The sequence below is a fragment of the Gorilla gorilla genome, chromosome 1 (assembly GCF_029281585.2).
Source record: "Gorilla gorilla gorilla isolate KB3781 chromosome 1, NHGRI_mGorGor1-v2.1_pri, whole genome shotgun sequence".
Lineage (NCBI taxonomy): Eukaryota > Metazoa > Chordata > Mammalia > Primates > Hominidae > Gorilla > Gorilla gorilla.
The window spans coordinates 48521996-48810353 of NC_073224.2; the positions used below are offsets into that span (position 1 = coordinate 48521996).

Genomic DNA, 288358 nt, shown 5'->3' on the forward strand with positions numbered 1-288358 from the left:
TTCAACCCTGGATCCATCATATATCAGCTGCATCACCTTGCACAAGGCACTTACTCTCCTAAGCCTCAGTTTCCACATTTGAAAATAGAGACAATTGGCCTGGCACGGTGGCTCATGCCTGTAATCCCAGCACTTTGGGAGGCTGAGGTGGGCAGATCACGAGGTCAAGAGATCGAGACCATCCTGGCCAACATGGTTAAACCCCATCTCTACTAAAAATACAAAAATTAGCTGGGCTTGGTGGCGTGTGCCTGTAATCCCAGCTGCTTGGGAGGCTGAGGCAGGAGAATTGCTTCAACCACAGAGTTGCAGGTTGCAGTGAGCCAAGATCATGCCACTGCACTCCAGCCTGGCGACAGAGTGAGGCTCTGTCTAAAAAAAAAAAAGAAAGAAAAAGAAAAAAGAAAATAGAGACAATTACACTGCTTTCTAAGATTTGCAGAGTAAGGGAAAGGAATACATCATTTTTTGTTAGGATTGGGAGTCAGAGGTTGTGTTCTAGCAATCATTGTGCATTGTTTCAGGTCAGGTCCAAAACTGGAACCACGGATTTAATAACTATTATGAGCAAATATATGGAAATTACAATAGTGCCTATGGCAGGGATCAAAACTGTGACTACCTATTTTAATGTGTTGGCCTGAAAACCAAAATATACCAGGATGCAATGCTTCTTGCTTTCCAGAGGAGGAAAATAAGGCTGTCTGATTTCCCAAAGCCACATCACCAGTTAGTGACAGAACAATGACTATCACAGAGAAACTGTCCTGTAAGTAGCAGTTTTTCTTGTGCCAGACACTGTGGTTTACAAGCCTCTCATTTAATTCTCATAACAACTCTATGATGTTCACATTCTTTTCCCATTTTACCATTGAGGAGACTGACATTAGATAGAGGTTAAGCAACTTTGCTGAAACCACAGTGGAATGAGCCCTGGAGCCAGGAATCAAACCCACTCTGAAATCTGTGCTCTTAGCAACAGCAATGGAACCCGGCAGTCTTCTTAGTATATGTCTACCTGCTTCTAATGTACATGAAAACTTTGTCAATGACAACTTGCTATACACGTGACTGCATTCATTATTAATATTAACTGTTAAATGTAATTATGACATTAAGAGAAGTTAGCATTCGTTGGACTTTAAAGCTCATCAAAAGCACAGAGGTGATTCATAGGTCCTGGGATGAGGTAGATATAGAAACTGCAGAGCAATTTGGCACATTCCTTTATCATAGGGTCTTTTCTGAGCTCATCAGTCAAAAGGAAAGAGAAGATAGTACCTTGTTTAAACAGGGCCAGAGGTGTTAGTGGTTTTCCCTGATGGTAGAACTTGTAGTGGTGAAATTCAAGGCATATCTAATGTCCCAAAGGAGATTTTTGGCATCCTGACATTCCCTGTGGTCAGCTTCTGTGTATGAAAGAGGGATCCAGATTAGTGGAGCAGAACTGGATGGGTCCCGGTGTCAGCCTTAGAGAGAAACAGAGATCATGGGTGTTTTCCATCCCAGGCCCACAGGGGTCCCAGCATCAGAACAAAGATCTTCCAAAGTGTGACTCCATGATGGTGTGCCAGTCTTGACAGAGAGAAGAAAAGTTGGGATGGGCAATGGCTATAGGGAATTAATACAAAACTTTCACTTCAGATGGAAGGTGCAAGAGAAACATAAGGCATAGCCCTTGCCTTTAAGGAATTTGCAATCTAGTGGGAAAGATGAAGGTGAAGTGCCCAGGTGGGGTGCAATGGCTCACGCCTGTAATCCTAGTACTTTGGGAGGCTGAGGTGGGCGGATCATAAGGTCAGGAGTTCAAGACCAGCCTGGCCAATATGGTGAAATCCCATTTCTACTAAAAATACAAAAATTAGCCAGGCGTGGTGGTGGGCACCTGTGGTCCCAGCTGCTCGGGAGGCTGAGGCAGGAGAATCGCTTGAACCTGGAAGGCGGAGGTTGCAGTGAGCTGAGATCGCGCCACTGCACTCCAGCCTGGGCGACAGCGTGAGACTCTGTCTCAAAAAAAAGAAAAGAAAAGAAAAAAAGAAAAGAAAAGAAAAGAAAAAAAGAAAGAAAGCAAAGTGCCCAAATTAAGCACACTGATTAGCAAAAGGAGAGGTCAGAGGGAATTGCAGTCAGAATGCAGCATAGCAGAGGAGAAAGAATGCTGGACTTGAAATTAAAACACCTGGGTTCCAGTAACTTCTCTGCCATTTCCTGGACATGTGATCTACAAGTCACTTATCCTCTCTGGGTATCCTTGCTTCTCTCATTTCTGAAATGAGTTTCTTTTAAAAAAGCAGATACCACTAGTGAAAATATTTCAACACATATTTATTAAATGACTTATCTGTTACAAGTTCACAATGAAAAGAAGCTAGTGTACAAATCCTTAAAATTCTGTATGAACAGAAAGCTCCATGGCATCTTAAAAGAGATGGACCTTGAGAAGGTCCTAAAGATTGTTCAGGCATTGGATGACTGTGGGAAGTGAGGCAGGGGAATGCCACATTCCAGACTGTAAGATTAACATGAGCGTAGATTCAGGGGAGTGAAATGAACTTAGTATCTTCAAGGAACCACTACGCCCCGGGGTGGTAGGGAGGGGGCTGTCAGAAATAAGATTGAGCACAGAGGGTAGCGCAAGATTATGAGAAACTTTGAAAGATGGCCTTTAGCCCTCTGATATTATGGTTGTGGAGTGTAATTTTTATTCAAGGAGAAGAAAAAAAAGAAAAGAAATTCATGCTGCTCACCCAAACATCAGGACATTCTGTTCTTCTGTGATTGTGCTTCGTGAAAATGTTCTCCTGCAAAAAAGAAAGAAAAAGAATGATTAAGGGAAAAAAATAACTAGAGCCACAGTCATTTCAGCTCCACTGAAAGCACAGCAGGAGAAAGTAGCTGTGTTTGCCAAACTCCAGAAAGAGACACAATTGATGGGGGGTGGGGAGAGGGGAGGGTGAGGCAGGGAGTGGGAGATGAGGAGGAGCGGTTCTGCGTTGTTTTATTCCCCCAAGAAGATATTGTAAATAATGGAGAGGTATAGTACATGGAAGGGGAAATTACTCTGACAGGGCCCTTTTAGGGAGGAAAATGGAACTAAATACACGTTCCATTATTCCTGATCTTTCATTCAACTCCCCATTTACATGGGGGCTTCCCGGACCTGATGTTTCCCTTTTGCTGTCATAAGTAGTCATTGACTGGAGCCGATCATTTCGAAATAACGGCCTGCTACTCTTCCACTGTCGTGATTAACACAGGGTAATAATTATTAACCACACTGATAACTGCAGAGGAGGGGGCGGCTCCCAGGTTGCCCTGCTTTTCTGAAGCCAGGAAACTTCCCTGTCATTCTACCAGCGGGGGGTGATGTCCTGGAGAGACCACAGAAGGCTTTCTGCCGGCTTCTCCAGGAGACCAGGAGCTGGGGCTCCCGCACCCTGGGCAATCGCCAAGGCTGGGTTTGCTGTCATATCAAGACCTTGTGCAACAATGCCAAAGTAGGAATTCCACAAGAAAAAGTGGAGGCTGGAGCTTGAGGGATGGGGGAAGAAGAGAGAAGGTAAAGAGACACTACGGGATTGTCCTATGCTCTTGGCCTTTGAAACATCAGGAAATATTGTCAGCTGAATGGATCGAAGGGGCTATAGCCACCCATGACTCAGAAAGATTCATAACACCAGAGCCCTGAATGGGAGCATTTATCAAAGACAGGCAGAGAGAGAAATCATCCGACTTGAGACAATTCAAAGGCAAAATCCTATTTCTCAGCTCTGTCCCTGGATTGCACTCCCTCATTGATTTTTTTAGGCAGTGAGTTTCTTAGGCATTAAAAGAAGCCTTTTTTTTTTTTTTTTTTTTTTTTTTTGGCGTCAACATCCTTCCACCGTTCTCCAAGGAGAGAGTTGGAAGGGCAGCAGCATGGCAAGCTGGTGGTTGTGCTGGGGAGTAGAGGGTGCATCAAAGCTAATTCCTGCTTTTTACAGGTGGGGAAACCAAGGCCAGAGGAGGGAAGGTGACCTATGTGACGTCACACTGCCAGGGAGTGCAGAGTCAGGAATCAAACCCAGGTCTCCCGACTCCCAAGGTGGAGTTTTTTTAGTTCTGTTGTTGTTGTTAATGGAGACAGCAGCCTTCATCCTACCAGCACTGATTGATTCTAAGTCAAAAGAAGCCATTCCAGAAAATCAGTGCTGCAGCCCCAGAGAGAAAGAGGAGGAAAGCCAGAAGGGAATGATGGAAAAAGAGAACTGCTTTTGCTGATCTTTCTTTTCTGTCCCATATAGTACTCATAATCCCCGGCAAGAGAGTATTTCACAAAAGGAATCATAATGAACTTAATATTAAACTGACTAAGAGGGGAAACCTAAATGTGGGCCTTTCCTTCTAGGAATTCGAAACTCAGAATATGGAAAACATTGTTAATGTGGTTATTAATTGTTTCGTGATGTCAGCGCTGATGCAGTTGATCCCTGCCTGCCCAGCGTTTGTGCCACTTTTGGATTTTTCTTTTCAGACACTAGCAATTCACACCCTGTCCTAAATTTATAGCATGGGGCAGGCACTGTGGTTTGCACCTGGATGTCAGGATATTTGATTTGCTTAAACAGCGTGTTTGTTTATTTTTGCATGGAGTGGTGGACTTCACTCTCCCATCCTCCTTCCCGGGCAAGGTCCCACCCACCCCTGCAAGGCCCTGGACCAGCCTTCACCTGTCTGGCTTGAGGCCTCCCAGATCCCCCCTAGGCCGCCACTCAGCATTGCCTCACAGTATACCGGAGACAGAACCCCAGAGCAGGGACTGGCTCTTCAAACCAGCCCCTGTTCATCACTCTTGTCACACTCGGGGCTATAGTCCCAGGGAGAACCTGGCACCATGTTAGGTACTCCAGATATGAGTCAGGAAACAGAAGTTGGAGGCTGGGGGCTTAATGGGCTGTCCCTGAAGAGCTTGCAGTCAGAAGCAGGAAGAAATTCTTCTGCTATCATTCTTGTCTTTCTTTCTCCCCTAATTAGGAGGAGCTGTGAGTTCAATTCTGTTGGGGTTTGCAGGGCACAGATGCAATCAAGGCGAAGTCAGACACTGGCGTTTTGCTCACCCGGCTCCCCGTGGATTTCCACAAAGACCGACTGGCATGTTCTCTTTAAGGGGTGGGGGTGACACGCGTTGCACCCAATTATCCCATTATTCTGAAAGGCAGGCGTGGCCACATATGTGGTGTTGTACATGGCAGAGGTGACAGAAGCTAGTAGAGATTTGCATGTATTGGCAACTTCTTTCCTACAGGCCAATTCCCATTATTAAACACACACCCACTATAAAATAGAGGAGAATTGAGCTCATTAGTATGATTGTTTTAAAAAATCATGAAAACAATTGCAAAAACATGCTCTCCTTTGTAAGAGAAAATGATGCTCCTGACCCTCGGCAGAACTAAAGCTCTGCGATGCTTTGCCTGATTCGTGATGAGTCTGGGGGCATTCTCCTGTGGCAGGGGCTCCAGGTCTTTGGCCGGGGAAATGCTAAGAAGCAGGCTGAGGCCTGTTGCTTCCCACTTACTGGCTTTCGAACTCCCACATTGATGGGCCCCCACACTTTCATCACTTTCTCCTCATCAGAAAAGGGCAAAATTTGAGAAAATGGGTGCCAGATCAGCCTGCATTTACATTCTGGCCATACCACACACTACCTGTGTGATCTTAGGACCATCACGTGACTTCTTGATCATCAGTTTCAGCATCTGTAAAATGGGATGATAAACCAGGCATGGTGGCTCACACCTGTAATCCCAGAGCTTTTGGAGACTGAAGCAAGAGGATCGCTGAGCCCAAGAGTTTGAGGCTGCAGTGAGCTATGATCGCACCACTGCACTCCAGCCTGGGCAACAAAGCAAGACACTGACTCAAAAAAAAGAGGGAGTGGGTGATAATAATTACTTAATTACCTTGTAAGATTAGAGTTGTGAGGATTAGGATTAGCACAGAGTAGGAATTCAATATATTTTAACTTATACCATTACATTTTGATAATTATGGGCAACTGAAGAAAAGGTATTGTTTTGTCTCAATGAGGACGCTGGGACAAAATGATTACTTCCTATCAGTTCTGTGAATTTCTGATCTCAAAGCAAATAAATGGCACTGATTTTGTCCAGTCTTATCCCCACCCGAGAAAGCCCTGGCAGGCCTGCCCAGAAGACATTGAGCCCTCAGAAAGCCTTAGAACCCAACTGTAGTTCTAGCAGCAACTGTCCTCTGAACCAGGCTATGCAGCAAAGACAGGAGGTCAGTGACTCAGCACAGGCAGGGGATTCCTGGCCAGTGAGGGCTGCTGAGCAGGGGTGGACCCCAAAAGCACATTCGCATAATACATCTCAGCCCACAGGGAATGGGACCATGCTAATTTCTATGCAATCACAGCGTGTTCTCCAAGGCACCTCAGCCGCCCCTCTCTTCTCTTGCTCCCTGGGAGGGTGTGGGTGTGTACGTGGGCTGCTTAGTAATGAGGACCAACTCCAGCCTGGGTGTGCTTTGTGATTCCATAGAGGAAGATTGGTGGACAGAATCTCTTTTTCTCTGCAGCATTTTCGAGTGGAAGAGCAGGAGAGAAGGAGGGACCCTGAGGTGATGGACAACAATGACCCCATAAGCAAAGGGATATTTCTGGCGAGCCCAGCTGTTTTTCCTAGAAAACCAACCAAGAGAAGAACTGCAGTTGTACAGTTGGGAAATAGGTTTGCCTCCAGATGGAACTTTCAGGTTTTAAGAGAACATTCCCATGGATTTGTATAATGCTTTCTGGCTTGTGAAGCTCTTTCATAGTCAGCATCTTGCAAGACATGAAATGCAAGGGACATTATTCCACTTTATAAAGGAGGAAACCGAGGCACAAAGAGATTTACCCAGGGATTATGTGACCAAATGATTAGTTTCTCCTTTGGGGGGATTCTTTTAGAAAAAATAAGAGAGGAAGGCCCTTTTCCTGACCCTTAGTGCTAGGAATAGAGCAAAAAAAAAAAATAAGTCCTGAGCCTCAGCCTTCACCTTCCATGCCTGGAGCCCAGTAGTCCACACTCCCCTCCCCCACCCCTCCTCTGAAGCCTTCTAACCTTGCAAATGCCAGAGCCTTGCAAACTGTTCCAGGGACCTATTTAAGTAGGTTTGGGACTGCAGTTGCCTGGGCTTCACAGAGAATATTCTTTTCCCAGAGCAACACACTAGATGGATGGAGGAGGGGAGGGAGGGTTAGGGAAAGAGGACGAGGTATACAGGGACATAAGTTCTGCTCGTGGGAGGTTTAGTGAGAAAGGAGCGAAATCCTGCCTTGTTTGATTTGGAGCCTTAACAGGCTTGCTACTGTTTAAAGTACACAGGAAAGTGGGATTTGTGAAGGGAGGAGAGGGGAGGGGAGGGGAGGGGAGGGGAGGGAAGGGTGACGTCTTTATGAATGGTACTGAGAACCCCGGAGCAGGTGCCCTGTTCCTGTGTCCTGGGCTGCCGGCCCCGTTGCCTGGGCTGAGACCCACCACTCTGGCATCCCGCAGTCTCTCTCTTCCATTCATAGGACTTGGCCCACACACTCCAGTCTGGCCTGTCTGGACCAATCCCTTTGTTCCTAACAATGTAGGGGGTAAGGGGAGGCTGCTCTGCTGCTGGGGTTGCCTGACAGCGTCTGCTGGATGAAGGTGAGGTACCTGGTAGGGAGACAGAAGGGACCACATTTCTGCCTGTCTATAGTGGCAAGCCTGGGCTCAGGGCAAATGAAAGATGACATGCATCTTAGAGCAGAGACCAATCAACTTGGTGGTAGCATCAGTGGTCTCAGCTTTGGGAGCCAGGTAGGTACAAACCGGGCAACAGCCAGTGCACCATCCAAACATTGCCCTCTGACACTGGCAAGCAGGAGCCCCTTGGCTCCCAAGCACAGGTCCAGACACACATCCTCCTGAGCCCACCTCCCAGCCGACTCAAGGCACCGTAAATATATGCATGCACACACTCTCAGGCAGCATTCCCATGCTAAACACTGATAGCTTGCCACCCCCCACCTCTAAAGGGAACAGACTTGATGCTGAAAGCCTGCCAAAGTGTGGCTGGCTTCCAGCACCAAAAATACCTCCTGTGATCCGAGGGGCTACTGTACTGGCATCTATTTGTGGGGCTGGAGCTGCTGCTGTGACATAAAGGACTTCCCCTAGGGATGGGCTAGTTGCCCATTTGGGCCTGTGCTCCCCAAAGTCTAAGAGCTTGCTTTCCAGGGCCAAGGCCTGCTCCCAGCCTGGGAAATGCAGGTGGCAGCATCTTAACCAAACCTGCCTTCCACAGGAGAAATATTCATTCTTCACAGGAAACATTCTGTGGCATTCCAGAATGTTGGTGCCCTGTCCTCTCCCACTTCTCTCATTCTCTTGCTTAAGTAACCCATCTAGTTACTTAGTTTGCTTCTTTGACAAGCAAAGAAGAGGCCTGGGGCCTGGAACAAGAATGCAGAAGTGACAAATGACTTTCAAGGTGAGGTTCCAGGAATATCTTGACTAGGGAAGGTAGGTAGGTTGGGGTGAGTGGAGAACCCTGTTGAGTGTGCTATGATTTTCCAATGATGAGGATTTGGCATAAGATAAACATTTCCCCATTCATTCATTTGTTCATTCATTTGATAAATATTTGTTAAATATCGACAGCCTGCTCACAAATGTGTTGCACTACGTCTATCCTTCCAGTTGGAAATGAGGACAAACTACAAGGCCCTGACAGAGGACTGGTCAGTCCCAAGGGGCTGTGGGCCTGATATCAGATGGACAGAATGAGGAAGAATATAGTGAAGGGCAGAAACATACAAGAAAACCAGAAACCTCAGAAAGAGATAGATCTGAGGTTATAGAATCTGTAGGATTATTGCCATGCTTTCTTTAAAAATATGTGCCAAAGCAGTAATTATGGACTGTATATAGTTCCATTAAAGGAAGAAATTTAGTAAATTTGCTCTTCATAAATATTGCCGTAATAAATGAATGAATACCCAGATCAAAGGGAGAAGGTTAATGAGCAGATGTAAAGACTAGAGGTTCAGGTATACCGCTGTTGCCTCAGAGGATATCAAATCTAAATACGAACCATGAACCCAAGGTTTTGGTTTTTTTTTAAATTCTCAGAGCATGTTATGGTAATTAGATGTTTAGCTAATAAGATCCATATTTGTTCTAGCCTATTAGGACTAAATATAACAACAATCTTTCCATTTTGATGATACTATTACTTCTTCCAACACTCTTACATATATCTATTTTAATTCCCCCAGTTGTCTGGAGAGTGAAGACAGAAACTCCCATCTTACAGATGGACAAACTGTGGCCTAGAGAAGTTAGAGGTACTTCATCCAAGGTACCTCCCAGTAGATCAAGTTAGCGCTCTTTCCATTGCTATGCTGACCACAGGCTCTTCCATAGTCTCACAGGACTCAGATCTTAGACCCTGTTCAGTGGCAATGTGGAATCTGGATGGCGTCGTGCCACCCTGTCAGCCACAATGTGTTCTCCCGCCTGTGTTCCCTCTTTCTCTCCCTTTATTCAGGAAAGAGAGGGGAGGTGTGGGGATAAAAGATGGGGTGAGTGGAAGAGTCTGTTTCATTTTATGCTTCCCTGCTCTTCATTCTAAGATTTATTTCTGGACCACAGGACTGGGGGGGGGGGGGCATATGAGAAAATTATTTAAATTGTATCATAATCTTCCCAAGATGTGATTAAATTGAGGCATAGGGAAGAGAGGTGACCTCTTCCAGAGTCAGACACCACTTGATTTAGAACCAGAGGGCCCTAATTTTCAGCTTGGAGCTTTATCAATTAGATGTCTCCAATCCTACCACTGCTGGTCTTAGGTGTAGCTGGCCAAACTCCATGAACAAATGGAGGAATTGTTCCAAAATCTTCTAGCATCTTCTTCAAATCATCTTTTTTAATAAATTGTGGTTTAGATTCAGTCTACCCAGAGATAAAACGATCGACTAGACTGTCTGCATGGGGAGACAAGATCTACTTATAAAAATAAATAAATAATAATACAGGGTAAATATGATAATTTATTGGTGTGTTACCAACAATGAATGCTAAAGAAGTTTGAAGGAAAGAACAGGTATGGATCAGGCAACACAGCTTAGACAGATTCTTTGTGGTCCCACAGGACAAAACTAGCAGTAGCCAGTGAAAGTTACAGGAACACAAATTTCAGCTAATTACAATGAAGAACTTTTGAAGAATTCGCTGATTTCTGCAGATGTTGGAGTAAAGCCTAGATCCCCCAGTCCTGTGTTGAATGTGCGATTGTTCGAGATGACTGGTTAGTCTAGATTTCCTTTTCTTCTTCCTCTCTTTCTCTCTCTCTCTCTTTTCTCCGGCTCCCTTTCTTCGTCCTTCCCTCCCTTCTTTTCTTCTGCCGCTACTGCTCTAAGAATTTGGTGCAATTGCTTTTAGGTATTCGCAGTGATTTTTGTTGTTTTTTAGATTTATACCACTGAGGACTGTGGCCACGAGAGGGCAGTAGAGGAAGCTTATCAGAATACTTGGACAGGAGTAAACTCGTGTGCGCTCTAATCGCGAGCAGGGACTACGCAGATCCTGCGAACTCGCTGGGGTCCAGCTTGCAGGCCCCTTCCGGAAAGCCGTGTCTAGAGGCTGCGGAGTTACTGAGACTGTGTGGCGAGGAATCAGTGGCCTTGAGGGCACCGAGGCATTGTCATCCAGAATCCCGAAACCTCTCACCTTAGGTTATTAAAATAAGTTATCTTATTGCCACCCCTCTGATTACCCTGCCAGAAAGATTCTCTGAATTGGATATAGAAAGCTCTTCTCCCGTCCCCAATGCCCCCATGCAAGTCGGGACTTACCAGATGCCCAGGATCCCTATCAGGGCTGGAAGTTTGAGATTCAATTCAGAGCAAGGTTCATCTTCTCATTGCAATAATAATAATAACAACAACTTCAAGCCTTATTTGACAGCTTGTTGGCCTTTTTCTTTTTTTAATTTACAAGAAGAGGAAATTTGCTCCCACAAATTCCAAGACTCTAGTCTCAACCCCACCAGACAAGCCCCGTTCCTCCCCACTCCCCCCTCACTCAAATTAAAGATGAAGAGGGAGGTGTGCAGGATGTGTGCGGTGACAGGTGATGCGAATGGGGGGGATTCCCTGTCCCTACTGCCCTCACCCACTCTTCCTGTGTTCTGAGCTCCCCCCTAACCCCAACGCTCGACCTTCTATTCCCCCGGGGGCCAAGCCAGCTGGGCTCCCAAGGCCCGACTCGAATTCCCGGGCCCTGGCAGCATTTTCCTTGCCCCCTTGGCTACTTAAGGTGGCCGATGGGTCCCGGCTGAGCTGGGCGCAGGACAGGCAGCCGAGCGGCCTCCGGATGCCAAACCTGCTTCTCCTTTGTTGACAGCTTGCGGAGGAGGAAGTCCGCGCGGGCGGGGGAGGGGGCAGGGGGCTGGCGGTTGCGGGCGGTGCCAGCAGCGGGCGCGGCCCCAGCCCGGGCGGACGCGGCCGGCGGGGAGGGGGTTAACGCGCGCGGCCTCTATGATAATGAGCTGCATGGTAAAATAGGGAGGCCGGCGCTCAGGGCTCCTCCGCCGCCGCCGCCGCCGCCGCCGCCGCCGCCGCCACCGCGGGAGCCAGAGCTGCCGGGAGGAGCGGCATCCGCGCCAGACTGGAGCGGGAGGGCGGCGGAGGGCAGTTGCTGGGAATTTTTCAGCCGAGAGGGCGAGCGATCCGGAGAGAGACCCCGAGAGCTTGGGAGCGGTCTGGAGTGCGAGCGCCGCAGCCAGCGGAGCAAACCTCGAAATAGATCTGGAAAGCCAGGCTCCCGGAGGAAATGGGACTGTGAACGAACGGGAGAGCAAGAAGGGAAGGAAGCGCCGGGATTGCTGATGTCAGAGGAGCCCGGAAAGTCGCGCTGGAAAAATCTGAAGACAGCCGGGGCTCTGCTTCTTCCCCAGGAGAGACACCGCCGGCCGCCCCCACACGCCCCCTCGGCGCCTCCGGGTGCCCCCCGCGAGCCGGCGACAGCGCCCAGCCGGGCTGCTGCGGGGCGACGGAGGACTGAGGGGCGCGCGGAGCGGAGACCGAGGGGCGACTTCAGGAATACAGATAAGTGTCTGGTGGCTTGACGTGGATTTTAATGAATTTGGACTCCATGTGGATTTGGTCGTCTCCCTGATTCCGAGCTGCGGGCAGGGAGAGGGGCCTCGCGCCGCCCTCAGCAGCCGGCGGCGGCCGAGGTAGACGGAGCGGGGACGGAAGGACAGACCGACGTCGCCGAGCTGGGTAAGCGGCGGCTGGGCCGGGCGCTCGGAGTCGGCAGCGCCCTCCGCCCTCTCCCCACAGGCGCGCACACCCGTGGCGGCTTCTCCCGCGCCCGCCCCTTTGGGGTCCCGGCCCCAGAAGACCCGGCTTGGCCGCGGCAGGCGAGTCCCCGCGTGGGCTCGGCCACTTTCGCGGGCTGGAGCGCGGCGTGCGCGGGATCGCAGGCTCACTGGAGCCGCTGCCTCCCGCCCAGGGCTTCCCGGCCGGCAGCCCGCCGGCTTCCCGAACGCGGGCTGAGGCGGCAGCAGCGCTCCGCGGCGCGCCTCCACCGCGCACCTGCCGGCGCTCTGCGGCTTTGGGGAGCTCGGGGCGACAAGGCTGTCCCGAGAGCTGGAGCCCAAAGAGGGCCTCGGTGGCACCAGCGAGACAGCCCAAAGCCGCACTGGCCAGCGATCGATTTGGGGGCGTTCACTCCAGTTCCGGGGTCCCTGGTGGCCGCCGGCTGTCCCTTCCGATCGGGGACTGGAGATCAGGGGAATGGGAAAACATCATTTGCGCGGGTTCCATGAGGCTCAGGGAGAGATTCCAGGGCACTGAATGGGTCTAAGTGTTTCATCTCCCGGGACTCCCTTTGCGGTGTATCGCCCAGCAGGGGTCCAGCCCCTTAGTCTGAGCACCACAGGAGTGCTGGGGGTTGAAATGGGAGTTTGCTTAGGGTCCCAGAGGCTCCTTATGAACCATTTGAGAATGTTTCCTTCCATGTGCTCTTTCTTGCCCCACCCCACAAGTGAGGTAGGGATCCTAGAAAATTCTAGCCCTTTTTATCCATCCCACAGGTAGTCTCTATAATGCCAATCATGGTCTAGATGCCCAGAGAGTCACCAGAAACTACCATTTTAGATCCCCGAAAAAAGTCCACCTGTTTGGAATGACCCTTGCCCTAGTGGGAGCTACCTACTCAAACTCAGGTCTGCTCAGGAGGGATAGAAATAATGGGGGGGAGGAAGTTGGATAAAAGATTTGGGGCTCTAGGTCAGTAAGGGTCTAGAAATGAGAGCCCCATGAAGTGGGCAATGGAAATATGAACAGGTCCCCGGTAGGAATCTAAGATCTTAGAGTGACAGTGGCACACCAGTAGAAAGTACACAAGGGACATGAAGGCAGCATCAGTTTGAGGGGACTGGGACTGTCAGTCATAGCTTGAGGCAGTCACTTGGGGGCCCATCAGTTTGGAGGAACCCACAGAAATTTGGGGGCACATTCATTTCCTCCCATTCACGCGCACAGTGGACAAGGCTTATGAGCGGCAGGCCAAGATGAGTATCTTGGCTGGCCTGGGCTGGAGGCTTTGAGAGCAGGAGTCAGGTTTAGCTCTCCCCTCTCCCCACACAATAGCAGTCTCCCTCCTTTGCTGGGCTTCTTTCCCAGACCTTGAAACTTCACTCTTCCCTCTGGGTTGGCTTTGGATTCTGGGGCCTTCTACTGATTGACAGAGCCCCAGGAAGAGATAACCTTGGCTGGAGGAATTCAGCTATTCCTAACTGAAATGCACAACTTTTATGCAATCACCCCAGAAAGCTCCCAGAGTTGCTTGCAGCCCTCTCCCCTCTGACCTCCAGGCAAGAAAAGACAAGAATTCATTAACTTCCCTCTCTCTTCACGGAGCACCATTTGAACTAATTACCTGGGATCTCTCGTTGGTGGTGGCCTGGAGGCTGAAGGGGCAGTGAGGAGAAAGGGTAGGGAACCAAGGAAACAGTGGAATCTGTCAAAATACCCTAGCGAGGTTGTTTTTCATTCCCCTTCTTCCACCTGGCATCACCACCAACCCCTCCTCATTCCAGAACTTGCCCCTGCTGCCACCAACCAGCATTACCTAAAGGAGCTATTTCCCTCCACTCCACAGCCGATCGTCTTCAGGGACCTGCTGATAAAGGGAGGGCAATGCAGATTACCCTCTCTGCTCCCTCACTGTCCTCAGCAAATTGCATTAGGATGGGGGCAAACTGGCTTGCAAAGCAGTTAAATGGAAATGACATTTGGAGCGATGTGCAGGGAAGATGCTGAGGAGCAGCAGTGGTAAAGTACCAGGAGATCTCTATCCAGGGACCATGAGTCTGCCAAGGAAATCCCAGCTGGTCCTTCTTTTTGGCAGGGCATAAGGACAGGGGTCCCTCGAAGCCTGGAGCAGGACAGGGGGGCTGGCTAGCTTTTCAGCCCAAGTCTAAATGAAGAGTATGGCAGTGTCTTATGTCCATCACCCAAAACCATGTCATTACAAGGTTGGTGGCCCCCCTTTCAGAGCTGGTCTGAATACCTATCCCTGTCTTCAGAGCACCAGGGAACATTCACCCTGCAACTCTCTTGACCATCAAAAGCTGCAGATGCGGTGAATGTAAAAGTTCATTCACCATCTGTTTTACTGAAGTCTGCACTTAAAATGAGGTTAAAAAGAAAGCCCTCAAAGAACAGCTACCTGTTTGCTAGGTCCCTTTCCCATTTACCAATACTTCTGCTTACTCAGCTAATCTTTATTTCATGGGCAGGTTACAAGAAAACAGGAACAGGAGAGGAAACCAGTGACATGGTTAAATATACAAGGCAGCAGCTGATAGCAGCCTAAACTCACCACTTTAGGTGCTATGAAATATTTATGGTGCTGGAGTTGTCACTGTTTGGGGGTTTTATAGTTTCTATCCTACCTCATTTTCTATGATTGCCTCCCTAAGATATAGGGTTTGGTGTGGGGGAGGCAATTCCTGTCTCCAACAGCACCTCCCCACCACCACCAGCTGTCTCCCTGCATTGCCACACAGCTGTCTCCACACACACAAAATGAGGCACAATATACTTCTGTCCATCATGGCAAATGGAGAGGCAAGGAGCGCCTAGCCAAGCCCCCACCCCCCACCCCCATTCTGATCATAAAGAGACTGGAGCATTGTGTTACAGTCTGTTAACTAGAAATAATTCAGGACTGACTGTCCATAGGGAAACTGGTAGAAACAGGCTTTGAGGTGCTGGGAGTTTTACAGCTCATGTGCGTTCCCCCCTCAGCCCCGGTCACCACCGCCCCACCCAGGGGCAGTCTGTTATCAATTCATTATATGTGAATATTCTATTTCTACCCTTCACATATGCTCAGTTCAAACAATGATGAATGGAACCAGTTCTCTGAACAGTTTTTTCACTTCGTTACAAAGATTTCATGCCTGATTAGAGTAAATGAGGGGTGGGTGTGCATCCACTTCTTTTTCGGTCATTTCTAAAGGTGAGCCCTGTGGAGACAGAGAGAAAGGCAGTTCTTCCCAGGGTCAAACAGCTGGTCTCAAGGCACGAGGGACGGATGGCTGGTAAGAAGAGGATATCCCCGTCCTCCTGGGCTTAGCCCTCAGGCTCTCCTGGGCCTCATTCCCTGGCATTTGGGCATATGGAACCTCTTTATCTAGCTCCACACTGCTCCATCTGGAATTGGAGGGCAGAAATAGAGGCGAGAAAGTTCTTTGTTGGGGAGCAGGGTCCTTGCCGGGTAAGAGTGTAAGGGGAGAGGAGGAAGGAAGGGCACAGAGCTGAAAGAAATGGCTGAGGCCTGAGCAGTGCAAAAGTTCTCTGCTTCTACAGTTGGTTAACCATTAACCGCCTTCCCTGCTCTGGTTCTGTCTCTCTCTTGGGTGAAAGAATATCTCTGGGAAACTCAGAGGACCAGCAGGTGTTCCCCCATACCCCCCTTCACCCCAGCTTAACATTTGCTCTGTCTCCACTGTCCTGCCACAGCCCCAGGCTCGGCCACTGACCCCCACTCACCTCTTCCTCTCCTTCTTCCCCTACCCCAGCATACTCTTCCCACCCACTGCCAGTTGTCCCTTTACCCAGGCATTGCCAGTTGTTTGCAGGGCAGGGCGTGTGTCAGAGACTGGGAAGCTGGCACAGAGGTGGGGAGAATCTATTGAAGGGAGGAGCCGGCTTCACACAGGATTCGGAGCAGGAGCTCTGAGCTCAGGTTATAGACAGCTCTATAACCACTAGGATTTTCCTAGTGCTTCTCACTGTGGATCTGGCTTGTGGGTGGCTGTTTTGGCCGTTTGAGGTGAGTCCATGTGGTCCAAGGCCTGACCAAGGCATTCCTAACAGGTCAGACCTGGAATCCTGAACATCAAAGAAAACCAGCAGGTGGATGGAAGATGTAGATCAAGATGCAGGAGCAAAGGCACACATGGAAAGACAGAAGTCAAGATGTGGGCACAGGTGCAGATAAATGGAGAGAGGGAGGAAGACAGCAAGGGAAGATAAAGACAGAGAGATTAACAGTGTGAATGGGGGCGGACAGAGCTCAGAGTGAACACAAAGAGAAAAGTGGGAAAGAGAGCCTTGCAGGCAGAAGGGGGTTTTCTGAATCTTCACTGGCCAGGGAGGCTCTGGGCTGAACTGAGAAGCCGAAGTAGCAGGTTATCGCCAGTAGAGGGGACTCTTGAAAGCCAGGCTTGGTCCAAAACAGTGGCTTTTGTGCTTTTTTTTTTTTTTAGAAGAAAAAAAATATTAATAGATGAGATATATTCGAAACTCCCAGCCGTCACTTCCCACAGACTACAACTGGTAGGGTCCTATTGCCAGTGGGACCTTTGGGCCTCTTTCTGTTTGCAGAGGATGAGAAGGCGCCTGCAGCATTAAGCAGGGATGCATGGGTTGTGAGCAACTCCGGAGAGGCCTGCCCCAACAGGTCACGTCTAGGGCTGGGTGGCAGGGAGGGAGTGCATTCTCAACTTAACAGGGAGTCCAATCTGCTGGCTGGCCCGCCAAAAGGCCCTTGCTGTTCTTATCAGCAACAGAAGTTTCTGGCCCAACCCCGAGGGGCCTTCACATGCTTCCCATCTCCCAACTCCCTAAATGCAGATTTTTGAGACTCTCAGGTAGTAGCAAAACTGCTCCTGAGGAGACCTTTTTTTTAAAGAGCTTTCAGGAACTGAATGCATGTCAACATTGTATCGCTGATTTAATCTTTTTCTTCATATTCTCTGTGGGAATCTTTCTCTGAATTATAATTCCCCCTTTCATTTCAGCAGAGGACAATATTGAGAGACAGCAGAGTCCAGAGGCTTTTCTCATCTAAGGAGATAATAACTGCCTAACAGGGGCATGGAAAAATATTGAAGTATTGGGATGGGCAGGAGACCAGAGAGCTTAGCAGCATCTCTTCCAATCTGATAGCATCCCTTGATAGTTCATCTTGGTTTGCTTTAGCTCAGATGTACCTGGAGGTCAGGGCAGGGGGAAGGGAGGATAAAGAAAAGAAAGAAGAAAAACAAGATAAATGTACTGTGTTATGAAAGTTTAATTCTGCTTTTCTTTGGCTAAAATTACTTTGAGGGTGAAAGATAAAAGGTAGTGGAGTTGCCCTTGGAAAGTTCAACTTGTCTTTCAGAGGGAAGAGGAGGAGGGATCCCAGGGCTCCGAGTGAAGAGCTGGTGAATGAGCCTGTCTCCTCTGATCCCCCCAAAACACACATATTCTCTCCGAGGCTTTGAGAGGACAGAAGCTTCTGACAGAGGAACCCTAGCACCTCCCAGCCCTCTTGGAGGAGTTGTTCTCCCAGGCTTTCTCTTGTTCTGTCTAAACAGCCTCCCTCTCAACCATAGTATAGAGGGATAGAAGAAGGAGAGATTCTTGCCCTTTGCACTGAACCAAATAGGATGACACTGAAAGCGGGAATTGGAATTCGTTTAAGTTTAAATAAATAGGGATCGATCACCTGTGTGGTGCCAAGAATGTGGTAGCTCCCTCCTAATACAAGGATGAAAAAGTAATAGATCTTACCTTCAGGGCATTTACAGTACACTCAGGGAGTGGAGGAAGAAATTGCATAGCCAAGTACCCCCAAATACCTTTAGTAAAAGGCAGAATGGCATTAACAGTGTATACTACGGGGTCAGAGGAAGTGAGAGCAGACAGCTCCTCAAAGCCTTTGGTTTAAGTCATGGGAGGTGAAGATTTCCAGGAGAGACTCAGAGGTGCTGGAGAACTTCACAGTTTCCTGTGAAGTAGGATGACTATTTAATGCTCTCGCAGTCTCCAGCCTCTCACAGCTACCTGTACCTACCCAATTTTCCCCTCGTTCTTCTCTGAGGATTTTAAACTGGACAGCGCTGGAGTTGTTTTCTATTAGTCAATATCCTACAGCAAGGACTCCAGGGTGCACACTCCCAAGGATTTTCATGTTGTATTCTATGTAAATTGCATCCCTTTCCAGTACTTCTGGAGCTGACGTGTAGAGGCCAGTGTGGTGCCTCAGGAAATATTATTACTCATCCACATTCACATTTAAGTGTCCAGAATCCTGCTATTATGCATCTACTCTTATCTGAATGAAGTTATTAAATGGAAGGACCTGAGAGGGAAGATTTGGATTTTATCCCTACACCTTGGCTGTCCACTCCTCGGGCTGCCTCTGCCATGTGCTTGCTACCTGGAGAAGGAGCCAATCTCTTTAAAGCTTTCTGTCCATAAAGAGGGTAGAGGGATACTAATAGAGAAAGGTTAGGAGGATGAAGATTTCAACTCAAAGAGAAGGTAGCCATTCTCCTTTAAGCTTTCTGTCCATAAAGAGGGTAAGGGATACTAATGGAGAAAGGTTAGAAGGACGAAGATTTCAACTCAAAGGCAGTCTCTAATCCTATAAAGGAAGGTCGTGCTCTCCCTGCACCTTGTCTGAGGCTGGGGAAGCCACATCAGTGATGCTGTCAGGGAACCGACCCCTGCACTGGGAAGCGCAGAGCTAGGGCCATACTTGGGCTTCAAGAGGCCTGTGAAACCTTGGAGATTCTATATCTTCAAGAATGATGTGGGTATGTGTAGTCTTGTATTTCTGAAGAGAAGGAGTTCTTGCCCCCTCCACAATGTAAAGAACCACTAGATTCCAGTCTCTAGAGCCTTTCCTAGCCGTCATTTCCGCTTCTGCTCTGGTGGTGGAACAGGGCTTTGGATGAGGAGCTGTAACCCCAGTGCCTCTGAGAGTAGTAGACAACTCACTGAGTGAACAAGAACATGCCAGGGACAGCTCAGAATGTCAGCGGAGCCTATGGATTGTGATTGCTCTGTGACTATGGGCAGGTCTTTTTACATTTGAGCAGGGGTTAGAGGGAGCAGCCGGCCAGGCAGTGTGCTCCACCCTTTAAGGGAGAGAGGGTGGAAGGTTCAGGAGCAGAGGAAGGGGTGTGTAGAAAAGCCCTGCCTTGCCTTATAGAGGCAGCAGGACCAGCGGGCAGACAGAAGTGGCAAGAGGGGATGTTGCTGCTTTGAAGTGGTTTCCTGCTTCATAAAAGTGAAAGGCCTCGGCTGGGCTGGGTAAATATTACGTTGGCCTCTGACCTCCCACCTCCCCTGACTGCTCCCCGGTTTCCCATTTTTTTCTCCTGAGGAACAAAAATACCTGAAGGAGAAGAGCCAATTTTTTGAATTTCACTGAGAACAGCGTTCTTAGCGGGAGCCCAGCCCAAGCCAGACAGGAAGACCCAGGCTCCTTCCCCGTCCACAGGCAGGAGGCCCCTCGTGAGTCAGCAAAGCTCTCGTTCCAGGTCTCCACTCCATGTTTTAGGGCAGTGGTGTTTTCCAGGAGCGGGGCCGGCTGGGATTTCACAGTGCCCTGACGACACTGATGCCCCACCCTGACTCCAGCTGCCTAAAACTTTCTAACAAGTCCCTTCACTCTCTGTGACATTAAAACCCAGGCTACCAGGTTTTCTGTAAGGCAAACACCCAACCCCCTGAGGTTTATCTGTAAATGAACAAAATTCGAGTCTACCGCCCCACTCTGAGTGACCCACAGGGGGTCAAGTTCTTCAAGTTCTTCAGCTTTCTTGGGCCACAGACTTAGAGAGAAAGATCTGAACTGCATGGGGAGCTGGAAGCCCCTCCCAGCGCCCTCCTGCAGGAGGTTTAGGCCCCACTGAGATGGTTGAGAGCAGATGGTCAGGAAGAGCCTGGTGTCAAAGAATCAAATAGGAACTAAGTGCCCGCCTTCACACTTGTAGCCCTTCCCACTTCCTAAAGATTTCTCACCAGTTGACCGGTGCTCACCCTCCATTTGTTCCCTGGTCCCAGGAGGGAGATAAGAGGTTAGTTATGCTCTGGCAGAATTGGCTCCTGCCCCTTACCCAGCACCTCGGTTTCTCCATCTATATAATGGAATGAATACTCAAGCACCTTCACTTGTCTTTGTTTCTGGAGCCAGGCCCAGGAAGAGGGTGTTAGGAAAGTTGGAAAAACGACAAGTGCTGGAAACAAGGAAAACTATTCTAAATTTTGGAACAGGTATAAGAAGCGAAACTAGGGTTATTTTCCCCCTCTCTCTCCAAATCTGTTTGGAATTTTCTGAGAAAAGTAAGATTTTATTTAAAGAAAATCTCTATGCTGAAGAATAAAGGGCTGAAGACTTGGTGGAGATGGGACATAGAGAAGAAAGCCAATAGTGGCCCTGCAAGGAGACCACATTCAGGGCTTGTGGTCAGCATTTAGCCAGTGGGATTGGAATTTGAATTCTGACTTTGCCGCCCTTGGGTTTTTAGTGCCTTCAGAGCTCTGAGAGCGTACATGAATGACACTGTCGTAGGATTGGTAGGTTGGCATTGCTGTGGGAGTCAACCCTTCATGGAATAAGAAAACGCAGAGCTCATGGGTATCTGGCTGCCTGGCTGCAACAGGGCTTGCATCTCTCCTGCACAGAGTAGCTTTTACCCAGGCCCACATAGTGGATGTGGAACCCAAGTCCAAATTGGGTAAGTGCATTGCCGTGAGTCACACAGCAAGCTGCCATTCACTGCCCTCCAATTGCTAGGAGGTTTGTTTGCCCCAGCGTCACCCACCACACTCTCTTGATCTGCCCACTTAGCTACCTTTTCTTTCCAGTCTCTTGTCCCCTGCACTGTGCCCAGTGAACTCCCCCATCTCTCTCTTCCTTGGTTTTGAGCAGACAGGCATCTCACGAGAGCTCCTTGGGGCAGGGACATGGATGGAGCAGACACATCAGAGTGTGTTAGCAGGAGTGGAGTCCAGGAGCCCAAGCTGGACGCTGGGTCTCAGGGATCAGATCCTTGGTAGCACTGATCATCGGTCAAAACCTAGCAGGATGTCTGGGGAGAAGCATTAGCTGTCTTCTAGTAGGCCAAGAAGCTCCCCAAGCAACACAAGGAGCTTTGTCCCTGTTGGAGATGCAGAGTGCGGGATGGGGCCTGTGAGAGGAGAGTCCTAAACATCCCACAGCACTGTCCAAGAGCCTGCTGCAGAAAATGGGGTCAGCAAGAGCCCTTGATTTTCCTTTCTAAATATTATTTTTTAAGAAAGAGTTTGAACTGCAGAATAAATAGGTGTTTGGTGTAGAACACTTGGGAAATGTTTTTGAGTGTTTAATAGTACCTTTTACCCGGGCCCACACAGTGGATGTGAAACCCAAGTCCAAACTGGGTAAGTGTATTGCCCTGAGTCACACAGCAAGCTGCCATTCACTGCCCTCCAATTGCTAGGATGTTTGTTTGCCCCAGCCTCACCCACCACGCTCTCTTGATCTGCCCACTTAGCTACCTTTTCTTTTCAGTCTCTTGTCCCCTGCACTGTGCCCAGTGACCTCCCCCATCTCTCTCTTCCTTGGTTTGGAGCAGACAGGCATCTCACGATGAAGCAGTATTCCCTGTGAGAACTGACCTCTCCTCTTCTCTTCCCATCTGCCGGCCCTTAGCACACACCACAGCCCTTCCATGGTGCTGCGCAGTGTGGTGTCAAAAGACCCCCCCTTTTAAATAGCTCCAACCAGCTTTCCTCCATCCACAGCAAGCCTTGATATTTGCACAGTCAATGGCTCTGGCAAGGCCAAGCTGCCCCTCCCTCCCCGAGAGGCACTGTGGGCACTGTTTGTGTTTCAGTCTCTATAGACTCAGCATTCACAACTTGAAGAGGCTGAGACAATGACCCAAGCAGCTGCCTGCAAACTGTGCTGGCTGGGAGGCGCAGAGAGCTCCAGTCTCACAAGGCTGCGAGGGAATGAGAAGGCAGGGAGGGTCGCCCCAGCTTGGATTTGCACACCATGCACCTGGGAGCATTCTCAGGCAGCTGTGGCTGACCTGGAGGAAATGAAGGGGGCTGGGATCCAGAGAACCTGGTCTAGGCCACCCGATTGACTTCCACTGTGGGCCCCCAGCTTCCTTGGCCAAATTTTCCACCAACTGTGCAGTCCCTTGGGGCCAGGAAGAAAAAGCAGGGCCCTGGGGAAGCAGCCATGTCTGGCCTGGGGATGGGAAGAGGCAACATTTGTCTGCATAGAGAAAAATAGGAAGCTTCGCCTGGGAGAAGAAAAAAAGATACGTTCCTTGCAAGAAATTTTAAAGTTGGTGCAGCATTTCATTTGACTGAACAAGTGTTTATAGAATATCCATATACCGAGTATGATAGAGGGGAGACAAGTCATTGTCCAGGCTCTTGAGGAGGTTTCAACCTGGCAAGAGAGGGTATGCATGCAAATCATCGTCCTACAAGTCACAAATAAGTATTGCAAAAAGACAGAAGGAGAGAGATTAGCCAGAGCTATCCCAGCCTGGAAAAGGCTACTTAGGGAGGGAATGGGCTCTACAACATTTAGGGAATTCAAGCAGAGGCTAGAAGATGGCCAGGTCTCAAGAAGAGATTCCTGCATAGAGCAGAAAGATATCGTAGCTGATAGCTGAGGTCTCCACCCACCCTAAATCTTCTAAGCTTGAGTTCCCTCTTTGCTGCTAAGTAAATCCAAATTCAGTGGAGGAAAAGGCTGTGTTATGAAGTGGAGTGTCAGGTCCATACGATTGGATTCCAAAGTAAGTAAAGTTGGTTCTCACACCTTCAGGCCCAAGGCAGTCTCCACCGAGCAGGGTGCGAGGAAGGCTCGGCTGGGATTAGCCCTGGTCTCCTCTGGAGCCAGAATTCTCCTAATCATGTTAAAATTAACACTCCCTCTACAAGCAGGAGCAGACCCCTCTGAACTGAGATTTGGTCAATTCTCTGCTTGCACAGCTCTAACTTCTTCTAATCATTGTCATAAACGGGACGGAAGCAGCTGCTCACTCCAGTCTATTATCAGCTTGGTTGGAGACAGAGAAATTTAAATGACAGTAAGATGGTTAGCAAAGAGACGAAAGTCAGTGTTAAAAATAAAGAAAACAAGACAGCTTGTTTCATCGAAATAGAAGGGTTATTAAACAGGCCTGAATTAATCAGTGATCTGCCACTGTCGGGAATTGAAGAGCAGCAGGGCCAGGGCTGAGAGCTGGGAGGAGATGGGTAAGGAGAGGAGTCAAGGCAGATAGGAGCCTTCTGCACTCTTGGGCTGGCTGCAGGGACTGCAGAGGTGCTTGGTCTTCAGAGGGGTTGCTGGCAGCTGCATTCTTTCCCACAATAAAGGGCCGGCTGGGGAGAGGGAGACTGGCACAGTGGTCTCTCCTTACAGATTTGTGCTTTTGGATCCTTTCCATCTGCCACCACCTGTGCAAGCCCCTGGGGCCATGGCCAGGCCTCAGCCCCTCCCCAGCCCTCCTTCCCACCCACCAGAACTGGGCAAGAGCCAAATGGCATTCAGTGGATGGCCAGCAGCTCCCAGCCCCAGGCCTTTTCCTCTAAACATTCACAGGGGGGTCCCCAAGAATTCAACTCTGAGTCACAGCTCCTTAGACCCCATATCCATTTGCAAAGAGTAGTAACAGAATATCCCCAACTATGGTCAGAGTATTGCTTATGTAATACTCAAGATCCTCTTGAGTAAGTGATCTCTTCCAAGATATATCAGTTGGTGGCATCTGCAACATCAGGCAGCAGAGAAGCCAAGTGACATGTTTAACTCCAGGACCCCCCAAGTCCAAGTCCCACTTTCACATCTGGTGCCTTTGCCAAAATATTCAACCTCAAATATACCTAAGTCCTCTCACCTGTAAACTGGTGATGCGTATGCTGCTCTCAACCTCACCAGCTTGAGTAAGGGGCACGTTAGCGGGATGATGCATGTGAAATTTTTAGGAAACTATAAAATCATTGCACAAATACTTGTTCGTATTACAGTGGGGTCCCTTGCACACTCAGAACCAAACATCAGAAGAAAGGTTTTTCCGAAGGGCATGGAATGCATCTGGGAGGAGAGCAGACAGACGTGCTCACACCTTCGCAGGCGCGTGGAGGGGAGGGCGGGTGGCCAGGCACATCTGTGTGCACATGTGCCTTCATCCGGTGCGGAACATGTTGGATCTTGAGTCAATCACTCCAGGAGCATTTTCTTTGCTCCTTGACCTCCACATTCTTTCTCCTCACCCCTCCCTCCTGCTTCCCTCCTGGGTCCCTCCTGGCTGTTTACCCTTTTCCCGGCTTCTTTCTCACACCCCATTCATCATCCAGGGCCAGATTCTCACTCAGGGAGCACTTTTCATCTCCTGCCCTAGGTCCTCCCTCCCCGGCCTGCCATTCCCACCCTGCTCCCCATCAGCACATTCTTCCCCCTGTCTCAGCCTCTCTGAAAACTGCGCCCGTCACTCTCCCTCACAGTGGGCTGAGGGATCCGAGAGGTCCGGGGCTGGGCTGATAGCACCTCGCGGGTCTCAAATGTCTACTTCCTGTGCTCCTTCACCAAGGGGCTGATGCCACTCCAGGTGCTTAAGTGTCCTTCAGGCCGAGTGTCTGTACATCTTGGCACAGAAAAGACCTTTAAGTGGTCAGACCTCTGCCCAGAGTTCCAGCCACCCCTTAGTTTCCGCATGCGCCTTTAATCCAGCTCCATGGCACTCCCCTTGCTTGGTGTGTTTAAGTGTAAGCGTGCCTGTTACTTAGGAGAGGCTGTCTGACAGCTAAGGATCTCTACTGCAAGAGCTGGGAGTCTCAGACAAAGAGAGAAAAATAATAGAAACTGCAGGTAGGAAGATACAGGGTGGGGACATAGCCTGCTTAAGAAGCTTCCTCCTGAAAAGGAGTTAGAGCTTTTTTATTGGAAGGCTGGCTGTTGGTTCAGAAAAGCACTAGAGAGAAAGAAAGGCAGGGAAAGACAAGGAAGGGAGAGGAACTTCAGCCTGTGTACTGAGGCAGACCTGTATGGGAAGGGCCCAGAGAATGCGAGGCCCCAGCCTAAGGAGCTGGTATCTCAGCATCTTCTCCTCCTCCTCGGGACCGGTTTTCCTCTTTCCTCCTCCACGCCCTTCTGTGCTGCCACAGGTGCCTGGACAACCCAGCAAGAGCACACAAGTGGTCCTAAATCACCCAAGGGCCATGAGAGGAGGGTGGCCTGAAATCATGGGACCACTGATAGAAATGGTGGGAATGACAACTCAAGACCTCAGGTCAGCATGGGGAGAAGGTGGGACTAGCAGCACCCTGTTTGTTTCTTCCGAGAGGACTGGGTCTGGGGAGGTGGGTGCTGGGTCACCAGGTTCTGCTGCACAATGATCACCACTCTCTCGAGCTAAAACAGAACCCTCAGAGTTTGTCACCATCATACAAGGCAGCCAAGGAGATGATGTCCTTGTACAGTGTTTCTCCAAAAGCAGAAACAAGAATAACTGGTGTTTACTTAGAGCTCTAGAGTTTACAAAACAATTTCACATCCATTATCTCATTGATTCTCACCACAACCCTGTGAGGTGTCATTTTACAGCTGAGGAAAGTAAGGCTCCAAAAGGTTAAATAACATGTTCAAGGTCACCAAACTCGTAAGTGATAGAATGAGACTTGAGCCCAGGTCCGTCTCCAAAGGCCAAGGTCTTTTCTCTGCGCCATCCAGCGCTGCGAGTTTGACCTCCTTGTTGAAGACCCTGTTCTGAAACCTTCCAAGGGGACTTCCCTCACCCCACTCTGTTGATCAGTTTATATTGTGAATTTGTCATTTTTTATTATTATGTGCTTTTTATGTGATCCATGATATTATATGGTTAACGGCTCTGGAGCTCTCTTGCAAAGACTTTTCCTGCACAAGTCTGGATTATACATTCTTCAAAGACAGAGCTGGTATCTTCCCATTCTTCTCCATCTTTCTTCCCACCTCACCCATCTAGCCTCACCCAGTGGGTTCAAGGCAAATAATAGCCAGGATCCTTCCTAAATCATTCACCTCCTTCTTCACTACCTCCTGAAGAGCAGTCATGACAGATCCCTGAGCCAAGTGTATTAGTTCAAATCATTTCTTGAGGCCAACTAGCAGGGACAGTGTCCACTGAGGAAAAGCAAATGAGCACACCTGGGCACCCCCTCGCGCTGTTCTTGACAATTCAGGCTGAACACAATACTGAGTGAAAGTTATCATGCTAGCCCTGCACGGATACCAAGAAGCACGAGATATTGTTCCTGCCTTCAAAGAGCCTCTAATTCAGTGGGGAGATAGGAAATAGTCACATAAAAAAGACAGCTCAATGCTGCAATGTAGTGTGTGCTAGAATCAGTGTGTGATTCTAGCCTCTCCACCTCCAATCTCCTTTCTCTCCTCCAAAGTCAATTAAAAAACAGCAGTTTTTAGAGAGAAAGAGAGGCAGGGAAAGACAAGGAAGGAAGAGGAACTTCAGCCTGTGTACTGAGGCAGACCTGTATGGGAAGGGCCCAGAGAATGCAGGGCTGAGCCTAAGGAGCTGGTATCTCAGCATCTTCTCCTCCTCCTCAGGACCGGTTTTCCCCTTTCCTCCTCTACGCCCTTCTGTGCTGCCACAGGTGCCTGGACAAACCAGCAAGAGCAACACAAGTGGTCCTAAATCACCTGAGGGCCATGAGAGGAAACCATTAAAACCAGCAGTTTTTAATTGACTTTGGAGGAGAGAAAGGAGATTGGAGGTGGAGAGGCCCTAGAGGGTTTATGAGGCTTTGAAGGATGGGCTGGGTATGGATAGACAAAGAAGGGAGTGGAAACAAGCATTCCAGGGCAGGGCGTTTTGGGGACTCAACAGACCAACCAGTTTGTTGGGAGAGGAGTCACTCTGGGAGAGGTGGGCAGTGAGGTTCGAGAAAGACAGAAGAGCCAGCTGGGAAAGGACTTGAACTTGGGTGCTTAGCAGTGCTGAGTCTATCTGAGCAACAGCCCAGATAGAAACACAGAAGGTGTTTCCATAGGTGAATTTCACACTTCAGCCATGTGCCTGGCAAAGTCAGACAATGGGTCTGAGACACAAGGAATGAGGCAGCACAAGGCACAACTTGCAGATCTGTGGCTGGATCTTGGCTGTCAATGGGTTTCACCAGGGTCCATCTCAGAGGAAGGCCTGGATGGTGACAATGTCACTGTCTTACAAGCATTATTTTCAGGGAGGCAGCACGGGGATTCCTGGTGAAGAGCCCCGCCCTTTGAACTTTTGGGAACCCTAGCTTCTGGAAATGAGCAGTGCTAAAAAGTGCACATCATCTGGCACTAATGGCCACTCTCCCTGAGATAGAGATGAAGCATCAGGGATTGGGAGTGATCCTTGTCCCTAGAGCACTTCAGTGGCCAGCCATATGAGGCCACTGGAGGTAAAAAGGAAGGTCTGCAAAAGAAAGCAGGAAGTTCTCTCACCTGGGTCTCCTGGGAGCCATTAACATTTTTCTTCAAGAAGAAAAAGATGTGGACAGCTTCAAAGGAGAGTAAGTGGGATTTTAGGGTCAGTTCATGGACCGAGAGTTGAGATAAATGCCTACTGCTTTGTTCTGGCTTTTTCTTACTCCCTCATTGTTCCTCCTTTTTTCTCCCAGTAGTATAAATTAGAGCAGTGTCATTATTTTTGAAAACATTATGTTTAATGGCAGCACAATATGCCATTATATGGAGTAACTGTAATTTATTTAACCTTTTAGTTGAGTACTTTTTAAGCTTGCTCTCCTGCCCCATCTCAACCTCGAAGAGTCCCTGGCTCTCCCTTGCACAGTGAAGATTGGATGAGAGAAATTTCCAGGCTCTTTGAAAATATCATTTGGAATTGCTCTGAAAGGTGGCTGCCAAGCTGGCAAAGCTCCTGCCACAAAACACCCCTGGATTCCACCTGGTGCTTGATAACCAGGACTCCTGTGTGCCCTACCCCAGCACTGCCTGGTTACCAAAATAAAGGATCAGCTCAGGGTAGACATAAATGGAACTGTGGAGCCTCAAAGTTTTGACCTTTAACATAAAGTACTTGCCAAGTCTTACTAAACATTCTGGTGAGTTCTCCCAGACCAGTGATAAGAAGGTTTGGCTGAAAAATAAGTCTTAAAAATCTAGGTAGTGTAGAATAGTAGGGAAAGCATGGGCCTCGAGAATCTTGGCTTCTTAGCTGATACTCATCACGTTAGGCTTCCTGAGATTCCATTTCTTCATCTGTGAAATGGGGATAGTCATGCTCACCTTGCAAGCTAATCACACAACTATGGATAGCATATACAGGGCATGTAGCATAGCGTGCCATGTAGCAGGTGGTTAATAAATAATAATAATAGTAGCTACTCTTCATAGTTTTTTTTCCAGAAAATAAGTGAGAGTTGCTAGTAATTTGCTACTGGTGGTCATTAGAGTATGAGGTCTCCTAACATGAATCTTGACTTGGCTTAGCAAAGCCATATGCCTACTTTTATTTCCTTTTCCTGCCTTTGGAAGGAGCCTGAGAATTCCTTTTTTTGTCCTTTAATCCCATAATGTCTACCAGAACAGCAACTCAGTTGATAAGATGGTTTAAATAGGGTCCTGTTAGAATCAGGGAAGAGGTGGGATGACCTTTCTCGGACTCCCTTTGCACAGAAGGCTGGAGTGCTTCCACGGCCTGCTTCTCATAGCATCAGAGCCCTGCTAATTTGGAGAAATTCTTTCTGACCCAGCGGGGAGGTGGCCATGGCAAAGCAGGTCTCCTTCCTGACCCTCCCCCAAAGGGGGTTGAAGAGGACAGAGCCTAAGGAAGGGGGAGCAGGGGATGGGGTGGCACGGAAGGCAGCTGCTTGAAATTGATTGCTCTTGTAGTTTAGTTTATACCATGCGGCTCTCTCAGCTCTGCCCGGGTGGCGACCTTTAGATAATAAAGGGAATTCTGGGAGATTTCTGACAGGCCCATGACATATGGGGCAGGTCTGCAGGGTCAGGCGGTGTATGTATCTCCCTGCTCCCGGCCCCGGGGTAATGAATCTTGTTTTGACTTTGCAAAGCCAGCTCAGCCAGTGCCCCAGAAAGAAACAGAGCCCCCGCCAGCCCCTCAGATGAGTGCACATCTTGGAACCCTTCATAATTCAGGGATACAACTCCAAACTTTTATAGCCTGTGAGTGGAGAGGACAAACACTACATGTTTTGCTAAGGCCCTGGGAGAGCTGGTGTGGTTTCCCGGGCTCGATCAGAGCCTACTGGGAGACCTGGGGAAAAAAAACAACAGAAATCTCTCCCTGACGTTAAAAGCAGTCCCAGGACAGGGCTTGTGCCTGGAGGAGGAGCCGGGGTGGGAGTGAGAGAGATCTCTCCTTGGGGTCTGGCAAGTGGCAGATTCACTCTTCTGGGCAGGAGAAGCAAAAAAAGGGTAGGGTCCACTCTGCAGGAACAGCAGAAATCAGCACATCCTAATTCGCATCCCAAAGCTATCAGGGTCAGAGCAAGTGAGTTCTCTGGGCTACTGTTTTCTGGGCTGGGTGAAGGCAACAGGAGTCAGCAGCTCCTGACTGTTGATACCCACCTATCTCTGCAAATTTTCGTGTGCCTGCACACCCATACCCCTCTTCTTTAAAAGAACAATTCCTGAACCATGAAGTTTGAGTGCCTTTCTCCTCCCTGCTGTATTAGTTTGCCAGGGTTGCTGTAACAAAGTATCACAGACCAGGTGGCTTAAATAACAGAAATTTATTTTCTCCAAGTTCAGAAACTGGGAAGTCCAAGATGAGGATGTGGGCAGAGTTGATTCCTTCTGACGGCTGTGAGGGAAGGAGCTGTTCCAGACCTCTCTTCTGAGCTTGTAGATGGTCAGATGAGGATGTGGATGTCTCTTTACATCACCTGGCCTCTGTGAGTGTCTGTCTCAGGCTCCACATTTCCCCCTTTTTATAAGGACACCAGATCACACCGAATTAGAGCCTACCCTAGTGACCTCATCTTAACCTGATTACCTCTGTAGAGACCCTGTCTCAGGGACGGGTGCCATGGCTCACGCCTGTAATCCCAGCATTTTGGGAGGCCGAGGCTAGAGGATCACTTGAGCCCAGGAGTTCAAGACCAGCCTGGCTAGCATCATGAAACCTCATCTCTACAAAAATAAAAATAAAAATTAGCCAGGTGTAGACAGGTGCCTGTGGCCCCACAGATCCCTGTGGTTCCTAGGGCTGATGTGGGTGGATGGTTTGAGTCCAGGAGATGGAGGCTGCAAGGAGCTGAGATTGCGCCACTGCACTCCAGACTGGGAGACAGAGCGAGGCCCCATCTCAAAAAAACCAAACCAAAACGACAGTAACAAAAGACACCGTCTCAAATAAGAACACATTCTGAGGTACTTAGGGTTAGGCTTCAACACAGGAATTTCCAGGGGACACAATTCAGCCTTTAACTCAATCCCTCGCTTTCTTCCTAGTATCCAGCCCCTGCACTTGTGCCCCATTACCCTGCCTCTGTCCACCACTGCAGAGATGGAGGGTCCCTCACTGTCACGCACATATGTAAGATCTAAGGGCCTTGTCCAAAGCTGAGAGCCTCACACAGCTCCCCTCTCACAGCCCCTGCTGCCTCACCGCCTGGAGTATGGGTTCTTTCTTTATTACTGATTGGGATTGTGAGAGCCTCCCCAAATTTCCATCTCTTACTCCTTGGTTATTGGAGCGTGGATGTAGTTTATCCCACCTGTGAAAGGAATCGCATATATGAAGATAAGCAGGAGATCCACCTTCTCATAGTAAGAGAGGGTGACTGGGTAGAAATTGTCACCCAAATTTGTCTTGACACCTCCTGGAGGGGCCACAGTGTCATCTGTGTCACCTTCTCAGAGAAGGCTGCCAAGGGTACATGCAGGCAGAGACCTATTTTCCTCCCCTCTCTCCTCTCACCTTCCTTCTTCACTCTGGGGCAAGGTATAGCCACTTTGCTTCACATAACCGCACAGAGTCTAGGGAAAAAATGACATTCGATTAATGAAGCAAACGCAGCTGGTACAGAAGTGACATCTAAATTGTTCCTTTGGTCCCGTTATTTTCCATAGGAAATTCTTTCTCTCCTCACCCCCCTCCCCCTTTTCCCTTTAAATCGCGTGCATAAAATATACTAATAACAATCTTCGGTGTCTGTGCATGAGTGACAGCTGAAATAAGAAAAAGACTAATCGTACCTCCTGCAGCCCTGTCACATGGAGATTAAATGAGTCTCTCTCCCCACCCTCTCCCTGCTCCCCACCCCCTCGCCCCCACTCTCTCCTCTCTCTTGGTTCTCAATGAGAATCATGGGCATTTGAATAATAATATTATAGACGCCATCAGGGTGACAGTGGGGAAAAAATCAGCTCAAACCCATGATTATTCCTTCACTCTAATAATTATTTAAATACCAGATAACTCCTTTCACTCTAATTGAGGCCTTTCAGCCGTCGGCATTACCCGGGGCTTTTGCGTTCGCCCTCTTGCTCACCTTGTGCTACCCAACGTGCCTGGACTACCTCTAAAGTCGGTGTTAGACAGAGCGACGCTCAGAATGCTTGCACGTACAGCTGCACAAGGGATATGAAGACAGGTCCTTCGGCAGCATTCCACCCATGGGGAAAAGATGGGGCCTCAGACTCTCACATTTAGACAATTTTATTCTCACAGAAATCTTAAACCAAAAGGAGCCTTCTGAGATCACTGGGACCAATCCCCTGCCTCTAGGTAAACTGATTCCTAGGCAGCTTCCAGGAAAATTCAATATCAGAAAATTTCAGAATCTCCTGGCAGGATGCTCTGGAGATCCTCTCTAGACAGAATGTCCCCCTTAATATCTAACTTTAGTCCCTTCTGCTGTAGCTGTAACTCTTTAGGAAGAAGGAGCTTTCTGTGCATAGACTAAATCTGACCTGTCCGTGGGGTTGTGGCAGAGGACACCATAGCCCCCAAGTTACAGCATAGGTGACGGTCCTGAGTGTGACATTTGCCTGGGCCTGCCTGGGCCTAGAAGAGGACAGAAGCAATCATTCTCCCCAAGGGGGAAAGGAGCCATTCGGACATGTGTCTTTCTTTCATTCTGCCCCTTAATCCGCCCCTCTTTGAATCTGCCCTGAGCACTACCTCGTTGTCCAGGCCCAATGCTACACTCACTTCTGCGTATCATGGGGCTATTATCAAAGGCATCTACTTTCCCGAAAACAGGACAGCCTGAAGGCAAAACATAACTAACTCCCAGGACCCTTCCACCTACAATGGAGGAAGCGCCTGCCTTTTTGTCACGAGGTCTGGGTTCTGACTGCAGCCTGTTTCTGACTCACTTTGAGTCGCCCTGGTCAATTTTTTTCCTTTCTGTGGGCTGTGGTGTCTTTCATATTTAAAAAAAAAAAACAAAAACAAAAACAGTGGGTTGGAATAATCTTATAATCTCCCTCAGCATTCATCCAAAGTTCCTGCTTTAAAGGCACTACTCATTAGAAGGAAGAGCTGAAGGAGAAGACGGACTCCTCTCCATCATGGGAAAGGAAGGAGGCTAAGTGACTTCCAAGAACAGCTGCTAACTTCCCTGATTTCACAGCCCTCATTTTCATGCTCATCTTTTCCCTACCACCGTCTGGCTCCTCAGGGTGTGTGAGCTCCCTAGTAGGTGCAGTAGTAATAGTAGGCACCCTTTGCTGTTATTGTTATGAAAACTATCAGCTCCAGGATGGTGCTGGAGGTGACGATGATGTTGATGACAGGGTTGTTAGGAATGGAGTTAGTGGCGATGGTGGAGCTACAGATGGGCCCACGGGTATGAGAGCTACTAACAGGAACTTTGACTCAATTTGGCAAAGTCGTATTTCAAATCTAAATTCTCTTTCCACCAGCTCCTTTTGCTATAAGGGGAAGCCAAGTGGAAACGTAGAGGCATGTGCACCCAGATCTCCTGAAAAGGGTAATAGGAGAGGGTAGCAGGGAGGAGAGAATCCTCTACTGAGCTGAACTGGAAAAGCCTGATTGTCATTTCTTCCCTGCTTTGCCACTGACGCCCGCAGCAGCTGATCAGGAAGGTATCAGATGCCTTCACTAGCTGTCACTAACTCCTGCCTCCTGAATCCTGATCGGGGAGATGGTGTCATCGGGCCCTCCACATAAAATATTTAGTGGCACTTGCTTCCCAAAGAGGCAAGCGTGGCCTCTCCTTGGCATCAGGAACGGTCCGAGTTACATGTTCTGGGAGACTCTGTTGTTCAGGCGAGAGTCCCGGAGCAGCATACCTGGTTTGAGACTTGGAGTAGGAGAGAGGGAAACTGGTAGAACAGAGACTAGGCAAGTTTTGGCTCTTGAGAATGCATGTGACAAGTGACTTCATGCACTAAACAGAGAGGGATGTGACAGAAAGAAGAAAGCATCATTATTAAGAGAAAACTCCTGAGGTTGACACTAGCAGAAAATTGGGGATAGGAGGAAGTCACACTGGGTATGCAAAGTCATATGCATGTTTGTTTACCAGTGTCTACCAAACTGAGGATGGGAAATTCATTCTAAGACAGGTGATGGGATGGATGGAGGTGAGGAGCTGGAAATAATGACAAATAAATTGCTAATAACAAAGGCTAATGTATCTTAAACACTTAAGATGGCCATGAACTGTTCTAAGTGCTTTATATGTATTAACTGATTTCATTGTAATAATCCTATGACGTAGCTACTAGTACTAAACCTATTTTATATAGATAGTTAGATAACATCATAGAATGGCTAAGTACCTTGACCAAGTGTACACAGCTATAGGCTCCATTTGCGTCCAGGCACCTAAGTTCAGAGCTCATGCATTTAATTGTTATATCGCACTGCCTCTCACCAGAGGCACAAAGGTGGGCTCCGTCCTCCCTTACTCAGAATGTGGATAGGAGGCCTGATCTTTGCCCACTGGGCTCTGCTTGGAACAGCCACTTAGTCACATCAATTTGGCATAGAAAGATGAAGGCTCTCAACGTGCCCTTGAAGTCAGCTGTCTTTATGAAGGCCACACTCCCAGGGTGGGGTGCAAACCTCCCCTCACTGCAGGAGACTGTGCCTCCTCTTGACTCCAGTGTCCAATGACAGCTGCTCCCAGGCGGGCGGTCCCTGAGTCCTGTGAGATGAATTCACTTGGCTGGTTATCAGGAGTGGCCTGTCCCAAAGCGAATGCTGCATGCGGGTGAGAGGAAAACAGCCCAGCTGGAGTGGTCTGTTTAGAACTACTGGCCTGAAAAAAAAAAAAAAAAAGAAAAGAAAAAGAAAAAAGCTCCTGACCTAATCAGCCTCTCCAGGTTGGAGCAAAAAACCTCAGCTGCTATTGGAATCACAGACTCCAGGAACTGAAGGAACTGAGCTTCGAGGTAGCATTTTATCTGAAAAAGGAAAACTTATAGGTTGACTAATTCAAATACCTTTTGTTTTAAGATCAAGAAATAGGCTCATGGAAATGCCAGACTGGTCTAAAGAGAGTGACACTATAATTCATGAGTCACACAGGCAGAATGTGAACCCAGGGTTCCTGAGTCTCCCACCTTTCTTCCTGCCCTGTGACCTCATGCCTTCTAGACATCAGGACAGTTTTCTCATTCTCAGTCTAACTCTCAGGATCCTGTGTTTCCACCAGCCTTCCTGCAGTCTGCGGAGAGGCTATATTGGGACTTGTGCAGTAGTATGACAAAGAAAATCACCCTGGATCTATTTCTTTCCCCTTGCCACATGCTTCCCAGACTGAGCTCTGTCACTGGGTCGGGGAGGCCTAGGGATCAAAGGCACACCCACAGTGTTCATCTCATTGTGGGTGGGAAAGGAAGAATATAAGCAAAAAGAGAAGTCAAGAGCTGTGGCAGGATTTCAGAAGTGCCATCTCCTGTGGAGTCTTCAAAGACAGTAACAGGCCAGGTGCAGTGGCTCACGCCTGTAATCCCAGCACTTTGGGAGGCCAAGGCAGGTGGATCACGAGGTCAGGAGATTGAGAGCAGTGTGGCCAACATGGTGAAACCCTGCCTTTACTAAAAATACAAAAAAAAAAAAAAAAAATTAGGCGGGTGTGGTGGCACGTGCCTGTAGTCCCATCTACTGTGGAGGCTGAGGCAGCAGAATCGCTTGAACCAGGGAGGCGGAGGTCTCAATGAGCTGAGATCACACCACTGCACTCCAGCCTGGGTGACAGAGCAAGACTCTGTCTCAATAATAATAATGATAACAAAAACTAACATAAGTTAAGTGCTCACTGTTTGCCTGCCACCATGCTAAGAGGTTGGTCTCTATATTGTCTCATTTACTGTCATGACAACTTGAAAGTTACATACTGTAGTTATTCCCATTCTACCAGAAAGGGACATGAGACTTGACTTGCCTCAAATCCCAAATTTGTTCCCAAATTCTGTCTAACAACAACAAAAGCCACTCACTATTCAAACTGTGTCTTGGGAGGATACCAAGCAGGGAGGTGAGGTGGCTGATCTTAACCGCATACTAAGTCCTTCCATGTTATCTCTGCTACCAGAACCCCCTTCCTCCCCTCGCAGCTCCTCAAGGAGGAACCACTCTCCACCTGGAACCCAAGGAGATTTTCTTCCCAGCGACAGGGGCAGAGAATGGCCTCTTGCAATTCCCCATCCAGCTGGAGAATTTAAGGATTCTGTTATTTCCTTTCCACAGCTCCTCTTCAGGAATTCACGTCCTGCTACCGGCCTCAGGACATAGCTAAAAATAACCTCTGGTTTCCAAACTGAAAGCCCTGTCTGTTGGGAGGCTTTGCCGGTGTGCGCCTGGGGCCGGAAGGGCTGTGTCGGAGTAGCTGAGGTCAGCCTGAGTCTCATGCCGGTGTTGCCTTCCTCTTTCCAAGGAAGCCCAGGGCCTCATGAGTCACCCCGAACACCCTGGGGGAGTCGGGTTGGAGGAGGGAGTTAGGTGGGACCTACTGTGGCACCACGGTGGCTGCCAGACCGAGGATGCAGAGCTGAACAAGAGGAAGGGTCGTTCCTAAAGAAACTCTAGGGGATTCTCTAAGTGGTGTCTGTTCTAATTATAACCCAATCCAGCCAGAATGGCGAGTTGAGGGAGAAAGGCCTCTCCTAAGCTGCCTTGGAGCAAACTCTCCATCCTTCGGGTGTTTCCATCCCTGCCATCTTGTGTGCCCAGAGTTCTGTCTGGACTTGCCTGAGAAGGTTGCTGGATGATCTGTCCAGCTGAGAAAAGCTTTCTCTGCCGGACAGCTCGCTGCCTTCTCCTGGTGCCGTAGTCACTTCCCACTGTCCCTCTCCATAAGTCAGGACAGTACCATGATAGTGATGGAACAGGCCCTGCTCTCTGACCTCCAGGTCCTGCTCTCTGACTTCCTGCCCCTGGCCCAGACTGCCCCTGGCTACAGGCTGTCCTCAGGAGCCCCACCTTGCCCCTCTGGGCAGCTTCCTTGGAACAGGGAAGAATAAGCACCAAGGCTCTGGAAGTGGAGGAGCCTTAAAGCCTGGGAGTCAGGAGGCAGGGGGAAGAGTAAAGGAGTCAGGGCTAGAGACTGGGCTTCGAGCATGGCCCACTGAGGCCCACTGGTGATTTCATGGATGCTGAAACAGTCAGGAGGCCCCAGCAGTGCCTGAAATGAGACTGAACCTCACCTCACCACCCTTTGCTGCTCCCCACATTCTCCCAAACCTGGTACCCCTGCCCCAGGTGGCTGAAGCTGGACTCAGCCAGCCAGTAACCCCTAGCAAGGAGACTGCTTCTCTGTGTGTCCTGGCTTCCCATGTGCTCTGCCTGCAGAGAGGCAGAGGTTGAAGCAATTTCCCGAGGACCTGGCTGCCTGGCAGCAGCTGGGTGTCCACCTTGAGAAGGATCGGGGGATCTCAGGAGATCTGCCTGTCTCCCGAGGGCTTTTCCGGCTCCGGAATGGCACATGTGGGAATCCCAGTCTTGTTGGCTACAACATTTTTCCCTTTCCTAACAAGTTCTAACAGCTGTTCTAACAGCTAGTGATCAGGGGTTCTTCTTGCTGGAGAAGAAAGGGCTGAGGGCAGAGCAGGGCACTCTCACTCAGGGTGACCAGCTCCTTGCCTCTCTGTGGATAACAGAGCATGAGAAAGTGAAGAGATGCAGCGGAGTGAGGTGATGGAAGTCTAAAATAGGAAGGAATTTTGTGTGCAATATCAGACTCTGGGAGCAGTTGACCTGGAGAGCCTGGGGGATGGCCTGCCTAACAAGCTTTCGAAAAACAGGAGCGATTTCCACTGGGCTGGGATAAGACGTGCCGGTAGGATAGGGAAGACTGGGTTTAGTCCTAACATCAAATTGACTGGCTGGGTGAACTTCAACAGCCTTTTAACCTCTCTGAGAGATGAAAACGATGGCTTAAGAGGCCAGAAATAGAGATGCTTTGTAAAATAAAATTTTTAAAAAAGCAAGTATTTTATAGCATAAAGGCTAGAGACCAAAATAGATAACAGGATTCCCTGAACATTCCTAAGAGGGAGAAAGTATGTTAAAAATAGAAAAACCAAAATTCAGAAGGAGGAGACTCACAGAGCTAAACCAGGATGGGGACCCTGGGTCAGGCCAGCCTCTTTGCTCCTCCCGGAAATTATTTTTGGTCTGACCACTCTGCCTTGTGTTTTGCAGAATCATGTGAGGGCCAACCGGGGAAGGTGGAGCAGATGAGCACACACAGGAGCCGTCTCCTCACCGCCGTCCCTCTCAGCATGGAACAGAGGCGGCCCTGGCCCCGGGCCCTGGAGGTGGACAGCCGCTCTGTGGTCCTGCTCTCAGTGGTCTGGGTGCTGCTGGCCCCCCCAGCAGCTGGCATGCCTCAGTTCAGCACCTTCCACTCTGAGAATCGTGACTGGACCTTCAACCACTTGACCGTCCACCGAGGGACAGGGGCCGTCTATGTGGGGGCCATCAACCGGGTCTATAAGCTGACAGGCAACCTGACCATCCAGGTGGCTCATAAGACAGGGCCAGAAGAGGACAACAAGTCTTGTTACCCGCCCCTCATCGTGCAGCCCTGCAGCGAAGTGCTCACCCTCACCAACAATGTCAACAAGCTGCTCATCATTGACTACTCTGAGAACCGCCTGCTGGCCTGTGGGAGCCTCTACCAGGGGGTCTGCAAGCTGCTGCGGCTGGATGACCTCTTCATCCTGGTGGAGCCATCCCACAAGAAGGAGCACTACCTGTCCAGTGTCAACAAGACGGGCACCATGTACGGGGTGATTGTGCGCTCTGAGGGTGAGGATGGCAAGCTCTTCATCGGCACGGCTGTGGATGGGAAGCAGGATTACTTCCCGACCCTGTCCAGCCGGAAGCTGCCCCGAGACCCTGAGTCCTCAGCCATGCTCGACTACGAGCTACACAGTGATTTTGTCTCCTCTCTCATCAAGATCCCTTCAGACACCCTGGCCCTGGTCTCCCACTTTGACATCTTCTACATCTACGGCTTTGCTAGTGGGGGCTTTGTCTACTTTCTCACTGTCCAGCCCGAGACCCCTGAGGGTGTGGCCATCAACTCCGCTGGAGACCTCTTCTACACCTCACGCATCGTGCGGCTCTGCAAGGATGACCCCAAGTTCCACTCATACGTGTCCCTGCCCTTCGGCTGCACCCGGGCCGGGGTGGAATACCGCCTCCTGCAGGCTGCTTACCTGGCCAAGCCTGGGGACTCACTGGCCCAGGCCTTCAATATCACCAGCCAGGATGATGTACTCTTTGCCATCTTCTCCAAAGGGCAGAAGCAGTATCACCACCCGCCCGATGACTCTGCCCTGTGTGCCTTCCCTATTCGGGCCATCAACTTGCAGATCAAGGAGCGCCTGCAGTCCTGCTACCAGGGTGAGGGCAACCTGGAGCTCAACTGGCTGCTGGGGAAGGATGTCCAGTGCACCAAGGCGGTAAGGAGGCACACACCTCACTCTGCTCCTGCTCCATGACACAGGTTCCAACATTCCTGTCCATGCCCTGGGGCACATCTGCTCCCACACCACCATGGACCTGAAATGAAAGAGGTTTTCAGACTCAGGTTATCAGGTGGTAACCAATAACGCAGGGTCATACGTACACCAGATACTTGGGATATGTGTGTTGATTTGTTGTCATTTCAAATATATGTATTGAGTGCCTACATCACATCAGGTGCTATTGTAAATGCTGCAGGCTTCAGCTGTGAACCATACAACCCTACAAAGCTCACTGCCCTCATGGAGATTACACGCTAGTTGGGTGAGACAAATGAACGCATAATACATGTTAGTTTGCCAAATGGTGATAATGGCTATAGAGAAAAATAAACAGGAAAGGGGGAGAGGCAGTAGCTGAGAGGACTGACTCACTGAGAAAGTGGTGTCTAAGCAAAAACTGAGGATGGGAAGAAAGGGAGCCACGCAAGTGTCCAGAGAAAGCATTCCAGAGAGAGAAAGGGTGAGGAGAATGTGCAAAGAATTCAGGGCATGCCTGGAGTGTCTGAGGAACAGTAAGGAGGCCACTGCAGCCAGATCAGAGTATGTGAGAGAAAGAGCAGCAGGTGATGGGGTCCATCAGAAGTAATGGGGACTAGGTCATGTACACACAGAGCTGTAGGCCACTATGGTTCCCAGTGAGGGGGTCAAGTGGAGATCGGAAATCTAAGTCAGAGGAGAGGGAAGGGAGTCTGGCTTGAACAACTGATGGAAAACTGGAGAAGAATCAGGAGTGTGGGCAAAGGCAAAAGAGGAGAGGATGAAAAGCTCAGAATCCAGACCTGAGGAAAGCAGAGACAAGAAAATCAGTGGCAAGCACTGCCCTGTCAGCGGCTCATGGTGCTGCCATCAAAGTATTCATGATCCACTCTTCTTCCATCATTCATCCAACCATCCAACCATCCATTCATTTATCCACCCATCTGTCCTTTCATCCATCCCCTTTCCTTCCCTCCTTTTATTCTCCTATCCATCTATCCCTCCTTCCTCCTTAGCTCTCTCCCTCCATGCATCTCTCCATCCATCCATCCATCCATCATCCATCCATCCATCTATTCATCCATTTACCTAAACCTCCATTCATCTGTCCCTGATCCTTCCCTTCATTCTTTCCTCCATCCCTTCATCCATCTCTTTATCCACTCATCCCTCTTTTTTCTCCCTTAATCTATGTCTCTATATCTTTATCTATCCATCATCCATTTGTCTACCTAGCCCTCCATCTATCCATTCATCCCTCTCTTTATTCATCCACCATCATCCATCTACCCATCCCTCTATTCATTTACAAGTAGTATTGAAGATCTTCTGAATGCCTGGCACTGTACTAGGCACTGGGGATGCAAACATAAAAAGACATGATCGGCTGGGTGCGGTGGCTCACACCTGTAATCCCAGCACTTTGGGAGGCTAAGGTAGGCAGATTGCTTGAGCTCAGGAGTTCGAGACCAGCCTGGGCAACATGACAAAACTCCATCTCTATAAAAAATCCAAAAATTAGCTGGGTGTGGTGATGCACACCTGTAGTACCAGCTACTCTGGAGGCCTGAGCATGGGAGGTGGAGGTTGCAGTGAGCCAAGATTGTGCTACTATACTCCAGCCTGGGTGACAGAGTGAGACCCTGTCTCAGAAAAAAAAAAAAAAAAAAAGACATGATCACTAGTCTCACAGATCTTATAATCTAGTAGGGGGAAGAGAGAGAGAGAGAGGGAGAAAGAGAGAGAGAGCTAGAGACAGCTGGCAACATAATGTAGTGGCTCAGAGTTTGAGCTTCTGAGACAAAAGCCAGGCTTCAGATTCCATCTGTGTTTCTTCCTGCCTTCTTCAGAAGCACCTTAGCATCTCTACATTCTCATCTGTGAGATGGAAATAATAATGCCTAGCTCATGGGATGATCAGATGAGATAATACATGGAGAGATTAGCACCATGCCTGGAAATGTTAGGTTTATTATTACACAGGGAGTTAACAGGGAGTGTGAGAAGTGCAAAAGTAGGTTTCTTGTACACAGTGCTGAGGGCTCTGGATCTTCAACCTAGAAAAAAATATATGAGACCAAGGGGCCCATACGGCTACCTTCTGAGTACTCTAAATTGAAGGTGCCTGCCGTTGGGACCAAGCACCAGTACTTGAAGCAAGAAAACATCATTCCAAGGCTACGCTTCTATTTCTGTCATCATTTGCTTGGTGTGGTAGAAGAGTCGTGGTTAAGGCTTTGAAGTAAAACAGATGGGGATTAAAAATCAGTCCTACCACTTACTCCTTGTGTGACTTTGGGCAAGTTATGTACCTGGTCTGAGCTGTAAGTTTTTCGTCTTTAAAATAGAGATAATATTATCTTCTTTTCATGGTTATTATGAGGATCAAATGGAAAATTTATGTAAAGTGCTTAGCACAATACCTGGAACATAATAAGCATTCAATAAATGGGCAGCTATGATTATTAATATTAATCACAGTAGTAAAGAGCCAGGTATTTTCTTAGTTATCTTACTGTTTTAAAATGAGGAAGCTAGACTAGATAGTCTCTGGTTTTTTTTTTTTTTAACGCCAAAATTTTATGGCCACTGGCCCTAACCAATGCGGAGAGGTGGAGAGGAAATGTAACCCTCCGTAAGGGTTAAATGCTTGCAGAGTCCAGCCTAGTTCCCATAACCCAGAGGGGGCCTTGTCAGGAGGAAACTGCTGATTCCTGCCTGCTTCTGAGCCAGAGGAAAGAGGAAGATGACACTCTTCTCTGCTCCAGAGCAGAGGGACAAGCCTGGGCTAGTTACAAAAGGATAGCAAAGGCACTGGGAGAGAGGTGACAGTGAGTGGGGCCAGGACCTTAGAGTGGAGAGCCCCTGCCTCCACCCCTTCAGCACCACACCCTTCTGGTGCAAGGGCTGCAAGAGGAATGGCCCCTTAAAGACCCTGATACTCCAAAGAACTAAGACCCAGGGACCCAGAAATATTTTGGTGGCTTTAGAGGGGAATAAGGATAAATGAAAGAAGCTGTGGTCCCAGAGCTTGATTTTAACATGACTCTGGAATAACATGGAAATCTCAGATCAAAAATTTGAGCTCTGATCCCAGAAAAGGGAGGAAAAAGGGGGCTATCACTCATTGAATAGCAGCTAGTCCTAAAGGCTAAGCTTGGCAATTTAAGTGTTATCTCACTTGCTCCTCACAATGACCCCATAAAGCAAAAGTTATCTTCCCCATTTTATAGATTAAAAAACAAAGGCTCACAAAGACTAAGTAAGTTGCTCAGATCTCCACAGCTATAAGTGATAAAGCGGGGATTTGAATTTAGTTCAGCTGTATTACTTCTTAGTCCAGTCTCTCTCTATTGAGCCCCTCTGTTTCCAAGGAAAGCCATACACCAAGCTCTCACCATTTGAGCAAAAGTAAAGGTGCATCAGGTGTTTGGGAATATCTAACAATATATTGAAAAACAACTTGAGGAGAAAAGAAATTCCAGCCGGCTGGGCGCGGTGGCTCACGCCTGTAATCCCAGCACTTTGGGAGGCCGAGGTGGGCGGATCACGAGGTCAGGAGATTGAGACCACGGTGAAACCCCATCTCTACTAAAAATACAAAAAATTAGCCGGGCGCAGTGGCGGGCGCCTGTAGTCCCAGCTACTCGGGAGGCTGAGGCAGGAGAATGGCGTGAACCCGGGAGGCGGAGCTTGCAGTGAGCCGAGATTGCACCACTGCACTCCAGCCTGGGCGACAGAGCGAGACTCCGTCTCAAAAAAAAAAAAAAAGAAAAGAAATTCCAGCCAATCCTAAGGGCTTAGGCTGAGAATAAATCTTTTTTTTTTTTTTAATAGTTCTGGAGATTCTAGAATCAATAAGACGGTAGCAAAATCTAGGATTACCAGGTTTTTGCTTCTGTCATCATTTCTCAAAAGCTGACTTGGGCTACGCCTGTGCCCAGACTCTGTGGCCTTACCAGCCCTGCAGAAAGTGGGAAAGAAATGGAAGCCATGAAATTAAGGACGTTTAGAGCTCAAAGGAAGCTTGACAATTACCTGTTCCAATACTTTTACTTTACAGATGAGAAAACTGAGGCTGAGACATGGTACATGGCATATCAAGGTCACACAGCTGGTTTCAGTAGAGAAAGGCCTAAAATCTGGATCACTTTCATCTTAGCCAGGGCAGTAGCTGCCTGTAGTGTAGGGATGAGATGAGGAAGAGAAGTACACAATGTAAAAAGTGTAGCTGATAACTCTGACCTGCTTTTCTAGGGAGCTAGAATTCCCGTGGTTGGCTCCAGTGGTGTGCTGGTAAATATTAAATAACTGGCTCTATGCAGGCAGGGGAGGGAGAGGAATGCTCTGGTTTGTAGCCTCTGCCAATTGCCATGGTATAAATACACCTATCCTGGCTGATTTCAAGCATCATGGGATGTCACTGAATGCACAGTTATTCCCTATCAGCTGGCTTCAGCACACCACAGCTTCACTCCCTTCCTGAGAAACTCATTCCTTCTGCTCTGTGGGGCTCAATATTATCCCGGGTTCAAAAGTCATCTTAACCTAAAAATTTGTTTTCTTTCCTGAAGAATATACACACACAAGTGCAGCACCATCATCCCTACTAGTAACAGGAGCAGCAGCTCTCTACAAAACTGTGGAACCACAGAAAATGAGCCTCTGCTCCTTTTGGGACTGAAAAGAGAAAGGAATGGAAGTCCCTGGTTTTAAAAAAAAAAAATCATATGCCGTAACTTATAAACCAATTATTCCAAAGAAATGAGGCTGTCAACGAGTGATGATGTGTCAGCCTGCTCTTCCCTGGTGAGGGTGAGAGGAGGCTGAAGGGAGCATGGGGGCAGGCTGTTCTGCTGCTTTCTATGATTTCTACGATAGCCATTTCCTTCCTCCTCTGGGATGCCTTCACAGACCCAGAAGGAACAGCTGCCACAGGATGCGGGGCTCTTTCTGGCCCAGAGCCTGCAGCCTTTGCCACAGGATTCCACATTGTGCCATTAACTGGGCCATGTCAGAGCACCCATTCTGACCCAGCCCTGTGCTGAGCACTGTGTACAGAATGCAAACCCCTCAGCAGCCCCTGCCTCAGGAAGCATTATGGTCTTTGTCTTTCATTCTGTTTTAGATGAGAGACCTAAGATCTTTCTTGAGATCTTAGAAATCATCAATTTAACATTCCCTTTAAGAGCCCTACAAGAGGACCCTGCTTGTCCAAGTTTTCACAACCAGTTAGTGGCAGAACAGGGGATAGGATCAAGATCTTCCTACTTTCTTTCCAGCAATTTTTTTTTTTTTTTTTTTTTTTTTTGGAGACAGAGTCTCGTTCTGTCGCCCAGGCTGGAGTGCAGTGGCGCAATCTCGGCTCACTGCAACCTCCGCCTCCTGGGTTCAGGCGATTCTCCCACCTCAGCCTCCCAAGTAGCTGGGACTACAGGCACACACCACCACGCCCGGCTAATTTTTTGTATTTTTAGTAGAGACAGGGTTTCACTATGTTGGCCAGAATGGTCTCGATCTCCTGACTTCGTGATCTGCCCACCTTGGCCTCCCAAAGTGCTGGGATTACAGGCGTGAGCCACTGTGCCCGGCCACAATTTTTTTTTCACTTGCTCAAGGTGATCTTCTTTCAAACATGCTCCAGTCGCTGCTGACAGATACATTATGGAGCCACACCACCACTCTCCTTAAAGGCTGGAAATATGAAGGACACCACCTCCAGAATTCTCTCTTAATTATATTTACCCAAACATTGTTGAAGATCTATGATGCACAATAGTGGAAAGAGTTGGACAACTTAACACAAATCTTTTGCATGCATTATTTCATTTGTTCCTTCACAATTCTATCAGAAAGGTGGGCAGGTATTATTCCAAAGGAAGAAACTGAGGCATAGGTAGATTAACTAACTTTTCCAAAGTATAAGGTACTATTCGATATTATTATGACAATTCTGATCTCTTTCCAGTATGGAAAGATAGTAGGGAGCTAGAATTCCCATGGTTGGCTCCAGTGACGTGCTGGTAAATATTAAACAACTGGATAGTTGAATGGCCTAAAATTTCTTGCACCCAAAGGGAGACCCTACAGCCCAAGAAACAAACAAGAAACCCTTTCTGGGCTGGTAGAAATCCTGTAATGTTGCCTTTAGACTGATTATCCACTGAAGGAACTCTTGTCTGAAATAGAAAGATCCCCACAGAATGCCATGGTCCTGAGGGACATTAAAATAAATAGAAAATGAGTTCAGGCACTTAGCTTTACAAATTGATCCTGTTTCTCCTGGCAGAAAGGTAGATACAGGTGACGCCAGCTAAGTGGAAGGTTGCTGCCTGTTCTTTCATCTGGCTTCGTAAGAACCAACATGGAATTTGTGGGTTACCTGGTGAGAAGTTTTTGTCTGCAGCTTGTATTAGGGCCCCTGAACTCCCATGTCTGCCTCTCTGAGGCCTGGTGTCCTAAGGCTGGAAGTTGGGGATATGGGTCGTGTAGAGACTTCACCATGCCTCCACTGTTACTCACCCCAATTCCTTCCCCTTCCCTCCAGCCTGTCCCCATCGATGATAACTTCTGTGGACTGGACATCAACCAGCCGCTGGGAGGCTCAACTCCAGTGGAGGGCCTGACCCTGTACACCACCAGCAGGGACCGCATGACCTCTGTGGCCTCCTACGTTTACAACGGCTACAGCGTGGTTTTTGTGGGGACTAAGAGTGGCAAGCTGAAAAAGGTAAGAGTCTATGAGTTCAGATGCTTCAATGCCATTCACCTCCTCAGCAAAGAGTCCCTCTTGGAAGGTAGCTATTGGTGGAGGTTTAACTACAGGCAACTTTATTTTCTTGGGGAACAAAGGTGAAATGGGGAGGTAAGAAGGGGTTAATTTTGTGACTTAGCTTCTAGCTACTTCCTCCAGCCATCAGTCATTGGGTATGTAAGGAATGCAAGCATATTTCAATATTTCCCAAACTTTAAGAAAAAACTTTAAGAAGGTGCATCTGCAAAAGCAAAAAAAAAAAAAAAAAAAAATTGCTCTTCATTCCCAAATCAAGCAAAACTAAGTTTTTGATTATGTACATTATAAATCTCCAAAATCGCAAATCCCTTCCTAGAACCTGTAAAGTTGATTATACTGGTCTTTGTTGAATTCAGAGAAGTTGGTTGAAGCAGATTACTGGTCCCAATTCTAAGGCCTGGGGCAAACGGTGGGTGCTGCTCTCTGATGGTATATGATGCCTGAAGAAGACACCATTCTCCAGTCTTTCCTCTTCCTGCAATCACAGACTCTTCCCTTCCCAGCTCCCCACCCAGATGTAAGCTGCCAGGTGGAAGTGGACATTTTACCTTGAGCCTCCCAGGGTACTTCTGCCAGCTGGAGGGCACACGCTGTCTGGGGATGGCAGCATGGGAGGCCTCTTGTGCAGCAGGCTGAAGCCAACAGCTTGTACCGGCTTGTCTAGTGCCTAGGGTGCAGAGAGGGCGCACAATCTGGTTCATTATGTGGGATTAGAGCAGCCACATTCTTTCCGGTCTCAGCTAATCCCTTTTCCCAAGCTTACCCTCCTGCCACCTTTCCCTGGTCCCAGCACCTGTGGATCAAGGAACATGCAAGACCTCACTGCATCTCACCCTTTGATGTTGACATCACCCTGGAGCTCTTTCCTCCTAATCCATTTAGAGCCTTGGGAGGGATGTTGTTTGGAAATGTGGAAGGAGGGTAACCTGGAGTGAGCCCAAGGAAGAATTTCTATGTTCTGCTTGTTCTGAATTACTGCCAGGGGAGGTGAGAAGAACTGGCCTGGGTTCACCTAGCAGTGCTAAACCCTCCAGGCTTCTTCTGGTTCTCATGATACCAAAGATATTTAACCATTTCCTCACTTGCTGTAGAGGTTCCTACATGTTCCTCTTCTGTGCCCTCCACTCTGCCTGGGACTAGGGACCCTAGCTTGGCTTTTCGGCACATGGAAGAGAGAAAGAATGTGGTCCTTGCATTTGCTTTTCCAAAATGGGAAGGGAAGGAGTTGCTGTGTGAAATTCTGCTAAGATTTAAAAGTGGCTTCTACCAAGAAGCAGTTCAGCTTGGAACCCTGAGGCCGGCTACTTCCCTGCTCAGCCAGGGTCACCACATCCAGTTGAGCAAATTGTGCCTGGCCTAGGAGGATTGTGTTAAGGGGCCTAATGGGAGTTGAAATCCAGCCTGAGCTCTCCCTGTCACATCACGTGCCCTGTGGTATAAACATCTGCTCATGGGACGTCTCTTACTAAGTCATCTACCCATAGGGACCACCTTTTCCTAAATGGCACACAGGCTCTCTAAGGGCCAGCAGAAGCCACACAGGCTGGTGTGAGCACCTTTCCCCTACCTTCAGTCACTGCTCCAGGTCATGTGTGTCATTCTGTCTCCTTGATTCTCTTGAAAGTTCTGTGAAAGGCAGGGGTCATGCTTTTTGGACTGTTCCCTTCTTCCCCTTTAATCCTGTCACCAAGTGTTAACTCATGGGATAGGCTTCAAAACTGCTTTGAAAAATAGAACCATTCTTTAAGGAACCTTAGAGATTGCCTGGCCCAATACTCTCATTATTTGACAGGGATACTGAGGTCCAGAGAAGAAAATTGACTTGCCCAAGCTTAGAGATCTAGGACAAGTTGCTTCTTGCCTTGACACCCAATTTGGCACCATTTTTACTTAAAGAAGTAGCTCTAGAGCCCAGGGAGGGAGACTGAGAATGATCTTCAGGTCCAGGCTTGCTACAGAGGTCAGCTAGGGGCCAGTGCTTTCACTCTCTTCAGATCTAGATGTGAATTAAGGAATCAGTGTTTGCTGAATGGATGGATGAGAAGTGAATAAAGGAAAAGGGACCCAACCAGACACAAAGGGACCTTGAGTTGACTTTCCCCATATCTCCCTGCATCGTGCACAGCACACACTAGGGGCTGCTTGGCATCTATCCAAGTCGCACACCTGAGTTGGCCAAGTTCTCCTGGCCTTATTGAAACCCTGACGGACAAGTTACTGTGGAGACAAATCAGCAGGTTCAAGGGCAAAGCTGGGGGCGTGGTTACCCACAGCTTGTTCTGACCTGTGATTTGGCTGCTTCTTCTCACTCTTTGCTTGGCCTTTCTTTGGCGGCTTCTATGAGCTCATGACACCCCTCCTTCCTCCTCTGTGCAGCTCACCCTTCCTTCCCACCCACGCTGCTTTGAGGTACTTGACATTCATACCCAGGCCCCTGCTGGCCTCCCGTCTACCAGCTTACTTGCTCCCACCCCTCTCCAGAGAAATAACCCATGAAGAATTTATGGAATGTCCCCAGGAAACCCTACTATGGTCCAGGCCCCATAGCTCTTTCAACACAGGAAGGAAAATAAAGAAAAAAAATAGCTAAGAGTTTGGAAAGGGAAGGGAAGCCGGGTGCGTCAGAACTACTCACTTCTCCCGGCGTCTGTCAGGCTGTCCAGCCCTCATCTACTGTGGTCTGTAGGAACAGGATGTCCCTGTGTATGTAAGTTTAGAGGAAGCAGAGACTTGCTAGAAGTGATAGGACCACAGGGCACTCTTATGTGCTGTGTCCACATAGCTGCTTATACACTGCTCTCTGCAAGGTGCATGGAGAGCACCCTAGACAAGACCACTGCCTTCTGAGCTGCAAACATGTGGAAGGAACAGACAGAATAAGGTTAAGTCCCCAAAACCTGTGTGTGAGGCCGGGCGCGGTGGCTCATGCCTATAATCGCAGCACTTTGGGAGGCCGAGGCAGGTGGATCACCTGAGGTCAGGAGTTCAAGACCAGCCCAGCCAACATGGTGAAACCCCGTCTCTACTAAAAATACAAAAATTAGCTAGGCATGGTGGCACATGCCTGTAGTCCTAGCCACTCGGGAGGCTGAGGTGGGAGAATCGCTTGAACCCAGGAGGTGGAGGTTGCAGTGAGCCAAGATCATGCTACTGCACTCCAGCCTGGGCAACAGAGTGAGACTCCGTCTCAAAAGCAAAACAAAACAAAGCAAAACAAAAACAAGAGTTTGAGACCAGCCTGACCAACATGGTGAAACCCTGTCTCTACTAAAAATACAAAAATCAGCAGGGCATGGTGGTGTGCACCTGTAATCCCAGCTACTCAGGAGGCTGAGGCAAGAGAATTGCTTGAACCTGGGAGGTGGAGGTTGCAGTGAGCCCAGATCGCGCCACTAGCCTGGGCGACAGGGCAAGAGTCTGTCTCAAAAAAAAAACAAAAAAACAAAAAAACCTATATGTGCAATGCTGCATAAGCTAAGGGTCAGTGCATTGCAGGTGATAAGAAGACATGCAAAGATTCACCATAAGGGTGGAACAATTCAAACAAAACAGCAACTATAGTGTGATCAATCTGCAAAGCTTTACTGAAAAGGAAGATTACCGGGGTCTGCTTATAGACTAGATGAGACAGAAGAACTGATGAACTGATGAGTTGGGGGAGAGAAGGGCATTCTAGACCTTGGGTGCCACACTGAGAAGGTACAAAGCATATGCAATGAAGGTCCAACATGCAGAGAAGCTCAGAAGACTTGGACAGATAAGAGGGAAGGGAGAGCCCTGTGAGGCTTTAAGCCGTAAGGAGATCAAGCGAAAAGGATCTTGGGATTTTAGCGAACCGTGAGGTTGACATGAGCCAACTCTGTGATATATTGCTTCAACAAAGTTAGTCTTCATCATGATAATAGAAGAACATCTTCTATGTCACGAGACACAGTGACTCCACTTTACCTTGGAGATAACATTGCAAGAGGGTGTTAAGCAAACTCAAGTGCCAGATAAACAAGAGCTGGATGGATGTGGGAATCATGCTATGTGAAGGGAAAAAGAGTGAATAAAGCAGGACATAGAACAGCTGTCTTTACATAACATAATTTACTGAGCACTTATTATGTGTCACACGCTATTGAAGAGCTTTATATCTGTTAACTCATTTACTCTTTATATAACTCTATGAGGTAGGTGCTATTATCACCTCCATTTTAAAGATGAGGAAATGGAGGTCAAGAAAGGTTAAAAAATAATAATAAAGTCACACAGCAAATAAAATGGCAGAGCTAGGACTTGAACTGTGATTACCTGGTTTTACAATCTGCAGGCTTATCCATTAAGCTATGGAAGATGAATTAGGCTTATTCAGTGTGGCCCCAGAGGGCAGAATAGGGCCACTGGGTAGGCGTTACAGCAGTGCAGCTTTCCGCTTCATGTAAGGAAGACGTTTTTTACAGCCAGACTGTCCCATGATGGAGAGAGCTGACTCAGGAAGGAATGAGGTCCTAGTCAGTGGAAATATGCAAGCAGAGACTGGATGGTCACCAACCATGGGTGCTGTCAAGGGGATTCCTGCATCAAATCTCAGATCTTCTCAATGATGCTGCCACTGTTTCTCTGGCTTTGTCAGCAAAGCGTGCGATGAAGGAGGACAGGCTGAGGCAGAGAAGAGGAGCAGAAAAGGGAAGACCAAGGTCCCCTGGATGTGGGCTTTGAAATGAGGCTGGTTTTGAGCCTGCCCTTAGTGTAGCAGAAAGCCCCTCAGGGTCAGGTAGGAGGGGCTTGGCACAGACAGGGCAAGGCATGGCCAGGATGATGAGGACAGGCAGGCCTAGGGCCAGATGTAGGGGAGGGAAAAGCAGGTTATCCTGGGGTCTGGGTCCAGTTCCTCATGACAGCATCCCTCCTGGTTAAGAATAGGCAGTGGGAGTCCAGATGATAGAGATTAAGTGCAAACACCAAAGCAGATGGAGATGGAGGAAGAGTGGCAACAGGAACTGGAAACTCATTTTACATGATTTCCCAGGTTTCAGTGCGGAGACAGGAGGCAAATCAAGCTCATGCCATGGGGCAAAAGAGGGAAGAAGTCAAGCTGAGCAAGTGAAAGATGGCAGGACAATGGAAGGAAGGACTAACTTGGGTTAGGGTGAAGTTCCTTTGGTTTCTTCCTTCCATTTGCAGCTGCTAAACTGCCGCCTCAACCCAGGTTTCACATCCCTGCAGGGCTCCTCACAGAAGCTGGGGGGTAGTGTTTTGCCGAGGCTCTCTAGCCTCTTAGTCCCAGGGACCTTAAACAGCAGCAGATGCTGCTGGCTCTCTTTTCCATCCCCACCAGAAACCTCTTATGCTGCTCAAGCATTGTGACATGTCCTTTACCCTGTCCCTTCAACCACTATGCATGGCACCCTCCTAGACCCCACAGCATCTGGCAAGGGAGCAGCTCTTAAGGTGTCTACCTCCCTTGAGATTCACAGATCTTTGAGGGCAGGGACCTTCCTTTTCACATTCATCATGCCATCCCCACTGCCAGATACACATTAGGTGCTCATGAAAGTGATCTCAAATGTATTGGGTGCCTATTCTATGCCAGACATCTATTTGTACGAATTGAAATAGAATCAGACACCAACAGTGACTCCTGTTGATGTGGTTGGTTGCGAAGGAAGGAAGGTATGATGTGTTGGGTAGGTCAGTGAGGGGAGGAGGAGGGTTGGCGTGGCAGTGGCATGAGGAGTCAAGGAAACAGGACAACTTCTGGTGGGTAACAGGAAAGGAGTTTGTTTTCTGGTTAACAACATCTGGAAGAGGGTGGGGTGGTAATCTCAGAAAAGTTGGCTGGAGGAAGGGGACAGCATTTACACTGTTGCCTGGAGGGCCCCAGAATAGTACAGACAGCCATCTGCTTCACCTGGATCAGATGCAGGCTTGTGTATAACAGGGGAAGCAGGCAAGAATGCCCAGGGAACCACTGCTTCCCCCACCAGTCTCTGTATGACTCTTGGGATGTTTTTGCAAATCCTCAGAGACTTTCCAAGCTCTGGGGAGGGCCCCGGCCTATTCTGGCACTACCTTCTTTCCCATTAGCTAATGGTGGCTGCTGAAATGCCTGTGAAATTCTTAAAGGAAAATTCTTTCTGCCTTTCCCTAAGGGACATACCAACCCAAGGTCTCCAGTCCCCAGCCCACAGGAAGCCCTGACGTCCCAATTCTATTCTTCTCTTTGTAATCGCACAAACGATTTACTAAGCAAAGCCAGGAAAACTGTGAGCTTCTTACAGTAGCAGCTTAGGCATTAGAAAGAATCCATCAGGAGCACCAAAGTATTAACTCTCCTCAGCCCTGGGGTTATTACTCAGTTATTTGATAACACTGACTGTTTGCAACATACGTTTCCGTGGTTCTTTTCATCTTCCTCAAATACTTCAACTGAGGGTGCTGATCGCCTCTGCATCTTTACCCCATTTTACAGATGTAGGAAACTGAGCCGTAGCTATACTAAATGTCTTGCCCAAGGTTATATGCTCACCCCCACCCTCCAATGCCAATATTGACATTGGCATTTAGACTTTCTCCCCAAACACACTAACCTGTTACTTGGCTCCTCTCGTGGGGTGGAGTTGCCTTGGCAGACAGAAGGCCAAGTTGGATGAAAAGCTGAGAAACATGCCTTTCTCTCTGTGCCAGCCCCACCAAACAATAGCCACTCATTCCTCTGAGTGGAAATGATTCACTTGTCTCTCAGTATGAACCCTTGATTGAGTAAACAGCCGGAGCTGCAGGTCCACATCTAAGAGACTTAGTGGCGCTCCTGGGACCTGAGACTGCCCATCCGATACCCTAACTCGCCCAGGCGTCTCAGCAATGCTGGACACTGGGGTGGTGGGGAGTAGAGACCCTCTCCCCTTCCCCAGAGCCTGCATGGAAGGGGTGGGGTGGTGGTTCAGGGAGCTCACCACCACATCCCTAGTAATGAGTTTGGCTCCCTGCCCGGGCTCCCGCCGCCAAGCTCGCTGTTTGTTTTGTTGTTCTATATAGGCCTCTTGGGTCCCCAGAACTGGTCTTCTGAAAGCTGGGAAAGGCTGCATTTGGTTGGCACAAGAAAGGGGCATATTTACAGAATGTCCCACTCCCACCCGTCTTGACACACACACTCTGGCCAGCACATCTCCTTGCTTGACCATGGCAGGTGTAGACAGGGGATGTCGGCTCTATCCAGATCCCCAGCAGACCCCAGGGAAGGAGATCCTGATCTCCCAGAGTCATTCTGAAAGGGGAGAAACTAAAGACTCATTTATTTTTTGTACTTTTTGTGTAGTTTCTAATATACTTCAATCTTGGACAATTCTTGTATGAGTCCTCAGGCTGTGTATTCAGCTGGCTATTTTGCAGTCTTAACATTGAACTGCAGCTCGGGGCTTTATTGCAGAGCAGGTGAAACACAGAGAACTGTGTTTTGGGGATGCGGGGGATGGGCGTAATGATTCAAGCTCACAGAATCCAGGTGACCTAAATAGGCTATGCAAAATTTTCAAGAGGCCAAGGTGCTGGTGTTTACAGAGGTCTTATCTTTAGGAAAATACAGACCCTTTTACACCATTAAGCCTTGCCTGTCTGTGGATTTGGTACATGGACCTAGATCTCTGAGTCAGAAGGGACTTACAAAGACCACCTGGTCCACTCTCCTGCCTTCAAGTAGGGACCAATTTGCATAACAAAGAGTATAGGGGCTTTGGAGAGATCCAGTCCTGACTCCATCCTACTAGCTGTGTGACCTCTGAGCTTTAATTTCCTCAATGTAAAATGAGGACAGTTCTGGTACCGGCATCATAAGATTACAATAAGGATTAAATGACATAATTCATTATTGAACTGATATTTATTGAATATGTACTGTGTGCCAGGAGCTTGGTATAAAGCAGTAGAAAATAAAACTGTCAAAAATGGCTGCCCTGGCCAGGTATGGTGGCTCACACCTGTAATCCCAGCACTTTAGGAGGCCGAGGCGGGCTGATCACCTGAGGTCAGGAGTTCAAGACCAGCCTGGCCAACATGATGAAACCCCATCTCTACTAAAAATATAAAAATTAGCCGGGCATGGTGGCATGTGCCTGTAATCCCAGCTACTCAGGAGGCCAAGGTGGGGGAATTGCTTGAACCTAGGAGGCAGAGGTTGCAGTGAGCCGAGATTGCACCACTGCATTCCAGGCTGGGGGACACAGAGAGACTCCATCTCAAAAAGAAAAAAAAAAAAAATTCTTGCCCTGATGGAAATTATCTGAATGTGGGAAGTCAGACAAACAAAGTAAGTAATCACAATATATATTATGTTTAGTGGGTGATAAATGCTAAGGAAAAAATAGATCATAAATAATTCATGGAAGGGATGGAGTGCAGAGCTTGGGCACATGGGCATATGTGCATTTAAATATTACTACAATTGTGACTTAAGTTGTGAACTTTGATTTTTTTTTCCTGTGGAGTGGGGTAGTAATAAGCACTCTGCATATTTGTTGTAAGGATTAAATAAAATCGTGTGTAAAAAGTGCTTAATATAGTGCTTGGCATGCAAGTGCTTTCTATTATTACTGGTATCTTTGAGGCTTCCCCAAAACCCCACTTCTTCCCTGGCTCCCTGGGGTAGTGAAGCTGTCAGATCAGGCTCCTTTTCAGTGACATGTTTGCAAGGTCAAATGGAGGAAGAGAATCCTGTCCCCTACTCCCAGCCCTGAGTCATGGGAAAAAAATACTTAGAAGACGGGACCAGCTGAGCCCAACTAATCTAATCCTGCTGGACTTTGGCATCCAGTTGCATTAGTCACCAGTGAGAGGTTTCCCAGTCTCATATCACCAAACAATATGTACTGACCCCCTCCCCAGGGTGGGGCTGAAGGAAGTGTCAGTTGCCCTGTTGTAGCTTCGCAGAATTAACTAAAACAGGCCCATTCTCCCCCTTTGCATGTCTCCACACCAACCACAATATCCTGTCCTGCACAACTCTGCCTTCGATGAATTACGTGATCTGAGGGGACCTCAGTTTACTCATCTGGACCACCCATGCCTGCCTGGCAAGATTGCTGTGCGTATCAGACATGGAGGATATATAATGTCTAACACAGATCTTGACATAGGAGATGCTTAATAAATGGCAGTCATTGCTGCTACCACCTCTGTTGCTGCTAGAGTGACTCCTCCTACTAGTATTACTACTACCACTCCTGTACTATTACCATGTTTTTCTGCCACAGTCCCAAATTCTCTTTGATTCTATTAGTTCATTAGTCCCATATAATTTTCAGATGATCAAGAAGGACTGGAGGCCGGGCGCGGTTGTTCACGCCTGTTATCCCAGCACTTTGGGAGGCCGAGGCAGGCAGATTGCCTGAGGTCAAGAGTTCAAGACCAGTCTGGCCAACATGGCGAAACCCCGTCTCTACTAAAAATACAAAAAAAAAATTAGCTGGGCCTGGTGGCGGATGCCTGCAATCCCAGCTACTAAGGAGGCTGAGGCAGGAGGCAGGAGAATCACTTGAAGCCGGGAGGCGGAGGTTGCAGGGAGCCAAGATTGTACCACTGCACACCAGCCTAGGCGACAGAGCAAGACTCTGTCTCCAAAAAAAGAAAAAAAAAAAAAAAAAAGAAGGATTGGGATATTTCACTGCTCTGTTGCAGATGGTGATTCTGAAATTCAGAGATTATGGACTTACTTGGGGTCAAGTTGTAAATCAAGGGAAGATGTGGAAATTGGAAACAGAACGACAAATATTTCAGGGTGGAGATGGGCCCAGCATATACCTAAGTCACTTGTGTAGCCCACGATGATCAAGCTAAGAGCTTATGGCTACTTTAACGTCTCTTTCCTTCTTGCTAGCATGTGCCTCTCTGTCCAGGGAGGCAGGAAATACATGGAGATGAATGTGGTGAAAATGAATCTGGAGCTCTGGCCTTCTGAGTCTCTTCCCGTGGTTCTGTTCTTCTCCTGGCCTCAGCCTCCAGAAAGGTTTCTAGGCTCCAAGGTGGGAAAGAAGTTCAGGAGCTGGTGCCACTGGGTTGTCCCAATCAGCCATCCCCATCCTACCCTGTGTTCTGGTTTCTATGGCAAAGGCTGAGTGTCCCCCAGCTAATCTGGAAGGAGAAATGGCATCAACAGGCTTTAATAACAAATCTGGAATTCCCATGCTTGACAATTGAGGGGAAGAGGCTGGGGAATTGGGGTTAAGGCCCCCAGGGGATAAGATTGACACTATCAAGCAAGATCAAGAGTGTTCCCTTAAATGTGTATCATAGATTTAGTAGCTGGAGGGGACCTCAGAAAACTGATCTGGTCTACTGACTTTGGACAAGTAAGATGCGTATTGTTCTATTTTATGAATGAGTTAGCTGAGCCTAGAAAGGTGGAGTGATCTGCTGAAACTCACCCAGGTTCTTACCCACGGAGGCAAGACTGGAACCCAGGTTTTTGAATTCCAATTTTGGGGCCCTACCCTATATCATTTTAAAGGACTTTTTTTTTCTTTTTTTTTGAGACAGAGTCTCACTTTGTCACCAGGCTGGAGTGCAGTGGCGTGATCTCAGCTCACTGCAACCTCCAACTCCCTAGTTCAAGTGATTCTCCTGCCTCAGCCTCCCAAGTAGCTGGGATTACAGGCTCATGCCACCACGCCCAGTTAATTTTTGTGTTTTTAGTAGAGACAGGGTTTCAACATGTTGGCCAGGATGGTCTCGATCTCCTGACCTTGTGATCCACCCACCTTGGCCCCCCAAAGTGCTGGGATTACAGGCGTGAGCCACTGCGCCCGGCCTAAAGAACATTCTTTCTGCACAAAACATCAGACTGACCTCGGCCTCTCTAGCATGCAGGCATTTCCTATGCAGAACTTAAAATTGATCTAGGGATTTTTTTCCCTGGAGCAAGAATCCAGCTGAGCTTCTTGTACCAGGCCTGACCATACAACCTTGATCTAGGGTGACCAGGATCCCTGAGCCCTCAGTCCACATGTCTCAGGGATCTTACCAGAACCTGCCCAGCAGGGAGGCCTACTTCACTTCTGGCCTCAGGGCTAAGAAGTTCTGACAAATCAGAAGAACACTGAATTGGGACCCTCAAGTCTTGCACGTTAGTCTTCTCTTTAGGAATGCCACATTTTTGAATGGGGATAGGCATAAAAGATCCACTATAAATTAAGCACTTACTATATGCTAAGCCCTGGGCTAAGTGTTTTGTTTTGTTTCAGTTAAGCCTCATCAACCCTTGCAAATTGTAAAAATCATTAGTCTTGTTTCCATTTTACATATAACAAGCTGAGGCTCAACAAAACTAAGTAACTTGGCAGAGTCACACTGCTACTAATTGGAGAGCTGGGATTTGAATCCAGAGCTCTCTGACTCCAGACCTGTGCTTTTAACCACTAGCTTTTTAGCATTCAATTGAACTTCTCTACGCTTCCATTTGTCCATGTGTAGACTACCACTTGCCTGACGGAGAGCTGCAAGAAGATGCACGAGAGAAGAGGGGAAGGGCTACCTCTTTGCACTCTTTTGAGTGAAGGTGCCCTGGAAACTCGGGACATGGCAGCTGTCACCTCGGCACACGCTGTCTTCCTTGTGTCCCTCTCCTCAGGCCTCCTCCTCCACCTTCCCATCCCTCTTGGCCTGGGTCACAATGCGCGGGGTGGCGGCCTTTTGTGCCACACACAGTCCCCAGCTGACTCCCCTTTCTCCAGGCATCATTGTTTGCTGTGAGCTTTCTGAAGGAGAGACAAAGGAGTGTTGCTGACAAGGGCAAAAGCTGCTGGGTAAAGCGTGGGGCCAGGGCCCATCACCCATGCATCCCTCGGAGCCCCCGGGCTCTTCTTCAAAGACATTGTCTGGGATCTTTTGTGTGCCAGTCATACCCATTCAGAGCTGGCCAGGCAAAGGTTTCAGTGGGGAGGAGGAGAACACTGAGAAATGGAGTCATTTTGATCTGGCAAAATTGGAAGAGACATTAATGCAATAGTTAACAGCAGACCACTGCTGGGGGGATGGGCCCAAATGCTTGTTCTCTGTTTATGGGGCTTATGCAATTCCATCAATATTGATGCCTGATGCCTTTGATTCTGACACTAATCATTGCTATGAATTAAATTTGCAGCCATATAATTAGGATTGCTATTAATAGGGCCCTGAGCTAAGCACTCCGATGTGGCGTGTCTTTTTCTTGATAGAAAATGGCATCCTTGGAACTCTGCTAATGGGGCGCACCTGGGATTTGCCAAGAATGATGTGAAAATTATACATCCTATATTTGTATTGGGCCTTTTACTGAAATACCAGCAAGCAAAGGTGAGGCTGGAGGAAGGGTTCTGTCCTACCCAGTGCTGTGGGCAGCAATTAGGTGTCTCTGCTGCTCTTTAAAGTCTTTAGGAAAGGATATGCCAGAGCCAATGTTGGTCGCTCATGGTCAAGCTTCAGACAGCTCGTAGCCAGGAAGTTCTGCTTTATGTCTAACCTAATGGGAGTCAGTTTAGGCTAAGACACTAGCCAACTAAGGGAAGAGGAATTTTCCTCATACCCTAAGCTTATTTGAAAGAGGCTGAGCCAAACTCCTACTGATGGGCCCAGTTGGGCCTCATTTCTAGGTGGATGATTGGGCAAGACCCCTACTGACAACTGATTCCAAGGGTCCCCATCCAGAGAGCTCCCTGGGCCATAGACAACCCGTTAATTTCACACACAAGGGTTAGCTCTCTTTCATGTTGAGATTCTTTTCCAGGTAAATTTGCAGCATATTTAGTCATGGGGAAACCCAGTCTCTTCCGGCAATTAGCCCCCAGTTCAGCTTCGGTGACTGTCAGTGCCCCATTCACCCTCAGCCTGAGTAATCACGTTTCATCATGCACAAGGGTTATCTAACCCTTTTCCAACAATGGCACATGTGGTGACCTCCCTTTATCACTTAGAATAATAATTTGTACCAGTTGGCACAAGGGATGCACTAGTCCCTGCTCTTTTGATTTTCAGACTGAAAATAATTTTTCTTCTAAACCATCACTTATTGATTTTTTCTTTCATTGTTTTATATCATTGAGATAAGACAATGGTTTGAGTTCAAGTCCTAACTCTACTATTTACTAAGTACGTGACCTTGGCCAAGTTATTTAACTTCTCAGCAATTCAGAGTTGAGAGTTCTTGTCTTTAAAAAGGTCATAATAATACCTTCTTCAGAAGGATTATAATAAGGTTCAATAAGCATCTAAATCTCTTAGCACAGGTCTAGTACACCTAATAAGATTCCCTGCCTTCCCCTTTTTCTTTCACCTCACATATACCCAGATACAGAGGACAAAAGAGATAGCTTTCTTTTACAACATCTACCCCGGCCCTTGCCACCCATTCTTCTGAATACCACTTTATTTTCCACCCATTCTCAGGGACAACACACATAAAATTAATTTCTCCAAAGCAAATGGTGCAATGGAATCTGAATTCCAAATGCCTTCAATCTTTTTCTCCCCACCCACTGCAAGGGTGAACAGGAGCTTCTTGCCCCCACTGCCATGGTTTCTACTGTTTCTCTTTCTTCTCAGTTAACCCAGGGTCTTAGATGGATTGAGTCCATTCTCCAATTCAATTCTCAGGACCCTACCACAAACTCACAGGTGTTCAGCACCTCCATGATAGGGAGAAAGGAGCAAGAGCATCTCAGCACCACCCAAAACCAAGGCTACTTGAACACAGGATTTGCATTCACTTCTGTTGTCTGCCCCACAAATACACTGTACATTTACCCACTCTGTGTAAGTGCATGCTTAAAGGCAAGTGTGTGGCTAGAAAGTAATTGGCTAATGGTCAATATTAGCAGAGAACATGGGTTTGTTTTTGTTTTTTTGTTTTTTAACATAAAACCCTAGGAAACAGTGTGTTTGGTTGAGTCCTCAAGTACGTGAACTTTTTATTAATTACCAAACAGGTATTTTACTTTTCATTCCTGAGGCTGGGCAGGGATGGGATTCCTGTTGGGTGATTGTTGGTGTTGGTGCTGTTTTGGCTCCTACTAAATAGAAAACATTAATCAGTTTCTTCAATATTGGAAATGTGCCTGATGTTGGGCAAGTTCATGGTTACTCGTAGGCGCATTCAGTCATATGCCCAACATAACTATACTCGCCCGCTTCAGTTATCTTGTCACTAGCAAGGTCGTGTATGGCACAACCAAACCCCAAAATTAGACTCCCCCATGAGGCCATATAATGTACCCACCACCTCCCTTGTACCTTCAGTCTTTCCCATAGTCTAATGGCTGCCCCTCTTGAAGCTGTAAAATGTTGGGTAATTTAAGTCTCAGACGGATTGGTGGTATCCCCAGAGGAATGGTCATAGACAGAGAAATGAAGGAAAAAATATGCCCAACCTCCCCCCACCATCAAATCAAAGAAATAAAAAATCTGTCTCCTTGATGCCTCCCCAGTATTTATGTCTGAGCTCAGCAGACACCCCTGGGCTGCAGCCAGTCTGTGTATTAGCATTAGTCCATTACGCTTTTTATGATGCATGTTGCCCACCCCTAACCCCCCCCAAAAAACATTTTATGACTGTCCTTTTCATTTCTGGAAAAAGCTTCACAGAATGGCAGATGCCTGAATCTCCCCACTCTTTGGGGAGCTATTTGTAGGCAGCCTGTCCCAGGCCATAAACAACGGGAGATAAACCACAGCCACCGGCAGTAAATGCAGCCAAGGCCATGGAGGTGCAAAAAGTAGGGGGTGGGATAAGCTTGGTGGAGTCTTGTACAAGCACAGTGCCTGGTGGGTCTGTGGGTCTCCCCTACTCACAGGAGAGTCAAGAGATTGGGGCCAAAGTGGTTGCCACCCTCCCGGATCTCCACAAAAGCTAGAGGGAAATCTTACTACTCTCCCTCATGCCTGTCTTCCCTAGTGAAGCCATGCATCCCTTAACTGTGATCAGAACCTGTCAACTTTCCAATCAGAAGGAGAAGGTTCGCTTGGCATCATTTTCTCCTGCTAGCTCATGCTGCTACCTAGATTACTACATGCCACTCATCTCCCACAGATGCTTCTAGATCTTGGAGCAACTTCTTGGAAGTTTCTCTGCCTTCTCCCACTCACTCTTCTTGTGACACCCACCCCTACCTCTTCCTGCTCCACTCTCTAATGCTCTTCTGCTCCCTTATTGTCAAGCTCGAGTCTTACCAATCCATCACCACTACTTCTGGCTTATTAAAACTTCAGCGTGGACTCTGGTGGCCATGGTGGTGATATGTATTTGTACCACCTTTTGAGCTGTACCCACAAGCAAGTCACACAGGACACTGCAGGAAACAGCACCTTGAGCCAGCTTTGCTCCAGAAAAGGTGCCCTTGGGAAAAGAAAACCAAATTCTGAGTGAATACTAGAACAGTGGAGATTTCTGATTCTTCCTACACACACGAAACAGCATTCGAAAGCAAAGAAGGAGATGGAGGGGCTGGGAGGTGGAGAAGGACAGCAGCAAAGCCCGGAATAGTTAGTGCATGGCGGGGTTTTGTTTCTCATCTGCCCCATGGCAGGATGTATAGATAGGATGGAGGTAATGGTGTTCTTTTTCTTTTCCTTATTTGGTTTTGGACTCCACATCAAATGGAGACATGTAGATGAAAGTGGTGTGCATTTAAAATGTATGTACACATCAGACTGCTGGAGATAGTAGCTATTATGCTGCATGTATGTTTTTTTTTCTTTTTCTTTTTTTTTTTTTTTTGCAGTAAGCTGCTAAATTATTTATTGGGCACTGGGCTTTAATCTCATAAACCTGCCTTCAGGCCTCAGGCTCCAGCAGCCTAAGCACTGCATAAAACACATACATGGGGCGGGCTGCATGGAGCACTCCGGTGACTCTAGGTAGTGATTGTTCATTTTCACTTGGCCCTTTCCCCGAGATCAGCTCATTAACAGCAGGCAGAACCTATGAAGAGCCTTCTAGTTTTCCCATCACTGTGAACTTGGAAATTGATTTGCATCTGGTAGCAGACAGGGGCTCCCAACCTGAGCACAAAGTACCAGGGGAACTGTGGCAAGAGGCTGTTCTCACAGTCTCTTTCCTTGGCTGAGGGATAGGCCTAAAAAGATGGAGTAAACGACTCCAGGATTACAAACCATTGCTGGATTATCCAGAGCTATGCGCCCTAAGCTATGAACCCCCTTAAGTTCACACCCCCAGGACTCATAGGTGAATGATCCTGGACAAGTGTTTTTTATTTAAAAATAAAAAAAAAATTTTTAAATAAAATTTTCAGTTATTTATTTTACATTTAAAAGTTTTTTTAGAGACAGGTCCCACTCTGTCACCCTGGCTGTAGTACAGTTGTGCAATCATAGCTCACTACAGCCTCAATCTCTTGTGCTTAAGCAGTCCTCCTGCCTTGGCCTCCTAAAGTGCTGGGATTACAGGTGTGAGCGACTGTGACCAGCCCAGACAAATTTTTTATATTTTGGGCATGAATTTGCCTTTTCTAAGTGAAAGAGATCTTTATTATCCTCCCTGGTTCCAAGGCCTGAGAGCAACTCTCTTGGTATGAATCTCCTTGTCAGTCTCTTAAATGCTAAGATAATAATAACATTCTTAAACTTATTCATTGGTTTCAGTTATATAAAGCGCTTTCATAAATATATATATATTGCCCATTTTTATCTCATTTTGTAATCCTAACAGCCCCATGGGCTGTGATATTATGGGTGAAGAAACTGGCCAGAGTGATCAAGTGATTTGTCATTATCACTCAGTAATGACACTGAGATTAGAACCTGGATGTCCATCCTTTGTCCACACTAATCATTGCCTAGATGTGTGAGCTAAGTAGCATTACACGAGTATGGAAACTGAGGCACAAATCATCTCTGGCACCAAGGGGCCCTAGGGCTATGAGGGAGTAATGTTAACACCAATGCCCTTGTCATGGAAATGTGAGCACAAAAAGGGTTGTGCTTTCCAAACCCTGGGCCTCTGCTGTCTTTGAGCAAATGAAGCAATGCCAGGACTGTCTGGGTTTCATCATTCACTGTGCTGCAGCAGCCAAAACCTTATGACCCTCCCTTACAAAATCAGTAAGAAGAGGATATTGCGGTAGTTGGATGCACAGCGTTTTCATCTATGTTCCAGGATTCAGGGGGTCTGTGATCTACCAGAAAAATGTTTTACAAACATTTGTATATTTAGTTTTTTGTGTAGCGGGCCCATTGCTTACATTAGATTCTCAAAGTTGTCTGTGACCCTAAAATCTTAAGACCCTTTGTCTAATGGTTTTTTTTTTTTTCTTTTTCTTTTTCTTTTGAGACGGAACTTTGCTCTTGTTGCCCAGGCTGGAATGCAATGGCGCAATCTCGGCTCACTGCACCCTCCACCTCCTGGGTTCAAGCGATTCTCCTGCTTCAGCCTCCTGAGTAGCTGGGACTACAGGCATGCACCACCATGCCTGGCTAATTTTTGTATTCTTAATAGAGACAGGGTTTCTCCATGTTGACCAGGCTGGTCTCGAACTCCTGACCTTAAGTGATCTGCCCACCTTGGCCTCCCAAAGTGCTGGGATTACAGGCATGAGCCACTGTACCCGGCCTGTCTAATGGTTTTTAAAAAGTGTGCCTTTGAGCTCTAGGTGGCCACTCCCAACTCCCAACTCCACCCTTCTTCAATCAAAGTATCTTACTTTCATCTATTTCATCTATCTATTTCTTCTAGTAGGGTTAGGAGTATGGTTTTTTTGTTGTTTAAAAAAAAGTTTCAAATGGTAGATGATGACATTTTAGGTCTGTTTGATCATCACATATTATGTACCCTGGGTAATAGGCATACCTGCACCACAGTCACCACCTGCCATATGTGTGCACATGCACACACACACACACACACACACACACACACACACACACACACCATTCCCAAACCCGGTGTCCATGGCAGCAGGACAAGACAACCCTGGAAGAATTCAGATCAGGGCCCAGAGGTGGGCCAGAGGAGCCAGTGGGCCCAGGCCAGGAGAATGGATCAGAGCAGATGGAAAGAGTGGACTCTTGAAGGTTACACCTGGGAGACAAAGTCAGGGTCATGGTCTTGGTTGTGACACCAAATCAGGCAGCACGGGCTGAGAGAGGAGGCTGAAGAGGTAGCTCCAAATCAATATTGAGAGAACCAAATCAGGCCAGAAGGTAGGAGTCCCATCAGCTGGGTGGGTCTTACTCCCACCATGAGGCAAGGGGAGGGAGTCCACTCAGGGAGGGTAAGAATCGCCTTGTGGATCCCTGACCCTGACACATCTCCATGCTTGTTCTCACCTCGGGGCTTTGTGTGCAGTGTTCTCAGACTAGGAACCCCTCGCCCTGCCCCGTGCCCAGCTAACACCTCCTCATCTTCCACATGCTGATACACCACCTCCTCTAGGAAGCCCCCATGTGCTTCATAGCACCCCAATTATGTGGCTGTCAGAGCAGGAGAGCACCGTGGTTAAGAAGAGTCCAGGCCCTGGGGCCAAAGTATCTGTGTTCAACTCTTGATTCTCTCCCTTAATATCTGTGTGACATAGTGACAATAACCTCACCTCTCTGTGCCTGTTTCTTCATTTGCAAACTGGAAATAATAATAATTTCTGCCTCCCAGGCTCATTGTGAGGGACATGTAAATGAGTTAATACATGTAAAGCATATAGATCAGTGTCCAAAATAGAGTGTGTACTCAGGAAACAGTAATATTATTGTTGTATGTACTATTATAATTGTTCTTTTTCTTTTCTCTCTCCCTCCCCTCAGTACACGCCACGATTTTAGGATAAGGGCTGCATTCATTATCTCTCTATCTATAGTAACAGCTAATGTAAAAGACATTCAATAAATGTTTTAAAAGAGGAAAAGGAGATGAGAAAAGTGGGGAGGGGGAAGAAATCCTAGGACAGGAGCCATCTCTCTGCCCCAATTTTGAGGCACCTTCTTGATGTGAGTCAAAGGCGCTTGCAGATGCGTGCTGTGTTTCCACGTGAGGCAGGACCTCAGGGATTCCTACCAATGTTTGTTGCTGGCCATGGGCAAAGAACAAGGTTCTTGGGGAGTGCACATGATTCAGGCAGTCACATCTCATACACAGAAATTCAAGCCAGCAGTGCTGCAGCCGAATCCTTTTGGGACTGCCCTTTTCCAGAGGGAAAAATCCTTTAGCCTCACTTAGCTCATAGCCTCCCTCACCTGTCAGTGCCCCATCTGCAAATCCCAGCAGATGCCAGGTCTGCACTGAAAGACAACTACAGAGGATTCCATCAACCTTCTGGGGTCCAGGACTGAGTAGACTGTACTCCTGCCACCAAAGGTTCGAAGATGCAGAGCAACGCCCATTATTAGCGTGTTCATTCATACAATTATTTACTCACTCATTCAAAAAAATGACAATTACATATGGGCCTGCTATGTGCTGTCAAACATATTACTTGTTGCTAATATCTGTATTAATTACATCAAGCTAGTGGTTTCCAACTGGAGGTGATTTTGCAGACATTTGGCAGTATCTGGCGATGTCTTTTCATTGCTATGTCTTGGGCAAAGAGAGCTATTGGCGTCTAGTGGGTGGAGGCCAGGGATACTGCTAAACATCCTACAATGGATGGGACTTCCTCACCACAGTGAAGAATTATCTGGTCCATATGTCGATAGTACTGAGGTTGACAAACCCTGATCAAGGCAACCAACATTTCTGGAGCATCAACCATGTGCCAACCACTGTGCTAAGCACTCTTCATTTGATCTTTCTAACAGCCCTGCAACATAGGTACTATATTTTTTGAGATAAGAAAACTAAGACTCAGGGAGACTAAATTATTTTCCCATTTATTCATGTAATATGTAGTTATTAAACAACTCAGTGGGTAGTGGATTTGAAAAGCAAACCCAGGTCTTCTAGCCCCAAAGTCTACTCCTCTACAAAAGCATGCTAGCTCTCTGCACAAGGTCAGAAAGGAGAAAACATGAGTAAGTGATGGAGAAGCATGAGTTTTGGGAGGAAAATGTTGTTCATAACTGCCACTGGGAATGAAAAAAAAATCCCTTTTCTGCCTCCTTCTCTCCCAGTCTCCCATCTATACTCATATACACACACATACACAATCGAACAAAATCCTTGAGGCCCCAGTTTGCCTTCAGGGTTACTTTGGTGTGGGTGGTAATTTTAGCTTGAGATGCCACCCTCCTTCCCCCCGCAAAATGTTTCTCATCTTACACATACAACCACACTTTTGGCTGGGAAGAGGGTGGAGATATTTCTCCTGCTCCTGAAATGTCTTGATAAAGATCTTCTCTCTGCCAACCTCCAGCTTCTCCTCGTGCTGATTTAGTGCCTGCTGTAGGAGGTGTGGGATTTTATTTGTAGCTCCTGACTGGCGGGCTGTTGGACAGGAGCTGTGTGTGTAGTGGGAAGAATATGGACTTTGGCATCAGACTATCTTGGTTCAAATCCTATCATCTAAGGGGATGATATTGGGTAAATCAGTTAGCCTTATTGAGCTTTGGTTTCTTCATTTGCAAAATGAGAATGATGATACCTACCTTGCAGGGTTGCTCCAAAAGTTAAATGAGGTCAGTTGTGTTCATCTTTTAGTGCAGTACTTGGCAAAGAGGGAATACTCAAGAAATGCTAGCCAGTATGCTCATCCTTCTGCCTCAGCCCCAGGTTCGCTTTTTTTTTTTTTCTCTTTATCTCTTCTCAGGAGCTCAAAGAGAAGGGGAGGAGGAGTCAGGGTTCCCTTCTGGTGGGCCTGCTGGACCATGCTTCCCTCCCTATTCTGGGCCTCCTGTGGGGCCCTGTGTATAGCTCAGCCCAGGCCCTTGAGTCAACCACAAGATCGCTATCTTTGCTCTGCCTCTGTTTAGAGTCAGGTAACACAGACCACAGCTGCCACCACCTCCCCAGGCATGATCATGTGAGTGACAGTCATCACCATAAGACTCTCCCACTTCATCCCTAACTTAGCAGAGATTCACAACATGGCTGGAAGTGTTAAGCACTGGTGCTGGTTCACCCTGTTAAAAATGTAGCCTGAAATCATTCAGGATCTTAAGGCTGGGAGGGATCCCCAAGATGCCTTGTCCTTGTGATTGTCCTCATGACTGTCTTTTTGCCCTTTTCTTTGTGCTTCTCATAGAGAATGTTTTGGAATGGATAGAGACAGAAGGGAAACTCATTCATAGAGAACCTGCCATGCACCAGGTCCTTTCCATCCTAAGGTGGCTTATCCCTTTTCCTGGGCGCACTACATCCAGCCCATCTGGGGCTGGAGTACATAAGCATTGCTCTACAGAAGAAGAGGAGCTTCCACAACCCTCTGCCATCTTATCTTTGGTGACTTCTGGAACTGCAGGGTCCAGAAGATCCAACTTTACACATTGCAGTATGCAGTATACTTTCACATTTCTCCTCTCATTTAGTTCTCATAGCAGCTTGAGAGGTTGGGATTCATAGCTCCATTTTTTTCTTTTTTTTTTTTTGAGACAGAGTTTCATTCTTGATGCCCAGGCTGGAGTGCAGTGGTGCCATCTCAGCTCACTGCAACCTCCGCCTCCCAGGTTCAAGCAATTCTCCTGCCTCAGCCTCCCAAGTAGCTGGGATTACAGGCAACCACCACCATGCCCAGCTGATTTTTGTATTTTTAGTAGAGATGGGATTTCGACATGTTGGCCAGGATGGTCTTGAAATCCTGACCTCAGGTGATCCTCCCGCCTCGGCCTCCCAAAGTGCTGGGATTACAGGCGTGAGCCACTGCACCCAGCCTATATCTCCATTTTGCAAATGGATTGAACTGAGATTATTGAGTCAGTAAGCAGTGGATCCTAGGCATAAATCCCTAGTTTTGTGGCTCAAAGTTCACAGCCTCCATGAGGGCTCCATACCCTTGTTGTGTCTTTTCTTCTATCTTACCTAAAGCAGGCATTCAGCCTATCTTGCTAGAACCTCGTGACATGTAATCTCTGTAGGTTTTGGACTACAGTAGGTGTAAAGGACAACAGGATATGGGTTCTTTCCTCAGGTGCCTAGTTGAAGGCATGAGATAAGCTTGCCTCCTTTATACTTCCCCTCAAGATGTGATCTGGGAGCTCCATTCTCATAAATATTCAGGTGCGCGACACTGGTGGTGGTGCAATGTGGAGCTGGGGGAGAGAAGCCCAGAAATCGGGTGGGCTGAGCTCAGTCCCAGCTCTACAGCCACTGACCTTGGGGAAATCACCCCAGTTCTCTTATCCCTAAAATGGAGACATTGATCATTTCAGTTCCTCCTTCACAGGATCGTGGGACAATTTAGTGAGATGATACGTGTGAAAGCAACAGTAACTGCACACCACTGCACAAATGTAAGGGTTAGTGCTGCCTTCTCTCTGCTACCTGACCCATCTGATTAGCAGCGTCAGAAAGAACCTAACACCTGCAGGTTATATCCCGCAAGTACATGGCCTGGTAATGCTCTGAAGGTGGAGAAAATACTTGCCAGGGACTTTTACAAGATCCTGGTCATTGTGCTAACAGTAAGGGAAACAACAGTCCAGATAGGACAGAGTACCTTGCAGACGTCTTCGCATAGCACTGGCTGGTTTGCTGTCTCTAAAAAATTTTTTAGCTTGTGAGAGTTTCAGGTTTGCCTTCATGAGTCAGCTTTAGGGAACTAAGCTGAAAGCACAGTGCAGAAAAGATTTCAGAGCTCGAGTGTTCAGGTGGTGTTCTTTGGAGCGCATTTGTTAAGGCTGTTGCTCCTGCTTCCCTCCCTTCCAAATCCAGCCTCCCTACGGTCTCTCTCACACACACACTACAGAACCAAGATCAGCCTCTCTGGGCTATGTAACAAAAACCATCTTTCTCTTGCTGGTCCATGACATACCCCTGCCAGTCTGGGAGCTATTACTTTTTCCAGATGTGGAATAATTGCAGGGCTAATCACCCCTGGAGACTGCTGGGGCCCTTCTCTAAGGGTCTCCAGGTCCTTTCATTTAATCCTCATGATAGTCACTAACAATAAAGAAGAAAGTGGTAGATGCTGAGTGAGGAGCTAAGATATTTGTCCAGAGACACAGCAAGCTGCATGTAATTCTGGTTCAAAATTCTTAGGTCTGCAAAAAAACTGAAAAATGTCTCTTGTCCCTCCCCCACCTTCCTACAGGAAGGATTTTGTACAAAATAACATTGCAATTCCCAGGACAGCCCTTCATTCCTTAGCTACTTCTCTACAGATGTGGGGCCACCTACTCTCCCCCTATCCCATTTTCTCCATCACTGCCTCCTGCCTCCGAGCCTACCTTTCTGAAAGATGTTCTTGACACTGTCATTAAACAGCTGCCAGCAACACCTGCTGGCATTCTCTGTTGCAAAGATAACAACCCAACTTTAAAAAGAGAGAATACAAAACAAGAAAGGCTATGGGAGGTGTGGTTGTGGGTTTTGGTTTTATTGTGTTTTTTTCTGTTTGTTTGTTTTTTTGCCAAATTACATTTTGTACATTTCTCTGTTGATTCTCTTATTCCTTTGCATTTTCTATTCTCTATTTATGAACCCCCTCTCCCAACCCCCACTTTAAAAATCAAGAAAAGGAAACCTGTTTCAGGATTAAATATGATGCCAACACGTGGCTAGGATCTGAATACCTCAAAGAGAAGTCACAGGGGTTGTCTCCACCTATCCAAGCCTTTAATGGTGGAGAAAGAAAGATGGATTTAAAAAAGATGGAGGAGCCAGCCTTTTCCTCCTACCCTCCTGGGCCTCCTTCCAACAAATGCTGATGCAGGGTGATGAAGATAGCGTTCTCAGAATCTGTGCCTAGTGATAACTCCCTCAGAAAGTCATGGGGATGCTTTCCCCACCTGTGCGTGTACACTGGTGTTTCTTCTGTTTATGCAAGGAGTCATTGCAGGGAGGGCTACATCTAGTCTGCTGCCTCAGTGGTTGCTAAGTCTTGATAGACACCACCTCTATCTGCCCTGCCCTCCTGCTCACCCACAGAGATGTGGCCTATTCTGAAACCACCAGCACCTCTTCCTTGCCATACCTGTCTCTAAGTGCCACTGGATCCCACTGCACAACTAATTCCCTTTTGCAGCCAGCTGGAGGAACACAAAGCTTATTATTCTCTTAAGACAATAGCTCAAAAGTGATAGTTTCTTTTTTTTTCTTCTTTTTCTTTTTTTTTTTTTTTTGCTTTCAGAGACCAACAAGGAATAAAGGGGCAGCTTCAGCTTCAGGAAATCGAGTTGTGTTTTGTGTTGCCAGGGGGTTGGGGGCTGGCGAGGGCTGAAGAGGTTGGGTTACTGGAAGCAAGATTCAAGGGAGCTTTGCAGAGGTCAACCCCAAGCAGTCTTTGTGGGAACCATCAAACTGATGACTCTGCTGATTTTCTATAGTGTCATGGAAAAGGATTGTAGGGAATTCTTGCCAAGTCTTTAGAAGAAAAGATATATATAGCTAAAGACATGTATATTTATAGAGAGATATATGGATATATTTATGCCAGTCATGCCAATGAGCTCTGAAGCGAGGAGAGGCCTCTAGAGAAGAGCAGGGCACCAGGATCTCCCTGCAGCACTTTCTGGCCCTTGGGAAAAGGAAATAAGAACATCATCGAAGGTACCTGGATCTGTGGCCTTAATCCTGAGAGGCCCCACCTCCTGGACTGAGAGGGCCTCCTTAACAAGGCCAAGCCAGGAGTTTTCCTTTGAACGGTTCAGTCAAATCCCTGCAGCCTAGAAGACACCTTAGAAGGAAATCTTTCTGCGAGTCTTTGATCCCTGAGGAACCTAATGTTCAGAGCAGAGTGTGAGAGGCAGGGATTCCTTGTGGGCCAATGCCAGGAGTAGGGAGGGGGCTGATGGGAGGGCTGAGCGCTCCATGCCTAAAAGAAGGGAAGAATGGCCCCAAATTCATTTTTGCTTCCACCTGTGGGCAAAAAGCTTAATTGGACTGTTGGGCTTGGAAGGGCCCAGACCCTGCTTTTAGAGGAACTGGGAGGCTTGCCTATTTAGCTGGGACCATCTGCTGGCCCCCCGCTTAAGCCTGGGGGAACAGCTGAGGCTTACTGAGAAATTGGGCTAAAGATTCTTTCCAGAAATCTCCCTGGAACTGCATGAGGCATGTGTGTGTGTGTGTGTGTGTGTGTGTGTGTGTGTGTGTGTGTGTGTACTCTTTGTGATTTCTCTGCACCAGCGGATCTCTTAATGTGAGTAAAGCAGCGCAGGCTCAAGGGTGAGCTGGGCGGGAGGCTTTGCTGGGTGTGCCCAATATCTGGCTTTAACATCTCTCATTCCATCTCCATCATGTCAACAGCTTTCAAGATTGACTGAAGCATAACTGCTTGCCTCATCCCCAGCCTGTGTGCCCCTTCCATCCCTGCCTACACCCACCCCCGTAGAGGCCCTGGGGTGTGATGAGTAAGTCAGGCTAATGACACCACACCCACCTTATCTAGGGCTGGCCTTGGTATACTTTCCTTGGTTTTTTTTTTTAAGCAGGGGGTGGAGAAGGGAGGCAGAATATGATTGCAAAACCTGTTTGGCTGTAGCTACCACCTGAATTCCTCTTTTGCTACAGACAGCGTCCCCCTTCCTCCCCAGGCAAGTTAAATTGCTTAGGACTGGCAAATAGACTCAGAGTCTAAAGAAAACCTTCGGGTTGGCAGAATAAACATTCTTACCCGTCCCTTCCCTCCTCCCTGTCTCAACCCACCCCACATCTATCCTCTGGGCCAGTTAGCCCTCATTCCTAAGGAGCAGGCTATCATGTGAACATCTGGGGAAATCAAGAATGAAAGTTACACTTGAGTAAAAACTTCCTAGAACAGCACTGTCCAAGACAACATTCTGTGATGAGAAAAAACTTTTATATCTGTGCTGTTCAATACAATAGCCACTAGTTACATGTGGCTATTGAAGATTGACATATATTAGTGTGCCTGAAAAGCTGAATTTCTTATTTTACTTAATTTTAATTAATATAAGGATAAATAGCTACCTGTGGCTAGTGGCTATTACACTGGATGGTACAGTTCTAGAATATGAAGTAGAAATAACTTAGAAGTCTAGGGTACCATGAAAGCCTAGAGGAAAAGTCTCCATCTCTCAGTCCCAGTTGAAAAGGGGGCAGTTTTGTAAGATGCTACAGTGCAATTTCTTTTTCATCTGCCCCAGAATAAACCAAATTCCCAGCTTAAAGCATCAGACGGGCCTCTCTTGGTGATCTGTTTCCCAGGTAAAAGAAACTGAGGGGTGGATAAGCAGGAGTGGGGCCCAGCACCGTCCCCCACCCCCGAAGACCCCCCCCCCTCCCTCTCTGGCACCTGGCTCTGGCTTCTTGTCTACAGCAGGGACCCCAGTGGGGACGCTGCGCAGAATGGTGCTGCAACTGCAGACATCTGGTTTCCCTCCCATCTCTGCCCCTTCATTTCTTTTCTGTCAGCAACGGCTCCTGGCTGTGGATGGTCAGCAGAGTTAACGAGGCCTGCAGACCTCCTTTCCGGCTCCCTCTACTCCCCCATCCCCTGCTGAGGAAGGTTAAGGGAGAAAGAGAAAAAAAGAGACAGGAAGGCAGAGTGAGGGTGAAATGAAATGTTAGTGACATTCAAGAAAGTGACTTCATGGGGCTCTCACTGCCCTCCCTCCGGATTCAGGATGAACCTTGTCTGGTTTATAAGCCATCAGTGGCTTCTCCCCTGTCTGAGTTGCCAAACTCTTGTGCCCCCACCCTCCATGGCTCACTGTAACACATGTGCCTCCTCCCATATCATGGCAGGTCCGTCTGTGACCTTTGTTCTTCTGACCTCTCCCCTAGACGAGGGGGGGAGCCCCAGAAGAACTTTCCCTCCCTATCCCAGGCTGAATACATTCAACCTGCCTCTCTGTACAGCCTCCCCCAGTCCCTGTGGGTAAACAGGAGGAAGAGAGAGGAAAAGCTTTCTTTCTTGACTAGGAGGTTGGCAGCCCCAGCTAGATTCCACATGGGAAGAAGCTATTCCTTTTTCTGATCTTGGCTCCTTGGCTTTTACTGTCCCCTACCCCTAGCCAGAAGCTGCATTAATTCACTGGGTCACTCAGCAGCCAGATTCTCCTCTAGGAGAGGCTGAGCTGCCCAACCTAGGAATGGGCTAGAACCCAGCAGTACTGGATGCAAACTCCCCGCACAGCTCTGCCCAGCTGAAAGGCTGCCCTTCAAATCCCTTTTCTTGCTCAGAACTGCAGGGGAAAGCAGGAGAGCCCCTGTTTTGCTACAAACAAGCAAAGTGATGGCAAATACGCCTCAGTTTTCCTATCTGCAAAATGAGGAGACGGCCTCATAAGGCCCTTCCGGAGCTCCATTCCATGAATGCAGTGTCCCAACATTGCCACTCGCATGGGCAGAGCAAGACGCTTTCAGTAGCTATGGAACTGCCGTAAAATTCTCTTGCAGTTTTTTGGTGGTTCTGATTTCTTTTTTCTTTCTTTCTTTCTTTTTTTCTTTTCTGAGACAAAGTATCACTCTGTCACCCAGGCTGGAGTGCAGTGGCGTGATCTGGGCTCACTGCAACCTCTACCTCCCTGGTGCAAGCAATTCTCCTGCCTCAGCCTCCTAAGTAGCTGGGATTATAGGCAGGCACCACCATGCCCGGCTAATTTTTGTATTTTTAGTAGAGATGGGATTTCACCATGGTGGTCAGGCTGGTCTCGAACTCCTGACCTTGTGATCCGCCCGCCTCAGCCTCCCAAAGTGCTGGGTTTACAGGCGTGAGCCACTGCACCCGGCCTTTGATTTCTTAAGGAAGAGAGATGAACCCGTTGCTCATCTCCTTCTACTGGTTTGATTCCTTGTGTCTTGAGTTCTAAGCTCTGGAGCTGAGCTGAGCTGAGCTGAGCTAGACTGAACAGGCCATGGTGAAAGAGACAGGAGAGACACTAAGTCAATTTGCCTTTGTTTGTATAGCAGCTAGAGCAGGGAGGAGTTGAAATGAGATAATAGAAAGAACTTCCTAAATGGGACAGGGTCTCAGGGGAGTGTAACATTTTCTTTCCTAGCAAAATTTCAAAATAAGAAAGTTGGAGAACATTTGCCTCCCAAAAGCTATTTTTCAGGACATGATTTAAAATTACAGCTTCTCCTCCTATCGCTCTGTATTCCGCCACTTCCCATCCCTGGACCTCATCCCTACCTTCACAGTGAACTCGGGCCCACAACGGCCTGGTCTACAGATGGCGGAAAGAGGTGGGTGGTTTTGCCAGAGAGCAGGGGTGAGATTCCCCTCCCAGCCCCTCTCTGACTTCTGACCTCTGCACCTTTCTTGCTAGTGATCCCTAAATTACTGAGCTGTCTAACCCTCTCTAGGGAGGAGGGAAGCAAACAGGGCTGACGGGAGGTGGAGCAGAGAAAGTATGAGGTGGAGGTCAGGGGTCTTTTCACAGTGTGTTTTGGCAAAGGAAGCCTGTGGAGCTGCCAGTGGGATCAGACTTTCATCTCCTGAGCTAGCCCCCTCACTGGGAAAGCAAAAGCTGTCACTGGAGCTGTGATTTGGAGCATGTGCTCTGGGGAACTAGGCTGCACCCCTCAGGGTCTGGCCCCCTGAAGGAAAGACCAGAGAACAGACAGGGCCTTCCCTGCACCCTCCTGCCACCACCCTCCTCAGCCTCAGGAGGTGACAGCAGTGCCTGGAAAGGGGCTTGCTCAGAAGGAAAAGGCTCGGTCTGCCTACCTGGGTTGGGAAGTGGTGGATGGGATGGTCCTCAGGGCCCCAGCCAGCATGAAGCCTCTCTGATGCTTCTTATAGCCCTCAGTGTGTTCCTATCACTCCACAGAACCTCCCACATGCATTTGTCTCCCAGTCCAGCAAATTAAAATCTGAAAGGAAGGAAGAGGTCACAGGCTCAGAGCCTGGACACTAGAGGTTTCTCACTGAGTGAACATTGGAAGGCTTGGAAGGCTGGAGTTTGGGGTCACAGAGAAGTCAGCCTCCACCATCCCCTCTCAAACTTGGGCAGGGGGAGACCCCAGAAGCTTGACATGGCCAGGGCCAATAGCGGTTACTCCCTTTCCCTCCTACCCCCATTTCCCTCATCACAGTCCTTTTTACCCTCCTGGGATATCTTCCATCCCAATTCCCCTCGATTGCTTTAGGGTGTGGGGCAATGACAGCGAATACTCATGAGGGGCAAAAACTTCAGACAAAATCTCTGAAGACTCACCCGTGTCTCCACACTTCTTCCACCCCTTGCTAGCTGTGTAAAGTTAACCACTGTGACTCTCAGTTTCCTCGTCTGCCAAACGGAGTAAATAATAGTGCCTTTCTAGGATGGATGCCAATGTTGTTTGGATTCAACATAAAGCAGATGCAGAGGGTGTAACGCGGTGCCTGATACATGAAAGTTAAGCATGAGCTCTTGGGTTTTTGTTTCCCAGGTTTCTTCTCTCTTGGTGGCTCTTTAATGAATAGTGACAGTCCATACCCAGGCAGCCATAGCCACTGCCACTGCCACAGCCAAGGCTCAGGCTATGTGATGAACCTGTTTTCTCTGCCTTCTGCCCCTGCTCCCAGCCATCCCGGCAGAGGTGCCCACTCAGGCCTCCTACCGGAGCCCCTCTCCCACCGCTTGAAGGCAGAGGCGTTTCTTCTGCTGACAGCCTGAAGACAGGCCATTTTTCTTCTCCTCCCATATAATGGCCTTTACTCCCCTACCACTCCACCCCCCTTTCCCAGCCTTAATGACTTTAACATACACACAGTTCTTTAAAAAAAAAAAAAAAAATACAAGCCCCCAGTGAGCTGCTCTAAACCGCCTGTTGTGGAGGAGGAACAACCCAAGCACGTGTTCACAAGTCACTGCATGTGATGACAGGGGGCCTTGTGCTAATTTCCTCGTGTTTGAAGCCCCAGGGTGGGGGCGGGGCAGGAGGCAGCCAGAGGGGAGAGACCCAGGGCTTGGGTATTTGCTTGTTCCCTTTGATCCTCCTAGAAAATGCTGTAGCATTTGGGGAAGTATTTCATCCTGGGAAATCTCAAAGAAGAGTAAGAAAGATGCCTTAGGCAGGGGTTGTGGGGTGGCAGGGGATACTGTAGAAGGAGGATGCTACCAGATGACCTTTTCTCTCCTTGAGATTCTGAATCCCTGCTCTGGCTTCCCTGGGCAGCAGGAGAGAATACAGAATCTCCAAGGGGAGGCTTCAGCTCAAGGTATTTATGGATTTGCTGAAGCCTCCTACCCTAACACTCACACGGTTTTTGCCTTCCAGTTTCTCTTTGTGGCTTATCTGAGAGAGGCTAATAGAGCCTCCAGGGCCCTCATCTGCCCCACCCTGTGGATAGCATCTAGGTTGAGCCTCTCCCTCTGATCTTGACCTCTAGGGCTGACGTGTAGTCTGTGAACCAAGGGTTGGTCTGGTGGGGGAGAAGGGGAGTGAGTGCTGCCTGCCTCTTGGCAGACCATTATGCCAGGAGGGAGGAGGTTCCTGACCACAGGACAGGTCCGGCAGAAGGGAGGGAGGACAAAGAGCCAAAAGCCCCGGCTGCACCTCCTAGCAGGGAAATGGAGCTGGCTGTGAGCCAGGTTTTCCTCTAAATCAGAAGCAAATGCACCAAAGCTGCAACCTTACCCCTTGACCGAGGACGGGAAAGTGCCTGTCTGACCTCACGTTATTAGTGCTATTATCATCATTATTGGTAATATCACCATCATCATCCTGTAATTTACCAGCTTCAATGGCGAGGATGCTTAGGCCTCCTCTGGGCTTTCATGTTAAGAGAAAATGAGTTGTGGCAGCCTCCCCGCCTCTCTCCTCCCCATAACCACCCACAGGGCCTCTGCCCCTGTCCTCATCACCAGAGACTCTCCGTAGCTCAGGCCCAGCATGCTGTCATGCTTTTGGGGATGCTGTGTGTCAGGGCTTACATGCTAGGGCAAGGGGGAAGGCCCCTTTGTGTGGTAGCACATGTCCCTCCTCTTTAAACCAAGAAAAAGACTTCAACCCACACCCTAAACTAGTTGTTCTCAAACTTAAGCTTGCATCCGAATCACCTGCAGAGCTTATTAAAATACAGATCACTGGGTCCCACTCCCAGCATTTCTGATTTAATGGATCTGAGATGGAGCCTGAGAATTTGTATTTTCCAAATGCTGATTTTGTAAGTTTCCAGTTGATGTTGATGCTATTGATCTGAGTACCACATTTTGCAAACCACTCCCCTAAGGGTGAGTTATTGGAACTCTTCTCCTCGCATCCTCCTGGATACAGGTGTTTACATTGTCCCTCATTCGATACCTTCCAAATTGGGTTCCCAACAAGGAGGCCAAGGGCCCAGGTGCAGTGTGAGATGGGGGAGTGCTGCTAGCTCGCACACATAGGAACCCCTTGGAGAGAAGGCAGAGGCAGGCAACACCCCCGCCCCTACCCCTGAAGATTTATTCTTTCATTTGGTATTTTAGGCCTTCCTCAAGGGGGTGCTGGGGCCAGCCTGACTCACTGTGTAAACCTTTTTCAGGAACACTGGGCTGCAGCCAAGCTCTCCTCCCTCAGTTAGGCCCACCCTCATTCTTCCCCACCTGTTCCTCTAGCTGAGCTTCAGGCTCAGCAGAAAGTGACAATGTCCCTGTGCACACTGTCCCCATGCCCTGTAGGGAACAGGCACCTGGCTGCACATTGTGTACATTAATTTTCAAAGCAAGGCTTCTCATAACTCTTTGCCATAGCTTTCTCCTCCCCTCTACTCCAAAGAGCTCAGGAATTCCACAAAAACAGTGCCATGGGAGTGTGACCTTTGCTCTTTTTTTTTCTCCTCTCGGTAGGATAAAGAGGAAAGAAGGTAGGAATGGACACTTATTATGCTCCTATGGAATGGCAGAGGCTGTGCTAAATGCATTGCACATCATCTTCTATTACCAGGAGTGTTTTCTGCCTAATGTTTGTTCAAGTCCTCAGGGTAAGGCCCCTGTTTTTCAGTAAGAGGTTTGAAATCTCCAGGTGCACACTGTACACAGATAACCAGAGACGGGCAAAGTCTAGCCCAGTGATTCTCAGACTTGAGAGTGCATCAGAATCACCTGACTGCCTGTTAAAACGCAAATTGCTGGGTCCCACCCCCAGAGTTTCTGATTCATTAGCACTGGGCTGGGGCAGGCCCCAAGAATTTGCATTGCTAACAAGTTCTTAGGTGGTGCAGATGCTGCTGCTCTGGGGACCATGGTTGAGAACCACTTATCTAGTTCTACAGCCCATTGGTTAGACTTTTGCTGGCTGTTGTTTTATGTTTCACTCATCAGAACTGTATTCCCACCTCTAGACCAGATTATACTCTTTCTGAGATCCCTTGAGGTCACTAAGGAAAAATGTGATCAGCTTGCTAATTCCATGTTGTTTATTCATTTATTCAAAAGATAATAATCATTATAGTAAACACTCATTTAGTGCTAAGTGCCACTGTCCTAGAGCTTTGCATGTATTAACTCTTTTAATCCTCATAAATAATCCTGAGGTATCTGTAATTATTATCCCCATTTACAAATGAAGCAATAGAGACACAGAGATGTGAAGGTTACACAGCTGATCAGAGGTGGAGTAGGGATTCAAACCAAGCAGTCTAGTTCCAGAATTTGTTTTGCTAATCAGTCCTCTGCTTGGTGAGTATCTGTTTTGAGTTAGGCACTATGCTGGACTCTGAATGCATCAGGTAGGAAAAATACAAAAAGGTGAATAAGTCACAGCCTTTCCTTTAACAATTAACAGTGTTTAACAGTTACAGCCTTTCCTTGTATGAACAATTGGAACATCATAGAATAGTACCAAGACAGAAATATGTATCCAGTGCTGAGGCCCTAAAGCAGGCAGAATGAGTAGGTCTGGGAGAGTCGGCAAAGCCGTCAAAGAAAAGTGTGCATGGAGCTTGGTTTGTGATGCAAGGAGTTTTGAGCTGTGAAAGAGGCAAAAGGCCATTCCCTAGCAGCAGCCAAAGCAGTCTGTGCAAAGGCACCGGCACCGTGGTGAACTGGGCACAGCAGGTTCAGGGGACTATGAGTGGTTCAGTGCTAGAGGAGCCCAGGACTCAAGGAGGAAGGGAGAAGGTCAGAAAGGGAAAGCAGCTGACAGGCAGGCTAGGGCTACGTTGTCAGTGCTCAAGAGTTTGGACTTTGGTTATCAAGGGGAAACCCTTTAAGGTCTTTGGAGCAAGTGAGGGACGTAATCAGATGTGTCATTTTGAAAGATAATGCCAGGTTTTAGCTTTTAGTTCAGCATGGGCTACATGAACAGACACAGTAGGAGCTGGCCTTCCCTTGCATCCTCAGTCACTTATATGTCCCTGGGTAAAATCACCCTCTTTCCCTGGCACTTTCTATCTACCTGGACAGCATCCCCTTACTGTCTGTTTCTCACTGTGGGACTTTTTCTTGTTGATCTTTTCCATTCTTCTCCAGGCTTTTCCAACCTGTACCCACCTAACTCTGACCTTGTAATTCATTAATTTTGCATCTTATTCTTCATGACCCCAAGATAAAATCTGTAGCAATGTTGTTTGTAGCCTGGAAACCCATGCTTAAGTTGGCCATGGCTCCTTGCTCTGGTAGGTAAGGGCAGATGTGGATACATGCATAATTTGAGGAGTAAAGAAGGGGTGGCAGCCTCTTCTTACCCATGCCCGTGGAAATGAAATGAATGAGTCTAGAGTTAGTTGCAGGCCACTGGGACCCCTCTGCAGGGCTTACCTGTCTAACCCAGCTCTTGTCATCTCACTGGAAAGGCTGATGGGAACCAGTGCTAGAAGCACCATCCTGGGACCTTTATTTTTTCATCTGTGAAGTGGCAACAATTCCTTACTTGTTTATTTCACAGTTATTGTAACCTTAACTCAAACCTGACTTTGAAAGCCTATTATAAACTGTAAAGCACCAGACAACTATGAGAGAGAAGGAGGGTACGTAAGGCTGGTTGGTTCCAACAGAAACAGAATTGAGCCATCCATCAGTTCACTTCAGACAAAACCCCAAGATACCACACAATGGGAAGCCGGCCCGTGTCCAACCCTATAACCATCCTAGTGAGTCCCTAGGCATCTTTTAACTATGGTTTGAACCAGACTGTCTTCTTTCTCTGGCTGTCAGGTTTTCTGAGGCACTCTCTTAGGAAGACTGCCATTCTCCAGCCTGACCTCTGCCAACCAGGGCCTCAGGTTGTTGCTCCCTGGGGCTATGGATGACCTTTCCAGATTTCCAGCCCATTCCCCTGGGGAGCAGTGGTTCCTGTTGTGGAGACAGCTGGCCCCAGGACTCCAGCTCAGACTTCTCAACAAAGGACTGGTCCAAGAAGAAGAACATAGTTCCAATCAGACTGCCTAGACTGTCACAGGACACAGGCAAAGTTTGGTCTCCTTTACCCTAAGAGAATCCTTTGGAGGCCATTTTACATTCTTCCTCTTCCTCCAGGCCAGGTAGCCTCTATCTCTTCTCACTTTAATGCTGGAGCCTTTGTGTCCATGTTCAGAGGATGTGCCAGCCCTGGAGGGATACAGTGGGGGAACAAGAAGAGACCTCCCCTGGGAAGGAAGGACTCTTGCCCAGTGACTGGCTGTATTCCATACTGGGGTCCACAGTTCACTGTCTGGTGCTCAGCTGGGATGAGTGGACCCAGTTGGAATGTAGGAAGACTCACGCTTTGTTCTTATCACATCCCTGCCCTCTCCCCCTCCACCCTTTAGCCTTCTTTCTCATCCTCCCTTAGTGGAGCTCCTGAGTGCTCTTCAGGTACAGGGTCTCCAGGTGTTCCGGTTCACTCATCATATACCGTCTGCCCCCAAAGATTCCTGCAGGATCAGCCAGTCTGCTCACTGCTGTTGAGTTCTGTTTTCTAAGGGGTACAGGAGCTCCCACAGAGCCACTAGTGTGCAAAGTCCTAACAACAGCTGGCTCCCAGCTGTCCCAGCTCCCCCAAAGGCAGCAAATGGCCAGGGCTGGACAGAGAGTTCCCAGCACCAGGGAGGTATCAGATCAGCAGGGGCCAAATCCAATTTCCCTTGCATTCCAGAGGCATTGAGGGAGACCAGGAAACACCAGCTCATTTCCTCAGGGAATTTCTCTTGTATCCACCACTGTTGTCACTTTGCAGTCGTGAACTTGAGGATATACAGGTGGGGGGAACACATGAGGAGGAGAGAAGGCCTAAGGGCTAGTGTGGAGCAACGAGTGCATTGTGGGGTTTGAGTTTCAGAACTGAAAGCAGAGAAACTGGGCTGAGCCTTGAGCAGAAGTGCCTGGTGACCCCTGTGGCCCTGGTGCATGGACCAGCCTATTGGGGGCATGGGAGCTCCTCCGGCTTCCCACTCTGATGGCTTAGGTCAGCAGCCTTCACCTGCCTCTTCTGCCCTTCCTACTCTCCTCCCCTCAGTTTGTCTTCTTCCCCTCCCTGCACATCTCCAGCCTGCCTCCTCCATATGGTCTCCACATCTGGCTGATGACCATCCAGAGAGTTTGACAATGCCTTCTTCCCTCCCTCCACAGCCCTTACCTCCTCCCACCCCCACCCGCGGCGTCTCCTTATGACTCTGCCTTCTGTGTTCCTCCTTCCCTCCCCCAGGTGCCTCTGCAAGAATAGAACAAGCAGGCAGGCTTTCCAAAGAGTTAGCCCTTCTCTCTCCAGCCCCCAACCCCACACACAACCATTGGCTGCCAGGCCATAGCAAGTCCCCACTCCTCTCTTTTCCATACTCGAAGCCCCTCGCCAACAGGAGCTGAGGTCTGCCAGTGGGCAGGACCCCTCCATGACCAGGCAAGTGGCCTAGACACATTTGCAAAAACCAGTCACGTCATGACTCAGAGATTCTACCTCTGATCCAAATACCCTTCTCAGAGGGGACTTGGCACAAGGGAGAAAACCCACATATTCCACCAACTTCTCTTCTTTTCAAAGCGCTATCTCAGCGGGCTCCTAATTCTGTCTCCAGCATATGTGCTTCTGTGTGAGTGGGGGTGCACACATGCACCACATCTCAGCATCCTGGTACCCGCGTGGCATTCCCAGGAGGGGCAGAGGAAATGAAAGTCGAGCAAGCGGCAGCAGATGTTGCTGGAGTTCTTCTTCCTGGCTTGGTGCTGCTCATCCTTCTGCAGGTCAGACTGGTAATGAGAGGATTAATTTTAGTTCTCCTCCTTCTTGGCCCCAATATGGCTGGCCAATGCTAGTTCAGCTGGTAACATTTTCATTGGCAAATCCTCCACTCACCCTTGAGACAGGCTCAGCATGCACAGCCCCAGAACTAGATCTGCTGGGAACAGAAGCCTTGGCCCTTATTCTTGGACAGATATGACAGCTTGGTAGCAAAGAACTGATCCTTTGTCCCCTTGCTGGTAGAGTGGAAAGAACGCTGGGCTGGACTGCAGGTGAATCCTGCTTGGCTGTGTGCTAGCTGTGTGATTCTGAGAACTTCACTTAGACTCTCTGAGCTCCGATTTTCTCAGTTCTTAATGAACATAATAACATGGGATGCACAGGGCTTGTTGCAAGGATTAAATAAGATAATATATTCATATATAGTAAGCACTCAGCAAATGCTAGATTAAGTCTGAAATCTAAACGGGGCTCATAGTGCAGGGAAATAGAACTGCAGACTTTTTAAGAGACCTTCAAAGGCTCACTAATCCAACATCCTTGATGTGGCAGTAAAGGCATTAATACTAGTGGCTGTAATACTAGTAAACACACATAATGTTTTCTGTGCCATCTACTATTCCAAGTACTTTATTTGTATATATTAACTCTTAATCTTGCACCGACAGGAATTGAAATAAGGAAATTTTACAAATGTGGGCATTTGGCTTATAGAGGCTGAAAGCCCTGCTCTCGTTAGTGGTAAAGCCAGGAGTCCAATCTAGCAATACTGGTTGTAGATTTTGCTCTTAATCACTACCCAACACTGCCTCTCAGATATGCCAGTGAGGCAGCTCCAGCCTAGAGGGCAGTAACTTGCTCACAGTCACCTCGCTGTTAATCTTCTCCCTCTCAGGCCTGGGCTCTTTCTGTGATGTTGAGCTGATTAGTCATATTCATTGGGAGCTGCTAGAAGGACCCATCTTCTGCAGCCAGCCAGCCATCCCCAGAGTATCCCAGTTACCCCTTTCTTCTCTAATGCTGCCCAAAAGTGTCCCCTGAACACAAAAAAACAGCTTTGTGCAGGCTCCTGCAGGGACTCCCAGGTAAGGCCTGAGCACTCTCAGCCCTCCCTTCTGCCAAGATGGATAGTACCATCCAAGGACATGATGAGATCAGCACCCTCAGCCCTCCAGAATCTGTTAGAAAGAGAAAGCAGCTTCCTTGGGATAGTTGCCACCCAAGAACTCAGAAGCCAAGCTTTCCAGCGGTGAGATAAGTGTCAGGGCATGTGCTCGGCTCAGCCTGCCCAGAGCTGAGATCAGACCCTTGTGACCCCCAGGTGTCATCTGCGGATGTGGGCAGTGCTGTGGGCACAACTAGCAGGCAGAGGAGATGGAAGAGGAGGGGGCAGCAAAAACTTGTAAGTACTTAGGAGTTGTTTTTAAAAGCAATGTCAAAGTAGAGAGGTAGAAATTGAAGGAAGAACAGAACACACTTTTTACAAAGCAAAGTCCGGGGATCCCTGGTCTTTCACAATATGACCCCACCAACCTTTCCAATTCCACAGTACTTCCTCCAACCCAAAACATTACCTCTGCAAATAACAGAGCCCCAAACAGTGGTTTTCACATAGGTCTGCAAACAATATGTGCATCTTTCCTTTGGAGCCACTCTTCAGGCTGCTGTTACGCTGGTGCAAAAGTCTTTGTGGTTTTTGCCTGTTTTCCCCCCAGCTCTCTATTTTGACACTGCTTTGTGCTTATCTCACTGCACAACATTGGTGCAGAAGTAATTGCGGGTTTTGCCTTTTTTTTTTTTTTATGGCAAAACCCACAATTACTTCTGCACCAATGTAATAACTGCTAAGATGTACTGAGCACCTACTATGTGCCCCAGGCACTATGCATCATATGCATTTTCTTAAATTAATTCTCACCACATAATCCTATTAGGGTAAGAGCTATTATTATCATCTTAAAAAAAAAACTTCCTTTTTATACAGGGTCTCACTGTCACTCAGGCTGGAATGCAGTGATTCAATCATGGCTCACTGCAGCCTGGATCTCTTGGGCTCAAGTGATCCTCTCACCTCAGCTTCCCAAGTAGCTGGGACTACAGGCACATGCCACATCATGCCTGGCTAATTTTAAAAATTTATTTATCATAGAAACAGGGTCTCACTCTGTTACCCAGACTGGTGTCAAACTCCTGGCCTCAAGCCATCCTCCTGCCTTGGCCTCCCAAAGCATTGGGATGAGGCATGAAGGTGTTGGGATGAGGCACGAGCCATCTTGCTAGGCCTATTACCAACATTTAATAGTTAAAGAGATCAGAGGTTAGCGAGCCGGTTAGGTAACTTAGGCAAGTTTCTTAAACTCCTAGTGCCCCCATTTTCCTTCTGCTACAATGGGGGACTAACTCAGAATTTATTTTGAGGATTAAATGTATTTTGAGAATTAAATGATAGAGTACATATTAAACCTTTAAAATGTATCTGGGCTGTAGTAAGCATTTAGTAAAAGTTAACTGTTATTATTATCATTACTGCATTAACCATCTCCTCTGACCGAAAGTACCCCAGCCCTTCCCCAGCATGCTCAAATCTCACTAGTCCTTCAGGTTCAAGCTGTGACAGTGCCAACATGGCACCCTGCACTACCACCACACTGCTCTTCTTTGATAAGGACAACTTGCCTCTTCCCAAGTTTATCAAATGCTAAGGAAGCTTACTTACTTACCTTTAATCTATGTCCCCTGGTTCAGATTGGAGCCCATCATGAGATGTTACCACTCGTTATAGCCTGCATTGGGAATAATACCCCCTCCAGGAAGTCTTCCTTCCTCAGCCTCCACTGATATCTCTGAATTCCTGCAAGACCATCCTCTATAATATTCAGCATTTGCTCACTGGCATTACTTCTTGTTATTTTTCTCCCTCTGTCTTGCCCTCTGCACTGGATTGTAGGATTCTTGAGAGCAAGGACTGTATTTTATTTTATTTTATTTTATTCATTTTATTTCTGTTGATACTGCCAGGATATTTATCGCTCCGGAGGCACTTAAAACACTTGTTGGTTCATGCATCAACCAATAATGGTTAATTGTTCATTAAAAACAATGTAGATTATAGGGTAAAAGGCAATTTTTGACAGTACTTATTCCTACTTCAAAGGCCAGAATAACACTGGGGTCATGAAATCATACCATGAAACCTATTGGGCTTTGATCACATCGGATTCATTCCATTTTCTTGTGCTTGGTTGAACTAGCCCCTTATGAACATGCCCACAGACAGCTCTTGCCTGCTAGCCAGCCTCATGCCCCGGCTCTGGCAGGCATCCAGCCCCACAGGGCCTCCTGCTCCCCTGCCTCTGTGGGTGGCTGTGCCTCTCCTCCTGGCCGTGGTTCAGATCCACCCGCCCCTGCTTCCCCCTGCCTGTCAATCACCAGTCTCTGGAGATGGTCCCCAAGGCCCATGCTAGTTCTCCCCAGCCTCCAGTCACAAATGACTGCTTCAAGGCAGGCTGGTCTTTGTTTAATGCTTCTTTCATTTGACTTTGGGCTAAGAGGAAGATAAATGACACTCTGTCTCTTTAAGGTAAAATAGAGGCATTAAAAAAGGCCTATTTTTTTGCCTTTTAAGAAAAAAAATCCTCCAAGTTATTAGCGGAAAGAAAATCATTTGACTTAAGCAGCCTCTGGCAGTCTGGTGATGCTGAGAACAATATACCTGTCAGCATCTATCAGGTTTGGAAAACAAAGCCATCTGCATATGGGGAAATGAAGGGGGGCTGGGGACTGAGAAGAGGTGGTGAATATCTAATGAGGGATGCACAGAGCACCCCACTCCTAGCTGGGAAAGTTCTTGGAGATCCTGGTGTCTGTGGTTGTCAGTGACTAGAAAAGTCTAGACATTTAGGAAGGGAGCATTAAGTTTGGACTTTGAAACTTTTTCTTAATAGTCAATACAGATTTTAGAGTTCATCCAATCTAAGTCATCTTTTTTTTTTTTTCATTTTATAAACTCAAGACTGTAGAAGATAAGTGATTTGCCCAAGGCTATACTTGATTTGCACCATAATCGGGGCTAGAATGCAGGTTCCCTGGCTTTCTCAGATTGGTTGTCTTGTCTGCTGATAGAACCCCCTTTTCTCACCTGTTGAACATTCTGTTTCTTTTCTTCTGCCCCAATCTTTCTTCCATTCCAGAATCTCTCCCTGTGGACCCCAGTGTGACTTTCCCGTCCAAGTCTTCTGATTTCCTGGTGCTCCAGCCCTTTGTCCACTTGCCCACCAGGCATACCTTCTAGGACAGGGGCTCTGTTTATTCCCAAACAGGGCCACGTACACCCAAAATAGACTTTTGGGTGCAGCAGTAATTTGCCCTGGGGCTAGGTCCCAGCAACATCAAGTCTGCCATGGAAGACAGAGAAATATTCATGACGAGTTAAAGTTATGCCCACAGACAAGGCTGATGGTCCAGACTTGCTGATCATGTGTGACCCGTCCAAACTCTCCCTGTGTCTTGTCATCACTCCATTAATCTGCACTTGTTTATCGGTTTTTGAATGTGTGTCCTGTCTGCATCTACAACGTGTGCCTGTCACCTCCTGCCTGCCCTTGACTCCCAAAGGTCAGCCTCAGAGCCTCTTTTTCCCTTGAGCACTCTCTGGGGCACACGGAGGAGCTCAGTGCAGGGAGGAGTCTGCCTTTACCCCAGCCCAGCTGTTCCATGTTCAATAACTTGGTCTGAGAGCATCCACAGGCCAGAGTGAGGACAATCAAGACCCTCTCTAGGGAGTTCATGACAAAGAGTGCAAGCCGGGTGGATGGTTAGCTTGGCCTTATAGAAAACCATCGAAGGGCAGGGTATCTTTTGAAATGAATATGGGGGTGGAGTTGAGAGTCCATGATCCTGGAGAAGCCTGGTATTCTGACTCCCAGAGGTCCCGCTTCTTGTGCCTGCTGAGAAGTCCTGTTTCTCTGGCCTCATGTCCTGGTTGAGATTGGGTCTCACTGGGATAGCATGACCTGGCCACAAATGGCTCATTAGAACTGTGTTGAGCCATCAGTCTCTCAAGAGCACTACCTGTCATTCTAAAAAAAAAAAAACCAAAAAAAAAACCACGCATACTCTTTGTCTTCTTTTTGTCTTTATTTTCCCTTTTAGAGACTCCCTAGTCTCTGAGGGCCTGCTGAAAGCAGCAGATAGAACATTTGAGTCAGACACCTGAGTTTATATCCCAGGCTAGCTGTATGCCTTGAGCAATGCACTTAAGCTCTCTGAGCCTATTTGTTCTTCTGCAAAGTGGGGGCAATAGACTCCCCCTCATGTCATTATTATACAAATTGAATAAGAGATGGAATATCATTCATTTATTCAGTAAATATTTCCTGAGCACCTCCTATGTGTTGGTCACTCTCCTAGATGTTAGGGATACATCAGTGAACAAAACAGATCAGCACCTGTTGCATTCTAGTGCCGTGTTTTAAATTGGAATGTGTGTATTTTAACTGAAATCTGAGGGAAGGTATTGCTACATCCTCATAGTCCATTCCTCTTCTCTGGACAGAATACCTCTACTCGCTATCCAGATGTGGCTATATGTGAAGAGGGGAAAAGAGAGGGAGACAAATATGAACATTTAAGGAGAACCACTTCTCCTAAATTACACCTTTTAGTTCTCACCGATGGTGTAGGTATCGCTGTCCCTACTTTCCACATAAGTAGATGAAAGCCCTAGAAGCTTGCGGAACTTGCCCAAGGTTTCACAGCCCATGAGTAGCAAAACCAGGATTTGAACCACAGTCTTCTGACTCTAAAGACCTGCCTTTGGGTTCCGTCAAGCTGCTCCATATAGCACATTCACTTTGTCACCCATCTCAGTATTAATAACTCTGGGACCCCAAGCCAGAGAGCAATTCTGTAATGGATTTGTGTTGGGTGGGGTGAAGAGTGGCAAATGGGGGGTCAGCATGCAGGTGCTTGCGTTTGTGTCTGCTGAGTCTGTGTATGTGTGTGGGGTTTCAATGACAGGGATCTCAGTAGGGAATTGGTATTTGGGCTGCTAAATAACCACAATTTGTATTAAGCAGAAACATAGTCATTATGCACCACGTGCGGGCTGCTGCTGCTCACTCCCATTACGGAAGAGCGCAGCTGATGGCACTTTGGCCTGTGGTCTTGTGAAAAGCTTCCACCAGGGGTCCTGAGATGGCCTTCTGGGGACAGGATATTGGGAGGAGGTGGTAGGGGAGTAAGAAGAGCAGGGCGCTAGGGCATATGGACCTCAATTTCAGGAGACGTGCTCCTTGCCTCCTACCTCTATGGGCCTCTCATCAGTAAGGCCATTCTGGTTCTCATTAACACAAGTAAATACGCATCCCAGCACTGGGCAGGGGACACATGTGTTGATATTTAATTATATAGTGTGCACTGAGCATATTATGGCTCCTCCAGGGAATGGCAGCTGCAGACAATGAGGTGCAATGGAGTACATTCAAAACTACTTAGTTAATTAATGCATTAGCGGCCCACTTTGCTGTGGGGGGTGCGGGGGTGTGGGAGAGAGGGCAGAGATTTTCCTGGTGTTCTTTTCTCCCTTCCTGTTCCTCTCTTCCTCTCAGCCTTTTCTTCCAGAAAATATAAAATCGCCATAGTCAGGGGAGTCCTCGTTAGGAGCTGTGGTCCACGATTTACTGAGAGAATAAGGTTAAAATTCAGCACTGAGATAAGTGAAGCTTGGAAATCATACATGGATTTCCTTTGCCTAGTTGATGCTTATCCCCAGCGACCTAGAGAGGCTGGCAGTCAGCAAACTGACATTCCAAAGTAGCCCCAAGCTCTGCTCTCTATTTTGGGAACTCCCTCTCTCATTCAGTAGCCCCAGGTGCAGACTCAGGTGCAGAGTTGCAGCAACACACAGAATTCCATTGTGCTGAGAGCTTCATGGTTTGGAATGAGGAGGAAGGAGTGCTATGCCTGAGCCAGGTGAAGTGTGAGGAACCGAAACCAGAGGTTTAGAATCCATCTATTTACAAAGAGACCCTTCCTTCTAGGTTTCTTTCAATATGTGTTCCCCCTCTCCTCCCACTCCACATGGCACCTTTAATTCTTACATCAATGCATGAAGTTCTCATTCTGTATTCTTTGCAGTTTTCATTGTTATAAACTTTGTACATTTGTTGATTTTCCTTTCCTCACCCTGGAACCCATGGACTTTATCTCTCATTCTTTTGAACTCAGAGGCATTTTCCAAACTGCTCCATGTGCATTTGTCATTAAGCCTCTTAGTTACCTGTATTGCTCCCTCTCAAAACAAGCTGCTAAGGTCAAAGACTAGATCATACTCAGCATTCTGTGCATAGCACCATACTTTGCACAGGAGGCATTCAAGCTGTATTTGAATGCCTTCCTTATTGGATCTTCAGGAAGTACCTGCAGGTCAATGATCATGTCTTTTTGTCTTTTGGGATCCCTGCTGCCAGCTCAGTGGGCTGAGCCTGCTGAGGGTTCCAGCAATGCAGACCAGTTGGCTGCCTTAGGTCCAAGCCAGCCTAACGTCTGCTCTTAGGACAGTCACCTAAGCCAGAAATCTCTCGGAGAGAAGGTGTGTTGTAGCAAATCTGTGACTGGGAATGGAACTCCCATCACTAGTTGCTGATGTTATCGAGATTTTTTTCCCTTTTTCAAAATCTCACTATTGTGGTTGATTCCTTTCTATGTTGTGTTTAATGTGAGAAACATAATCTGCCCTTATGATTTCTTTGTAAAGGTGGGGTGGTGGGGAAGGAGGGGTTCCCTTTTCAGAGTTCTCTCTCCTTGGACCATTAGAGATGAGGCCTACGCATGGGAAGTAACTCTCAGTTCATCGGTATGGAAGAAAGAGCCCTCAGCTGTAGCAGGAAGTCAAACCTTAGTGGGGACCTTTCTAAGCAGGAGGGAGGAGTACAGTAAGCACTGAATCAGTTTGCCAATGGGAGTTGTAGAACATTTGTTCTCTCTGATCAAAAAATGAGACCCAGATGTCCTGGCCCACGTGGGAGAGGATGAAGTCACCGGAGGCTTGAGGCCGCTCTCAGTCCTGGAACTCTGTAGTTCTGAGGTGAGGCAGGGACGCCACTGCTCAAGCTGCCTTCTGGTCCTGAGGGAGTGGAGACCAGGGACCCCAAGACCAGCTTAGGGTTGGACCAGCCCCAGACCACATACGGGTAGCTGGGCTTGTGGGGTTTTAAGACAGATGAAGTTGAAAGAGGCTATTGACGAAAGCTGCCCCGTTGTTGTTTTCCTAATGGGAGGGTTAAGGCAAACAAAATCGTGGAGAGAATGGAGGATACAGGAAGAGCCCTAGAGAGGACATCAGAAAGCCCTTACTGAAGTCCACACTGCCACTTCCTAGATGTGTGACTTTGGGCAAGTCTCATAAACTTTCAGAGCCTTGTTTCCCCAAATATAAAACCGGGGTAATAATCCTCACCTCACAGGCATGCTGTGAGGCTGCAATGAGGTGTTCTATGTAGAAACACTCAGACACAGTACAAACATTCTCTAAACACAGGGTACTATTATTTCCTCCCATCTGAGACTTCGTTCCTTTTCCTGGGTAAGAGAACATAAGCTATAAGATGAATGAGGGCTTGGGTGCACCCACCAGAGATCTGCTGGCATGCCAAGGATGCCCAAGCTCCAGGCTAAGAAGGAGGGAGGCCAGGTGACTGCCATGGTCCTCATTTGCTACATGGCTCCCCAGGCCTTAGAAAAGAGGCAACATTAATCCCTCCATCTCCACAGGCCTTTGCCAATCATTGCGGCAAATTCAAATAGGGGGCACAAGAGAAGCGGAGGGTCCAGCAGCTTTGGTTCCGTCCCTGACTTCCCGCCCCAGAGGCCTCTCATCACTGTAATTCCCCTGGCAAGGCCCCCACCTAAGCCTCTTTGCTAACAGAGTATTTTTAACCTGCCACCTCCTTGCAGCTTTGCCGATCTGCTGACAAGGGTCCCGGCGAGATAAGAGAATCCATTAGTGCCGCTAGAGTCAGGCAGCGCCTGCTAAGTACTTCCTCAGGAGCTCCCTCCTCTGCCCCCAGGGAGCCGCTGCCGGACTGACACCCAGGGATCTGAAGGCAAGGAGGGCTGGGTTTGGCGCCTGCATGAAGGGAGCTCCAGCTTCTTCACTCAGCCCAGCCTCTAAAACAGAGTTTGTATTCTCTATCTTAGGTGTTTTCAAAGATGGTCCCTACCCTGGCTTTTTAAGGAGCCAAATTATTCCACTTCTAAGGGTATCAGATACTTTCATCTTCCCTTTTCCCTCCAAATTCTGTGGGGATTTGGAAAGAAAGTATTTCTTAGAAGGTGCCTGGAACTGGCCCTCAATGGAAGACACCACCAAAAAGCAACTGGTACTAAACCTCCCTATGAGAGGGAAGGGAAGGAAGGCTCACCTCTGCTCTTACCTTTTGCATTAGGGCATGCGGAGCAAAGAACTGCAGAGTCCTGAACAGGGTTCAGGGAGTAGGGGCAGAGCTCTTGTTTCTCCTCTTCCGCCTCCTCAGGTAGATGTTGGTGGTGAATGGAGCAGAAGAGGGTTTTGGGGAACAAAGAAGAGGCAGAGGTGGATTGGGCTGGGAGGGGCTTGCCCAGGAAGGGGAATCACAGAAGTCTTCCCCTGTAGCCTGCAGGGCTAAAGGTGTCCCCTAACCAAATGCTCTCTAATGGGGCACACACATGCCAGCCCCTTCCTGCTAAGGTCAATTTCCATGCTAAATTGTTCATTATTGCCATGCGGCAACACTGTATGGAAGCGTCAGAACCCACAAGTGTGGGCAGAGTGGACAGGTGAACACACGAATACATCTGCCTTCCTGTGCTCCATGGGGGGAAGCGGCCCCTTTGTGGGGGTGGTGATGAGAAGCCCCCCACATGCTGACATCCAAGAGTGGGAGAAGGGCATCCGGCCCAGAGGCAGAGATCATCAATTCATTTAGCAAGGATTTATGGAGCATCGACTTGCCAGGCACTGTGTTCAGCACTGGGGACACCGAACTCAACAAAACACAGGATGGTTGGGAGAAAGGACACCAGCAAGTGGTTGCACAAATAACTGCTTATTACATGGCTGGCCAGTGTTATAGAGATGTCCAAAGTTCAATAAGCAGCATGGGAACCTGTAACTAGGGAACCAGAACTACTGGGAGAAAAGGGATCAGGAAAAGCTTCCTGGGGAAGCAATATTTAAGCTGAATTGTAAATGCTTTGTCAGCCTCTCTGTCTCATCCCTAATATGCACAGTTTAGAGCTCCCTACCCCATGCCCCTTGGGGCCACCCATCCACATTTCCCACCAGCCATCCCAGGCAAAGGTGAGCTCTCTAACTCCCCTACTGCTCCCTCTCTCTCATTTCCCACATTGAGTTTGTTGCCAAATCTTGTCTGTTCATCTTTTCCCTCACCTGCCCTCCTTTCCACCTCCCTCCCCCAGCCCAGGCTGAGACTTTTATTATCTGTTCTTGAACTTGTGCTGGCTCCTGCCCTGCCTTCTCTAAGTTAGCTTTCACATTTTTTATATCATTTAATGGCTCTCCGCAGCTTGTAGGTAGGGTATAGCTGAGTCTCTTGAGCAAGGTCTTGGCATCCCTCCACCAGAAACACTTTATCCCTCCCTACATCCCTTCCCCATGCCACTTCTGCCACACTCACACCCTGTTCTTCCAGCTTTGCCAATCCCTCCCTCTTCCCTAAGTGCCCCTGTGCCTTGGCTCAACGGTCAGTCCATGCCTATGCCTTGACTCAAGCTGTCCCTGCCATGCCTCCCTACTCTCTGCCTGATGAAGTGCCCTGTCCTTTCAGGCTTAAGTTATATCACACCTCCTCAGTGAAGCCTTCCTGATTTGCCCCTCTATAATCCCACATTTCTTATCATTGGTTACAGCACTTAGCAGAGTCAGCCTTGTATGTGAGTTGCTTGTATTTCTTTGTTAGAGGCAGTGTGCACAGTGGTGAATGTCACAGACTTTGGAGTGGGATTATTTGAGCTCAAAACTTGGCTCTGTTCTTACTAGGAGTATGACTTTGGGCAAGCTACTTAACCTCTCAGTGCCTTACTTTCTTCATCAGGCATACAGAGATAATAACAGGACCTACCTCATAGAGCTGTTGTAGGCATTTAATGTCTTCATACAGGTAAAGCACATGGAACAGTACCTGTTTGTTATTATGTTTACTTCATAGTTTATCTGCCTTCCTTTCCTGATTGTGAACTCCTGGAGATTAAGAAGCATGCAGGATTCATCTTTGTACTCCCCTAAAAAGATTCTGCTTCTCCCCATAGTCTCCTCAAAGAAAGAAGCAAAAAGGGCCAAAGCTAGAAAGGACCTCAGGGCTCACGTTGAGTAAATGCTAATTTTATATATCAGTCAACTGAGGCCCAATAAACTGAAGGACTTGCCCAAATCACACAGCTAGAAACAGCTCTGGAAACCTAGCAGTCAGGAATGTAATACCCAGGCCTAGCTCACATCTCTCCTGCTCCAATACAAATGCTATTTCTACCTCCTCTTTGGAGAAGAACAGATGGTCAGTGTCATCTCCAGTCTTCCCTTGGCATATCACTGAGTCACATTTTCCAATCACCCTCAGCCTTCTGCCCTTCCTGCTAATGGATGTCAGCTGTCCCGAGCCCTTTGGCCTTTCCTAATGAGGCAGGTTTTTCTACCTTCCCATCAGGGTGCTGTGCTTCTACACAGGGTGCTGCGTGTTCTTTAAATAGAGAGCTCTAAGGAGCTACAAGCAGGATTTACGCTTGGCCTCAGTGGAAACTCCAGGGCGAAGAAGGGGAGAGATCAAGTTGAGGCACACACAGGCTGGCTCCTGCTCCCCCTCTCCTCCCAGCACCTACCCTGCCAGGCACCCAGGCCACATTCAGACTCCTCCTTTTACTGTGGATTCAATACAATCTGGAAAATGCATTAAACATGACACAGAGTAGTTGACGCGTAATTAATAAAGTACAGATTTTGGCTGGAAGCCTCAACTTAAAATAGCACCATGACTGTGGAGAAAAAGGGAGGGCAGGGGAGAGAGGCTGGAGATGAATGTGATGAGAACCAAGACCGTTATCTCTGAGAGTAACAGGACCACTTCTCCCTCCAAAGCACCCTGAAATTAGGGAGGAGAAAGATAACAATTTTTTTATTATTATTAATGGGATGAAGCTGAGGCTCAGAGAGCCTAAATGTCCTGCCCAAGGACACTCGTGCACCACAGGACAGAGCCTTGGCCACTCGTCCGTGCCCTCAGGTGGTCAGAGTCCACCATTTGCGTATTAGTAATCTACTCTCTCGTGAAGTTGCACATTTCAGGACTGTTTTTAATTTGAGAGATGTTTTAATGGCATTTTGAGACAGACTGTTCCCTCGCTGATTCTCCAGAGAGGCTGGAGGGAGCTTCACATTTTCTTTGAAGAAGCAAAAAATAAAATAAAGCCTTTTCTTCTGCAAGCACATTCAGAGAGCCCTTTGCTGCAGTTCACCAGCCTTCCGGTGTGAGGGGAGAGGTGAGAAGGGGATTGAGGAAGGAGAGGGAGAGGGTAGAAAAGGCTTCTGTGGTTCATTCAAATGCCTGGGCCTCAGGGGCATTCTCTATTGAAGCTGGATCCCTGCTGCTTTCTGCCAGAGATTCCAGACTGGTTTTCTGAAGCAAAATGTAAATTTCAGCCCAACTAATCAACCCTGATAAGGCAACATCACCTCCAGCCTGCCAGTCATTAACAAAGGACCCAAGGCAGACCTGGGAGACTAGGAGCAGCAGCTCTGGGTGGAGGAGGCTGAGATGGAATATTCTGAAAACTCCAGAAGCAAATCACCAGAAAGCAGAATTTTGATAACAAAGGGGAAACTGAGGCAGGAAATCCTGATGTGATTCCCTCATGCCACTTGCAGTAATTCCTATCTCTACAAGGTAGAAATGAACTTGATCTTTTTAAAATAGCAGTGGAGAGATGGGGACGTGTAAAAGTCTATTATAGTACAAGGCCCAGTGGGCCCTCTCTGAGAATAATTAATCTATGAATTATGTGACATAGGAAAACAGCACTGGTTTCTGTGGCATGATCTGTGTTGCATTTGTTTCTGTGCCCCAGAGCATGAATGCTATCCTTAGCACATAGCAGGTCCTCAAAAATGTTTATGGCAAGATTCAGGAGACCAAAACCAAATCTGTGCTCTAAACCTCTCAGAGCCTTGGTATATCTGTCTGCAGAATGGGGATAAAGAAGGCTTGTCTTTCTTCCAGCTTGTTGGGCAGATTGAATGAGATGATGTTCCTGTGTGGAAGCCACGCAACAATGAGATGCTGTTGAGTATCAGATATCTGGCTGCCGTGTTCTACCTAGTTCTGTGTTCTTCCCTCCCACGCCTGGGTCAGGGCCAGCTAGACTGATCTGGCAATCAGAGGGACACAAGGAGTTTCTCCTCCACCCCGTGGCTCCCCTTATAAGCACACTGTTCTCAAATACCCAGAACTTGAACCCAGAACCTTATACAGCTACTCTTCCCAGGGGGAAATAGTTCAGAGCTCCAGAGCCAGAGGCCCAGCTGTCAACTAAATTCCCCGCACTAACACTTTCTACTTCTGGGCAGGGGGGTTGTACTAATGAAGGGAAGAAGGGACAGAGAAAAAACATGCTATCTATCTCTGGTAGCAGAAGGAGTGAGGGAGGCTCTGGTGGGAGAGACGGGTTGGGTTTCACTGGCATTCCATAGCAGGCCTTCCGCGTGCAGCTGAATCAGAGCTGAGGGAGCTGCCGAGACCAGAGGAGCCTTACAGTCGACTGTGGGCAAACCTGATAGCCCATCTGGAATCCATCCATGGCCTGGCTCCCTCCCCCATGTCCTGAGCTCACTGCAGAAGCCATGGTGGAGGAGCAGGGCCAGGCGCCTCAACCAGCAGGCTGTAAAATCCCCCAAGTGCCAGCCCACCAGCCCCTGCTGTCCCTCCCTGGCTCTGGAAGCACAGGTTCACCCTCCCACTCACCAGCCCCTGGCTTCAGTTCCTGCCCCTTCCTCTCTGAGAACCAGAGTGAATAATCTTACGGCTTTGAGTAGTACAGAGATGGCGAAGCAGCATCAGAGATCCGGCCCTCCTGAGGTTATTTAGAGGGCCTGAGAATGCCAGCTCCAGTCCATGTCAGCAAGAATTGCAAGTGGGTGTCACGGTAGCACCAGACTTTCAGATCTTCACAGAGGAGTTGACCAGCCCCTGGCTGTCAGAGTCCTAAATCCCCTTGGATGGCTGGTGTCCCCAGTCTCCCATGACTCCAACATCCTAAATGCCCAAACTCTCAAGACAGAAAGAGCATGAGCTGGAGGACGTGGGATTGTGCAAAGAGCAGGGGCAGCCGTCTTCCTGGAGCCTGGTACTTTAGCATGGGCTCCACAGCGGTTTGCTTGGTGATTTTGAGGGAGTTGTGTGCTTTCACCAGGACTCAGTTCCTCTTCTATGGGAAGACACTTCCCCCCACAGGATGATCATGAAGATCAAAAAAGAAAAATTAGGTGGTAGGAACAAACAAAATGTCATTACCTTCAGCATACCCTCAGCCTAGCAGATGATAATGCAGTGCCTGTTAGATGGACAAAGGACAGCATTGGCTGGGAGAATCAATGCCCAGCTCTGAGGAGCCCTCCCCAGAGCCTCTAGGGAAGGGGTTTCCCCATTTTCCTGGCATTTCTCCCACTCCTAGGTTGATTGGAGTCATGGTGGTTTTGTTGTCACCTGCCATATTTCAGTAACCTTTGACCATTGCCCAGCTAGCCTGTGGGGGTGGATGCCTATGCGGCTCTCCCTCCCTCTCCCATGCAGAGAAGCACAGTCCTCCCCGGGAGCAGGAAGGAATGTGCTTCCTGGGAATACTCCTTGCCCCATGTGCTGGAGATAGAGCCCACCGCAGGGCTCCACCACAGGGAGGATCTTGAAAGCCAAGAAAAGCGACCCATTTGTTGGAGAACCCGACAGGGTCAGAGGCAGCTCAGACCACCTGTAGGGAATCAGGCCCTTTTGCCCACCACAAATCTCTTTTAACAACAAACTTTGAGAACAGCCTGTTTTCCCAGCGCAGCTTCCTGCATAGTGTTTGCCTAATCTTTCTGTCCAAAATCCCTCTCCAAACAGGAGGTTTCCTGCCCAGCACTGGCAATCAGAGAGCTAATTATGTGGGATTAGAGATGGAGTTGGGGGGTGTTCCTTTTAATTACAGGAAAAAATTAGTCCAACTGATGTCGGCAAGGCCACTGGGATTAGAATGAAAGTCCAGGTTTGGGCACAGGTCAGTTTTGGAGGTGGTAGAGCCCCCATGCTCTGGGGCTGGTGTCTTCTGCCCTTAACTGCCTCTGGAGTCTGGGGCAGACAGGGGGAAATGCAGGTCTCTGAGGAGCTTCTCTTTTGGGAATCTTGGAGAGGTCATGTGTATGTATGAGAGAGGAGACAGACACAGGGAGAAAGAAGTAGAGACAGCACAGAGAAAGAAACAATGTATATGGAGAGATCTGGGGATTGATGGGAGAGAGACAAGGAAGGGAAGGAGAAAGAGAGAGGCAGGTGGGTGTTAAGAGGAGATTTTGAGTAAAAACAGACAGAGGGACACAGGTTTAGAGACCAACATTTCTCTCCCCACACTCACTGTGGACTAGTATTTATGTGACTGTCTCTTTCAACGGGGAAAGAAGAGAAAGGCATCAGAAGCTGTACCTAGGCTTCTGTCCTCCCTCCTTCCTACCTTCCTTCTTTCCCACTTCCCACTCTCTTTCCCCTAGTGTCCAGCACACTGGCCTGGTTTCACAGCACATGGTGCAAGTGAGGAATGCTTTGGCCTGGCTGGGGACAAGGATGGCGTGGAAAGCTTGGACTCTGCTGGGCTCCTAGTGATCTTGAGTCTCCTCTGTGGCCTGAAGATGGGGCTTTCTGCCAAACAGTCTTGCCTTCTCTCCTATGAGAAGAATCTCTTGGCCAGAAAAGTATTCATTCATTAATTTATTCATTCATTCTTCCATTTTACAAATAATTACAGAGCTTTATTATGGGCCAGACCCACAGGAGTTTCTCCTCCACCCCCGTGGCTCTCCTTACAAGCACACTGTTCTCAAATACCCAGAACTTGAACCCAGAACCTTATACAGCTACTCTTCCCAGGAGTCTATGAATTTTTATTAGTGCAGTGGAATACAAATCAACCACTGGCTTTCCATTTTGAGTGGTATCTCCCCACCTCACCCCTGTCATCCAGCCCCTCACTTACAACATCCTGAGAGTAGCCCAGACCCTCACTCAGAAACATCCACTGGCCAACTCTTCCTTAAAGAGGCAAATGATATAAGCACAGAGTAAAAAGATCTGAGAATATTTTGAGGCAATGTACAACAGGTACAGATTCATAGGGTACAAAGAAAAGACCTGAGCATAATTATTTGTGTGTATTCATATCTCACTTCTTTCCAAAGAAGGAATTAAGATGACTTACAATAAAAGATTTGGCCAACATGGAATGATAACTGTCTTAGAACTAGAAAAGCCAAGCCATAAAGGGAGTAGAAACACATATGTTACCAAGAAGGTCAACATAGGCACCAGGATCCAGCATGAGATTTGGCCTGAGTGTCCCAGCAGCCAAGTCATAAAGGGAAATGAAATAAGCAAGAAATCTTTACACTTTGAGAGAAGGCAGTGTCCCTACTTTTCAGGACATTTCCCAGACATTACATTCTGTGATTTATCATGTGAGACCTGTATAGACACCAGGACAAGAGTTTGACATCCAAATCAGATGCTTCTTTTATATGGCAATTTCTTGTATTAGCTCCTGACAAAGTGCCAAGGCTATGACTTCCATGCAACAAGCAGCATTCGATGTGTTATTCTCATGGAGTAACAAACGCTGAAAAATAAGTATATGAGGTTGTGAGGGAAAAAGAAGCTTACTGGCTTGGCTTTTGTGGTCCAAGTTTACGGCTTTCTGGAGCTCTCACTTGATTCAAGTATAGAATGCAATTTTTAAGCACCCTGTCATGCTTGGCACTCTGCTAAAAGTTGAATAAAATGAACTATATAGATTCAACTTCTACATCTGGGAATTTATAATTTATGTTGGCACTTAGATGAGGCTCAGACAGCAGAATAAGAGCATTAAAATGACAGACAGTAAGATGTTAACATTATACACAAGACAAAGGTGAGTGTATTTTAGGGAAGTAAATGGATTAATAAAAGATTTTATAATCAAACTGACTCGTTTGCATGCCTTTCTACTACTGGCTGGCTGTGTGGCCTAAGGCAGTTACTTAACCTCTCTGAGCCTCAGTTTCTTCATCAGTGAAATGGGTTTTGGGTTTCATCAGTGAAATGGGTTTTGTAAATGATTTGCATGTAAATCATTTACATAAGATGCCTGGCGTCATGTCCAATTCGTAGCATGTGCTCAATAGTATAGCCATGTTCACATTCTAGGATTGTTAAATAGGGATGAGTTCCTCGTGGGGAGAGAGGAGCAAGAGTCTTCCGATCCACTCCAGGGAAGCTGAAGACTCATTGCTTCTTTCGATGAATGCCCCCAAAGCCGTTTGCTTCCCAATAGTCAGGATGTCTAAAGCTGAACTGGAAATATTCCAACATAGGTCATCTCAGGAACCCGAGAAACCTCTCCCTTTGATCTGTTTATATCACAACTTGACTGGGAAATCCATAACCCTCCTTTCTCTCACCCTGCTTTCCCCACTTAGGAAATGCCCAGGACTTGGATTTTGCTGCCCCAGGGTCATTATTTAGGCCATCCTCCCTCACCAGCCACATAGGCTCTCCGTTCCGTAAGCCTCAGGTACTCCTTCACTGCGCTTCATGGGGAGGTCCTGGTGTCAGGCAGAATGAAGGGCATTAACTCCCACCTTTCCTGGAGGGATCCCTTTGTCCAGATTGGTTGTCAGCCAGCCCCAGGCAGCCTCCAGGCTATAGCAAGAGGGGGTGAAGATGGGAAGCCATGTGATGTTCCCCTGCACACCCCACCACACCGCTGTGACAGCTGGAGCCCAGCATCCCATGAGCCAGAGCAGGGCAGGGAGGGTGGGACAAGTCCAGTGCAGCTGGGTGTTGGGCCAGGAGTCAGGTAGGCCCTAGGCGGGTCCTCCAGGCACATCCCCTTGGTCCTGCCCTCCCCATCCTCACCTCCGCTTCTTTGCAGTTTCTCTGGTACTTTCCAACTTACTGCCAAATTGTCAAAAGCTATGAGAGGCAAAGTGCTGTTCAGTTAATGATTCCAGTCCCTGGAGAGGTGGAGCACTCTTTTAAGAGAAAAAAATCCTAGAAGAATGGGGGTGTGGAGGGGCAGAATGAGGGATGCTTTAGTACTTTACACAAAAGCCAGGCTACAGCTCCTTTCAGGGCTTTTTAAGGAGCATATTAGCAGTGGGTAGGTTTGCCCCGAGCTGCCTTCTCTCTGTGGGTGAAGGACTGGAGCCTCCCCCTTGCTTTTCTCTATTTCACAAAGTGAAAAGGGTCTGAGACAGAAGGCTGCCATCCTTTCGGCCCAGTGACTGCGGCCCTCTGTGTCCCCAGCACCGGTCCTGTGGAGACCCTAGTCAAACAACTCCTCCTTGCTCTGAGAGGCTGCCTTCAAAAGCAGGCTGGAACTGCCACTATGCAAGGGGTTCCCGCTCCACGCACCTGCTAACGCTCTGCTGCCTCCCGCTCCTCCTCCCCGCAGTCCTGCTCCCTTGGAAAGGACAGAGGAGGAGGTACCAGTTTCCCCCATGTCCCCCTGAAGAATCTCCTCCCAGCCCAATTTTCCTCCTCAGTCTGGTCCCACCCAAGTCTATGAATCAGAGATAAATCAATCCAAAATCCCTCTCTTTCATGCTTTCCTTTCCAGTTTCCCAAATGCTTTCACGTTCCTTATCTCATTTGTTCCTGCCGCTGCCTTGTCATGCTGGCATGTTGTGTTACCAGTTTTGTAGATGAGGAAAGTGAGAATTAACTCCCTTGGCTGAGTGCCCCTGCGTGGCCTCCACCCCAGTGAGCTAGACATCAGCCTTCACTGGACAATCAACGTCTATCGGAAGGGAAGATGGAAGTGCAGAGCTTGGAAGATCTAGAAAGGAAATCAAAAAAATCTGTGAAGAGACTGCCCAAGGCGAGACTTGTACAGTCTCTCACTTCCATTGTCTCTTGCTGTGATCTGACTTGGAGAGGGGAGAATTTTTTTAAGGTTATTTTTGTTTTGAGTTGGCCCTAGTGTAGCTCCCTTGGTCTTAGTCCTTGGTCATCCATGCACATCCTCTGCAGCCACTGCCACTTTTTGGGTGTGATGATGTGGCTGTCCAGGCCCAACAGCACATGAATCCTAGGTAGTGCCAACTTCTCAGGGGCCAGGAGGATTTGGGGAGTCCTGAGGAGAAGAATAGAGGCTGCACTTTGCCTACCGTTGAGCCCACTGGATATTCTGAGAATGCTCAGAGAAAAGGCAGGACAAAGTTCCTTCCTCACAGGGCCAAGCCCTGCTTCTCTTCCTCCCACTCTGCAGTGAGATCCGGGCACCTGCTGTACTGTACCCAGCACCAGCAGAGTCTTCACGCTGGCACTCTGCCCAGCAGCTGTGGGGCATTAGCACAAAAAGGGGGTGGGCATTGAGGACAAGCAGGTGTCCGGCCAAAGAGAACAAGGTGACCGGGGAGGGTCTTGGAGCAGTGATGGCAGGGAGCAAAGAGAGTCCATGGAAGAACAAGCAGATCGAGACAATCCTTACTTGCCACCCCACCCCCACCCCACCTTGATTAGAATGATCTGGCCCCGGAAGAATAGCAATGAATTAATTAGGGGCCTGTTTTCATGAAGCAGCTCATTATTAAAGCCCCTCTCCTGGGAGGGGAGATGGGAAAAGGTGTGAAGATGACAGCTATTCAAACAGAATCTTTTAAAAGAGCTAGACCCTCCCCCAGCTGTCTGTTCTGCCCTTGGGCTCTGCCAAGCAGTCAGGCAGACCAGAGCACACAGGGTACCCCTGGGCTGGCTGCCGGGGACTGCAGGGGATGGAGGCTTTCTGGCTTGACTTCCCTTCCCTCCCTTCTCCTCTTACCCTGTTCCTCAGACCCCAACTCTGACCTCATCTTCGTAACCTCAATTCTTGCTTTCCACCTGTCTGAGCCAGCAGGGTTTCCGCTTAGTGGTCCTGGAGTCCTTTTCATAGCAGTACCTTGAGTGTTTATACTACTTTCCTCCTAAGAGCTCTCACCAGTCCACTGGGGAGCCAGAAAAGATCATTTTGACAGAAACAAATGTGGATAGGTGTTTACACGCCAGGTTCCAGAAGATTTCGGGTGGTTGGGATGGCATGGAACGAGATTCCCTCTTTCTCTACTCATTTTTCTCTAGTGATGGAAAAACAGAGGCCTAGAAAAATGAAGACCCAACAGAGTTCAGATCCTGGCTCTTTTGCCTACCAGCTTTGTGACCTTGGCGAAGTTACCTCACCCTACTATGCCTCAGTTTCCTCATCTCAGCCTTAGGGATAATAGTAGTGCCTACCCCATTAGGTTGTTGTGAGGATTAAATGAGAAAATGTGCATAAAGCCTTTAGCATGACATCAAACAATAATAGGGGTTCAGTCAATGTGAGCCATGAGTAAAGTTCTACTCCTGCCCAGTCTCAGCAACAGGGATTCCTTCATTCCATCAGCCTGTGTTACTGAGAGCCTACTGTGTGCAGGGCAGTACCAAGTGTAGTAAGGCATACGAAGCTGTACAAAGCATGGTTTCTTCTCCAGGAGCCTGACTATCTTAGGAAAGATGACTGCATATGTTTACAAGTAACTGTGCCAAGAGACATTCTAGATGCTATGGGAGTTCCAAGGAAGGATTGGTGCAGGCTTCGTGGAGTAGGTAGCATTTGGATAAGGCCTTGAAGGATGGTTAGGATCTAGGAGGTAGAATAAATTGTCAAGCAAAGGCGTGAAGACGAAAAAGCTGGGGATGCAATTGGAAAATGGTGAGAAGGCCATGTTAGCTAGACCCCTGAATGACAAACTGAGGAGTATGAACTCTTCTAAATTATTAAAGGGGACAATTGAAGGTGGGGTGTGTGTGTGTATGTGTGTGTGTGTGTGTGTGTGTATGTGTATGCATGAATACATGCCATGATTTACTTTTTTTCATTATTCCAAAAGTAGTGTATGTTCATCATAAAAAAATTAGGAGACTGAGTTAAGCAAGAGAAAGAAAATTACCAACACCTGAAATTTAAGGATTTTGCATACAGAAAAGGCAGGATCGAACAAGTGTTTTAAGAAGATTAATCTGGCAGTGTTTGGTAGAATAGATTAGAACAAGAATATGCTGGAGGCAGGGAGATTTCTCAGGTTATTGCAGTAGCCCAGATAAGAGGCAAGAAAGACTCAGCCCCAGCGCACTAGCAATGGGAAGAGAGATTCAATGGCACGGTTGTAGGCTCCATTTCTCTCGGTTACCATGGCTTTTCTGCACCATGGCGGGCACATGCCACGTGTGTGTGTGTTTTTAATGACTTCTTTTAAAATCTCTGGGAGTCTCCTGCATTTAGGCACAAGTCCAGTGTCAGATAATGGTGCTTAGCGCTCTCGACCTCCCTTCCCATCCCTACAGCTGGAAATGCCATCCTCAGTGTTAATCAAAGCAAAGATTACTGTTCCAGATTATAAAATGCAAGGCAATCTCAGGCCATAGAAAAGAAAAGAATGAATTAATTAAAGAGAGTAATAACCCTCTTAAACACCCCATCCTTTGCTCCTTTCTTCAGACTGCAGGTGGCCTTCTTTGTCACAGTGGAGGAGACAGCTATATGATCTATTTTGTTCCCCAGGACTTATCTCCAGAGGCACCCAGTGCTTTTTAAATGTAGTTTTTAGTCCTAATGTAGGCATTGTCCTCCTGTTTAACTTAGAGAAAGCCTAGGCTCTGGAGGGAGGCAGAATAAAAGAGTTCAGGCTTTGGAATCAGACAGATTCAGCTTCGAGTTTCGCTCTGCCACTTTCTAGCTGTGTGATCCTGCAATAGACACTTAACATGTCTTTTTCTATAAAATGAGAATGCCTACCTCAGAGTTTTGAAGAGTATTCATGTTTATATCCCTGAATTTTTGCACATGGGTTGACATAGAATAGATGCTCAATAAATGTGTTGAACTAAACTTATAAAGAGAGAGAAGCTATTTGAAAGCACCATGTATATCCAGTCCCAGGAAGTGCTAGTTTCCTTGTCCTGCCCCCTTATGAGGAGTGAGACAGGCATTTCCAAGGTAGTTAACCTGTCAATATGCCTAATTCCATCAGTTCTCACCACACCCTATTTCAGAGCTTGGTGAGAAAGGCTGCCCTGCACTCCCCACAGACGTGAAAGAGTGGCTCTAAATCATTCCAGTTCAAAAAGCCTAAGAGGTTCAATTCTATCCTGAAACAACCAGGGCATCTCCAGGAAAGGAACCTGTGTGCAGTGCCTTGAATGGAGATTCCGAGTGCCCACACTACTAGAACTTGGGGTAAACAAAGGTTCAGATTTGGCAGAAGTTCCTCGTTATTCTGTATTAATTCCTCCTACCACCCCTCCAGCTACACACCCCCAACTCTGTGTGCTCCATGTGAATTATTGCTTTGCTTCTGCATGATTTGATTTCATCTGAGGCTGCTTAATGCTTCGGCTGTCTCCACTGTGTTTCTCTTATTGTTTCCCAGAACAATCAAATGCTTCCTCTGCCCCTGGCAGCTTCGTCTTGTTCCCTCAGCCTCCTGACCTGCCCAAGCCTAAAGCTGGAGCAGTGTTTAAAGGTGGGGTTGGACTAAGGCCTGAGCCCCGTGTTCCTGAATCACCCAGTGTAATTCACCTCTCATGAGCTCTTGTCCTGGCCCTTGGAGTTCAAAATTCTCCAAGAGTAGAACCCAGAGGTCTGGATTCTTTTTGCTTCTAGCTCTTTGTGTCATTCTCTCATGAGTAGCAAAGGGAGAGGCCCCAGAGATGGGGTGCTTGGTGCCTTTGTGAGTGTAGTTTGTCATTAACTGTAGGAAGGCATGGAGCAGTGGCCACTCCTCTTAGTTCTACGAGCAGCATACACCAGTGATGGCTTGGCCATCCTCATCCACCCTTGTCTGATGAGGGAGCAGAGATGCCACAATTTAGAAACAGAAAACTGGTCTCCGGAGATCCTCACCAGCCAATCTCCCCACCCTAACCCTTGAACACTGACCTTACTCATAGTAAATGCTCAATAAATAGTCATTACAGCTACTATCCTTACTAGCCAGGCTATTAATTCTCATACTGTCCCAAGATGCAAAAGTCCAGAGAACAAGTGAGTCCTCTGGGGACTCTTCCCTACATTCCAGGAGAAAGATCTCCATGGCCTGGCCCCCTGAAATCCAGGACTCTCTAGCCCCATGCACCCCGCTGTTAGCTCCACCCACCCCTAGTTGAATATCTAGGGCAGACTCTTAACATGGACAGAAATAGAAATAATTGTACATGGAAATGTCAATCTCCAGTGTCAACCGAAGATTGACCAACAACTCATTGGGGACCAGTGCTGGAAGCACTGTGTGTGTGCATGTGCGTGTGTGTGTAAGGGTGGGAGCAGCAGAAATTCTCAAAGCTTAGAACATCTTAACAACCTCCTTCCCCTTCATGGAAAAGAGAGACCCTTATCCCTGTTTCCCTTCTTCCTCTCCTCTGCTAGCTCAGTGCAAACCACGGGCCAAGTTTTCCAGGCTCCTGCGTCCCCCTCCAATTAGCTAAGCATTTAGGGCCAGGCTCCTAGCTGTCCTCCAGGGAGCCTCAGCCTGCTGAGTTGTGACTCTGCAAGCTTAGTTAATGTTTTCACAGCTCAGAGGGCGGGGCCAGCAACAGGCACCCTGGACTGCCACCGCTGCTGTTGCTGCTGTTGAATGTGTATGTGAGAGAGTGTGTGTGTATGTGTATGTGAGTGTGTGAATGTAGGTACAGGATAGAGGGAGGAAGAGTCTCAGAGACAGAATTTACCAAAGACTTAAATCTATAAATAATTCGGGTCATGAAGCTCTACAAAAATAATCTTCAGCTTGAATCTTCTCTCGCAGCACCAAATGCTCAACTGCAGACACACTCTCATTAACTCACTCCCAGGGTCAGCCTCGGCAGCACCAGGCCCTCTCCACCTTTCACCTCCTTAAAGGTCTGAACACACACACACACACAATATACACACACCACACTTCTACACACATACTGCATACACACACCACATACAATGCCTATACACCATACTCATACAACAGACTTACACACACCACACATACATACACATACAACACATACCATACTCATACACACTCACAGCACATATACACCACATTCATACACACAACAGACTCGTACACACATACCACATATACACACCACATCCATGTACATACAACACATACACACCACACTCATGCACACAACAGATTTACACACACCACACATACATATCACACATACAACACACATCATATACATACAACAGACTCATACACACACAACACATACACATCATACACATACACACAACAGACTCATACACACACCACATATGTACACACACCACACATGCCACACACATACACATTCACATGCCACATATATGTTAATAGACCACAAAAGCATAGGGTCCTTAGGTGAACAGAGGTAGAAGCAAGTGATAAAGGCCTCTTCTGAAGTGAATTTGAGGACGTCAGATGCTGAGACCTTCTGAGAGTGATGTTGAGCGCTCAATAACTCTGTGTCAAAAGTCTCATCCTCTCCAAATGCTTAGGTCTGAGAGACCAAGTTTCTGAGAAATCTGAGCTCAGGCATAACAAGAACAGCTTTATATTTATATTACACTGTACGTTTTCCAAAGAACTCACATTTCCGCTCCTGCATTTTGGCTTAGGCCTCACCTTCTCCAGGAAGTACCCCCTCAGGGCCTCCTTCAGGCCAGGTGAGATGCTGCTCCGCCCCCCGTGCTGGTCTCCCTGGGACCCCCATGCAAACCTCTTCTCACAAGGGGTGACCCCTGTGTTCATGAAGACCAGATAAATTGTCCATTTCCCCATAACCGGGCTTCCTGAGGGGATCCTTATCCTTTATCACGTATCTGCAGCTCCTAACGCAGGCCTAGCTCATGGTAGGCACATAATAAATCAATATTGGACAGTACTGACATTCATAGCTAATAACTCATTTTACTTTCACAATATCTTTTTTGAGCTAAGGACCATTATGTCCCACCATTATGGGACAGCTACAGAAACTATTACATAAACAAGTGAAATGACTTGTCTGAAGTCACACAGCCAATGAAAGAAAAACTTGGGATTAAATCCCAGCCCTGCAGACATGATCCAGTGCTTCCTTCTGTGTGGTGATGCCTTTCAAACCAATCTCTTTGCTACTAAGAAACCCAAAAAGAAGATTCCCAATTCTACTGCTCTTCCACAGCTCTTGCAGAAAACCAAATATATATATATATATACTATTACTGCTACTGCTACTACTACTACTAATAATGTGATATTAGAGTACCAAAGGGCTCCATAAATTAGGGCTAACTAGAGAAGAAATCGAAGCACAAGAAAAGGAGTTTAGAGGGGGCTGCAGGTAAGCGAGTTAATTGGATATGCTGATTGGAATTGGATATTCAAGAAAAGAAGCTGACATTAATTTCTGTCCAGACATAGCTGTGATTTAAAGGAAAGGTACTAATAGGGTTACTATTTCATTCTCATTTCAACTGGAGGACTGGACGCTCAATCTCTGCTGGATTTTACCTCACACGCTCCTGCCCCAAAGCCAGCCCTGATAAACTGAGTTTTATCCCCCAGGTAAGGCCCCCAAAAATTAGGTTCTGAGTTTACTGTTGTCCCCAGGAAATAGGAGATTGTCCCACTTTGAACTTGGGATCCTAAAGGGGGAAGAGTGGATGAGGGGGAGATTTGGACTTTTAGATGACCCATCTACTCTGCTCAGTGGCAAGGGCAGCTATGTTTGCCCATTATTAGCCCCCTCTTCAGAGAATTCAGGCTCTAGCTGGGAATCTCAGTTACGCCACTCTCCAGCTGTGTGATCTTGAGAGAGTTGCCTAACTCTCCTGTGCCTCTGAGTTTTTGTCTATAAAATGAGATTTAAAATAGTATTTACCTCAGGAATGCTTGGAAGTGTTAAATGAGTTCATTTTTGTTAAGTACTGTGACAGCACGTAGCACTGTGGTAGCTATTATTAAATTCTTTAGGTGAACAGAACCTTTCAGAATCCAAGTCTATCCTACTGCCTTCAGGCAGGGCCACATTTAACCATGAAGCAAAAGGGGTGATCCTGGGTTTAAAACCCTCCTGAGAAGGAGATTACAGTCTCCTATAGTCACCCATTCTATAGTAAAGTCTCTGGTTCTTACTAGAGCTAGACTAAATGTCCTCATGTCAGAGTTTAGGCTGGGCATAGTGGCTCACACCTGTAATCCTAGCACTTCGTGGGGCTGAGGTGGGAGGATCACTGGAGCTCAAGAGTTTGAGACCAGCCTGGGCAACATAATGAGACCCTGTCTCTAAAAAAAAAATTAAAAAGTAGCCAGTTGTGGTGGTGCACACCTGTAGTCCCAGCTACTTGGGTGGCTGAGTAGGAGGATCGCTTGATCTTGGGAGCTCAAGGCTGCAGTGAGCTGTGATTGCGCCACTGCACTTGGCCTGGGTGGCACAGAGTGAGACCCTGTCTTAAAATAAATAAGTAGTTTAGGCACATTTTGTCTTTTGCTGGTCTCAGTAAAGACTGTCACTCTCTTCTGTTCCTTGTGCTATCTGGCTGCTGAGCCTTGTCCAAGCAAAATAGCCCCAGTAGCTTCTGCATTTCCACCGAGGTCAAGCCTTCCCAGAAGAAGAAGATCCCAAATAGAAAAACACACTCCAGTGACTCATTCCTCTTTAGGGAACTAACGGTCTGGGCATAACATCACCTGTCCCTGTCACCTCCCTCCTTTGCCCCATCTCCAGTATCCTCCGCTGCCTGGTTGGATTTTGGGACCTGTGCATCTTGGTGTTGCACCGCATGCAAGGGCTGGTTCAGTTTATTGCTGTCACTTTGTGGGACACCATAGAATAAACTCAATTAGTTGGCTATTAAAATCCCACTCTTGTTTTGGGACTCCTTGACACTCCCCTCACCACTGGCCATCCTGTTTCTGGCAAAGACAGAGGACAGCTTTGAAACCCAAAATTTCCTATCCAAGACAGAGACATGCGAAAAATCAGACTTGAACTACATTAGCAGCCTTCTTCCTAGTCACTTACAAGGTGTTCTCCCCATCAGCCATGTGCTTTCCTCTGGACCCCACCAGCTGGGGCTGGTTTGAACCCCAGTTCCATCATGGATTGGAAGTTTTGAATGGAAGAGTTTAGACAAGATTAGCTCCAGTAATTTTTATAAGTCTATGATTCTCCTGTGATACGCACCGAGCAGATTGCTTCTTCCAGTTATTCAGAGAGGAACGCTAAGGCTCAGAGAGGTAACTCACCTAAAAGTGTGCCATTAGGCAGAAATCAAGCCCCAGGGAAGAACAGAGTCAGGATGGAAACCCAGGATGCCTGAGGCCCAGACTTAAACCCTGCACTCATTGCTGTGTTGCCTTAAGGGAGCAAAGGGGGTCAAGGGAGGGGAAAGACCTCTGCTGCCCAGGGGATCTGCTGCCTTCTCTCTGCCAGCCCCTGCCCCACATTTTTCTCCTTGACCTGGCCTCCTGGCCCCTACTCTCCATCTTCTCTGACCCCCTATAAGTGTCTTGAAAGGTGACTCCATCTTGGGGCAGATAGCGTGGATCGGGGGTGAGTGGGGGGAGTCACAGACTTCTTGGCCAATACCACATTTCTCTCTGGGATTTAGACTGAATGAAATAGGATAGCTTAGTTCGGGTTCAGTACCAACAACATTTTCTGTTCTGGTTTGGTTTTACCTCTGACATTTGAGACTTATGTAGGTTTGATTCTGGCTTCAACTGGCTTATTAAAAGATTGGGGTTGCAGACAGGGAAAAAGAAAAACCTTCAGATTAGGTCTCTGATTCAGTAAAATATTAGTGGTTGGGATTGGTCCTGACTGAATGCAGCAGACAATGTGATGATAAGTTGTCTTTGGTTCAACTCCAGCTCTAATCTTGCCACGGGTACCATCTGGTCCCAGGGGCCACAGAGGAAGGGCCCTCACCATGGCATTCATTCTCTCTTCTGACTTGGTGTGCAGGCCTTGCTGAATCCACGCAAGTGCCCAGGCTCTGGGAGAGGGTAGAGGCCAACATGTAGGAAAAGGCAGATGAAGAATATTAAAGTGCCATTAGCATGAAAATAGCGGACTATTCCAGCCAGCAGAGGGTTAACTGGCCTGCTGGGGCAGGAGATCCCAGACCAGGCTTGAGGGAGGGGCCTGGCTCTGCAGCTCCTGGGACGCAGCCAGCACCTTGATTAGGCTTAAATCTACCTGGAGAGGAGTAGCTGTCACAGGGAAGGTGGGAGAAGCACTGAGACACTTTCCCTTCAGAGGAGGGGCACAGTTCAGACTCAGGCAAGAAGCAGGGCCTGAAACCCCCATTTTATGGAGACAGAAAACTGAGACCGGGCCAACCAGAAGTCATGGCAATCACATCTGCCCTCTACCTCCTGCAATAGCCCAAGAACTTTTGTTACTAAAAGCTATGATATTTCTGTAAGAATCTTATGGAAATTTGGGTCTGTCTATCTAAGGGAGAATGCTGCTTTGAATGTCAAGGGGAACCATTTTAACTGTGGGGCATTTTCCCACACAGAGACTCTTATTCTTCCTTCTGCTTGAATCTCATCATCAGAATTGCTCCAGGTTACAGGCTGGTGGTCTCAGCCGTGTAACACCATTGCTGACTCTTAGAATCCCCTTGACCCTGTGAAAATGAAACAAATGGGCTTCTAACAACATTTCTGGAAGGAGGGGCTTTACTGGTAGATGACAAGGCAACAGCCTTGAACAGCAGGAAGCCCATTCACTAGGGAGAAAGAGGGCAAGAGTGGAGCATAGGGGAAAGTCCCACAAGGGGAGTGATGAGGGATAGGAATGGCTGAGAAGAGTTTATTTGGTTCCATTGAGGTTACCTCCTTAAGTTCAGGCCCAGAAGCCCCCAAGTCACTCAGCAAAGCAGGTGAGGAGAAGAACATGGTGTCCTTGCCTCTAGACCCTGACCTACCATTTTCATCCGTGGGGTATAGCACAAGGGCCTCAGGCAAGAATCTGCTGTTTCTACCACCGGGGACCCCCGGGCCAGAGCTTCCCACCCCACGATGGACTCATGGTCTGTTTCCCATGTACATCGAGTCCATCCCAACCCAACAGGTACAGACCAAGCCCTGGTTCAAGCTCCTCAAAGATGCAGATTCTCAGGACAGTAGAGAAATAGGAATGGAAGCTCTTCTCCCACTCCCCTAGCTCTGCAATCAATAATGCTGTTGACCTTCCCCACTCAGCCAATAAGAACTGAAAACACATCCATCCATCCATCCATGCTAGTGTACTTGTTGTGGCATCAGGCATTGAGCTTGGCACTTGGGATGAATAAGTCATGGTGCCTTGGCCTGAGGAGCTCTGAGTGTGGTGGGGAGAAACAGGCAGAGGGAGAAGATGATGAAGGGCCCAAGAGAGAATCCAAAGGGTGTAAGGGAGAAGAAGCCTTAATCTTAAAATCTTCCAGGGAAAATGTCTTTTGACCTCACTTTGATTCAGCCCTAAGGACTCTAGGATATGCTGTCAGTTGGTGCACAGTTCACGCTCTTTCAACAAGCATTTCACAAGCATTCCCTTTTATCCGTCGCCGGCTATGTTCCCAGTCGCATGCTAGTCCTCAGAGGGTTATAAGATAAATAGAAAAGATATCCCTGCCTTCAAAATTTGACAGGACTTACACACATCTGAAGCAATTAGAGAACAATTCGAGTAGGTAGTCAATACATGTTAGCTAGTACATATACAATGAACAAATCAATTGATCATAATCCTAGGACAAAATGTCTGGCAAAAAAAAAAAGGCATCAAAGTGGGAGCAATTAATTAGCCATTAGAGAGGATGGGGAAGGCTTCATGGAGGAGGTGGGGCTTGAGCTAGAGATGGGCAGAGGACAGTGAAAACAGGCTGGGGTCATGAATATTGGTCGGGAGTCAGCTACTAGAAAACTAGAAAACTAACAACTAGAAAAACTGGGGATGGGGCACATTGAGACCAAGGGCTCCTTGCCACCAACTTTTTGTATGACCTTAGGGACCTCTTTTCTTTGAGGTCAGCATTCAACATAAGGGCCTAGATAGTACTTTTCAAACCCTTATAGTAACATCATCAGCATCAGCTGGGGAATTTGTTAGAAATGTACATTCTCAGCACTCATGCCCACTGAATCAGAAATTCTGGGGGGTGGGCCTCACAGTGCATTCACCAAGCCCTCCAGGTGATTCTGAGGACACACTAGTGTGAGAACTGCAGGACTACCTCGCTTCTCCTCGACCCTGGCTACTCATTAAATTCACCCGGGGAGCTTTTAAGCTGAAGAAGATGCCTGGGCCCCACCCACAGAGATTGTGATTAATGGATGTAGCCCTGGCATTCATATTTTTTAAAGGTCCCCAGATGATTCTAATCTGCAGCCAGGGCTGAGAAGCACTGGACTAGATGACATCTCAGTCCTTTCTGACTTATTTTCCTAGGATGGGCTTGGAGAGGCTAAGCCAGGATTCCTGGCTCCCCACATCTCACAGGGTAGATTTGTGGATAGTCAGGGCATATGTTTGGGGGCTGAAAGACCCTCCTGGGATCCAAAAATCTTTAATCTCTTAACGAGCAGCTTTTTGATGATTTATATAAATTGTTCACCATTCCTTCATACTTGTCTGAGGCTAAGATACTGTGAACAGATGTTGACTTTCCCACCCCAGCCACCATGAAGGAGTGTGCATAAGCACACACTCACTTACACACACATACAATACACAGTGCTATAAAAAGATGTACATGCACACAAGAATAACTGCATAGGGGTATTCAAAATCATTCCCAAGGGCATATATGCACACACAAATAAATCCACTGTCAGAAATCCCAGGCCCAGAACACTCAGACTGCTTGGGAAAGGATTCCTTTTGGTGGAAATTGGGCTGTTTGAAGGAAGTGGCACTTCAGTCTATGGAGTCGTGACTGGGGGTTAGCAACGGTCTTCTGTAAGCTACCTGCTCTGGGCAGAGGCAGGTAGCCCACAGGGGAATACTGAGGGCAGATGCTGAGGACATCCTTGTTTCTCACACAGATTCGGGCCGACGGTCCCCCCCATGGTGGGGTCCAGTACGAGATGGTCTCTGTGCTCAAGGACGGAAGCCCCATCCTCCGGGACATGGCCTTCTCCATTGATCAGCGCTACCTGTACGTCATGTCTGAGAGACAGGTAAGTGCTAACACCCATCTCTGCTTTCCAAACTCCAAGAAACTGCTGATAATCTGTCACCTTTGTTCAGAAACTGTTCAGTCCAAGAAGAGAGACCTCTGGGCTTGCAGCACAGGGGTCTTGAGAGAGGCAGAGTGCCTGTAGGCTTTTGCAGGGAGCTAGAGAGAAGCAGCCGGGGGCCAGCCACTTCCCGGAGGCTTCACTCTAGGCCACAGCCCCTGTCTCAGCAAGTGATGAACAGCCCTGCAAGAACAGGCCAGACTGCGCGGAGCAGCTTGGTGTGATTAGGAGGTAGATTTACTGCTCTCAGGCCCACAGAGTCTGCTGCTCAAGGGAGCCAAAGAGGTGTAAATAATCCAGGCCTCCGGGCTGGGCCCACTCCTGGGAGAGGCAGACCCAAGATAGGGCCCCAGAAGGAAATAAAAATCTTGGCGTGAGTCTTAGACTGGTGCAGAGTATAAGCTGGTCAGCTCTGGAAAGCTGAAACCAGGCCTATGGAGATGGGAAGCCCTGAGAAATAGACTTCTACCCTCTGTAGGGAAACAGCTGAGCAAGTCTTCCACCCTCTGGGATGGATGGAGACTGTATTTCCTGTAAATATGTGTGAGTAGAGAGAAGGCAAATGCAGAGAGAGCCATGGTGAAGGGAAAGAGAAGCAGGGAAGGCAGGGAATTCATGAGATCAACAGAGACCCAGAAAGCTAAGCAAAGACCTTACCAAGCTGGACACATTCCATTCACTCGGTCAGTGGGTTAATAGTTGTTCAGCAGCAGTAGCAGGGGTCTTGTCATTTTTCTTAACAGGGTAAATAAAATAAAGGCCAAAGAAATGAGGAAAAGGATTGCCAGTCTGTCCCAGCAGCTGAGGACACTGACTTAGGCTAGAGAAGGATGCTGGTAGAGCTGAAGGTCCAGAGAGCTTTCACAAGTTGCTTCCCGGCTCATGTCATTCTCAGAGAATCCTGCAAGAGTTCCAGGTGTCCTTGATCAAACTTACCCTTTCCAGAGCTCTCCTTACCTCCTTTCTTTTCGAATTTAAAAGGAGTCTGAATCGGGATGAGGGATGAGCGAAGAAGTAAGGAAGAGATAAGTGTGCACACGACAGCATTAAGGGAAGCAGTGATGCAGTTCTGACTTGAAAATTAGTTCTTGAGGACAGATGACGTAAATCATACGATAATTGCATGCCAATTACATCCAGATCCTCTTGAACCCACCTGTCTTTTTCACCTTCTTTCATGTGGCCTCTGCAGTTGAAGTATAAACAGGTCCAGATGGGAATTTTGTGGATCTGTAGACAGCTTTGCCTAACCTAGAGTGGGTAAGACAGTCTTGGAAATAAACACTGACCTATCATTCCAATGAAACAGTCAGTGGGCCTAAAAAGAACTATTCCTGGGCACATATTTATTGGGAACAAAGTGCTGGGAATCATCAAAATGAATGAGACTTAGCCACTACCTTAAGTTGATTGCAATCTAACAAGAGAGAGACAGGTACCCAAATAGCCCAATAACATCAGATTGAATTATATACATGCTCTTTTATCCTGTTCTTCTTTAAGGGAAAACATTATTTGTTTAATAAAAATGGTGGACGCTTGTTATACAAATTCAAGCAATGCATACAGAAAAGAAAACAGCAGAAGGTCACCAAATCTCACTACCCAAAATATAACACCATTCCCGGCACTTATCCAGATATAGATACAGAAAAAAGGACAGATAGATAAATGACAACCTATATTGGTGGATAAAACGATGGGCAGAGGTTAAATAAACTCACATTTTATGCAATGTTTTCAAGAGGCACTGTGTGTAGCAGACGACCAGGCAGGTAGCTCTGGGTAAGAGCTCTTTCTTAGATTCTCTGAGCCCAGCAAAGTGGGAAAGAAGAAGTGACCAATGAGACCTTAGTGGGACCCAGAAGGTACCAAGGCATATATTTTAGCTGCATATCTTTTTATCCAATGAGACGCTTTCTGAAAATGCATTCAAAATGTATCCAAAGAAGAGGGGCTGGGTCAGGGCTGGAGGCAGATGAGTGGGTTTCAGAGAATATAATCACCTCCTAGATCCATATCTGATGCCATCTCTGAGAGCATCAGCCTGGCCACACCAAGTGTCCACACAGCTTATCTGTAAATACCCCTCCTCTGTCCCACCTTCTGCTTCAGGTACCCAGTTCTTGTTACAGTCTACACCAAACAGAGGGGTTTAGCAGTAGCCAGCCACGATGAGCAGAGATAGGAAGAATTTGGGTTTCATGCCATGGGCTGCCTCTGGTCAAGCGAAATATTAGTAGGGGGAGCTCCCTGTACCAGATGGAGCTGTGATTACGAGGCAAAGTCTGAGGGGGATTTGTGGTGGAGCTCTTAGGCCTGTCACCTGGAGAGCCGTAAATTGTGTAGAAATAGGTAGCCAGGTGACTTCACCAGGGGCTGAGTCCAAAGATGAAAGCCAAGAACAGCTCAGGAGGCCCATCTGTCTGAGGCCAGCTGTGAGTTAAGTACTCACAGACAGCTCAGATGTCTCCAAGGAAGCAGTTGAATGTGTGGCAGGAGAATAATCTGTCAAAATGAAGTCAGATGTCCTGGGTTCTAGTCCAGCTTGTGTTATCACTGATAGTAGAATCCTCTGACAGCTTCGGTTCCTCTTTTATAGCTGAGAGGAGTTGCATCAGATAACAGGCTTGTCTCTGAAGTCCATGGGTCTGATTTGGACTTCATTTCACCATTCTCTATCTGAGTGGCCTTGCACAAGTCACTTAACCTCAGTGTTTCTCACACAAGGTCAGTGTGAGGCTCAGCTGAGACAATAAAGGGGGAATTTCTTTTTATACTGCCCCACATGCCACATTCTATATGGCCCATTCTAGCTCTCATGCCTCATGACCCCATTTCTCAGGAGTATAGAGATGGTGTGTGATGAAGAGGGGGCAGGGGGACATGACACACCCAGTCATCCTCAGCCTGAGCCAGGAGATCTGTGTTCTAGGCCTGGCCCCACCTCTGACTTCAAGGGTAACCTGGGCCCTCAACTTCTCAGAGTCTCAGTTTCCTCATCTGTAAAGATGGAGATTATAAATCTAACTCTAAAGTCTCTTTCAGATCTTATAGAAATTTGTTTAAGGTCCTAGGACTAGGACTCTGCTCTGTCTCTCTCCAGAAGATGACACCAAAAGCACAAAAGATGGGCCTGAGACTAAACCAAAAGCAGTGTTCTCTTTTTCAATTTTTAGTTTTAAAATTTTTTATTTTGTTTTGTTTTGTTTTTGAGAGAGAGTCTCACTATTGCCCTGTCACCCAGGCTGTGGTGCAGTGGCATGACCTTGGCCCACTGCAACCTCCGCCTCCCGGGTTAAAGCGATTCTTCTGCCTCAGCCTCCTGAGTTGCTGGGATTACAGGTACATGCCACCACACCCAGCTAATTTTTGTATTTTTAGTAGAGCCGGGGTTTTGCCATGTTGGCCAGGTTGCTCTCAAACTCCTGACCTCAAGTGATCCACCCGCCTTGGCCTCCCAAAGTGCTGGGATTACAGGCATGAACCACTATGCCAGAACAATTTAAAATTGTTTTTATGGAAATAGAGATGGGGTTTCACCATGTTGCCCAGGCTGGTCTCGAACTCTTGGGCTCAAGGGATCCGTCCACCTCGGCCTCCCAAAGTCCTGGGATTACAAGCGTGCGCCACTGCGCCCGGTCAGCATAATGTTCTTAAGGAGAGATTTATGGGGCCACATGTGCTCATATGAGCATCTTCGCTGAAGGGTCAACATTGTAGAGAAAGCTGGAATGCTGGTTTGGTTATGGATATGTACACATGCTCTCGACTTATGATGGGGTTGCCTCCTACTCAAGCCATTGTAGGTTGGAAATACTGTAAGTCAAATACATGTTTAATACACCTAACCTACTAAGCTCATAGCTTAGCCTCACCTACCTTAAACATGCTCAGAACACTTATCTTCACCTACAGTAGGGCAAAATCATCTAACACGAAGCCAACTTTATAATTAAGTGTTGAATATCTCATGTAATGAATTGAAGAGTGTACTGAAGGTGAAGGAGAGAGTGGCTGCATGGGTACTTGAAGTCCAATTTCTACTGAATGTATATTGCTTTCACACCACTGTAAAGTAAAAAAACCATAAGTTGAATCATCGTAAGTTGTCTATTTTCCTACTTTGAGGCAGCAATTTAAGACTTTCAAGTTCTCTAAAAGTCCTAAGACCTTTTAAGATATCATGGGAATGGGTTTTTCATCATTTCACTCTAAAACAAATCTCTGGGCAACCTACTCTCATCCCTGTCTTCCACCCTGCCCCAACCCTTGCCTCTCTGTTCCCCTACCCATCCTCCAGACATGACACATGTAATATTCTTGGGGCCGTGAGAGTGGAACACATAGTGAGAGTAAAACCAAGTCTCTGGTCTTACATTCTGCCTAGAGAGGTTTTCATCTCCCCACAGAGCTAGAACAATCCAATATAGCACTCACGTATTCTCTTTCACTCTCAATTAATTAATTAAATGTAATTAAGAAATAGGACTAGTAAGTGTTGGGTCGTTAGTGTCACTGCCTAACAAGTCAATGTTAATGTACTGTTAATAGATCTAAGACCGGCCAGTCCCAGGGGAAAATTTGGGAACTGATTCCCCAATCCTGTTAATTGCCCAGGTGCTCCACTGAGAGGATGCCTGGCTCTTTCCTAGAAAGTCTGCCCCAGCTTCACTGACAGCGAATCAGCAGACGTTATGGGCATGCATACAAGTTGCTCCCATATCCTCAGTGTGTAATGGAAGTCAGACAGCGAGTCAAGGGAAAATCAGGCTATGAGCCAAGTGAAAAACCAAGCAACAAGATGAAAAGAAACTTGATAGCCCCAGTTTTCACCCAACCTGTCAGGCTGGCCACTCCTAGAAAAGGAGTATAAATCTATACACAGGGTGGATGGGAAAAGAGTATAGGGATGGAAGCAATTATTCTATTTTATACTTTAATTAGTTTGAATTAGCAGAGGGAATAGAGGCATAAAATGATCCAGTGAAGGGTGAAATAGAAAAAGGGAGTCACAGTGGAGAATGGCTCCGTACAGACTGGAAAGGGCCTTGGGAACAGCAGAAAGGATGGTGATGGGTGTGTGTGTGTTTGGAGTGGGTGCTGGGGCATGGGATTCTGTTCTCTATTTCAAGGCCTGGAGAGGCAAAATAGCATAGATGTTAAGAGCTGGCCCATGGCAGTCAGGCCAACCTCCATTCCATAGACACTTACTAAGTATATGGTTTTGATAATGTTATTCAACTTCTCTAAACCTCAGTTTGACCATCTGTGTAATGGGCCTAATGCAATTGTTGTGAGGATTGAGAGAATGTATATAAATCACCCAGCATCATGTCTGACACATAGTGTTTTCAAAAAGTGGTGGTAATTGTTATTACTAGTAGTATTCTTAGAACTTCTTTGGAACTTCAGAAAGGGCTAGAAACATCTCCACCACAAATTATGGCTGGCACAGAGTTCCCAGTTTCAGGCAGTGGCCTCCAACTGCCATTCCTGGTGCTTCTTCCCAAGCGCTGCCTCAGAAGCCTCTGGCCCGGCCAAATGACAGCACTGGGCTGAGTCTCTCATAATCTGGTATTTATTTTAAAAATCCAGGAATGTGCCTGGCAGACTAAACAGTCCCGCTCCCCTCAATACACAGGCAGGCAGCCCCAGGCCGATGTGTGAGGCCAGAAGGCCAGGATAGCAGGCATCTGTGGAGAGAAGGGAGGGGGAACCTGTGAGCCTGGGGCTGCATGCATGGACACCGGGCCAGAAAGGGAATACCTATGGGGCTTTTCATTTCTGGTTTCTCCAGGTAAGTAACAAAGTCTCACGCTCATTGTGAAAGATGGGTCTGCCACTCTCCAGGTAGTGAACATTCAGACCCCAGTTCCGAATGTCCTAGATGTACTAGTAGTTGGCACACTGTTCTGGTTATTTACTACTTTGTAACAAACCACCCCCAGGTTTGGGGATATTTTTAAAAACACATTTTATTATGCTCAAAGACTGTGTAAGTCAGGAATTCAGACACAGTGCACCGAAGACGGCTCATCTCTATTCTATAATGTCTGCAGCCTCTGCTGGGATGACACGAATGGCTGGGGCTGACTAGAAGGACAAGTGGCTAGAATCATTTGGAAGCTTCTCCCCCTACATGTCTGGGAAGTGGAAGCTGGGATCAGTTGGGACTGTTGACCACAGTGCCTTAGACAAGTCCCTGCCATGTGTGTTGGGCTTCCTGACAGCAGGCGGCCCCCAAGACCGTCAGAATTCTTGCTCATGGCAGCTGAGGACTCCAAGAGTGAGTACTCCCTACAATGAGGTAGAAATTGCATCGCCTTTTTGTGACTTGGCTTTGGCAGTCACGCAGTCGGTCTGCTTGCCTCTTCCCTCTGCTGCCCAACACCCATGTGATTCTGATGCGTGTGGCCCATGAGCACACGTTAAGAACATGATTCCCCAGCTACCAAGGTCATGGAATCACAGAGCATCAGAGCTGGTAAGGACTGTAGAGAGCACCCATTCTGACCCCAGATGAGAAAGACGAGGCCCAGAGAGCACCCTGTTTAGCTGCCCCATCAGCATTGTGCAACACCCAACGCCCAGCTGGAGTCATCAAAGCTGGATTGATTTCTTCAAACATGTGGGGAAGCACTGACAACTTTAAAGCTTGCTGTTGATTTGCTGAAGGTTGTGTAAGTCCTACCTGAGGTCTGTCAAATGCCTGTGGGCCCTGAAAATGCTTTCATGAAGGGTTTGCAGGAATCCATCAGTAGCAGGATCACACTGCCTGGAAATTTTCCCATCGAGGGTATGCTGCTTATAAATAGCTCTCCAGGCAGTCTTCCTGTGGCAATATTGTCTCATCTTGCACAGGAGCAGGCCTCTCAGTGACTTACCTTCAGTATGTGGGGGAATGGGACCTCATCCCCATGGATTACAGGAAACTGGCTTTTTAACCACATCTGTTTAACGTAATTTAAAAGAGTTGGGGCAAGGAGACTGTCAGCTTGGAGTTTCAGAAACAAAAATTATTTGGAAAGATTGTAAAGTCACCCTTTCCTGAAGGTCTTAAATGCAGGAGAGACCCCCCACCACCCCCTAAGAAATTCTCTGCATTGTTTGAAGACCCTATGCAGTATCTGGGGAGAGATGGAAGGACAGGCCAGACCCTTAGCATGCCATCCACCAATGTCCAGCAGCTGCACCAGAAAACTAATTGTGGTTTCCTCCGTTTGGAGGAGGCCCTGTCAACTACTAACCCAGATCTAGAACCAAAAATAAGAATCCTTTTCAGAGGTGCTATTGTGATACATGGGGCAGTAAGTCTTCTACCTGTAGCCAAAGCTACTGAACTGTTAAGTCCCTAAGGCACCTAAAGACCTTGGGGAAGGGAAAGAAAAAACGTGGGGAGCCACACTTCCAGATGTCCCCTGCTCATTTATTTTGACATCTCAGACTATTATTTTGATTGTGCACATTTGTTTAGTCCAGGCGATAAGGCTTCCCAGGGTGCAGGCAGAGCATGCCAAGGTGTATTTTTACAAGGCGGGCAAGGTCTCAGTAACAGGAGACCTCCCTTCTGCCTGGGCTGGAAGGCCTTGGCTGAGCCTCTGAGGAGGAGGGAATGTGAGGGGGCAGGGAGGAGAGTTGAGCCTGAGGGACTTTGGGGAGAATTACAGAGTTTGCGGATTAGGAAAGTGAGGATAAGCGAATTGCTGCTGCACTTTTGTTTTAAAATGTGTCACTTTCAATCCAAGGCTTTGATGCACATGTGTTTCTGGTTAAGGATGCAGGACCCCAGTGTGGCCCAGGAGCTGAGCGCTCACATCAGTGCCTTTCCCAAAGAAAGGGCGGAATCCTGCCTCCCACCTCCCGGGGCTGTGGGTGCAGGCAACAATGACCACCTCAAATCCGGGTGTTGATTTTTTCCTCTTTCTTTCCCCCATTTCAAATGTCAAGGAACAAAGAGGCTGATAGGGAGCTGATTCTCTGGCTATTAGTATTCTCATCAGAGTATTTTTTTTAAATAAATATTTTCACATGAGGGAAAGGCAATGCAAACCCACCCTATTAATCAGACACTTGGCTTGCTGTATTTAAGAGAGAAAACTGCAGCCTCTTATTTTGAAATCCTTTGGTTTGGAAAGAAATGATTGAATACAATGCCCAGGCTGGGAGAAGTGGTGCCAAAAACCTCATTTCTCTAAATGGGCAAGGGGGTTGGAGACTCTCTAATCCTTGACGAGGGATTTGATTTTTCTTTCTAGATAGGTATTGCTGAAGGATGACACTGACTGCCCAGAATCATGTTCCTATGACCAGGAGATGGGAAGTTACAGTGTCTCACCAGAAGGAAACTTACCCTCCTTCATTCTTTTAAATATGGGGAAACTGATGCCTCCAGAGAGGAAAGTCATTTGCCTAGGCCATCATCTGAATTACCAGAAGAATCAGGGTAAATCCTGAGTAACCTGGTCTAGCCCAGCATCCTTTCCCAACTTGACAACAGTTTCACTCAGCACAGACAAGAGCGAACACTGTGTTTAAAAACTTTTAATTAGCAACATTAAAACAACCTAGGCCCAAGAGAGTTCCTGAAGATGTTCCGAAGGGTCAAATTAAAATAGGGAAAGATTTGCATATTGTTTGCATATGCAGATTCATTCATTCAATAGACCATTAAGTGTTGACCATGTATAATGCATAGAGCTGTCCACTGACAAGTCATTTGCATATGTAGATATAGATAGGGCTGTCTTTCTAAGTAATATTCCAGCAAAAGTCTCCTTCTAAATAGGGCTGCCAGGAAGATAAGTACCTTCTTGATTTCTTTTTGCTGTTTTCAATGCAACAATAGCACTATTACGTATGCTTTTGTATAGCAAAAAATAAAATAGAATCCCTGCCCTCAAGGTGGTCAGATTCTGGAGAAGCGCAATGATGTATAGATAAATCACAAGATAAGGTTATTTATTTGTACATCAGAGCGATGCTGTAGAAGAGATGTACTATGTATTCAATGATTAAAGTAACTCATAAATGCATACCACCAGGAAGGGACCTGTCCTGGTTCCCTCCATAATTGGGGTCACTCGGGGGACTCACCCTCTCCCTAACACAAGAATCCAGAGCTGGTTTATCCAGAGATTCTCTAGTGAAGAGCAGCCCTTTATTTTACAGAAGAGGAGATGAGAGGTCTGAGGGCGCAGTGACTCCGGAGAAGAAAGGGTATACCAAGCCGAATGTGGAGAAGCAGACGATGATTGACTATCAGTAGTTTCCTGACAGCCATGGGGAGCAGCCAGCCTGGGTTCAAGCCCTGGCTCTACTGCTTACTGCCATGTGACCTTGGGCAAGTTGCTTCACCTTTCCGTGCTTCAGTTACCTCACCTGTAAAATGGGCATAATTATGGCATCTGTTTGAAAATTAAATTAATTAATGCATAAAAAGCACTCTGAAAAGTACCAGGAACCTACTACCCGCTTAGTAAATGGTAGTAGTAGTAATTATATTTTTACAGTTGTGCCCCCATACATCATCATCAGGCCAAGCCCTGCAGATCATGCTTTGCAAACAGCCATACCTAAAAAAAGCTTAACCACCCTGCCTTGCCTCTCAGCCCTACCTTATTTAAGCTGTGTTGAAATCTAACTAATATTTTTGCCGTGTTTTTCTTATTTTAGTTTACAAACATGGCCTCAGCTAATACACCAGTCCTATGAGATAAGTATTATTGTCCTTGCCTTTTTTTAACAGATAACAAAACTGAAATTCAAACTGACTAAGTAATTTGCCCAGGGTCACCAAGCTGTCCAACAGCAGGGCTGGGACTCCACCCCACACCTCTGAAGCCAAATGCACACCTCTTCAGCTTCCTGAGACAGCGCCCCCTGGCTGCCCTGTGGCTGCAGAAGGCTCCTCCTCTCCTGCTCTCCCCACACCCGGCTCCCAGTTAGGAAAAGGGTTCAGAGGCGGCTTTCTGGGCTCCAGGAGGCCAGCACAGACTCAGTAGCTCCTCATTTGACACCTTCAAGGAGATTGGAGTAGTGCACTGTTTTGTTTAAAAAACCAATAAAGGAAAGCAAGCACTGCCCCGGGCCCTACATGGACAGTCAGGGGAAATGCCTCTGCAGGTGGTCAGAATGCAGGGAGAAAAAGCACCTCGCCCCAGGAAGTTACCGCGGAGTTTCTCCTGCGCAGCCAGCCAAGCGCCTCACGAGCATGATCTCCCCTCTTCACAAGAACCTGGGAAGACAGGTATTATCTCCCCCGTTTGACAAATGAGGAAGGCCAGGTGCAGCAGTGTTGAGGGATCTGAGCTAGGTGTGTCTATGACTTTTAGGAGGCATAGCCGGGAGTGAGGAGCCTGTCTGTGTGGCTGCAAAGCTCCTGGACTGCTCGCCCTCCCCCAGCACCAGGAGAGCCCATTCAGAGACCCCAGCGGGAGACATATTTTCTTACCCCCATCCAAAGCTCGTCGGTCTGGCAAAGGAAAAACCTTTGCAAGGAGGGCAGCTGCAGAACACATGTGAGGCATTGAAGCCCCGATTCAGCTTCTCTGGTGCTGTTTCAAGTGTGAACCATGCAAACCCATATCAGCTCAATCCCTGGCCCTAAGTAAGAGGTTCTCAGACTCAAGAAAGCCTCCTGTGTTCCCCGTCTTAAGTCTTATCCAGCCAGACACAGGGGGCCCCGGAATGACACCCCAGAGCTCTGCAGCCTGCTTTTCAGCTCCTTCCAGGAGCGCTCTCTTGTGCTTCCTGCGTTGAGTTTCAGTAATTGAATGTGTTTTATTTAGACCATAACATTTAGTGCCACTTTGGATTTCCAATTAGGCTTCAATCAGATGCCGAGAGTCTGATTCGTTTTGTTGTTTTGATCAACATGAAAGATGGCAACATCAGAGGAGCCATCATGAAAAGTTACTTCCATCCACTGATGACTAGGACAGTTTCTGTAGTGTGAAGATGCAGGTTCAGAGGTGTCGAGAGCGGCACCATGCATCAGGAAGAGGGGCAGAGGCAAAGGGGAAGTCAGTGAACCCCTGGAGACAAGCGGAACTGGAAGTCCTGGGGTGCGTGGCCGGGACTTGGCAAGGTCCCTCTGTATGTGGGCCAGGGCTCTGGGTGCCCCTGAGGGAGGGGAAAGGTGTTGGTCTCCACCCCAGCAGATTTCTCATACAAATGGTTCAGGCCTGAACCGCTCCTCTCAGGCCTTTTATCCAGGGACGTCTTTGTGAACACAGGGTTCCCATGAAGTGGGAAGCTGACCACCACCTTTTGATTTCTTTACTGAAGGCCTCTGAACTCCTCAGCCAGAAGTGACCAGCTGTACTCATTTACAGAAATATGTGGGGGGCTTTTTCTCACCACCTGTGAGTTCTGGCCAGCCACTGGCACATGCTGTCTGTCAGATAAGGTTTCTCAATGGGGTTGATCCTAGGGACAAAATTTGGAATCCAACTTTGAACTGCCAGGGAGTTTGTTGCGGGAGGGAGGTGGCAGGATGGCAGATGGGTGATGGGAGAGTGGCCGGGGAGGAGTAGGTAAGAGTCTGCCTGTGCCAGTCATCAAGAGTCACTCACCACGCATCTGAGTCAAGGTCAACTGGAGCCTCATTTTCCCCATTGATAAAATGTGTTTGAATGCCCCTTGTGGCAATGACATTGGGTGCATTCCTTCTAGCCATGAATGTGTATGGAATGGAGGCTGTGTGCACAGCGCTCGGAGGCTGACCTGGGTTCGAGTATGCATGTGCTTGTGAGAACAGAAGTTGTTGGGGTTGGTGAGTGAGATGAGAGCAAACGTTCCTGTGTGTTCTGGGGGTGTTAGTGTCTACACTATGTTAGTGTTAGTGTCTTCACTATGTTAGTGTTAGGCTCTTTCATATGCCATTGCATGTACCCACTAGGGGAAATGTGTGTTCAAGCCCTTCTCCTCCCAGCTTTACGCTGTTTTTAGAGCCCAGCTTGGCTGCATTTCCAGCTGGCCCTTTGATCTTTCTGTAGCAGGCCAGCTCAGGGACTCAGCTTTTCAGCCGCAATCTCCACTTCATAGAGTGCATGCCTTGTGGTTAAGTTCCCTGAGCCTTTGCCACTGTGCCTCAAGTTACCTCCCTCACCTCACCTTGTTCCCCCCAGTTATGACTGGTCCCCACCTTGCAAACAGGTTGGGGTTTGAAACTCCCACCAGGTGATGAGAAGGCTGACTGTGTCATCAGCTGTTGGTGGCTTAGCAAACAGTCTGGGTTCAGCCTGTGTCCCTCAACTAATATTTAATTATAAGAAAGAGGTGGGCAGAGATGCAAGCCAGGTAGAAGGAAGACAGGAGAGGGAAGAATGAACTGAGATGAAAAAAATGTTCTAGCCACTTAGCCATTAAATAGCTCATCAAACAGCCTTTGAGGACCTACTGTGCTCACAGCAAATAGCTTATCCTTGCACTATCACACATACATATGGAAAATAGACAAGTAAGTAGTGAGTTACAATACAGTATGCAGAGTGCTGGGATTACAGGAGAGGGCACCACCCAATATAGCCTGTGAGTCAAGGAAGGCTTCCTGGAGGAGGTGATGCTCTAGGTGAATCGTGAGAGGGGAGGGGCTCACCCAGTGGAATAAAAAAGCAAAGAAGTATTGTTCAAGTTAAGGAAAGCTTGGGAGTGTGGGAGAGTTTGGTATATTCAAGGGATATTTCCCAAAACTTGATACTGGCAGAGCTGAAGGCAAGGATTAGGAGGCATCCATCCTCACAGAATTTCTGCAGCATGCAGGTGAGCAGCCTTCAGGGGGGCTCAATCCACCCACCTTTCCTAAGAGGGATTCCCCCAGCCCCAGCTGCTACAACATAGAACTTGGTAGGAAGCCATCATGCACCCAGCCCCTGGTGCTCTCTGTGGCAAGCTCACCAGCAGGTCCTCTGGACATACCCTGGATCTAAGTAACATCATCAAGAAAAAAGATGCTAGCTCTGGCAGAGCTCCAGTGCTGAAGCCCGTTGTAACCTTGCCAATCCCCTCCCCTCAGGACAGCCGTTTCTCTGACTGTACAGCAAGGAAGATCTCTGCCCATCCCAGGTTCATGGAAAGAGGATAAAGGAAATGAGATAGTGCACCCATTTTAGGCATTCATTGTATCATTTCTGCAACATTTATTACAGGCAGATACCTTGCCTTTCTGGGCTGCTTCTGTCTCCCCAAGAGATACCACAGCATTTGGTACTTAGTAGGTACTCAAGAAACACTAGGGCTGGGCGCAGTGGCTCATGCCTGTAATCCCAGCACTTTGAGAGGCTGAGGCGGGTGGATCACGAGGTCAGGAGACCATCCTGGCTAACACGGTGAAACCCCGTCTCTACTAAAAATACAAAAAATTAGCCGGGCATGGTGGCGGTCACCTGTAATCCCAGCTACTCGGGAGGCTGAGGCAGGAGAATGGTGTGAACCCTGCAGATGGAGCTTGCAGGGAGCCGAGATCGCTCCACTGCACTCCAGCCTGGGGGACACAGAGAGACTCCATCCCAAAAAAAAAAAGAAAGAAAGAAACAGGAAACACTTGTTGGAGCTTAGGAAGAAAGAGAGGAGGGGAAAAAAAGGAAACAAAGGAAAATATCTATGAAAAGGAGGCATTCTAGTTTACTGTAAGGCCTCATCTTGGGAGGCAATTAGAATTGTATTCAAATCTTGGCTCTATCACTCTTTGATATGGCCTAGCGTATCCTCTCTAAGCCTTGGTCTTGTCTTCTGTAAAGTGGGGATAACAATAATACCTACCTGATAGGACTGCTGAGAAGGTGAAATCCCTATACAATGCCTGGGACAGTGTGAGAGCCAAACCCTCGGCTATGGCTCTAGCTAAGCCCTGTGTTTTCTCCCTGCCTCCAAGGTAATCTCCCTCTTTCACTACCATGGAGTCCCCCACAACTAACACGTTGCCCATTTTTCATCCTTAAGTCATCTGCCAGTTGCATCTATTTCTAGCCTCTGTCTTATGAGACAAGAATAAGGAAGGAAAACAGATAACTGTGGAGGCTCATTTGCCAGTTGTCAGCTCCTGCCGTCAGCTGGGCTCTCTTGTCTGCTTCTCCCTGGGTGCCTGGAAAAATCATTGTGACCTTTTATTTACTGGTTGATCTAGTCAGTTCTTGGCTCCGGATCTCTCTGCCCGCCCCTCAGGCTACCCGCAGCTCTCCCAGTCCTCCATCAGCCAGTGTGGGTTCCCTGACTCCCAGGCAGAATCATGCTGCAAGACGGGCAGGCTGTGCTGGGCCCTCGGAGCCTGCCTGTCTTCATGATCAGATTCCTAAAAACCTGTGGGCACAGAGAGGAGGGGCAGTCAGAGCTATTGATCTTCCCTACCCGCTGCTCCCACCAGGGGGGATTTCTGCTGCAGATTCTCTCCTGCAGGCCTCTTCTTCCCACCCCATTTTACTGAGCAGCTAAACTGAGCTTGAGGCTAGCGAGTGGCTGCCCCGGAGTTACTCCGTAAGTCAGCAGCATACTCTCTCTCTTGGCCCCTCATCCAACTTTTTGAGCTTTACCAGGTTCTTTTCATCCCTTTCCCTTCAACCTCTTTTACTCCCTACATCAGCTCCCAGCCTGGCTGGCTGGCCATGGCCAGCAGCTATTTCTGCTTTTCCTTCTCTTTCTCCCTGGGCCCAGCCAAGCATTTCTCTGCAGCTCCTCTGAGCCAGCTGGACTGAGGTGTGCACCTCGGGAAGTGGAGGGTGGCTGTTGGGAATAGAGACAATTGTAGTGGTGACAAGGAGACAGAGGAGGCTAACAAGTGTGTGCTGACAAGAAGGCATGCCACATTGGTCCCTGGAAGGCCAGGAATGAGCCAGGCAGACCCAAACTATGTCTTGATTGGTTGCAGGAGTTAATGGTGTATACGGCATAAATGTGACCTTTATTTACTGGTTGTGAGTAAATAAAAGGAGTGTGTGTATGTATGTGTGTGTGTACATGCGCACATATGTGTATCATACCCAAATCAGCCTCTGCAAAAACAATCATCCAAGGTAGAGTATGGCTTTCTCACTCCATTTTCTTCAGGCCATCTCCTTGGACTTCCCAAAGTTTTCATTGCCCATGTTGGAATTGGCAAGCCTTATGCCTCCCTCAAATTTGGAGAAAGGAGTTTTAAAAGCCTCTTGTGCAAGTCAGCTCCCTGCTTCCCAAGCTCTCTTCTTGGCCCTTGCTGTCAGCATCAATTTTCTGCAGGGAGTGATTTAACCTTCATTTATTCATTAATTCCTTTTTCCTCTTAACTTCATTAGGTAAGATTTATAAAGGTGCTGAATTGGAAAGGTCACCTGTCCCTGGGCCCAGGACACAGTGTGTCTGCCTCTCTTCTTGTGTGCTTCCTTTCAGGAGTGCTTCTGAGGTAGGGAGGTGAGGAGAGTAGCAGAAGAGAGAGTGAGAGCAGAGCCTGTGCTGCGGGAAGGCAGGGCAGGCAGGCAGATACCATAGGCTCTGAACACGCTTCCAAATTGCCTGCTTACTGTTGGGAGGCAGGATGGCATGGTGGGGAGGATAGGCTCTGTGTTAGGCACATCTGGAGTCCTGGCACTACCCTTCCTAAGCATCAGCCTTCCCCAAGTTACCTGTCCTCATTAAGCCTTCAGTTTCCTCTTAGAAAAACTGTCAATAATGCTAGAATCCACTCCATCAGGTTCTTGTAAGGATTAAATGAGATGCTTCATGAGCATAGTGCCTAGAACACAGCAAACATTCAACAAACAAATTGAACATCTTTTTAAAAAGATCTTCAGTTTTCCAATACAAGCCTTGGTAGCACTGGGCAGTCATTGGATCATGGACCACTAGAGACTAGTGTGCAGAAAGTCTATTTGATTCCCCCAAGCAAGCTAAGCCCACATAGTCTGTGACTGACCCTATCTCCAGAACCACAGGAAAAGCCTGTGGTTTCCTCATGGGGGAGCCAGAAAGAACCAAACCACCCCATGGGGTCAAGGTTGCTTCCCAGGGTCTAACAGATTTCTGCAGAGAGTTAGGGTAAGCTAGCCTCCTGCTCACTGCTGTCACCCTCTGAGACCCACCCACCAATCGTTCATGGTCGTGGGCCTTTTTTCAAGTCCCTGAGGCCTGCTGGGCTCAGCTGCTAACCATCTCATCTTAAGGAGCTGTCTCTCTCATTGCCAGCCTCCCTGGAAGGAGGGGATGCAGTACAGACTAAAGAGCATGCAGGTGTTTTGAACTTGCACAAAGGTCAGAATATCTGCCTGCTGCCATCTCCATGTTGTCTTTCCTCCTGTGACCGCAACAGAACTCAAAACCATCTCAATCCACCCCAATCACAGTGAATTCAGTCCTCTGAATTTCTCTAACTCTTATGGTAAAACTGCCTGTCCGGATCTATCTATGTGGTGTCTTCCCCCATCAGGCTTTAAGCTACTTGGGGAGCGGATGCAGGTTGGAAGCAGCCTATCCCCTCCCAGGGCCATTTGTGCAGCCAGAACTCAATCAGGTGTTTGAGAAAATAATTTTAATAGAAAAGTACAGAGGAAAGCGGGCAGGCAAACCTGTTCTGTGTGCCAAGCTGAGAATATTGGGTTTGAATATGATCACAGAGGATTACAAGAATTAATTTTATTTTATCTAATATGCTTCGAATTGGGCTTCTGGAATTCAACATGCAAATGTATGCTCCTAGTGCAAATTGGAGCATGCCCAGATTAATGGAGAAAATTCTCATCACCTTGCTTTTCTCAGAATGCGATTTCCCTCACCTGGGATCACTTATTTGTTTGCCAAGGATGAACCAAGGGGTAAATTCTGATGGAGGAAGGAATCTGAGGGCTGGGTAAATCTAACCAGTGCCTCCCCCATGGCAGATGGAATGAAGAGAGATGCTGAGCAGTGGATGACAGCCCTTCAAAGAGCATGGGGACTTCAGGGCAGTAGCCATGGGAAGTCCAAACTGCTCCTCTGGTCCCAGACCAGCCTTCACTGGTATACAGATCACTTCAAATGCATTGTGTTAGTTCCTGCTATCCTCACCTCCCGGATTTAATGAGATTCTTGGGCATCGTTAATAAACAATGCCTGACCTTTTTAGAGTGGCAACATTATATTATTTCATGAAATATGGCCCTACACAAAAGGCCATTTGGTGTAGTTATTGTTACATTTTGAAGTGAATTTGGGTCTAATAATGAATTTGGTTCTGAGACTTTCACAGTATCCATTGAGAAAACCGGAGATACTAGTCACTGAATAGCCTAAATAGAAAGTGACCAGTGTTTATACCCGAATGTCGTGGCTATACCCCATTCTCTGAGCTTCTGCCCTCGTTCTCTAGCTGTGGCCTATACCATTACTGCTGTGCCTGGCCACTAAGGATGCTGTGACACCAGCTTGGCCTAGCTGTGGACAATTTCCTCTCCCTATAATTCAAGCTAAATCAATATTTGAATGTATAGGAAAGAAAGAAGGCCTCACATGTATAGGAAATTTATTTTCTCAACCCTCTTTAGTTGGGCTTGCCTAAAACATAGGGTATCTCTGGTTCTTTTTTTTTTTTTTTTTTTTTTTTTGAGACGGAGTTTTGCTGTTGTCGCCCAGGCTGGAGTGCAATCACATGATCTTGGCTCACTGCAACCTCTGCCTACTGGGTTCAAGGGATTCTCCTGCCTCAGCCTCCCAAATAGCTGGGATTACAGGCACCTGCCACCATGCCCAGCTAATTTTTGTATTTTTAGTAGAGATGGGGTTTCGCCATGTTGGCCAGGCTGGCCTTGAACTCCTGACCTCAGGTGATCTGCCCGCTTCTGCTTCCCAAAGTGCTGGGATTACAGACGTGAGCCACCGTGCCTGGCCTGGTTCTACTTTTTAAAACAACTTTTATTTAAGGTTCGGGGGTACATATGCAGGTTTGTTATTTAGGTAAACTTGGGTCATGGGAATTTGTTGTACAGATTATTTCATCACCCAGGTACTAAGCCTAGTACCCAATAGTTGTTTTTTCTGCTCCTCTCCCCCTTCCCTCCCTCCACCCTCAAGTAGGCCCCAGTGTCTGTTGTTCCCTTCTTTGTGTTCATGAGTTCCCTTCATTTAGCTCCCACTTGTAAGTGAGAACGTGTGATACTTGGTTTTCTATTCTGACAACCACTGGATTGGTTCTACTTTTTATGAAGTTCAGTTTCTTTACCAGTGGCCCTAGACTAACATCTAGTGGCCATGGGGTAATGTTGGTAGACGTCAGTGCAGAGTGAAGCTGCACACACAACATAGGCTTTAAATAGTTTCTCTCTCTGGGGTCAACTAGATGGAATAGATACCTGGCCATTCCCGTAACTCTCCAAGTAGCTTCCCTTAGGGACACATCTCACTTCAGTTATAGAAGAAAGGTGGTTTATGTTTTCTAAGTCCAATGACTAGCCGTGTCCTTTTCAATCCAGATTAGAAGCTCCTCCAACCTCAGAAACTGCATTTGGCCCAAGGGTACTGCTTTCTGCTTTCCTGCATCCTAAGGCTACAGTCTTAACATATAAAATTACTTTAAACATAAACAATGACAGATAACCATTAGAGGAGAGTTATTCTTTTACATTGTAAAAATTGAACTGGGAATTGTCACTTTGGAGAGGTAAGAGAGAGACATATGGACAGACTACCAGGAGACCCTTATTTGTCTCTTAACATTAAATCTAAATCATAAAAACCAAGAGACAAGAGACCCTTACACTTGGAGCCTATTTCATTTTCTTTTTTTCATGAGAGGTGTGTGGAGGGTGCAAAAGGCCCACACTCGAAAACATCATTTCACTGTGCTTCGGTTTCCCTGATGGTAAAAATGAAAGAATCCAGCTGCCTGATATCTTAAGTCTGTATATTAATGACTAAACTGGATCAGTGGGATTTCTTGGGGTGAACAGTGGGACAGTTTCCATCATGACACTTGCTTATGTGGGAGGATATTAAGCTCCTTTCTTTCACCTTCTTGCCTCTGAATTAGGAAATTTAGGAAGTTACTAACATAGGCTACAATATGGATGAACCTTGAAAACATGCTAGAAGCTAGTCACAAAGGATCACGTATTGTATGATTCCATCGCTATGAAATGCCCAGAATAGGTGAATCCCTACAGACAGAAAGTCGATTGGTGTTGCCTAGGGCTGGGGCAGGCAGGAGGGAATGGGAGTGACTACTAATGGGTATGGGGTTTCTTTTGAGGGGGATGATGAAAATATTCTGAAATGGATTGTGCTAATGGTTGTACAGTTCCTGAATATACAAAACACCATTGAATTGCGCAATCTAGTTTGGTGAATTTTATGGTGTGTGAATTATCTCATTAAAGCTCTTATATTAGAAATCTTGGGAAGATCATGTCCTAATTGTCTGGCTATTCCAGCACCTCTCCTTCCCCTGGCAACCACCACCCAAAGAGGAAGTGGACGCTGCTCCGTGGATGACGTCAATGTGTACATCTAAGGGTTCCGCCATCCTTATTCTCTGTTCCTCTTCCCTTCTTCCTGCTTTCTTCCCCCTGCCTTGTTCTCCTATTCTTTCCTATTCCTTCTATCTCCCTTCTCCTTTTTTCCTTATTTTCCTACTGATCTCACCATCCAATGGGTGCATCTCACGGGCTTTCCTTAACCCTAGGAAGCTGAAAGGGGCATGGAAGAGGGAACAAGAGAGAGTGAAATTTAACAATCACCATAATAATAAAGCGTTAATATTATTATAAATTATTATTATAGCTGTCCAGAACTTAATTTAATCTTCACAACATTCCTATTAGGGAGATAATCATCCACATTTTATAGATTAAGACGTTTTTATGGATAAAGATGAAGAAATACACTAACATGCTCAAGAAAACCCAGCAAATCAGAGGCAAAAACAGAATTCAAACCAGGGTCTGTCTGGCCTCAGAGCCTATTCTCCAAAGCATGATAGAACCTTAAATATGAGGCTGGGCCTGGTTATTTATTGATGAATTATAATAGAAGTAATTTGATGGGGTTCCAAACTGCAGTATCTAGGACCTCATCTGTTGGTCTGATATTTATAGCCGTTTATGGGTGATATCTGTGTGGCTCTTCCATTCATTATGGTTTTCATTAAGACTCTAATCCTGTTTAGAAGTCTGTTTGTCATTTTTAACTCTCCTGTTTAATCTTGGGCAGCCCTAATCTTTTTTCACTACCAGCCAGAGAGAGACAGCTCCTGATGGCTCTTTTCTTCTCACAGTTGTGTGCAGGTGGGGGTGTGAGGGGAGATGAGTGTGGTGGGCCTGCCTGTCCATGACTGTGTGGGACATGAATGTGTGTATGGAGTATCCGTGTGAGCTGTGATGTGAGCATGTGTGAAGTTCGTGCATGGTGTCACTGTATTGGTGTGCACTGTGAGTGTGTGGTATGGATGTGTGTTTGTGTTCATGAGTGTGTGTATACGAGTATGGGTATGGGTTTGTGGAGTAATGGAGTACATATGTGTGTGTGTGTCAGGGGCTACCATTCATGATATTTGTATTAGTCTGTTCTCATGCTGCTATAAAGAAATGCTTGAGACTGGGTAATTTATAAAGAAAGGAGGTTTAATTGACTCACAGTTCTGCATGACTGGGGAGGCCTCAGGAAACTTACAATCATGGTGGAAGACACCTCTTCACAGGGCAGCAGGAGAGAGAATGAGTGCCAGTAGGGGGAATGCCAGATGCTTATAAAGCCATCAGTTCTTATGAGAACTCACTCATTATCACGAGAACAGCATGAGGGAAACCGCCCCCATGATTCAATTACCTCCACCTGGTCCTGCCTTTCATTACAATTCAAGGTGAGATATGGATGGGGACACAGAGTCAAACCATATCAGTATTCTTTTTTCATAAGCACGAGAATTCTTGAGTGGAAACCTAACCATCTGCTTCTAAAACACAGAGACCATTTCGCCTCACATCTGACCTTCCCTGGTGTATAAATCCTCCTGGGGTGAGAGGGTTTTAGGGAATCCGGAAAGGGATAGCGATTGACCAGGCCCCCTCCCCTAAGACAGTCTCGGAGCCCAGCTCTCGCTCATGGTGGACCTTACTTAGGTTTCCCTGGGGATGGAAATCTCCTTCCCAGCAGCATTGGTTTACAGCGAAATTCTTCCACTGGGCTCTTCATCCTTGAGGGAGGATTAGATTTGTTTTACTTTTTCGGTTATTAAGCATCTACTGCTAAGGAATGAGTAACAAAGGAAATCTACATGGGTGACATCCCATATTGTGTCCTTCGCTGGCCCCAGTGCACACCCATAGCTCATTCTTTCTGCTTTGGTTTATGGCGTTTTCATGCCCAGGCCACTTTTCACCCTGCCCCTTTTCAAGTCTTGCCTCCTCCTTGGAGCCTTGCCTGCTCTCAGACCCAAAGGTGATTCCCATCTCTCTGCACCCTCTGACCTCCCCTCACAGACATTATAAGAGGGCCCACAATATTTAGTACTTAAAAACATTCTGTCTCTGAGTCCACCAGGCCAGAACTCTGGGAGACCCACCAGCTATATTTCAACTCCCTACTTCCCTAGGGACTTCAAGGCTGAAATGATGGTTCAGGAAATGCACTACATAAAGGCATCTGGCTGAGGGGCAAGTAGGGGCTGAAACAAAGTCCTCATTCATCTTACCAAGGCATGTGCCTAGATGGGGCACCTCTTTCAAATTGCACCAAAGTACCGCATTGGCAAGTGGTAGTCCTGAAAGGGAGTCTCAGAGAGCTCAATCTTCTTGTCTCAGGGCCTGTAGTAGCAGCCAGAGGAATGCTTAATGAAGAACCCGAAGAGTGCTGCCTGCCCCTCCCCATGCGTCAGAGATGAAGTCTGGCCTCACAGTCTGTCTTCAGAAAGCTTCGCCCCCTCTCTGATTAATCCCACCCCCCTCTAATCACCATTTAACTCCACATGCCCTTGTCTGGCTCCAGCTTAATTTTCACATCTCAGTATCTGCCTTTTAAGAGTCCTGAATCTTTTTTTCACATCTTTGTTATGTTCTTCCAACTAGTTAGCAAGCTGTAGGAGGGCAGAGAGCATGTTTTCATTTCCTTTGGTTTTGGCCACCCTTGTGACATCCATCAGAAAACTCTGCACCCAGCCGGGGCTAAATCAGTATTGTTGACACACTGAGTCACCAGCCAAAGGTGCAGAGACACCAAAGCCCTGTGCTTAGAGCTAGGAGCTGGGCCAGTGACCCCTGTCCCCAAAAGCCAGCTCAGCCAGGCGCCTCAGGGGACACAAATCCATCCACTCACCTCCCTCTGGTTCTGGACCTCATTACCCAAAGAAATGTCCCTAAGGATTAGAAAGTTCCAGAGAAGGCCAGGTGCGGTGGCTCATGCCTGTAATCCCAGCACTTTGGGAGGCTGAGGCAGGTGGATCACTTGAGATCAGGAGTTCAAGACCAGCCTGGCCAACATGGTGAAACCCCATCTCTACAAAAAAAAACAAAAATTAAATTAGCCAGGCGTGGTGGCACACACTTGTATTCCCAGCTACTTGGGAGGCTGAGGCAGAAGAATCGCTTGAACCCAGGAGGCGGAGGCTGCAGTGAGCTGAGACTGTGCCACTGCACTGTAGCCTGGGTGACAGAGCAAGACACTGTCTTAATAAAATAAAATAAGAAAGAAAAAAAGGAAGTTCCAGAGAAACTCAGCCAATCTCTTGGTCTCTTTCTGTGATGACATAAAGTGCTGGACAGGAAGAGGAAGAAGTGGCCCTAGCCCTTCACCAGACTCACCTTTCCTTATCACTTAGTGAAGGATTGATTCGATTTCTTGTGTTCAAGGGCTTTGCAGGGACTAGAGCTTCACCCCTCCCTGAAGGTGTGTTTGCTTTGGATCAGGGACAGGCCTGTTTGCGGACAGAGCATCCGGAGACCTTTCGCTGGGTCTGTGATATGGTGGCTTTGTTGCTCTCCTAGACAACAATATATATGGCATGCCTGGCCAGTGGCATCAGGGAACATATCTCCTGCCACTTCTTCCTGGAGACCTCCAACCCCGAGCCCCTGGCTGACCTCCTCCACTTTCACCTTTCAGCCTCGTACTCCCGTGCCACCTCAGCACACTCTCCTGCTCTAAAAAAAAGAAGCATTCAGGCAGTCACTAAATAGCAGTATTGATGCCCCATCCCCACATGCCCTGGAATGATAATGCATCACCCGTGGTGTGTATCCAGACGAAGCCAGATTACGCTCAGGTGGTTAAAAGTCCAGGTCTAATTAGAGTTCCAGGGAATCAAGCCATTGTATTATTAATGATTCTCCGGCAATGTTCTGATTAAAACAGTAATTTTAGTAAGCACAGCTCGATGCTAAGTGTTCAGTGAGCACCTAATTACATCAGTTATAACTCCAAAATTATTTAAAATTCCGCTTTTTTTCCACCGGACCCGGCATGCACCAAATAAAATAGAGACTCAGACAACTTGGTGATTATTTGCTCTAATTAATATCCTAAGCACCTGTTTAAAAAAAAAAAAGAAAAAAATGTATCTTTGTCTCTCTTCTATCTCCCCCAGGTTCCCCCCTCTGTGACCCCCAGAAGCTCGATGACATTGGTTACATTTGAGGCAGCCATTCAGGGAGGTCAGGAATAGAAAGCTGTGAGGAAGGTAGATTTGAACAGTCCCCACAATAACCTCCAGGTGAGGGGAGGCTGCAAAGTGCTAATCCCCATTGATTGCCCAGGCAGGACAAGACCCCGGGGTGGGGGAGGCAGAAGCACCCAGAGAGGGCTACTAACCTGGAGCCAGTTCCTAACTGCAGCCTTATCTCCAGCAGACCAGCTTCAGTTGTCACATTTAACCATCACGCTTGCATCTCCTGGAAGAGGGTGGCCAGTGGGTCAAGGGGCTTCCCTGTGTGGCTGTTCTCAAATTCTTCTGGCCACTTTCGTTGCAAAAGAGACTGCCTGACCTATTCACTCCCTGGAAGGACACCAGGATTTCAGGAAAAATGGTCTGCTGAACCATCTGAGGATTGGTGTCCACAGTTTTCTTTTTTTAAACAATTTTATCAGTAAGTTATCCATCTGTATGCAATAAGCCTGATAGTGAACAATGCGGTGCTGAAGCTCTCACTTCTTGTGACCCTCATGACAATATGCTAGTGAGGAACAGCAGTCCTTAACATCATCGTGCCCAACCCACGTGCTGGGAGATACCATCACAAGGCAGCTTTCTGCTGTCTCCTACTGTCTTTTCAAGATGTTTATCATGAGTAAAGTTTTGCCTGGATCTCAGGCAGGTGGCATAGCTTCTCTGCACACTTGTAGATAATGAAAGGCCTTTCGTCACTCCAGTCTCAAACACAGCCTCAAATTGGAATGATAATGTCCAGTTCCAGACCAGACTTAACCTAAGGACTGATGTGCAGATTTTTTTCCTCCCCTTGCCTGAGCCTGCTGCATGGTCTCCAGTTACTTCTGTCTCTCTCTTTCTCATTTGCTTTCCCCCAAATGGATCCACTTTGTAGAAAGGAGAGGGGTCAGAGGAGTTCTTTCTCACATGAACTGGAATTGGCAGCAGATAGCCTCTGTTCTCAGGCCTGGTGGATATTTCTGACTCTTATAGGGCTGGGTTCTTCCTGGGCCTCGAAACTCCCCTGCTGAACCATTCCATGGCTGCAGCTGTCATCAAGAGGGTGGTGCTTCCTCTTGACTGGACACTGTCCTCTTGGCCGTGATTTTCCAGTTCTCTCCATACAGATGTCCGCAGTGGGGTCACAGCACCACCTCCGGGGGGTCTTTTGGACAGGTTGTAAAATGCTCCAGGCCAGCCCTCCCTCCTAAGGTGTCCACATCTGCTGCAAGGGAAGTACTTGCCCATCTTTAGCCTGCCACCATTGTGCAGCTGGGGTGGGAGCGGTGACCTCCCAAGTTCCTGCTTCGCTCTGCCTCCTGCGGGCTCGCCAGCCTACCCTCTGGGTTTCCTCCTGCATCCTCCTGTCCACTTCCAGGTGGTCCTGTTGAAGGGTGGTTAGGTTTCAGCCTTCCAAGCCCTCCCTCCAATAATTCACACAGTCTCTTCTTTTTCATTCCTTCAACTCTTTTTTTTATGTGAGACAGAGTCTTGCTCTGTCATCCAGGCTGGAGTGCAGTGGTGTGATCCCAGCTCACTGCAACTTCCACCTCCCAGATTCAAGCTATTCTCCTGCCTCAGCCTCCTGAGTAGCTGGGACCACAGGCATGCACCACCACACCCGGCTAATTTTTATATTTTTGTAGAGACGGGGTTTCACCATGTTGGCCAGGCTGGTCTCAAACTCCTGAACTCAAATGATCCTGCCCAGCTTTGCCTCCCAAAGTTCTGGGATTACAGGCATAAGCACCTCGCCTGGCCCCTTTAATCCTTTCATTCCATTCATCTGGGTCAGGGGATCCAGGGTCGGGGCAGAAGAATCATGAACCTGAATCTTGAGAATCTACTCTGAAAAATTGTATGGCAGTCTGCACTTTACCTTAGAACACAGCATTATTGTATCATGGTGCCTTCGTGGATGCCTTAATTTTAACATCCAATAATATTTAACAAATGTGAAAACTGAGGCCCAGGGAGGTTAAGGGACTTGCCCGGTACAGTTGAGTATGTGGTGAGGCTGAGCTACGTTCTTCTGACCCTAACAGCTATGTCCTTTCCGTGACACCAAAAGCCTCTGCTGTGTTGTAAACATTGACTATTAAAAAATTTTAAAAGCCCTCAAGTCACCGAATGGATACTCGCAGAATACCAGGGGGCCTCAGCCACACCTAGAGAACTTTAGCATAGTGCATTTGATTAAAGAGCTTAAAATAAAACCTGGATCATTGGGCAAGTATAATTAGCTTCTCAGCAGGTATTTATAGACCTATTTCGTACAAGAAACTGAAGTGGGAGCATACAGAGATGTCTCATAAGAAGAAATAAAAAGAAGAGCCCTGTAAGTAATCTAAAAAGTTACCTACCTAAGAAGAGTATAAAAAGTGCATTAGACTCATGCCAATTGGGCAGGCAGTCAGATTCTCAGTTCAGAGAGAGAAGTAACAAAGGTTGATCAAGGAAGACTTCCTGGAGGAGGGAGGGCCCAGGGATTTGCACATGAGCGGGAGAGGGGAGGATATTTGGATTAGCAGGAATGTATGAGCAAAGGCATGGAGGCAGGACTACACAAAGCAAGAGAGGAGGCCAGCCTGGCAGGAGTGGAGCTGACATTGACCAAAGGGGTCAGGAGTGGAAACGTCAGCCTGGGTGAGGAGCAGAATTTAGAAGTCTGAAATGTCACACTGAGGTGTTTGGACTACAAACTTCATGAGATAGGCAGAGTTTTCTTGTTGTTTTATATTTTATTTTTATTGTTGTGTTTCTTTAGCTGAAAGAAACTGTGTTTTGTATTATTGGTACAAAACACTGACTCTTGAAAGCCTTCCCTGATTTGTACTTCCCTTTTGCTCCTATAGCTTTTACCATGTCTCAATCATATTGCTAATATTTCATTATAGTTTGGGAGGTGTGTCTGTCTTCCTGACAACACTATGAGTACTTTGGGATCAAGGTTGTATCTGTTCATTCTGTGAACTTAATGTCTACACAGACTATATTGTAGGTGCTTAATACATATTTATTAATAATAACTATCAGCTATCAGCAAGGTACAGGGCTTAGCATTTTCTAACCCATGCCATCCTTCATGTCTAAGAGGTGGTATGGTGTCAAAGTTGAGAACATGGGCTCTGTAGCCAGCCTGCCTGAGTGCGAGTCCCAGCTGTACAACTTACTGACTACATGACTTTAAACAACTTCACTGAGACTCTCTGTTCCTCAGTTTCTTCTTCAGCTGCAGATAAGTTTTATATAACTTATATATATAGCAGTCTGGTGGATGGATGAATGGATGAACTCAGCGGATAGACTAATGATTGAGTAAATGAATGAATAAACAAGCAAATGCACAAAGTATATGTGCCCGGTGTATTTCTACCACATTCAGGTTGACTTGGTGATAAATCAAATATATTAGAATGCAGATTCACAAGGTCACGCCAATCAACCCACACTGACTAACCCCTGGGTACAAAGCACTGAGGCCATGTGGTCATTGCTGCCTCCATGGAATGGTCTTGATCCAACTGACCAGTCTATAAAGGTTCCCAAATCAACACAGAGGCACGGGATCCAGCAAAGCCTAGGAGCTTTCCTGCCTCATATCACCACCTTGCCAGAGTTGAATGAATGAATGGCAGGGATGAATAAATGAGCTCTATACCAAAAGGAAATTAAAATGTTCCAATGTAAGTATAGGAGACTCTTGTTTCCCCTTAGGCAGAGATTTAATACATATTCTTATCCTCCATCTCCCTCCCGCTCCCTCTATCCTTCCTTCCCTCTCTCACTCTCTCTCTCTCTTTCACACACATACACACACACTCATCTACTCACTCACTGCCTCCTAGGAAGCTGTGATGGACAAGACAATTCTCTATAGTTCTGCCCAAGGGAACCAGTCACTCAGCATACCAAGAAAAGTCAGAGAGAATACTATCGTGGGGTCTGATGTGTCAGAGAGGACAAGATGCCTAAGTTTTGGATGGTTAGAAAGGAAAGCTGAGAGATAGTGGAGAAGATGCATTCCATGGTGTTTGCTGAAAACCAAAATTCTGTTTTACAGCATGAGGTTCCAGTGGCTTCTTACCTACTCAGAGTCATACAACAGTTTAGGCAGAGAGGTAGAGTCTGGTCTCAGATCCGGCACCTATGGATAATGCTGAGCTAGCCCCCTGCTTCCTTGTGTACACAGCTGTTGACCTGGTGCAGTGAAGAAGGCCTTGGGCAGTCAGGCTTTGCCAAATCTGATTCTATGTCATACCATTTGATGACACTGTCCTCCTTATGTAAAGACGACCTGGGAACATCAACGTGGGGTCCCTTCATAACTGGGGAAACAGATTCTAAGGGAAGTATCAAGGATGGAAGATTAGAAAACAAGGAGCCCCTAAGAACCCACACGTATTATCAATAACCACAAATGCCAACAGCAGAGCAGGAAGTGTTGCTGGGGACCAAGAGGCAAAAACTAGAGCTCTGTTGGGAGGCAGTGCCAGGGACTTTGCCAGAGGGAGCTAATTTTTATAGTCTCTTTCAGGAGCAGTGATGTCCTAAAGGCTCCACTTTCCCTATTATAAAAGGATTCTCCCAAACATAAATTCTGAATCCTCATCTCAGACAACACTAAAGGTGGCTTCAACCTTCTATTCAACAACAGCAAAGATGCTCTTACCCGAGCTGTCTGACCAGCTTCTTCTTGGGCTCCTTCCCCTGATGATTTCCACTCCAAACCTCACCTTCTATGCTTAAAAAGGCCATAGGCACTTTACATTAAAAAAGACCATTTGGGGCTGGGCACAGTGGCTCACACCTGTAATTCCAACACTTTGAGTTGCTCTGGCGGGCAGATCGCTTGAGCCCAGGGGTTCAAGACCAGCCTGAGCCACATGGCAAGACCCCATCGCTATAAAAAATTTAAACAATTAGCCAGGCATGGTGGCACATGACATGCCTCTAGTCTCAGCTACTCAGGAGGCTGAGGTGGGAGGATTGCATGAATCTGGGAGCCTGAGGCTGCAGTGAGCCAAGATCATACCACTGCACTCCAGGCTGGGCAACAGAGCAAGACCGCATCTCAAAAAAAAAAAAAAAAAAAAAAGAGCATTTGGGATTAACTGGAATTCCAAACCCTTCTTTCATGCTCTCTTGGAGACTGGAAGGCAAGGGAAGTAGAAATCAAAAGGGCAGGGCCCTGAGATGGGGGCCTGTTAGGCAGATGCCCAGTTCTTGGAAGAAGTCAAGCTCTGTGGTAAGGCTAGACTCAGGCTCTGTGTGTCCAGGGGCCTCACTGGAACCATGTCTGGGCAAACAACCATTGTGGAATGAATGAGTAGGAATGAGTAGGTAGGGGGCATCCCTGCCTTATCACCCCACCCCATGCCATCATCACCTTTCCCCCTCCTGGGGTAGGGCAGTCAATGTGGACCCTATAAGGAGCTTTGTAGGACCTGGCTAATCCCAGGCATCTGGTCCCCAGATGAGAGGTCTGTTTTAGTTATTTCTTAGGCCCTAGTTCCCAAAGCCTCCTCATCCCCCATTTGCTATCCCAGCTGCTTTTTCTAACTGAATAAATCCACTGTTGTCATGGAGACAACATAGTATCAGCATCTCTGTTTTTATTTTTTTTTTTTTGTAGGTCCTTCCAAAAACCAGAACTTCCTAGAAAGGGTCCTACTTCTACCTCCCTAGTATTTCTGGCATGGGAGTCTTCTCTGATAAAATATGGTTTGGTGTTTGGAGTATCTGCCTTGCCCATAAGATTTCCTACCCTTTTTGTAGTTTTACCTTGCCCAAGTTTTACCTTTATCCTTAGCAAGCTGAGCTTAATTTGACTTCTTTCAGCCAAGGATCCTGAGTTTCAGCACACTTCCAACATTGGGATTATTTAATAAAGATGGCAGTTACAGGGGCTGGATGGCTCTTCATGCAAAAGGGCAGACATAATTCTCCCCATGTCATAGATAAACAATCGTAGCTCCAAGAGGCCGGGTGGCTTCAGCAAGGTCACCCATCATAGAAGAGCAAAGCCAGGGCCCTCTGCAGCTTTTCCATGCAAGCACTGCCACCTTCAGTGGGGTCTGCATCTAGACACTGAGCATGGTAACTACCACTATTGAGCACCAGCTGTGTGCAAGTCTGTATGTACAGACATCACGTAAGCCTCAGAACAACCTTGTGAAATGGATATCAATGTCACCATTTTACAGAGAAGGAAACTAAAGCTCAAGAAAGTCCAACATCTTACTTAGTGTCATACAGCTGATAAGCATAGAAGCTGGATTGGAAACTGAGGGCTGTCCCCTTCAAAGTGCAAAACCAGTACAAAATATGGCCTCTACCTGAAAACAGGTTTCAGGAGCAGTCACTGCCCCAGCACTCATCCAAGGGTTGAATTCCACTGTATGGGGCCAGAAGTTTCTTTTCGTATTGTCCTCTCCCCTTTGACTCCTGCAGGACCTCTGCTGAGTTTTTATGAATGAGGAGGAAAAAAAATGTCATTGAAAGGTTCAACCAACTTTGGTCTCCTCTCTCTGAGTGATAGATAGGTTTAATTACTCTGAATTACTCAACCACTCTACTCTTCTCCCCCAAGTCATTAAAAATAGATTTTCTCTTTGAACTGCACTCCGCCCTCAGGTCTCCAGATAGTCAGGAGTTCTTAGGAGACAGCACCGGGGTCAGCTTCTGGTCAGAAGGTTGTGCATTGCTTTAGTTGCAATCACAGTCTCCAGAACCTCCAGCTGGTTTTCTGGGGTTTTTGTGCCTCTTTTTCCTTAATGATGTTGATCACGTGACTTTCACAGCCCAGAGGACAGGCAGGAGGCTGGGTTGGTATTTACTTTATGAGAATTTAAGGGGATCTGAATGCATGACTATTGATTGTTAAAGAAATGGATCTAACACTGAGAACAAACAATAATGAGTTCTTCACATTAATTACTGTGAAGCTGATTCATAGGAAAAACCTAAGCTGAAAGTGTGGGCTCAGAGGTGTTCTGCTTCCTGATGAGCCACAGAGATAGGTGGGACAGATATTGTCTTTATCTCAAAATAAGGAAATGAGGGCTTGAAGCATAACCAGAGTGCCCATGGCGACACAGCTGATCACTGGCAAGACCGGGACAGAAAACTTCTGCTGCGGCCACTACCCAAGCTGTGCTAACAGAGGGCTCGGTGACATTTTGTAGGAAGCTCAGATGGAAAACGTGGAGCCTGCTCACAGCCTCTTCCATTATTGTTCTGGTCCTAGTAAGCTTAAAAACAGAAGTCCAGCCAGGTGCAAAGGCTCACACCTGTAATCCCAACATTTTAGGAGCCAGAGGTAGGAGAGCCCTTGAGCCCAGGAGTTTTTGACTAGCCTGGGAAACATAGGGAGATTCTGTCTCTCCAAAAAAAAAAAATTAAATTAAATTAAATTAATTAGCCAGGTGTGGTGGCACACACCTGTAGTCCCAGCTACTCAGGAGGGCTGAGGCAAGAGAATCCGTTGAGCCCGGGAGGTAGAGACTGCAGTGAGCTGTGATTGCACCACTGTACTCCTGCCTGGGTGACAGAACAAGACTTTGTCGTTTAAAAAAAAAAAATCCCTTAGGGAATCTTTCATCCTCCCCAATCTATGTCCCTCTTCACCTTCTGGTATCACCTCTCTTGCTGTCTGGCTCCTGATTCACCCAGCTGAATCACTGTTAGAAAACAGAGAGGAGTAAAATGAGCTAAGAGATTTGCAGTGGTCAGGTGGGTGAACATAATTGTAGTGTCCAGCAGCTTGACTAGGAAGCAGAAAGATGTTCTTTCTAGGAAGAAGAATGGCCCCGGTGGCCGCTTTTGGGGCAGCTCCAGGAGAAGGGGCCTTCCCTCTGTAGTCCTTGCCTCTGTCTGTCTGGACCCCGCTGCATCTGTGTGGGAATTAAACAAACTTAGACTCCAATTTTGTTACTGTTACCCTACAAAGGATATGACCTTACCTGCATTACTTAAGCTGACACTCAGTTTTCTAATAGGTAAAATGGGACGAAGAATACCTCCCTGGAAAGGTTGGTGTAAGGATTAAATGAGGTAATCTATGTGACGTGCCTGGCATGCAGTAAATACTGGATACATGCAGCTGTTGTTATTATTGTTCCTGCTGCTTCAATCCATTCAACAAGCTCGGTCCACTGCCCAGCTCAGGGCAAGGTGGGGCCAGCCAGGAGCCTGCCAGCTGTCAGGAGACCTCAGTGCCCATCACTTCCCCCAGAACCTTAGGCAGCAGATCCAAAGGGACATGATTTCCTTGCTGCCTCCCTCACCTGCTCCCAGCAGGGGAGATTGAGATTAAGGTGTTGCTTCAGGCATCCAGTAGACATCAGCTCTTTCCTGCTGAAGGACAGAAAGTGGTGTGGGAATTTTTCTTTGGAGACTTGCTGAGCCAAAGGGGATGGAGTAAGAGGCATGTCAGGAGGGAGGGGGCCTGGACTTTCCCCAGAGGGTCTACCTTGGCTTCTCTGCCTGAGAGAATAAGGCCAGGGTCAGGGACAGGGCTGGGCCTCCCCAAACATTGGCCCACATTTCTCTCCCTGTGAGGACTCTGAATGAGTGTCAAGGGAAGGATAGTACACCAGGCTGCCAGGCAGAAAATCCACAGAAAATCAACATCTCCATGTTAGTTGCACCCATTTACAGAAGGGCTTACAAGATTTGGTGCAAGCCTGTGAAGAAGAAAAACTCCACCCACCCATTTATTCCATCAGTTAACAGCTACTGGGTACTAGGAGCTGTAGGGTGCAGAGAAGCAGAAGCCTCACCTGCCTTCAGGTTGCTTCAAGCCTCCTGATCCCTGCTCTGCTCTTGCCTCAAATCTCGCAATGGACTCCTGGGCCACCTTCTCCCTCCTCATCCTTCAGAAAGAGCCCTTGCAGTATATCTGAGAAGAGTGAACAGTCGGTCCCATCATGGGCCGTGGAGGATTCTCCTCCAGTTGGCCACTTTGCCACTCACTGCAAGTGAGGACTTAAGCGCTCTTTGGGGCCCTTAATTTCTCAGTAGATCCAATGAAAATCATAACACATAACAATACCTGTCCTCTCTTCCTCTCTGGGGAGTTGTGCAGATCAAATGAGATAATGTGTGTGAAAGCATTTCAAAAATGCCAAAACCCTCTGCCAGGATTGCTGTGACTGCGTTATTGATCTCTGTCCATACAGCAGCCCCAGCAGGGGTCTCTCTTCAATCCACCATCAGCTGCGTGTGTAAATGAGTGTCAGATCTTTTCTTGAAAACAGGTTTGGATTGGGGGAAAGAGAAGAAAGTGGCTCTGAGACCCTATAAACCTGAAGGGGTGAAGGGGTGGGCCTGCAGGGAGGGACCACCAAGAGAAGGTACAAAGGAAAGGAGAGAGGCCCAGGGAGCCAGCTCCATCAGCTTCAGCTGCTGTGTGCTCTGCCCTGAGCCCTGAGGACCAGGAGGCTGTTGATGAGGCCAACTGGTGCTCCATTCGGGCATCTGTGCCACCTCCCACCCCTGCCATCTGGCTCCCAGCCACTGAGAAGGCCTCTGTTTCTTCCCTTGTGTCAGGAGCAGGGGACACGTGTGAGGACAGGTGTACCATCTGGCAGGGCAGATTCCAGGGAAGATTCCAGGGAAGAAAGAGATTACATTCTCAATCTTGGAGGGGCCCACCAGCCTGGGGAACAATTTTCCCTTGTTCCTTTCATCCCTCTGTGTCTCTCTTGCATGATTGCAAAGGAATCTTGCAGATCGCTTGAACACTGAGTGCTCCTGCCAGAGCCCCCTGAGGCGAGCTGCCACTCTCTGTCCTCTGAGCCACGACGGTCCTGGTTCTACTTCTATTGTGGCATCTGTCCTACCATATTGAGATTATCTGTTTCCTTGGTTTTGTTCTCAACTGAACCATGGGCTCCAAGAGGGAAGAGAATGTAGCCCTGATGCCTAACAGAGGGTTGAGTACAATGTAAGTGCTCAGTAGATGTTTAAGGACTAAATGGGCCTCTGGCATGATCCACCGTCAGAATCATGTGAGGTTTTCTGCTTTCACCTCAGGTGTTTCTCCAGAAGAGCCATATAAGTGCTCAGAACCATGTGGGTCCTTCCAGGTGTCCATATAGGGTGGCAGAGATGCAGTGTTGATTCTCTGTCCCCAGGCTCACTTGGCAAAGGGCGCTTGTTCTTATGCCTACCATTGGGAAACTCTTCTGTGGAAAGGGTGATGTGTCTGCTCCTGATGGGAGTAACTGCCCAGGGGCTCTGTCCAGGATGACTCACTCTTAGGGCCTCTGAGGCCTTCCTGGCCTTACCTTGGATGGTCCAAACACTACAGGTGTGCCATGCTTTTCAAGACCTTCAGGAAAGAGGCTGGGTCCAGTGGCTTCCCTTAGTGACTTGTCCCCACTGCCTCTAATAATTATCTGATAATGTGTCTGGCTATACTGGGCCTGACACTCTGTGGGCTACTTGTGTGCTGAATTGAGAGAGTTGGTCAGGGAAGGAAAACTGCCCCACACTCTGCACTCCCTGCCAAGTCCCTCCCACATGTATCTTCAGCCCCGCTGAATCAGGCCAAGGAAGACACCAGAGACGCGGGGCCCCGGGGCCAGGAGAGCCAAGAACACAGTGTGAGTCACCTTTAATTAAGAGTATTTCTTAAGTAAATGACTTAACAGGACAGTTATATTCATTAAAGGCATAATTACAAGCCATAAGATCAAGCAGAAAAGAATGTCAAGCATGAGGGTGGAATCCAGTTTGAAGCAGCACTGCGGGTCCCGGGGAGAAGGCCATAGGGGGCAGGAGAAGGGCACCCTCCCATTGCATAATTCCCATTGCCACACTCACCCGCCAGCCCAGCCACCCCCAGATCCCAGCACTCAGAGTGGAGGGGGCCAAGGAGCCTCAGGCATAATTAAAATGCAATAATAGTAAACAAATGCTAATTAAAGTGTCATAAAGTGTCCCATTAAACTCTGAGTCAGCCCTGACAGAGGGCGCCCGATGCGGTGGACACTCTCCAGGAGAAAGCTCCCTTTCCTTCTTGAGTTTCTGAAGACATCTCCCTCCCCACCCGACCCAGCCCTAGAACAAGTGCTGGGCTGTCACCTGGGGTACACAGTGAAGTGGCTCCTGACTGCGGAGGCTTGAACTTGGTCCTTTATGGACTTCATAGATGCAGAATGATTAGAACCAATTTCTCACTGGGCATAAAGTAGTCCCCAGAGCACTGTTGCCTTCCCCTACACCCCTAAAATCCCTCTAATTCCTTCCATAGCACCAAGGAAGAGTGATATTCTGTTTCTTCCTGGCCCCAGGACCTAACATTTAAAAAGACCCATTCGGAGAGCTGGAGTCATCTATATCAGTGGTTGGCCTGCGTAAGAATCAGTTGGAAAGTTGTTAAGACCCATTTCCTGGACCCCTTCCCCAGTGTTTCTGATTTAGTGCACCCTGGATTTTCATGTTCAGTAATCTCACACGTGACACCAATGATGCTGGTTTGAGAACCATACACTGAGGGCCATTGCTCCTTGAGAGCCCCAGGCCTGCCTCATGGAGGACATTGTTTTGGCCAAGGCTAGAAGGCTTGGAGGCATCACATATTTCAGCTCTGTGGTCTTTGCAGTTCTTCCCATGGCCACCCAGACTCACATATCCAGACGTGCACCATCCCTCCCTTGCCCTTACCAAAGGTGTTTGAAGAAACCCTGCTTTCCAATGTCTGCTTATGTGGTTCTTTCCACCTGGAATGCTCTTCATCTGTCTAAATATTCTTCACCTTTTAAGGCCCGGACACATACTGTGTATACTCCGTTTAGGGCAGCACTGTCAGATAGAAATAAAATATGAGCCACAAGCATGAACTACATGTGTAATTTTAACTTTTCTAGTAGCTACATTTCAAAAAGGAAGAAGAACAGGTGAAATTAATAATACATTTAACTCAAGATAGCCAAAATATCTTTTCAACATGTCAATAAAAATTATTGATGTGATTTTTTCCCTTTTTTCTTTTCCTCACTAAATCTTCCAAATCCAGTGTGTATTGTAGACTTACAGTACATCTTAATTTGTCCTAGCTACATTTCAAACTCAATAGCCGCATGGAGCTAGTGGCTATTGTATTGGGCAGCACAGATGCAGGCAGTGTTTTCTCGTTGCTCTGAATTCCCTCAGCCCTCTTTGAATACTTGTCTTAGAACACGTATCGCTTTCTTCTTTTTATTGCTAGCCTGTTCGCAACTTGAAGGTGCTAGTTGTGTTTTAATGCTGTCGTTGTTTTTATTCTGAAGTGCCTAGCACTGGCCTGGATGGGGGACACGATCAATGAATATTGACTGACAAACGAATATAGAAGCACATGAATATAAGAGACAGAGAAGGCTCCTGGGAACATCTGACTTTGAGGGTCTCCCCCGGTCACTGTGACATTTCTTTCCTCTGGTTTGTGTGTGGCTGTTACATCTTAGAGGACAGAATAATTCAAGTTTTAGGCCACCCCCTCCACCCCTGCCAACTTATAAGTTTCCTTTTTCACTTTGCTCTTCAACTCAGTGCATTAAAAAAAAAAAAAAAAAATCACCAGGAGGGCCCAGGAAACAGGAAAAATAGTTGTGCTATTGGTTTCATGTTTGGAGAAGAACAGGGTTTCACTATCTCCGTGGCACTTGGCGTGAAAGTGGGCTTTGTTGCTGGAGACACTGCTCCCATTCAGGGCCCCTTTTCCCAGCTGCTGAGGGCTGGGCTGTGTTTTGACAGACGGGCCGAATGCAATGCAGACAGTTGTTTTAATTTGCAGCCAGATGCAGACATCACTCACAAGGAGCCCGAAACCCAAGAAAAGGAGGCTAGGCACTGGAACACCATTCTCAGGCCTCAGAGAGTGGTTCGGAGGGGGCCAGCGGAAGCCTCCCAGGCAGCCAGGGTCTCTGTTATCCCAGAGGGCTGATAGTCACCAGGCCTGGGAGAGGTACACTAGAAGGTCTCCTGCAGATACCTGTCTGAAAGGTGTTTCTTGTAGGCATCGTGGGCCGTGAGGCAGGGTTCAAGGGTTATTCTTTAAGGCAGTGTGAATTGGTGGTGGTGGCGGCTGCATGTTATCTTTTAACTGTAAAGTTGTACAGGACAAAAATCATTAACAGTCTCAAGGAGGAGTTAGGGAAACTGTGGGAAATAGAAGGCTGGAATGTCAGAATTGGCAGGGACTAATGTAGCCTTCCTCTGAGGGCAGAAATCCTTTCTTCCAGCCTTTGGGACGAATGTCACCTTGACTGCTTATGCATCCCTGTGATAGGCGTTCCTTTGGAAAGCCAAGCGGTTGCATGATGTTGAACTTTTCTGAGCTTTTCACCCATGAGTCCCACTGCAGCCATACTGCTCCCCTTCGAACACTGGAAAACAGCCTACGTGACTACTTTGAGACTCTTCATTGGACTAAATAAACATCCCAGGTTCATCTGCTGTACCTCAGACACCACTTCTGCATCCCACCCCTTCCTGGCCACCCTCCGGGAAGGATCTCTGGTTGAGCAACGCCCCTCCTAGGGCAGGTTGCGGAGACCTGAACTCCGGGCTCCCCAGTAGGGGGTGGCTTCTCTCGACCCTGATGCTGTGTGTCTATTTATGCAGCCCATGGTCAGATTAGCTTCTTTCGTTATCACCTCACCCTGTCAGGTCACATCAGATTTTGAGTTGAGTTGACTTTGAGTCAACTCAAACCCTTAGGTCTGTCACACTTGAACTATTTCAAATCAGCTATCCCCCGCCTTAAACTTAGAGTACCAGTCTTTTTTAAAGCTAAATTGCAAGATTTTACACTCATCTCCCTGCATTTCATGTTTTTATTATTAAAGGGAGGTGAGGGATGTTTAAAGCTGATCATGTCACTGACTTACAGAAAAGCCTCGTATATGCAATGTTAAGTGTGATGATGTAGGAAGGATGGGTGGGGACACCCAAGAGAGGAAAGGCAGGCTCATCTCTCTCCCCTCCCACCCACTGTACACCCTACACTTAAGTTTATACTGAACTTATCCATGATCGCTTTCGCTCATCACAATCCTTCAGCTTGGCATGTCTTTCCAGGTCTCTGCATCTGACCCCCTCTTACCCTTCAAGGCACCCCTACCCCACTGGTCACCTCTTCGCTAAGTTCCCCAAACCTTCAGCACTCACACCAATCCCACACAACAAAAACTCAGCACAATGTAGAGCAAGTCTCGGTTTGTCATTACCAACTCCCACTGGACCGTAGGGTTCTGGGAGGGCAGAATCTGTGTGCTGTTCGCTATCGTTTCTCTGTTGCATAGCACCAGAGCTCCACAGCGTTGACATCTGATAAACATTTGCTGAGTGAACAGTGTTAGGATCCATCCTGAACCTCTCAGGAGGATGCCGTGGAGGTGTCTCCATCATATCTTTTGTCCCCCTGCCAGAGGCAGAACACTGTGCTGCTGGACCACAGGTTATGTTTTTACTTTTTACACATCTGGTAGGTGGGGGACCTCTATGCCCTAACAAATAAGAACCCATTCCCATCCCAGCAAATGTTTTTGCAGCCCAGCAGCCTCCTGCCCCAGCCAGCAACAGATACCTAGGACATATCAACTGGAACACTTCAGTCCTCTGGCCCCCTTGCCTGGTCTTTATTTTCACCCCTGCTGTGCAAGTAGGGGTGAGTAATATCCAGACAGGCCCAGCTCAAGCCCCTGCAGGGCCCCAGCAGAAGACCAGGAGGAGTGTGCAAGGGCTACACTCTCTGGGGGGCAGGGTCTTGATCTACAAATTCCCACTTTCCAGGCAAGACTGAATCAGGCAGCTCTTTTCTGTGGATGTTCCCATTTAGCCAGACTTTTCAAAGGATGGGAGATTTACTAGAGAAACTGAATGCAGACATCAGAGAATGGGATAATTGGATCCAGGTGGTATATTTGGTTGGCTGTAAAGAGTCTGTGCCATACTATGAATATTATTTGATGGGAAAAGTTTCTCCTTTCCCTTTTTGAATGTTTTCTGTGTAGGCAGGATGTCTCAGCCCAAGCCCAGCTGAAAGCTCTTCAGAGATGAGTTTGTGCCACTCAATAGCCTTTCAACAGAGTTAACCATTTTCAGTACTTGCCACTGGCTTGCCCAGCTCTCGGGAGGATGCTAGCGGAGGGCAGAAATAGATGGAGCCTTTGCTGCTACCTCTCGCGAAGGCAAGAAGTCTTAGGGCTGCCACTCAGAGACACACTCGGCTTAGCCTACCTGCCTTATGCAGGTAAAGAGATTGGGGACATTGAGGCCATGACTTGCCGCCCAGTGTCACCTCTTTAGGGGAGTTGACAGTGCAAGTGTGAGTACACACAGGACTGTGTGACATACACCTGCTAGTCGTCACAGCCTAACCTCACTGTACCCTCTTTCCTCTCTCTGCCAGGTCACCAGGGTCCCCGTGGAGTCATGTGAGCAGTATACGACTTGTGGGGAGTGCCTGAGCTCTGGGGACCCTCACTGTGGCTGGTGTGCCCTGCACAACATGTAAGTTTGGGGTATACTGGAAAAGGGTTTGGCATGCAGAAGACCGGGGCTTTCCGGGAATGATGGGATATGACAGTACTTTGCAGAGAGAGAGAGGAATTGTCCTCTTCAGAGCAGTAATTCTAATCGTGGCTTCAGTGTTGAGAGCAGGAAGAGGCAAAGAGGCCATGGGTGGGCCTTCTTTCTAAGTGCAGGGTCTTTGCCTCTCTTCTTTCATTTTACTTCCAAATTCAGCCCTTCAGCTGCTCTGAAGTGAGGTGCTTATATCCTTGTGTCTTTGAAAGAACTCACAAGGGATACTGTAGTCTTTAGGTTTCCCCAAAACTTCTTCAGTGTAGCCTGAAATAGGTGCCCCTCTGTGCCAAGAGTGTGCAGATGGTGGTGCACTGGCATTGGGAGGTTTAGACTCCAGCTAGCTGCTGTGTGACCCTGGATGGGTCCCCTGACAACTCCAGGCCTCTGTTTCTCCATTGCTGTTTAGGGAAAATGCCTATTTCACAGGTGAATTGTGAAGACTAAATGAAATAATAAATGCTTTGGTAATAAGGAAGCCCAGAAAAGGCTACACAAATCAGAATAATTATCATGGACCCTATACCCTTGGGAGGACCCTTCTGGCCTCATTATTTTATGATTCCAAGAAGTTCACATCTCACTTCAACTGGCCTCATCATCTGCCATTGAATACCAACTCAATATAAATGCTAAATCACACTTAAACTTCCTAATTTGAAGAGCCCCAGGGGAAGAGAAAGGGTGAAAACCCCGAAAGACAGGAGCTGGCTAGGAATTCTGTTGCCCAATGGAGTTGGAAACTCCAGGGCTCCGTGCCAGCCAGCAAAGCATCTCCATGAAATGAGCTGGGTTTGGGGTGGAGGCGGAGGCAGAGGGCCAGAGTTCAGGGTCCTGCACAATAGCTCTTGGCTTCCAGCCTCTGCAGCAGGTGTTGGGAGGGCTCTGGAGGGAGGGAGGGAAGCTGGTGCCTCACAGATGCAAAATCTGGACTGGATTTGAGCCCGTGAATACTGGGTTCCCTGCTTGGGTTTTGGAGGTAAAAGATTGCTCAGAAAGTTTTGCAGAAATGCTCTTAGCAGACCTGGACAGTGTGTCTCCATTTAGGTCAGACAAGTGGTAAAGATGCTAATGTTGTGCCCCAGAATGGCAAAAGGGGGTAAATTTTGGTTCCCTGCAGTGAGGCTGACCCACCAGCCAGCAGGCAGGGTCTTTCCTCGAGAGAATTTCTTTCTCCAAAGAACCTGACAGCCTGCTGCCAGCTCTGTGCAAAGGGCCCTGGGCAGCCTGCCCTCTAGCTGTGCAGTGGTCATGTCCAGTGGTACCTCCTACTCCCCATGCCTCCACCACTCTGTCCTCCCAGCTTCAGTGCCTGTGGCACTTCTCCCATGTCGAACACACCAAAATTATAGATCGGGGATTATCATTTATTCAACAGCAAGGACGTCTGTTTTCCCCATCTTGAACAAGTGCCTATAGATCTATCAGCAATGCCTGGGCCTCCCCGCTGCCGCAAACCACCCGGTCTTCCTCCTGGTGCAGGTCAGCCGTGACTGCTGGAATTAGCCACATCAGAATAGTCCCAGGTTTCCTCTGTCCCCTCAACTCCTTAACTCTTTAGAGAATCCTCCCTACCTACCAGGACACTCATCTCCCAGCTTCTCCGCCCCAAGAGCTCGCGGAGAACAAGATTTTTGCTGTTTATACCCAGAGGTTTCTCTGCATCTGGTCATTCTCTTCTTCACCAGACCCTCCTGCAGTGCTCTCCCACCTGCCAAGCAGCAGCCTGGTATCAGGCATGAGGAGATGGGGGAAGCTGCAGCTCCCGGGTCCCCACGGAGGCCTCTTTAATGGAGGCCGAGGGTTGAGGAGCCTCTGAGGGGTTGGGGGGAATTGAAGCCTTCCTGTCTCTTCTGTATGCCTTGCTCTTGCAAGTGTGTTATTGTCTCCAAGGCTATTTATCTCTGTTAGGGCTGTTGCCATAAATAGTATGATAAAAAAAGAGCCATTTCAGTGAGTCAATGAGATAAAGGCTCCAGTCAAGAGCTCACTTTAGAGCTATCTTAAGGATTCACTTAAACCTCAATAATTCTTTTCTTTGACAGCATTCATATTTAGATCCATTATGTGCCTGAAAAGGAAGACGGGGAGGAGTTTGGGGGGAGTTAGAGTGCGAATCACTGCTTGATTGTGGAATCGCTAGTGTCCCGATGGCTATTTGGTTTGGACACGCTGGCACCAGCCGTGGAGCCGGTTTCCATGTGACAAGGCAGGCAGCAACCTGAAGCTCCTGAGTGCTGGTGTCACCTGCGCATCTGCCACTGTGGGCAGGGGAGCCTAGAGCCCGAGATGAAGATGTTGGGAGAAACAGCCAAACAAGCTTTCTGACAGAGGCAGCCCTGGCTGCAGCGCCTTGTCTGTCTCTCTGTCTCAAGGCATTATTTCGTGACACAAACATTTATTTAAAATATACCATGTGACAGGTAGAATATCCCAATGAATAAAACATGGCCACTGCCTTCAAATAGCCATTAATCCACTCACAAGATCATATGCACACTGTCCCACACTGCCAAGACCCTCTCCTATTTTCTTAAAAATTTCTCTGGAGGAAAATGATAATATGAATCATTATCAGCATCATTAATATTAATATTATAAGGGCTAACACTGTCATGGCACCTACTATGCGCCAGGCCATTTTCTAACCACTAACTCCTTTAATTCTTACACCAACCCTGTGAAATAGGTATTATCATCCTCCTCCTCCTTTTTTTTTTCTTTGAGATAAGGTCTCACTGTGTCACCCAGGTGAGAGTGTAGTGGTGCAATCACAGCTCACTACAGCACTCAAGTAATCTAACCAACTCAGCCTCTTGAGTAACTGGAACTAGAGGCGTGTGCCACCATACCCAGCTAATTTTTTTTTTTAGAATGGGGTCTCACTATGTTGCCCAGGTTGGTCTTGAACTCATAGGCTCAAGCAATCCTCCTCACCTTAGCCTCCCAAAGTGCTGGGATTACAGGTGTGAGCCACCATGCCTGGCCAATCCTTATTTTTTTTTTTACAGTTGAGGAAACTGAGGCAGAGAGAGATTAAGTAGCTTGTCCAAGGGGTCGCAGCTAGTAGGTAACAGGTCTGGGGTTGGAACCCAGGCTCTTTGGCCCCAAAGTTCATTTGCTTTTCCATGGCTGTGCTGCTTCTCAGGTCCCACAGGCTGCCCTCACTCTCTGGTCTCAGCATCCCACAGTGCTGTAAAGAGTCATTCTAGGGCCGGGTGCGGTGGCTCACACCTGTAATCTCAGCACTTTGGGAGACTGACGCGGGTGGATCACAAGATCAGGAGTTTGAGACCATCCTGGCCAAGATGGTGAAACCCCGTCTCTACTAAAAATATAAAAATTAGCCGGGCACGGTGGTGGGTGCCTGTAATCCCAGATACTCAGGAGGCTGGGACAGGAGAATTGCCTGAACCTGGGAGGCGGAGTTTGCAGTGAGCTGAGACCCTGCCACTGCACTCCAGCCTAGGCAACAGAGCAAGACTCTGTCTCAAAAAAACAAACAAACAAACAAAAATAACAGAGTCATTCTGAGGCAGGAAAACAGGGTCTGGAGGCAGGGAACATAAGGCTGATTCACACTTCAGCTCTGACAGAAAATATCCTCTCCATAGGCGTACACTGGCTGTAAATGACTTTGTAACTTTACTTCATCCTCTTCATTTACATAAGACATACTCCAAGCAGAGGGTATTTAAACTCCCCAAAATTCTATAACAGGGCCTTTGAGCCCCTATGCTCAGGCCCGCTCCCGCACTGTGGAGTGAACTTTCATTTTCAATAAATCCCTTCATTCCTTCCTTGCTTTGTTTGTGCATTTTGTCCAATTCTTTGTTCAAGATATCAAGAACCTGAACACCCTCCACTGTTAATTCTTTATGTCGAAACTGGATCTCTCATGTTGGGTATTAATCCTCTTCCCTCTCAGTCTGTCCTTAACTGCGAACGGAGACTGTCTGAGAGTCACCAAAGCCCTCTGGAGTACAGTAAAAGTCTTCTTGAGAAGACAGGACACAGGCCTCAGGGCAGCAAACTCCCATCCTGCCCAGGGGACAATGGAGCCAAACAGATGGGTCCCAGAGGCCTGACCTCTTGTGAATCTGTGTTTATGGCAGGTGCTCCCGCAGGGACAAATGCCAACAGGCCTGGGAACCTAATCGATTTGCTGCCAGCATCAGCCAGTGTGTGAGCCTTGCAGTGCATCCCAGCAGCATCTCAGTATCTGAGCATAGCCAGTTGGTAAGTAACTCATCCAGGGGCATGGGGAGAGGGAATACAGTGCATGCACCTGTGTGGGTGTGCTCCATTCACGCTTGCACAAGTATCTGTAAATTGATCAGACTTTAAATCCAGTAAGGAGACTTTATGTTTATAGCAAATGTATGGCAATGCCTATTGTAAAGGGCATAGTCATTCTCCAGTTTCCCTGCAAATTCATTACCCATTGATCTGTTTTGTAAATCTAGATTTTGCATTTAGTAACAAACATCTGCAACATAATGCAATCCAATACCAAATAACACATTCTTCAGTATCTGCTGCATTTACAATTCTCCACTCGCTGCACTCTTAAAGAAATCTGCGAGTTGCATGTGTGTATGTGTGTGTGTGTGTGTGTGTGTGTGAGAGAGAGAGAGAGAGGAAAGAATAAGAGCAAGAAAGAGGCTGCCTCAATTCGAAGTCAGTGTATGCTTAAAGAGAATATTAAAGAGAATAAAATAGCCCTTAACTATCTGTCAAGGTACAACCCAAAATATTTCATGTCCTCAGGCCCTGCATTATTATTTCATTCTGAAGGTTTTATGAGCATTCACGAATGTTAATTAGTTAATGAACGTTCCAAGATTTCAGTTCATTCATCCCCACCAGGAGCTTTTGGCTCCAAGGGAGCTGAGGAAACAAACAGGGGAGTTTGTACCTAAGTCTCTTGGCCCCATGGAAACGAAACTGGGGCAGAGATTCAGCAGCAAACAAATGTATGGAAAGGTTAGGTGATGCCCACTGAGACTGAGAAACCCATTGCAAATAACACCACTGGGTATTGATAGGAAGATAGAGGGAAACCTACAGGCTGGGCACGGTGGCTCACGCCTGTAATCCTAGCACTTTGGGAGGCTGAGGTGGAGAGGGTTGCTTGAGCCCAGGAGCTCAAGACTAGCCTGGGCAACATAGTGAGACCCTGTCTTTACTAAAAATTTAAAAAATAAAACAAAGGGAAACCTACCTACGCCATCACGGTCCTCAGCTTGGAGGCCACTGAGATGTCATCACCATGAACCCTATGGGCACACCTCATGGGCAGAGGAAACCAGTCGCCTTTCTTACCTATTCAAATACCACTTAGATGCTGTATTGTGGTAATTTGAGTACAAACTCATTTAAAAGTGCAATGGATTTAGAGCAGCATTTTGCCATTGAATATTTTCTCAATCGGCAGATTCCTCAGAGAGTCTGTGATATTTTTACTGTTAAAAGTAGGGTCTTCAAATTCAAAAAAGCTGAAAACCGCTGGCCTAGATGATTGGAACCCATAGGTAATAGCAGACATCAAGCAGTTGGTGGCCACTTCTCTGATCCCCTGAGCTCCTTATGAACCTACTGGTCCATTTCAAGGGAGCTGCTAGAGAACAGAGAGCCCACATGGAACAGAGAAGCACAAACTCTAGGGAACACACAGCCTTTAGAAGCAGCCTCTTGATGAACGACAGCCAAGGTGAGGAGCTAGCTATCTTCCACCAACCTAGTGAGCTCCTGGTAAACCTCCAGGTTGGTGATATATTACTCCCATGAGCCATGGCTAAGGCCTTGTCTGTGAAGGGCTCGGCTCATGACTTGCTTTCAAGTTTGCGTGGTGCCTTGCAATTAATTTTCATGTCAAAATGAACAGGGGCTTAGATGGATTTTGGTACCTTTCCCTCTAGCGCCCCCACCCCTAGGGCTTTCTAATGCTGGAGAAGATGGAAACATTAATTAATGATAATATTAATAAAGACCACTGACCCTACACACATTGAATAATTAATGACTGTAACTTCAGTGTTCAAAGCTGGAAGACCACTTAGACCAACATCCTTCTTTTATAGATGAGGTCAGGGGAGATCAGTGAGCAAAGTGGGTCACAGCAGGGCTGGGTCTGGAGCCCAGGTCTCCTGAGGTCTTTCTTTGGCATCATCTCTTTGCTCCTCCCACAGCTCAGCCTGGTAGTGAGTGATGCTCCTGATCTATCTGCGGGTATCGCCTGTGCCTTTGGGAACCTGACAGAGGTGGAGGGGCAGGTGTCCGGGAGCCAGGTCATCTGCATCTCACCTGGGCCCAAGGATGTCCCTGTCATCCCGTTGGATCAAGGTAAGAAATATCTGCCATGAGAGCCACAAATGAGGGGCTTCTCTATACTGAGGGAGCTGGGGGTCACAAGAACTAGGCACAGAGTCTTCTTATACCAGATACTAATATTGGCTTAGACAGCTTGTTTAAGTTTGAAAGCAAACTGTCATGCCCCAAAGTGAACTTCGGGAAGGAAAACACTTGCTCTGCTTTGAGTTAAGGCTGCACAGAACACAGCGTCTTTCCAGATAGCTCGTCCCTCCTAGGAATGGAGTGGCTTCCATCAGTAGTTTTTTAGCAGGTCTCTCCACAGAACTGGGGGCTCAGACCTAATATTTCTGAAATCCTTTCAGTAATGGAACATGACTGACCGAGGCAAGGGGCTCCGTGGAATCTGCTTCTTCCTCCCTGCAGGCAGAGGAAGTCTGGGTCTGAGGGGTGGGCTGGTATTTACCCAAAGAGGCTTCCTTGGGAGGAGAAGAGACGATTCAGGCAGGTTCCACATAGTATCTGCATCCTAAGAGAGCCCTGTGGTGGCTTCATGACTTACATTTTATTTTTGTGGCTGTCCACTGGGTCCCCACGTTGTTACCCAACCCCGTCCTTTTTTGTTTGTTTTTCCAGACTGGTTTGGGCTGGAGCTACAGCTGAGGTCGAAGGAGACAGGGAAGATATTTGTCAGCACCGAGTTCAAGTTTTACAACTGCAGTGCCCACCAACTGTAAGTGCTTATTAGAAAGGGTCTTGCTCTGGGTCTGGATGTGGGTATGGGCTTTCTTCCCCTCGATGCTAAGCTCCTTTAGGGCAGGAACCATGTTGTAGTCACCTCACAGTTTCCCCATGGGGCCTGACACTTTGTTTGGACAGAGTACACTGTACATAAATACTACCATATTAAACCAAATGGTATTTACTCTCTATAGTCTCTGAATCCTTGGATGCCACCCCAACACACCTAACCCCCAACTCTCAGGCCAAGATAGTAAAAAGAGAGTCAGAGAACAGGAACCGTAAAAAAAGTTCTTCATTTTCCACCACTTGGTGGTGACTTTGAAGGTAGAGGCTGACAGTGAGTGGAGTATGGACATGTCACCCACAACCAGATGAAGAGGGACTCCGAGATAGCGACTCAGCTATGCACACAGTCACCCACAGAGGAGGAGCAGGGAAGGGGGAAAGTAGCCTCTCTCAGCACATGATAAAAAGACCTGGATGGGAAGGTGGAGCAGAGGCCTTCACTCCATCATTTTTTAAATCCATCCTTCAATATTTTCAAGAGGAAGGGAAACCAGACAGGCCAAACCACAGCCTTCAGTGGGGCTTGACTTTAGTTCTACGGACCTCACCAGCCATTCCAGCAGCTGAATGCCTGCCAGTTGGTGCCCACATGCTATGAGACCCCATAACTGTGTGAGAAGCTGGGAACATTTCACAGGGAAAAAGCAGAAATGGAGGGAGTGAAACCCCTACTTAGTTTCTGCTGATCCTCCCTGGTAGAGAAACTGAGACCCTTTCCACAGAAGCTGGGAACTCATACACCATTTGGTTTAGAAAGAAGGAAACACAAGCCTCTGTAATAGAGCCACATAAGGGTCATAGGACCAAAAACCCTGGACATTCAGCAAGGGGAGAGGTCAATCAACAGCTCCATATCAGAGGAGGCAGTGATTCGGAATGTTTACGGACTCATCCTTCCCATTACCCAGGGCAGGAGCCACTTGGGATCCACGTCATAGTCAGGTCTTCAGGGTATCCAGTCTGTAGGGTCCAAGCTATGGGCATGAAGGACTCAGCAATCAAGATGGGAAGAGGGTCTGTTTGCAGCTAAACCCTAAAGGAATCTTTAGTCATTAGAAGAGGCAAATAAGCTAGTCCTCCTTATTCTCCATTTTTCTGAACTTGATTTTCATAATTAGAATAATCTTCTGGAGTTCTTTGGTCTCTACATTAGTCAAGGAAGGAGCCCCATTGGGACAAATAAATAGATGTGCTGAGAAAGACAGAACAAGTGATAAAAATGGCCTGGTGGGAACCAGGGAGGGCAGAAAGGGACTGAAGCTGAAATAGACAAAGCTGCCCTCTAACCACTGCATTTGAATCCCAGCAAACCCTGCTTTGGGAATGGCAAGCATCTGGGCGACAGAACCTCTTACCTCCTTCTCAAACTCCAACATGGTGGTGATGGAATCCATTGTTTGTGAGAGCAATCTTATCTCCATGGCAACACAGTATGATGTCACCACTTTCAAAGATGTATTGCTATGGCAACACAGATGCTGTCACAGGCAGCAAGTTTTAACAGAAAAAAAAAAAAAGCAGGTCTCCTTGACAGCAAAGATTCCATTTTAATGCCAAACACTGCCTCTCTTGCCCTTCTCTACTGGAATTCAGTTAAAATTCATGGAATCAAGTATAGTCCCCTCCTTTTAATAATTTACTGTAATAAAAGTAAACTGAGGCCCACAGAAAGATTAGTGCTACAATGAAGGTCACAAAAGTAGCCAGCGGAAGAGCCACATCTAGCTAGAGCCCCAATAACCATCCTCCTTAGGCCCTTGGTCCATTTTCATTATTTACTTGCTGAATCATAAGATGTTACCAAGAACCAGTCTATCTGAGAGTACATGAGATAGCATGAAGCTCAGAAACTAAAAAAGTCTGGGCAATGGAGAATGGGATAAAAATGCTCTGAATGGGAAGATGAAGTGTAAATGGGCTAACCAACCCAACATACTATGGCCTGTGAGCTGGTGACCCCTGGATCAAGCCCCAACCACCCAAATGTAATCAGAGCCCCACCAGGTGGCGCCAGACTGCAGACCTGGTCCTGTCCATTCCACGTTGGCCTAGTTGTGAAAGATTAGATAGAGTAGGGGGGGCTGCGAGGAGGAGCAAGACTAACCCCCCCTACAAAACCCATTTCCATTACAATGACCTGATCACACACAGAGAGCCAAAAGAATATACACAGTCTCCAGGTGAAATTGGAAGGAAAGAAGTGCTCACCCTGGTAAGAAAAGCACATACCACACACATAGCCTACTGTTCCATGCCTGGGGGAGTGGGACAAAGTTACTGCTTAATACTGTTAGCTCCCCCAAGCCCAATAACACAGATGATATGAACCAATTGTTAACACTCAAATGTTATTTAAGAGGTTGAAATAACAGGTAATTTAAGCGCTTGACTATAATACTCACATTTAGCATGGCATTTTTCGAAACCATTTTCTATACATTATCTCATTTGACACCAAACAGCCCTGTGGCATAGACAGGAATGTTTTATTACAGGCAGATGAAGATACTCCAATTCAGAGGGTGAAGTGACTTACTCAGTGTGACCCCAGTGGCAGTGGCAGAAGCAAGTCTATAATCAGATCTGCCCAATTCCTGTCCCTGTGCTCTGCCAGCTACCCTGTCTTTACAAGCAGTGAAATATTGGGAAATGTTTAGCTACCAGCATTCAGAAGAAAACCTAGTTTGCAGCATTGCCAAATTCTGTGGCGCAACTATTTCCACCATGGCCGATTTCAAACTACCACCATGATGTCTATCAGCTTGCAAAATTCCTGAAAATGTGAATAATCAGTTCTCATGAGCTTATAGAAGCACACCCCTGCTTTGTAAGTTATACTCTTATCTGGTTTCATTTTCTTTCCAATTTTCTGTTCCCATGAATATCATGGATGGAGAATCCACAATTCTTGGTGCTAGAGGATGGCCCACCAGTCTTCCCTCCTGAGAATGAGACTAGGATTTAAACACAGGTTAACAGACTTCTATCATGACACATGCCACCTTCCCTCTTTGTTCTCTTCTCTTTGCCTCTCACCATCTCTGTCCTTGCAGGTGCCTGTCCTGTGTCAACAGCGCCTTCCGCTGCCATTGGTGCAAGTACCGCAACCTCTGCACTCATGACCCCACCACCTGCTCCTTCCAGGAGGGCCGGATCAATATTTCAGAGGTAAGAAGGGCTTACCCTAACATGGCAGTGTTCCCAGTGAGTCTGAGTGGCCCCTCCCTCTTTAGATGGTCAGTCCAATGGCTTGGCCATTTTCTTGCCCTGGCCCATCTTGGCCGTCTTGCCAGAAATTCTGCATGCTAGAAAGCCCTGTTATTATAAAGCTCAAAAAAGTAGCAGCAAATGACCCCAGAGGCAGAGGCTATGTCTACTAGACTCCTAAGACTCTATGCATTCAAAAGCTTGAAGGTAACTGGGGGTTGAGACTGAAAGCTTAGAGGAAACATATTCAACCAAACAGACTCCCTGGCCTAGAAGAGTGTAGTGAATGGCATTTATTCTTTGAGTCTAGCCCTTTGCTTGGCTGCAGACATAGTCTAGTTCAATAGAACATTCACTCGCAACCATTCTTTCATGCCAACTTCTCTTCCAACTCTAAAATTCAATGATTCTTTGACTCTGATGTATAACTGGGTGGGTGGCCTTGTAGAAAGTGAGAAAAAGTCAGCTAGTGAAAAGAACCAGGGATTGCTAAAAGTCCTGTTTTATTATACAGTCGAAACTCCATCCCTAAAGCCTGACCCACCTTTGTTATTAACACAGTGAAATATCAAATTGCTTATCTTTCTAATGGATATTCCATTCAATGATTATTCACTGAAGTCGACTTTCTTACATATTCATAGCATGTCTCAGGACAGTGAAGCCTGCTTGCTCAGTGTCCCTTTCTTGTGTCGAAAGCTTTTCATACCCCAGCATGGCCAGTTGGATTTGAACAACTATAGAGACCTTACATAGTTGCCCAAATGCATATGTGCATATACACATATTTCTTACTCTATATTTTAGAAAATCCAAAAATGGTAATAAGTGACAATGTAGCATTTTTATATACAACTACAGTCTTTTTTTTTTTTTTTTTTTTTGATATGAAGTCTCGCTCTATCGCCAGGCTGGAGTGCAATGGCATGATCTCCGCTCACTGCAACCTCTGCCTCCCGGGTTCAAGCGATTCTCCTGCCTCAGCCACCTGAGTAGCTGAGACTACAGGGGCGTGCCACCATGCCAGCAAATTTTTGTATTTTTAATAGAGACAGGGTTTCACCATGTTGGCCAGGATGGTCTCGATCTCTTGACCTTGTGATCCACCCGCCTCGGCCTCCCAAAGTGTTGGGGTTACAAGTGTGAGCCACTCCGCCCGGCCTACTATAGCCTTTCTATACATATCTTCCTCTTGCACTAGACTACAAGCTCCTTGAAGGCAAGGACTACATCTTATCTTTAAATCTTCAATGTCTTATTTAGCAAATGTTTGTAGAATGCATGCATGAAAGAATGGATGAACGAATGACCTCTCTATTTAAATCCCATTGATGGCAATTGTGTCAACTTGTCTAAGATTTCAAGTAATGGAGTCTTGTGTCTTCTAATCTTGATAGCAGTGCTGGTTGCTTCCATGGCTAAACATAAGAAAATAGACTCTGAAAGGTTTCTCAAGCACATACCGCTTTGAACTCTTCTTAGTTTATGAAACAACAGGTGTTGTGTTCAGTCAGAAAAATGGAATTTGCCTGTCTTGAAAGGGAGAAACATAGATGCCACAGGTGGCTTTTCAAACAGACCCATCTACGGGTGCCTCAGCATGACGAAACCAGGCATCTAGTGCCCTGAGAACCTTTCAGAAAAGCATTTTCCTCTAGCCAGTTGGTATGCTTTGATGCAGCTGGCCTAAAAACCCTACACCAGCCTTCTTGGACACTGGAGATTAACTCCAGCCCTGGAATTCTGCAACGGTATGAAACTGCTCTGGGGGCAGTCCTTTCACTCAGAGAAAAGGACAGAGCTGCAGGGAGAGGTGGGAGTGGGCACCACAGCTTGGAGCCAATGAAAGAATCGCTTAGAGGGGCAGACCTAGCCAGGAACAGCAGAGCCTGAACACCATGGGAGGCCTGGGCAGGGGTGAAGACTGAGCAGTGAGAGAGTATGAGACACAGTCTCAGAAACTAACTTTGACATGGGCCACTTTGAAAGTTCCTTAATAAAATAGATTGAGGTGGCCCCCAGGACACAGAGAGATTGGGTGAAGTACAAATCTAGACAACAAAGAGCAGCTGCTCCACTTTCTCCTGAGGCTACCCACCTCAGGCCAAGAGAAACCCAAAGCCAAGCCTGAAAGCGACCTGCAGCTGAAGCAAGGGCATGCGAGTGTCACTCAAAGCAAGATAAATAAACTCTGCTGGGGTGTGTGTGGAGGCCAGAGAGCTGAGCCCCTGCAGGCTAATTGGAAGCAGGCCCGGCCTTCCTCACACCATTCAGAAGTCACTGAAATACAGCTCCCTCTCAGCCATGGATGAGAGATTCAACATTCCAGAGCTGGGCCAAGAGAAGCTGTTGCCTCCCTGCAACTCGGGATTAAATTAATACCAAAAGGGACCTAGGGGCAAACTCAGAGACTCCCCACCTCCTTTTTGTTTCATTTTCTGTCCTTGATGTCTGTGGCTTAGGGTTAGAGAAGAGCAGTCCCCTTTGTCTCCCTTCATCTCCCCATTGCCCTGAGTAGGAATGGTGTACGGCTGCTCTCTTATGCTCGTGTGCATTGGTCCCTGGCATGGCCCCAGGGATTGGCTGTCCGGAGGACTGTGAGGGAAGCCCAGACTCCATCCAGCTCCCAACTTTGCTCAGGAAAGGAAACAGGGTGCAGATTCCCAGCGAGGTTGCCAGGGCCACTTCCGGGGCTTCCTAAAATACTGCTTTAGCTCTTAACCACAGCTGGCCACATGTTCCTTTTCAGCAAACAGCAGCCAGGCCCCACTCTTTTCTGTCCAAAGTTCTGCTTTAGAAGAACCCCATCCCTGAAAATTTGAGGAACAGCAAAGATGCACATGCCCAACTTGGGTAAGGTTTCCCTTACTCTGTCAGGCATCCCAGCTGATATTTTCATGTAGTTTGGGGAACTAGAATCCCCTGGATTTCCAGCTAACTGGAAATCCCTTAGCTGTCTCTTTAGGGGTTCCTAGAATATCTCTTTTAGAATTCCAGTAAGCCTCGCTTCCCAACTTTGAATCAAAATTTTATGTCTGTCTGCTTCCTAGGAACAATATATAACTGATTAGCTCCATTGATTAATATAGCAACATTAATGTATCACACATTTATAATTTCTTCACATGTGCCAGGAGTTCTCAAAGTGTGCCCAGGGACCGGCAGCATCAGCATCACCTGGGAACTTATAGAAATTCAAATTCTTGGTTCCCATCCCAGATGAGGCTAAAGATTGAGAACCACTGACATTCGGCATTTCAATGGATTCTCGCAACAGCCCTGCAATTTCATATAATTTATATTTGACATCTGTAGTAACCAGAATGCTAAAAATTTCGGGTTTTTGCCCAAGGCTACAGAGAACTCAGGCATCCAAAAAAGCTGAGTACAGTATGTTTTCTACAGAAAATCAGGGCCCATGAGCTTTGTTTCCATGGTCACAGCCACACTTGCTGGCCTGACTTCAACCTGGTCCTTTGCTATTGGTCATGAGGATTCAGGCTATGGATGGGCCAGCACAAATCTATCTCCACAGATGGAGAAACTGCCCATAGAAGATGGGTCAGTGGTGCCATTTCCAGATAAAAAGACAGCCAGCATATGAGGTAAATCTGCCCACATCTTTCCAGAAGGCGGATGGACCAATTCCATGCTTAGGCTTGACAATGAAGAACAGCTGTGCTAGAGCGAATGCAATTCAAAAATAAAAATATTAGTACTTATTATATATGCAGCATATATATAATTTAACCTTAAGTACTCTGTGAAGTGGATTATATTATAGATGAATAGACTGAGGCTTAAATAAGTTAAACAGCTTTCCTATGATCATCAAATAAATGCAGAAATTAGGATTCAGAGACAGTTTTTCAAGCTGACGTTGAATAAGTGAAAGTCCACTGATTCTGCAGTCACACACGCACACACACAACAAATAGGCGGTAATATTAACAATTGTTAATCCAGCATATTACCACTTACGACACACATTGATTTTCCTCTTTCATGCAATCTAGGTTTGTCAGATATTATTGGCACCATTTTATAGACGAGGAAACTGACTTTCAATTAAACCATTTGTCAAGCTCTCTTAAGGTAATGAGTCAGACCTTTCCAGCACTCAGAGCACAGCAGATCTCTGATGGGGGCCCCCCAAATCTCTTCCTCCCTGAGCCAGATCAGGCTGTGACATGGTGTTAGCAAGCGGGTGTGCACGGGAGGATGTATGGCTTTCAGCTTTTAAAGCTCATCTCCCTCCATGGCTAAACCAGGCCTAGTGAGATGTAGATACATAAATATCTCCTTTATGCTCTGTCCCAGGGGAAAGATAGAACCAAATAAATCCGATTAGCTTCCCAGGATGCCGGCTGCTCTCTCTTTGAAGTCCAGTGGGTGAAGATAATGCCATTTCCACATGGGAGAAGTTGCTTCAGAGGGCTAAAGGGTCCCCAGCACAGAACGCTGGCAGAGCACAGCTGAACAGGTGGGCAATGTGAGCCCAAGACTCATAGGGCTCCTAAACCAGGTCCCTGCTCTCCCTGCAGCTGTGTTTCCTCTTCCCCAGCCTACCGCCACCCCTGGGGTATTCCTACAAGTTTAAGTCTTGGTTTAAACTAAGATTGCTGCTGAGAAGGTGATCCTGGCTCCAGTTGGCCTAGAGACAGAGGAGAAAGAAGATGACCCAAAGAGATCACTCGGAAGGCTGTGAGGATCCGCGGTAGCAATCAGTATTTTAAGAATGTGAACAACAGTCTTAACATTCTGCAGGAAAAGCATCTTAGGATGATTTGCTTTCTTTTTCATAGGACAGGTACTGTATGTGTGTGTACACATGTGTGTGCCTGTGTGTGTGTGTATACCCACAGAAGCAAACAGGTTGGAAGGGGCCTCATTGTATCTGATTAAACCCTTCACCATCCTCAAGCCCCATAGATATTGAAGTTTCAACAACTTGGCAATTGTTTGGGGTCAGTCTCCTCCACCCACTTTCAGCCCTTACCACTGCAATTTCCACCCAAGATTCACAGATCCTTCATGAATATACTCACCAGAATCATCTCACAACCCGAAAGGCCTGTATCTTCCCATTTCCCAAGATGAAGAAAGCATACCTGGGGCACCAACCGCTTCTTTCCTTTGCCTTAGAGAATAGAAGGGAAAAAATCCTGTTCTGTCTGACCTGAGAGCAATTGCCAAATAGAGAAACAAAGCATAAGACATTCTTTCTCTACTAGGGCAATCTTGGGGCCTAGTTCAGTATTTGGGAAGACCCTAATTGTTACCCTTAAATTTGATTCTAAAAAGTCTGAAACAGCAGACCATGGGAAATTTCCTAAAATTCTAGAATCTCTTAAAAAAAAAAACTCATATAATAGTACTCATAAAGTCTACTCATGATTCTCCAACCTCCAGGCTGGACTGGACTTAGCCCAGCCTAAAAGATGAAAGTGTGTGTGTGTGTTACATATAGGTAACATATGTGTTATATATAGGTATTACACATAACATCTATATAAAAGTATACTTTTTTTGGTCCGCATTAAAAGGATTCAACAATCTTTTTTTACTAACCCCAGACATCATACTTCCAAAAGCACATCTTTAAGATCCTGCTACTGAAATTTCTATTTGTTGTCTAAGCTCATTAGAGATGAAAAACAACTGCACGTCATTTACAATTCATCAGCTGGTTCGGAGTAAGAAAATCTCTCTCTCTTTCTCTCTGTCTCTCTGTCTGTCTGTCTGTCTGTCTGTCTGTCTCTCTCTCTCTCTCTCTAACAAACACACACACACACACACACACACACAGGGAGAGAGAGAGAGAGAGTGCGAGAGAGACCATTATACCCCAGCCTTATTTCTAACTTAAATTCTAACATTAGATTTGATGCAGATATTTTAGCTGCTAACAGGAAGTGTTATCTCCTTTTCTGTGAGATGCCTGGGCTTCCCTAAAGTGGTGCTCATCTTTTTTTTTTTTTTTTTTTTTTGGCTATAAATATATGAAAGAGTCTGTCAAGAGTGCCTGCAGGGAATGAAAGTGAAAGTGCAGTAAAGAGCAAGTTTATGAGTTGGCAGCTTGAGTGACTGGCTCCTAAACAGGGACCCATCTGTTCTGGGGTTGCCTTGTGATTCTCTCTCGTGGAGGCCGTGCCTGCCTGGAGTCCTCACATGCAGGTGGCCAGCTGACAAGGGATGACACTGGTGAGCCTGCAGGTGTGTCCAGACCCTCTTAGGTAGGTTTCTGTGCAGAATTTCCCCCAGATCCGGCTCTTCATAAATTGTCAGTAGTAAATTGTCCTTAGTAAATGTGGACATGCCACTTTAGAAATCATGTGACTCCAAAACCCATGACTATTTCCAACTCCAGCTTTTGAGAACCAAATGCCTTCTCAAGTCTCTTCAAGCCCAGAAGGCAGGCTTTACCTCATCTCTAAAGAATCTACAAAGTTGGAGCTAAAAAAAAAAAAGATTTTTTCACAGGTTGCTTTATTTTATTTTCTGTTTACCCTCCCACAAGCAATGACATGCTTGACATGTCCGTTACATGTCAAGCACTGTCAGAAAGACTGGGGAGATGGAGGTGAGTAAGATGCAGCCTAATCCTCAAGAAGCTCACAGCCCAGTGAGGAAAGCAAATCAAGAAATTGTAATTCTGTGGGTCAAAAGCAATCATGGGTGAATATTCATAACCCATCCTGATGCCAGTGCAGGGGCAGGGGCAGGGACGGCCTTGCAGAGAAGAAACTGGGCTGAGTTTGAAGGCTGATTAAGAGGTAATCAATTATTAATTCTCAGAGAAGGTGATGATTTAAAAAAACCAAAAAAGTAAAAGAAGAGGTAATCAACTAAAAGAGGGGCTGAAGCAGGGCAGCAGCAGGAGGAAGACAGGCAGGAGTGTGTGTTTCTAATAGACGGAAAAGCATGTTCAAAGGGCCAGAGGCAGATCCTGTAAGGGAGAGGGCATCTCAGAGTTAACCATACATTCAGTATGGCTGGACTATTATGTGCAAGAACCACAGAGTTCAGAGGGAGGTAGGCAAGGGCCAGATGCTGAACGGCTTGCAAGTGGGGCCCAGAGAAAAGAGGCAACAGCCCGAGCCACACCATGACAAGAGGTGGCCACAGGAGATTCCCTGTGTGAGGCTGTGCCGGCATTGCACAAGGCTTCTTAATTATTGCATTTGCCATTAGGAGGACAATATTTTTGTCATTGAACATGTCCTACACCTTGTAGGAAATCCAGCAATCCTGGCCCCTGGCATCAATGCCAGTAACACCCTCTGCAGGCCCTGTAGCAGCATCAGCCCCCAGACATTCCCAGAAGTTCCCCCTAAGAACCACTGCCCAGGAGAAGGGGACAGAGAAAGGGGAGCCTCCTGTGAGAATTCCCCTAGTGATTCCCTGTGGAGGTGGTTCCCACATCATCACTGCCAGGGGCTACCAGGCTCATCTGCCCAAGGAGAGAAGGAGAAAGAGGAGATTGGCACAGTGGGGTGGCCCTTTGACCTCTGGTGGAAAATCAGCATCTAGTCATGGAGCTCCATAAATCAATCTGTCTTTCTCACTGTCTCTCTCTCATGGTCCTTCCCAAAGCCCCTCCCTACCAAGACTTTCTTTTTTGGTTTTGTTTTCCAAAGCAACATGGCATTCACGCAGAGCCTGGTAATGAAATGAGATTAAAAAAAAAAAAAAAACAGAGCAAGTGTTTAGAGTATTGCTGGGAGGGCTTGATCCACCTTCTGGAAAGCCCAGCTTAGTCAGGGCTGGGAAGCTGAAGCTGCTGATAACGGATGCCCCAGGCATCGGCATCAGACAATGCAAGGAGCCGAGTATCTGGAGCTGGGGAACAAGATGAAACCCAGAGGTAGGGGTGCCAGGCTGGGGACAGGGACACGTGGAGGCTCTTTTATCCAGTGTCTCAGGAGATAAAATCCACAGCTTGCCACACTGTGCTTGAAAATTAATTCCTGAATTGTAACACACACAGCAGATACAGGACAACTTGTGGGACGGGGATGACAATATCAAAGCCCAGGAGCTAAGAGCGATTCCATTTTCCCTGCCCATTCCACGGGCCTTACATGAGGTAATATCCTGCTCTTGGGCAGCCCACCTGATACAAGAGGGGCCTGCCTGTCCCAGGCACGTAGGACAGCATGAACAGGGGACAGATGGAGCCTCTTCGTTTGTTCCCCCAGGACTGTCCCCAGCTGGTGCCCACAGAGGAGATCTTGATTCCAGTCGGGGAGGTAAAGCCAATCACCCTTAAGGCGCGAAATCTGCCCCAGCCGCAGTCCGGCCAGCGAGGCTATGAGTGTGTCCTCAACATACAAGGAGCCATCCACCGGGTCCCCGCTCTGCGCTTCAACAGCTCCAGCGTTCAGTGTCAGAACAGCTCGGTAAGAAAACGCAGGCTGGGCCCTGCCTGGAGCAGGGCTTCCTCTCACACTCGTGCTGGGGCCTCAGTATGGCCAGCCCTGGCTTCCGGAGCCTTCCAGGTTCACAGGCTGAGCCCACATCCCCAGGGACGCAGGAGCCAGCCAGCACCCCAGCCGCTCAGCCAGAGCAGGGCAGGTGACTGGTGCCAGAGGAGACAGTTCCGTGAGGACCCTCATGGCAGACACTGAGATCTTTGTGCCCTTTCTGAAGTTGATTTTTTACATTTTAAATTTTTTTATTTTTAATTTTTGTGAGTACACAGTAGGTGTATGTATTTATGGGCTACATGAGATGTTTTGATACAGGCGTGCAATGTCAAATAATCACATCATGGACCTTTCTGAAGTTGAAACAGCACCTCTTTGTCTTCAGTGAAACTTGAACCAGAGCGAGTCAACCCCACCCTACACCCCATTCCACATCCCCGTTCAGGGAGTGAATAACTGGGAGGGTGCTCCACAGGCGAAAGCTGGAGAAGAGAGGGACAGGAAGTGAGATGGGAGGAGGGGAGGTGGGAGGGGAGGGGTAGGAGGAAGCAGTGAATTTCAGGAGCAGCAAGGGTTAAACCAATCCAGAATGGCAGACAGAGAGCATGAGGTGTTTAATTATAATACTAACCCCAAGAAGATCTTTTTATCTGCCAGCTCCCTGTCTCTGACTGTGGAGGGTCAGCTGGAGATGCGGGAGGGGAGGATGTGACAAAGGTGTTGAGGGAAGCTAATTCGCCTGGGAGAGATAAGGGGAATCTGGGCCTCTTATCAGGGAGCTGTCAGATTCCCAGGTCACAGGCGCTTGATAGAATTTGTAATCGGTGGAAGGCCGCCAAGCGCAAGGGGAAGGCAGGATGAGAAAGAAAAGGGACACAACAAAGGGAGGCAGTGGGCAGGGGAGGGCGGGAGCAGAAGGCTGACAGTGACATGCCCTTCAGAGCTGAAGAGTGGGGGGTCGGGAAGATGCCCCGAGGTCTCCATCACAGGGTGCCAGGACTGGCCACCCAGGGGTGTTATTTCTGAAGTGTGAAGGGGTTAAATGTCTTCTGTGGGATCAGCACAAGAGAGAAAGTCATAGACTCCTGGCCACAGCTAGAGGACTTTAACGATAGGGCTGATGAGATCTGTGCCCGGAAAGCTGTGGGCTGATGAGGTCTGTGTCCGGAAAGCTGTGGGCACTTCTCCCTAGTGGACCATTGGCTAAAGTAAGGCTCGTGCGGAAATAGAGGGCCACCGCAGGGGTTGGCCGGGTGACTGCTCGATGAGACTCTCGGCCTTACAAGAGTAGTAAGAGGGCATTAGCTCTGCCTCTGGAGACACATGGACTTTTTAGGGAGACACGTGAAAAGAGGCACAGCAGATCCTGGAAAGTGCCAGTGCAAGACAGAAAGTGGCAACACCAGGGGATGGACAGTTTGAGGCAGATCTGCAGGGTTGTGGGAGAGGACTCCTGGGGAAAGTAGAGCTGAGCTGGGCTAGAAGAATACGGGTGGGTTAAAAGGATGGAGGTTGTAGGGAGAGGGTTGCATTCCTTATGAGATAGGAACTCAACAAAGACAGAGAGGGGCTTAAGAAGATGTGTTTGGAGAAAGGTAGATTCAAAGCTTTCCACGGGAGAGCAGTGGAGGAGAAAGCTGGAAGAGTCAGTTTGCATCTGATTATGCAGGGCACTGAATGCCAAGCTAGGAGGCTTGGGTGGGATTCTCTTGGCATTAGTGACTGGGATTCAGGGAAAGAGTGTCATAATAATCTGAGCAGCATGCAGGGTTTGCCTGCATCCCTGACCCCTGTGATAGGGAGCCACATGAGCCCCGTGCCTCTGCCCATCTCCCTATAGTACCAGTATGATGGCATGGACATCAGCAATCTGGCCGTGGATTTCGCTGTGGTGTGGAACGGCAATTTCATCATTGACAACCCTCAGGACCTGAAAGGTAAGCGGCTACTTCCGGGTAGAAGTTTGATCTTTTCACGACCCCGGGAAAGACTGGGGCTAGAGGGATCAGAGCCAGCCAGCCGCTGTGCCATGAATAATACACTCCCTCTGTCAGCGGAACTCTTCAGAGGATCCTAAAGCAACATTTGGAGCCATCAAAGGAGTCCTGTTGGGAGCCCTGTTTTATTACAACCAGAGCATCCACCGGGCGGCCGCCAGCCCATCCACGTTATTCTTTGGCTCCTGCAGGCTTTGAAGTGTCTGTGGAACCTGACCTAGGAGAACAGCAGGCAGGAACGTCCGGCTAGTTTCCCTGGAAGTGGAGATATTGTTTCCAGTCAGGCTCTTGTTCCCCTGTCCTTGGCCCTGGTCACAATCACTGCACAAAGAGGGTTTTTAAGGCTGCTCTCCTGTTCCTGAGGTGGGCGGGAGAGAGCAGCATGCAGAGTCCAGCTCACATCGGGAGCAAAGAATTCAGGAAGGGGATCAGGCTGAAGAAGGAGGGGTGCTCCATGAGGGTGACCCTTATTCATCGTCCTATAAACTCATGTCGAGCTCCTCCCATGTGCCAGTTAGGCCCGACCCTCAGTGCAGCAAATGCCAAGATTCCACCCTGCTCTCGAGAATGATAAAAGTGACTCCAATATGATGAGGACTCGTGATGGGTAGACACTCACTAAGTAATTTATTAGGGATTATTTTCCTTAAGCATCACAATAACTCTGAGAGGTATGTACTATTATTATTCTCATTTTCTAGATCAGGAAACTGAGACCCAAAAAGATTAAGAAATGGGCCACGAGTCAGATAGTAAGAGCTGGGATTGGAACCAAGACAGTCTAATTTCAGAGCTCGCAAACTGAGCCACATCACTGTGAGGATCTGCTACTTAGGCCACTGTAGGATTTAAACTCCTTCCCCCCTGGAATATATTCCTATCCCCCACACTCCTCCTACCCTCAGCCACAAGCCTTGCCACATTTCAAGTAGCTAGGGTTGTCACAAGCCTCTGCTTCCACCTGATGGGTCAGCCAATGGAGATGGGGTAGGAGGCAAGGCCATAGCAGGAGCTGCAAGTTTTTCAGCATCTTTAGGGCTGTAGCTCCCTGTCCCAAATGCTGCCATTAAAATCGAGGCTACTTAGACTGGGAGAAAGGAACGGAGCCAGGAGGATTATTTTTTTCTATTTCTCCTCATACCCAGGCCAAACTTTCTCACTGCTAAAACATAGGAGACACTTTCCCTGCTGGGGATCTGGGCTTAGATCCCAGAGGTTGCCTTAGCACCTGGAGCTTAGAGAGCAGCCACATCCGAGCTGTTGCATCGGAAACTCTACTTGTGACTCTTGCAATGTTGAAGAAGCTCTGAGAGTGCACAGACAGCGTTGTCTTCACATTCGTATCACCTCCACCCACTAGCCTGAGTGTCTCTGCCGGCTGCGCATTGGGCTGGGTGGAGAGGACCACACCGTTTAAAGACGCAGGTTCTAGAATCCAGCAAAGTGGGGTTCACCTGCTGGCTCTTTCACTTACAGCTGTGTGAACTCAGATGAATGACTGTTCCCCTTTACATCCAGTCTCCTTATCTGTGAAGTGGAGGGAAGGATGCCCACTTCTCAGGGTCAACGTGAGGATCAAATGAGCTCATGGGTATGAACCATGTGGTACATATTTATAGATGCTCAGTGTGTACTCATTCATTTTAAGATTCCCATTTCCTGCCCTCTACCTTACAAAGCGATAAGCATGAGGGTATTTAAATATAGGCCCTGCAGCTGGGACTAAAGGATGCTGGACATAGCAGAGGAACAGGATGAGGACCTATGGGAAGAATTTTAAAATTATCCTTTCCCTGGGGCATGTATCTCACTTCCAGCAACGGCATACCACCTGGTCCTGAAAGCTTACATGTGCTTGACCAAAAGAGTGGAAAAATGACTTTTACGTGTTTTGCTTTTGGAGAATTCTACTTGTAACTCAAAATCTCAGCAGGCAAGGAGCTAAGACCAGGTTCCTGAACCTGAAGCACAGTTCACTAATTCGCTGGTTATACTAGCACTTTTAAGTCAGCAGGAGACAAAAGCAAAGACAAAGGGTTTGCACACTCCAAATGTTACTATTTAAATAGCCAGTTTGCCCTCTCTGGGGACGTATTCTCCATTCATAAGGGCTGGGAACAGACTGTGTCACCCCCTTTTTTTTAATCAGCAATGCTTCCCTCACTGCTAGCCACCTGGCCTTTCTTTAACCCCAAGCTGACTCCTGTCTCAAACCCATGCAATTTCCAGTTTGCCAGACAACAGTCCTCTCTTCTCAGGACCTACCATTAAGCAGCAAAGCAAGTTGGAGTTTGAAGATTCCAGTTTGGGTCACTAATTTTACTAAGCTCTAAGAGTCATTATCTCTCCCTGAGCCTCATTTTTCCTTCAATGGAGGAAAGCAGCCCTTACCTCCTGCATGAGGACCATATGTGAGAGTGGAGAATAAGAGATGGCAGCATAAGAATATAGCATGAGTTCAAAGAAAAGATAATAAACATATATAGGGCATCAGATATGTTACAGGCACTGTGCTAAGCACTTAATATACAGTATCTTATTCCAACCTCACAAAAAAACAATGATTATCTTCACGTTAGAGATTAGGTAAGTGAGGTTCAAGGAGGTGGAATCCTCTCTCACATTGCTAGGAAGTAGTGAAGCCACAATTAAAGCCCTAATCTGATTCAATCTAGAGCCAGAATTCTTAAATAATATTATTCTTTCTAGTGCCCTTAAGTGACTGGTAAGAGGCTCAATTTACTAATTCCTCAGTCATCCTTGCAATGATAATGATGATTGGTGGTGTTATCCATGGCGGGGAAGAGTTTCTATCATTTCTATCACACCTGCAAGAGGAGGGCGCATTGTGAGCAGCCCTTTCTGGTTTCATCTGTGACCACCTGCTCTCTTTGCAGTCCATCTCTACAAGTGTGCAGCCCAGCGGGAGAGCTGCGGCCTCTGCCTCAAGGCCGACCGGAAGTTTGAGTGTGGCTGGTGCAGCGGCGAGCGCAGGTGCACCCTCCACCAGCACTGTACCAGCCCCTCCAGCCCCTGGCTCGACTGGTCCAGCCACAATGTCAAGTGCTCCAACCCTCAAATCACCGAGGTAAGTCCTGCAAGTCCCTAGAGCAGGAAGGGGCGGCCAAGAGCTGACCCCAAGACAGTGGGAGAGGAGTGCAAATTGAGACTCTGTGGACAAATTATTGGCGTAGAGTGAGTTTAATGTGGGGTGGTGTAGGAAACCTCTTGCGTGTGTCTTGACAGCCCCTGTCTAGGTATAAGAGGTAAATGTATGGAAGTGCATCCTCATGCCTGCGCATGAATGTACAATCGCATTGGTGTGCACGTGCACACGACAAGGGAGGCAGAGCCAGCCCAGTCTCCCTGCCAGGCTGGCTGAGCCAAGTGAGGAGGAGAAATTGGCTCCATGGTGGGTGAACATTTCAGAAAACAGGTTTAGCTTTTCTCAGCAGAAATGTGATTTCAGGAGCCGCAATTAGCTCAGAGTTGCAAAGCTGAAAATGGAAGAAGAGAGTAAAGGCAGGCACTACATTAGCCACCGTGCCATTTCCCAGGATTTACTCCCCGTCCCAATTTTTTCATGCATTTTAATGGAAAGAAAAGGAAGTTAATTATCCTGGGGAAAAAATGATGTTTCCAAAATAGCAAATTTCAAAGGAAGATGATGTGGATGAAAATGCAATTGCTTGGGTTTCAAATGGCCTGGGAGAGGAGTCGCTGTATTTAACTTTGGTTGTGTTCTGTGCTCCCTCTTCACTGCTCCCTAGTCTATAACTGTCACTCATGCTTTGAAACTAACTGCACTTTCCTGGTGGTGGCTAGGAATAAAGGCCCAGGCAGGTACCCAGTGATCTGCATGTTTAAGAAAGGAGGAAGAGGCTGCTCCTTTTCTGCCTCTTCCCTGAGCTGCTGCACCATCCTTTTCCCTGCTTCATTTTCCCTGCTGGCCAAGGAAAGCAACTCTGGTCCTCACCTATGTCACAGAATATTGGGAAACTTCTAGAACATCTCTATGATTATATCAAAACCCCAGATCAGTTTTAAAAAGAAACCCTCAAGATAGAATGGGTGCTGCTAACCTACAGATAGGTTATTTGAAGAGGTAGAAATTATTTATTTAATGTGAGTAAATTACATTTAATCCTCACAACCACCATGGGAAATAAGTATTCTCACCCCCACTGTACAGATGAAGAAAATGAGGCTCAGAGAAATTGAGTGACATGTCCAAGTTTATACCGCTGATAAGTGGCAGAGCCAGCATTTGAACTCATATTTAATTATAAAACCATTTTTAAATTCTTTACAATATTCCCAAGTAACATAAAAGAAGAAGTGGTGCTTCCCCTTCCTTCATATCCGGACCTTTCATAGACCAGATAGATGCAATCCATCCACAAGACACCATATCCCGGACAATGCAGGGCTGTCGGTGGGAGAGCTCTTACTGCATCCAGGCCCTCATTCATCTGTGCAGAGAGGAGTTAGGAGAGCACAGACACTGCCTTTCAAAGACAGAGCTACTTCAATCCCATTTTATTCTTGATCGTGACCAGGGATGGTGCCTCCTGACTTTCTCCTGTGTCTTTGTGTCTCTGGAAGAGAATGTTTGCAGGGGCTGTTGGTGGTGCCCCAGCCTCTGCCCTCAGACAGCTAGCTTCCTGAGCTGCTCAGGGCTCCGTGCCTTCCCCCTGATTCGAGTGATTTCCGGCCACTGCTGGCCTGAGAACTTGCACTGTTCTGTAATTCTTGCTGCTGCAGTTGTCAGTCTCTACATCTGTGGGCACCCGTGGTGTGGGGGAGCTTACATTAGGCAGAGACTTGCTTCTATCAGCACCACCCGCCTCTGCCAGCCCCAGCAGCTGCACCATCCACTCCCCAACTGGCTGGGGCCCCTTTCCAGCCGAAGGCAAGCTTCTCACTGGGAAACCTCTGCCTCAGCCGCCCCTGCTCGCTGACCGGGGGCTGACGGGCTGCTCTGTTCACAGAGGACACCCAGGCTACACGAGGCTAATTAACCCCCCGAGGTAATTATGCTGTAATTGATTTTCCCAGTGAACATATCAGCAGGCATCAGAGGCCCCAATCTCCTGCTGGTACTTTTCAAGTCAAGGCTGTTGTGAAATGAAGGAGCATCTTTGGAGAGAGACAAATCCATGCTGTGTCCCAAGCCACTCAGGGGACGTCACTCTGAACAGGACGTGGGGGAGGGAGCATCCAGGCCTGGAATGTTGTATTCATGATTATCTGGAATATTTTCTTTCATTATTTTCATTTCAATATTTTTTTTCTTTTCATTTTCTCCTACCCCTACCCCATCCTCCTTTCCCTGTGAAAGTCATTGTCTCTTTCTTTAACTTTTCATTCTTGAAATAATTTTAGACTTATAAAAAGGTACAAAAATAGTACAAAGAACTTTCATATACCCTTCACCCAGATTTCCAAAGTTAACATCTTACATAACCACAGTATAATTATCAAAATCAGGAAATTAGCATGGATACAATAATACCATCTAATAAACGTGCCTTATTAATATTCTGCCAATTGTCCCACCGATGTCCTTTTTCTGGTCTAGGATCCAATCCAGGATCCCACGTGGCATTCTATTGTCATGTCTCCTTAGTCCTTTAATCCTCAGTCTTTTTTTGTCTTTTATGACTTTGGTACTGTTGAGAAGTACAGGCTAGTTATTTTGTAGAATGTCCCTCAATTTGGATTTGTCTAATGCTTCCTCATGATCAAATTCAGGTTATATATTACTTTGGCAAAAGTACCAAAGATACCTGTATGGTACCTATCAAAAGGGCACCTGACACAACTTGAAGGGGATCTCAGAAGCCAAATCTGGGCAATTTGAGCAAGAACATAAAAATTGATAGCCGTGGATTTCACCAATAGAATAAGAATCCATGGTTCTTCCTGAAAAAAAGAAACAAGTAAATAAATAATGGGGGGACAGCTGCAGTGGCTCACGCCTGTAATCCCAGTTCTTTGGGGAGCAGAAGCTGAGAGGATTGCTTGAAGCCAGGAGTTCAAGAACAGCCTGGGCAACATAGCAGAATCCTGATCTCTAAAAAATAATAATAATAATTCTAAATTTTGCTGGGTGTAGTGGTGCATGCCTGTGGTGCTAGCTACTCGGGAGACTGGGGTGGGAGGATCACTTGATTCCAGAAGTCCGAGGCTAGAGTGAACTATGATCATGCCATTGCACTCCAGCCTGGGCAACAGAGCAAAACCCTGTCTCTTTTTTAACTTTTTTTTTGAGACAGGGTCTCACTCTGTCGCCCAGGCTGGACTGCCGTGGCGCAATCTTGGCTCACTGCAACCTCCACCTCCCGGGTTCAAATAATTCTCACTCCTCAGCCTCCTGAGTAGCTGGGACAACAGGCATGCACCACCACGCCTGGCTAATTTTTGTATTTTTAGTAGAGGTGGAGTTTGCTATGTTGGCCAGGCTGGTCTCAAACTCCTGACCTCAAGTGATCTGCCCACCTTGGCCTCCCAAAGTGCTGGGATTACAGGCTTGAGTCACCATGCCTGGCCAAGACCCTGTCTCTAAATAAATAAATAGAGAGAAAAGCTCTTCTTTACACTAGATTCCAACTAAAAAATGTAGAAGGAATTATGGAAATAGAAATCACCATTTGGCAAAGTACACAAGTAATAATTGTTTCAGGCAAAGAATGGTCAATGAACACTAAAATTAGTAGATGAAAGTATGATGAGAAATACGATATTTACATAACCTTAAGCTACCTTCCCATAAGATACTTGTTAATTATGACAAGAACAATAGTAACTGGGCAGTGAAGAAACGTGGTAGACCTCACCTAAACCAATTGATGAAAGTAAACAAATCCAGTAATGGGAAAAATCAACCTCATGTACCTTTCAATAGAATGCTCTGAGAAGGACACAACCTCATTTCTATGGTGTTTTTGGCAAGAATATGTAATTTGCTAAAAGCAACCTTTAAGGAGATTTTCTTTTCTTATTTTTTTTTTTTTTGAGACAGAGTCTCACTCTATTGCCCAGGCTGGAGTGCAGTGGTGTGATCTTGGCTCACTACAACCCCCGCCTCCCAGGTTCAAGGGATTCTCCTGCCTCAGCCTTCCGAGTAGCTGGTACTACAAGCACGTGCCACCACGCCCAGCTAATTTTTGTATTTTTGCTGGAGACAGGGTTTCACTATGTTGGCCAGGCTTGTCTCAAACTCCTGACCTCAGGTGATCCGCCCGCCTCAACTTCCCAAAGTGCTGGATTTATAGGCATGAGCCACCACGCCCGGCCAACTCATTTTCTTTACTTCAGCTTTCTTGGCTAATCCCTTTGCACTGGCATAGATGTTTTCCCCAAACCTCTGAATCATCGGACTTCCATGAGGCCCATACCCTTTGATGCAGACCTCCTTGTCCCCAGCCTTCATCTTCAGAATGGGTGCCCTCCTTAGTGCAGCCACTCTGTGCAGTAAATAGAAGCCATTTACTACAAAGATCCTTCTTGAAGGATGAAAAGAGAAGGATTCTAAGATGGCCTGTGATGGCAGTTGGGGGTGGCAGAATCTCCAGTCCTGGAAATAAGTGGAAGCTGGAATGGATGCTGTCCTTCCTGGGACAGCAGAGAAATAAATGAGATCATCTCAAAGGAGTTCTACGTTAGAAAAAGAAGTGGGCTCACGCATAGTTAGATAAACAGCTGTGTTATTCCTTAACCCCTCCTTACCCCATCTTCTCCATGGCAACCAGGCCCACCCGAGGGACCCATCTTTTATGTCAGCTTCATGTAGAACAAGTTGTACAGGCTATTGAATTTCACAGTTTGCATAAACTTCAGGTTAGGACCCCCTCAGGACTTACCTTCTGCTCCTCAGCCAGCTCGTGGTGTGATAATGATGCTGTCCCCCATGGGAGGCCTCCTGAGCTGCTCCCATTTCCAGCTGTCATCGTGGGTGTCTGTGCACGTGTCACCTGTTCAACCCTAGGAACAGGAGACGTGCAGAGGATTGGAAAGCCCATGAGATGCCTGGCCCGCCACGTTTCTGTTCCCCCAGCCTATGCTTCAGGACCTGCTGGGACCTCAAAGAGGAGGGTGTTAGGAGCCACAGACTGGAAAGGAAGGCCCAGAGAGAAACATTTCTTAAGGAGCCATGAGTAGGCAGGATCCAGCAGAAAAGGAAAAGACTGAATATTTTCTCAGGAAGATAAACTCAGGGAGGGTAAAGGGATTTTGGAGCTCACATAACAGAGGTCTTCTTCACTCCAAGCGAGTGTATCAGTTTCCTAGGGCTGCCCTAGCAAAGAACCACAAACAGGTGGCTTAAACAACCTGAATGTATTTGGAGGTCTGAACTTCAAGATCAAGGTGTCAGCAGCTTGGGTTCCTTCTGAGCGCTGTGAGGGGGAATCTGTTCCAGGTCTCTTTCCTGGCTTCTGGTGGTTGCTGGGAATCTTTGCCATTCCTTGGCTTGTAGAAGCGTCAACCTGACCTCTGCCTTCATGTCCACATGGCATTCTATCTCTGTGTGTGTGTCTGTCTCCCTAGTTTTTTTTTTTTAAATAAAGACCCTGTCATATTGGATTAGTGCCCACTCTAATTATCTCATTTTAATAAGATTACCTCTTTAAAGACCCTATATCCAAAGAAGGTGCCATTCTAAGGCACTGAATTAGGTCTTCACCATATGAATTTTGAGGAGAGAAGAGTCAAACCATAAGAGTGAGCATTCTCATCAGAGGGGGGAGATGCCACCATTCCAAATATGTTAATTCACTCATTAAATGAATATTTAATTAATGACTACTGTCATTAATTAATGCTGGGCTTGGAAGTTGTCTGTCACATGTATACGTGACTCCTGGTTAAGGAGGCTAGGTTATGCAGCCTCTTCCAATGTAGCCCCAGCCTATGCTTGAACATTGGCCACCTGGAAGAGGCTGGAAACTGACTGCCCTGCAGGCCATTGTGCTTCCTCCAAAAGGCCTAGGGCAGACTTCTAATCTCCACCCTCTGCAGTTGTGTCCTGTGTAGAAGGACTGAAGCAGGGATACAGGTCTTCTGTTAATGAGGACACTAACCTCAGGACCTCAGACAAGGGACATGAGCAGACCAGCCAACATTCTAATTCTGGGAGTCTTCATGATAATTGCTTCTCTTTAACAAGACTCTCCCATGTGCCAGGCTCTGAGCCTACTCCTTCAAACAACCCTGCAAGATGGCTATTATTATCTTCACTTAAGAGCTGGGGAAACAGTTCTTAGAGAAGTAAAGAATTAGCCCAGTGTCACACACACATCTGGTTAGTGGCAGAGCAGAAGTCCGACTTCCTCCACCACACCATGGTGAGGGGGATGGAGGGCTATTCCTTGGCTATACATTTCCCCACCTCATCCCACCCCAAGAGTACCTAAAATGTCTCTGCGTGCAGGATCAGAATCCTCTTGGAACTTACCAAGAGATGCCAGACAAATTGGGAACATTGGCTACCCTTTGTACTGAGCCTTAAAGTAACCTTCACCTAACTGTCTTCCTAAACATAATGAGGTCCACATTTACTCCTATGAGTGGGAGGAAAAACAAGAAGGGGATATTGGGGTGCATGTGAGCTTGGGGCAGTCACTTCTTGCCTTTTGGGGGAAGCATTATTCTAACCTCTACCCCAGGTATTTCTTGAAGCTATCACACTCAGTTGGGTTGTTTTTTTGGCTATGCCCACCAATGAGATGGCCATTAAGCTAAAGTGAAAGCTGGATTCCCTGGCCTGGCAGCTCTGACCTCTCAAGTATCTCAGCCTAATGGGAGAGGCCAGACAATGGGGCCCAGGTAGTTCACACTTGCAGGCAAGAACAGAGATCAGGGTGAAGCCAAGGCAAATCAGGCTTAAGATGCAGGAGATGAACACCAGAGTTGGTGTGACCAGGAACCCACCACTCTTAAGATGTGAAAGAACATTCCTGTGTGTTCCTGAAGTCACCTGGCACATTGCACCATAAGACCACATTGATGCCAGGCAGTGGGGGTGTTAGGTTTACAGCTGTTTCTCCAATGACCACCATGTAGCTTTTACTTTATGAATTTTTCAGCCTCAGTAACTTCTCCAACACCTCCCTAGTCCATGCTTAGGGAATATAAATTCTCTTTAACATTATCTTACATATCTTAGGTACATGTAACTGAGAAAGGAAATCAATTATAGAAAACCATGTACACTGGCCTCCAAAACCAAGCTCAAATAATTTTTGATACCTTAATAGTTGGAGATGATCCATCACTCCTTCTGGCTCCTGTTCTCCACTTGCACAAATAATTTAAAGTAGATTGGTTTTGCCTAGATTCTCTCAGATGCAAATGCATTTGTGAAACTGTTTGGGAAACTGTGGGACATTTAAAAGTATTTATCTGCAAGGCTGCACCAAATCTCTGCAGGAAAGGCCAAAAGCCACCTGCCCAGGACCAGAGTGACTCACTGCAAAGTTCCCCACAAATAAATAAATAAGTCAGCCAGCTTTCCTGAGAAACAAGCCGGCACTCTGATCTTTCGTTCATTTATTTGCAGGCCTCATTAATATAACATCACTGCAACAAACAGCTAACGGGGGATGGTGTCAGGATGAATAATGGAGTTACTCTGCTGAGATAACAATTAGGTTTTGAATGTACTATCAGCTAAGACAGAGCCAGCAAGGATTCACGCCGGGCAGGAGAGCTGGCACCACCAATGCCATAGATTCCTACAGAGCTCGTCAGCTGGGCTCTAGCCTACTGTGAGGAGTGCAGACACAGGCACACACACACAGACACGCACACATACACTCCAAGTGGAAAAGAATGCCACAGTTTGCTTTCTCAGACCCAGCATCCAGGTGTCTTTAGAAGCCAGGAGGGAATGAAAATGTGCGGCCACAAAGTTGGCATCACTGCCCTGTAAAGTCAAAGGAGTGAGAGGATTAGGAAAGAGAGGAGAAGCTGTCAACACATCCTCGACTTGTCCTCACTGGTTGGTCCTGATTAGGGGGCTCCTCAGGGCAGAACCCTCCTGAAATCCCAATCTCAGACACAAAAGCTTTTAATACAGAGTATGAACATCCGCTGAGGATGCTGATGGGACTGAGACCATTCTGGAGTGGCTTCTTCGGCACCTCTTCTCCTTCTGGGAGGCTCTGACATTAGTTTTTACAAATCCAGTGTGGGGGACTGATCACCTGCTGGAAACCATGGTGAGAGCTGTGCAGGCCCATAGAGGGGCAGCCAATGCCACGCTGGGCAATGTCCCCACCAACCACCTCCCCTTCTCGAGTCAGCCTGTCTGCCCCTGCCCTGAGTCCCCACCAAGAACAATATGCAGAGGCTCCACCTGCACAGGATGCTCGTGAAAACAAAGCTACTTTTCCTTTGGACCTCAGCTAACCCAGCTTCCCTCTGGATTTCTTCATCATAAAACAGTCATGAGAAAAATCATAGCTAACTTTCACTGAATGCTTAGCTCACACTTAGCTCAGCACCTCCCGTATGTCATCTCATTTCGACCTCAAAGCAACTGTTTTGAAATAGAAGTTAGTATTGTCATTAGACCCATTTTACAGATGAGGACACGGAAGCACTATGAGGTCTGATAACTTTCTTGAAGTGACATTGAGAATAAGTTTTAGAACTGAAATTTGACCTGCAGCTAGCTACTTGACTCAAGAGCCCCTGTGTTTGACCAGTGTCAAACCAGTCCTTCATCTCTTTCCTGAGCTCACTTGGACAGATAGAACTGTCAATCTGCAGAGCCAGAGGAGAGAAAGGAGCTGGCACCTAGCTCTTCCTCAAGCCTGCTGCAGAGATGGGAAGAAAGCCAGTAGTCCCCAATCCCAGCATTGTTTGGGGAGACTAGACGTGCACAGGAAGAGACAAAGGGGCAAGGCCAAGAGGGGAGTGTGGATATTGCCTGGGTGAGGTCAGAGAGGAGTGGGGATGGATGCTGAGAAGTTCAGTGAGCCAAAGAGAGCAGGAGTAAAGGCAGTGACCAGCAAGGCCAACTCCAGAGCTCCTTGGAAAGCAGCAAGGCATGGCCTTAGCCATGTCTTAAGTCCCGGCCATGCACTTCTTGATCTGTACATCTTAAGCCTGCTACAGAGATGGGAAGAAAGGGAAAGGGGCTGGAGTGCCTAAGCAGACAGAAGCGAAGAGCAGGCCAGGGCATGCATTCTCATGGTGGGTGACCAAGGATGGGGGTCTCCCCTGGGGCAGTGCTGTGTGAAGGCAAAAAGCAGCGGTTAGATAAACCTGGCTGAGCTCTGCCCCACTCACTGTGGAACCTTCAAGAAGTTACTTAACCTCTCTGGGACACTATTTCTCATCTGAAAAATGGGAATGATAATAACACCTCACAGCTTGTTTTGAGCGCTTAGTGGGATAAAATATGTAAAGCCCCTGGCACAATTCCTTACTCATTATAAGCACTTAACAAATGTGAAAGCAGCAGCCATCATTCTCAGAATCTTCAATACCTTGGCGCTGAAGCCGTGCTTCTGGCTTCTTTCCCGCCATCTCTATCAGCCCGGAGATACAACCAGAGGAAGATAGGGTCTCTAGAATGGGAGCTGGGCTTTGTGAAGCTCCCACCAAGCTCCTCTGCCCCGATAAGCCCCTACTCTGAAGTTGGCCCCAACCCTGCCCTGACAAGGCTCTGCCTGAGGCTGAACCTAGGAACAGCCCACCTGAGCACTCACTCCCCAGGCTGCCAAGCCCCTGGGCCTTCCAGCGCCTCCCCGGTGCAGCCCTTCACATCTCCCCAGCTGTAATTAATCGGCTGCATCTGCTCTCACCCTTGGGCTGCTTTGTGGCACAGTTCCCTCCAAACTGTTCAATTAGTGGCTGCAAGAATAAGGTCGGGTGCAGCATCACCGCGGCTGCTTTCCAGGTCATGGCACCCACGGAGGAAAACAAACATGACAGGGTCTGGCAGGAACACAGATTTAGCTGTGGTGCCCTGGTGCTCTCCTGGGTTCAGTTGGGCTCTGCAGCTGTCAAGGTGGGGTCTGAGCAGGTGGAGAAGTGACTCCCTAAACCAGAAGTTCCTGGAAGCTTTGAGAGGGCCTCAGCAGAAGACAGGAATCTGCTACTTAGTCCCCTGCCATCGTCATATGTGCTATGACCTAGGCATGCCTGCCTAATCCCACATCCTGCTGACCTAGTCTTCCTGGCTTAAGATGTACAGATCAAGAAGTGCATGGCCAGGACTTAAACTAGCCACCTTTATACCTGGGCATGGTCACCGACTGCTCCTGGGGCAGGGTTTAGGGCTGCTAGCCTGAGCTCTCTACCCTAAAGTGTTTCCCTTATTTTCCTTCTGAATCCTGCAAACGATATACACACTTTTTATTCTACAACCAGTCAATAGATATCAGTGCTCTTAAGGCCAAGTAATAACACAACTTAAAAGTCCCATTAAGATGCAGATACAGCTTTCTGTACTTGCTGTATACAAATACAGAAAGGGAGGAGGGAACAGCTGAATGAAAGGTGCCTAAAATGGGGGAAAGAACCCCAGGGAGGAAAACACAAAAGAACATGGGAAAGATACCAAATGTTTATCCTCCACTGGGTTTTGCCCAGGGCCAGCCTGGTTAATGGCGTATGTGACAAGCAAAGGAAGTCATCTTCGCAGGCCCTCCTTACTGCACATCAATCAATCAGGCCTTTGCTGAAGGCACGACCCGAGTGCGGGTCACTACACTCTCAAAAGATGCATAGAAATCCGAGAGTCCACAGAAAAGCATCCAAAATGATCAAAGGGTTTAGAAACCAAGATCTTCGGTGAAAAGGCTGGAAGAACTGCAGAAGCAAAGGCCAGGGGTGACTTAATTGCTGTCTTCAGTAGCTAAAAGATGTTTGATGAGGAGGCAGCTGTTCAGTCCTCCATTCGATGAGGAATCAAACCAGAAATTGGCTTAAATTAAAGCAAGGGAGATTGCAGGAAGAGCTGTTTAATGATCCCGATGTTAAAATACTACATCACTCTCAGGCAACAGTTAGGTACCTCCACTCATCCAGTCATCATTAAAGAACACAGTCTGTTCTAGTGTCTGGTTGAGACCAGCATTTCCTTTTAACAGAGAATTGGGGATATTTATTGACAGTTACTCGTTCCAGGCAGTGTGCTAAGGATTAGTTTCCTAAGAAAAGCTAGATAGTCCCTTGTCCCAAGATAGTTATCGTCTTATTGAGGGAATAAGCAGTTACAATGCAGTGTGGCAATTGTGGTCCTGGAGGTGTTCATAGAAGGAAGTGGGAGGGTAGAAGAAGGGGCTAGTAAATCTACTAAGGGAGTCCAGGGAGGCCTCCCTGAGGAGGCATCTTTTGAGTAGAGACTTGAGGATGGGTAGGCATTTGTCAGTGGACATGCTTGACCAGCATAGGGAACAGCACGTCAAATGCGTAGAGGCTTTATACCCTATAAAGCTGTAGCTGTGGGGGCCCTTGAGCTCTCCCAGTGAGCACATGTACAGTCATGCATCGCTTAACCATGGGGATACATTCTGACAAATGTGTCATTAGACGATTTCATCCTTGTGTGAACATCATGGCACATATTTACACAAACCTAGACAGTGTACCCTACTACACACCTAGGCTGCACACCTGTACTGCATGTGACTGGTCCTGAACACCATGGGCGATTGTAACACAATGGTAAGTACTTGTGTATCTAAACATAAAAATGGGATGGTAAAAATATGATATAAAAGATTAAAAATGGTACGCCATATAGGGTATTTACCATGAATGGAGCTTGCAGGACTGGAAGTTGCTCTGGGTGAGTTCAGTGAGTGGTGAGTGAATGTGAAGGCCTAGGACGTTACTGTACACTACCATAGACTATAAACACAGTATGCACTTAGGCTACACTAAATTCATTAAAAAATTGTTTTCTTCTTTAATTATAAATTAACCTTAGTTACTATAACTTTTTTTTTTTTTTTTGAGACAGAGTTCCACTCTTGTTGCCCAAGCTGGAGTGCAATGGTGCGATCTCGGCTCACTGCAACCTCTGTCTCCCGGGTTCAAGCGATTCTCCTGCCTCAGCCTCCCGAGTAGCTGGGATTACAGGCATGCAACACCAAGCCTGGCTAATTTTGTATTTTTAATAGAGACAGCGTTTCCCCATGTTGCTCAGGCTGGTCTCAAACTCCTGACCTCAGGTGATCCACCTGCCTCAGCCTCCCAAAGTGCTGGGATTACAGGCATGAGCCACTGCGCCCGGCCAGTTACTATAACTTTTTACGTTATAGACTTGATTTTTTAACCTTTTGACTCTTTGTAATAACACTTACCTTAAAACACACACATTGTACGGCTGTACAAAAATATTTTCTTTCTTTATATCCTTATTCTATAATATTTTTTCTATTTTTGAAATTCACTTTTTTACTTTTTAAACTTGTTTTGTTAAAGACTAAGACACAAAGACACACATCAGCCTAGGCCTACCCAGGGTCAGGATCATCCATATCACTGTCTTCCACCTCCTTATCTTGTCCCACTGTGAGGTCTTCAGGGGCAATAGCATGCATAGAGCTGTCGTCTCCTATGATGACAATGCCTTCTTCTGGAATCCCTCCTGAAGGTCCTCCCTGAGGCTGTTTTACAGTTAGCTTTTTTTAAATAAGTAGAAGGAGTACACTCTAAAATAACAATAAAAAATATAGTAAGTACATAAACCAATAACCTAGTCATTTAGCATCATTATCAAGTATTATGTGCTGTACATAATTGTATATGCTAGGCTTTCCTATGACTTATGACTGCCACAATGCCACAAGGTGGTAGGAATTTTTCAGCTCCATTATGATCTTAAAGGACCATCGTCGTATATATGGTCCGTCATTGACCAAAACGTCAATATGCAGCACAAGACTGTAGTCCATAAGAGGACAAGGCCAGGACTCTGGGGGTCCCAAGTGTGAGGGGCGGGCAGAGGAGGGGCACACAGGCAGTGCCAGCACAGCACAGAGGGGAAAGCCTCAGTGACCCCTTTCGCCCCAACCCAACAGCAGCAGGCTGCTTCTAGGATATTCTTTCTCCAATCACCTCCTTCTAGCTCTCACTTCTGAGGTCCACATGGGGAGAATTCAGATAGACTTCTAGTCCACGGTATAATACGGGGAGAAAAGCTTGGGGCTGAAATGAGTCAGTATCCAAAGATCTTCCCTGCTTATTTGACAGGTTTCACTTCCCTTCCCTGTCTCTCCACATCCCCACCACACACACACTCACTCACACACACACACACATACACCCCCCAAACTGTCAAATCATTTGTTTGTGTGGGTGTCTCATTCAGAAGTACTTCCCTGAAAGCATTAATTGAGTTCATTGTGGAATGCTGCACCTACCCCAGAATGGCTGATAGCCAGGGAAAGAAGAAATGGCCACAAGGGAGGGAGGAAAGAATAAAGAACATCTTGTACAGGGCCAGTGTTCTTCCAAATTTATTTTGGGTGAAAGGATGATGTCTCACTCTGAATCTGCTTCTGTGCAGGGCCCAGAACTCGCCAAAGCCAGGGCCCTGCTCTGGCGGCATCACTACTCCCTGCCCAAGCTCAGGCTTCGGGCATTCTCCAAACAGCCCATGAGCAGCTCTTTGTACCCCGGGTCACCCCAGTGTCTGTGATGCGCTCCCTCATCCATGTGCTGCCCTTCCAGATGGATAGGAAGACTTCCATCATCTCTAACCCTGCCAATTCTAACATCCCATGTTTTAGTCATCTAGGAAGACAGAGGTGCAGGGAAACACAGGGAAGGAGATTACCAATTATCAAGACCTACTGTCTAAACCAGCATACTAAGAACTCTCCAGATGTTATCTCACTTAATCTTCACATCATCCCTGTGAGGCAAGCATTATTATCTGTTTTTGAATGAGGATATTGAGATTCAAGGTCACATAACTCGTAAGTGTCAGAGCTGGTATTTAAATTCAGGTCTGTCTGATTCCAGAGGTTACTCTCTTCCTTCTGCAGACACTGTCCCAGCATCAGATGGTCTTTCTTCCCTATCCGACTGTAGCCAGCAGCATAGAGCTATCTGAAACTGACCAAGACATGGATCTGCCTAACATGCTGGCCATACTTTGGTTTCCCTTCTGTCACTGGGGCACTCCGTATGACTCCACCGCAGCCTCTCATCCTCACCTCTGTGGGAGACAAGCTCTCCCCTCCCCTGCAGCCTCTCAGCTCCATCCAGATCTGGAAGGACTTGCTTAAAGTCCTGCAAGCAGTAGCTGGGGATTCAGCCAAATTGCCCCTCTATAGATCCATGTAGAAAGGCCAGACTTGGCTTCCAGGAGAGCCAACTTTGTGGAATGCAACCCTGGGTGCCCTGCAATCAAAAGCTGCTTTTAAGAGAGAGCCCTGGGGACACAGTCTCTGTGTGTGTTGGGCGGGGCTGGTGGGGGTCGGGGGATTGGGACCCTGCAGCTTCCTGGTCTAAGGTGGTGTCCTGCAAGATCCTGCTCACTCCCCCTCTGGAGAAGAAATTCTTTGTCACCAAGCTTCCCCTCCCTGGCCATCTCCGAATCCTTGATCCTAAGAAGAAATACAGAAGGCAGGATGCAGGGTCCTTGCTTCCCGGGCCCAACACAGAGATGGCATGGCCTTTAGACTCGTTCTCAGCTGCCTTCTACAGGGTGCCTCTCTCTGTTCCTTTGCACTCTGCACACAGACCTCCACCTTGAGCCACTCTGATTTTTAAGCTGGAGGTGAATGGGTAACATGTCCAAAGGCTGAGGGATTTTTAAACAGCATGATGTAGAAAGGAACCACCGATAGGGCAGGGCATGAAGGATGTGCTATTGAATGGAAAATGTGGCAGAAGGGGTAAAAGGGATCAGAACCAGAAAGACCACACCTGCCAGGCCAGCCTTAGGAATTAGGGACTTTGCCTTGGCAATGGTCAGAGCCATGGAAGGTTTTTAGAGCAAGTGACTAGTAACCTGGTCAAGTATGTGTTCATGAAGGTCACCCTGGCAGCTACTGGAAAGTAGATTTACATGCAAACCCTTGGGGTTAGTGTGGGTAGGAGATGATGGAGTCCTCCTGAACACCTACTCTGGAACACATGGACTCAAAAGACACCTGGGAGTGAGAACTGATAGGGCCTGGCGACCTTCTTTATTATTTGTGGTAGATGGGAGAAAGAAACAGTTGAAGGTGCTTACAGAATTCCTGGCTGGGTGCATGGTGAGTCCATTAACCTTGAAAGAGGATCTGGGAGGGTAATTGGCTTGGGGGTGGGAGGAGGAAAAATTAAGAGTTCGTTTTTAGACATGGTGAAATGTGAGGCGCCTGAGGGAGATACATGGGGAAATGGAGATGCCCAGTAGCAATTGGATATATGGCTATGGAGCTCAGGAGAGGGGCCTGCGCCAACCATATGGATTTGGAAGTTGTCAGTAATGGAGGCCTTGGGAATCCACTTGCAAATCAAATAATCACCACTTCATCTATGTTTTGGAAATTCAGGCTTTTACACATCAGTTTTGCTTTAAGCAGGGAAGCTATAAGCTGTGTCTCCTGTAAGCCCCAGAGCATGATAGTTGCTTAGTTGTCTCCTGAACTCCCTTGCCACCTACCCTGGGTGCTGGCAGCATGGTACACTGCATAGAAAGAAGACCCCCATAAAGACCCTACACTCCCCAGACACTTTCCAAGCCCTGTGGACCTGGTTTAATGACCCACAAGGACACCGATTCTCCCGGCTTGGATTCGCCCAGCTGCTAGCTGGAACTACCCATCTCACTTGTATCTTCATGCCAAGATTATAATGCTTGCCAATAATTTACCCAAAAAAAGTCTTCTTCTCTAAACAATATAAGCTGAATTATGCCTCTGAGCAGCTCTGTGCTAACAAATAGACCCTACAGCACCCCAGTACCCACGACCATGTGTCTGCCACTGATCCTTGAATGTTGGAAGGGAAACACTACAGTGATTTACCAGCAGGAGGAAGCTACCCCATGGAACCTGCCAGTGCCGCAGAGGATCCACAGTGCGGTCCCCACATGCTACCTGCAAGACAGAAATATTTTTAGGCTTTCCAGAAAGATTTCATTTCACAGTTTTTCTGAAAGGTTGTAATTAACTGCAGCGAGCAAAAGAATGTTTTTTAAGAAATAAAAGTAGGGGAAGAAGAGGTTTTGTCAGTTCCTTTGGGTAGGTGGGTTCATGCCATCCAGGTGGCTAGGGGAGGGGATGGAGGGGCTGGTGAAGTTCATTCCAAGTGGATTAAAAGAGAACCAGGAACTAAAAGCAAATTGTCTCCTGCTGATGCTCTCCTGCAGCAGGTAAGGAAGCAGCCCTTTCCATTTCTCATTAACAAGGGTTCTTTTCCCAGAGCCCAGGAGTCCCAGGTCCCTGAGGAAACTGTGCCAGGGGAGACTGGAACAGCCAGGGTGGATTATTGTTGGATATTTTTAGAGTGCAGGGACAGATGAGCTATAGTGGCTGTCAGTTCCTCATGCCAGCTCCTTCCTCTCCAAGTTGTCCTTCCTTCTCCTACCCTCACCCCCAGCATACAGAGACACCTCTGAGCCCCCTTGACTATATCTCCCTTGATTCATTTCATGTGTGCTGTTTATTTTTATTCATAAGGGGGATATTTTATTTTCAGACAACGGAGTCAGAGCCATAGACAAGGTGACTTGGGTAAAATAAGCCTCCAGATAAGAGCATTCAGGGCCTGGATGGGACAGAGGGAAGGAGGCAGCACCATCTTTGGCCTACGGAGGATAGACAGGCAGGAGGTCTGGGTTCAAGTCCCGGCTCTGCAGCCAACTTGCCGAGAGACTGGGAGTCTGAACAGCATATCAGCTGGGCAGTGAGGGAAGGAGGCATCTTTTCTCTGCTCACTATCACTTGGTGGTTGGTGGCTGAATTGGCAGCACAATTCATGGTGCCCACATCACAGGAAGGGAGCAGTGCACCTGCCGAGAAGCCAGGAGATAAGAAGGGTCTCCAGATCGCTCTACAGCATGCTCACCTGTACTCATCCATCATCTCCACCTGAGGGTACGCTGACCCTCCCACCCCATCGGACACTCCACCAGCACATACAGGGTCAAGAGGGAGACTGTCCAGAAGTGTCCAAAAACAGAGAGGCTGTGGCTCTGCCCAGGTATCCTCTTCTGGGAGATTCTAGAGGACCCTCGATCTTCATCAAGTCCCCTTTTTTTTTGCTCCTTCCTTCTTCCATCCTGCCCTCCCTATGGTGTAGTAAAAAGAACACTGGACCTTTTTACAACTGTGTGTACAAGTTGTTCAAAGCTTTGGATATATCCCTGACTTCTCTGAGTCTCATTCGTCTTGCTGTAAAAAGTAAGGATCTTAGAATAAGATACTCTCAGATCCCTTCCAGTTACGAAATTCTGTGTTCCTCTGCTATCTAGGATTGAGTTCACTTCGAATTATTTTTCCTACTTCAGATAACTATTGGCCACAAAGTGTGAACTTACTCACTGGGATCTGTTGGATCCCAAAGAGCTACATTTTTCCAAGAGCCTGGTCTGTTCCCAGATAGAACTTTATTACATCTTGGGAGACCCGGATTCTGCTATTCTGTTTCCAGTGTTTGGGGTCTGAATTAAGGAATGAATAAATAAGCAATCCTTGCCAACAGGAAGCCAGCAAAGATTTGGAAAATTCTAAAGTTATTTCTTCTTGGTCCTAGCATGTGTCATAGGATGTTTTTTGCAGAACAGTGTCAAATGCACTTTCCATCTTTGATCATCTCCCCTGCAGCCACACCTAGTCTCTACTCCCCATACTCCCACTGCTTTCCCTCTGTATCTCTTATCCGTGTATACCTCAAATCAGTGGTATTCATGAACTGCCTTTATCTCATCCTCGACTCTAAGTTTCTTGAGGCCAAATTTCCTGTCATATTCATCATTGTACCCCCAACAGGCTGTAGCACACAGCAGGGGCAATAATAACACTGTCACAATTACAAAGCCCTCTGGTTTCCAAAGTGCTCTCAAGCACACCTTCTGTTTGGTGCTTCCAGACTCCCTTTGAGCTTGGCAGAAATGATTATACCCCCTTCACAACTAAGAAAACTGAAGTTCAGAGAGATTACGTGACTGATCGTAATCAGGCAACTAGTGAATTAAAGACATGTCTCAAACCATGGTTTTCTGCCTTGAGTCTAGTATTCTTTCTGATAATTTTTTAAATAAGTAGATGAATGAATGACTGACTTAAAGAACCGAGGAAGCAGTGTAAAACAGAACATGATGTCAAGATCCGAGATAAGCTAAAAAGTGGACAAAACACACTCACCAGAATTCCTGGTGTCCGTAGGTTCTTAAACCTCCCTGGGGGAGGGGGAAGGGTGCTGCTGTTTCTGTTCCTGTGACCAAACCAAATTGCTAATCCCATTTCCCTCCTGCAGATTTTGACGGTGTCTGGACCACCGGAAGGAGGGACGCGAGTGACCATCCATGGCGTGAACCTGGGCCTGGACTTCTCGGAGATTGCCCACCATGTGCAGGTGGCTGGGGTGCCCTGCACGCCCCTCCCAGGGGAATACATCATCGCTGAGCAGTGAGTCCACCCTGGCCAGCCCTTTTCCCATGGGAGCTTCAGAGTGGAGACTGGAGACTCTCCCCTCTCCCTTCTTGGGCCTTGTCCATGATTCATCTCCCAGTACATTCTCCTCCCATGGACCTGCCCCAGAAGCCTCCCCAGGGCCCCCTCCTCCCTCACCTCCACCCTCAGGGGGTCTCATCCTGTTTGATTCCCTGTTCCCTGACTCTTCTGGCATCAGGGCTCCGGCCCTGACCATCCCTCATTCAGTCTTTGCCTGCCCGCCAGTGTGACTGAGCATTTCCTCCTAGGTCTCCCCCAGCCCTTCCCCTGTCAGCCCCCATTGGAATGCATCCTGTACGGTGGGCTGCAGGCAACAATTTGTTTGGTGCATGGGGCTCTGACAGCAGCTTAATCCGAGCAGGGGCTCCACTGGAGCAAATTCATTTATTTCACTAAGCGAAATGTCAGCTGGAAATTAGAAAATAGGCATGTAGTGGCGGACAGGCAAACGGGGCTCCAGGAGTGACATATGTTCCAATTTGGGGTGTTCATTTGGCAGTGGCGGCTGCTGTGGAGTTGGTGGGCAGGAGGTGGGCACGAAGCTGGGGGTCGGAGGATGGAAAAAGGGAGGCTACCCCTCCAAAGGAGAAAGCGGGGGAGCAGCCAAATCATTCTGCATGATTTATCAGGGAAGTTGGGTCAAGCCATTCTGATTCCACTGTGAACACAGCTCTGCAGGGGGTACTGGGAGCATGAGCAAGAGCATGACTTTGGGGCAGGGACTTCCTTCCCTTATCCTAACCCTCTGCCAGGTCAGGTTGTTTCCTCTGATCCCCCCCACCGGAGCCAGCCTTTAGTGGCAACCATAAAAATGACATCGCTTTATCTTCCATCAGCACTTTGCAGTTAACAGAGCACTTTCTCATCCGCTATCTCATTTTTAATTGGTAAGGACTCTGAGAGGTAAATATTGTTATCATCATTCTGCAAAGCAGGAGAGAGCAAAGGACTCATGAGAAGTGAAATGACTTTCCCCAGTTCATTCAGGGCATAAGTGGCTGAGGCAGAATTAGACCTTGAGTCTCCTGACCCCTAATGCAGGGCTACTTCCCTTCCATAACAGTGATGGGGCATGACTCCTGGACAGGAGCAGTCTGAAATTCCACCAATCAGTGTGTAGCTCTGAGGCTTAGAGGCCGTGATTCTCGCAAGGCCCAGAGAAGGGTCAGAGTCCAAAGGGGTGAATTCCCAGACTCTGAGGGCTGTGTGATGCCTGGCAGCCACAGCAGGGAGAAGAAAGAGCTGGCCTGATCTCTCAGATCCTTCAGGTCTGATCCTTCAATGACAGCCTTATTCCTGCAAGGAATGAGTCCTGGAGGAAAGGCTGGCTGGGCCTATAGGACAGAGATGAGGAAGATGGAAAAAGGGAAAGGAAACAAATAGTGCTTCTGAGCCAAAAAAGAGGTGAAAGTTGTTGTGGCAGGAGCCAGGGCACCCACAGAGGTCCTCCTGGCAGACCATCTTTACAGAGCCCCGCACCCTGCCAGACTAGGCAAGGTGCTCAGTTACATGACCTCAAATCCACCTCAACCTCAAGGACCTCCCTTGGGCCCCTGGACACAGACCTGTATCCAACTTGGTGAGATGCCACAGGAATCCAAAGGAAAGGGCTAGGGTATGGGGTGAGAGTGGGAGGTAAGGCTTTTAGCTGAGAAGTGCAAATTCCTGGGCAACTGGCCCTCAGAATCACATGAGGTTTGGAATGAAACCGTGTTTTAGACCTGCCTCCTCTACTGACCAGCCCCAAGACCTTAGCAAGCTGTTCAGTCTCTGTGACCTTCATTAGCCTAATGTGCTGCCCAAATGTAAGGAATTTCAGTTCTATTTATGAAAGGAAATGTACTGCACTCACCCCGCACCCAGGGCCATGGGGAAGAAAGTGTCGAGAGAAGCTGCAAGTGAGGCTATGAAAGGAGCCTGGGGAGGGGAACGATCCCCATGCATTCCTGCAGAGGCTGGTGGTCGCCCCAGAAAACCACCACTTCAGGTATGGGGTAGGCAGAAGACAGAGAGCACACCCCATGCCTCGCTGGATGCAGCCCTGGTTTCCAGCTGTGCCAGGCTCGTTACCACTCCCGAGGTTTCAGAGTTTGCTAACATCATTAAAGCCTCCATCCCGGGCAGTGAGCAGCAGGCACAATCGTTACAGATGTCTGTGAGAGATGAATTTGGCTAAAAGGGCCCGGTGCAGAGTCCCGGGCGCGGGCAGGATTCGCCAGCACGGTAATGATTCACCATATGCTTGTGCTGCGCCATCTATCACTCAGCAATTAGGTTAATGTTGGTTAAAGGGCCCCGCTTAGTCCTGCAGTCAGCACCCCACAGGTCTGTGGAGGGCTGGATGATTCAGTCACAGGAAGTTTCCTGGACCATGGGATGCATGTTGAGGCTGCAGCTCAGCCCCTCCTGGGACAGGGGCTCCACATGGAGCAGATTCCCCTTAGATCCTCAGGCTGCTTCCCTCTCGTCTGCTGTACCTGTGAACTCAGCCATTGCGGGATGGATGTGAGATGTGTGTGTGCTGCCGCCCCAGGGAGCGAGGCACCATCTATGCAAGTCTATGGGAGGTGGTGTAGTGTGGGGCAAGGGTACTGGGTTTCATTCCAGGAGACTGGTGCTCAAGCCTTAGCTCAGCTGTGGATGAACCAGGTGACTTTGAGCAAGTCACTTTGCTCCCTGCTTCTCAAACATCTCATCTGGAAAATAGATATTTAGGAATAGATGATTTCTACATTTGCTTTGGTGGTCCTTTAGATGTCCAAACCAGTAAATGGTATGCCCCATGGAATCTGCAGCTCCCATTGTAAAGATTATCTGTGGCACTAACGTGCCTCCGGAAGCCCCCTGCCACCAGGAGGAGTCAGGTCTTCAGATGTCAAAGCTGGATGGCTGTTTGGTCCAACTTCCCATTTTATAAGGAGAGAATCCAGGCATCTCCAGCTATTGTCTCCTAACAACACATAGGGACCCCAGAGCCACCAGGGACACAGGGAGGAGACAGGGAAGACAAGAGGCCTCAAGAAATCAAACCACAAGAAATCAACCAACCTTGCTGACTTGCAAGGCTTGAAGGAGGTGGTGGTGCGCACACCACTGCCTATGGTTGTCTACAACCAAGAAGGTAGAGGGGACAAATGGTTAGCTCTCAGAATCTGAGGAACCCAGCTCAGCCTTTCTCACCACCCCTGCCAACAACCTCACCTCTACCATTGCTGCCATATCCATACTGTCCCTTCCTTGAAAGACATACAGAGCATCCCATTAAATCTATTGGCAGTAGAGGGGAGTGGTCAGAAGCGTGAGCTCTGGAGTCGAGCTGACCTGGATTTGAATCAGGGCTCTGCCACTTACCAGAATTGTGGCCATAGATAAGTCACTTTGCATCCCTGAGCCTTAGTTTCATTGTCTGTACAATGGAGATAAGACCCGCTCTGTAGCAGAGCCTGAGGATGGCATGAGATCCTGTCTTGTAGAGTGCCTGGCAGAATCAGTAAACTGTAGTTCTTATTATTTTTAAGGTCTAGAATTTGCTTTGGCATAATACTCCTTCCTCAATATAACCCTTTCCACTCCCTGCAGCTGCCCTAGCTTCTTCCTTTAACTCCCTGTCTTCCTGAACTCAAAGAACAAGTGCCTGCAACAAATATTTTCAAGCCCTTTCCACCCTTGCCTGCAGGCACTGGGTCCCAGGAATGAAAGGGAAGAAGAGTTGAGGTGATTAGAGTTTGTCTGCAATGCTGCCTGATTTTCTTAGGACTCTCCAGTTCTTAGATCTTCCTGCCCAGACCCTTTTCTACAACCCACTGCTGACCACAGCCCTCTGCCCACTCATTCCACAGCTGAGAAGGGGGCTCGGCTGATGCCCGAGGAAAGAGACCTATGGCCAGCTGTGATTTCTCCCCAGCGCAGCCCCTGGACCCCTGCATCCTGCCTTTCCAACTACAGGTGCCCTTCCTTGCACACTTGGGTGGCATCCATCTCTCAGTCATCACTCTTCTCCTAGGTGCTTGAATATACTGCTTTTCTTTTGAAACATGAGCCCCAAGCAGGAAAATGTCCTAGAAGAGACAGTGTGCCAAGAGGCCCTGGCCCATCATTAGCTCCACACAGGAGCAGCTGACCAGGGCTGTTCCAGGCCTTCTCCTTTCCTACACAGACCCAGGGCCCAGGGAAGAACATTTCCATGCTGCCCGTGACCTTCACATGTTCTCTTATTTCTTTTTTCCTTAACTTCAAGCCTGTGATGATTTCTTCCTCCTTTTCTTCTCTAAGATCACTCCAGCAGAGTGTCCGAGGGTGATGACTGAGTAACAAGCAAACCCTCATTAGAAGAGAGGGAGAGAAACTTACCTACTCCCTCCTGTTCTCTTCCCTCGTCTTCCCCAGCACTGCCCACAATAGCTAGTTGATTCTCCTCTGGAGCTCCTTGAGCATGGTGGGCATCGTTTGCAGGATGTCAGGGACCTGAAACAGCAGCGGGTTGCCAGGGCCCGGGAAACAGGATGAGAGAGTCGTTAACCACACACAGGTAGCAGCATGAAGATAACCACACGGTACCTTAAATTGAGCTTCTCAAATGCTCCCCTAATGGGGTTTCAGGAGACAGTTACGTGTAAAATATTAATTGATCATCACTATCATGTTTCCTCGGGTTTATAATTAATTGATTGATTCATAGAGAAAGGGAAGAGAGACTATTCTTCCATATGCGTTCAGTACTTTCTTGTTGAATCTAATATGCTAAAACGTAATAAGACAGTTATTGCATGTTAAGTAAATATTCGCCAGGAGTGAAAGTAGTTATTTGGGATTAACTGTTATGAAGGAGATGGAGATCAGTGGCGTGCCGTGTGTGTGAGCATGCAGCGTATTTGTTTAATGCAAGTTTTATTACATCGAAATGAAATCTCTGTTTAGTTACCTTCCTTCCTAGAGAAGCTGTTGAGATAAGCATCGCTCGGTTAAATACGGATCTTCCCCACCGTGCCAGGATAATGCTGGGGATTAGTGGAGATGGGGTCTGTTTTTCTGACTCCCCACTAAGCAAACCTACCAGGAGCACCAGACTGCTCTGAATCTCCGAAATGATGTTGGGAGGAAAGGAAAAATCCTTCCCTCCATTCCCAAGCTCTTTTTAGCTGAGCTGTCAGGGCCCTCTCCCACCCAGCCCAGGCCCGACCATTCCAGGCAAGAGTTTCCCCAAGTCCCTGATGCCTTCATCTCTCCCCATCCTCAGCTGCCCACCCTTTCTAGAAGGGTACCGTGGCTAAGGCAACCAGTATCTAAATGTGCTTGTGTAACTGTTCTCAGGCGCCAGGGAAGTCATCACTAGGGGTATTGATCTGGGCTGCTCGAGAGAGAGCGCTGCACACTTCTTCCCTCCAGCTCTCCCGTTAGTGTGAGACGTGACTTTCGCTCAGGGCCGTGTCACTGTCTCTCCCACCAGGTGTGCTCAGCCCTTGATGAAGTGAGAGGCCAGTGTCACCTATTGGCCTAATGAACTTGTCCAGCTCCCAGCCCTTTGCCTACTGCGGCAGGAGTCCACCCCTCCCGTTCTGCAGGGAGCTCCTTCTCTGAGCTCTCACTATCTCACCAGATTATCTCTCCCCTTTTTAAAACTCACTACAGGAAGCAAACCACAATTGAATCGGCTTGGCAAACACGCCCTCACCCACTCCTTTAGGGAGTGTAGCAATGTCTGCTTGTTACATAGGAGAGAGCGTCAGCTAGGTTGCTGCCCCGAGATCTCTGTTAGACATTCCCTTTATTCTACAAATTCTGGGTCCCTACCCAATGTTAGGCACTGTGCCAGGCATGGGGAACCACAGAATTGGCCACAGAATTAGGCAGCAGAGCATATCAGAGGCACACAGGGCTTTAGAGATGATCCAGTTCAACCTTCACATTGTGCAGATGAGACCAAAGCCCAGAGAGGGAAAGCACTGTACCCAAGGTCACGCAGCAAGATGGATGACCAAGCTGAGTCTTGGTCTGGCATTATTGCAAGACTGTGATGTGTCATTTGCCATGACTGGGAGAGCAAGTGGACAGTGATGCCAGCCCTTGCCCAGTCCCTCACCAGAAGGTTTGCTTTCTCCCCAGGATTGTCTGTGAGATGGGCCATGCCCTCGTGGGAACCACCTCCGGGCCAGTACGCCTGTGCATTGGCGAGTGTAAGCCAGAGTTCATGACCAAGTCCCATCAGCAGTACACCTTCGTGGTGAGTACTGGGTCCAGGGCCAGGTGCAGGTGCCCAGGGAGGAGACACACATGCTCCAGACTCCTCCCAGGAAGCCTCCACTCCCCTCCACCACCAGGCTTCTTGCAGACCAAGGAGGAGAAAAGGACCCTCCAGATAAGGCAACTTCTGGTCTTGCTGTTTTGAGAGCCTGTCTTTCCAGGATGAGATGGGCATGTGATAAACAAAGCTGTGGAGTCTTGGGAGTCCCAGAGGGCCACAGGTCAGAGTTCTAAATAAGGCAAAATCCAGCCTTTCTTAGAAAGTGGATCCTAGGCTGGGGGCGGGGAGGAACTGCCTCTTGTCCCACCAGTGTAATATCTTAGTCTAATTCTAGCCTAATGAGGACGCATAGCCTGAGGGACCTAATTAAATAAGTCTATATTTATCCACATGCTTTGTTTTCTGCCAAGGATATTTTAAGTGGGAGTTTAGAAGAGTCACTGAAATCTGGCAGGGATGTGTATCTGTGGACAGGACCACCAGAGTCACTCTGTATGTGTAACTCGCTACTATGGTTACACGCACACATTCACACAGTCACACCTGAAAACATCTCTTTATGCGCAGGCAACAGGTAGTCAAATTGCAAAGACTTTCTTTCTGTTATGGCACTCTATTCATACTGAATCAATAACTTGCTTCTGGGGCCCTGGAGCCACCCAGGGCTATATTCATACTGAATCAGTAACTTGGCTTCTTCGGCCCCAAAGTCTCTCTTTTGACACCTACATTGCTACATCGAGTATTTCATTAAAAGGCATTAACACTAGCAGATGGGGTCAAACCAGCCTTGCTGAGAGTTTTAAAAAATCTTCGGAGCACAAAATTCTATTTTCTGTAAAGCATTTTACTGCTTGTTTCAGGTTTTCTAGCCTCTGCCTTCTTATCTTGGCATCTCCACATTTTTCTTCTCTCAGACTGGAGAGTACCTTGCCCTATCTGCAGCCAACCTACTCCATCTCTTACCCAGGGCAGGGGCAGTGGGCATTTGTGTGAGAAGCAAACACAGGAGAACTAGCTGGGGAGAATGTCAGTACTCTGACAATCTGGAGCAAGTCAGAGCTGAGAGGGGCTTTAGAGATAACCTAGCCCACCCTCCTCACTTGACAGAGGAGTAAAGAATGATCTCAAAACTTGCCTCAGGACGCACAGCGGATGAATGGCTGATGCAAACTAGAATTCATGCCTGTATAGTTACTCAGTTAAATGCGTTTTCCAATTCACTCCACTCCACTGCCCTCCAGGCAGAAGCAATTCTTTTCTGATTCAGGTCAGCCGCCTGATGCATTTTAGGTTAAGCATTTCTTTTAAGCTTCAGGCTGAATTTTACTACTTAGTGAGCTTAGTAGAAAGCCCCAGCCAGTGATGCGCCATCCTCCTGATGAGGGTCTGAGAAGCCATCCTAACATTTACTGACAGCTCTCTGCACCAGGTGCCCTGCTGTGCCCTTCTTATGCTCAGGGAAGGACAGAAGGGCATGTGCATGGGCCATTAATGGAGGACTTTAGCCTCTCGGTGGCCCAACCCAGGCAGGGATGCTTTATTCAGCCCTATCGATTTTGTGCCCAAAAAATCAGTACAGGCTCTAGATAGAGAAGCATTTTCAAATTGTTCTCCATTTGTAAACTAATTGATAGATTAGTCAGTGTCACCTCTGCTTTCCCTTCACTGTTATGAGCATGAGACTCTGGGAAGTTAATTAATTTCTCCCCACGTGACTCTTCTGCCTTCCCGGACATGCCCAGAGATGATTCTTAGAAAGAGTCTCACCTCTGGGGTAAGCAGAGAGAGCATTTAGGATTGAAAAGGACAGGACAACTACCACCACGCCCAGAATGAAAACAATCTCTCCCATCCTTAGATCTAACCATGGTCCATCCTTTTGGAGAAAACCTAAGCTGTAGTCATTTCTCTGCTTCTTTCCAAAGAACCCTTCTGTGCTGTCACTCAACCCAATCCGAGGTCCCGAGTCAGGAGGCACTATGGTGACCATTACCGGCCATTACCTTGGGGCTGGGAGCAGTGTGGCAGTCTACCTGGGCAACCAGACCTGCGAGTTCTACGGGTGAGATAAACTTGAAGGGCCACCAGAAGACTGCACATCTGGGACATGTGCTGTTCACATGTTACTGTGCATGTTCATTCATAGGCCTGCCCCATCACCTCCATGTTATTTGCTACACCTAGACCCAAATACCATACCGGTCACTGTGAGAAATATATGCCACTTGTCAGTTTATATCCCATATATCAAAGGGGCTGGATACTTCTAAAAATAATGAGAAGTGAGGACCATGAGAACACCAGATGGAGGAGGCTCCTAGGAGCTCCCCAGTCACCACTAGGATCAAGCATTCATTGAGTCCTCACTATGGTAACTTGAAAAACACGGAGATTGCATAGCCTCAGTTCTTAGAAAGCACAGACTTATGCTTAGGGAATCCTCTGTACATAAAAAATTGAACACCTACCATTTGCCAGCACTGTCCTAGCCCTGAAGATGTAGAGAATTCGGAAAGAATCCATGGATGAGAACCCAGTTTGCCCAGGATTATCTACTTGATAATCTTCTTGGACCGTAAATTCCACAAGGGCAAGGACTGTGCATTCACTGCTATGTACAGTAGGTGCTCAGTGAATATTTGTTGACTGCCTGACCAGATTCTAAGCACTGACTAGATAGTTACATTCTAGAAAAATCCAGAAAAAAGGAGTTTCCCCAAAGCCCATAAAACCCTATCCCTGCCCCTCATTTTCTAACCCCCGTCTCCAATTTGCTACCTCCCTAATCCACTGGGGCACTGATCTATACTGATGCGGGATGTGTTCCATTGTTGTAGAATATAAAAGGATGAGAGAACACTTCTGTGGCCTTACCCGCAGACCAAGGAAAGCCCCTTGTCAAGCCAGTGGGCACCTCTTGTTGCCCATGCCTTTCTTCTCAACCCTCCTGCTGTCTCCCTGTCAGGAGGTCAATGAGTGAGATCGTGTGTGTCTCACCCCCATCATCCAATGGCCTTGGCCCAGTCCCTGTTTCTGTGAGCGTTGACCGAGCCCATGTGGATAACAACCTGCAGTTTGAGTACATAGATGACCCTCGGGTCCAGCGCATCGAGCCAGAGTGGAGCATTGCCAGGTGAGGCGGAAGGTGGGAGGGATGCACCTGGAAGCCACTCAGCATGATCCCTGCAGCCCAAGTCTGGCTCATGAGAGGGATCCCTAAGGTGGAGGTTCACCATGCCAGATTTGAGGGGGTTTTTTACCTAACCGAGCCTCTGCCTGTTTTCAGTGGCCACACACCCCTGACCATCACAGGCTTCAACCTGGATGTCATTCAGGAGCCAAGGATCCGAGTCAAATTCAATGGCAAAGAATCTGTCAATGTGAGTAACTGTTGGTCTGCCCCAGCCTTTGGTAAACACAGCTCTGTGTTGATGTTTTGCAATGGGATGAGCTCTGGGTTAGGCACTGGAGCCTCTGAATACTGGAGAGGAAAACTGGCTTAAGACTCTGAGCCTGGAATCAGGGTCCAAATACCTGAACCTTATAATTTTTTTTTTTTTTAAGGCATGGCCTCACCCTGTCACCTAGGCTGGAGTGCAGTGGTGCAACCACAGCTCACTGCAGCCTTGACCTCCGGGCTCAAGAGATCCTCCCGCCTCAACCTCCTGAGTAGCTAGGACCACAGGCGCATGCTTGGCTAGTTTATTATTATTATTATTTTAGAGATGAGGTCTCTCTCTTTTGCCCAGGCTGGTCTCAAACTCCTGGGCTCAAGAGATCCTCCCGCCTTGGCCTCCCAAAGTGGTGGGATTATAGGCGTGGGCCACCATATTCAGCCCTACAATGATTTTTATATTATAATGACAGTACAATTTCTTGTCGGAAGGTGATATAGTGAGTGCCTCAAAGTACTGGCTTCTGAGTTTATGATACAGCACAAAAGGACTCCTATTTTATGACAGGTTGACTTTGAGGTCCAATGAAAACCTGTATTGGAAGTGGTTGGAGAAATTCTGGCTCCAGATTCAGACATGTCTGGAGAGGAAGCAGGGTTCTGCCATCTATTAGCTGTACAAGCATGGTCAAGTCATTTAACCTCCGGATCCTCCACCTCTCAGCTATGAATGGTGACAAGCAGACCTGCCTCAGCTTCATAACCTGCCAGCCCGTGGCTGGCATAAGGTTGGCAGTTGATAAATGCTAGTCACTGCATCAGATAACTCCACCTAGGTTGCTAAGATGATAAGTTTGGACATTTTATATTAGTCTTCCATGCACAGCCATGTAATTTTTATAATTTTTAAAAAGTTGTCTGTATCATAGGGATAGAATGTCTGATATGTTGTAAATTTTTTATTATTTTTCTAGGCTCCATCTCACTCTTTCAGCCAATATTTTTTGAAACATGATTGTATTCATAATTATATTATAGCAGATGCTACTATGGCCATTATTTTTCATAGAAATTACTATCATTACTGCTTTGACCTTCAGGGGCTTGACTAGGCTATAAGATGGAGATGGAGAAGATGGTGTTATGTCTCCCCTCTTACCCCTGACACATTTCCAGGGTACTTGAGGCTTCCATAAGAAACACAGAGATACACAAAATGACAGAGTGTTAGAAGGTTAGATATGGAAAGGTCTCAGGGATCATCTGATGCAACCCCTTCATTGTGTAGCAGAGGAAACTAAGGCCAGAAAGGTTAAATGACTTGCCCCCAATCATACAGGTGACTGGTGGAAGGGCCAAGGCGGATCCCAAACATCCAGACTCTTCGTAACTAGGCCACATGAAATGCTGGTGGGCTTGACATTACCATCCTGCTGGAGATGTGGGGGCACTTGTACCACACCTTCAGTATCCACCATGGTCACTCCTTTTTGGGCTAGGTGAGCGCATGCCTCCTTCTGCCAGGTGTAGAACTTGATCCATAGATAAAAGAGCCTAGGCCCCCACTCCATTTCCAGACTGAAGCTCAGGGTCCCCAGAAACTCACAGGTAACTCCAGAGTCTAGGGTGAGGTATGGGAACAAGAATGGTAAGTTCACACCCAGGAAGGATTAAAAAAAAAAAAAAAGCAAGCAAATTAGGTACATGTTTTAAAATATAGGTTTTATTGTTATTCAGGTATGGCAAGGCCAGAGTATAACTTGTTCTACTCATAGATCAAATCCCAAGAGAAGAGGGAAGTCCATGCCCCCGGGGTCACAGGGGGAAGCACCAGGGTTGGTCTGCCTGGAGGCGGAGGGAGAAACCGTGGCAAGAGTCTTTATGTGGTTTCTGCAGGAAGGAACAGGCACAGCAGGGTAAGCAAGTTTAGGATCAGCTAGTTTGAGTCATTTTAGCAGGCTCTGGGGCCCAGGGCTGTCCCTAGATGTTTGGTGCCTGGTCCCAGAATGATTAGGGCATGAGGATAGTGTGGAAAGGGGCAGTTGAGCTGTGGGGTCTGGATTGGTTCGTGCATATGAAAGGCACGCTCACAGGCAAGTTATTTGCTATCTCTAGGATTTTGCCCTGGGAGGGACATTCCCTCCCCAGTCAGCAAGGCCCCAGATGTCAAAGCATCAGCATACAGAAAATAAAAGACGTAATTAATGCAGTCCAGAGAAAATTCTGGAGAGTGAGTACGTGACCTCCAAAGGCTTCAGCCTTAGTCCTCAGGAAGCCATTGAAGAGAAGCCTGGGCTGGGAAGCCCCTCCCCTTCCCCACACCTGACACCTGTGGCCAAAGACTCAGGTCCCAAGCCCCCTGCCCCCTCACCAGGACTCATTTACAGTACTGGGCAGGAATGTTCTCAGCGCTTCCTCCAGCCCCATGCACCATGATCTCAATGTTCCAAGGACTTAAGAAGCAGTTCTGCCCTCTGGGGAGCTGGGGGCCCTCAGTTTCAGTGGTGACCTGCCTGGTATCTACAGGCTGGCAGACCCAGAGGGAAGGATGCAGGAATGTAGATTTCCATCAGCTGGCTCCAGAATGGGAGGCTCAGAACCCCTGCCCTATGCTTCTGCTTTCAGGAATGGTAGGAGAGAGGCACTTTGCCCCCGAAGCCCTGCCTGGTTGGGCCCCATCTCATCCTCAGCCCACCTGGGCCTACCCCTCATCTTTGGGTTTTGAAGCTGCCCCAGTGGATAGCTAGGAGGGCCAGAGTGAAGCCGCCAAACCCAGAGGAATGTTTGGCAAACAAAAGTGCCGACGCAGCATGGGGCAGGCAGCGTCCAGAGGCCTCTTGCTTGGGAGTGATTTGCTTATTCACAGAGGAGCCTGGTCTAGGGAAGCTAGACTGGGACCAGCAGAGAGGAAGATGTTGGGGTGAGGCTCACCAAGGCTCGGTGTCTTCTTGCAGAACCCAGGAATTGGGACCCCCTGGCTCAGCTGTACCCATTTCACCACACCCCTCAACCTCCCCATGCCTCATTGTACCCTGCTGGAACATGAAAGGGGCATTAGGTTCATAAGGGGCTGCTGAATTGCACCACAAAAAGGGCAGGAATGTGTACTCCCTCCCACTACAGCATAAAGGCCACAGTGAGCCGTTTTGTTTAAACTCTTAAATTCCCTTTGGAAAGGAAGGGTTAAGACTTGGACTTGAAGCTCTGACATAATCTCTATGCAAGTGTCAGCTTTTTTTGCAATTTCACACACAGTCTTGTTTTCTGAACATGAAGCTCATGTGTGTGTATGTTGGCCAGACGCATAACATGTGTGGACCTGCCAGGACAGTGTGTACTTGAGCAGTCTGAGTTCTCAGAGATGCCCTGGCTGTTGCCGGGACCCCGCTGCTCCCAAAGCTGAAACTGAGCTGTGCTGGGTGGGAGCCAGGCAGAGAGGGAGTAGGAGTCTGGGTTTTTCTTCCCAAGCCCCACGTGGGCCCTTTAGTGGTTTCTGCAGTCTGGCTGCTGTCTTGGGCAGCCCCAGAACTAAATCTCCACAGGAGAGAATGGCACAGCTCATGCTGAGGAGGGACTGGACCAGCCCAGCCAGGATTTTAGTTGGCACCAGAGACCTCCAAGAGAAAAAAGATATCATGAACTCTGTGTCAAAACCAAGCTTCTGTCCCAGTGCAGGGTTAGGGGACACTTGGTTAGAGAAGAGAGAGAGGTCCTGCATAAAACATTTGAAGAGGGCTGGGCCCAGTGGCTCAGGCCTGTAATCCCAGCACTTTGGGAGGCCGAAGCGGGCGGATCACCTGAGGTTAGGAGTTCAGGACCAGCCTGGCAAACATGGTGAAACCCTGTCTCTACTAAAAATACAAAAATTAGCTGGGCATGGTGGCACGTGCCTGTAATCCCAACTACCCAGGAAGCTGAGGCAGGAGAATCGCTGGAACCCAGGAGGCGGAGGCTGCAGTGAGCCGAGATCGCACCACTGCACTCCAGCCTGGGCAACAGAACAAGACTCCATCTCAAAAAACAAAAAAACAAAAAACATTTAGAGAGTTGCAGAATCCTATTTTTCATCAGTATTCAATCAACATTAACTGAACACCTACTACATACTGGGCAAAGTGCTCATCTCGTACCACTTCCTGCTCCACACTCTACACACACACATACACACACACACACACACTATGCTGTTCTGTCCTACCTTTTTCTCAAACATCCCATGCTCCCTTGTCCCCAGGCCTTTTGGTGCTGTTCCCTCTGCTTGGAACTTGTTCCCTTCCCCCTCCCTCTCCTTATCTAGGTAAGTCCTACTCATTCTTCAGATTAAATTTCATTCATTTCTTCCATGGGAAAACTTCCATGAGTCACTCCTACCCTGCTTCAGGCCATGCACACCCACGTGTGTGCATGCATACACACACACATACACACACACACACACTCATGCACACACACAGACACTCCTAGAGTAGCTGGTACTTCCCTACCAGGGCATTTATTTTTCACATCTCTGCATGCATCCAACAGTGCCGTGTGCCCCCCATGCCCCAGGCCCTCTTCCAGGACTAGACTGTAATGCTTCTTTGTCTCCCCTCCAGACTGTGACTATTTCGCTCTCTAGCCCCACCTCCTAGCACAGTGCCAGCACAAACTAGAAACTAGATGCCCAAATAGCGTTGGTGAATGAATTAATGAAGAAGCTAAAATGCCCCCCACTCCCCCAAAATTTCACTGCCCTTTCCTGGAGGGCTTTCCCATGGAATGGAGACAAGCAAGTAAACCCAGTGACGAGGCACAAAAGCAGGGAGAGGGTGGGAGAGCGGCTGTGGGCCCCTGGGCTCTGTGCCAGGCACTCCGTGTGTGAATGCTGCACTCTGGATCTCTTAGGTGTGTAAAGTTGTGAACACAACCACCCTCACCTGCCTGGCACCCTCTCTGACCACGGACTACCGCCCTGGCCTGGACACTGTGGAACGTCCAGATGAGTTTGGATTTGTCTTTAACAATGTCCAATCCTTGCTAATTTACAACGACACCAAGTTTATCTACTACCCCAACCCGACCTTTGAACTGCTTAGCCCTACTGGAGTCTTGGATCAAAAGCCAGGATCGCCCATCATTCTGAAGGTAGGAGTGCCCGCCAAAGTGGAGTGCCACCAGGGGCAGCAATGCCAGAGGGCGCCCCGCGCTCCAGGCCTGACTTTCTTTCTTTCTGGCTCTCCTTTCTATGCAATTGAACTTGCAAAGCTGTCTCCTTCCTACAGAAGGAGCTCATGGGTAGATATCGACCCATCAAGCGATATAGCTTGCACCCAGGCTTCTTAAGAAATACCTTAGAATATTTCTGTTTGTTCTTGTGAGCTTTGGGAACCAGAGGTACTGCAGTGAGTTGGGAATAACTGTTCCCTTTTCTGTCCACTCTGTGGCCACAGGAGCCCACACACACATTTCAAGAGGTCACAGTCCCTGGCACTGTCCATCCAAGTGATTTGTTGCCCCACTACTTTCATGAAATCCCATGCATCCTCCCCCAAATTTTCTCTTGTTTAGTGTTTTGTCTCCTCTGCATTTTTCCCACTCTCTTCTTCATTTTCATTCTCTCCTGCGTCTGTTTTCTCTCTTTCTCTCTAGATCATGGCTGTTAGAAGTCCCCTCCACAAAAACTTGCCAAGGAGTCATTTCCTGGTTTTTGCACTGCTGCCCTTCCCCATCTCCTTAATCTCTTTTTAAGTAGGCAATTAACTTGTGCGTGCATGTGTCAATTATGCCTATAAAGACTGCTGTTCTCTACAGGGCAAAAACCTCTGCCCTCCTGCCTCTGGAGGGGCCAAACTCAACTACACTGTGCTCATCGGAGAGACCCCTTGTGCTGTCACCGTATCTGAGACCCAGCTTCTCTGCGAGCCTCCCAACCTCACCGGGCAGCACAAGGTCATGGTGAGTGAGCCCTGCATCTGTAATGCCTCCTCCCCGCCTCGTGGTGCATGTGTGATCTGTCCTAAGGAAAGGCTCTCTTCTGTCTCGTTGCCTGACTCACCCCCTCCATATCTCCTCATCTCTGGGTCCTACATCAAAATGGGTATAAGCTGAGAACACAAGAAAAGAAAGGCAGATGCCGAGGCAGGAAATTGCTTTTTATCTAGAGCTGCACTGTGTGGTTGTGGTCTGTCATGTCCTTCCTCGCACTGTAAGGATCTGCTGGCATGCCAGGGCTCTACACCTGTGTGCATCCATGTGCGTCTGTGTGTGTACAATGCACAGGTTCACGTGGGCGGGATGGTGTTCTCGCCTGGCTCGGTGAGTGTCATCTCAGACAGCTTGCTGACCCTGCCAGCCATTGTCAGCATCGCGGCCGGCGGCAGCCTCCTCCTCATCATCGTCATCATCGTCCTCATTGCCTACAAGCGCAAGTCTCGAGAAAATGACCTCACTCTCAAGCGGCTGCAAATGCAGATGGACAATCTGGAGTCCCGTGTGGCCTTGGAGTGCAAGGAAGGTTAGTGGAAGCACACCCTCATTTGCTGGGTCCCTCTTTCTCCACCTGCCTTATTGCCTTTCTCCCTGCAGACAACTCCTATCTTTACTCCCATCATTGCCAGCCATGCCTCTGCATTCCACTTTCACCCGTTTTCCCAGAACTTCTTTTGCTTATAGGGCCAGAGATGTCCAATGAAGAATGCCCACTGCATGAGGACCCAGGTCCGATTGCATTGTTCTAGTCCCTTCTTTGCCCTGACCCATCCCACAATCTGGCAAACACCTTCTCCCTCTCAGGGCCTCAATGTCCCCACAGTCAGAGCCCCCAGGCTCCACAGCCCCAGACTCTAGATCCCCCATGGGAGTGTCCAGCTCTTGTTTCTCTGCACACTATCTTCGCAGCACGTGGGAGCAGCGGCAGCAAAGGCAGAAAAGCACCTGCCTCATCTCCCCCAGGGTTTGTTTTCCATCAGTGCTGCAGGCTGAGCGCTCTGAAGGCCGCCACTTGCTGGTGTCCTTGGCTGTGGACGTGTGTGGGAGTGCAGATTGTGTTTTCTCCCATGTCCCACGCAACCACAGCCTCGAGGTGACGAGTGTACCTGGCGTCCTCTCAGGCTGAGGACCTGGCAGGCTCTCTGGGTAAACAGCTCAATTAGGAATGAAAACATTTCTCCTTTTGCTGCAAATGTCAAGATCAGAAACAAGCCCTCTGCTGGATGACAAGGAAGAGCTGGGCTGGGAAATAGGACATGTGGAGCCAAGGTTCCTCCTGGCAACAGGGCTGGTGAGTTTGGCAGAGGAAGGAGCCAGGAAGACAGGTGTGCCACCACCAAGGTGAGGCTTCTGAAGCCCTTGCCTTCCCAAACTCGGCTCTCAACTGAGCGTCTCATGACCAGACCTCCCCTAGGCTTTTGCATCTTGATTTATTGTCTTGATTGGAAAAGGGAGCACTTTGCCTGTTCTGGTCTTTGCTGGACCCCCTCAGCCATGGTCTCTCACCTGCCTCCAGCATCTCCGGGATCTTTACTGAACGGCCCAATCATGATACTTTTTTTTCCTTGTTGAAACTACACTTGTAATATGTAAAGAGAAAATTCGAAATTATAGATAAGTATAGAGGAGAAAATAACATAAAAATCACCCATTTCCCCACCACCTAAAAACAGCTGGGAGTAGCCCCGCCCTCTGGAGACAGACTCCCATAATCCTCAGAGTCTCTACAAAAGGTCCTCCCCTCCTCCTTTGCAAACTTCTTCTCCCTCTTTCTCCTCCCCTGACTGGGGCTTCCCCACGAGCCTCTCTGTCTGCTTATTCTCATAGCTTTTGCTGAGCTCCAGACGGATATCAATGAGTTGACCAGTGACCTGGACCGCTCGGGAATCCCTTACCTGGACTATCGTACCTACGCTATGCGAGTCCTGTTCCCGGGCATCGAGGACCACCCTGTCCTGCGGGAGCTGGAGGTAATGCCTGCCTCCTGGGCCCAGCCACCCAGCAGGGATGCAGGCCCAGGGTATCCTAGGAAATCCAGATGAGACTCAGCAGTACTGAGTAAGGTTAGCAGTGAAGAGGGGTCAGTAGTTTGTAACAGCATCTCAGCAACAGAGCTATCAGGAAGGTTACGGCTGAGGGGGCACCCAGGCTCCTTGGGATGGTTCCAGGGTAAAGCTCATTGTTTGTCATTTTTTAATTAATGACTGAACTAATTAACTAAGATCCTGCCTCATTCTAAAATGGATTTAAGATGGCTTAAAGAAAGACACAGGATTCTATGAGGTTTGTTTGTTCATTTGTTGGTTTGTTTTACTAAAGATAATAAATCAGGCAGAGGAGATTAAGGGGAGACTAGTAAACTGAAGAAGTTTGAGGGGGCATCTCCTATTCTATCCTTGGGAAAATCAGGCAGCCTCCCCTCTGAGAGCTCCGCATGGAGCCCAGCCTCCCCGGCCCAGTGCAAGGTCAGAGCAGACTGTCGACCTCAGAGCCAGCTGTTCCTACATCATCCCGGGTGAGTGGAATGGGGTGGGGGTGGTTATAGGCCTCAAACATAGGGTCCTACAGCTAGTGTCATCGCCAGCAGGCCCTCAGTGAGACCCTCAGGTAGGAGGCCCGATGCCTGTCCTCTGAGGGCGTCGCCTCCACCACACCCCACCCCAGGTACAAGGAAACGGGCAGCAGCACGTGGAGAAGGCCCTGAAGCTCTTTGCCCAGCTCATCAACAACAAGGTGTTCCTGCTGACCTTCATCCGCACCCTGGAGCTGCAGCGCAGTTTCTCCATGCGCGACCGGGGCAACGTGGCTTCGCTCATCATGACCGGCCTGCAGGGCCGCCTGGAGTATGCCACTGATGTCCTCAAGCAGCTGCTCTCTGACCTCATCGATAAGAACCTGGAGAACAAGAACCACCCCAAGCTGCTACTCCGGAGGTCTGGCCCGCAGCAGTGGGTGGAGAGGGTGGCAGGAGTCTGAACGTGGACAGAGCACCTCATTATAGCAGGCCCCACAAGCAGCATGAGAAGGCCCACTCCCCAGAAGGGGCACCCATTCAGAGCAGCCTGTGTCCTCACGTCCCTGCAGGGCAGAATCTGACTTTCCCTCAGCCCAGGGAGACTAGAGTCTGAAGTCACCCAGGTGTGATGGATGAGCTCAGACCCTTGCTCGGATCTCAGCTGGAGTCCCAGCTCTGCCTCCTGCTAGCTCTGTGATTTCTGGCCAGTGTTGTAACCACTCTGTTGTTTAGTTTCCTCCTAGACAAAATGAGAAAAATAATTCCTATCTCACAGTCTCTTCCTCCCGGTGCCTCTAGAGCTGTGCTGTCCAGCACAGCGGCCCCTAGCCACAGGTAGCTGCTACAAATTAAAATGAAATAGAATGTAAAATCCAGCTCCTCCATTGCCCTAGCACCTAGCCACATTCTAAGTGCTTGGTTGCCACATTGCAGCTAGTGGCCACCATACGGGACCGCACAGATAGAGAACATTCCCATTATCGCAGAAGGTTCTATTGTGCAGCACTGAGCTAGGGATTTGGACAGCCTGGAAGACTGTGCCTTCTGAGCTCAGCTTCCTGGATCTGAATCACAGCATCCACTACACATGCCCACTGCATTTTTCCTGGCAGGGGAGAGGGTTGGAGACCTCAGTATCCCCTGAGCCCACCCTCTCTAGAGGCTGTGGGGAGCCGGGCACAGCTTTGGAGTCCTCTGGGCAGCGGGGGCTGGAGGGCTCCACCTCCATTCACCACCCCTCCTCTTTAGCCTTCCTCTAGCAAGGTCTCAGGCTTCCAGGCCCCACGTGGGGTGAGGAGGGAGGAAGAATGGCTTTGCTTTATGAGTACTGAGCCCCCATCCTGCCAATCTGAGCATTAGAAACTCTCATTAAGAACTGTTGTATTTAAATTAGAGCTAATCTCAAGCACAATGCAGGGAGAGGGTGCTGGGAGGAGCCACAGGAGAAAGCTACAATTTTTTCTGCCATTGTCACTCTCTCCCAGGCCCAGATTGCTGAGCAGCCCTGGCAAATGCCTGGGATTTACTGCAACCAGAGGGTATAATTTGCACCACGTGCAGGGAGTTAAAATACCCCTCCGGCATCCCCTTCACTGAGGGTCTGTCACAGCCGCTTTGTTCCTTCCCAAATCCCCAGATCTGTAGCCCTGGGATGGGAAGGGGAGGGGGGCTAGCCCTTGCATGAGCAAATCCCCTGTTGGCAAAACACTTAAGCACTGCTCTCTACCTGAGGGCTGGGATCCAAGACCCCACATGACAGCAATAATGACAGCTAATGGATAGTGCTTAGCAGGTGCCAGGCACTTTTCTTAGCACTTTACAAATATTAACTCATTCAACCCTGACAACAACCATTGGGGGTGGATGTTATTATGACTGTCTCCATTTAGTGATAGGAATACTGAAACCAGAGAGGTTAAATGACTTGCCCAAGGTCACACAGCCAACGTATGGCAGAATCAGGATTTGAACCCAAGGAAGTCTAACCTTGAGTGTTTTTGGAGGGGAAGGGACCAGGCACCTTCCAGATAGGCAAAACAGGGTACTCACACATGCAAGAAAGCCCAGAGGGATGGGAAACTCTCTAGTTATCACCCTGAGGCCAGAAGTGAGTTGGGAGAACCGGTTCTTTATAGCCCTGTGGGATAGTGAGGTGCCTTTATCCACAGACCCTGTCTCAGATGCAGCCAAAGTTCAGAGCACCATGGACCATCAGGGCTGAAAAGGCCAACCTCTCCATTTTCATAGGAAATTGAGGCCCAGAAAGAAGCCACCCCTACCCCCAGGTCACAGTCTAGTTACTGGGTGAGCTGGGCTGGGACCCAGGTGTCCTGACTCCCGCCCTGCATTCTCCCATGCTCCATTGTTCTCTTGGGAGACCTCATGGCAAGTCCAGGCCCCACCACGGAGACCCCTCTGTGAAGGACTGCCCCTTACGCTTTCTCCCTTCCCCAGGACAGAGTCTGTGGCTGAAAAGATGCTGACCAATTGGTTCGCCTTCCTCCTGCACAAGTTCCTAAAGGTGAGAAAGGGAGTGAGACGGGGACTAGCGTCCAGGGCAGGATGGCACTGCTGCTCAGATCCTGGCCACAGGGCTGCATGGGGACGCCCTCCCTCAGGAGCAGGAACCTGGACTGGGTGTGCTAAAGCCCCTCCTTCCACTGGCCTCGCTCTGAGAGAGGAAAGGGAAAACGTGCAAACCTGAGGAGGCCGTGCCCACACCTCCTGCCCTGCCTGTGCCCACAGGAGTGCGCGGGGGAGCCACTCTTCATGCTATATTGTGCCATCAAGCAGCAGATGGAGAAGGGCCCCATTGATGCCATCACAGGCGAGGCCCGCTACTCCCTGAGCGAGGACAAGCTCATCCGGCAGCAGATCGAGTACAAGACCCTGGTGAGGAAGCCGGAAGCTCCGGGCCCGCATGTGTACCTTCTGCTTCTGCCCCTTACTCTGCCTTCTGTCCATAAAAGCAGTCTAGGGGGTCAATAAAGAGGATGGGAGGCTGGTCTGGGGTGAGCCCAAAGGACAACTAAGTGTACCAAGAGCAAGGTGGCAGGCCCACCCCCCCATCCCAAGCACTCTATGCCTCGGTTTATCCTAGATAATATTGGAGGAGAAAAAAGTTCACCCATCATTAGTTATTGGGTAATTGGTATTATGAGAAAGATGTATGTTGGTTCCTAACATAGAGGCTTTGGGGAAGTGCATGACTAGTCTCTGATACATGTAGAGCTATCTCTAAACACTGAGGGTGCCTCATTCCAGGACTATAGTCTCCCCTAAGCTGTTCAGGAGCTAGAAAGTAGAGTCCTGGTGCTTTGAGAAAGAAGAAGTGGACACAATGACTCAGGCTCTCATTTGGCAGATGTTACGAAGGTGAAGGAAACTGAGTCACAGACCAGAAAAGTACCCTTATTTCCCCTATAAGGAGGGTGAACTTTGGAAAAAGAAGATTCTGAGGTCCTGACCCTCTCCCTCAAACTACTCCTTCAACTCCTGTCCTGCTCACCCTCTGTCCCCTACTTGTAGATCCTGAACTGCGTCAACCCTGACAACGAGAACAGTCCAGAGATCCCAGTGAAGGTGTTAAACTGTGACACCATCACACAGGTCAAGGAGAAGATTCTTGATGCCGTGTATAAGAATGTGCCCTATTCCCAGCGGCCGAGGGCGGTGGACATGGACTTGGGTAGGAAACCTGGACTCAGAGTGTGAGGGCAGGGGTTAAGGGGTGAAAGAAGGGAAGCTGCCCTGCACACAACCCTTGCAGGGGCATGACTGTGTCCTGGCCAGGTGAGGCCCATGTGGAATGCTTTCCGCTTTGGGCACTGCCTGTTCAGATGTGGCTGTCTCTGGGGAGGTCTATGTGTTTCCTATGCTGCCTGGGCCCATGGAGCCCTAGATGTCTCTAGCCTCTGTTATTGGTACCAGCTTGAGGGGGCCGGGTTGCCAGGTCCCTAGAGAAGGTGCAATCGGGAGACACTGGCTCACAGCCCTCATCCCTCTCGCGCTGCTCCCTGCACCACCCCCTCCACCCAGAGTGGCGCCAAGGCCGGATCGCCCGGGTCGTGCTGCAAGATGAGGACATCACCACCAAGATTGAGGGTGACTGGAAGCGGCTCAACACACTGATGCATTATCAGGTGAGAGGGGGTGTCTTTTCCCCTCTTCAGCTTCCCAGAATATTCCCTTCCCACTAAGCCTTGCTCTAAGGCCTCAAAAGTCTAAAAAGGATTTTCCTCTCCCTGCTTTCCTCCTCCTGCTGGAGCGTAGAACAGGGATTCTTAGCCATGGCTGCCCATTGGAATTACTGAGGGAACTGATAAAAAACGTGAGTGACCAAACTCCACCCTCAGAAACAGATTTAACAGGTCTGGGGTAAGGCCTAGGCATTTCTATTCTGTGTACCTCTACATTTGCAAAAAAAACAAAACAAAACAACAACAACAACAAAAATCAAATGCATATTGCAAAGCCCCCCACATGGACAACTACCTTAAGGTACCTGGCACTTTCTCTGTTTAGCATCTTACTAACACAGCCCACACCTCTGACTTACAGTGGAGCAGGGAATTGGATAGACTTCTCTTCAAGTCTTACATTCTTCCTCTTAGTAGCTGGTGTCCTTGGGAAAATTACTCAGGCTTTCTTTTCTCTCATGTGTAAAATGGGGCTCCTGGTGAACCCTGCTCCGTACAGTTGTATGGAAAAGATTCAAGATAGAAGGTGAGGTGTTTAGCACACAGGCAGACACATTGAATGAGCAGTCAAAAAAAAAAGAAAACTCCCAGCAAAAGAACACAAGATCAAGGAGGTATCTACTCCCGCCTCTTCTCCCCTCCCATGGTAACCACTCGCAGCTGGGGGTCTCTGTAAGATTAAGCACAGGTAGACAGGTTGGGATTCAGAAAAAATACTAAAATAGAAACTGGAAATAAGAGACACCAAGGGAAATTAAACCAACCAGAGGAAGCGCCTCAGGCTGCAAGACCCATGGGATCGTCTGATTAATAACATCCTCCCATGTCCCTGTCTCAGAAAGAAGGATCTGTAGAGGGGCTGGCGGGCTGGGCTCTCAGGCACTGAGCTGCCAACCACCAGGCGCTGGAGCTGGCAGGAGCCTCCATGGGCACAGAGGAAGCTGGGGCACAGGGGTCCCCAAAAATGCTCTTCTCCAGGCTCCATCCCCCTGACTCGCCTGCACCTCCCATCCTGACACCCTGCCTAGACCCCTGCCCAGAGGACATGAGTGTGGTGTAATGGGAAGAGAAGAGGCTTTAGAAGCTGTATTTAAGCCCTGCTTCCCCACTCATTGGTGGTGTGACTTTAATCTCTCTGCACCTTGGGCTCCTCATCTGTAAAATGGAGATAACAACCCTGACTTGTGAAAGTGTGAGGTGCCCAGGATTGTACTTACAGATAAGGTAGCTGTCATCACTCCCTGTTAATTCTGTACACATACACACATGCCCAAACACCACCATTTCATATGGTGCTTAATGTATCCGGTAGAACAATTGTAATGAACCAATTAAAGCTGAATAAGAAAGTACAAAAGAAAATAGCATGATGCCCCCAAATCATGAGTTTCTAAAGGGCAGGAGTGGGGTCTTTCTGCTTCTGTCTCTGATACCCTAATGCTTGTTACTGGGCTTTCCAGCCTACGGCTCCCAGTCAGAAGAAGGGACTATTTTGTTCTCATGGTGCTGATCATACAAAGCACTTTCAATTCCCTGATGTCATTTATCATTCATGTATGCATTCAGTCCTCAAATATTTACTGAGTTTTACTGAGTGCAAGTCACTTCCCACATGCTAGCCCTGAGTGACAGGGGACAGCAGGGAGTATTCTTCCCTTTGGGAGACTGTGATGATGATGATGATGATGCTCATAATAGCAACGCTAATACCAACACTTACTGCGTGCTCACTGGATCCCAGGCACTGCTCTCAGCCTTTCTGTGTTTTAACTTCTTTAATTCTCACCACAAACTATATGCAATTATTATCCCCACTGACCGGTAAGGCCCAGAGAGGTTAAGTCCTGGAGCGGGTAAGCAGCAGAGTCAAGGTCAGACCCAGCCAGGCATCTTGACCATGGACTTGCACCACCTGTTGGTTAAGACAGAGAAAAACCAAGGACAGGAGAGGTTTAGTGACTAGACCTGCAATCAAGTTGAACTGTGGTCATTTGAGTCACCTTGTGAATCTTTCATTAGGTGACAAGAAACTATAAATGATAATGTAATCTGTTCTCCCTGGGAGTGTAAATTCCTGCCCCTGCCAAGCTTTCCAGGTATCATTTCTGGGCTGTCAGTTGTAAGGAGAATTCCTGAAAGACAGAGGTAGAGACTGCCCCCCTCCCAGTCCTACTGCTGATGGTACCAACAGCTGACAAGTCCAGGGAGCTACTCTAGCTGGGAAGTAATGGAGCCTTGGCACCTCCCAGGCACAGGACCTTGGAACTTTATACCATCAAGTCAATGCACTGCCCTCTTGTTACCCTCTCTGGAGTCGAAGGTCCTTGGAGCCCTTGCAGAAGAAAATCTGCATAATCTTAATTAACAAAGAGATGTTAAAAAACTTCCCAGGCTTCCGCAGATTTATAGGGAGGGTAAAATTAAACACCACCACTAAAACCTGCCATCAGGGAATCTCGTTAGCACTAATGTTCATTTATAGTTTGACTTCCCCACATTTAATTCTTTTTTGGTGGGAGAGAGGGACTGACAATTTAAGACCCAGAAAGATGGTTTTATGACTGGTGCAGCTATAAATCAAACTTATAAAGTTCATAAAAATTGTTAAAATAAAAAATGGTTTAATAGGAATGTTTTATGGCCCATAACATTATTATAGCTGTTTTATTCCCTCTGCATTAGGGGTTTAATTGGATCACCACGATTCTGGGGATTCTCTGTTTTCACTGGATGGAGGGCAATCTTAAATCAAAATGGCCCCAAATGTCTTCAGTATGGCTCCCCATTTATCAGCCCTCTCCCTGCAGGCTGGGTGCTGAGCTGGGGCACCCTCATAGAGGATGGGACAAGACACCATCTTTCTCGCTCAGTCCCCAAGAGTGGCTGCCCTTTTGATGAAACTATTTGAAGTGATCCAGGCATTATAGGACCCAGGCCAGAAAGAAAGCAGAGCCAAAAGGGAAAATGGGCTTCAGACCAGTGTGACTCGAAATAAAATTCCAAGTTAGAATATATAATGAAGAGAACATGTGCTCTGGAGCCTGACATACCTGGCTACAAATATTGGCTCTACCACGTATGAATTATGTGACCTTTAAGAGGTTGCTTAGCCTCCCTATGATTCCATTTTTTTTTCATCTGTAAAATGGGAATACTTGTGCATAGCTCGCCAAGTGGATGGGAGAATGGGTCTAGCCCAGTGCTGTCCAGTAGAAAATTAATGCAAGCCACATGTGTAATTTAAACTTTTTGTATTAGTCACATTAAAAAGGTAAAAATAAAAAGATCAATTAATGTTACATATTTTATTTAATCTAACTGGTCTAAAATGATTATCATTTCAATATGTAATCAATTTAAAAATCATCAATAAGATAGTTTATATTTGTATTCATACTGTCATTGAAATCCAGCATGTAATGTATATTTATAGCACATCTCAATTTAGACACAGCTCATCTTAGTTGGGATTAACCACATTTCAAATGCTCAATCCACACACATGGCAAGTAGCTATTTTATTGGGTTGTGCAGCTCTAACCCGATAAAAGCTCAAAAAACAGCAGTAATGGTGGTTTCTGGTATTCCTGTACTCCTTGCTTTCTACCCCACAGCTATCTTACAACCCTCTAGAAATACTTGACTATCCAACTTCCCAAGACACCTACATTCACCTTTTGTACTGTACCTTTTGTACCCTTCTCAGGTGTCAGACAGGTCGGTGGTGGCTCTGGTCCCCAAACAGACTTCCTCCTACAACATCCCTGCCTCTGCCAGCATCTCCCGGACGTCCATCAGCAGATACGGTGAGAACCACGAGGGCAGACTGGGCAGCTCAGAGCAGAGTCTTCTGAGACCTAGCAGGGTCCACTCGCTACCCCTTCTAACAGCAGGCAGCCCTTGCTGCTGCTGGCCCAATCACAGGCTCCTGCCAGTTGGTTTCTGTCCTCCCTAGTCCAGGCATTCCCAGGCAGCCTGCGCCCTCAGAGCCGTGGGAGCAGGTGGCACCATGTGCCCTTTGTTTGATATCCCAGCCTGGTAGAGGAGTCGGAGCGGCCCAGAACCAGGAAGGCACCTGGCTGGGGGTTCATATATCCCAGGTTGCCTGGGCCAGTCCAGTTTATGCCTGTTGTCCTGGCTGAATTATTAAGAGTGCCCCCCTTTACTCTCAGAAGTGTCCCAGTTTGATCAATGAATTAGTCCGAGGAGTACTGGGGCCCCCAGGCCCTCCGGGCAATGAGGTTATGGCACCTCCTTGTCCCTTATTTTATTTGCTCTGGTTTCATGTATGCACTAAGGCCTTGGGCTTCTCAACCAAAGGGCACCACAGGACTGAACCCAGCAGCACCAAAAAGGGCTCAGGAAATTCCATACCCCAGGCCCCATGCAAGAAGAGACCCTTAACTCCCAAGAGGAGAATTACAACTTGCAGCTCTTTAGTATCCAGATTTCTATTAAAACACCGACGAAAATATCCTATTGACATTTTACCTATTAATTATTCATTGCTGGGAGTGTCAGAGTAGAGGGGACTCCCAAATTCCCAAGGGTGTCTCTAATTCACAAAATGTATAAATCCTTTTCTAAAAAAGCCTTCAGGCTCTTCCGTCCTCATGCCAACCAAGGATCCCTAAAATAACCTACCATATATGAGGTCCCAACGGTCCCCTTTCAGCTGAAATGAGTTTATTCTGAGTGGATGCAGCAGGTGGGCAGGGATTCTGGAAGGATTCTACAGGCAAGGCTGGTGACTCAGTTACTCACAGCCCTCCACCAACCCCTTCTCCTCAGACTCGTCCTTCAGGTATACGGGCAGCCCCGACAGCCTGCGGTCCCGGGCCCCGATGATCACCCCAGACCTGGAAAGTGGGGTCAAGGTGTGGCATCTGGTGAAGAACCATGACCACGGTGACCAGAAGGAGGGTGACCGGGGCAGCAAGATGGTGTCCGAGATCTACCTGACCCGGCTACTGGCCACCAAGGTAACTCCCCCTCTGCCCAGACCAGGGAGTGCTTGTTAAAGGAGCACGTCCTGCCCCTCCACAACACAGAAAGGATGTCTGGAGTGTGTCCTTCAAGAGGACCCATTCAGACAGTCCAGGTACAGCCAGACCTGGTGGCTCATGCCCATAATCCCAGCACTTTGGGAGGCCAAGGCAGAAGGATGGCTTGAGCCCAAGAGTATGGGACCAGCCTGGGCAATATATCAAGACCCGATCTCCACTAACGAAAAAAAAAAAAGGAAAAAGTTGGAAAAAAAAAAAAAGGAAAGAGAGAGAGAGATAGTCCAGTTCCCTGGGCAGGGCTTCCAAAGGATCAGGCCACCGCTGTTCTCTACCCTTTGGCAAAAATAGCAAATGTATCTTTGCTGTCTGCGTACTTCTTGAGACTACTGTTTCACTTCAGAGGAGTAACTCTCTCCCTCTGGACCCCTTAAGCTTCAGGAAGGCAGTGGGGTTTCTTGCTGATATTAGTTGGATAGATATGCTGGCCTTTCTATCCCCTTTCTGGCCACAATGGGAGAGAAAGCACAGAGGCCTGGCCCTGCCAGTAATCCAAGGGGAGGCTTCCTCTTCCCATCCCATCCCACCCCAGCTACCCCCAAATGTTGATGGAAGTGAGGCTTCATCTTTTAGCCTTCCTAGCAGGTAGTTAAATAAGCCTGTAAGTATGACAATCAAAGAGCCAATGTTTTCCAGGCAGGGCTAGATTTCAAATATTCTCCCCGATGGACCCTCCAACAATGGCACTGAAGTTTTAATACAGTGGCATCCAACTTACAGCTCTCACACTTGCTCCCAGAGTGGCCCAGAAATATTCCACGAGACCCCATGTCTCCATTTTAGCTTTGCCTAATATGCTCAGCATAACAACAAGAGACCAAGAAAGAGATAACAGAAAAGGCTAGAGGTTTCTGCTGACCCTCAGAGGTGTGCCATGAGCCTATAAACTGTGGGAGCCAGGCCCAGTCTTATTCCTGCCCCAGAGACACTCCAAAGCCCTGTGGATCAGCACTCTGCCTGTGGGGAGGTGGTTCTTGAGTCTAGACCCTTCACCCACATTCCACATTCCAGATACCACTTGTCTCAGGTCACTAACATCCTAAGCCTCTTCATACCTTCCTAACAGACTCTCCTGGTCCTGCTGTGCTCCTGCCAGGAGGCACCCAGTCCTCCAGCTTGTTCCTCGGACACTGTTTCCAGACTGGCTTGCAGCCTGTGCCCCCTCATTCACCCATGGGAAGCCCGGACTCGGGGCACTTCCTGTCTTCCTATCAAAGACCCTGAGCCTACACCCTGTGTGGAATGTGGAATGTGGCTGCAGGTTGGAGGAGAGATTCTTCCCCAGGATTCACAGCCCACCCAGTTTCTCCCACCTCCCCAGCTAACCAATAGTAGCCTTCCCCACACCGCAACACTGCCTGCACAGCCTCGTGTCCCAGACAAATTTCCAAGGCAGGATGGGTCCAAGGCACCATCTGGTATGCCTGTCTGCTACCTGCCGTCACCCCCCCTCCATCTTACTCTCCCCCACCCCTCCTCCAGGGCACCCTGCAGAAGTTTGTGGACGACTTGTTTGAGACCTTGTTCAGCACTGTGCACCGGGGCAGCGCTCTCCCCCTGGCCATCAAGTACATGTTTGATTTCCTAGATGAGCAGGCAGACAGGCACAGCATCCATGACACAGATGTGCGGCACACCTGGAAAAGCAACTGGTAAACCCTCGGGGAGCTCAGCAGGAGGTGCAGCCTGGAGAGGCCTGGAGCTAAGAGGGATGAGGACCAGGAGATGGGAGGGTGGGAGGATAGCCTGTTCTCGGCTGGGGCTGGGTGATCCGAAGCTCCTGGAACAAACAGTGCACATATGCTCTGCAGAGCCCACACGGTCCCCAGCTGCCTGTGCCAAGTGGGGCCTGCCTGACTTGAGGCCCAGCAATAGGATGCACCCTTGAATTCTGCCCTTCCAGGTTGTGACCAGTCCCCCAAGAAGAGCCTCCTCCCCTGGCTCTGAGATCTCTGGTTCTCAGGAGAAGGGAGCTGGGGGAACCTATGCAAAGAGCTGCATTTGAAGCCTGCAGCAGAGCTTCACAGCCAGGCATCGTGGGGCATTCTGAGTGGGGCAGTTCTAAGGCACTTCCTGAGATGGGGAATCCCTGAATTAAACTGAGACGCCTGGTGAAGCTGGTCAGCACTGGGGAGGGAGTTCACACCTGCTATAGACTTGAGCCCACTGACAGGGAGGATTTCATTGCAAACTTGATCTCTTAAGGCCAAGTGATTATCCTGGCGCCATAGCTTTCAGGAAGCAGCAGGCAGAATGCCCTGCAGGCATGACTCTCTCCCCTAAAGTCATCTCTGCAACCAGACCAGCAGTGGGAGAAGCCCTCAGGCCCCTGGTATGAGACTTTATCCTCATGGGTTTTGAACCTGGACCACAGACCAAGTTAAGGACTGGCTTTCAGGTCAGACAGGACCCGGCCAAGAGCTGGCATCAAAAGGCTTCCTTTGGGAAAGAGCACAGAGAGGGGAGAGGGGAGGTCCAGGCATTTGGGTTGGGCAGGCAGCCCACGCAGCTGTCTGGAGTCAGCGGTCTCCTCAGAAAACAGAGCCGACACAGATGGGCCCAGGCTGTTATTTGGGAATCAAAAGTCCTAGCAACCAACAAAACACTTTGGAAAAAGCCAACCCCAGCCCCATCTCTTCCTTCCTCCTCCCGGGTCTTGTGGTCGCTGAGCCTTCCTTAGTCTGCAGCTTTGATCACAGTGGAGTGAAACGGACAGGCTGGGGTGGCCCTGGGGTTAAGAGCCCACAGTCCACTTTGCCAGGACAGACCTTCCATCTGCATTCCCTGGACAGCACATGCCTGTCCCCTTTGCTTTGGAGCATCCCCAGCCCAGCGCTGGCAGAGGGCACTTCAGGGGAAATCAGGAGAAAGTCCAGGGTTATCCGCATCTCTGTGCCTTCTGTGTGCTGGCCAGATCCAGGTAATAGAAATGCACTACCCTGGCATCGTGGTGTGGAGAGAGTTTCCTTGGCCAGATCCAGGTAATAGAAATGCACTACCCTGGCATCGTGGTGTGGAGAGAGTTTCCTTAACCAGACCTCAATAGCAAATGTCCAGGGAAAGATTACCAGAAACTACCCAAGGCTGCCAGAAGAAGGGGAGGGCAGAAGAGATGAGTCAGCTCTCAGCTGCAGCAGCTTCTCCCAGGCTAGAGGAAAGTGAGGGATCCTGTTGTGTTTTGGAAGATAGGCAGAAATCATCATGGAAGGGCTTGAGGCTGGGTAAAGCAGATCTTTCCCAAGACCTGGCACTACTGAGACATTTGGGAAAGTTTGGGGCCCATGAGAGTCAAGAGAAGATGAAGAAGGGGAGAGAAGAAGAATCTGGGGAGCTGGAAACATCATCTCAGGCTGGAGGACAAGCCTGTGACAGGGCCAGTTCCACAGAGGAGTCAAAAGAGTTAAAGCCCAGAAGGCAGCTGGAAGAGAAGGCAAAGCTGGAAAAGGAAGTAAAAACAGCAGCTGTTCTGATTTTGAAGGAGAGTAAATGGGCTTATTTGCTTTATGGTCTAAGGAGCAGAGAAAACTCATTCTCCTCTGGTTATAAATTCCCAAGTTGCAGAAGGAAGTCTCCTAACTACTGATCGGTTCCTCTTGGGGTGGGAAAATCTCTGAGCTACAGTGAGTCATTCCCAGGATGCCAACAATGGCCTCCACTTCTCCCTCTGCCCCTGCCCAGATACAAGAACGCCCTGGGGAGAGTCATGAAAGAACTTCCCCCAGGGGAGCCCATTCCTCGGCCCAGCCAGGCCAGGCCAGCCCTGGGAAGTAGCTTGGGCAGCCGGGCTGGGCGGGGAGCGCAGGTGGCGCCCTTTGTGCCCACTCTGAAGCTGAGCCTGGGGCTGCTGGCTGCCTTCTTCCAGACAATGGCCACGGGCTCTGTGAAGGGACTCCAGGAGCCTGGTGGCTTTGTGTGAAACCCTGAGAAAATGTGCTGTCCTCTGTACTTGGGCTTGCCTAGGGGCACAGAGGCCTTTAGAAAAGTCTCCCAGAAGGGAACAGAACACACCCAGGCCCACCCCTCGGATGTTAGAGATCAGGGTCAGTGCCCCCATTAGGGTACAAAGTGCCTTTCCTTCCATTTCTCCCAGGTCAGTAACAGCTTAGGCTAAATTAACCCTGGCTGGACCCATTTTCTTCCATTTTACTCCTTTGCCCCTTCAGGTGGACAATTTGACCTTTGATGGGGAAGAATATCAGTGGGCAGCAGAAGGGGCATGGCCCGCATGCATTCTCAAGTCTTCTCTGCCTTTCCCCACAGCCTCCCTCTGCGCTTCTGGGTGAATGTGATTAAGAACCCCCAGTTCGTGTTTGACATCCACAAGGGCAGCATCACGGACGCCTGCCTCTCTGTGGTGGCCCAGACCTTCATGGACTCTTGTTCAACGTCAGAGCACCGGCTGGGCAAGGACTCCCCCTCCAACAAGCTGCTCTATGCCAAGGACATCCCCAGCTACAAGAGCTGGGTGGAGAGGTCAGTAGCACCCTCAGGACAGGCCCATGCCCCTGTCTCCCTGCCCATTCCCCGCTCTATAGTCATCATTGACTAAGGACTCAGACGACGGTGTCTGTCATCTCTTCAGGACCTCCCGCTCCCCTCCCTGCCACGCCCCATGCTGCGGGAGGAAGGGTGGCTTTGTGCCCGTGGAAGTCAGATGATTATCATCCTAATTACTATTCATTGAGCACGTGCTAAGCATTCAGCATTCTGATAAAGATTTTGTGTGTATCATCTCATTAAAATGTCCAGCAGAGTTGTGAAGCCAGTATTATTATTATCCCCATTTTACTGATAAGGAAACTGAGGTACAGAGAGGGTAAATAACTTGCCCTGCATCACACAGCTAGCAGGTAGCAGAGCTGGGATTTGAACACAAAGAGCCTGGTGAGAGTCTGGGCTTTTAACCACTGTGTTGGGCACCGCAGCCACGAGCTCTCGGCTAGATGGAATCTACTGAAGAAACTCTGGCCTTCAGCCTCAACCTCAGCATGAAGCAAGAGGCCAGAGGAAGCCACATCAGAAGAGAAATAGGGATGCAGGAGCAACTGGGTACATCAGTGCCCTCGAAGGACCTGGGCCCAGGGTAGCTATAGGTAAATGTTTGCTGAGGCCTCCATCAAGGCGCCTGTCCTGTCTCTGGCAGATACTACGCAGACATCGCCAAGCTTCCAGCTATCAGTGACCAGGACATGAACGCCTACCTCGCCGAGCAGTCCCGCCTGCATGCCGTGGAGTTCAACATGCTGAGTGCCCTCAATGAGATCTACTCCTATGTCAGCAAGTATAGTGAGGAGGTGAGACAGGGCCCCAGCAGGGACAGAAACCAAGAGGCAAGGAGCAGGAAGCCTGACTCAGTCCTTAAATAGATGGCAATTTAGAAAACACATTCAGGGAGTCAGAAGCCCATGAGCTCGAAAATTATCATTCCTTTATGAGGCAACTCAACTCCTGATTCACTGAAGGCTTTATACGCTTCATTGTCTTTCACTCATTGTTAACACAATAAATAACACTTTTAATCATTTGTTTTTCACTTCAAAGTATGGTATAATTAATTTCATTCTCTCTTAATGAATCAAACTATTCTTTGCATTCGGGCAGATCCTGTCAGTTACATTTCAGATAGACAGGTGGACCCTAATACGAATAGAGATTGATTAGGATACCTTTGGAAAACTCACAAAGCTTCTTTAGCATTGAACCTGAAAGTAGTAGTAGCAGTAGCAATAATTAACACTTGCATAGCACTTCCTATGCCAGATAATGTTTGAAACACCATACATGCATACATACATATATATAGATGTGTGTGCGTGTATTCATTCAGTTAATCATTTAAATTATTTAAGGTTATGTGCATGAAGGCAGAATGGAAAGGTAGACAGAGGGCAAAGAGGGAAGGACTCCAGAAAATGGTGTCTTCTATTCTGAGTCCTGAAGTCTTCCTGCCTTTGTTTTTGCTCCTCAGCTCATCGGGGCCCTAGAGCAGGATGAGCAGGCACGGCGGCAGCGGCTGGCTTATAAGGTGGAGCAGCTCATTAATGCCATGTCCATTGAGAGCTGAGAGGAGGAGCCTCGCATTCCTGGGAAGAGGGACCTGTCCAAGCTGTCACACTGGGAGTCTCAGATGGAAGGACAAGTGATGGGGATCAGGCCCCAGAGCTTGCTGTCTCCTGAGACCCCATCCTGGGGAGAGGGGAGGGCCCCTCTCCCTACGCCAGCCAAGTTTCGTCATAGCCAGTTCCAGCTGGGAGAGACAGTGGGCATCGTCCATCCTCAGTGAGAACACCAGAGAACCCGGGGCCGGAAGAAGGTGGTTCTTCAAGCCGAGAGGCACGAGCTGGGGACAGTTCTGCCTCTGTGACTGCTGCTTTGCATGAAAACTCATTTGATGTATATTGGGGAAATAATGAGAACTTTATTTAATTTTTTTTAAGAAAAAGGGAAAAAAAAACAGAAATAAAACAAAAAGCCGCCCTGTTAATCCCATCCAACTTTTGTTTAATTCTGATTTCTGTCTCCCTTCCTTCTTTTCTCCCATTCCTCCTTCTTTATATAATGCCTATTTCCAAATGCCAGAGAAAGCAGAGATGCTGAGAGACATTGGAGAGAAAATGACTGTCTCCTTTTCCTTGAAATTAAAAAAAAAAAAAAAAAGGAAGAGGAGAAGAAGAATGAGCACAAGTATGCACCAAACACTTCGCAAAAACAGAGGCCAGTAAAACCTGGAATTATCCCGGCAGCCAGAAGAGTATGGAACTTCCAGAACTTTGCACAAATTGCAAAGCCATCAAGAGCTCACCCTGGCTGACTGGAAACTGAGCTTTATCTACCACACACCTGTATATTCTCATCTTTTGAGAGGAGATGTGTACCTAGATAGTACCAATGCTTTTTGCTACTGTTTTTTGTTTTGTTTTATTTAATCCTAAACCTCAACAAATGAGGAGCTGGTCTTTGATATGTTTCCTTTCAATTTCCCTAAAGTTACCATGAGAAGTGGGGTGAGATGGGCCTCTCCCAGACCAGACACCTGGCAGCCCTGCCTCATATCAATCCCTGTCATAAACCAGGCACCCTGGGGAAACAGCCTGGAGGTGTGTGGGCCAGGCCTCCACGAGGTTCCATTTGAAAGTTGATTTGGAGACATAGGTGTTTGACTTTGGAGTTCACGCCAATCATCCAGTGGTCCCTGGCAATTAAAAAGAAAACAAAAATCAAACACTGTTTACAGCAAGCAATACTTGAAGAGCATAGGTTACAGAAGCTGCAGTATTTATTATTATGCTTTGTTTCTTTCATTCTCTTGTGCCTGGAGAGGGGAGACCACCCTTCGCTCATATACGGAAGCTCCTGACCATCTGGGCCTACAGCACTTCCTCAGTAGAAATGACTGTGGCATGCCCACGTTACTACCTTCTGCCTCTCTTTCTGCCTCTCACGCACTTGTGAGTGTGAAGTACAAGTGGATGACTTCTCACTGGACTTTCCTTCTCTGTCTTTTCTGATGATGCCTAAAACTATGGATAACCCATTCTCCTGAGTGTAGTTTCCAAACAAAGAGACCAAAGCTCCATGCCCAGGTCCAAAGGCCCCATAGAAGCCAGTGGGAGTCATCGAGAGGAAAGGCGCTCTGTTAGTGTCAGGACCTTGGTGGCCAGGATAGCCATCAGAGTGTCCAGGCCTCCCACATTAGCTTGGATCCGAGCAGCCAGCTCCAACTTTTCTGCAAGCAGCACTGGAGTCAGGGGGTAGGAGGACAAGTGGAAGCAAAGGTGTGGGACTGGGGAAGACAAAGAGGAACAAGCTGCCCTTCCTCACTTTTCAAAGGGTCAGGAATCCTAGGCTATGATGCTGGGAAGCTAGACCAGCTCCTCCAAGAGAGACTAGACCAGGGTCATTTTCTCTGTTATTAACTCTGGGCTCCAGCTTCTCCATGCCCTGCTTTACCTCCAAGTGGTTCCAATTTCCAAAGGCCCTGCTGACCACATGTGATTCCCAGGAGAGGGCTGGGGGAGGGGAGCACAGAGGTCTGGCTTCCATCCTTGGCGTGTAGCTTTGGATCGCTGTCTAACCACACAGCAGACATTGCCTGGTCTCCCCAGCTCTAGTTTCTTGCCTGAATGCGGCTGACAAATGGGAAGAGAAAAGCATTCAGCAAAATACTCAGGAAACTTGCTGTTTTCATTATAATTCACAACCAGCCATGCCAAGGCCACTTTCTTTTGAAAATCCACTTCTTTAAAGTTTCTCAGGCCCTATTAGTAGCCTGAAGGAAATACTAATGACTGGCCTTCCGCACTAAGCCAAAGTGTTTGCTCTTCATAGCACTCAAAGCTTATCAGCGCAGAGCCCATAATTTATGGAGATAAAAGGAAAGGAGATATAGGCAAGAAGAGTGTGACCAGGAGACCTTATGCTACCTGTAAAAAAGTTCAGCCCACCCCATCTAACTTCTGAGCTCTGTTTGGGTGAAGATTTTCTGGCCGCACGGCTGCTCAGACTGGCATCCAGGCTTTGCTCCACCAAGAAGTTAAAGGCAGTCGGACATCTCAGTAGCATCTCTACCAGCCCTTAACTCAATGCATCTACCTGGCATCTCCCAGCAGTTACTTTTGGAGACGATTCACTGCCCCTGGGGCGTTTCCTTGAAGGTTTGTGGAGAGCGTGGAGAATGATGGGGCAATGGCCAATTGGAGGGTGGAGAGTGAAGAGCCAGAGCTGGCTGTGAGTGGTTTGGCCACATTTCTCAGGATTCCATGAGAGAGTTGGGGAACTTGGGCTGACAAAGGAAGTAGCCTGGGGCATCCTTAAGGAAGGAATTAAGAAAAGGGAAAAAGCTGGACTCAAGCCACGCCATGAGGGTGAAAGGTTATAAGGCCCTGCCCCCTTTCCAGCTGCCCACCTGTTCCTCCTCCACACCTCTTCGCTTTGGGCCACCAAGAACCAATGAAGTCCACACCCTTTGGATGAGAAAAAGAGGGAGTTGGTTGGCCTCTCTTCTCCCTGTTATCCAATTTGAGGATATTTTGACCTTGGGTAAGGATGAAGTGTTAAAGCCACAGCTCCTCTCCACAAGAAGCCATTCATCTTGGGGGAGGCAGAGAGGGAAGTCTCTCTCCAAAGTCTATCCAGCTTCACTTCGTTTCATTGATCTGCACAAGAGACAATGCTCTGGAAAAGGAAGAGGACCCCAGAAGGGTGCTAATGGGCAATGGAGAGCACTCCCTCCAGCTGGCACCTGCTGCTGCCTCCCGTCCTCTGCATGGGGTCAGGTGCTTCTGTGCTTGCTGTCCTACCTCTCTCCACAGCACGGCTCTCAAAACCATTTTGATCCCCCATTGGCAGAGGGTTCCCCTCTTTACAGAGTTCAGTCATTAAAAGCATGGATCAGCTGTTAATCTCATTGGAGGAGGGAACTGTTTCCTGCATTCATTCATCTGGGAACCTTCTTGAGTAGCCACTGTCTGCCAGCCACTGCTCTAGAGATGGGAAAACAGCACGGAACAAAACCAAGGTCTTTCTTCCAGTGAATTTATATCCTTCAGGAATCTGGTTCCTGCCACCAATTTAGCAGGCAACAGTTCTCCTCCCCTAGTGGCACACGGTACCAGTTTTGTAGGAAAAGTGGTCCAGCAAAGGAAGAAAGCAGACCAACCCAGCTGCCTTACCTTATTCTGGGGCCATTCCCCCAGCGATGAGAGCTGCTCTTGTTTCTACTGCCACCATCTCTTCTGGCTGCACTTCACCTGCTGCTTGAGCTTCTGACCTTCCTTCAATTCCACCAAATGAGGACAGGAAATAGCAGTCAAGACCCGTGACCCTGCTGAGCATGAAACAGAAGCAATGGATGAGTGCTGGACAAAGAATGGCCTGGGCAGAACAAATAGGGAGCATTTGAAAGCTTCTGGCTGATAAATCTTCAGGTGCATCCCGGTTGCCACACCTGCCCCCATTAACCTGCTCCTGGTACATACTGATCCAGCAGCTGCTCCAGGAGAGGCCGTCTTTTTTTCCCAGCCACGCTGTGTCTTGCATGAGACTCCTGGGGCCTGGGCACAGAGAGAAAAGAATTGAGACTCAGGAGGCTCAGTGGGTGAGAAAACGCAAAGTGGCTTCACAGACACAGGGCTGTGGGAGCAGATCGACGGGGAACTTGGGAGATGAACTTCAGGGCCTTCCGACGCCTTGTCTCAGGAACATGCTTTGAGAAAAATGGTAGCATCCTTTCCATAACTCAGTCTCTCTTCCCTAGTTTCCCTGAAGTGTGACGTTTTAGTATCTGGAGCTCAGTGATCCCCATGAATGAGGGATAAAGTTTCACTCTTGGTACTTTCTAACTAGTGCTAGGGAAAGTCCTGAGACACGATCACAGCCACTGCTTGGCATACAGGGCCTCCACCCAATAAGCAAACTGGAGATTCCTCAGCCTCTCGTGGACACCCACATCTCATTCTTCTCACAGCAGAGAAGCTCTCCCTTCAGCCTGAGCTGTCTTCTTTCTGCTGCAGTGCAGCCTGCTCCCTCCTACCCTGGCCTCAAGGAAGGTGGGAAACATCTTCTGCATTTCAAAGTCCTCACTTTGACTTATTTGGCCTTCATTTTGGCATGGAAGGTGGCAGGCAGAATGGAAATGGTCCCCCCAAACAGAACAGATATTCTTGCGTGTGTAAGGGCAGAAGGGACAAGCTCTCTGTCCCATGAGACTAGGGACCGGAGCCCACCTGCCTTTCCCCACAACTTTTCCTGCTCAAACCCACTCCTCTTGACACACTGGAATCTGTATTATATATATTTTTAAGAAAATACAATGATGGTTGTCTGGTTTTGTTGTTTTTACAGGTGTTGTGGAATAAAAACTGTAAGAAAATTAAGTATTTAAAATGTTCCAATAAAGTGGGGTTTTTTGTTATTCTAATATATTATTGTGTACCTATTGTAAATATGAAACACTCCTATTTTGCAAGCTGAGGACACAATTTGTACTGTTGTTATATATAAATAAAGTTTACTGAATTAAAAAAACCTTAAATCTTTAAATAAACCCGATTGTTCAGCAGCATATATGCAGAATAACATTTTACGGGCATATTTAAGAACGGTACTCATGGAAAGATGAGCTAAGTTGTTTTGAGGGAGTTTTAGAATTCTCTCTGGAGCCAGAGCTTATTAATGTACCAGTCATCATCATCAACATAACACACACACACACACACACACAGAATTCTCTCTGGAGCCAGAGCTTATTAATGTATCAGTCATCATCATCATCAACATCACACACACACACACGCACACACACACACACACGCACACACACACACACACACACGCACACGAGATCCCCTGGCTTATACCAGCAGGTGAACACTGCCCCCTAGCCCCAAGACCTCAGAATACAGCTTTCCTCCAACAGGAGGCAGCTAGTGCACTCCATGAGTTAGGACCCCTTCCCAGGAGAGAAGGGAGGTCTCAGAAGAATGAGATCCTCCTCTGCCTCCATGCTTAATACATGTTCTTCATGTGTTTGTACATTCATGTATACAAAGTGCATTCTTGTGTTTGTACAAAACGTATTAAGCACGGCCTGGCACTGTGGTAAGTGCTGGGGGATAACATAATAAGTGAGAAAGACATGATCCTTGTCCTCATCAACCTTTTAGTGTAGTGAAAAGCATAGGCTTGCTTAAAAAGGAATGTTTCACCATGCCTTGAGAAGGGGTTTTATGGTTGCTTTTTTTTGGTCATTTTCAGTTAAAGGATTAAAGGTAAATAAAGGGAAAGATGCCAGATAGTGTGTGCTTTTAGATCCAGTGCAGGTAAGACAAGAAGGCGGGCCCTGCCTAGGGGAGAACAGTAGCTGGGCAGACAAAGTCCAGAGGCAGCAGAAACATCACAATTCCACAGTAAGGCTGAGAGGTAGGGAATTGATCTTAGGACTCCTAATCCTTAGGGGTCCCTTAACCCTAGGAGGTCATGCCTCCTCCCCTCCTCTGTACTTTCATCTATTTTACATTCTGGTGTTCCAACATGTGTGGGTGACACTTCTTCTCTCTGATAAGAGAAATAGATGAGAATAACTCAAGTATCCATCTGACATCTCAACTGAGCATGCAAGCAAACTGCTGCTCACTATTTCCATGATAATGGGACCAGGAGAGTTCTGGGTCTTCAACCTTATACCAGGCACTAAGAGTAGAGCCTCCTGAAGGATGAGGTGCAGGCCCTGCCTTCAGAGTGCCTCCAGTCTAACATGGACAGCCAACACACAAGGGAGAATGGGGCCTGGGACTTGTAAAACAAAACATGTAAACAAGCGCATGTTGGTAAACATAGTGTGTGCTTACAGCTTCAAAGAGATCATAATTGGGAAGATTGTTAGTCCCGACTTAGCAGCCTCTGAGTTCACAGTGTTTGTGGGTCCCCCATCCACACCGCACACATGTACGCACACACACCCTTCCCAGATGGAATGGAGAGATGCAAAAGCTGGTCCCAAGGGTGAGAAAAATGCAAACATAACACCATGAGGAGTCAGGAGGAGAGGAGAAGAGTGCAGTGCTGAGGCCTGCATGTAATTAGTGTGTCATTTTCAACAACACAGTGGGCCTCAGGCCTGGGGATTGCACCCTTGGGCCTGGGGAGTGCACCAGAGCTTTTTACTAACTTTAAACCATCCTCCTCTTCTCTCTGAAATGAAAACCTAGAACCTAGAACCCTGGAGGCACTCGAGTGTCTAGCAGTGAAAAAGGTGTCTTTTCTCAGTAAAAGCAACAATATGGCCCCGGTGAGCTCCAATGTGGGACAGAGCAGTTAGATGAGTCTTGCCTCTGTCACTGCCTGACTGGGCTCCTGGCTTCACAAGAGGCTGGGATACAGGGAAATTTGGACAGAGGAGGATGTTTCTCAGTACAGGATCCTTACTTCCCTGAGTTTTCCCCAATCTTCTTGTTGCTCCCCTCACCCCACCGCCATCTGTCCCCTCAACAGCTTGGACTTAGGGTATCCCTATTATTAAATACCTGCTGCAGAAACTACCATCCTCTGGCAAGGAAGCAAAGGAAGAGGATGGAAGCTACCAGGTGGTCTGTCTTGTTCACTATCGTATTCCCAGAACAGAGCACAGACCCTGGCCCACAGCAGATGCCCCTTGAGTATGTTCTGAATAAACAGATGATGGAATGAATGGAACTTGGGAACCACCTACCAAATGCCAGGCTCTGGAACATCCTCCCTTTTAGGCTTCTCATGCTCACATGATAAGAGTTTTCCATTTTTTAGTCTGAGATTCAGAGAGGTTAAGAGACTTACTTAAGACTGCAAAGACTGCACAGTTACAAAGTGGTAGAGCCACAGAGGTCTGATTCCAGACTTCACATTGCACAGGCTTTTTCCGCTGCACTTTCCACACCACCTTTCATTAGCTCTAGAACAATTGAATACTTGGAAGTCCACCCCAGAAATGGATCCTTCCTCTTGTAACAAGAAGATCCCATGGAGACACTCTTCCTCATTCACTAATAGTCATATTTGTTCAATGCAATTGATATCTCTTCCTCACTTGCTATGAGCATGACACTAGACTAGGTACTATTAGGAACACAAAGGGAGGGAAAAGCTAAGTCCTGAAGTTGCAGCTTTCCCTGGGTTTACACTCTAATGCCAATACCAAATCATTATTCTATAAGAAAAAGATTCATCCCTTTTATTAGGGGTACTTCTATCTCATTTTTACCACAAATGCAAAATAATTTTGCCAAACTGTGTCAGTAGAACTCTCAGAGACCTATTTTCCTCAATTTGGGGGTGAAAACTGCATGATAAGACACTCAAGAGAATTTAGGGAGATGGATGCTGCTGATTGTCTGCGCTTGATCATATCAACACCATGAGCTGCCAAACATCTCGGCTCAGCAAGTGAGCTGAAAGACAGAGGAGGCTTCCACCTGTCTTGCATTGGCTGCTAAAAACTTAGAGCCAAATGAGCAGCCCACCAAAGCACATGCACAGAAATTTCTACTGCATGTAATTGCATTCATCTTATTCCTGGCTTTGCTTTATGTCTCTGTCTCATTTATCTTGATTCCTCACCCCTACTCCTTTCTAATTGCTAGGTTTCACGTATCCCCGGCTAAGAGCATAAGCTTTGGATTCCGATTGCCTCGGGTTGAATTCCATCCTCAAGCTGTATGGTCTGGGGCAAGTTATATAACCTCTCTGTGCATCAATTTTCAAATCAATAAAATGAGGATAATAACATGCATCCAATAAGGTTTTTATATGGGTTATATAAGGTAATGTATGTAATGGACTAAGTATTACAATAGGTAAATGAGCAGGAGAGAGAATGAACCATACATCCTTCTTTTTTTTTTTTTTTTTTGAGATGGAGTCTTGCTGTGTCACCCAGGCTGGAGTGCTGTGGTGTGATCTCGGCTCACTACAAGCTCCGCCTCCTGGGTTCACGCCATTCTCCTGCCTCAGCCTCCTGAGTAGCTGGGACTACAGGCACCCGCCAGCACGCCCGGCTAATTTTTTGTATTTTTTTGTATTTTTAGTAGAGACGGGGTTTCACCATGTTAGCCAGGATGGTCTCGATCTCCTGACCTCATGATCTGCCCGCCTCGGTCTCCCAAAGTACTGGGATTACAGGCTTCAGCCACCGCACCCAGCCACCATACATCCTTCTTTTACAGGCAGCCCAGGAGGACCTACAGGCAGGAATTGATGAGCATCTCCATCTGACTGTGGGAAGAAGTTGAATTAATAGAAGTTTTGGAGATGAAAGTTGGTGCCTGAGAGTTAAGTCCTTAGGAGACTAGTCATGGATGCTAACATAGGAAAATAGAAGATGAATCAAGGTTTCACCCAATGGCAGAACCAGCTATGAACCTGCCAGTGAATATGCTATAGGTAAATGGGAAGTGGCAGACAGAAGTGGATCAAGCCTAATTTCCATGTGCTAAGGCCACAGACAGGGCTCAGTTGGCTACAAGAGTCTGTTGATGGCCTCCTGAAAGCATGCCCAGATCAAGGGTCTGAAAAGGATTTGGGGCCTACTAGGAAAGGTAGTTCTTCACCCTGAGAGCCAGAGGGCAGGGCCGGCCCACAGGCAGAGGATAACAGCAACAGAGGGGAGCAAAGAGGCTGGAGGAAGAGGGCACAGAAGGACCCCAGAAGGACTATTTCCAGCAAGAAGTCAAGGAAATGGAGTAGGAAACGGGCTGGAGCACTCACCAGACCTGAGAGGGGGATTCACCTATCTCCCCTCAGGAGGAGTCTGGGCACCTCCACCCTGAGCTGGTTTTAGGTAAGTGTATTAGTCAGGGTTTTCCAGAGAAACAAAACCAGTAAACCAATAGGGTGTGTGTGTGTGTGTGTGTGTGTGTGTGTGTGTGTGTGTGTGTGTGTGTGTAAGGGGGTGGAGATTTTAAAGAATTGGCTCATGCAATCATGGGAGCTAGCAAGTCTGAAATCTGCAGGTCAGGCTGGCTGGCTAAAAATTCCTGCAAAAGTTGATGATGCAGCCTTGCGTACAAAAGCAGTCTAGAGGGAGAATTTCTTCTTCTTCGGGAAACTTCAGTCTTTTTCTCTTAAGGCCTTCAACTGTTGATGAGGCCCACTCACATTTTAGAGGGTGAACTGCTTTACTCAAAGCTTACAGATTGTAAATATCAATCACATCTAAAAAACACCTTCGTAGAAACATCTAGACTGGTATTTGATCAAAAAACTAGGCACCGTAGTCTAGCCAAGTTGATACATAAAATTAACCATCACAGGGAGGAAAAGACCAGTCAATCCGTTCATCAAACGCTGAAACTAAATGAAGTGCCTGTGATCCTTAAATCTATTCACTTTGATGATTTCTTGTCTGATTTCTTTTACCCTTAGTCTCTGAGTAGAAGATGCTTTTGAAAGATCCTAACCTTTACTGGGTAACCAAAGAAGAAGAGGAACAGACATCAATGGGTATGGACGGCCCTTGAGAGGCAGAGAGGGTACTGGCTCCAGATCACGGAAGTGGACGACTCTCGGACTCATCATGGGAAATAATAAGAGGGAAAATCTGGAAGCCATCCCCCATCTGGTTTTCTTCCAGAAATCATTAATGTCTGAATTATCCCAGCCCATTTAGAAGAGCCCCACCTAAAAGGCAAACACCAGAAAACCGGTAAACAACAAAAACATATGGCTGGTTATACATTCCTCCCGAATTGGGCAGTACTCCAATCTTTCTGATCCATTCTCCCAGGCTCCTCTCTCTTTGGTTCTCCCATCTTCATGTGGCTCCATTTTGCAGGTTCTAATTGCCATCACAGGTGCCCCTAACTTCCATGACCCATTTTAGAAAAGCTCACCTGGAACTCTCCTTTTGCCACAATCATTATCATCATCCTCTAGCATGCTGCAGCACCCAAAAGTGCCCCTGGCCCCACAGAAGAGCCTACAGTGTCACACACTGGAGGGTAAGAAGGGAGCCTCCCCAACCTGACCGTACCTGACTTCTCCTCTGCCTGGCCCTGACCCTGAGTGATTTTAAAGGCCACAGGATCTTTTCAGGGCTGAGATGTGGGTGACTTCATGAACCCTGAGCTTCAGTGGCTGCGGGAACCCAGCTCGTGCCCCTACTCATTTGAGGCAGCCCTTGGTTTTCATTTCAACTCCATTTCCCTGTTCGAATGGTAAGGATACTGAGGGAGAATGGAAGCACACATTGTCACTCCTCTTGGCCATTTCCCCAAAAATGTTTTTCTTCCACCTTAAGGAGTCTCCCTGGTCATTTGTTTATTTAACTAAATCTTTAGCGAGTCACTTATATGCTCTGCTGTGTGCTAAGCAGAAAGGTCCAGGACCTGACCTCTTACTCTTGTGAGCTTCCCTGGCCGTGATGTTCATCTGGTAGCAATGATTTAGTGTGTCTATTGCACTTTCATTGTGTAACCAGCACTGTGGTTAGCACCTCACAGACATGATCTGATTGACTCCTATGAAGGCCAGAGGAAACAACTGGCATTCACTCCTTTAGAGATGGGGAAACTGAGGCTCAGAGAGATTATATAACAAATCTAAAATCACACAGAGGTCAGCGACATCCTTAGGATTTGACCAGATCTTCACAAGCTGTGGATTCAGTGGCCATGAAGAAAGGCCTGTTGCTCTTTGGGGCTCAGGGTAGGGCTGTTCCCTGTTTGAGCACATAGTGACCAAAGAGAATGGCTCTTCCTGCTCACAGCCAGCCTGTGACAGCAGCACTGGCCCTCCGGCCCCTCCCAGCCAGAGCTAGGACAAGACACAGAAATCCACAAGACTCTTGGAGAAGTGGGTCCTGTTGCTGAGTCAATGTCCTCAGCAATCGGCCCCTGCCACTGGGCGTCTCCTCCTAAAGCCCTATCTGCTACTAAACCACTTGAGTGGCCTTGGCAAAGCCTTTTTCTTTGCTCAATTTCAGCTTTCTCCTTCATAAATTGAAGGGACTTAGAAAAGATCAGTAGTTTCCAACTTTGTTTCAAAGAAAGGCTCACACAGAATCCAGATCCAAGTGCAGTTACACTGATGGAAACAGATGGGAAGGCAAGGCCCTACTCACTCCACCTTCCCTTCCCACACCAGGCCTCCCTTGACCTTGCCCCCACTCCCTGTGTTGGGCCCTGTATGCCTCTGCACAACCCTACGGCTCCATGGAATGCTACTGGTTCTCTAAGGTCCCACCTGGTTCTGAAAGTCTACCACCCTCCCTGTCAGGCAGGGGGCCTCTGACCACAGCTGAGATATAGGCCACATTAAGAGAAGTGTCCAGGCCAAACTGGAATTAGTGTCCTAGGGTTCCAAGCCGCACCCTGCCCTGGTTACACTTGCCCCCTGTGCCTGTGTCTTGGTTTGCTTTGAGTCTTCCGTGAGCTGAAACAGAAATAGAGCAAGATGGTGAGATAATTACGACAGGTCAAACAGTCCACAGACTCTGCCAGCACAGAATAGCAACATGGTGATGACTCTGGCCTGTTCCAAGAGCAGCTGAAAGGAAGGACCAGCTCAAACAGATGGAAAAGGTAAAGACATGAGGAAGGAGTCCTGTGAGTGAGAAACAGGACAGCCTCAGGGCTCGGGGGACCCTCATGGCCCTTCCTCTCCCTTCCATAAAGCAAGGTCAAATAGGCCCCACAGAGCATCCAGAAGCAGAGGCACACAGCAACTCCCTAGATGCAAAAACATGCCGAAGGCTTAAGGTTGGGCTGGGCATGGGTCTTAATGAAGGTTCCCTCCGGGCCTTTCTTCAGAGGACCAAACCCTCCATCTCTGACCTAATTCTCCAAAACTAGGAAGCTGGTGGAGGTGATGTCCACAGAGGCACTGGCTGACTCTGTGACCTTGGGCAAGTCACTCAGCCTCTGAGGAGCCCTGCATCTCTGTGCTTTTGTGACTCCTGTGATTATCAGAACAGCACAAATAAAATTTGGGAAACCTGGGAAAGAAAGCATCTCACAAAGAAACTCAAAGTAAACAAAAGAAAAAGTCAAAGTCAGAGCCAGGTGCCTAGATCCCTAGCCCAAGGTTCTGTCTGCATAGATGGAAGACTGTAAGAATAATACTTTGTGCTATTTCATTTCCCAAGCCCCCCAAAATGATAAATTTCCCCACAAAGCAGATCTGCCTTATACTCCCATGATGAGACCCTTCCCTATCAATCTGTTCATGTGTTGACCCTTTCAGACAGCATTTAAAATATGTTTTCTTAATTTATGAATTAACATGATGGAAAACTACAGGCCATTAAAAACTGAGTGGGACAACTGTGTCAATATGTGAACATGTGAGTATGGGGTAACTTCAAGTGGAAACGTGGAGACTCCACCATACGGAGTACACAGTTTTGTACATGTGTAGAAAAGCAACCATGTGCACGTTATTTATTGACCAAGATTAGAAGTACATTGAGATTGTGGTTTTTATTAGTAGATATTCAATAAGTGAGTGCTTATTATTTTCAGATTCTGGCTGTTTCAGCCCTCTCAACCACTGTTTTGATAGAAGGTGGCCAGGCCGACAGAACCCTTTTTAAAGCAATGGGCTTCTGCCTGTCTTCCTCCTACCACCGCGCCCCACCTTACCCTGCTACATACACAAGCTCTCTCCCCTACACCACAGAAGTCTGCATCTGCAGGTAACAAGGAAACTTGCCTGCCTGACTGGGACGAGGAAGGTGCGGTGGTCTGGGGTGAGGAAGGGAAGCAGAGCTCCCACCCCCACCAAGCATGGTATGGACCCCACTACCCTGGGTAGAGAGATGGCCACTGAGCTCAGGCTCAGGTGACCAGCTTCAAGCCTCTGTCCTCACATCACCAGATTCTGTTACCATGAGAGCTGGAGTTGGAGACAAAGCAAAGCTCAACAAGCCTAAACCATTTTCTCCAGGGGAGGGGCGGTGGTGGTCGTTCTGGCTGAGTCAACTACCAGTGGCTCGGAAGTATTGATTGTGGGTTTTGGAACTGGACAAAACTGGGATGAAAAATAAGCCACTTTGTAGTTGGATGATATGTGGTAAGTTTCTTACTCCCTCTGAGCATCTTCTAATGTGGAAAATGTGGTAGCATTAGCTCAGGCAGTTATGGTAAAAGTTAGAACTAAGGTATATAATGTCCTCATCACAGGCCTGGCACAAAGCAGGCAGTTGAGAAATGCAGAGATTTGTAGTATAGCATTATTATCTTGTACACCTCTCTGAAGCTTTCTGGGCCCTCACTCTTGCCTGGGGAGTCTGGAGTCTGGGACCCCCTTTCGGCCAGCATCTGGCCATACTGAACTGAGAGAAGGACAGTGGCAGGGATCAGGAATCAGTCTCCATTGGCCTGGGTGTTTTCTGAACTAAAACCAAAGCCCTGGCATCAACCTGCTCCATTGGACTGCCTTGAGGCACTAAAAAGCTTCCAAGCAGAGGCTCTGACCAAGGAGCTGACTCTGTATTCACGAAATGAATCCTGGTTTTGCAGAAAGCAGATAGTGACTCCGAGAGCCATCTGGAGGGGGGTGGCACTTCCCTCTAGTACTAGGAAAGACAGACAGTAATCAGATCAATGAGAATAAATAGATGGCCTAGAAACAGACCCTCCTATATATAAGGACTTAATAAATGATAAAAGAAACATTACAAGTCATTGGAGAAGGTGTGAGTTATGCAAAAACTGGAGTTTGGGAAAATTGACTAATTGAAAGGGAATTAATTTTGATTCTCATCTCACAGTATACACTAAAATCCCATTTAGATCAAAGAGTTAAAGCTGCAAAAACAACATAAGGGGGAAAAGAAAATAGCATGTCATTTTCCCGAATGGTAGGACTGAATAGTATAAAGATGCAAATGCTTCATGAATTAAGATATATATTTAATTTAATCCTTTACAAAATCCCAAATGAGATTTTTTTTTCTAGACAGCATGACTCCAAAATTTATCTGGAAAATACATGAACAGAAGTAGTCTTTTTTCCTCCTAAAAAACAGAGTAACTATGGGAGATTTTTCTGCCAGATATTAAAATGCTATATATCATACACAAATATGTTGTATTTTTAAATGTGTGAATGAATAAAGATACAGTAATTAAAACAGTGTGATTGTAATAGAAGAACCAACTGAACAGAATAAGACAGCTCAGAACAGTCTACTGTATATATATGTTTAAAAATTTAGCGTAAGCCAAAGGCAGCATCTAAGCCAATGGGGAAAGGAAGCCTTGTTTTTTTTTTTTTTTTTAGACAGGGTCTCACTCTGTCACCCAGGCTGGAGTGCAGTGGCACGATCTCAGCTCACTGCAACCTCTGCCTCTCAAGCTCTAGGGATCCTCCCTCCTCAGCCTCCCACATAGCTAGAACTACAGGATGCACACCACCACGCCCAGCTAATGTCTGTATTTTTTGTAGAGATGGGGTTTTACCATGTTGCCCAGGCTGGTCTCAATTTCCTGAGCTCAAGCCTTGCACCCACCTTGGCCTCCCAAAGTATTGGGATTACAGGCGTAAGCCACCACGCCCAGCCAAAAGCATTCCTTAATAAATGATTCAGGGATAAATGATTAACTATTTGGGGAAATATCAATCTAAATCCTTACCATGCAACACAGAACAAAATAAATCCCAAATAAACTAAAAAATTAAATGTGAAAAAATCAAACCTGACTGGGTGGTGGGGTTGCTCACACCTGTAATCCCAGCACTTTGGGAGACCTAGGGAGGAGAATCACTTGAGCCCAGGAATTTGAGACCAGCCTGGGCAACATAGGGAGATATCACCTCTACAAAAATAAAAGAAAAAACAATTCTAAACCTTCTTAACCAGGAGTGGTGGTGTGGGCCTGTAGTCCCAGCTACTCCAGAGGCTGAGGTGGGAAGATCACTGGAGCTCAGGGGGTCAAGGCTGCAGTGAGACGGGACTGCCCCATTGCACTCTAGCCTGGGGGGCAGAACAAGACTCTGGCCCCCGACCTCAAAAAAAAAAATCATAAAATACTTAGAATAAAATATTAGTATGTTTGTCTCAGTGTGGAGATGGAATTTCTAAGTATAAAAGCAATTGGAGGAATCACAAAGAAAGAATAGATATATTTGGCTGCATATAAATTCAAACCATATCTATAAAAAACATCATAGAAAGTAAAAGTAAACAGCAAAATCAACCTGAGAAAAAATGTCTTCAACAAAAACATCAAAAAGTTAATGTTCTTAAAATACAAAATAGCACTTACACACATAAAAAAACCCACTAAACCCAAAAGAAAAATGTGCAAAGGATGAGAATAGGCTATTTGCAGAAGAAATGCAAATGATTATTTAGACACACAAAGAAATGTTGAAGCTCACTAGCAATCAATATATGTGAAAAAAACACAATAATGAAACACAATTTTTGCCCTATTAAATTAGCAAATACTTGTAAAAGTCAATGTGGCTTATTGATGAAGGAAGGTGTACTACAATGCTGGGCCCTCTCACACTATTAGAAATTTGTACAATATTTCTAGAACACAAGATGGCAGTAAGTCTCAAGGGCCTTTAAATATCCATTCTCTTTGTGGTAATAATTTCACTTCCATTCTGAGCAGGTAAAAACAAGGACAAACATATATGTACATGTCTTTTATTTAAAATAATAAGTAGAAACAAATTAAATACCTGCCAATATGGGAGAGTTAAATAAATTATAGTATGTCCACAAGATGAAATATTATATTCTGATTTAAAATTATGTCCACAAATAATTTTTAATGATTTGGAAAACTGTTCACAGCATGTTACAGTGTGGTCTAAATAGGGGAGTAGGATTATGTGAGAATTTTACTTGTTACTTTATTCTGTTTCCCAATCACCCTCCCAAATATCTACAAGTGTAATGACAATTGTAATAAAAAAAATACTGTACTCCAAAACTCCTCATCAGCCACAATTACTTTCATAGAATAGCAGAAGGTCCTCTCCCATTCCCTCATCTCGGGGAAACTCCACCCCGCCTCCAAGGTCCTAAACTAAATTAGTGACGTCTTTTCCTCCTCTGAGGTTGCCCAGAAAAGAAGGTGGATGGTGACTCACAGTGTGGGCTTTGTAGGAGGCCACAAGACCCCAAAACCTAGCATTCAAGAAAAGGAAAAGCAATTCCCCAGACTTTGGCATTGGTAGAACCTGCCTGGTTTCCTATCTTAGCCCGGCCAAGCATGAATGTGGATCAGTGACCTTGGGACTATCTCTGCATTGAGCAGGAACGTAGGCTCCAGGAGGGCAGGTTCTGTCCTGTCCACCACTGTGTCTCCGAGGCCTATCTTATAATATGGGATTCAGCAAATATTGAATGCATGGATGCACAAGTTTCTTCTTCTATGAAGTGGATGAAATAAGCCTGTTTCACAGAGTGGTTTGACGTTTGTAAACAGTCAGGCCACAGTAGATGCTCCGTAGAGGTTGGCACCCATGCCACACCTAGCTGACCACAGCAGAGGCCTCAGTCTCCTTGCTCCCGTAAAGTTAGACAGCTTCGCTGGAGGTACAAAAGGTTTAGCCTTGTCTCTGAGTTTTCTCAGATGGTCTGAGACATGTGGCTTTTTTTCCCTTCTGGTTTCCTCTGAATCGATTCCGCCACTGGTGAAGGGCAGTAAATTAATAACTAAATTTCCCCCCATGACAACAAGCCCAACAACTAATTGGCTCGATATCTCCCTGTTGCTGTAACACTTTGGGATTTTTCTAGGTGAGATATAAATAAGCCAATTCTATTAATAAGCCATTTGGCCAAGGGAAGAAAATACACTTGTGAGATCCCAAGGGGCCTGGGGAAGCCGCTCGGTGGCCCATGGAGTGAAAGGCTTGATTACAGGAATGAAGTATTCTGCCTCTGTGCCCTCCTCCCTGCAAATCTGTACTCCCTGCAGACTCCTCTCAGGCCTGGTGGGGGAGGGGGAAGTGAAGCTTTGTTAAGTTTAAAAATTATAATTTAGATAAATCTGTGCATTCATTGGTGTGAGCGTGTCTTTGGAAAATAATAGTTAGCAGGGTAGAACCTGCTGCATTTCAGGGGCTTTATTGTCTCCTTATAATTAAGTCCTGCCCAGAAATCCAATTACAAATGTTCTCAATCACCCTCCAGCTAAGTGCTAACAGAGAGGGGAGGAAGGCTCCTGGACTTAAATAACTGGATAAAAATTAATATCGTGGCCGTGTTGGCTAATTAAAAGTGCCGCCTCTATTAGCAGGCCTTTATATTAATAAATGAGACTATTATTATCATATCCGACAACCAGGGTCCTTATCAAGTCTGCTCTGTCAGCCCCGCTTTTGAAAGCACAAGTTCATGGCCCCAGGTCTGGGCTTCTGTGGGAGCAGAGGGGACAGCTCCATCCTATCCAACAGTTGACTGAGGTGGGAGCATTAGCGCCCGCCGTCTTGTGTGGCCCTCACACCAACCCTGTCTGGTGTGTGTTACGGTTCCTGCTTCACAGCTGAGTAAACTAAGCTTAGATGTTGAGTAACTTCTCCTAATAAGAAGCAGAGCTCGAATTCAAACCTGCAACCTCAGGACCCTGGGTCTAGCATTCATTCTATTACAGCAGCTCATTGGCCTTACTATGGATGGGCTGGGTGGGTTGGATGGGTGGCAGATTTTTATTATGGACCAGTACCTAGATGGTGGAAAACTTCCCTTCAGTAGATCTTCAACATCCCTTGTGGGCCAATCATGTATTTACTGATCCCCTCCCATGGGTTAGGCACTGTTCTAGGTGCTGGATACGATGGCCAGCCCGCTTTCAAGAAGGCAAGCAGGTATTTACAACGACAGAGCAAGTGTAGGGTGCCACAGAACCACACCAAGGAATATCCAACCTGGGCTTGGGAAATAGGGAAGACTTCTCAGGGGAGATGGCATCTCATTTGAGTTTGGAAGAACAAAGAGAAGAAACCCAGGCCAAGAAGTGAGTTGAGGGAAAGAGTTCCAGGCAAGGAAATCCTGTGTGCAAAGGCACCAGAGGGAGAGCAGCTATAAGCAGTTTACTGTGTCTGAAATATAAAATTCAAAGTGTGTTGTGAAAAAATTATACAGCTGGAGAGGTAAAAAGGGCCAGATCACATGAGGCAGGACCTTGCGGCTGTGCTCACAGCTTAGGCAGCTTACCCCAGGGGTGACTGAGCATCTTTGAGTGGTTTTTGGCAGAATGATGTGAACAGAAGCACTTTCTGTGTTCATCTCTCTGGCAGGAGTGTAGAGGACGGACTGGCCAGAGGCCACCCTAGAAGCCAACAGCCAGTTAGGAGTCATGCAGGAGAGATGAGAATGACAGTGGGGATGGGGAGATGTGGCCCCTTCCAGAGACAGGCAAGAGATAGAACCGTCCAAACAGTGACTGACCACAAGTACAGTGTGAGGGAGAGGTGGGAGCCACGTCTGACCCCATTTTTCTGGCTTGAGCAAAGCAGAGGGATTTTAGAAGGTGGGAAAGAGAGGATGAGAGAGTAGTTTTGGGTGAAAACAGTAAGTTCAATTTTGACATGAAGAGCTTTCAGTTTCTTAAGAACATTCAAGGTCAGGTGTCCAGTGAGTGGTTAGATTCATGAGTACAGAGCTCCAGAGAAATAATGGCCTGGAGATAATGCTTTGGAAATTATCAGGTCACAGATGATGACTCAAGTATGATCATAGATTAAATCATCCAGGAAGGGATGGAGTGGCCACACAGGTCTTAATCTCCGTTCATCATTTCAGTCCACAAGTGCCATGCATCTCCTGTATTCAAACCACTCATCTCTTGTCACCAAGCATTTTCGTCTATTAGTGTAATATTTCCTTAGCGACAATAGATGAAGAATGTCACGTCCAATTTCCAACCAAGGCTAGACATCCTCCAACCCACACAGAAACATGGAATTTAATGTGAGTCATCAGTATCTGTTGGCAATCCAGTGAACATGAATTGAAACCTTGGCTTGACCTCCAATTTACTTCAATGCCTGACCTACCATGAAACCAGGAGCTCTGAGAAAAAGTAGCCAAGTACTCTTTCAGTTTCACAGAATATTTACCCTAAGTCACCAGAACCTGGTAATGAAATCCAGACTCAATCATTTTAATGTCTAAATTCCAAAAATAATGATAATAATGAATGAAATGCTGAATGGACTTAAAGAATGAAAGCTTTTAAGTGAGGCAGGGGTGGAAGGACGAGGAAGGAAAGAAAAATATCTGAAAACAACATCTTGTTTTTACAAAGTAATGGGCCCACTATTTGCCATCCATCAGCTAACAAATGCAGGAAAGTCCTGATTGATAGGCACACTAAGATTGGGGTGAAAGTTACAATGTGATGAATTTTCTCATGATAAGGAGGTTGTTTCAGCTTTCACTGAAAACCTTGCCAGGGTGTCTGGTTAAGCTTTCTTGCTCTAGTAAGTCAGCTTATTTTCTGATCCTGCTTCTGGTCAGACCTGGGGGCAGGTGAAAGGCAAGCCTGGCCAGAGTGGAATTCAGAAGGTAGTTCCTTTTTTCTCTTTTTTCTCTTTTTTATTCTTTTTCTTTTTCTTTTTTTAGAGACAGGATCTCTCTCTGTCATCCAGGCTGGAGTGCAGTGTTAAGATCATAGCTCACTGTAACCTCAAACACCTGGGCCCAAGCAATCCTCTTGCTTTAGCCTCACAGTAGCAAGGACTACAGGCACACGCAACCATGCCTGGCTGATTTTTAATTTTTTTTTCGTAGAGACAGGGTCTCTCTATGTTGCCCAGGTGGGTCTTGAACTCCTAAACTCAAGCAATCCTCCAGCCTTAACCTCCCCAGGTGCTGGGATTACAGGTATGAGCTACAGCGCCTGGTGTCCGTAGGTAATTTCTTACACAAGATTATGAAGTGTGAAGTCAGAAGGCAGATCCCCAACATTATGTCTGGGGAGGTACCAAGTTCAAAGCCACATGATAAGGCCAAGACCTGACCAGCCATTAAAGCCATTAGAGAAGGAGCCTAAAGGAGGCTACGGGAGGGATGGGAACAGTCAGGAAGCTGGAGGAAAGGACATAGGGACAGCAGTGAATAGGAAGGAGTCTGAAAGATCCCCAGTGCTCAAGAATTGGCAACATCTGGGGATATTCATTATCCATTGCTACATAACAAATTACCCCAGACCTGAAACAACCAACATTCACTATCTTGCAGTTTTTGTGGGGAAACTGGGAATGTCTTGGCTGGATGCCAGTGGCTCAAAGCCTCTCCTGAGGATTGAGTCAAGGTGGAGATGGAGCTCTGCCTCCTCTAAGCCTCTAAATGGAGAGGGAGGATCCACTTTTAAGCTCACTCACGTGATTGAGGAAGGCCTCAATTCCTCATCCCGTAGGCCTTCCCAAAGGCTGCCTAAGGGTCCTCAAACATGGGAGCTGGCGATTGGAGAAAGAGGGAGAGGAAGAAACAGTGAGAGAGAAACCAGGAGAGAGCAAGTGTTCCAGGTGGAAGCCACAGTCTTTTTATAACCTAATATTGAAAGTGACATGTCATCAATTCTGTCTCATTCCATTCATTAGGAGCAAATCCATAAGTTCAGCCCACACCAAAGGGGAAGAGATTACACAAGTGAGTGAACACCAAGGGGCAGAGAATGCTGAGGGCCACCCTAAAGGCTGCCAGCCACAATGGGGTTACTTTTCAGGTCCCAAAGGCAGGACTGAGTGCATGGGCATGCCAGGTCTATTAAAAATGCTATCAGGCCAGGCACGGTGGCTAACACCTGTAATCTCAGCACTTTGGGAGGCCGAGGTGGGTGGATCACCTGAGGTGAGGAGTTCAAGACCAGCCTGGCCAACATGGTGAAACCCTGTCTCTACTAAAAATACAAAAATTAGCCGGGTGTGCTAGTGCATACCTGTAATCCCAGCTACTTGGGAGGCTGAGGCGGGAGAATCTCTTGAACCTGGGAGGCAGAGGTTGCAGTGAGCAGAGCCTGGACCACTACACTCCAGCCTGGGCAACAAGAGCGAAACTCCATCTCAAAACAAAACAAAACAAAAAAATGGCTATCACATGCTGGACAGCAGAATGTGGCACCAAATTCTTCTTTGGTGGATAAGAGTCTCACAGAATTTCTGGGCCACGTCGGTTATTATTTTCCATGACAGCGGGTGTCAAGATAGAAGGTATAGACAGCTAGGGTAACCATGTACTGATTCTCAGATATTCTCTAGCAGTTGACTTTTTGAGTAAATCACTGATGGAATCCTGACATCTGTTCCCCTTTCCCCACTGACCTTTCCTTTTAAAAAAATTCTAGGTCAGGCATGGTGGCTCACACCTGTAATCCCAGTACTTTGGGAGGCCGAGGCGGGTGGATCACCTGAGGTCAAGAGTTCGAGACCAGCCTGGCCAACATGGTGAAACCTCATCTCTACTAAAAATACAAAATAATTTAGCTGGGCATGGTGGCGACTGTCTGTAATCCCAGCTACTTAGGTGGCTGAGGCAGCAGAATCACTTGAACCCGGGAGGCGGAGGTTGCAGTGAGCCAAGATCATGCCACTTCACTCCAGCCTGGGCAACAGAGCAAGACTCCGCCTCAAAAAAACAAAAAATAAACAAACAAACAAAAAAACACAAACAAACTTCACTGTTCTTTTCTGTGCTATAAATTAGTCTCTCCTATAAAAGGCACTACCTTCAAATTTTCTGCACAATCTCACAGGGCTACCTTGATTGAGAAATCTTCTGGGAACAGAGTTGCAACTCTGAGAGCACAGTCAGTCACATTAGGAAAATCAAGTTGATTTCTTTACTCTTTGAAAAGAATTTTAAGAATCAGCAAGTCTAGGAGAACGTGGGTGTGATGTATGGTCATGATGACCACACACCAAGTCAAGTCTTATTCTGGGCTGCCCAGCCTGCCCTGTGGAGAAGTCTGACTCAGTCCTCTCACGATGCCTTGGGGAGACCGTGGGGAAGGGGGATCCTGGGAAGGTCCATGAAAGGAACACATTGGGACCCTGGCCACATATTTCCATACTGGGATTAGGACTTTTGGGAGATTCCCAGTGGATAATGTATGCTATAAATACATCTGCCTGTATGGTTAAGAATAGCCAGTGACCAGGCCAGGTTTATGGAGAGGAAATAGAGAAAGTGAGAAAAGAAAAATGGAGGGTAGTAGAAGACAAAGAAGGGAGAGGAAAATAAACCAGATGAAAGAGCCCCCAGCAGCCACTGCACCCTCAGGACCCATAGCAGCCACTGTGCCCTCAGGGCCCACAGAGGCCACTGTGCCTTCAGGACCCAGCAGCGCTACGTCCCTCATGAATCAATGCATTTTACCACCTTTACTGAGTTCCTACTATGGCCTAGGCCCAGAAGATACAATGATGAACAAAATAGACATAGTTGCTGTTCACCATAGTGAGAATAACAGACACGGAATCAGTGCGATAAAGCTTGCAAGGGAGATGGCAGGTCATCAGGATGAAATTGTAGGGCTAAAGAGATTGAGGCCACCCCAACAGCAAAGCAGGGTCTGGCTTGCAACCCTTCTGCAAGGGGACATAGGTGGGGGAAAATGCACCTTCCTCACACCAAACCTGAGCCCTGGCTTTGGCCCACAGCCCATGAGTCTCACGTCAACTGCTGCCCTGCTCACAGATCCACCTCTCCCTTAGCCTCTCACTGTGCTGTTCATCTCTCAGGATTTGGGTGTTTTTTATCTTGTCATTGCCTCTTCCTCCGTCCATTCAGACTCTTTGGAAATGTCAAGGGTACAATAAAAATCCAACAGCTGGTGTTTGCCATGGGTTTGGAAAAGAGCAGTATCCTCTAGTCTGGCCGACAGAAAGAAGAAGGAACTATATCCAACAGATCTCTACGTGGAAGACATAGAGGGGTGTTTGGACTAAAATAGACTGAGACCCAGTGTCTGCTCCCACCTTACACATCTCTTAATGGCCCTGTGCCCCATTAAACCATGGGGGCTGACTCTCTGGGCTCGCTACAGGGAAGACTCTCAACAAAGGAAGAAAATGGTAGCTGGGGAGTCTATAGCTCCAAGGTGGGCACTGACCTCAAGTCTACCCAGAGAACCCTACCTGTCTTAGATTGGTGAGCTCCTTCCCAGCCTGCAGTAAGGCCGGCTATCAGCTCCTCCCCTTCCGGCATTCCAAAGTTCCGGCATGGACCATCGAGGCAACTCTCAGTCTTTTCTTCCAGTCCTCAACCTACTTTCATAAGTGAGAGTGTCTTCCTGATGTCTGCCCTAGATCCCTCCTCCTGTTATTTTTTTCATAATTATAAGCAAAGAGCTAGAGTCACCCAAATATCACAGATTCTGGACACTGCAGCACACTGTAGCCACGTGCCTGAGGGCACCCACCGATCACACTGGTCAGCGGAGGGTGAGGCATCTCAAGTAGGACAGAGGGAAGCCGGGGTGGGGAGGGGTCCCCAGAGGCCCGGGCACCCAGATAGTCGGGGGACATATCCCAGTGGATATGTCTCCCACAGCCGGAGCTCCACTGACAGGCCTTGTGAATGCACTCCCAGATGAAAAGGATGAGCCCCACCCTGGGGGATGCCCCCAGCCCCAGTCCTGTCAGTGGTTAACCCAGAGCCCCTCTCCAGAGGCCCGGTGTCATGACTTCTCTGGCTCCTGCCTACCCACTTCCACCCAGAGCTTCAGTGTGCATGTGGAGTCATCTTTTAATTTTCTGCTTGGCTCGGTAGATTGCAGATGCTCTCTCCCCAGAGCTCTGGGCCTACGCACAGCTTCCATTTGTATGTGGCTGTGATGCTCCCCTCTCTCCACTTTTCCCTGCTCAGCGAGCACCAAACTCCAACCTCCCCATCAAACAAGCTTCCAGACACTCAGAGTCTGTGTGGTCCCTACTCCTCTGCCCTCCTAATCCCAAGGCTCCCTCCTTAACCCCCAACCCTGAGACTCAGCAACGGAACAGCTCCTCAAGCCAAAAGGGGCGGAGAGGGAGCAGGAAGGGAGAGACTGGGAAATCAAAGCCGCGGCCCTCTCCACATCCGCCATCGCAATCACAGCACCCTCCAACCCAGAGCTGACAAAGCCCTTGTTGGAGCCAGTGGCTCCAATGCCAGCCAGCCCCTTAGAGAAATGACAGCCATGTGCTACATTTGCCCAATTCTGCAGCTGGGCTAATTACCGTGGTTCCCAAGCTTAGGGTCCAGCCCCAAACCAAACAAATTAGGACAAAAACCACAGGCTTCTTCATTCCCCTCATTCCCAGCCAGCAATTGCTGCAGGACCCCTATAATTGATAACAATGCAATAAAAAGCCCACCACCTGTCCTTTATCTCGAGGATTTGGCAGCCTGGCCGACAGCTAAGCACATCCTTCAGTGGCCACAGCCACGTGGCATTTAGCACCACCGCATCTCTAAATGCCGCATCACCCCAGGGACAACCTGAGACCTGTCGTATTCAAAGACGTGGCCCAGACTGGAAGAAGTACCACAGCTGAATGACGGGATAGGCAGCCTAAGAGCGGGGAGGACTTGGGGCTAGAAGTGCCCACCGTGATGGGCCAACCCATAGAGACTGGAGCTGATGATGGTGCTGAGGACTGTGCAGCCAGCAGATGCAGGGGTGTGGTGGAGAGAATGGCAGGAGCCAGTGGCCCAGGCCCTCCAGATGCATTTGGGAGGAGGCCACAAGGAACATCACAGTGGCTGGGAATCACCTTCCAGCAGGCCATGTTCAGAAATGTTGGGAAGCAGGAGTTGGTATCAATGAAGTCTGGCCATCTGTAGGATCCTGTAGCACTCCAGCTCTAGCATCAAGGTTCAGGAATAGAAATTAAAACAAAGATCCAGTGATGTGTGAGGTCTGGGTGCAAGGGAGGACCCAGGTACCTGGAAGGAGAAAGAGGCAAGGAAAGAGGTCCAGTCAGGGATACAGAACCAGATTTAGAGCCCAGGTGATGTGGACCTATTCTCCAGCTGGAGTCTAAATTGAGAGGAAGCAGGTGCTTTGGAAGCTCTGGCCAGGAACCAGCAGGCACCCCACTGCCAATGCTGGACAATGAGGGACAGAGCAACAGCCCAAGGTCACCTCAGGATGCAAGGATCGGTCAAATCCAGGTAAAGGAAACAGAGAACACTTTGGAACTGGATCCAAAGTGAGGGTCCTACCATGGCCACAAGATCAGTTTTTCAGGAAGGTGCCAGAAGGGTTCACTTAAAGCAGTGGTACCAGGACCAGCAGCATCGCATCCCAATAATGTGTTAGAAATGCAGATGATCAAGCCTCATCCCCGTCCGCCTGAATCAAAAACTCAGGATGGGGCCCAGCAATCTGTGTTTTATCAGCATTCTAGGCAAGTCTGACTCTAAAGCTTAAAAACAAAGTGCCAGTTCTCAAGGGAGGCATTCTTTCATTCAAGCAGTTGTTCTAAAACTCTACCTGAAGAGTTTGCTAAAACCCAGATTGCTGGATCTCAGCCCAATCCCTGATTCAGGAGGACTGGGAAGATTGGGGGTGAGACTGAGAATTTGTATTTGTGACAAGTTCCCAGGTGAAGCTGCTGTTGCTGGTCCAAAGACCACACTTGGACATCCACCGATTTAAATATCTGGACACAAGATATAATCCTCAGGCTGAAAGATGGCTAGTCTCAAACCAAATTTCTGGGCCCAGAGGGCAAGAGGAAGGCCGAGGAGGAACAATTCCAGTGAGGCAGTTGTCTTAGTCTCTTCAGGCTGCTATCACAAAATAGCATAGACTGGCGGCTTAACAACAGAATTTATTCCTCAGAGTTCTGGAGGCTGGGAAGTCCAAGAGCAACATGTCAGCAGATTTGCTGCATGATGAGGGCCACTTCCTATTCTACTGTAACCTCACATAGCAGAAGGGATGAGGGAGCTCCTCTGGTCTCTTTTATAAGGACACTAATCCCATTCATGAAGGCTCTGCCCTCATGAACTAATCACCTCCCAAAGACCTCTGTCTCCTATCATATTCATCAACATATGAATTTGGGGGGGGGGGATGCAAACATTCGATCTATAGAAGTGATGTTATGGACTAAAAGTTCATGTCCTCCCAAATGTAATGTATTAAGAGACACGACCTGTGAGGAAGTAATAAAAGTTAAATTAGGTCATAGGATGTGGCCCTAATCCAAAAGGGCTGGTGCCTTTATAAGAAGACACCAGAGCTCTCTCTTTGCCACCTGAGGACACAGCAGGAAGGCAGCTGTCTGCCAGCCAAGAAGAGAGCCTTCACCAGGAACCAAACTGGTTGGCAGCTTGACCTCAGACTTCCCAGCCTTCAGAACTGTGAGAAATAAATTTGTGTTGTTTAAGCCACACAGTCTGAAGTATTTTGTTGTGGCAGCCTATGAAAACTAAGACAGCAGACTCAGGGACCAAACAACCTGATTTAATAGTGAAATTAAAATAATAGTAATAATAGAAAGGTCTTCATGTATACCCCCCAAGGTGGCAACACAGATGACTCCCTTCTGGCCCCCAGCTCTTTCAGACCCACCTTCACCTTATAACTGATCCTTCTTTGTTTTCATGCCCAGACAATCCTAACAAGGGTGCCTTGAAAATTTCTTTCTGATCCCTGCTCCTCTCTCAAGTTACTGCCTGAGCCTTTAAGCAGCACTCTCTCCCTCTGCATCCATCTCCTCTCACCTCTGCCCTCAGCCCTGGCCTGGATTAATCATCCAAAACCATAGTTAGGAGAAGCAGGGATTGGGCAGATGAGGAGAGGACTGGCCAAGCCAGTGAGTCCCTGCAGAGATAGCAGCCACAGGTCAGGGAGGCTCAAAGATTTATTGGCTACTAAACTAGGCCAGAGAGGGTGGGCTAAGAAGGCAGCACATAATCAAAGTGATACTTTATGTTGCTTCATCTCAGGAAAATAATTGTTCCACTGGAACATCATTACACTATCATTTTTCTACTCCTGTGCCACTTTCAGGGCAATAGAAACTCACTTTCTTCTTCACAGTAAGCTGCAATTTCAATAACTCAAAAGGCCTTTTCTGAGATGGAGCCACTCTCCTACCCCCAACTCATCTTCTGATGATGTAGGGGAGGACAGGTGCCTCTTCCAGACTCTAGGCTGGGAGAAAGGCCTCACTGGTTCCTGAGCACAGCTGTCCCTTCTTAGTGTTCTTCCTGCCTGTCACTCAGGTGACCAACTGTCCTAGTTGTGTCCCAGGAGGCTGAACTTTCAGTGCTAAAACCAGGCTAATACAAGGAAAACCAGGACAGTTTGTCACCCTACTGCCACCAGCTGAGGACAAGGGAGCAGCCCATCATTCATGCATTTAACAAGGATTTGTTAAATACCTACAATGTTCCAGGCACTTTTCACGTGCTAGGAAGTAGCAGGTTACAAAGCAGACCAAAACGTTGCCTGAGCTAGGTGTGGTAGCTCATGCCTTGTAATCCCAGTGCTTTTGGAGGCAGAGGTGGGAGGATCACTTGAGGTTGAGAGTTTGAGATCAGCCTGGACAACATAGTGAGACCCCAGTCTACAAAAAAATTTTAAAAAATTAGCCAGGCATGGTGGCTTGCACCTGTAGTTCCAGCTGCTTGAAGTGGGAAGATCACTTGAGCCCAGGAGGTCCAGGCCACAGAGAGCTATGATCATACCACTGCACTGCAGCCCAGGTGATAGAGTGAGATCCTGTCTCAAAAAACAAAAAACAAAAAACAAAAAAAAAAAAAAAGGAGAAGAAGAAGAAGCAAAAAAACAAGTTTGCCCTCAGAGACCTTACATTCTAGTGGAGGGAGCAAACAATACGCAGGGTACATAAGCGCATTGTATGATGTACTAGAAAATGACAAGTGCTGTGAAGAAACATGAAATGGGCAAGGAAGGTTGGTAATGAAGGGCAGGGGATGCAATTTTAAATAGGGTGGTCAGGGTAGGCCTCACTAAGAAGGTGGCATTTGAGCAGAAGTTTGAGGGAGGAGAAGGAAGAAGTCCTGAGATATCTGGGGGAAGGGCATTCCAGGCAGAGTGCTCTGCCAGTGCCGAGGTTCAGAGGCAGAGCTTGACTTGCATATTCAAAGAGCCCCGCAGGGAGGTCTGTGGGGCTGGAACACTGTGAGCAAAGAACAAGCAAAGGGGAGAAAAGTACCAAAGTAGTCAGAGAGGCCAAGTTATGTAGGGGCTCTGTAGACCCTTGTAGGGTCCTTCGATGTTTTTTACCTGGAATGAGATGGAGGCAGGGACATGATTCAATTTATGTCCTAACAGGGTCACTGTGGCTGCTGTGTTCAGAATAGATGACGTGGGGAGAGAGGGAGAGCACAGAGGCTGGAAGAGCAGCCAGGAGGCTATAGCAAGGGCACAAATAGGCAAGGATGGTGCCATAGGCCAAGATGGTCACAGTGTAGGGAGTGGACGAAAGCTGGATTCTGGTAGAGCTGACAGGCTTTCCTGATGGGGCTTGGGTAAAAGGCATGAGAAAAATAAGAAGAATCAGCATGGCTTCCAGTACTTGAACCCAGAGAGGCGAGTATTAAATCCTCAGAATAAATTATATCCATTTCTAAGACCCATACTACCCCAAAGGACATGCACTTGAGATATTCCTGGATTTAAGTTAGAGACTAAGATGCACTTCAAATAGTATCATTAAAACTCTGGAGTGTGGCCTTTACATGCAGAATAGATTTTCTTTCATTCATTCCTGGGCCTGGAGTGGGTGGATAACATGGCCACACAGGTCAGCTCTTTAGCCTGGTGACTCCAGATAGCCCACTAGTTAAGAAGGTCGGACCTGCTCTTAAACTCTCTGGAACTCAGTTTTCCAATGACTGGTGTGAGAATTAAACAGGATCATCCTCATAAAACACTTAGCACAGAGCCGAAAACTTAGAAAGCGCCTCATTCCTGGTGGAGTTAACACCCACTGATTATACTCTTAGAACGCATGGTGTTGAAGCTGACAGTGACCAGCAGAGGGCACCATCAGTAGAAGACGGTGGAGCTGCACTGCTGGGGAGACTGGCTTATCTGCCTTGGCTCCAACTAGCTTCGCACAAATGAGGGATTGGGATTCACAGTTTTCCTCTCTCCTCTTTCTCCTCACTCCTTTTTGCTGAATTTTAAATTTCCTCTGGATTCTCCCCCTCATTGGAGAGATCTCCTGCTGTGCGAAATGGGTCTTCTGGTTTGAGGTCTCCCCTGCTCAAAACAGCCCCAAAGCCCTGGCATTAGGGGAAAATAACGTAACCATCTCCAGCATCAGTCAGCTCTTACCTCTGCCCCAAAGCCCTGCAGGATACCCAGAGACTGGATGACTCTTCCAGTACCCTGGGCATGGGAGGATGGAGACAAGCGAAGATGAGGTTTGTCCAATTTGTTCTGGTCCCAGGAAATTCTGCTTCTTATCTCCTCTCCCATTGCTTCATCACATTGCCAAAATTACCTCGATAATATATTTTTTAATTTAAGAATTCATTTTCACTTCAAGAAAGAGGAACACTGCAGCCAGATAAGAAACTCCATCTGTCTTCAAGAAAAAGGGTCGTGGATTTGGGTGTCACGAATCCTGTAATATCTTAAATTAAGGTGCCACTTCTGAATGCTTTCTTCATATTTATGAAATGATTATTCTACAGAGGTGCATTTAATATTGTTAAAATAATGATCATGCATGTTTAATACATCAATTTAAGTTATTATCTCCCATGCTATAAAATGCAGGATAATTTCATAAATAATTATAAAGCATTTACAAATGGTGACTTAATGCAAAGCATTCTTGCTAATCCTTTATCTTTCACAAACACAGAAATAACGATTAGATTCATGAAATGAAAAAGGGAGGTTATGTTCTAGAATGTGTCACCTCCTCACTGAATGCAAATAAGAAGGCCAAAAAAAAAAAAAAAGAAAGAAAGACAGACAGACCTGGGTTGAAACAGTGCTTCTTTCCTCTTTCTTGACAGATGGAAGATGCCTGTCCACAGTGTCATTATTCTAGGCTCAGGGACCCTTTCTCTGCAGAGACTGGGGATGGGGCACTGACTCAGATAAGAAGAATTCTTTGAACCTCTTTTGAGGAAGGCTATTTCTGCTTTCTGCTATTGCCTTTGGGGAAATAGAGAAGCTGCAGTACAGAGGCCTGGCCATGTGGTTAGACTAAGAAGCACTTTTCTCCATGCACCTGACATTCTCACAACACATACATAGGCAAAGGATGGACAGGATGACCCTAGATTCCTGGCAGTATGATCCAGACCTTCAACCCTTCCAGAGGATGAATGGAGTTAAAAGTCACTAGGAGTCAAAAAAGATTTTTTTTTTAAAAAAGCACCATACATATTCATTCTTCAGTCTGCCTGCGAATAACACAGAATTAGAAAGACAAAGGATGCCCTCAAAGAGCTTACACCCTAGATGGGGAGTCTGAATATTCACGTTCGAAACAATTCGGTACTACTTACAGGACAGGATAGAACTGCAGTTAAATTAGCTCTATTAAAATTAGGTTGATGTTAAGTTAATCAAGGAAGGCTTCTTGGAAGAGGTAAATTGGAGCCAGGTCAGATCAATGAAATCAAATAAATCAAAGATAGGCTGAAGATACTGAGACAATACATGGTTCCCTTCATACACACACACACACACACACACACACACAAACATACATACGTACATATATGCGGGGAGCACCTGCTGTGCACCTAAAGCAACTAGTGATCCCAGCAAAAGGGGTTCCTAACCAGCTCATGGGTCACCTTGCTGCTGATCCAAGCTTAGCTCTGCAAAAACAAACAGCTTCCTAATTTCAGCGACTGTGTTTAAAGCTGAGATATGGAAAAACAAAATAGGAGAGGAAAAACCTTAAAGGTCCCAACGCTGGTCTATCAGCTTCCTGTCACAGTCTATTGCCACTATTCACACACCAGCAGGTCCAAAGTGAATCCCAGCTGTTGACTGATGCTTCAAATCTGGGGAAGAGATGCGGCAGGGGGAGCTGATCAAGAACAGACCATCAATCAGAGGACCAGCAAGTTGGGTTGTATGAAGCTGCAGCCCTAAAGAGGAAGCTGCTTACAGTTCCTGAGTGGGCAGGGGGGCAGGCTCCCACTACAGGTCAGAGGTAAGGCCCTCAAAGAAGCCACAGGGCACCTCCTTCAACCCTGTCAGTCCCATAGCAAAGCAGGGAAAGCCATGGGACAAGGCAGCCTGAATCCTTATAGCTGACCAAGTTCCTGATCCCTCCCCTGCAAAAGATGGCCATGAATTCATCACTAGAAACCAATGCTAATCGCACCTTACTCCTCCCCTACCTGCACCCCCACCTGTTCCACCAGCTCCATAGCTTCCTCTCTTCATGGACTTGCCAGGTTCTCAACACTCAGTTCTAGTCCCAGCTCTGGGAACAAGTTGCTAGGTGATACGCCATAGGCAAAAAAAGTTAACTTCTCTGACTCTCACATATGTCTCTCATCCTGTGTCTCTCCCTCCTTCCTAAATATGTCCTCTGTCCTGTAGTCACAGCAAAATCAACTTACCTCATAATGAACCCATGAAAACAGGATATTTACATAGCCTCAAAGCATCTCCTCTCAAAATAGATATCAACTACTTGGGGATTTTAACGTATCTCCATAAATTCTTTACTACGCTTTCCTCCAGGAGTGGGAGTTTAATTTCCATCCCCTTGAGTATGGGATGGACTTAGTGACTGGCGTCTAAACAAACAGAAGAAGGAAAAGGAAAATAGTAACTTTTCAGTGGAGAATCCAGACATGGTAAAGTATGCAACTTTTCTTTCTTTTTCTTTTTTAATTATACTTTAAGTTCTGGGATACATGTGCAGAACGTGCAGGTTTGTTACATAGGTATACATGTGCCATGGTGGTTTGCTCCACTTGTCAACCCGTCATCTAGGTTTTAAGCCCCGCATGCATTAGGTATGTGTCCTAATGCTCTCCCTTCCCTTTGCCCCCACCCCCCGACAGGCCCCAGTGTATGATGTTCCCCACCCTGTGTCCATGTGTTCTCAGTGTTCCACTCCCACTTATGAGTTAGAACATGCGGTGTTTGGTTTTCTGTTCTTGTGCTAGTTTTCTGAGAACGATGGCTTCCAGCTTCATCCATGTCCCTGCAAAGGACATGATCTCATTCTTTTTTATGGCTGAAATATGCAGCTTTTCTAAAGCAAGAAATCTTTTCTAGTTTATCTAGATAATAAAGTACATCTTAGGCAGGAATGCTAGATTATTCTGGAAATTTAGGCTGAATCTATCCCAAGAGAGAACCTTGCAGAGCTGGCTTCTGCAGTCATGTCATGTGGATGTCATGTGTCTCCTGATATGATAGAATGAGAAGGGCACTTCACCTCTGTCATATTCTTCCTAAAAACTCATCACCTCACTCAGATCATAAGAAGACAACGGACAAGCCCAAACTAGGGACAGTCTACAAACTATCTGATTGGTGCTCCTGTGAACTGTCAAGATCATGAAAAACAAGGGAAGGTTGAGGACTGTCATAAACCAGAGGAGATGAAGGATGACTAAATGTAACATGGTATCCTGAATTGGATCCTGGAACAGGAAAAAAACATTAGTGAGAGTACTAGAGAAATTAGCAGAAAGTCTAGAGTTTACATAATGGTATTGTACCAATGTTAATTTCTTCATTTTGATAACTATATCATGGTTCTGCAAGATAGAAACCTTAGGGGAAGCTGGACGAAGGGTACATTGTAAGTCTGTCTTTGCAACTTTCTGTAAATCTAACATTATTTCAAAATAAATTTTTGATTTTTAAAAAGAACTTATTGTTTTGCTTCCTCCTCATCAAAATAAAAAATGAAAAAAACCCTCCCCACCCTAAAATTATTGTTGATGCTGGTTTATTTCACAAAGTCAGCACTTGGAGTTATTTCCCTTTCCCCAACACAGCAGGCTCCCCCTGTCCTCTGGAGCTGAGCTCCTCCTGGCCCTCCTAGCTGTGGGCCTCCCTCTTAGCTGCCTTCCTGTTGACCCCACTATGCCAGCCTTTTGAGGCCAGCCCCAGGCTCACCTCAGTGGCTTTCTCACAGTCCGCACTCCCTCCGATGGCTCTCTGGGCATTTGTTGTCCACACTACTTATTAGGATCTCAATAACCAGAGAGTATTTTTGCAGGATTAACCCCCACCTTGGAAACATCCACCACACACCCTGCATGCTGCTTGCCCCACCAACCCCTCAAATGTTGCTCACCCCCAGCTCTGGGCTAAAACAGAGCAACAGTGCCTCCTGGTGACCAATGTGGAAATCTGTCTAACTCAGCGTCTCCTCCACATTCCCTAAGCTCCCTTCAGAGCCTGGGCTTCCAGACCTCTGTCCCACACTCCTTCTCAGCAATCACCCCTCATGGCTCAGTTAATTTCACCCTGGACAATCTCATTCCCACATAAACATACATACTTGTCCATGCTGGTTTTCTCCCCCCTCTCTCTCCTGTCCAAACAGCCCACCGTTTCTTTATTATATTTGTTACATGTGTGAACAAACTAACACCCTTACCTGAGACCAATAAGAGCTGGCCTCTTTCTATAGCAAAAAGGGAATGGGAGGAGCAGCCATGAGTTCTGAGCAGAACTTAGATCAAATAGAGAATCAGTCCCATCGACTTCTAAAACCCTGGAAAATACTCAGAAATTCCATTCCGATTTTCCATTAGTCTCTCTCTACTTGCTCATCCTTTTGTAACCATTTTTCTTCAAAACTCCAATATTCCAAATGAAAAATTTTACCTATTTTTATTCAATACTATCATACTTCTCTTCTAATTACTAGCCTTGCAAGAGTATTGTTTTCTACTATTTTTCATGGCAAATGCACAGTGTTTAATCTATACTATGGGTTAAATAGGTTTCTGGCAGCCAGCCCAGGAGCCTTGCCAGCACTGATATCCTTGTTGTTATGGGAAAAAGCTTCAGACAACTAACTCAAATGAATTTTTGGAACTAAACCTATTTATAAGTCAGGAACTGCCTGTACTGCCTTGGATGGTTATTTGATTGGTGCGGGGATGTACGTCTTTCTTGTTTCCCAAATGAATTCATTCAATGTGCAACAAATACATATTAAGGTCTATTACAAGCAGGCCCTACACGAGGCCCAGGGGATGCCGTGGTACACAGGACCCAGTTTAGTTTCTGTCCTCACATTCTAGTGAAGGAGATGGTCAGGAAAGCAGGAAAGTCCACAACCAGATGCAATGGGATATGTATCCATCGGGGTTCATCAGAAAAACAGAACAAATACAGATAGATAGATCTTAAGGAACTGGTCCGTGCAATTGTCAGGGCTGACAAGTCTCAAATCCGTAGGCCAGGCCAGCAGTCAGAAACTCAGGTACGATTTCTATGTTTCAGTATTGATCCAGAATTCCTTCTTCAGGAAACCTCAGTCTTTGCTCTTAAGACCTTCAATGGATGAGGCCCACCCACATTATGGAGGGTAATCTGCTTTATTCAGTGTATTGGTTGTCAATCTAAAAATAATCTTCACAGGCCGGGTGTGGTGGCTCACGCCTATAATCCCAAAACTTTCAGAGGCTGAGGCAGGTGGATCGCTTGAGGTCAGGAGTTCGAGACCAGCCTGGCCAATGTGATGAAACCCCATCTCTACTAAAAATACAAAAATTAGCTGGGTATGGTGGCATGCACCTGTAATCCCAGCTACTTGGGAGGCTAAGGCAGGAGAATTGCTTCAACCCGGGAGGCGGAGGTTGCCGTGAGCCGAGATCACACCATTGCACTCCAGCCTAGGCAATAGAGCAAAACTCTGCCTCAAAAAATAAAAGTAAAAATAAAAATAATCTTCAGAACAGTATCTAGACTTGTATTTGACTAAACAACTGGGTATCGTAGCCTAGCAAAGTTAACACATACAATTAACCATCACATGATAGAAGCTTAGTAAGCCTCAGAGCCCAGAGAAGGTGACTCCTAACCCAGTGCATGTGTGTGTGTGTGTTGGGGGATGGGGTGTAATGTATAAGCTGGAGCCTGAAATAGGCTTTAGCTAATAAATGGTAGCAGGGAGAACTAACACATCCTTTCACATCCCTGGGTGGCCCGTTTGTGACAGGCTCATAGAATACTATGCTATATTTTACTCAGCCCCACTCTGCAACGTGAACATGCCCCCCACTGCCTCAAGATCCTAGGAGGGGTCACAGCCTGCCTGTCTGCTCTGATTGCTATCGGCAAATTCAGCCTTGATCCCTGGGGCATTTGTGTCAGGCCAATCACCCAACTGGACAACGGAGGAATGAACATCTCCGCCTTCCTCTCCTTCAGTGGGACTGGGGGCTCCTTCCTGGCATCCACTTTACGTTCACATTCAAGAATGTGAATCTCTCCATTTGACCCCTTGTGAACCCAGTCCAGACCAGCCCCATGTGCACCAGCCTGCCTGGTGGCCCCCTGGCTGCCTCCTAGCCCTGAGGACCCCTCCCTGCCTGCCCCTGCCAGAGGGTGTGTGTGAGCATCTGGCGCTGCTGCCTGAGCAGTCCATCAGCCTTCACACCGCTGTCACCAGGAGACGTGGTGGAACGAAAACAAAAGACGTGACAAATTTGTCCTTTTCTCTTTATAATTAACCAAAATATCACAGCATGTAGCAAAGCACGGCTCCTAATTAACAGACAGGCGAGAGGCGATTAAGAAAAAAAGCTGTAGTCCCTTCTCATCACCCCTCCCACATGCGCTCCCACCTCCCCATGTGGCAGCCCACCCCCCACCCCCACACACTCAGCCCGCCTCCCCTACCCCGTAATTATATTTGCAGGAGAGAATGATATTCTGGTCAGACACGACAGACAGAAAGAGCCCAGTCCCCAGTGAGGCAATTAATATTTCACACCTGCCAAAGCAAAGTGGCAACTGCAAGGGGAGGAAGAGACGCTGGAAGGCGACTCGCATTGCCACCAGGCCGGGGTTTGCAAAAGCCAAGTAAGGATCATCCTTCTGTTGGGCTGCAGGAATGCGCAGGCCAGGCTGGCACAGAAAACAACTCTTTAGGGTCTGCGTAGAGATGGGGCAGGGGAAGTCATAGAACAGAACAAAGAATCTGCGACTGTATGTGCTCCTACTTTATTCCCTAACTCCCAGCTCACTTCCACACTCTGCACACATTCCCAGCCCTACTGAGAGTGTAGCATGTGCAACCCTAAGGGGTTGGTGTGCAAGCGAATGCAGAGCAAGTGGGCACAAAACACCCACCTGCACCCCCACCCCAGCCCTCACTTCCACTGATTTGTATGCCGCCAGTCCTGCCTACCACCCACAGACCCTCACGCCGTCTCCAGTGCTCCCTATTGGAGCACACACAGTGCACACACTCATGCTTTTACACACTCACACTTTTACACACTCCCATACAACCATCTCCAAGTCAAACAATCAAGTAAGAGTTACTGGCTACTTATTAGGGTCAAGTTCTTGGAACTGAGACCTTGAGAATCTAGCATTAGTTCTGGAAATAGAACTGCCTGAGATTTTATACAGAGGAACTAACAATACAGAGCCCTGATTGGTAAGGGACACGTGTGTGGTCTAGTAGCTTCCTAGTATGCATCGAGCACTTACCAATTGTCAGCCATGCTCACCAGCCACTTCACATGCCTACAAAACTAGTAAAGGACAGATCAGACCATTGTGTTTTACATTTAAGAAATCTGAGACTCCTGAAGGTTAGGCATCTTACCCAAGTTAGAAAGTTAACGAAGCTGGGATTTAAACTCAGTTCTGTTTGATGCAAAATGTGTGTTGCTTATTCCCAACAGCCAAAAGCTGGAACAACCCAAGTGTTCCACCACGGATAGATGAATAGATAAACAAAATGGGGCGTATACATAAAATGGAATATTATTCAGCCTTAAAAAAGAATGAAATTATCATATATACTACAATAGAGATGAACAGGGCATTACACCAAGTGAAATAAGCCAGTCACAAAAGGAGAAATACTGCATAGCACTGTATATTGCTTAGATGGGGTACCTAGAATAGCAGATTTGTAAGGACAAAGTAGAATGGTGCTTACCAGTGGCTGTAGGGAGGAGGGGATGGGGAGTTACTGTTTAATGGGTATAAAGTTACAGTTCGGCAAGATGAAAAGAGTTCTAGAGATGGATAGTGGTGATGGCTACACAACAGTGTCAATGTATTTAAAGCCAAAGAACTGTAGATGGCAAATTGTATGTGTTTTATCACAATGTTTAATAAAACTTGTGTTGCTAACTATCATGCCAAGGGAACAGAGAAGGAAGAAAGATTCCTGTGTGCTTGGTGACCAGAGAAAGCTGCTTGGAGGTGAGATTTGAATGGGACCTTAAAGAGTGGGGGGATTTGAATGAAAGGAGTAAGGGTGGACGAGGTGGCAAAATAAACAAAATACAAGAGAGACACTGGTGTCTACTTGGAGGATGGAATCTGTGGAGACTGTTTCAATCAAGGGAAAATAATTTTCTTTTTAAATTGAGAAGGAGTCATGCTAGAGCTGGAGTGCAGTGGTGCGATCTCAGCTCACCACAACCTCCATCTCCCAGGTTCAAACAATTTTTGTGCCTCAGCCTCCTGAGAAGCTGGGACTACAGGTGTGTACCACCACGCCTGGCTAACTTTTTTGTATTTTTAGTAGAGATGGGGTTTTGCCATGTTGGCCAGGCTGGTCTCGAACTCCTGACCTCAGGTGATCTACCCACTTTGGCCTCCCAAAGTGTTGGGATTACAGGCATGAGCCAACATTCCCGGCCCAGGGAAAACAATTGTATCACAGATGGTTCCAGCAGGGATTCCTGAATCGGATGAGAGGCTGGATTAGGTGCCATTCGGATATCTTTCAGAGTGAAGAGTTTAAGATTCCACAACAACTGAGCCCTCTCTGAAAATGGAAGTGGGTAAATGAGTCTGCTTGAAGTGCAGGGGACCTGAGGAGGAACAAGGCCACCCAGGCTAGAAAAGAGAAGTAGGAGTGGGTGAGGAGAGCTTAGCCGAAGCTAAGCTGAAGAGCTTGGATTGTGTCTCTAAGCAATGGCAAGCCCTTGCAGGGCCTGAGCAGGGAGTGGCTGATGACCTGTGGCTTGAGGAGACGCTCCTACAGAGAAGAAGAAGATGGCGGGGAGTGGAGTAGGAATTGGAGCGTGAAAAGGAAGGCAGCCTCACCCAGGAAGGCGCAGTGCTCCTGAGGCTACACTGGACAAAAGGGAGGCAAAAAGAGACTCCAAGGCTTTACTCATGGACAAACAAGAGAGTGGCAGCACCAGGGACACTATCACCTTGAAACAAAGGTGCACAAATAATGGAAGCTGTGTTTCACCTTGGACTGCAGTCCAGCCCAAGTCCACCAGTCAGTAATGATGACAATCACCCCTTACGCTGGCAAGCCTTGTTGATTCTGCCTCCAACACATGTCTCAATCTCATGCCTTCTCTCTAACTCCACTGCCACCACCCCTGTCCAAGGCACAGCCCCTCTGCTTCCCTGTGGCTACGCTGAGGTATAGATGAGTACATCATCATCCCCAATTGACTGGGAAAGTAACTCTAGTAAGTGATATTACTCATTTAAAAGATCACACAACTATTACTGATGGACTCTATTCAGAAATCTGAGTCTCCTCTTTCAAAATCAGAGCAGTTCTGGGGTCCAAGGACCTGTTCAAATGTTAGCCATCATCCATTCTCAGGGAGCTTACAATTAATTGTACCTTTTCGTGGCCCAGACTCATAGCTGGAATCTCAGTGTGCCCCTTTCCACAGTGAGGCCATGAGATCAGGATCCCATTAGTTAATAAGCCTCGTGGATCTGCATAATGGCTATACATTCCTTCATTTATTCACTTCTTCCATTTGTTCATTCATTCATTCAAAAGTAAACATTGAACAAATCCCATGAGCCAGGCATTGTGCTAGGCTCTGGAGATAGAGTCCTGAACATGACATACAAGGTCTGCTGTCATAGAGCTTATATTCTAGTGGATGGGAGGCTGGAAGAGAAACTAGAAAGAGACCATGCTGTAGTAGAGGCAGGAGACGACAATGGCTTGGATTAGGGTGGTGGTTGTGGAGATAGAGAGAGAATGAATGTAAGTTATGTATCGGAGGTAGAATCAGCAGGGCTTGCTGATAGATTGGATGTTAGAGCCAGAGGAAGAGACTGGGAGAGGAGAGTAACTCTTATTATGAGAATTAGAAGAGTCAGGCACAGTGGCTCATGCCTGTAATCCAAACACTTTGGGGAACTGAGGTGGGAGGATCACTTGAGCCCAGGAGTTTAAGACCTGTCTGGGCAATATAGTGAGACCTTGTCTCTAATTAAAAAGAGAAAAAAAATTTAAGAGAATTAGAAGCAACACATGTAAGGTGGGCAGCATAGTACCTAGCACACAGTGGTGCTCAAAGATGGTCACTTCACGTATTATGAACATTGAGGGGATTAGAAATTAATCACAGAGCGGTTTCTACAAGGGAGGACAGAGGGGAAGAGTAATGGAGAAAGATTTCTGGAAGACGTGAATTCTCAGCCAAGTCTAAAGCAGGGGAGGGAAGTGGATTGACACGGGAGTGGAAGAGGAGGGTGTCAGGAATTTCTGGTGGGAGGCAGGAAGGAATAGACCAAACATTGGCTTGAATGGGGGAACTGTGAGTCATCAGACTTCAGAATCAATTAGGGTTGTGTGTATGAAGATTCTGCTTATAAACAAGAACACTTGACCCTTGAACAATGAGGGGTTTAGGGGCATCAATCCCCCCACAATTCAAAATCCATAGAAAAGACTATATATTGGGTACAGTGTACACTGCTTGGGTGATGGGTGCACCAAAATCTCAGAAATCCCCACTAAAGAACTTATTCGTGTACTCAAACACCACCTGTTCCCCAAAAACCTATTGAAATAAAAAAAATCCATATATAACTTTTGACTCCTCGAAACTTAACTACTAACAGTCTACTGTTGACCAGAAGCCTTACCAATAGTCTATTAACACATATTTTGTATATGTATGATGTACTGCATTCATACAATAAAGTAAGCTAGAGAAAAGAAAATCATGAGGAAGAGAAAATATATTTACTATTATTAGGCGGAAGTGGATCGTCATAAAGGTCTGCATCCTTGTCAACTTCATGCTGAGTAGGCCAAGGAGGAGGAGGAAGAGAAGAGATTGGTCTTGCTGTCTCAGGGCGGCAGGGGTGGGAAAAAGTCCTTGAATAAGTGGACTTGTGCAGTTCCAACCAGCTGTAATATGTACGTAAGATTTTACTGAATCCAGATCCTAAAACGAATTCCTATCTCCTCTTCAGATCCACAAGCCTAGATTGGGAGATGACTTCCTCCACTCACAGAGTCCCCATTTCTGTGCACCTAAAGGAGGAAATGAAAGCTCTGAGACGCTGAGGCGTGAAGGCCCTGGACCAGGCCGGCGGGGCTGGCGCCCTGAGCCACCTCAGCACACCTACAGCCTGCAGGCTCCTGAGTATCTTCTAAGAAAATAGCCCCCAACCCAGTGTCCATGCTGAGTTCCTCTTCTAGCAACTGCTGCCCCAGACAATCTCCCCTTTATTTTCAATCCCCACTCTCCACTGAGGCTGTGTCCTCCAACCTGCACAGACTTCAGATGAATGGCCTGGCCCCTGGCACACACAGAACCCCCAAACCCAACACTGGCCCACCCTCCTGCATGCTGCCGTCTGTGTGGGCAACAAAAGCCCAGCCTCCATGAGGGGCATGGGGCAGAAGCCGGAAGCAGCTCCTCCAGCAGTGCGGCCCTGCCATCCCCGGTCTCATGCCATCTACTCCTGATTTTCTCAGTGCGGCTGAAGACTCCGGGGTTCCCCGAGACAATTTCAGGGGACCATGAGGTCAAACTATATTTATAATAATACTAACACACGATTTGTGCTTTTCACGGTGCTGACATTTGCACTGGGAATGCAAAGGCATTGGTGGGTGAAACTGTTGACACCCACATCAACCAAGTGAGAGTACGAAGTCTGATAATAGTCATTTTATTTTCTCGTCACTACACGCTCACAGTTTTTTTAAAAGCCATTTTTATTTATGAATATTCTTTATGAAGCAGTAGCAATCACTAATTTTATTCCATCTCAACCCATGAGTACACATCTTTTCAATATTCTGTGTGACTACCTTAGAAGTACACACACAGCGTTTTTGCTGAAACGTGATGCTTGTCTCACAGAAGAAACGCTTGTGCAATTCTTTGAGCTTTGAGCTGAGCTAGCCACTCCTTTCACAGAACACCATTCTTACCTGAAAAAACAACTGACATGCCACAGTTATTAATACTTGTGTTTTCGGTAGAAATCGTCTTGAAAATGAACAAAGTGAGCCTGTCACTTTAAGCAAAACGATTGACAGATTTGTGGCCAACGATGAAATTTGAGCTCTCACATGAAGATTAGAATTTTGGAAAATTTGTGTTCACCACCATGAACTTGACAGCATCCCAATACTTAAGATCTTTCCTGATGAGGTCAGTGGTAATAGTAACAAATCTGTCTTGGCTTTTTAAAAAAAATTTTGTATAATGAAATGTGTCAACATTTGGAAGATCTTCATAACTCAGTGAAATAATACTTTCCAAATGCCCAATGCATGATTTACACATGGATAAAGGAATCATTGGAAGCTGTAAAACCACCAGTGTATTTTCATGCATTTCATACAGTACATAAAATCAAGTGTAAAATGTTCGTCGATATGGTTTCAAATTCCACATTGTAAATAATCTTTAAGAAACTACCATTTATTGAGTTTAAGTGTAGTATCAAAGATAAATAGCCACAATTATCTGAAACAACTATTAAAAACTCCTACCTTTTGCAACTACATATCTGGATGAGGCCAGATTTTATTCCCATATTTCAACCAAAACAACATATCCCAACAGATTGATTGCAAAAGCAGGTGGTGGGAAAATTCTGCCAGACATTAGAGAGATTTGTAAAGATGTATAACAATGCCACTCATCTCACTGATGTTCTTTTGTTTTGGAAAATGTTACTTTTCATAAAAATATGTTATTTATATTAGTATCTAATATGTTTATTATTTTCTTTTATTTTTGAGACAGGATCTCACTGTGTCACCCAGGCTGGAGTGCAATTGTGCAATCACAACCCACTGCAGTCTCAGCCTCCTGGGTTCAAGCAATTCTTCCACCTCAACCTCCTGAGTAGCTGAGACTACAGTGCATGCCACCAGCTAATTTTCGTATGTTTTGTAGAGATGAAGTCTTACCATGTTGCCCAGGCTTGTCTCGAAATCCTGGGCTCACATGATTCTCCCATCTCAGCCTCCCAAAGTGCTGGGATTACAGGCATGAGCCACCGTGCCCAGCAATTTTACTTTTTATTTTTTTAGTGATAGGGTCTTGCTCTATCACCCAAGTTGAAGTGCACTGGAAAGATCATGGCTCACTGCAACCTCAAACTCTTGGGCCCAAGCGATTCTCCTGCCTCAGCCTCCCGAGTACCTGGGATTACAAGCATGCTCCGCCATGGCTACTTTTTTCCATTTTTTGTGGAGACAAGGTCTCACTATGTTGCCCAGGCTGGTCTCTAACTCCTGGCCTCAAGTGATCCTCCTGCCTTGGCATGTTTGTTTATTTATTTATTTATTTATTTTATTTATTTATTTTTTTGAGATGGAGTCTCTCTCTGTCGCCCAGGCTGGAGTACAGTGGTGCGATCTCGGCTCACAGCAAGCTCCGCCTCCCAGGTTCACGCCATTCTCCTGCCTCAGCCTCCTGAGTAGCTGGGACTACAGGCGCTCGCCACTAGGCTCCACTAATTTTTTTTTTTTTTTTTTTTTTGTATTTTTTAGTAGAGACGGGGTTTCACCGTATCAGCCAGAATGTTATTTTTAAATTAATTGAAAATAAGTATTTAAAATTTTGTTGTCTTAATGTCTAATACAGAAAATACTGTGTTTGAAATTCAACCCAATTAACGAAAGCTCTTTCGGGTACTTCATAATTTTTAAGACTGTAAAGGGATCTTGAGACCAAAAGTTTGAGAGTCCCTGCTCTAGCTCACTGTTCCTCACCACTATCTCCTTTTTGGGGCTGGAGCCCTAATGTTTCTCCTGTGTCCAAGTCCCAGGGTTAAGTTTCTGAACCACAATGCCAGGCCCAGACTACTCCAGCCCCCTCCAGGGATTCCATTTTGGGGTGGCCCATGAGAGCTTCAGTCTGCTGTGTGTCCCACTGTCCTTACCACCTGCCCCTGCCCACACAGACACACATGCACATACACACCGAACAATTGATCCTATATGGAGTGAAAATCAATGTCTTCCTAGTGGCGGCATTTTCATCCTGGGCAAATCAACCTTTTAGGGCTTATCTTCCTCACCAATAATACATGGTTGTTAATACTAAAGTCATCCTCATTGGGCTGTTGTGAGATTTAAATGAGACTTTGGATGTGTACTAGATATTCTGCATCTGCCAATCTCCTCTCCTCCCTTCCCCACCCTGCTCTGTGCTCCTGGAGGCTTCCAACTGGGTCTTCCAGGAGACTCCAGAGGAAGATGATTAGAGGGCTGATCACCCTGCTGCATGCATGCATGTGTACACATGCGTGCACACACACATGCACATACAGTTTGGCAATGCATCTAAGGGTTGGACAGCCCCGGTCTCATGCAGAGTAACTCCTCCTTCCCTGCTCCCAGCATGCCCAGGGATGGAACTTTGCTCTTGCCAAGGTGCCTTACCCCACTTGCTGGTTTCCTTTAATAGCCACACCTTTGTAAATAGCACTCCCTTAAATTATCCTCAATGGACTTGTCTGAGTATGTCATTTCTTTCCTGCAGCAACCTTGACTGATATAGGGTGTGTAATATTATAATCTTGGATGTGTCTGTACCAAAGAAAGACCTGTTTCTTTCTGAGTTAATGTCTTCTATGACCACTGGGCACCCCCACTTCTGAGGGATGCAGGAGAAGATGGGGATTTTATTCCACTCGGCGCAGTTTATTCTTAGCACCACTTACGTTCAAGGAACTATTCAGAGAGTTTGCAAAGATGCCCAAGGAATAATTCCTGCCCTGAAAGGGAACAAATGAACATCCTGCGCTTTCCCATCTTTGTGCCTTTGCTCACAGTGTTCCCCTCACCCTGAATGTTCTCTTTCCATCAGTCTAAACCCTCCACTATTACCTTCTTAAGAAACCATTCCATATCCCCAAACTATAAATAAAGTCTTTCTCCCCCAAACACTTCTTTTAAAGCACTTACCTGTTTTTAGTTTGTATTATTCAGTTTGGTTCAACACACATTTACCTGGTGCTTATTTTATGCCAAGCCCTAGGCCAGATGCTGAGAAGTGCAAGGAAAAATATTACACAGTTTCCACCCTAAGGGAGCTCACTCTCTAGCTGGGGAGACAGAAACATAAATACTTATGATGCAAAGGGAGAGAGGTCGTAACAGAAGTTTGTACAGAACTCTACAGGTTTTAGTTAAGGGAAACACTGAGGAAGCATCTATATAAATGTGGGGCAATCAAGAATATTAGAAGGATGGCACTACACTGTCAGGTGTAGGTTAGGGGAGGCTGGAAGCTTCAGCCTAACAGAAGTCCAGCACACAGGCACATCCGACATGGCACAGAACATACAAGCAACCATTGGGCAAGCATGAGGCTGTGCTCTTGTTTCCCTGCTACATCTATTGATGGCCTGCAGGGGCGGTATAGGACCACCCCATGCCCTGGTGCCTGGTGGGCCATGGACCAGCTGAAGCTTGATGTCTGATGAAAGGGCTCTAGCTGCTTCCCATCTAGAGTCACAGACCAGACCATAAACTCTGACAGTGGTGCCAGCATAATCCCCCAAACAGCCAAACCTCCAGGGGTCATGAGGCTGAGCACAAGCCCAGATCAGCCATTCTGCAGGAGAAAGCTGGGCAATTTGAAATGATGTAAATTCAAGATATCCTTCTCTCCACAGCTGCACAAGGTCTTGTAAACTCACTATCACAATGAAGAGGACCAGGGAGAGGGAGAAGACATTTCGAAGACTGAGCATTTACCCCCCAAAAGAATGAGTCATTGTTTTCTGACAAGATGGCCAAAGAGCATAGGCTACTGGCTCCCACCTCCAAAATTAATCTTGGGGAAACCACAGCAGAGAAAATATACCATGGATCTGATGATCCAAAGATAAAACAGTGAGAAATTCCAGGAAGACCAAAGCCTTCTGAAGACAGAGATCCAGTGTGTGTGAAGGAGACGGGTGGGTGGATGAATGGGAATAGAAAAGGGAGAAGCCCCAGTGGGATATTAGTTGTTCTGAAGTTGTGGTCTTGTAGCCCCTCTACACACACATGTGCGCACACACACACACACACACACACACAAGGTGATCATTGTCTATCTAGAACAAGCAGCATCATAACCAAGTCCTCAGAGATTCCAAGAATATAATCAGAGAAAACCAAAAACCCTATTAGGATAAGAGCTAATGGGACCAGAAATGGACTTCTGTCTGCACTTGGGTATTCGTTCATCCATCCTACATCCCCTGCTGCCCCTTTAACCCTGAAGGCTGCTGGATCTACTAAAGGGATGGCCACCTCCCAAGTCTGCTTCTTTGAAAGGAAAATACTGGACAGAGGGGTTGCACAGTAAGAAAGTAGCATCTAAAAGGGATCCTAAGTTGGGAAGGGGGATAGCAGGTTGCTGGAACATATCAAGAGGGTTTCTGTGGAACCAGGGGCTCTCTGGCTTGGAGTTCGTTCCCTCCCCTCTTATTTAAATTCAGCAGGAAGTAATAGACTAAGATTTCAGATGCTCCTTCACTACACATTACTGCGCAGAATAACTGACAGCCCCAAGGGAACATAAGTTTACGGGCCAAATTAATTTGACCTCAAGGAATAAAACCACTTTAAAAGAAAGGCAACAAACTGAACAATACGCATCCTGTGAACCAGGATAATTGAGATAGATACACCAAGATTTTAAACAAGCATAATAAATATTCTCAACAAAAGAGATGATACTAAAATATGGAACAGGTAGAATAAATTATAAAAAGGAAACAAATAGAAATATTGTATATGAATGATTTGAAACAAACAGAAGGGATAAATAACTGGATGGACATCCCTGAAAGCAGAATTTCTAAGCTGAAAGATCATGTTGAGATATTCTCCCGCAGGGCAGCAGCAGCAGATGAAAAGATAGAAAATATGAAAGAAAGGCTAAGAATGTTGTGACTTACATTTACTTACGATATGGTTATAAGTAAACTGAGGTGCTAATATCCAAACAATGAGATTCCCAGGAGGTGAGGAAAAACATGAAGGGGAGGAAACATTTGAAGAAATAAGAATAAAAGACAAAAGACTTCAGATTGAAAGGACTTGCACAGTGCCAACAAGAATAAAGAAAAACCCACACCTAGAATACTTCAGTGAAACTAAGAATATTAAACATACAGAAGAAGGCCAGGAGCAGTGGCTCACACCTGTAATCCCAAAACTTTGGGAGGCCGAGGCAGACAGATCACTTGAGGACAGGAGTTCAAGACCAGCCTGGCCAACATAGCGAAACCCCATCTCCACTAAAAGTACAAAAATTAGCTGAGTGTGGTGGCATACGCCTGTAATCCCAGCTGCTTGGGAGGTGGAGTCATGAGAATCACTTGAACCTGGGAGGCAGAGGTTGCAGGGAGCCAAGATCAAGCCATTGCACTGCAGCCTGAGCAACAGAGCAAGACTCTGTCTTGAAAAAGAAAAAAATCAGAAGAAAATTCTAAAAGCTGCCAGAAAGATAAAACAGTCACCTAAAAAAGTAAAGAATCACAATTTATTAGATTTCTGAAGAGTACATTGGGCATAGAAAAACATGGAGAAAAATACGTTTGAAATATTAAAGGAAAAAGAATATTGAACCTAGAATTTCATATCCAGCCAAATTGTCACTTACATGCAAGAACGCCATGAACATATTTCGAGGAATACGAGGCCTCAGAAAGTTTGCCACACAAAATCCCAATTTGAAAACACTCTTGGAAGAGTACCCGATAAAAAGAGAAATAAATTCAGGAAAGTGCTGAGAGAGAAATATGATGGAAGAATGGTCAAATTACTTGGTACAAATTATTGTGTAAAAAAAAAAAGCAAGGATCACAGAAAATGTAAGAAAAAAGCATATCCAAATAACAAAAAGAAAAAAAAGAAACAGAAAAACCCATAAACCAGGTCTCCACCTACACTAAAGTGTATCTGTGAGGATGTTTAGTTGTACATGCATCTGGGCTTGCCCTCACACAGGTCTCTGCGGTGCCCCTGCGGAGCACACCTCCATGCCCTGTCTGTGTGGACCTGTGCATTGGGTTTATAACAAACATGGAGGTTTCTTTAGTACTTGTCTGGTTTGCTCCCCACGCCATTCTAACCCCTCAAAACTAAAATTGTAGACATTATCAAGACAAATAAATACAATTATAGGTTTTGGATTAAAGGCAGCCACCATAATAAAAAAGTAGAAGATAAAACTTTTAAATAAGCATAAGAAAATTTAATCTATCCAATAGAAACCATAAATAAAACAAATAAAAAATAAAATAAATGTAGAATAAAAATAAAATATAAAATAACATAGCAGAAATAACTCCTCAATTAATAGAATTACAACACCCATACAGGGATTTAGTGCATCAATTAAAACACAGAGGCTCTGTCCAAAATTAAAACAGTATGATACTGCTGCACTAATAGGCAGACTAATAAAGCAGGAGATAAAGAAATAGATGAAGCCCATAAGAAACATATTATATGAAAAAGGTATCATATCAAATCACCGGAGAAAAGACGAACTTTAAAATAAATAATGCTAAGGCAATTGGATAACTATTTGGAAAAGGATAAAATTGGAACCATATCTCACACCCTATCCAAGAATAAACTGCAAATAGATCAGATGTGTGATGCATACATGAAATCACACAGGATTAAAGGAAAACAGGGTGCTATGGTTTGGATATTTGACCCCTCCAAATCTCATGTTAAAATCTGATCCTCGATGTTGGAGGGGGTGCCTACTGGAAGGTGTTTTGAGCCATGGGGGCGGATCTCTCATAAATGGCTTGAGGCCTCCTCCCCGTAATGAGTGAGTTATCACTCTATTAGTTCCTGAGACACCTGGTTGTTAACAAGCGCCTGGCACCTTCTTCCTCTCTTGATTCTTCTCTCTCTTGCCTCCACTCTCATCATGTGATTTCTGCACAAGCTGGCTCGCCCCTGCCTCCTGCCGTGAGTGGACACAGCTTGAAGCTCTCACCAGAAGTAGATGCTGGCACCATGCTTCTCCTAAAAAGCCCACAGAATCGTGAGTGAAATAAACCTCTTTTCTTTATAAATTACCCAGAAATTACCCAGCCTTGGTATTCCTTTATAGTAACACAGACTAGGACACAGGTGAGTTATCTTATAATCCGGCTTATTAAAAAGTCTTATTATGACTCCCAATTCAGAATCAATAAAACACAATATTGATTAATACAATTACATTTAAAAAAACTTTTACATGGCTGAAATCACCAAAAACACAGTCAAAAGACACATTATATAATGAGAAAATATTAGTAATTGGCAATGCATATCACAGATAAAGGTTTAACATCCCTGTTACACAAACAACGCATAAAAATCAAGGAAACAAAGAAAGATATACAAATCATCCATAAATATATAAAAAGAGCATCAGAATAAGAGAAATGCTAATTAAAATCACAAGATACCATCTTGCAATTACAAGATTGGCAAAATTTCAAAAGCTTCACAAAGCATTCTGTTGACAGGATATGGAAAAATTGGCACTCAATTTCAATGCTGGTGGGAATGCAAAATGGTAGAACTCTACAGAAGGGATTTGGCAATATTTAATATAATATCTAATATCTGGCAGTATCTAACACAACTATATATGGATTTAACCTTTCATCCAATAAATAATAACATTAATTTACTTTGAAGATTCATATCCTAAAATGTGAAACAAAATATGTACAAGATCATTCATGGTACATGTTGAGTATCCCTTAGCTGAAATGCTTGGGAACAGAAGTGTTTCCAATTTCAGATATTTTTTGGATTTTGTAATATTTGCATATAAATAATGAACTATCTTGGGCGTCAGACCCAAGTCTAAATATAATATTCATTTATGTTTTATATATACCCTATACATGTAGCCTGAAGTTAACTTTATACAATATTTTTAATAATTTTATGCATGAAACAAGGTTTTAACTGCATTTTGACTGTGACCCATGAAACAAAGTCTGGTGTGAGATTTTCCACTCGTGGCATCATGTCGGCACTCAAAAAGTTTTGGATTTTGGAGCATTTTGAATTTCAGATGTTTTAATTAAGATTCTCAACTTATAGTATTATTTATAAGGACAAAATATTGGGAAGAATCTGTTATGCATATATGAATGATAGATTGGTAGAATTGTATATCCATTCAAAGGCATAATACTCAGTTATAAAAATGAGAAATAGCTCTGTAAATTGATGTGAAGTGATTGCCAGGATATTTTAAAGTAAAAATCATAGATAGTATGTTATATTTTTGTATGAAAGAAAGTAAAATAAGAATATATTCCCATTTTTGCAAAAGAAACATAGGAAGGATAAATCAGAAGCCAGGGAAATTGGTTTCTGGCAGGGAGTGAGTTGAAACAAGAAGAAAATGCTAAGAAAGGGGAACAGTTCTCTAAATGTACCTTTTGTTTAGTTTTACTTTTTGACCCATCAAATATTTTACTATACATGAAAATAAAATTAAATCATCAAATGTTTTCCTCATGTTTGATGAGGAAAATTGTATAAACAGAAACAAATGAATTTATCTATATACCTTTGGTAGTTGACAAGGTGTCTATACAGAAGGGAAACATCAATCCAAGTAACTCTTTTTTTTAACTTCGCATATAATGTACTTTATTTATATATATATTTTTTATTATACTTTAAGTTCTAGGGTACATGTGCACAACGTGCATGTTTGTTACATATGTATACATGTGCCATGTTGGTGTGCTGCACCCATTAACTCGTCATTTACATTAGGTATATCTCCCAATGCTATCCCTCCCCCCAATCCAAGTAACTCTTGAGAACATAGTATTTGAACTGTACATTCTCAGGGGGACATGTTCTAAATAAAATAAGAACTGCAAAGGAAGTTTGAACTTTGTTTTGTTTTGGTAATGATATACAATAACAATTCCCAAACTATTTTGGCAAATGACTATATATGCTGATGTTGTTGAGAACCAGGGAGGCTAAGAATCTTTTGGAGAGAATCATTGTGGAAGAATGAGATACAAATAAGGAAAGGAAAAAGAAGAGGAAAACTCCTGTAGTATTAGATTGAAGTTAGAAGTGTTTAGTAAGTACTCGTTACATTTTTTAGGCATTTATTTTTCTCCAATCTTACTGAGTTATAACTGAAGTACACTAAACTCCATATTTAAATGTAGTTTGTTGAGTTTTGACCATTTTACATTCAAAAAAATTGCCATGATAAAGACAACAAACATTTCCATCACTTCCAAAAACTTATTTGTGTTCTTCAACATCCATGCCTGCCTCTACCTCCATTTGTAAGCAACCACTAATCTACTTTCTGTCATTATAAATTAGTGTGTATTTTCCAGAATTTTATATAAATGAAATTATATGGTATGTGCTATTTTTTGCCTGGCTTTTTTTTTTTACTAAATATAATGATTTCAGATTCATCTAGGTTATGTATTAAAGTTCATTCCTTTTTATTGTTTTTATTTCCAGGATTGGAATGGCTCTGTTACTGGGTTCATATACTTTTATAATTGCTATGTCTCCTGGATGAACTGTCCCTTTCATCATTATGAAATGTCCCTCTTTATCTCTAGTGATACTCTTTGTCTTGAAATCTATTTTAGCTGATTTAAAAATAGCCATTCTAGGCTTCTTATGCTTATTATTTGCATGGTATATATTTACTTTAAACCTATCTGTGCCTTTGCATTTGAAGTGTGTCATTTGACGGCAGCATATAATAACAACTTGCCTTTTTATTCACTCTGTCAATCCTGGACTTTTAATTGAAGGGTTTAGATCATCAGCATTTAATGTACTTATTAATATTGTTGGATTTAGTTCTACCACTTTACTCTTTGATTTCCATTTGTCTCTTCTTTTTTATTTGTTTTTCTTTTTTTGAGACAGTGTCTTGCTCTGTCATCTGGACTGAAGTGCAGTGTCACCATCATAGCTCACTATAGCCTCAAACTCCTGAGCTCAAGTGATCCCCCCTCAGCCTCCTGAGTAGCTGGGACTACAAGCACATGCCATCATGTCTGGCTAATTTTTTTTTCTTAATTTTTTGTAGAGATGGAGTCTTGCTATGTTGGCCAAGCTGGTCTCAAACTCCTGGGCTCAAGCGATCCTCCTGCCTTGGCCTACCAAAGTCCTGGGATTATAGGCATGAACAACTGTGCCCAGCCTCCCTCTAGTTTCTTTCCTATATGCCCCTTTTTCAGCCTTCTTTTGGGTTAGATAATTTTTAGTAGTCTTTTTAAATTTATCATTAGCATTGTGGCTAAATCTGTTTGTATTATGTTTTAGTGGTTGCTTTAGAGATTACTATATATATACATTTTCACATTCAAGTAAAATACAGAAGCTTTGCAACCACATAAAAGTCCTTTAATATTCCCTTCAAATGACTTGTATGTTATAATTGTCGTTTGACTATATCCTCACACATTAAAAACTCCACCAGCTTATGTTACAAGTTTTGCTTCCAATCGTCCTAGGTGTTTTTTAAAACTTTTTTAAAAAGTCTCTTATATTTACCCAGATATTTATCACTTCTGTTGCTCTTCCTTCATTCCCTAAAATCCAACTTTCTTTTGTTATCATTATCTTTTAGCCTCTGATGAATTTCCTTTATCATTTATTACAGAAAATGTATTCTGGTAATAAATTATCTCACTTTTGCTGCATCTGAGAGTAGCTCTATTTTGACTTCACACCTGCAGGATATTTCTGCTGGATGTAGAATCCTGAGTTGACAGTTCCTTCTTTTAGTACTTTAAAGATGCTGATCCCATCTTCTGACCATGGGACAAGAAGAAACCTGCAGCCCTCAGAACTTGTGTTCCCCTATGTGTAATGTGTAGCTTTTCCTCTAGCAGCTTTAAAGAGTCTTTCTTTGCTTTGATTTTCACCATTTTGACTATGAGATTAGGTGAAGTTTTCCTTGAGTTTATCCTGTTTGCGGTTTACTGAGCTTCTTGAATCTTAAATTTACAAACATGGAATAATATTAAAATGCAAGGAGATGTTAATAGAAGCATGGAGCAGACACAGTGACCACCCAAAGGAGGAGCAGTCACTTCTACCAAGGAGGGGAAGTGAAAGGGATGCCAGGAATGTATGAGACATAGAGTATGGGACAGGTAGTCTAGGCACAGGGGACAATGTGAGAAAAACTGTGAGATATGACAAATACAAAACCCAGTTCCCCATTCTCCACTTCTCTCTCACGTCACGTCACTTTTTTTTTTTTTTTTTAACAGCTGGTTTTGTTTTGTAACGTTCTTAATGACATCTTTGGGACAGGCACATTTTCTAACTCTGCCTTGTCTTTTTAAGGACAAAAATAGTATTTCTCACTTTCCTTGTATCTTTTGAGGATGTCTAACACAAGGCTTTTCAATTTAAATAAACAAACAAAAAAAAAACCCAACAACCTGCTCTTTGGACAGCATGTGGGAGGCTAATGCTGGTTGTGGCTCTATGAAAATGAAGTGATAGAACCAAGAAACTCAGCCTTCACTGTTAAAACAGCACAAAAGCTGCCTCTTTAGACAGAACAAGTTAATTGATTGAAGCAGTTTGAGACTCTCAAATAATAGTAAAAAATTTCATTTTATTACCCAAACGTACACCTATTAAAATTCGCCCTCCAAACCTTAGATGATCATCCAGAATTAATTACTACATTTAAGGGGCTAAAATTGAGTGCTTTGATGGTTTCTCTAGACAATTTACATATTGTTACTTTACAATTCATGTTGTAATAATTTTTATTAAAATTAGTAAATGAAAATGGAATGATATTACATCCAAGTTTATAGAACCCTAGAATCAGAGTCACTAATCTTTTTCTCCTTTAAAATTACAATTGTCAATTTAAAATACATACATATGTAGAACTTAATCATTTATTTTAAAAAGAAAAGCATGAAACCAAAATGAGTTAGTATTTACAATTTCGTTGAGATTGTATCAAACCCACAATCAAAGTTGTAGAATGTAGAGAGCAAGAGGGAAAAAAAAAAAACAGAAAGAAGTGGAGAAAAATTAGCCAAAGTAGAGAAGAGATGGAAAGCAAAGAATACCAAAAAGTAAGTCAGGGGAAGAAGCACTGTTTAACTTTGTTCAACTCTGGAACCCAAAGAACAGCCCAAGCACCATCAGTGCTCTAAGAGCTACAGTCCAGTCTGGAAAACCTGGTTAGCATCATCCTCAAACTTCAGCCAGGAGTAGCATGCACCATTGGTACAAAGAGCTGGGAGTTGCAAGACAAAGACTGGAACATTTGTCAGAAGTCCTCCTGTGTCCACCAATTCCCGCAGAGACAAGTGGCCCTGGGAGCCCACACTTCAGTCCACAGCATTTCCTCCCACAGTCCACCTCTTTGGAAAAGCCTAACCAAAGGTAGTCTGCAGTCTGGGGGGTGGGTGTGAAGCGTTTGGTAAAACACAACCCACCTGTGAGATTCCTGCTATTTACTCAGACCCTGGGCACTCAGTGCACCTCCACACAAAAGGGAGTGCGTCAGGAATGTGCCTCACTTTGGAGGCAGCACCCCCTCTCTCCTCCAGAGGAAAGAACGCAGTAGAGACTAAGGGAGCAGAGATCCCCAAACCCCAAAACATGCCCATCCATGCTGGAGACAGGAACTGCGAGCTCTTGCCATAGACTTCTGTATTTCTTTTATTCCATCTCTCAACATCCCTTTTTTCTGGCCCCTCGTCATTTTCCGGAGGTCTGCTCTGCCTGTCTTCCTCCCCCATCTTCATTTTAATTTTCTATTTATCTCATTGAGATCCTTCTGGCAAATGAGGTTCTTCTGGCCAGGTGGGACCTTTCAGGACTTCCCCTGGCTCTCTCTCCCACTCTAGATAAATCCACCCACCTGCCATGCTCCCTTCATCTCCTCCTGAAGCCATCCCAAGCACAGTGACTGGACGAGCCTTAGGAAATCCTCCAAACAGAGAAGGAGTGGGGCAGTGTTCATGTGTCCCTTTCAGTATCACCTCTGAGCTGGGAGGGGACGGTCAATTCTTGAGCAGAGTCTACCAGAAACCCTGGCTCCACTGCATCCCTCCACTGGCAGAAATTGGCCCTTGGGACGTTTCCTGACAGCTCTGACAGGCCTCAAGGAGATAATTAATGCCTCACAGCTGCCACTAACAGGGAAGGTGCTGGAAGAGGAGGGGAACAGGGAAGGAAGTGTGTAAATCTGCAAAAAGTGAAAAGCAATAGCAGAGAGCAGGCAGGGAATTGAATGAGAATCTTACTGAACGAATTTTGCTTGGAATCTCCTCAAGGGCTGGTCCGAGGAAACCAAAGGCAAGCTTAGAAACACCACAGAGCTGGGCTTGTGGACGTCTCTGCAATGGACATAACTTCTGGAAAGAAGATGAAAGCTGGAGAGAGGCAGAGTCTCTGTCCCTGGCCTGGAATCCTAAGATGTGGGTCCTTGAACCTTGCTAGCTCCCACGCAGGGCCGGGGGACTGTCTAAGGTTACATACAGGTGCCCAGTTTCTGGGGCCAGGGAAGGGGAGGGCAACTTCTGAAAAAGTGGTTTCTGACAAAAAGGCAGACAGACAGACAGACAGACAGACAGAGAGATGGACGGGTCTCCTTCTTTCCCAGACATCCCCATGATTGTCTGGGCAAACAGATGGGCCTTTCCTCCAGGCTTTATAGATTAATACATCCTTCTTATCAATTATGGAGACAAGAAAGTGTAATTTTCTCCCCATGTTTATACTGTTCAGGATTAATCTGGCTGTAAATGGATAATTTGTCAGCCTTCTGAGACACTGAAGTGGGGAGGGGGTGGGGCAGGAAATGGGGAAGAGATTTACCAGCGGGTAATGCCATCTGCTTTATTAGGTTGTTTTATAAACCTGACATTCAATTTGTTCTGGAGGACTTGGTGACAGATTATTCTGTAAATTCCCAAATAATTACAATAACCAGAGAAAGGGAGAAAAGGGGAGAGGGAGGTGGGTTTGGGGGAGTAGGGGTGTGCGGCACATTCGTGAGTAATGGTTCCAAGGGCAACATCCGTCCTCAGCTATTACCAAGGGTGGCTAAGAAAGGCTAGGTCTTAGAGGCAGGGGATTGACAAAAAGGGCCCTGACAGCCCTTCCACTCTGGGTCTCATATAATGTCCCTTTGTTTTCAAACCTTCAGACACCTTGCTCCCCACAAGATGGTGAATTCAAGTGAGCAGGGATTGTGTTATCATATTTTTATACTTAAATACGCATATCATATTCTTTCTCCTGTCCCTGGGTCTAAATCCTGCTTCTTTCCTTACTAGCATATGAACTTGAGTAAGTTACTTAAACTCTGCTTTAAACTCTTTGACGGTCAAATTAGGACAATAATAGAACTTACCTCCTGTGGCTGCTGTGAGGATCAAATTAGTTCTTACATGTAAAGCATTTAAAATAATGCTTGGCACACACTGAATGCTAGATAAACTATTTGCTGTATTCTCACTATTTGTATGTTTATTCCACAGTGCAGAGCCCAGTGCTGATGAGACAGATGGTACACTCTCAGCAGATCTCTGATGGTTGAATCTGAAAAATCATAATGGTAGAATCGGAATCTCAGAGCTGATGGGCCCTTGGCAATCACAGGGCCTACCCCAGTTCTCCACCCTCAGCTTAAACAAGGGGCTCCCTCTAACACCGACGCCTCATTCCATCATCGGACTTTTCCCACGACTCCTCAGATAGTCTTCACAAAGCCAAAGCCTGCCCTTCCCTAGTACAGCCCTCCCAAAGGGTTAAAGCTGCTGGCCTCCTGGGTTTGCAAAGGGAGATGGGGAGAGCCCCTCCACTAAAGCATAGCCTCGATTATGAGCTCTGAGAGCTCATTTTTCAGCAGAATGCTATTCAATTACCCCATGCATGTTTATCTTTTAAATTCCTGAATACTGCCTTCTGTGGCTTTCTGTAATCTTATTTGTGCTTGAGTTGGGACAGGGATAGTTGAAGAAAAGAGGGCCACATAGTGCGTGTCCCAAGACCCACCTACTTGACACCTGTCTTTGTGTCCTCAGGGACCATGCTCTGAGCTACAAGCATGTGATCATGGCTCAGGCTGGAATGCAGTGGCACAATCTCAGCTCCCTGCAACCTCTGCCTCCCAGGTTCAAGCAATTCTCCTGCCTCAACCTCCCAAGTAGCTGGGACTACAGGCGCCTGCCACCACACCCAGCTAATTTTGGTATTTTTAGTAGAGACGGGGTTTCACCATGTTGGCCAGGATGGTCTCAACCTCTTGACCTTGTGATCTGCCCGCCATGGCCTCCCAAAGTGCTGGGATTACAGGCATGAGCCACTGTGCCCGGACTGCCTGCACTTTCTGATGAGCTCTGTGCCTTTCCAAGGACAGTAATCTGTTACCCTAGTTGGCCACCGGGTATTGAGGCTCAGGGAATGAAACCACTTACTCTGTGGCTTGCTACAAAGAAAATGTCTGTGCCATGGGCTCCAGTTGAATAGAATACCCCCTAACATCTCAGAGTGCATTCTTGACCATCGGCTTCATGCTATGCATTGTGTAAATATAACATAAATCAAAACTATGACCCCTCTTTCAGATGAAGAAACATGCATCATGAGGATAAGTCATTTGCTTCATACAGTCATACATGGAGTTAAGGCTTAGAGGGTGTCATAGGCTGCAATTGTGCTGCCTGTCCAGAACTGAGCTCCCTACTTCTTCTAGTAAAATATTTCTGTGGGGAATCCATTGCCAGTGGTCTGGATGGCATGGCCACTGCCCCTCTTCAGGGATGTGCACAAGACCCTGGCCTGGCCAATCAGAATATCTCATGCCCTTGGTCACAGTGATTGGGTTGGGGTGGTCATGTGACCCAAACCCAGCTAATTAGATCTTCCTATAGGACTTTTCTGACAAAGCTAGTGGGGAAGGAGCTTTACTCTTCCTGGGGTTGGTTGCTAACTGGTAGGATGTGAGCCTTAGGCTACTACTCCACCATGCCTAAAGCCAGACCTACACTCTGGACTTTCCACTTAGATTACCCAAAATATTCCCTTCGTGCTTGGTAATATGAGGCTACAACTATTTACTTTATGGCTTCATTAATATAGGCTATAATTAGCATCTCCTCCCCATCCTCAAACTTCATCTTGAAAATTCAAGGTGTTTATCAAGGCAGGCCTGGGAGCTGGGGTGGTCTCCTGCATCTCAACAGACGCTGGATTATACAGCTTTGTAGGACCCTCCCAGTTTCCAAATGCTTCCCTTGTATGAAAACCCCCTTTCCTATTATTATCCCTGTGTATGCTGACAGGTGTATTTTTAAAGTTTCTCCTATCCCCCGCCCCCACCTCCTACAAAGACTTCTGTCTCTATCAGTAATTGTAAACTCCTGAGGGTAGGGCAAGCAACCATTCCTAGGTCGTCTTTGTCTCCCTCAGTTCCTGGTCCAAAGCTCTCAAGTCTCTGATGTGGCTTCTGGTAGTTTGAGGGTATCGGAGTGTTTATGTGTACACGAATGTGTAATTGAAGAGATGGGGGATTGAAGAGGAAAGAACTGCCAAAAAGCATAAACGCTGTGCCAGAGAGAGAGAGAGAGAGAGAGAGAATAAAGATCTGAGCACAGAGGCCTCCTTGAGTTTGCAGCATCTGGGAGGCTCTGCTCAGTAAGTTCAGCTGGCTTTATGTCGTCATTTATTCAGGCCCCACCTTCTACCAAGAGAGAACTGAAGGAATCCACAACTATGGCTACTGAGATACAGACAAGGATGACATAATGTTTACTTTCTTAATTGTGTGTCTTGCCTTCCCCAGGAAAATTTGGCAGGCAGGCATGGGGGTTGTTGGTTTTGTTTTTTATTTTTTGTTTTAAGAGACAGTGTCTCGCTGTGTGGCTCAGGCTGGACTCGAACTCCCAGGCTCAAGCCACCCTCCAGCTTCAGCCTCCCAAATAGCAGGGATTACAGATGCCTGCCACCAGGCCTGGCCTCCCAGGAGAATGCACCTGCTGCTGCTGTCCCATCTGCACACTCACACCATGGCTGGCCCACAGAGTGACATTTCCCCACAACAGCACAGGCTTTGGCAGCTTAGAAGCAGACAAGGGCAAAAGACTGAATAGTGTCTTCCCAAGATTGGAAACAAGGCTCAAATGTCTACCTTTTTAAAAAATATATTTAATATACAACTGAGGTTCTACCCAGTGCAACAAGGCAAGAACAAGAAGTGAAAAGCATAAGTTTTGGAAACGAAGAAGTAATGTTGTGTATATTCACAGATGTTGTGATTTGTGTACACAGAAAATTCTAAGAAATCTAGAAAAATACAACTAATGCATGAATTTAGCAAGTATACAGGATACGAAACCAATATGTAAAAATCAGTTGTATTTGTATATACTCGCAAAAAACAATTGGCAACTGAAATCTTAGAAACATTTTTTTATTTTAAATATTTTAACAAAACATTTAAACATTTTATGTAAATCATTTATATAAATCTTGACAACCCCTGACCCAATTACTGTGGTCCTGGGCATGAGGTATTCTGATTGGCCAGGCCAGGGTCTTGTGCGCATCCCTGAAGAGAGGCAGTGGCCATGCCATCCAGACTACTGGCAATGGATTCCCCACAGAAATGAGAGTTTTTTTTTAACCAAAGGCCCTATGCACCCTGGGTGTGGGCCTGACCCATACATCCAACATACCTGCGTATCTTAGTTTCTAGGGCTACCATCATATAGCACCATGAACTGAATATGAGATCCAGAAATTTATTCTCTTACACTTCTGGAGCTAGAAGTCCAAAACCAAGGTGTTGCAGAGCCACGCTCCCTCCAAAGCCTATAGGGGAAGGATCTTTGTTTCTTCCAGCTTCTGGGAGCCCCAGGAGTTCCTTCCCTTGTGGCC

General features: G+C 47.2%; 1 protein-coding gene and 3 long non-coding RNA genes across 4 annotated transcripts in view; 1 reads left to right on the forward strand and 3 right to left on the reverse strand.

Annotated features, from left to right (window-relative positions):
• Positions 1–11561: 11561 nt before the first annotated feature.
• PLXNA2 (plexin A2) lies at positions 11562–233630 on the forward strand. Its single transcript, XM_031014522.3, has 32 exons — positions 11562–12307; positions 37972–39239; positions 45829–46011; positions 113481–113615; positions 152654–152754; positions 156942–157065; positions 159018–159171; positions 159775–159871; positions 163002–163116; positions 171357–171557; positions 173425–173521; positions 176479–176669; positions 195020–195171; positions 201319–201436; positions 203386–203522; positions 204426–204593; positions 204747–204840; positions 209739–209978; positions 210645–210788; positions 211113–211347; positions 212649–212791; positions 213486–213754; positions 215791–215857; positions 216082–216228; positions 216865–217024; positions 217375–217478; positions 221242–221341; positions 222327–222517; positions 224081–224250; positions 226859–227071; positions 227742–227892; positions 228567–233630. The coding sequence occupies exons 2-32, from the start codon at positions 38007–38009 to the stop codon at positions 228660–228662; spliced, it is 5730 nt and encodes a 1909-aa protein (XP_030870382.1). The 5' UTR covers positions 11562–12307; positions 37972–38006; the 3' UTR covers positions 228663–233630.
• On the reverse strand, positions 127358–135412 carry LOC115935788 (uncharacterized). The gene is made up of 3 exons (XR_004071397.3): positions 135304–135412; positions 134728–134805; positions 127358–127976 (listed from the first exon to the last, which is right to left on the reverse strand). It is a non-coding gene; the product is annotated as an uncharacterized lncRNA (long non-coding RNA).
• LOC129528728 (uncharacterized) lies at positions 143683–149057 on the reverse strand. The gene is made up of 3 exons (XR_008674016.1): positions 148924–149057; positions 144880–144932; positions 143683–143711 (listed from the first exon to the last, which is right to left on the reverse strand). It is a non-coding gene; the product is annotated as an uncharacterized lncRNA (long non-coding RNA).
• A 54245-nt stretch (positions 233631–287875) lies between the features above and the next one.
• Positions 287876–288358, reverse strand: part of LOC129528717 (uncharacterized) — a 9163-nt gene continuing 8680 nt past the window's right edge. The window contains exon 3 of the long non-coding RNA XR_008674006.2: positions 287876–288358. This exon is cut by the window's right edge and continues 2025 nt beyond it. This is a non-coding gene — a long non-coding RNA (uncharacterized lncRNA).

Coding starts and splice junctions, on each gene's coding strand:
- PLXNA2 (XM_031014522.3), top strand. CDS start 38,007: ATGAGCACACACAGGAGCCGTCTCCTCACCGCCGTCCCTCTCAGCATG. Junction 171,558..173,424: donor TTCAGTGTCAGAACAGCTCG/GTAAGAAAACGC, acceptor ATCTCCCTATAG/TACCAGTATGATGGCATGGA. Junction 203,523..204,425: donor CAGACCTGCGAGTTCTACGG/GTGAGATAAACT, acceptor TCTCCCTGTCAG/GAGGTCAATGAGTGAGATCG.